Here is a 249,862-nt window from a genome sequence, read left to right as displayed (position 1 = left end):
CATTGTAAGAAATTCAGAATTCAATTTTGAACATGCAGACTTTGAGCTGTCCAGCGGACATCCAAGTGGACAAGGTAGGAAGGTGGTTGGCTTAGAGGAGAGGTCTAGGCTAGAGAAATGTTTGGGGACATTAGAGTATGGTTAAGAGACTGGGTGAGATCACCTAAGGAGTGACAGAAGATGAACAAGTCTGAAGGCCAAACCTTTGTAACCCCAAAACTGAGAGGGAAAGAAGAGGAGGAGACACCAGCAAAGGGCATGAATGAGTGACAAGTGAGTAGAAGAAAGCCAGAGGAATGGGCTACCTCAAAATTCAAGCAAACAAAGGGTCTCCAAAGAAGGAAATGACTTAGTATGATAAATGCTAATAAGAGTTGACCAGTATATTTAGCAAGATGGGAGTTGTTGGTGACTAGAGAATTCTAGTTTCAGTATTCCTGTGGAGACTGATAAGGGCCAAAGAAAGAACAGGAAGAGAGGAAGTAAAGCTAGTAACAACAGTTGTTTTGAGGAGTTCTGCTATAAAGAGAGCAAAAAAAGTAATAGATAAAGGAGGAGTTAGAGGTCAAGGAGAGATGGATTTTTAAATATAAGAAGGGATGTTACAATGTATTGGTATCCTAATGGGATGATCCACTAGACATGGAAAAATCAAGGATACAAAAGAAAGATGCAGAGTCTTTAAATGGGAAAAAGGGATAAGAACCTGTGCACAAATGGTAAGTTGTCCTGAACAGAGGCAGTAATGGGTCATCTTTTGCAACCAGAAGAAATACAGAGGCTAGGAGTACAGCTGCATAAAATATTCCTGGATGCTTAGGACAATTGCTTCTTTTTTTCCAGAAAGTTCCCCCAAATTCAACTTAAGCACCTATTAAATGGCTAGCAGGGGCTGGAGGTTTTGTGCTGCCTGCCAAGCAATGATTTGGGGTTCACAGCCAATCCCAAGACAGTAAAAGCAGGGGACATGAGGTCAGAGAACACATTTTTTCCATCCTTGCAGGCCTTCAATAAATCTTGGATTGACTTGAATTATGAGAAATTAAAATTCATTTGTTGAAGACCTGCTTAAAAGATACTTACAGATGGTGCAGAAAGCCAGTATTTTGAGGAAGTAATACAGCTTGCACAGTCTTTCGAGCGAATTTGTCTGCAGATTGAGAATGTGGAAGGATGGAACCCTCCACCAAGGAGAACTGGGACTCTGTTCACTGACTTGGCCTCTGTTCAAAAATATGGCATCCTTTTGGTTAGTATCCAAATTATATAAGAACTTACACAACTCAACACCCTGAAAACAAATAATCCAATTAAAAAATGAGCAGAAGACATGAACAGACATTTCTCCAAAGAAGATGTACAGATGACAAACGGATACATGAAAAGATGCTCCACATCACTCATCATCAGGGAAACGCAAATCAAAACTACAATGAGATATCACCTGACAACAATAGCCAAACTGTGGAAGGAGCCTCGGTGTCCATCGAAAGATGAGTGGATAAAGAAGATGTGGTCTATGTATACAATGGAATATTCCTCAGCCATCAGGAACGACAAACACCCACCATTTGCTTCGACGTGGATGGACCTGGAGGGTATTATGCTGAGTGAAGTAAGTCAATCGGAGAAGGACAAACGTTATATGTTCTCATTCATTTGGGGAATATAAATAATAGTGAAAGGGAATATAAGGGAAGGGAGAAGAAATGTGTAGAAATATCAGAAAGGGAGACAGAACATAAAGACTCCTAACTCTGGGAAATGAACTAGGGGTGGTGGAAGGGGAGGAGGGTGGGGGGTGGGGGTGAATGGGTGACGGGCACTGAGGGGGCACTTGACGGGATGAGCACTGGGTGTTATTCTGTATGTTGGCAAATTGAACACCAATAAGAAATAAATTTATTATTAAAAAAAGAAAAAAAAAGATATCACCTGACACCTGGAAGAAAGGCTAAAATCAACAACACAAGAAACATCAAGTGTTGGCGAGGAGGTGGGGAAATAGGAACTTTCATGCACTGTCGGTAGGAATAAAACTTAGTGCAGCCACTGTTGAAAATAGTATGGAGGGTCCTCAGAAAGTTGGAAATAGAGCTACCCCACAATCCAGTCATTGTACTACTGGGTATTTACCCAAAGAATACAAAAACACTCATTTGAAAGGATATATGCACCCCTCTGTTTACTGACACATTATTTACAATAGCCAAGATACAGAAGCAGTTCAAATATTCGTTGATAGATGAATAAAGAAAATGTGTATATATATACACGCACACACACACACACACACACACACACACACACACACAAAGGCTTTATTATTCAGCCATAAAAAAGAATGAAAATCTTGCCATTTGTAGCAACATGAATGGCTCTCGTGAGTATAATGCTAAGTGAAATAAGTCAGAGAAAGACAAATACCTTATGATTGCAATTATATGTGGAATTTAAGAAACAAATGAAGAAAAAAAAAAAAAAGAAGGAAAACCAAGAAACAGCCGACTTTTAATCATAGAGAACAAACTGATGGTTTCCAGAGGGGAGGTGGGTGGCGAATGGGTAAAATAAATGATGGAAATTAAAGAGTTTACTTATCACGATAAGCACGGAGTATTGTACAGAATTGTTGAACCACTGTATTGTACGCCTGAAACTAATGTAACAGTGTATGTTACCTACACTGGAATTAAAATTTTAAAAAAATTTAAAAATTTGAAGCATTACATTTTGGTAATGACATCATCACCAGTTGGAATATTTGATGATAATAAAGACGTCTGTATTAAAAAATGGCATCTTTTTAGTCCCACTTACCAATCTTAATGTGTTAGATTGCAAGCTCCCTGAAAAAAAGAGGCCAAGTCTTAGTCAATATTCTAAGGCTTCCCCCAAACACCCAGGTGCATAGCCAATATGTGTCAGTGGACATGATGGGGCCTGATGCTCTCAGTCATTCGAGATGAATAGCAGATTCTCCGGATATAAAAGGAGACCCTCTTCACATCATGTCCCCTTAAAATCTTCTAAATGAAACCCAAAGCCTAGACCCCAAATGCCTGTGATAAAGAGACTTGAAGTGAACAATGAGGAACAGCTTCCATATAGGAAAGTCTGGAGTTCTAGTATATTTCTCTAGTCACCCAGCACCTCCTGCAGTGGTAATTATGAGATTTTCCTACTAAGCTCATCATGTTGGGAGGATGGGCAATACTTTACCCAAAAGTTTTATTCTCAGGCTATCCATCATGCTGAAACAGAACATTCATTTTGAATCTGAAGCCACTTAAACAACCCACCTTTAGCAAGCCATGAGGGTCTACACAGGGTCAACCATCATGAATGGTCCCTTGATCCAGTGGGATGACAAGACTTCAATCAGAAAAAAAAACCCTTAAAAAAAAAAAAGAAAGAAAGAAAGAAAGAAAGAAAGAAAGAAAGAAAGAAAGAAAAGAAAAAAAAAAGCCCTTAAGATTTCCTGGTCCCTTGGGAACTGCCTCATCCATAGACACTCTCTCCTTCCTTCTCCCACCACTCCCATGCATCCTGTTGCCACTTACACACTCTGCTCCCTTACTTCTGTCACCTCCACACCCAGGAGTCCCATTTCTCTTTGGCCTATAAGGGCTGTTATACCCACGAACTATCTTCTCCCAAGGACGAGCTAATGAGGGCTAACAACTTTAGAAAACCAGCCCTCAGAATCAAAGATCCACATAATTGAATCTCCCATATTTCCAAGAATTACCTCCTATGTACTTCCAAGCCACCTTCTCATATCCCATGGGTGTATGGTATGAGTACAGAAGAGGGGGAGGCTGGAGAAACAGACCTGTCTTTCCAGGAAAACCTGGACATCTGAGTGGCTGTATGGGAACCCAGAACTGGGTGCATGGCAAGCTGCTTTCTATGCATATACAAACTTGCTTTTCTCTACAGGATGTCCAAAGAGGCACCAAGGATGAAAGCAATCCTGCATACAAGATGCTAATTATGCTGGGGGAAAGGACCATGAGTGAGGAGTGCCCCCAAACTTGGATCACATTGCTCTTCAAGAGCCAAATCAACACAGCAGGTCAAGGACAGACATTGCCATCTTTCAGAAGGCGAAGCCCACAGGCCAGAGCAAGACTTTGTGTGAGTTACCTGATTACGTTACCGGATCTAAAGAAGGAAAGTGCAGAAACCAAGTAGAAGTAGGTCAACTTGGAATCTAGAGAAGCCTCAGTGAGAAAGGCACACTTGAGAGGTGCACATCCGTACCTTGCTGAGGGGGCCTGTCCTGAACATTACCTGTGGCCGGTTCCTCACGATCACCCTCCTGCGGGTGTAGGAGGTGAAGTGCCAGCAGCTAGGGAGTTCCCAGCAGCAACCACTGATTGACTCAAATACTCCTTCCTCATCTTTGATCTGCCTCTGCTCCGGGATAAGTGAATCAAGACCGAGAATGGGGGCACCTGGGTGGCTCAGCAGGTTAAGCATCTGCCCTCAGCTCAGGTCTTGATCTCAGAATCCTGAGTTCAAGCCCTGAGTTTGGTTGGCTCTCTGCTCAGTGGGGAGTCTGTTTCTCCCCTTCTCCCACCTCCCCAACTCATGCTCTCATTCTCTCTCAAATAAGTAAATATAATCTTTAAAAAAAATTTTTAAATTATCTGGCTACAGGGAAAAAAAAAAGATTGAGACTGGTGTGCACACAGGAGGGAAGGTCCTGATACAGGGAAGCAATTACCCTGTGAGATGGGGCAGGACCAGCAGGGCTCATCAACAACAGGGTGGACAAAACTATCCAGACTGGAACCAACACCCTCCTTTAACCCCACCTGGTTAAAGGATTTTTAAAATTATTTAGTGCAGAGGAATCTGCGCATTAATTTTAGAACCCCACCCTGTAGCATGTATGGTTTAGTGTTCTATCACAGTCCTCAAGACCACCTTTAGGGTCAGCGATTTGCTAGAAGGACTCAGAGGATTCAGCATATGGTTGCATTCACAGCACACTCATGGGATTTATTACAGTGAAGGGCTACAGAGCAAAATCCCCAGCAAAGGGAAAAGGCTATGGAGAGAAATCTGGAAGAAACCAGGTGTAAGCTTTCAAAAGTCCTCTCTCCGTGGAGTCACACAGGACAAGCTTAATTCCTCTAGCAACAAGTTACGGCAACACAAATGAAGTGCTGTCTGTCAGGGAAGCTCACTGGAAACTCAACGTCTAAGGTTTTTATTGGAGGCGGGTCGTACAGGTGCCCGACTGTATTGCAGACTCTCAGAAGGAACCCAGGTGTTCGGCGTAAACTACCACCGTACAAATAGCAGCGCTTATCACTTAGAGAAAGCTGCACATCCATTCAGAAATCAGTGCACTGGCCAAGGGCCAACCTTGCAAGCAGACGAGCAACCCTGCAACCTTGCTCTTTCTAAAGAGAGCAGCGGCAAGCCTGCTGCGTTAACCCTCCTCCACAGGTGCCTATAATCAAACCGCTGATACCTCGAGCAACAATATAAAATTCTCATTCGAAAGTGTAGGCTCAAAAAAAAAAAAAGCATAGGTTCAAATGTCATCAACAAATTCTTAGCTATCTTCTTTAAAAAAAAAAAAAAGATTTTATTCATTTATGAGAGATACAGAGGCAGAGCCATAGGCAGAGGGAGAGGCAGGTCCTTCACAAGAAGCCTGATGCGGGACTCGATCCCAGCATCCCGGGATCACGACCTGAGCCAAAGGCAGGTGCTCAGCCACTGAGCCACCCAGGGGTCGCCGTTAGTTATCTTCTTAAAGTCCAAAGGTAAAGCACTCCTCCAGATTTCGCTGTGGATATGTTTTTCTATCAGGAGGACCCCATGCGCTACCACCATCAAGATGCTAGTGCTTCAAGTTGGCAACACAGAACACACCCCATACCCAGTCCACCCACACCCCTGCCTTCTGCACCACCATGTGCAGCAGACCCTTACTGAACCAAGCTTTAAAGGGAGCCCACTTGACTTGGAGTGCTAAATAGTCACAAACCATCCCTTTCTCACCCTTCGCCAAACCCAAATTTCCCAGCACGGTGGCCCCAAGTCCTGGTTCCCAGACCTGGGGAGAGTCACACTCTTCACCCTGGAGAGCTACTTCAGGGACTCTCCTGGGGACAGCACACAGTGAAGCTCAGGGAGGAGCCCTTCCTTCCGAGCCACATAGAAATGCCTTCCCACACCTTTCTCCTTTCTCCATGCAACAGCCTCTACGCCCACCTCCTTCGACAGCTACATTATTGACTTATTTTTGCCTTTCTCAAGCAAGCTATTACTTTGGCTCAGACTGGGTCACAGTGAAATTCTCTTTAGACAGTTTCTCAAGTACCCTGTGATCTATTAACGACCCTGAAGTCAACCTTGAACTATGCAATGGTAATGACCCAATTGCTCTTAGACCCAAGGAAATCCTAATCCCCAGGCCCATTTCACACAGTAATGCTTTTGCCCAGTTTATTTTCCTTTTTTTTTTTTTTTTTGTCAAACGACAGAGTTTAGGGAGGCAATGAGAAGAGAGTGCCCCTCTAAAGTCTACTGACTCAATCTGTCCATTCATGGAAGCCAGGTTTGGGTGCCTCTCCACACCCAGAACACTATCCCAGTAGGAATTCCCCTTCTGGTTTTTGTTTCCTTCCAAATTTAGAATCTGGGCTGTGTGTGTGTGAGGCTGGGGGTGTTTCAGGACAAATGACATCATGTAGACCCATAGAAACAGATGGCCAGGCTCACTGTGCTCCATGAACTCCAGTTTTGTGCCATCTACTGGAATAGAAACCTGCCAGGCCATCCTGAGGGAGTTTCTAAGAAGAGTGGGAGGGACTGCACTGCTTTCCTTTCATTAGAACAGGAAGGGCCTGGGCTGGAATATGTTAGTGAGGACATCCAGAGACGGGCATGGAAACCCAGGGCTCAAACCCACGGTAGGTAAGGACTCTGGTCCACTGAGCAGATTTGTAAGCGAGATGCTGAAATAATTTTTCCATTCCACTACCCCCCCTCCCCTACCTCCAGAAAGGCACAGGATATTTTTAGCAGGAAAAATAAATGCCCCATAAAAATGAACATAAAAATACCATACGGGGGACAGGGTACCCTCCCACCCTTACCAAGAGATCCCTGGAAGGCCCGTTAAATTAAATAGGCTTCAAAGCCAGTATTGGGGAAGTGGACAGGCACAGGCCAGCACTGGTCTGAAAGGAGCTAGGAGGGAAAATAGAAAATAAGGAACTGGGGACGCCTGGTTGGCTCAGTGGTTGTGAGTGTGCCTTCGGCTCAGGGGTGATCCCAGGTCCTGGGATCGAGCCCCCCCATTGGGTTCCCCGCAGGGAGCCTGCTTCTCCCTCTGCCTGTGTCTCTGCCTCTCTCTGTGTGTCTCTCATGAATAAATAAATAATCTGAAAGGAGAAGAAAAGAAAAAAAAAGAAAAGAAAGAAAAGAAAAGAAAAGAAAAGAAAGAAAAGAAAAGAAAAGAAAAGAAAAGAAAAGAAAAGAAAAGAAAAGAAAAGAAAAGAAAAGAAAAGAACTAGCCCAAAGAACCCCACCCCTGAGTACCAGGCAGGTGGCCCTGGGTGGGGCTGCCCACCGCACACTGTGCGCCTCTCCAGCCACCTCTGGGCTCTTTACCTGAGAATCCAGCCACCTACCCTCCGAGCTCATCCCCCGCCCTTTCTGTGGGATCCGACAGTCCTTCTGCCCCCGCCTCTGTGGAGTCGTCCTACCCTCCTGGTGTCCACGGCTCTGCCTCAAGCCTACCAGAGGCCCCAGCTCACCTTTCCTCTCCTCCTCTCTTGCCCCCACCTGCCCCACTAGGTGAGAGTCACTTCCAGCTCCTGGCCAAAACCCCGGGGTCCTCCTTCACTTCTTCTCACACCCCACATCCAGCCCATGAGCCAACCCTGTTGGCCCAATTTTCCCACTATGCTTAGGTTGGACCACTTTCACCCCCTCACCGCTCTCCGCCCAACCGGGCCACCATCGACTGTCACCTGCAGCCCAATTCTCTCTCTGCTTCACCTTTGCCCCTCGGACCATGGACCCCAACATGGAAACCATGCAGACACTGTTGAAACAGAAGTCAGATGGGGTCACCCTGCGCTCAGGACCTTCCAGAGACTTCCAGACCTACATGGAGGGAAAGCTTCAGTCCTTGGGATGGCCTTTGAGGTCTGGGAGGTCCACCCACTTCCCTTGCCTTTTCCCTCCCAGCTAGCCACGGGGGCTCCGGGTGGTTTCTCAGACTCAGCAGGTGCACTCTTGCCCTTCCCTCTGCCAGAAACAAGAGATCATGACCTAAGCTGAAATCAGGAATCCGAGGTTCAAGGGACCCAGGTGTCCCTTTGTCTTATTTATTATCTGCCTCCCCACTAGGACAGGAGCTCCAGGTGGGCACAGATCTTAGTCTTTCTCTCTCTCTCTTTTTTTTCTTTTTTGCTTTTGCAGCTATATCTCTAGCAAAACTTTCACTGAATATGTAGAATGAATAAATGAATTGAAGTTCTATGCTAAAAATTCACAACCACTCCTGAGTGACCTGCTTTAAATACTGACACCACAAGTTATCCCATTGTCCTAAGCTGCTCACATCTAAACAGACACTCAGTCATGCTGCTTCTTTGCTGAACAGGGGTCTTATTTCTGATGACTTAACTCAGCCTCTGTTCAAGTCAGAAGGCCATGGCAAGCCTCTCCAAGGGATGCAAGGCAAGTGGCTTTGACTCCACCCCTCTATCTCCTCATTTACAAAGTGGATATAAAAACACCACCTTCCGTTAGGTTATTATGAGGACCACGAGGTGACCTGTCAATAGCATTTCTCCTGGTGCCTGACTTTGCAGGGGCTCTTCCCTGCCCTCCTTCCACGTCCCTTCCCTACCGTGTTTGTGCCTTCCGAATGCTCCCAAGGGCTGCCATACTCTCCTGGAGGTCTCCATTCCCATCTCAGTGCCACAGGCTCCCAACGTGGTGGTCCTGAATTCTATGCCAACCCTAAGACCAGCTTCTCTTCCCTATGGTTTTTTCATTTATTGTAAGGGATCTCTTTCATCTCTGGATTCAAGGAGTGTTTGCCTTCCAGGAACAAGCTACTCTAGTACAGGATACATTCTGAACCTTCCCAACTGCAAGCGAACTCCTGCTACAGCATGTTCTAGAAGGATTTTTAGCACGTTTGGTAAAGGTAAATGCATCCCTCATTGCCATGGAGAAATGGTGTTTCATGGTCACAGAGGACAAAGAGACAAAAATTAGAGCTACTGCCTTGCAATGTAATAGAAAATGTAAACGCCCAGGGTCTAGATGTATAGGGCAGGAGTGGGGAACTTCTGGCCTCCAGCTGTTGGCTCATTTTCTTCCAACCTTTGGCAAACACAACAAACCATGGTTACATTAACAAAGGAAGATGCTTATCAGTCAGATACCACTGTTTGGAAGTTCTCCAGAGCCAACTGGAAGGCGCATGGGCGGTGATACATTTTACAAGCACATTCTTATCATCTCGCTCCATTTCAGAATTCATCTGGGCCTCTCAAATCAACTCTTTTTTTTTTTTTTTTTTTTTTTTTTTTTTTTTTTTTTTATGATAGTCATACAGAGAGAGAGAGAGGCAGAGACACAGGCAGAGGGAGAAGCAGGCTCCATTCACCGGGAGCCCGACGTGGGATTCGATCCCGGGTCTCCAGGATCGCGCCCTGGGCCAAAGGCAGGCGCCAAACCGCTGCGCCACCCAGGGATCCCCTCAAATCAACTCTTTTTCTCCAGAACTCGTGCTAAATTTTAGAGGACGTCTTTTGCTTTCCACTCTTGTTTTATATTGTTGACTGAAGCCGTAAAGTCACTAGACGTGAGAGCTGGAAAGACCCTTAGAGATTATCTGGTCTAACCCCCTCATTTTATGGGTGAAGAAACTGTCAGTGCTGACTTTAACTTTGAATTTTATGAGGCCTATTTGTGTTGACAACGTGATTGATTGCTTTGCTTCTGAGACTCAAGATTTTCAAGGGGAAATAGAAAAAAAAAAAAGTCAGTGCTCTTCCTGATGGGAGGGAGCGTGGGGTAACAGCTTTCACAGCTGTAACCTTCCCTGGGCCACATCCACCCCATATAATGCAAGGTCTTTCTACCTGGTATAGACCAACCACCTGGAATGGCTGTAGGCAGGTGCTGCTCCTCTTAAAGAGGAAGGTGTTGAAAGGTTAAAGGTCACTTTCTGTGACCAACAAGAAAGGATTAAGAAACTCTGAAGCATTAAGGTGTCCCATCAGCAGCTCTCACTATTCCCAATGGGTGCTTCTCTCAGGGGTAATGGGCTGTTTGGAGCTCTCGAAATGACTCTGCTCCGGCACACTATAGCTGTCCAATCCCCCTCCCCAGTGAGCAGAGAGACCATAAAATGTGGCCAGAGAAGGTTCCCGGGCAGTGAGGCATGGCTTGGTTTGGAACAGTATATACCTTATGCTATGGTGGATGATGCCAGGGGGCTGGAGCTTGGAGTCATTCTGGAAAAGGCACAAAGACAGGGCTGGAAAAGCAAAAGCAAAATCTGTTTGCAGAGCTAATGGGACTGATCCGGACTGGAAAACTGGTTTCATGTCAACTCTAGTTGATACCATGCCTGCCTGGTATCACGAGGGGTTGGGAGGCTGTGGGTCAGCAGAAAGGAGTGCCCTTATGGATTAGTGATGCCTGCGTTAGGCCCAGGAGGGGGAGGAGCAGCAAGCACACTATGTCTTTATTTTTTTTTTTCGGTTTAGATTTAACTTTATTTTATAAAAGAATTATACCTATACAGTCTTGAAAGTCAAATAGTGCTTCCAGGAATTATAATGTAAAGCAGCAGCCCTCTTCCCACAGTCTTGCCAGCAGGCTCCCTCTCCTCACTGGAGAAACTATGCTAACAATGAACTTGGGTTACAGAGTGCACGAGTGGAAATATTAGAGTATGGGGATAACCATGTGAAAAATTATGTGGGATTTGAGAGTAAAAGCAAGAAGGTAGGCATTGGCCCTCGAGCACATGGAAACTAAACTATAAACCCACTTTTGTAGGGCATCTAGGATGACCAAAGAGTCGAGAGGGTTGAAGGGTAAACACTATTCATCTGACATATCGCAAAGCCCTAAAATGACCACTTACCCATTATCAAGCAAATGGGGTGGGGGAGTAGCTCAGTGGTGATGGAGGGGGGTGGGTGTGTCAGTTCCAGTGACTGGGGAAGGAGCATCTAGCTACCAGAAACCCTACAATCCAATTTTGTCAGGTCCGTTGATGAAACCAGTAGCCTAGACTAGGGACTAAAATTCTGATGGACTGGGAAGCTGGTGGGGCCAATCACACAGGGCAGGCCTGGGAAGTGCTGGTAATGAGGTGGAGAAGAGCCCTCGCTGTCCACTCCCTGGAGCCAGCCCAGAGGCAAGAATGCAGGAACCATCTGGATGTCTATGCAGAGGAATGACTCTTGTCACACCCCAGATTGTCAGGGATCCTCTTCCCTGACATTCCCCTGCCCCTGTCTGGGGGCCTGGAGGGGAGGCTGTGAATGATGGCACAAAGTACCTTTCCTGCCTCTATTCAGACAATCATCTCATTTTTCCTTTCTTCTCCTTAATGTGGTGAATTACATTGCTTAATTGTTCAAATGTCAAACCAACCTTACATTCCTGGGATGCAAACCTCTTGGTCATGACGTATTATCTTTTGACGTAGTATTGGATTTGATTTGCTAAAAATTTTTTGAATCTATGTTCATGAAGGATTTTGGATTGTAATTTTCTTTCTTATAATGACTTTGTCTGGTTTTGGTATCAGAATAATGTTAAAGAATAAATTGGAGAGTGTGTTCTCCTCTTCAATTTTCTGGAAGAGTTTATTTAAAATTAGTGGGATATTTTTTTTCTTAAATATGTAATAGAATTCACTAGTGATGACATCTGACCATAGAGTTTTCTTTGGGGGAAGGATTTAAAGTAAAAAGTCAGTTTATTTATTTTTATTTTTTAAAGATTTATTTATTTATTTGAAAGAGAGAGAACACAAGTGGGGGGACGGGCAGAGAATCCTCAAGCAGACCCCTGCTGAGTTCAAAGCCTGATGCGGGGCTCAATCCCATGACCCATGAGATCATGACCTGAGCTGAAACCAAGACTTGGGCACTCAACCAACTGAGCCACCACGGTGCCCCAAAAGTCCATTTCTTTAATTTAGGGCTATCCAGGTTATCCATTTTTTTTTTTTTTTTTTTTTTTTTGTGAATGAACTTTTGCAATTTGTGTCTTTAAAGGAATTGGTCCATTTCATTTATGTTCTCAAATTTACATGTGTAAATTTGTTCATAGTATTTCCTTGTTGTCCTTTTAACGTCTGTTGAAACTGTAATTATGTTGCTTCCTTCTTCTCAATAGTAGTAAATTGTGTACTCTCTTTTTTCTTAATCTGATGAGAGATTCATCAATTTTGTTGACTTTCTAAAAAACAAACGGTTGGCTTCATTGGTTTCCTCTTTGATTTTGAGGTTTAATTTGGCCTACTTTTTTTAAGGTAAAAACTCAGGTCTTTGATTTGAAAGCTTTCTAGTATGTTCCCTCTCAGCACTACTTTTCCAACACCCTACAATATTTGTTTGATGTGCTGTGTCTTCATTTTCATTTAGTTCAAAATACTTTTTAATATTATGTTTGTTTTCTTCCTTGATCCATGGGTTACTTAGAAGTATAGTAGTTTCCAAATATTTGGACTTTTTTCAGGCATTTCTCTCATATTGTTTTCTGATTTAGTTCCATTGTAGTCAGAGAAAATATTTTGAATGAGTTGAATGATTTTAAATTTATCGAGGCTTGTTTTACATCTCAGTATAGTGTCCCTGTACATTTGAAAAGAATACTTTTTTTGTGGGGGGAGTGCTCTATAAATATACAAGTGATTTTGGTTTATAGTGTTTATTGTGTTTTTCAAGTCTTCTGTGTCCTTACAGATTTTCTACTTAGTCTATGAATATTAAGAGAGTATGTTGAAATCTCTAACTATAATTGTAACTGCCAGTTCCTCCTTTCAGGTCTATCAGGTTTTTTTCCTTGATAAATCTTGATCCTCTGCTACTTGGTCCAAAAACATTTTATGTCCTTTGGTGAAATGACTCTTTCATCATTATGAAATGATCCTCTTGATCCTTGCTAAGATTTGCTCTGAACTCTATTCGGTCTCATGTTAGCATAACCACTCTTGGTTTATTTTGATAGTTACTTTGGTATATCTTTTTTGTTCCTTTATTTTTTTTTAATCTATTGTGTCTTTATATTTAAAGCGTATGCTTGTAGGCAGCATATAGTTGGATGATGTTTTATTATCCACTTTCTGCCTTTAGATTCGACCACTTGCACCTTATGCCATTAGTGACATGCTTCCACTTCACTCTTTGGTTTCTGTTTGTTCCTTCTGTTATTCGTGAACTTTTCCCTATTTTATTGACTTCCTTTGGATTAACTGAATTTTTTATGAATCCATTTTTTCTTCTTTGAGGACTTATTATGTGTAACTCTTGTTTTGTATTTAGTGGTTGTTTCAGAGGTAACAGTAAACACTTTTAATTATTACAATTTACGGGCATCCCTGGGTGGCTCAGCGGTTTAGCTCCTGCCTTCAGCCCAGGGTGTGATCCTGGAGCCCCAGGATCGAGTCCCACATCGGGCTCCCTGCATGGAGCCTGCTTCTCCCTCTGCATCTCTGTCTCTGCCTCTCTCTCTCTCTCTCTCTCTGTCTCTCATGAATAAATAAATAAAATCTCTTAAAAATAATTACTCTTAATTAATCTCTTAAAAATAATAAAATAATAAAATCTCTTAATTAATCTCTTAAAAATAATAAAATAATAAAATCTCTTAAAAATTATTACAATTTACCTTCTAATAATATTATAGCCATATGTATACATATATGCATACATATATATAGACACACACTGTGTATAAATATAAAAGCATTTCATTCTGTCTACACGTCTTACTGTTAACCAAAGACTGAGCTGTTTTTCCACGTAGTTCTCTCCTCTCTGGAACTCTGCCCTACAACTTCCAGCCACCTCAGACGCCAGAACTCAAGTCTCTGCCCCCCAGTTCAGAGAGACCACTGTGTTTTGCTTGAGAACTCCCTACCCCTCTGCTATCCCCTCTGTTCTCCAAGCAGAACGCCGAAGGACTCATTACACTGGTTTACCTCTTCTTCGGAATCACAGTCCTGATCTTTCTGTATATCTTTCCAATATCTTGAAACTGTTGTTTCACATATTTTGTCCAGCTTTTCTCATTGTTTAAGCTAGTTCCATGATATATTTTTAATACTCTGTTGGATTCCTTTATCTAATATTTATGGTGGAGTTTTGCACTCGTTTTTATAACTGAACATGACTCTGTATAAATAAAGAGGCATTTTTCACTTCTGAATATAAATGCCTACGTATGTGTATATAAATATAGGTTTCCCCCACTATCCAACAGTAGAGCATGACTATGAAACCTTTCATATGCCAAAATGGCATAAAGCAAAGAAGCAATTACCATTAATTTATATGGAAAATTTTTTGAGGATTTTCAGACCTCAAAAATAACCTCTCTTAGGCTTTTCTGATAGCTTAGCACACATCTTGCTAACAAATGCACAAAAATAAATCGAGATAAAGCACAGATGCTCACAGACACAGTTCAAAGCTATGGTGACTTGATGTTGAGATGCTAAGTGTAGTTTCAAGGAAGAAGCTTGGTGGGGCTACCCTCGCTGCTCCTGGGGTGCGTGCTGCTGCAAAACCAACACTGAATGCTATTTTTTTCTTTCTTTTTCTTTTTTTTTTTTTTTTTGTAAAAGTGACAATCTTTGGATTTTTTTTCCATTAGCGAAACAGATACTAATGTAGATCTTTCATAAAAGCAAAGCGATGTAATGTGAACTTTCAAAAAGCAGAGGATAGCTATATATACATATGTGTGTTCTTCTTGTTCAGTTTTGGATTCAAAGTTCTAAGAGTCTCTTAAAATGTTAAAATGATCTGAGAAGTTTTTGCTGTTTTTCTATTTTTTTGAAGAAAATTAAGGAGTGTCTCAACTTTTTTTTTTTCATTGTAGCCTCCCATTCCTCGTGGAGCTTTAGATTTTTTTTTTCTAATACCCCACCATGAAATTTTAATACCTCAGACACCCTGTACATCTGTTTATGTACTGTGACTCTAAAGGACCACAAACTCTTTTGATATCTAAGATGTTTTTGTCCCTCAACAAAAACCAATGAATTTTTATCCCATTGAGAATACCTGAGATAGGCAATTAATCTGTCTCTTAAAAGTTTGCAAAGGTTTCTGGCTTTTTGGAAGAGGAAAGCTTTGACTACCATTTCTCTTCTTTAATGCTCACTGGCCTATTTGATATGTATATTTCTCCAGTTGGCCATTTTATTTATTTTATTTTTTGAAGATTTTATTCATTTACTCATGAGAGACAGAGAGAGAGAGAGGCAGAGACACAGGCAGAGGGAGAAGCAGGCTCCCCACAATGAGTGCAATGCGGGACTCAATCCTGGGACCCGCAGATCACGCCCAGCCAAAGGCAGATGGTCAACCACTGAGCCACCCAGGTGTCCCTGGCCATTTTATTTTTATCTCAGAAATATGGAGGTGCTGTTTGGCTGGGATGCACCAGTGTGGCATCCTGGCAGCACTTCTCTGATTGATAGGTATCCATTGTGATGAGTCAGTGATATCCCAAGATATTCTTGTAGATTAGTTTATACACCATCGTGTAGAACAAAATCTATTTCATTTACAGTTTCAAATATGCTACCCTATGGTCGTTCATAACATTTTATTATTTTAGAACTTCTTATGCATCTGCAGTTATTTCCTTTCTATCATTTTCCATTTTGTTTCTTTATATGATCTCTCTTTTGTTTTTGGCCAGTCTTTCCAGAAGACTTTCCTGCTTATCTTAAAAAAATAAATAAATAAAATAAAAATAAAAAAAAAAGCTTTTAATTTTGCTGATCTCCGTTGTTTGTTGTTATTATTATATAGTGCATTTTTTGTTGTTTTTCTTGTTTTCTGTTTTTCTTGTTGTTTACTTTGATTTCTGCCCTTCATATTTCCTTCTTTCTGATTCATTTACTTTTACTCTAATTTTCTTTTAACTTCTTCTTGAATTAAACCCTTAGCTCGCTAGTTTTCAATCTTTCTTGATTCCTGATAAATTTATTTCAATTTATAAATTTCCCTCCAAATCCTGTTTTAGCTATTGTTCGTAAAATTTAACTTAAAATACTTTCAGTTTATTCTGTTTTCTGTAATATACTCACGAGTTCCTTTTTATTCTAAAGATTATTTAGTTATACCCTCTTTCATATCCAGACTTTGGGGATTTTTAAAAATTATTAGTAAGAACCGTGAAGAATCTTGGAATTTACCCTACTTGTAAGCTAACAAGACAGCCAGCCACAGTTTCAAAAATTCTGGCAGAAGACATGAGCCTCCTAGATCAAAACAAAGGACTTAATCACTTCATTTTCTCATTGACTCACCTTGCCTTCCAAGTCCCATGAGGGTGATGCATATGTGGGTCCAGGAGGATGCTACACCTGCACAGTTGAGGGGCCCTGAGATGAGGAAACTCTGATCCTTTATAAGGAGGTATAAGCCAACCCACCCATTCTGTGCCCCAGAAGGAGACATCGTCTTCATTTTCCTGGACAGCAAAGAAACTTGCCCTGTACCAAAGAGGGAGATACTAATCTTTATTTTCCAAGGCCATTTCCTTATATGAATACCCTTGAAAATAAAATCCAGAACAAAAGCTGACAATGTCTCTACTTGGAAGACGTACAGAACCATATGAGGCCCATGGGGAATCATTGTCCAAAAATTATTCTTTTGTAATTTATATCTAACATAATTGTGTTGTGGTCAGAGAACACAGTCTGTGTGATACCGATCTCTAGGACTCTCCGTGGAGAAGACTGGGAAAGGTCTCTAAGAATGAGAATACCACACATGACAGACCCTGCAGACTAGTACCATTTCCATTCCTTCACCAGGTATTGCCTCCACTCAGAGAATGTCCCTTAAATTCTTGGGAAAAAGCAAGTTATCTTAGGTTGCAATCCACTGTTTTTGAGGGGATGGAGAGAAAGAGAATAAAGAGGTAAATCCTTAACGCAGCTAGTCCTGTATTCTGACCAGATTCTCAACCTAGTAGGGTCCAGAAGCTGCCCCGGCGTTCTCCCCACGTCCCCAACACTTCCATTTGACCTACACACACACACCTGACGTCTGGGCTGCTTTTGAGAATTCCCATTCCACAGAAGTGATAGGGCCAGAAAAGCTCCTGCCCAAGCAGTATAGGGGAACAGCAAAATCCACCCTCCATACCTGTCCCTACTCCCCGCAATGTCCCCATCTCATACTGCCACGAGCCTCTGCACCAGCTTGCAACTGTCTTTGGTCTCCTCAAGGCCTTCTCAAAGTTTTTGTTAGTTCCACAGACTCTGCACTTCTCTCCTCCTCTCCCAGTTTCTCAACCCTGGCTGCGTATTAGTTGGACCTGGAGAGTATTTATTAAAAGCTGGTGCCCAGATTCGTTTCTGGAGATTCTGATACAATTGCTCCAAGGAGGACCCCTGATTATCAATAGTTTTTAAAGCTCCCTGGGTAATTCTAACATGTAACAAATGTTTTTAATCACTGTCTCTAATTTCCTCTGGGATGATTCGGGAAGGGGAAGAGGTAGGGAAAGGACCTCACAGCCTGGGTTTTTTAAATTTTCCTGTCAGGAACTGGGAAATTGCATTTTGTGTAATGCTCAAATTATTGAGCTCACCTACCTGATAAAGAACTATTGAAAAGACGAATTAGCTTAAAAATTTAAGCTATAGTTGATTAAATTCTCGTAAATCATTTAAAATGCAATTACATTCTTGCTATGGCTGACTCTTGAACACTTCGAACATCACAAAAGTTCCACAAATGCAGTGACTACAAAGCTTATTATTATACTTACACTTGAATGTATTCTAAATCCTCAGAACAATGGACTTATTCATTTCTTTGATAATTTATGTGCTTGTTTTATACCTTCCTAGGGGATATTAGTATACTTACTTTAATATCTTCCTAGAGTTTCAGTAATATATTTTTATTTCTTCCCAGGGGTGGAGTAATATTACTAGACCTGAAAGAAAAAGTATACTTGCTCAGCTCAGCCAAGGCTGTAGGATCTGGGTTATTGGCTGATCCAGTTTGGGTCTAGGCACAGGATTCATCACCAGGCTGCGTTAACTTCCGGTGTAACCACAAAAATGATTTTTAAAGTCACACCTCTACTTGGATTTTATTTATTTATTTATTTTTTTACGACCTAGTGTCTTTCAGGAAATGATGTACTTTTAAGTCTCACTTTGCCAGATTTATAAAACCCAAGGTCCTATCAGTATGATATATTGACTTGGTTTGTTATCTTTTAAAAAACGTCCTGTATTCCTTATTGGTGTTTTATTAAAATGCGTAGGGCCATCCAGTTGTTTCATTTCCTATGAGATAAGGCATTGGGCATTGGGTCTGGGTAGTATATTCTTCTTTTTTGGAACATTTGACTAGTTCATCTTTTTGGAAGACCATGTTTAAACTTCCTCCTACTTGGTAATTTTGTGTGCTCACTGATGCTGATTGTTAGATATTCTTTCCACTTAAATTATTATATGTTAATCCTAGTGCCAACCAAACCAGTTCTCTCTCTTCTTGATAGTTCTTGTTTTTTCCTAGATTATTGGTTTACTTAGTCCCATAACTATATTTTTTCTCAAAAAATGCATAAATATTTGTATATTTTTATAAAAAATAGTGATTTGGGGGGAAATAAGATATCCACATATAAACAAGAGCCATTTGTTAAAATTCATTAATAAGAAGCAAATCCATAATTGGTTATCCATTTTTTTGCATTACAGCTATATTTTTGGACCCATTGTGTTAATGTTCCTCTTTTGAGAATAATTATGAGTCCATGTTCTTTCATAGACTCAATTTGCTCCAGGCAACCATGATGACAATACTATTTTGTGCTCAAGTTGTTACAGCTTGGTCAATGGAAGCTCTTAAATTTGGGGCCTTTGACTTTTTGATATTGCCCCTAACATTTTTTAGAATAAGATTCTTCCTTTCTGCTGACAACAGGATATTCCAAGCTCATTCAGATACCCCCCCTTTCAAACACAAGCAGCTAGCTATCTTTTACTTAGATTAAAATAGATTAATAGTAGATTAAAACAGTGGCCTTGGGAGGATGCATGTAAAAGATGAGCAAAAGTTCTACTGCTGTTGTTCAGCCATTTGCACTAGAAAATGTGACTTTAAAAAATAACCATGGTTTCCAATGCTTTTTAAATTTAAAGATGTACTGCTGTACCCTACTCTTCTTATAGCGATGGTATCTCCTGATATGAAGACTTTCTTCAGTAACAACAGCCAGTTCATTAGGTGGATGTACAGCCCAAGCACTGTCCCTACCTTGACAAATTTACAGTCTAGCAGGAGACAAATCGGATGTAACATGCTTCTACTCTCTTTGCCATAGGGCTTAAGACATTACTTGTCAGACTATTTCCTTTCCCTCGGCACATAATACTCCTGAGGATAACTTCATAGAGATTAAGGTCAATACAGAGATTTTTAAAAATGGCCAAAGAGGTCTGGGAAGACTGAGGTAGAAAGGCAGTGGCTAGAAACATCCAGAAACAAGCAAGAAAGACACAAAGATTAATGGAATGAGAGGGAGGGAGATGTGTCTTGGTGATGAGAAGTGTGCGAAGAGAGAGAACACTGAGAGGGTGGAGCAGGGAAAATGTGAGGAGAGTACAGAAACACGTGGGACAAAAATAAAGGGAGAAAAATGGAGGCAGAGATGATAGATCTGAAGTAAGTGATTGATTTTGAGAAAGGATTTACAGCAAGATATGAGAAGCAGGGAGAGATGTGGAGACAGTAAGGGAAAAAAAATAGGAGGAGACAGAAAGATAGAGAAACTTGCTCATACAGTTTCTTTCCAATATTGTAAATATAAGCCACAGATTCACTTACAGAAAAAACCAGCAGAATTTGAGTGGTTTTAGTTGAAATCACATGAAGAACTAAACTCTAGGGATTAATGTCATATTTTCCTTCTCAGTTTTGCTTGATTCCTTTGGGCATTGGTCCTTGATCTAATGTTTACTATAGCATCTTCATGTCCATCTTTTGGCCATCTTAGAGTAATAGGCTTCATAAGTTCAGCTACTGGATGTCACTTCCCATTATCTGTGGTGTTGAAGATCTCTGCAGTCGTACATTAAGTGCTAGGATTAGCTGGAAGTCAGTGGTCTCATTTGCCCCACACATGGCTATCAGGCCTATCCTGTCACCATTTCCATTGTTGCCAGCAGTCCGCTCCACAGGTTGGAAGCCAGAGTGCTACTGTTCTTACAAATACACAAAGCCTTCAGTCTCTGCATCACAATCTTACAAGATGCTCTGACACTGGCCACCAGTTTCTTCCCATAGCTCAGTTTTCTAGTCAGATGGACTGCATGATCACTGTGGCAAGGAAACTTGTTGGAAGAATGATCACCCAGTCCTGCTATCCCCAAGTCAGCTTGAGGAGAAAGGCAGAGGCCTCAGACATTTGAAAATACATAAATAAAGTTGGCATTTTCAAAGCTGATTACAAAAACTTTCCATGGATTCTTCTTATTTTCTTGTTGTAAACTATTTCTTCTTGTTAATGTGGGTGGGCTTCTATCACCTGGGGATTGACTTTCTCATGGTGATGGGGCTAAAGTGGACTTCTTTCTAGACTTCAAGAATAGGCCAGAGGACTCATGGCTCCAATGTCACCATCTACCAAAGCATTAGTCTCAAAATTTGGTATGAACAAGAGTAGTCTTGGAGCCTGTTAAAAATGCTGGGATCCACCTGCAGGGATTTGGTCCAAATAAAGGGGATGGGGGTAGGCATCTGATTGTAAGATTCCCACATGCGATTCTGATATGGGCAACCTCAGGCAGTTCTTTGGGAAATGTTCCCCTGAGTCATGTCAGTAGGTCTTTTTTCTTTTTTTTTTTTTAAGATTTTATTTATTTATTCGTGAGAGACAGAGAGAGAGAAAGAGGGAGAGGCAGAGACACAGGCAGAGGGAGAAGCAGACTCCATGCAGGGAGCCTGACATGGGACTCGATTCCGGGTCTCCAGGATCAGGTCTGGGCTGACAGCGAAGCTAAACCACTGAGCCACCCCGGCTGCCCCTGTCAGTAGGTTTTTGCTTATGTTTTAGAAGATACTTTGACTGCTTATGTCAGGCACAGATACACCAAGTCTTCAGGTCTTCCTCCTCCATATTACATATCCTGCTGTCACCATATTCAACATCAGATCTCAGCCTAGATACACTGCTAAACTTGACCTCCAAGGTTGGTAATCAAATTAAGAGCTTCGCATATTATTTAGGATAGGTGGTCCACTCTTTTAAGGTAGAATATGTCCCTATATGTCTGCTAGAAAAGCAAAAGTTCAACAGGAGAATTTATGTATTATGAGGGGCTTCCATTCCCAGAAAGCTTTAAAAAATTATGAAATCCATTGTAATGCCCTGTCTTTTAGATTTCATCTTTGATAATGTATTTTCAGCATTTTGTATATGTTCTTTACATGTTGTCCTTTTCTTGTTCTTTATGACATTTTCAACATCCTTAATGATTTCCATCTTTATTGTGGTAGCTGTGGGGTTTCACTTATCACTAGTATTAGAGTTACATATTTTTCCTTTCTACACTCACTCTGCTGTGCACATATGGTGATGCTTACAAGACTGAACAGTTGGCTGCCAAGCAGCCACCATGAGGTAGCTCAGAATGTTCTTTGCTGCTTGGCTTATAAAAGTCTGAACTTTGCATCTGGAAGGTGCACCTGGTGGTGTCAGCACAAAGTGCTTAAAACTGCAGGATGTGAGGATATTAAAAGGCAAAAATGGAGGGTTGTTGCTAAAATTAGGATCCAATTTAAATGAACTAGTTTACTACATGAAGCCCTGGATAAAGCTTTGCTACTCATCTATATCTTTTGCTATATGTGCTAGAGATACAGCAACGAAGACAACATGGTCAGGGAACGCACAGACTGATGGAAGACATAAGCAGGTAAGTGATAAGTAAACTCTATTACAGAAATATAAGGGTGCTGTGTGCATGTTGCTAGGGACAACTTACCCAGAAGAGTATGGTTTAGCCAGATGAAAAAGGTAGAAGGAAATGTTACAAAACATCCAAGACTTTAGAGACAAGATGATGTATGTGGCAAATGATAGTTTTCAAAATGGTGGGAACATGATTTCCCATTCTGTATGCTTTTCTGACGATATGACTTTGATACTCCACCAGTCCAGAGCTGAATCTATGTGATCTCAGATCTGCAAGTCCTGCTATGTGGTTTCTAAAGCAAGGTCAGAAAAGATGATAGAGTTTGAGATGCTTGCTCCTGGAACCCAGCCCACATACTATGAGGAAGCCCAGTCAACCACTTGCAGAGGCCATAAGTGGGTATCTAGGTAACACCCAGTGGATGTCCTGGTCAGTAGCCAGGATCAACCACCAGACACATGAGTGAATAACCTGGAGATTATACCAGATTCCAGCCTTAGCATCCTCCTGGCTCAGGCCCCAGATGCCACCCAACAATGTAAAAGTTCAGCTGTAGAGGAAGCTTCAAGCATGGTTTGAATAGGACTCCGTTTCCATTTCTCTTTAATTTCTGAGCTTTCCTCTCCTGGGTGTGGCTGGTTTCTCTTATGGTATTAATTTGTTGTAAAAGCTCCAGGCTTCACATTTGTACCTCTTGTATTCAGAGCAAAAGAGAGAGAGCTGTCTTACTCCTAACCATTCAAAACAAAACAAATCAACAAAACAAAACAAAAACTGTACTTCTCTCTGATTGGACCTGCCTAAGCCAGTTACTGCTGCTATAGAAATTCCGTATGTTGGTCAGCTTAGGTCTCACTCAGTACACAATGATTGTAGCAAGAGGCACGCAACCGTGTTAACCAGTTTATGCCAAACAAGGCCCATCCTAGAGCAAGGAAGTGAAGTCAATCCCACCAGCCAAAATTCTGCTGGAAAGGAATATTTTAAAAAACACAGCTATGTTTATTTCTCAAACCCTTTTCTCTAGACTACTGGTGGATCCTAGCAGTCTGAAGGAGTGGCCTGCAGATAGTTTGGTAGTTTCAGAGAGGTCAAAACACTTTAAAACTTGTTTTATATATATATATTCACAAATTTGGAACAAAAAATTAATTATTTTCATAGAAGTATAGAAATGTTCTCCTTTTTATATTCTTAAAGATTATCTATGTTCCAATCAGTTGTTTTCTGCTGAGACTGAGTCGATATAATTCCTCTGAGTGAATATAGCTTCTTTTTTTTAATTAAAGATTTTATTTATTTATTCATGGGAGACACACACAGAGAGGGGCAGAGGAACCCGGGATCACACCCTGAGCCAAAGGCAGATGCTCAACTTCTGAATCACCCAAGTGTCCTGTGAATATAGCTTCTTATCATTCACATTCTATTGTCCATATGACTACAAATATTGCTTACTTTAAATCCCTAGCCACAGCACAGTGCCTGGCATATACTCATAAGTACTCTATACCTATTGAATGAGTGAGTTTTCTTAATTTGTATTCATCATTTCTATTATAATGCGTTTAGCCTCAAATCACAAAAATGGCTTATTGAAGTTCAAGAATAATGATGAACATATTAAATTAATGCAAATAACATAAACTTAAATAGTGAGCTGATTTCAGTGCAAATAAAGGATAAGAAAATAAATATGCTGCACATTGTTAGAGCTTGGAGTTGAGGCCACTGGCTGGCCGATGAACTCACAAGTGTAGGTAGTGTGCTACATGAGGGGCAAGTCTTTTCGCTAACACCACAAGGGTCTCTGGCCCAATGAGTGGAGTTTGATAGTAATTCTTGCTACAAGTAGAATTAAAAAAAAAAGAAAAAGAAAATAAATATGCTGGGTAAATGGAATCATGTAAAATGATTTGACATGAATAGATGAGAAATAAAAGTGTGAATATTAGGTGTATACATTAGTAAGTCTATATAAAATTATTGAATTGGTGATGATTTTACCCTTAGCATTCAGTTCATTGTCTATTATGTAAATATAAAATATATTTATATTATATATATATATTGTAAGGTTTATGGAAATCACTCAAAAAATAGAAACAGAGTGTATAACTTCTAAATCCATACAGGGAAAATTTACAGTTAAATAATGCCCAGTAATTCAAAGGGAAGCAATTGAAAAGGAAAAAAATTGCAAAACAGAATAGGTGAAATAAGTAAAAGCAAAAATTGAAGTGATTAAACTCAATTTTATAATTATAGCAATTATAAATGAACAAAATTTACCTTTTAAAATGCTATATTGTTGGATTGGATAGAAATATAAATTACATGCTGTGTAAAAGAAACATACCACCTAAAACATAAAGATATAAAAACATTGAAATTAAAGCATAAAAAATCTCATTCAAATCTTAATGAAAAGCAAGCTAGTTTAGCTACATTAATATTGAACAAAATGGACTTTGAGGCAAAAAAATTTCTAGATATGAAAGAGAATTACCTCATAATTTCAAAAACATCATCTCACCAGTAAGTTTTTATTTTTTTTATTTATTTATTTTTTAATTATTTATTTATTTATGATAGTCACAGAGAGAGAGAGAGAGAGAGGCAGAGACACAGGCAGAGGGAGAAGCAGGCTCCATGCACCGGGAGCCCGATGTGGGATTTGATCCTGGGTCTCCAGGATCGCGCCCTGGGCCAAAGGCAGGCGCCAAACCGCTGCGCCACCCAGGGATCCCTCACCAGTAAGTTTTTAATTTATATGCACCTAAAAGCATGCCCTTAAATGCATACAGCAAAAAATAATAGAACACAAAGAGAAATAGACAAATCCACAATCTTACTGGTAGGTTTTGAATCTTCCAATAATTGATGCACCAAACTCAGGGAAAAAAAGAAAAAGATAGATGGTTTGAATAACATGCTTAAGAATTTTGACCTAAGATGATATATACAGATGTTATAGTCACCTTTCAGAAATAAGATGGAGCTTTAAGCCAAACTTTGGTTCAGATGTTAATACTGGTGACATCACATACATACTAACAGGACATGAAAAGGTGTATTACTCACATAATGGGGCTAAATACTTGGAAACTGATTGAAACAATTCTAAATAATCTCTGAGTCAAAGAATGAATCATATGGAAATTTAGAATATATTTCAAAGGATATGGTTCTTCTTTCAGAAAATAGAGGGGAACACTTTCCTATTGTTCTATGAGGCCAGCTTAATTTTAATACCAAACCTGAAAAAGATGCAACAGAAAAAATATTACAGACCAATATCCTTAATAAACATAGACACAAATACCTTTAAGCAAATACCAGTAAATAAAATCTAATATGTTAAAGAATATCATTCTATTATTCTAGTAATGCAAGGTAGGTTTAACATTAGGAATTGATCAATGTAATCAATGGCATTAATAGAATGAAGGAAAAGAGTCATATGATTATTTTAATGGATGTCGAACAATATTTGATAAAAGTCAATATTTATTCATGCTAAAGTGTTTCAGAAAACTAAGAATTAAGGGGAAATTACCTTAGCATAACAAAGGCTGTCTATGTAAACCCATAGTTAACCTTATAATGGTAAAATATTGAACACTTTTATTGTAAGATTAGGAACAATGACGAACACTCTTAGTCTTCATAGTCTTCACCTATGCAATAAAGAAAGAAAAAGAAATAAAGGGTGTAAAGACGAGAAAGGAAGTTGTAACATTGTGTTTGTAGACTTACTGCTTTTTCATATGGAAAATCCTAAGGAATCCACAAAAGAAACTGCCAGGATTAATAGAACATAGAACATAGATATGAGGTCAATATAGTGTATTCTCATTATTCACTGTAGCTATATTCTATTAAGTAGTTGCGAACAATGAATTAGTGAATGCTGGACATTTTCCTAAAGAAACTAGAGGGTTAGATTCCTGTGAGACTCTTAACACATTTTTATCAATCAATCAATATGTAACCTTGTTTACATATGTTTTTTTTACAGACATCTCTTAAAATATATGTTATTGATTTATTAACATTGAACACATGGCCAACAGATTATAACTCGTGCCTGAACAAAGCTTGTCTAATACATGTATTTTCCCTATAAGGCACATCACAACTTTCTTGTGCTTAGGAACATGAGAAAGCAGTTCAGCCTATCCTGCGCGGGGGTTGGGTGGGGGTGGTGGTGGCACTTTTTAAACAAGTCATCCTCAAAAAACATAATAATGCAACGAAGGTGACACTCCATATACCACAAAAAGGGCACTTCGTTTACATTATGACAACTGAAAAAAGAATGTTGTCTTCCTTGACCTCAGCTGGAAACATGCTCATTTTGAGTGGCTCAAATTTTTCATCATTCTGATCATGTCTGTGAATGAACATGAAAGCACTTTGAGTATTGATTTTGGGTGGAATTACAAATAAATTTTGTAATTCATCAAGGAGATGAATTTGCAAATACAGAAATCTGCAAATAATAAGGATCAACTGTAAATAAATTATATTACTATATATTAGCAAAAAATTAGAAATGAAAATTTAAAATATCTTTAAGATATAAAAAATGAAATGCTTAGAAAGAAATTTCAGAATAAAATTTAAACTGAAACCCACAAAATTTTGCTGAAAAATGATCTAAATAAATGAAGAGATATCTCATATTTATGAATTGGAAGATTCAATATTATTAAGATGTCCACCTCCCCCAATTCATTTATTGATTCAATACAATCTCAATAATAATCCCTAAAGTCATTTTCTTTATAGAAATTGGCAAGTTGATTCTAAAATTTATATGGCGATGCAAAGGGCTAGAGTAGCCAAAAGAATTTTGGAAAGGCCAAAGTTTAAGGAGCTTTGTTACCTTATTTCAAGACTTTATAGAGCTATGGTAATCATGACAGTGTGGTGTTTATGTAAAAAAAGAAAAATGAAAAAGAATATAAGTTTAGAAAGAGACTCACATATATGTAGGTCAACTGATTCTCAAAAACAAATTGCCAAGACAATTCAATGGAAGAAAGTCATTCTTTGCCCCATATTGTGCTGGAACAACTGGGTTCTTGTACGGAAAAGAAAATGAAATTTGACCACTCCTTTACAGCATTCACAAGAGTTAATTCAAGAAGGGTCATATTTCTAAATGTAGTAGCTAAAACTATAAGGCTTCTAGAAAAAAGCAGAGAAGAATATCTTTGCAAATTTGGGGCAGGCAAACTATTTCGAAAGAACATTAAAAAGCACTTGCCAGGGCAGCCCAGGTGGCTCAGCGGTTTAGTGCCGCCTTTAGCCCAGCACCTGATCCTGGAGACCCGGGATCGAGTTTTGCATCGAGCTCCTTGCATGGAGCCTGCTTCTCTCTCTTCTGTGTGTGTGTGTGTGTGTGTGTGTGTGTGTGTGTGTGTGTCTCATGCATAAATAAATAAAATCTTAAAAAAAAAAGCACTTGCCATAAAAAAAAAAGTTGATAGGTCGAACTTTATCATGGTTCAAAACAAAAGTAATATATCTAGAACATATAAATAACTCATATAACTCAATAATAAAAATACAATTCAAATTCTCAAAATGGGTACCAGACTTAAACATTTACTTCATAAAAGAAATATAAATGACTAAAAACACACACAAATGTGAATGTGATCGACATCAGTAAACATAAAATAAAATAAAGATGACCCAGAAACCACACTAGAATAGCTAAAAATAAAAAAAAAATAAGCTTCACAACAACAAATGTTAGCAAATACAAGGAGTTACTGAAACTCTCTGTGCATTGCTAGAGTGAGTATAAAATTATACCATTCTTTTATAAAAATGTATAGATGTTTCTTATAAAGTTGACCTTAAAAATGTTCGGGTACACTGAACAAAAAAAAATGTGCATAAAAATGTCTTTATTCATAATAGCCCTATAGAATCAATAAACTCATTGTGGTATCTTCATACTATGCAAGAGAAAATAATCAATTACAGATACATAAAACAATATGGGCCATTCTCAAAAATACTATGTTGGGTAAAACCAGCCAAACACAAAAAAGTAAATACTGTATGGTTATATTTATAGAAGTTCTTGAGTAGACAAAATTGATCAATAGTGAAATAAATTAGGAAAAACAGTTGTTTGGGGCGAAGGGCAAGGGCTGACTAGGAGAATTTTTCTGAAATGATGAAAATGTTTTGTATCCTAATTGGGATGTTGATTATAGTTTCAAAATTAATCAAATTATACTCTTAAGTGCATTTCACTGTACATAAATTTCATCTTTTGAAAAGGCCCTTGAGCAATCTCTTCTGTACACAGTGCCACCATCAAGGACACACATCCTTCGCATAATATATCAGATGGCAAATGTGAAAATCTAATTGTCATGTGTATGTGGAACAACTGGAACTTGTATTCTCTTCTGTGGGAATGTCAACTGATACAAATCACTTCAGAGAGCAGTTTAACAATATTTAATACAATTGAATGTGTGCATATGACCCAGAAATTCCACTGGTAATTATGTACCACCCCAAACTCAAATGTATATTCAAAGCATATATATTCAAGTACATTCAAGGCAGCATGTAATAATTATAAGCTAGAAATCACTCAATACTCACCAATAGGAAAATGGATATGTAAATCCCTTATTGGCCAAACAACTGAATATATCAAACAGTAATTAAAAAAAAAAAAAGTAGGCTTATGCCTATCAGTTATGTTTCTGAGGAGCTCTACCCAGAAACAGAAAACTGAGTAGGGGAAAAAAGAAGGCACAGAAAAATACACACTGCATGATACCATTTCTATAAAATTTAAAAATATTTAAAACTCCACTCAACTCCCAATGCCTAAGTGCATAAATACAAATGGTGTGAAAGTATGAACGAATAATGAGCTTCAAGAACAGAATAGTGGTTACCTCTAGTTAAGGAATGAGGTACACAGGGGCTCCATCTTTATGTCCAATGTTTTATTTTTTAAATCTGAAGCAAGCATGGAAAAATATTAATATCTGTTGTGCCTGGTGGTGGATACAGGGTATTTACTTGAGATACTACTACTCTACACGCACCTCTGCATTTTGAAATATTTCAAGATAAACAAAGAGAAGTCAACTCCAATTCAAGCTTAGAGAGACTGGTAGAGGGATGGGTAAATAGTTTCATTGTCCCCTGAAGAGAAACTGTAAACTATCCCATTGCCCAAGAAATATAGGAGCTTTGCAGCTTTGAGTATACTTTAGCTCAGTCATATATCCTTACCCTCTTTCCACAAAGGATTCAAGGTAGCTTGCAACAAAAGACACATACAATGAGCCGGAAAACACATAAACATAAGTAGAAAATCAGGATCAAAGATAACAAATATTCCATCGATACTGGTTAACCACAGTTGCTGTGATCAAGTTTCAAGCTTGGCTCTGGGCTTCTTGGCAATAGCACCCATTTCATCTCCAGCTGACCCAGAAAAGCGGGTTACAAAAACTAACCTTTGTTCTTCAAGGTTTAAACTTCATTTTTCCCTGAGCAGTCTCTCTGTGCTCTATTTTGCATTTTGCCTTGCTGACTAGCCTGTTCTTTCATTTGTTCTTTTGTCCTTCTTTCCTGCCTCCCACCCTCTCTCCTTTTCTTCCTTTCTTTTCACTCTTTCATTTATTTTACTCAGATGCCAGATCTTTTAAGACTAACAGCGGCTGGGGTGCCTGGGTGGCTCAGTTGGTTAAGCTCAGGTCATGGTCCCAGGATCCTGGGATGGAGCCCCAACCTGGGCTCCCTGCTCAGAGGGGAGCTTGCTTCTCCCTCTCCCTCTGCCCCTCCCTCTGCTTGTGCTCTCAAATAAACAAATAAAATTAAAAAAAAAAAAAAAAAAGACTAGCAGCTACTATGAATACAGGTCCTATCTATTATTTATTGGTTGAAATACCCTTAGGTGAGATTTTCACCTCTCTGGCTTTAGTTTTCAAATGTTCAAATGGGGGTAACTCCCATTGGGAAATCAAATGAGACAAAGCATGTAAAGAGCTTATAATAATACAAGACAGTAATCAATCTTAGTTGTTGTTATTATTATTAATCAGTGGAGGAGAACGTGAATCCCAGTAGATTCCCTGCCCTGGTCAGGAATAGATCGGGAGCAGGGTAAGGCTTTGCTGTCGCATGTTCCAGGCCTTCAGTGGAGTGAAGCTTAGGAAGGGGGAGGCTGATACCAGCACGTCCTCAGACAGTAGCACAGCTAGGGAGCCTCAGATCCAATGGCAACCTTAGCAACCATCCTCAGAGCTAGTGGCATATTTAACCATTTAACTGCTGAAGCAGAACGTGGGGGACAGTGTCTCCCCAAATGGGGGATACTAGACATTTCTGATTTTGAAGCAACCATAATATTCTGTTTCTGCTTGAGATTCCTTTTGGAAAAAAAAGCAATCCCTCAGCGCATGCCGACCTAGAGAGTCTCAGACTGTGGGGTGTGCATCTCTTCTTTCCTACAGACCCTGGAAAACCTCAAGTAGAGAGGACACCTTGTTCCAGGAAATCACCACTAACAGCATAGGATCCTCAATGGATTCCAGACCCAGTAGACTCAGGTCCCCTTGTCCTTTCATCTGGGGATTATCTATACCTAGGAACTCAAGCAAGCAAAATGGGTTGGGGGGAAAGTTGAGCTTCAGGGGATAGGAATTATATGGGAGGACATAACCGTTGGGAGTTTGGGACCGGGCAAAATAAGGATTGAAGAAGCAGAAATCAATCGACTATAGTGTGGGCAGGCAAGAGAGAGCTCAGGTACAAAGGGATGAGAAACCAAATGACTAGAACTGGGGCATAAAAAGATTTGGTTTCAGGAATAAAACAGAAACCCTATTACTAGGTCTGGGTAGAGCCATCAGTGCCTGTAGGCTTGCTGCCAAGTCATTGAGTGCTGACCCAAGGTTCCTCGAATTCCCAGAATAAGTGGGGAGAGCCAAGAATGCCGTGAATATGCGGGTCAGAGGTCTTTAGCATCAGGGATGGGAGGGCTAGGGGAGAAGAGGCAGCATTCGGGAAGCTGGAGACAAGACTTACTAAACAGCCAGACCATTCACCTGCAGAGCCCCGAGTGGGCAAGTTCTCCACATCATGCCCAAGGCATCACAAGTTTTGTCCTTTTACTTGAAGCCCACGAATAAGACATCTTTGTCTCTCCTCTCAATGGGATCTCACTTCCATATCAAACAAGATAGAAACCCTGAGAAAAATCACCCTTTACCAGCCAGATGAGATGGCTCATCTGTTTTAATTTTGAAAGGCTGAAGGACCATCAAGAAACCGTAATAGTTCAGCCTGTCCAGGCGCACCAATTCTGTGGTTCAACGTGTTTCTAGAAGAATAGCTTCATTCACTGGTGTTCGCTGTGTGCCAGGCATGATGAATGCTTTCAATGCATGCTCTCATTGCTTCTCACAACACCACAGAAGGTAGGTGTGGCAGGTGGCAGGTGTGGTTCACATGGGTCACAAGCTAGTAAACTGGTAGCTTAAGCACCAAGATACATACAAACCCAGGACAGTATGATTTAAAAGGTCGCGTTCTGAAACACTGTTAACCATCTAAGCTTGAGCACTAAGCTCATTAGAACCGCACAGGAAGCTTACCTTCCAAGCATTTCTGTATGACTTTGTTGTCCTGAAACTGCCACTCTCAATGTCGCACCTCCTGGGGGTCCTGCTGCCCTAAGAGCTGCCAGGTAAAATCTGAGCAAACTGGAGGATTCCTATTTATTGACCTGTCACCAGCATGAACGAAGACAAACCCCCGCTTACGTCATATTTACCTGTTTGATCTTCGAACAGAATTGAAAAACTTAGAACCTTTCACCCACAAATCCCTAGTAGTTCTGAGGTACAGGTACACCTGAAAAAAGAACCTTTTCAGAGAAGATTTGCTGATTTATAACTGCATTTCACACTCACTTGGGGGTCCCTTCAGACAAAGCATTTTCTTCCTGCTTCCACTGAACTCATTTCCATATTTTCTGCCCACACTGACCCCGCGAACCCTGTGGATGCATCCCTGGAAGAATGAAACCTCTTCCTATGTATGTGAAAGAAGGGCTCCCACTCAGCTAAAGAGGAACATATAAGAAATATGACACTTCTGAGTGGATGAAGGAGGCAAACACTTTTTTTTTTTTTTACTAATTTATTAATAAGTTTATTCCTCACTCATAAAAAAGAATGTATTTTTGGCTTTGAAATCATGACATGAAATAAAAAGCAAATAACTGGAAATTATCAGGTGCAAGTAGGTAGAAGCAACTCATGCTAAAACATGAGCAAGCACTATGTGCTTTGGGCTACAGCAGGGGCGCCAGACGAAGCAAGAGCTGGAGACGCGGTGCAAGGCCCAGCTAGTTCTCAAGATCGCTTAGTCACCAAGGGTTGTTTGGTCAGCTTCCAGAGGAAGTCAATCCTCCCTTCTCTCTCTCTCTCTCTTTCCTTCCTTCCTTCCTACCCTTTAACTACAGGAATAGTGGGCAGTGGTGCTTTGATGCTAGGCTTTCTAGTTTGTAGGATAGTGTTGTTTCAACATGTTTAACCTACTTGTTTTTAACCTTCAAAAACACAAAACCACTAAAATCAACTGTAACTAAAAGCCATTTCTATTTTTGGTCAGTTATCTGCTGTAGGCAAAGCTTCATGTAGGAACTTTTATTGCGGATTTCTATGACTGCGTCCCTAACAAGCTCAATGAACATCTGCGGCCAAAGCTTCTGCAGAGCCTCATTTTTCATATTGATTTCCGTGGCTTCCTTCACAAGGTCCTCCATATACATCTTGCAGAATTTCTTTTTTTCCTTTATTTCCTGTTAAAAAAAAAGAGAGAAAATTTTGCATCAAATCATAATTAATCAAACAGTCAAAAGAATAATTAGCTGAACCAGAGTAACAGGAAATAATGTGTTCTGAGCCTCACCCTTCAGAGCAGGAGTACTTTCTAGAAACTCTTAACACAGAGCTCCGTTTGAGTAAAGACAGCAACAAGGAGCTCTCTACTTCTCAGTCCACTCCTACCTGTGTTAGCTCTGCTAGAAGGTATGTTTCTTTACTGGAATCACCTGGATCGTAACTACCATTTCTCTGTTGGTAGACTTTCTCCCTTCTCAGTTAAGGGAGTTTACCTCACACAAGACAGATGAATGCACAGATTCATGGCTTCTAGTGGTAAGTCTATCAGGGCACTGATACTGACAATCTTAATTGGTATAGGGCCAGTTAATATCCATATGCATACCTGAAACACCATACTCTGAATTCGGTCTATATTTTAGGAAATTGTGTAGTGGCACTGCACTTGATTCAGTAGCCTAGACCGTTTGGACAAGGTTGGGGAAAAATGTACAAGGAGTAAGAGGAAATATACATAAGTCTGAGACCCAGAACTTGGCCTTGAGAGAAACGGTGCTCCTGCTCAACCTATGGGTCTGGAAGTCTGCAAATGAAAAATCTGGGTCTGAAACACAACAGGGGAATTTGGGGCCTAAAGCTATTCAGGCAGGCATTGGGCCTCAATTTCACCCTAGCAGCTGAAATGAAGCCATATGTTCAACATAAGAATTCAACATTTATTTTGGCTATTCATACTTGTGAGGAGTATTAAGGCATGATGATGGAAAGTGCCATAATATATACGGAAAAATTAATGGAATAGATCAGACAATCGGAATTAGAGGAAAGCAATTCACATCAACGAAGGAGGAAATAAATAATAAATGTCAATGAGACAATACGTTTAATTTGGAAAAAAAATATATTGAAACTTCCAACTCAAAATACCAAAATAATTTCAAGATGTATTGAAGAGTTAAAGTATCAACAGATATTGTCATAAAATTATACTTACAAAGACTTGTAATAACAAGGGAAATACATTATAATGTTAAATGGAAAAAAATATAAAATAAAATTTTGATAGAGATTGGGTTACACACATGTATATAAATTTTACCCCAAAAGAAGAAACTATATCAAATACTGAACTCTGATTAATCATATGCATGCTGAATTACTTAGGCATGCTAATGTCTGCAATTACTTTGAAGTGAATTAAAAAATATAAGGTGGATTGATGATGAAGAGAGGACAGGTCAATGTATAGCTATGTAACAAAGCAAGGACACTATAGTACAGTATTAATAGCAGAATCTAGGTTTAGGTGTATGGGTATTTACTGTAAAATTCTTTTAACTTTGCTGTATGTTTGAAATTTTCATAAAAAAGTTAGGAAAGGTATAAAAATTATTGAAAGAAATTATATTGAAGTATCATTAAGATTGCCTTTGGGTTGTGAGGCCATGAGTGTTTTTTCTTCCCTTTTTTTATTTCTCTTCCCTTTCCACATTTTTACAATTTTTAAAGCAACTAAACATGTTTTAGATTCTTGACTAATTAACATAACTTAATTATGAGCCCCAATTGTCGCTAACTTTCCCTAACAAAGGCGTATTTTTTGGAAATTTTTTTATGACATATAAGATTTCTCTAAATAATCACTCACCATTCAGGGGTCAACATGCCGACCTGATTTAGATCATGTGCTAAAAACAACTGGTCATGAGTTGACCTCGTATAAAAATATGTACAGATTGTGATGAGCGATAAATAACAAATGGTTCCAGCTGGCTACTTCTCCGATGAACCTAACTTTCTTTAACTCTGAAATACGGCCTGGGACTTAGTCACCTGCACTAAGTTAGCTTGTTGATGAGAACAGCATTGAGCTGTTCCCTTTTAACACTCAGTAAATCTGGGTTACGCAGGGGCTACCAGGGAGAAAGACAAGTGTGAATCACCAGAGATTGATCAATAGCTGAAACAAGCAATATTTTACAATGTGCAATACATTTACACAAATAGAAGGCATACAGCATATTTAATGAACGACTCTTTTACACATTGCTGAGTTTCTTAAAACACAATTTGAGGTATGTATGTATGTATGTATGTATGTATGTATGTATTTATGGGGGAAAGGGCAGAGGGAGAGAGATCTTAAGCAGGCTCCATGCCCAGCCAAGCCCAATGAGGGGCTTCATCCCACAACCCCGAGATCGTGACCTGAGCTGATATCAACAGTTGGTCGCTTACCCAACTGAGCCACCCAGGCACCCCCAAATTTTGAGCTTTTTAAAAAAGAAAGTCCTAGCAGTAACACTAAAAAATTTTTACAGTAAGTTTAGTAATAACACAAATGTGAAGAATTTTTAAATGATGTATTTTGTTAAATAATTTATACATGATACAAATTAAACTTTTTGTAATTGGCATAGTGAAATTTTTGGTGCTTTAAAATTTCTTGCTATAGGCTCCTTCTATTACTTCTTTATAAACATGTTGCTACAGAATTGCATCTGCCATAATAACCCTTAATTCAGTAACTGTGTTTGAAAGCAGTTTTACTTCATCATTTCCTCTCTCCTCCAAGCCAATTACTCCCATCTCCATGAAGTATACTCTAAACTCATCAGGTATCTGCCAGGACGACTCACTCTGCCTGTCCAGAACGATCCTGTTAAAAGCACATTAGAGATACCTCTCTTGCCCTGACCCGTCAAGGAGTTATTGCTCTTTGAATAATGCTTTTTCCATTCTCAAATGCTTTCATATACGTATTTTTTTTCCTATCCCATGGTATCCCAGTGGGGTTCATAAAGCAAGTATTGTACAAGTTCAATCCTGATGAGATGAACTCTGCATAGAATTATTTATTTCATTAAACTAAAACTACTTTGTTGTCATGAAGATGGTTTGGAAAAAAAGCAGGCCAGAGATGAGATTTGTTGTGGAGCAAGTTTAGCTATAATGGTACTTGTACTGGGATAGAATTCACATCTCCATCTCGTAAATGGGAAACTAAGGTCAACACAAGTTGACTCACTGAGGATTACACATCATCTACTAAATCCTTACCCAGGGAAAACTCTAGTCTTTGAAGGACCTACAGACTAGCTGGAGAGACTAGTGTATGTATGTGTATGGCCTACACATACGAAATATTAAGTAAAAAATATTAAACAGTAACTAAGTGCTGAATGAGATGGTTAGACAGCAAATCTAATCAGTGTTCAGAGAAGAGAGCGCCTTTTGTGGTGAGGAAGACTTCAGAAAACGGCATGATATACCGTGAGAGTCCACAGTCAGTAATCAGCAGGTCTGAGTTCTAGAGGCAGCCCCGTCCGTAACTCACCATGCGATCCAGAGTAGTTCATCTGAGTCTCCAGTCTTCCTCATCTGTCTAAGAACGGGACTGGAATCACTAGTCCCTGTCAGCTCTCCAACTCTACATCCATCTTAGGTCTTTATAAAAATGAGTCAGGAGCATGGATGGGGCAGCTATCAAGCAACAGAATTATACATGTCGTATGTATAATTATAGACATATTTTTAATGGGAAGGTCTGCTTAGCCTGATTTGTGAGGAACTCACTATAATTAAATTCCCTCAACAACTCAGGATACACCGGAGAGAGAGAGAGACTGACTAAGCACTCTATGCTGCCATGATCTAAATATTTTTCAATAGGTGAGGAGCAGGGTCTACATGTAGGAATGCTAGACTGTAAGTCAAGGGTGTGATTAAGGGACCAGGGCAAGGTCTTTCAGGTAGTAAGTGGTAGAATCAGTGGCTCACATCCCCGTCTCCTACCGGCCAAGTATTCTTTCCAAAATGATGTGGCTTCAGATTCCTTCTCCCTTTGACATTTCTCAAAATGGCAGTCAACATTCCCTGTCCTTACTTTCTGATTGCTTATTTTCTGCTCAAACCACTTCAACGGAGACTCTGCATCCACTCCACGGAAACTACTCCTTTGTTAAAAAAACAAAACAATGATCTTCTCAAATTTATGACATTTTTTTCTTCTAGTTTTGTACCCTTCAGGTGTTAGAAAATCAGTCTATTTAATCAAGGTCATAAAGATTTTCACCTACATTTTCAATGAAAACTTTAAAGTTTTGCTTTTCATACTTGGGTTTCCATTTGACCTGAAGTTCATTTTTGTTGCATGGTGTGAAGTAAGGGTTCAACATGCATTTCTCATTTGCATTTCTCATTTGATATGCAATTTCCTCAGGACCATTTATTAAATTGTCTTTACTATCTACAATACCTATCTATATCCCCATATATGTGGGATATATGTATTTCATATACATGGGATAGCTCTGGCTCTCTATTTTGTTCCCAGGCCTATTTATTTATTCCTTTGCTGCCTCAATTACTATAGTTTTACAATAATCCTTGATATCTGGTGAGGCGAGTTTTCCCCACTTTTACTCTTATGTATTTTAAGTTCTTTGCTCTATCAGATACCTTTTGGATCAACTGGTGACATTCTACAATATCCCTGTCCAGATTTTGATTAGGATTGCATTATATTTATGGATGGATTTAGGAAGAATCTTTCCCATGTAGAAAATTTCTGTCCTTGAACAGAAATTTAGTTTAGTTATCCTTCCATGTTTTTCAATAAAATTTCATAATATTCTCCATGGAGGGCTTATACATATTTTATTCCTCATTCCTACTGTATTTATTGTTATGGTATATGGTATATTACTTTAAGTTTATTTTTTAAATAGGTAACATAGCCTGTATTTGGTTGTTGGCCCCTTTTCTTACTGATTTCTAAAAGTTCTTTATCATTTAGGAAGATTAGTTGCAAATAATTTTTTTTCATTTCTTTTTTGTCTTTGCTTATTCTCCCCACTTAAAGGTTTTTTTCATGCCAATGCCACACATAAATTTTCTAGAGTTTCTTGAAGAACTTTTATATTTTTATTATAAACTTTAAAATCTCTGACCCATTTAGAATTTATGCTGATATAATATTTGAATCTAGCTTGTTTCCCTTAATTCCCTAATTATTCCTAAGTCATTTATTAGATAGTCCACATGACTTGAGATTATTCTTTATAATAAATTTTCTTTTGTATTTGAATTTATACTTGAATTTTCTATTCTGTCCCATTAGATTATCTTTTTATGACCATGCTATTTTAACTGATATGACTTTATTGTTTTTTTTTTTTTTAATTTATTTATTCATGAGAGACACACACAGAGAGAGAGGCAGAGACACAGGCAGAGGGAGAAGCAGGCTCCATGCAGGGAGCCTGACGTAGGACTCGATCCCAGGTCTCCAGGATCACGCCCTGGGCTGAAGGCAGTGCTAAACCACTGAGCCACCCGGGCTGCCCTGATATGACTTTATAACTTAACACCTAGTAGTATTCTCAATATTCTCAATATTAGTATTCTAATATTCTTTTTCAGAGTTTTTATGCTTTTCCCACATGTACCATAGGATCAACTTGTCTTTAAAAACCTCAATGAAAATTTTTGGCATTTTTATTGAGATCATATTAAATTTTAAAATTAACTTAAGGAAAACTGACATTTTGCTTTAGATCCTTCTTATCCAAAACATGGTAAGGTTTTTCCATTTGTATAAATCTTTGTTGTGCTTCATTAATGTTTTAAATTCTTCACAGAAATCATGCATATTTATTAGTTAATTACTAGATATTTTAACTTTTTGTGTTGCTGCTGTCATCTGGGTCTTTTCTTCCTAGTTGTTATTTACTTACATCGAAGCTGTTGATTTCTCTTCATTAGTGAATTTTCTTACAGCTTTTTATAGTTTCTCAACTATCTTGGGATTTCCAGAGATTCAATACTATTGTATGCAAATAGTAAGTTCATTTCCTTTCTTTCAAGTTACCACTAATTTCTTTCTCTTGCCTCTTCGCATGGTCTGTATCGATGAATAATATGGCGAGATGGGACATCCTTGTCTTGAAGCTGACTTCAGTGATGCATTAGGGTTCTACTGTCGTGCAGCACATTACCTCAAACTCAGTGGCTTAAAACAACAGCTATCTATCATCTCACAGTTTCCATGCATCAGAAATCCAGGCACAGCCGAGCCCGGTGCTCTGCTCAGGACGTCACAAAGCTGTAGTCTAGATGTTAGTCAGACTGTGTTCCTTTCTAAAGCTTGGGTCATCTTACAAACCCAGGTGCTATTGGTTGGCAGGACTCAGTTCCTTACAGTTGTAGAACTGAAGCCCCATTTTTCTTGCTGCTATCAGCTCCTAGGAGCTTCTTGCAGTTCTTGGCTATGTGACCCTCTCGCATGGTGGCCAGCAGTAGCTGGAATCCTCTTTTAAAGGACCTGATTAGGTCAAGCTTACGCAGGATAATCTCCCTTTCCATTAATTCAAAGTCAACTGATCAGAGACCTTAATTATATCAGCAAAATCCCTTTACCCTTGCCATATTCCATTGGTGAAAAGCAAGTCACACCTTTTACCTGCATTTACGAGGGGGATGATACAAGAGTGTGGATACCAGGGTGTGGGAATCATGGAGAGTATCTTACTCAAAATTCTACCTACCATTAATTAATGCTAATGTTTCTGGAGTTTCCTCATGAAGCATGATCCAATTTCTATTTATCCTATTTGCTGATTTAAAAAAATTTAGGATGGATGTTGAATTGTGTGAAATGGCTTTTCAATGTCTACAGAAATAACCACAGCTTCTCACCTTAGATCAATCTACTGATAGGAATCTTCCTTGTATTCCTAGAAGAAACTACACTTGGCTGTAATGTTTTTTTATTCATTTAATGTTCTGCTATAGTTTTGATACTTCCCCTCTTTTTTAAAAGGATTTTTGCATCACCAATATTGTTAGGTTTTGGGTCTGGCTTTTCTTTTTCTGTGCCAATCCTCGCAGGTTTTAGATTCAATGTTATACTGTCTGCCTTAAAAGAAAAACAGAGAAGTTTTCCTTCTTTTTCAATACTCTTGAACAATTTAAAAATCACTGGAATTGTCTGTCTTTAAAGAGTTGGTTGATTTCTCTATGAAATTGTTCTTGTCTTGCATGCAGTTCTTTGATATTTTTCTAAATGTCATTTATTGAAATTAGTATTAATTTTTGGCTCACGGAACCGAGTGCCTTCTAGAAGACAAGGACTTGTAATCTTGTCAGTTTGGCTTTCATTTTCCTGTTTTGACCACATCAGGAAGCTCCCACGGGCCAAAGATTATATTCAATTCTCTCACATAGCCATCTTACTATCCTTCTAGTCTCTTATCATACACTATCTCAATCTCTGTGCTTCTGAAGACTGAACTGCTCAAACTTCCTGGTTCTGTGATTGTCTATTTTATGCTTCTATGTCTTTTATTCATACTTTGCTATTTCTCAGAATTGTCCTTTTCCCTTTGCATACAGCTACATTTTATCATTTAAGACTGGAATCAGGAAGCTTCTTCTCTAGAAAGCCTCGCTTGATCTAGGTAAGATATCTTTCCTCTACTCTCTTGATATACTGATTTATACCCATCCCTGTATATGTCTATCTCCTCCATTAGGATGTGAAATCTGTGAGGATAAGGACAGTGACTTCTTACAGCTCCAATAGTGTGTGTGAGAGGTGCTTAACCATCATTTTTGAATGAGTGAAAGCATGAATGTGGTGGGCAGGGTGGGATTGGGGACTTCAAGGTATTAACTTTAAGTATTTAAAGAGTTTTCATGAGAAAGGGACTAATTGTCTTTTCTACAAAATATGGTTCTAGGATCATGAATTCAAAGTTATTAGGAGGCAGATTTCAGCCTCACATGGATAAGAATTTCTTCAGCAATGGAGCTGTTCACATAAAAAGCAAAACCTCATGAAGCAGTCATCCTTTTTGGTCTAGAGGAATTTAAAGCAGAATCTGAACACCTTTTAGAATGCTATAAAAATATCAATGGCATTGAGTTTTCAAGCATTTATTTTTAAGCTGTAATCCTTAGAGCCCTATGGGTTCCGAAGAGATGCTTCAGGATTGAGGGTAAAATGAGGGGAAAGGAAAAGAGTAGATGATCCAATCAAATGAAGCTCTGAAGCCCCCCTTTTCCCTGGACAACAACAGCTGCTCTGCTGTTTTGACACACTGGCTTTTAGTTACAATATGGTTTGAATAAAGAGTCCCATGGCTGTTAAAAAACCATCTGAAAACCACTTGCCTGGCCATTTCTCTGCCATATAAATATGTGTGTGTGTGTGTGTGTGTGTGTGTGTGTGTATATATATATATATATATATATATATATGTTATAATTATATATTACATATATAAAAGCTGTGTGAGTTCTATAAATGTAACTTATGGTGCCCTGCACATTAAAGATGCTCCATCAGTGCTTCCTGCTCTCTGTCTTGCTTTTGCCCTCAGTCCCCTCAAAATCTCTTGCAGAAACTTCACATTCTATTGTTACTTTGAGGATTTGTTTCTTCAGCTTTCTTATGAGTTCCAACAAGGCAGGCCCTGCATACTTTTCTTCTTTGTAGCTCCTATGAGGCTTCCTTGCAGCACCCTAACATTATATTCCTCAAACAAACCTCTGAACACAAGTAAGGATTAGTTCCAGCTTTTCTAGTGGAGACAGAAAAGGTTAAAATGATATCCTGCAATTAAGGATGCAGAAGTCAATGGGGTAGGAGAATGAAAAGCAGTGAATGAGAACACCAAGGATGCAACCTGACATGGGCCAGTGAAGTACTCACGGCAAGCCCGTATCTCTTGCCTTAATTCAGACAGATCAGAACCCTTGGTCCACTTTGGTCTAGATTTTTGGTAGAGATTTCTTTGGAATGCTCTTTTTTCCTACTGAAATAAAGATACTGGAACTATGGGCTCTACTTCTTCCTAACACCATTGTGCCTACTGTCTCCAGCTGTACACAATGTAAGGCTGGCTAACTTTCCAGGACACAGACATGCTATCTCTGCCACTGATTAAAGGGGGGGAAGGTACAGCCGCCAAGACTGTACATTTGGTGGGAGATATCCAGGCACCAGATCCCAAAGACTGATGGTGGTTTTACCTCCAGCCTTTCGTTATAAAAGTCTCTTGTTGTATAATTTAGCGTAGCACGGTTTGTGTTTTCTCCTACAAGTCTTTTGCTGTCGCTGTTTTCTTCATTGACAAGCCCAGGTTTTTTCCCTTTGGTTTCTAGCAGATACCGGAATTGCTTCTTTCTGTAGAAAGACAGGAGATACAGAGAGTTACCAAAGGATTTATTAAAATGTGTCTATTTTTTGTTGACTTTCGAGGGAAGCATATGCTTTTTGGAATGTCTGTTTTATGAGGTTGAGTTATTTATTTGAACTCAGTTCAATATCCCAATCTTTCTACTAATTAAGCTTGTCAACCCAAATTCTTTTGTTTCATAACTACCAATCATCAACATAAACATGTCTCAACCATTTCTAAAGGGAACAAACTCTACCCCAAAGAAATCAATACAAAATTTAAATAATCACAGAACACAAAACAACCCAATTAAAGGTGAAGTAGGCCAAATTTTCTAAGTCATTATCTTTTGTAAAACATATATTACCTCTTATAAATCACACAAATAGTATGTAATTTCATTATGCAGCTCAGTAGTATTACTCATAGCTAGAAAATGGAATGGTATACTGGTTTAACTTTTAGGCAAAACCCAAATAAACAAAACCCCAAACCTCCAAGTGTTAGCATAATGGGGCAAAATCCTACTAGGAGGTAAATAATGAAACTGGAAACTTCATTTGATTATGAAAAACATAAATAGTGCTCAGAGCATCACTGGCACACCCATTAGCCTAGACAGAGAATTGCAACTCATCTCTCATGCAGGTTGATTTCTGTCCACCAGACATAGGGTGTCTCTAAGTGAAGGGGTATTACTACTTTACTGTAAACTGAACTACAGATTGGGAAGAAAAGAGGAATAGATCTTTTAAAACTTTTTTTCCCTTTTCCAATTTAAAAGCGTAAGAGCAATTTTAGAAATTTTAAGGAGCACACATTTTGAAAAGTATAAAGAAACAGATAAAAATCATTCATAAATCTATAGCTCATAAATCTCTATAAATCTATAACACTGTTCACTTTCAATATATTTTTTTGCAGGCTCTTCCTATGAATTTTTGTAAAAAGTTAAGATCATACTAAACATTCAGTGTTGTATACCTGTTTCCATTCAATGCTATAAACATTTTCTATGTCATTAGAATGAAATGAATGAATAAAATTCAATTGTAATATTAATAAATTTACCTAATGAGGCCCTTGTTTTGGATATTTAGGTAGTATAATTTTCTCATTTTTATAAAGAAGAAGGTGAGTAACATATAGATCTTAACCTGCATTTTCTTGACTTTTTAATTACCAAAGCTATGCATTTATAAATTTTATATCACTTACATTAGTCTTTTCAAATAATCAATTTTTCACTAATTTTTTTTTTTTTAAGATTTATTTATTTGAGAGAGACAAAGAGAATGAGCAGGGGGGAGGGGTCGGACGTGGGGGAGGAGAATCTTTCAGCAGACTCCCTGCTGAGTGGAGCCCGATGTGGGGAGACATTTTTAAAAAATCAAATAGTTAAAAATTACACAAGGACATCTTTGAAATGTCTGCCCCATTTCTTATAAACTGCAATACACTATAAAACTGCTCTATAACTTGCATTTTTATTTTCTAAGACATCTTACAGACTGTTTCACATCAGAACCTCTATTTTTTGAGTTGCAAGTCATTGGTACTTTATTAGTGGAAATCTAGTGAGTTTTCATATTTTTGCTATTATAAACACTGGCTGCAGTGAAAATCCTTGTGCTCATGTAAAACACTATCTGAAAAAAATTCCGTTAAGTGAAATTACTCAGCCATAGGGAACATAAATGTAACATTTGTTAGGTATTGCTAAGAATTGCCTCAACTTACGCCACCAGCTGTAAAAGAATTCTGTTTCAACATGCTGTATACCATCAAACTTGTAGTCTTTCCCCAACAAAGTTGTCTTATTGTTTTAAAATTTTCATGTCTATGACTTTGAGGTTAAACATCTTTTTTAAGTTTAAAGGCGTTGTATTTTGTTTTCTGGGAAACCAAGCTGCTTCTCCTGTTTCTTTGTTGTTTCCATGAACTGCGTAAATTTTTGGCTCATTATTTTCTAATTTTATGATATGATTAGAAAAAAGTGATCTGTTTGTTTTTTGGAAAACATGGAGACTTTCTTTGAATTTAATATATGTCCAATTTTCGCAAACATTTCACAGGTATTTGAACAGAATTTGTTTCTGAATTGGGAATAAGAGTCTGGAAATAAAATCATAAATACAATTATTTGATAAAGTGCATTAACTGTGTTATTCATATGCTTCATATTCTTTTTTATTTTGGTTTATTTGATCTACTGATCCATTAGATAAGTATCTATCATAACATGAATTTGTTAATGTATACTTGTACTTGTTGATAACTTTAGGAGCTTAGTTACATTAAGTTTCATGATTATCATCTTTTTTTGTAGATTATAGCTTTTGGTGTCATCAATTCTAGTATCACTAATATTAATAGTCATAGATTTATTTGTTGCTGTTGTTGGCATTTCCCTGTTACATATTTTCATTCTATTATTTTCAAACTTTATATATTGTTTTCTTCAGGGTTATTTCTCAAATATAACATGTAACTCAATTTTTAATGCTATTGATGACTACTATCTATTAATAGGGGAATTTTATTCATTAATATTATTATAACTAGTGTTTATTTTTTTCTTCCCTTCTAGCTTTTTGTTGATCTTTTTTCCTTTTAGTGGTTTGGAATCTATACATCTAGTCTTTCTTCCTAATGGCAGCCCTTAAAATTTTAATATACATAGTTAAACATGTATTTTTCCACCAACTTCTGGTGCTAATTAGTACCTATTATTACTCCTAAGGGGAAAAAAAACTTAGCAAATTTAACTTTCTTATCCTTAGGACTTTCTGGGATTTTTATTTTCAGGTGACTAAATTATTTTTCCTAATACGTTAATTTTTTGATAACTATAATTTTTTTGATAACTATAATTTTTATTTATTTATTTCCACACCACTAGTTTTTTTTTAATTCAATGCTTCCTATTTCTTGCATTCACTGTGCATTTTGTAGCATTCTCTCCTTTGGAACTTTTTTTCAAGTAATTCTACAGGTTTTTTCAATGGGATTAGGATTTTCCCAATCAGATACACTTGGGTAAGACCTGAAACCAGAACTGAGCTCAGTGGAGAGTAGAGGTAGCACACAGTTACCCATTTTCTGGGTACAAATTCCATTAGGGAAACATGGTTCTGCAACCAAGTTCTGGGCACAGGAGTGGGGAAATTCCTGATCCTCAATGTAGTTAAAGTGCGGTTCCAAGTGGATCCTGAAGGTTGCAACTGAGACGATAGTCTCCTTATCAGCTAGCGCCCTGAGCAATAGTGGCAGTTTGCTTGGTGGGCTGGCTCTGTTTTACTAGTCTGGGAGTCCTCAGACTGCTTCCCCGCCCCTTCCAATGATTGTATAGACAACTTATTCTTTGTCTATCAGTCATTTTCTGCTAATTCTAGCCAGAATGAATTCTCTTATCTATAGCTGAATCATGACTGACATACCATCCTTGACCTTTCTCCTTCCATCCATGCACAATTTCTCAGTGTGTGTCAGGTATACGTCTTCTCGCTGTCTTAGTTCATGCCTTCAGAATCTCCCTCTTGGACTATCATGATGAGCCTCTTGGTTAGTCACCAGTTCTTCCATCTCTGTCTGCTTAAATAGCAGCCTTTCCAGAATATACATCTAATTGCATGATCATTGTACTTAATTACAAAGCACAAGTATTTATTTTTGCTTTGAATGGACTACAAAACTCTTTAAAAAAAATCAGATCAAAATCTATCTTCATTTCCTGTCACTATTTACAATTATCCCATGCTCCAATTATCCTAAACTTTTTACAATTCCTTGCACCTTTGCAGAACTCTTTCCCCTATACCCTGTACCTGAAAAACTCCTACTCATTCCTAAAGAGCTTGATAAAACGTTACCTCCTCTGTGAAGCTTTCCCTTATGTTCTTCCAAACAGCACTTGGTTTCTCTTATACTCCTATGGCCCTCTCTGAAATCTGAAACATTTACATTCTAACTGCTTACATATATCTTTAAATTATTACCTTATAAGCCACACAAGAGCAAGAATTTTGTCTTATTCATCTTTATACCCCAACACTTTGAAGAGGGCCAATCACAGACAAACAGGATTAATGTTTGTGGGATGCATAAATGGTAATTAAGAGATGTGTGAAATTGATTCCTTTTTCCTAGTACAACATTAATTCTTTTTTTTTTTTTTAAAGATTTTATTTATTTATTCATGAGAGACACAGAGAGAGAGGCAGAGACACAGGGAGAGGAAGAAGCAGGCTCCATGCAGGGAGCCTGATGTGGGAGTTGATCCCGGGTCTCCAGGATCATGCCCTGGGCTGAAGGAGGCGCTAAACCGCTGAGCCACCAGAGCTGCCCTACAACATTAATTCTATAAAAATGATAAAAATTAAAGATTACCTAGCATCACCCAGAATTGAAATCAGACGGTACTGGGGTAGCTCGGAAGATGCGACGTGTGCTAGGATTCCAAAGAGCCTTTCAGCCATTATCATATCATTCTGCGTCACCTGAAGAGATACAACGGAGAGGGGACAAAATGACACTGTCTCTAGCTTGGCACAATTAGCGCAATTGCAAAGAAATTTGTAGCATGAATATTTTCTTTTAGTTCAGGAAAGTACCTCCTCCTGGGCTGTGAGAGGAGAGTTCTCACTGACATCACTTTCTTCCCTAACTTAATTGGAATGAAGATGTATAAATGTGGCTCATGGTGATAGAGGACAATAGAGTTGATAAGTTAGCTCTGTCTGAAAGCAGTGTTCCTTGAGAATTATACTTGAGGCAACTTAAATTCTGAATGAATTTTTTTTCAGAAATCCTATAGTTCTTGGAGTAAAATGATTGAGGGTGAAAATTCTCAAGTATCAATGGAATAGACTCATTTTAATAATATGTCAAAGGTAAAGCAAGGTATTGCTCATACTTTGCTTCTGTAAGAATAATTTTGTCCCTTTCTTAGAGATGGAACATTAGATAAACAAGGATACTCTTGTTCAGTCTAATATTATGTCCACCTTTCTCTCCACAAGGATTAACTTGCCAGGTGTAAGGATTAACTTAACAGGTATTCTCTGTGAGGGCTTATTCTTGTGTTAACCAAGAAAGTACTAAAAACTAAAAGTGGGGGGTGCCTGGGTGGCTCAGTCAGTTACGAGTCTGCCTTCAGCTCAGGTCAAGATCTCAGGGTTCTGGGAGATTAAGAGTGTGCCTTTGGCTCAGGTTAACATCCTGGGGTCCTGGGATTGAGCCCCCTGTCAGGATCCCTGCTCAGTGAGGAGTCTGCTTCTGCCTCTCTCACTGCCCCTCCCCCTTCCCACCCACACTTGTGTGCTCTCTCTCAAATTAAAAAAAATCTCTTAAAAAATTTTAAAAATAAAAGCTGAAAGTGGGACTTGGATTAATATCTGGGCACATTTTCTTTAATATAAAGTAAGGTTGCTTGTATTTTTTTTTAAAGATTTTATTTATTTATCCATGAGAGACACAGAGACAGAGAGAGAGGCAGAGACACAAGCAGAGGGAGAAGCAGGCTCCATGCAGGGAGCCCGACGCGGGACTCAATCCCGGGTCTCCAGGATCATACCCTGGGCCGAAGGCGGTGCTAAACCACTGAGCCACCCAGGCTGCTCCAGTTGCTTGTATTTTAAATACTATCTGTTTGTCTAAATAATTCAATGATTCCCAACCAACGGCCATTTTGGCCCCTAGGGAACATTTGACGTCTGGAGACATTTTTGGTTATCACAACTAGCAGAGAGCTGCCACTAGAATCTAGTGGGTTGAAGCCAGGGATGCTGCCAAACATTCTATATTGCACAGGGCAGCTCCCACAACAAAGGATTACCTGGCCAAAATGTCACAGAGAACTATACCCAGGCTGAGAAACCTGGATATAGTTAAATTTTGGAACTTACCAAAATTCATTAATACTAGCTGTAAGATACTCCACAGTCATTTTTCAAAAAATAAACCCATAATTCACAAGCATCTTATATACATGACTCACTGAAGACTCACACTTTCCCTAAGACCTTCAGAGTTCACAGTTCTCAAATCTTTACTTTAGCTGACAACTAAGATTGTTTGGTCTAACATAGTCACCTAGTGGCCAGTGCAAGCCACTACTCCATCTTTTCTTGATCTCACAATTCAAATTTAATTCTACCTCAAGCAATATTACTCTCTCTCACATACAAAGAAAAGTAGGTACATAGGATAATATTACTATGCATTGCCAAGGTTGAGATAAGCAGCTTTATTTTGGCTGTTAATAAAGAGTCAAATATCCCTGGCACTGACATTTTAGAAACTTTAAATCAGAGTAAGTTATATTGGTTCTTTATAATTCTCTATTTTATGTAATTATATTGTACCATTCCTTCCTATTTCAAGGTTTTACAAAGATTGGTACACCTCTATTAGTGATCCATGTCTGGGTAAATATACTACTTACTACAGAGAGAGAGGCAGAGACACAAGCAGAGGAAGAAGCAGGCTTCAGCTGCTTCAGCCCGACGCGGGACTCCTAACCTAACATACTACTTAGGTTAATGGAGTCAACAGTTTGGCCATTAATGAAGGAGACTACTCATCGAGAGCCAAAACAACTATTCTACTTCCAGTCCAGGGTAGCTTTGGAAAACTTTGGGAGTAATTATTAGGTCTGACCAATGACTCACAACCTCTCTGGGAAAGTATTAAGGGAGTATACAAGAGTACACAAGACTGAATCTAATCTCTAATCTCTAGGGAACTAGCTGGAGAAATCAGTAGTCTAAAGGTTCCAGATTTATCCTACATCTTCGACAGACGGCTGATACTGTGGTTATGAGCCTACCATGGTTGATGCAAATTTCACTTCGCTGTTGTACACTGACCCAAAGCTCTCCAGTCTCTTAACGCTCTAAGATTTTTGGAGTGCTAGGCCAGAGGTACTTGTAGTGCATCAGCTGCAGAGAAATACAGTTGCTATTACCACTATACTGGCAAATTTCATTACAGCTCATTTTACAATAAGGAGGTCTTCTGAATTTTAAGAGATAATTGTAATAATACTGGCAGCATATTAGAGATTTTCTTTCTTTGGAGGATGATTCAAATTCAGTGCAGGAATTCCACAGGAGTGGAAGAAGCATAGTTTCTCTTTTCTTCCAAAACAGTATTTAGAGAACATGGTCTTTGGATAGCAAGAAGATTACCCTTGTGACAAACTTAGCAGAATCAATCTGAAAAATAACCCTTCACTAATAATATTCGGGGCCTGAGTTATACAGTGCAGGTAATCCACAGGCAGCTGTTACATATTATTAAAGCAGTCCAGACATTTACATATGCTTGTTTTATTTCCTTTTTTCCTCATTTTTACTTTCTCTTCTTTTACCTTTCTTCCTTATTTCTTATCTTTTTTTTTAAATCATTCTTCTTTCCCTGTGTACATTCTCCTTTTTTCTCACTTTATTCCTCCTTTCCTCTACCATGACCCTTGTCAGCTGACCTTTGGGTATTACTTCCCCATCCTTCTCATGTGCCCGGCAGTCTGCAAAACACTTTGAAACATACAAAGATCACAGTACCTACCTAAGTGGGTTTTTTTAAAAAACTGTCACCCTACCAACATTTTACTTTTCTGAACATTTACAAACAACAGTAAAAGTATCTGCTATTCACCATGATTTGGCTGCTATTTTTAAAGGCTGCCTAGTGCTTTAGAAGTTTTTTTTTTTTTTATAGATTTTTAGCTTTTTAATGTTGTAAATGTCAAGATTTGGGAAAGGCCCACAATATTTCTCAAAATTTCTATCATGGTTCCTGAAATTCCTGGCCATTTTTTTACTATTTCCCCTAAAATGGAATATTTTCATTCTACAGTTGACTTGGTGTTTAGCTTACCTCGGTCCCATTTATTTTCTGCATGCTAAAATGGCTCAGCCTAAACAGTACATAGTATTTCCAGAGTGTAAAATTGACAACTGGATTTCCTTGAGGATCAATTGTCAACTGGTCGACACGACGGAGTTGAGCAAGTGCATTAAATTGTTGCAGCATTACAAGATTTGTTTCCTTGAATTTAAGGTGCTGCAATGATAAAACACAAAAAAGAGTTAAACACTGAATTACCATCTTAAAAATTAAAGTTTCACTGATCACTGCCCAAGAAATCTGTAATTTAGGCTTGACTAATACATTTTCAATTACATTAAATCAACTGAATCTACTAAATTTATGTAATTGTAATCCATCTGATGCATCATTGATGGAATCCATTAATCTACCCAGTATTGAATTCAAAGTGATTTACCATCTGCAAAGGATGCACTCCATTTACTAGCAAACTAGGATCCTTAAAATTAAATAAATGTTCAATAATTCAGATTTTTAGGCATTACAGTGATTTTTTTTCATTACAGTGATTTTATATGCTTTACAGTGAAATTAAATCTACAAAGGAAAGATTAGAAATAAAATATCCAGAACTTTATAAATACAGGACTCACAATGCTTCTGAGAAGCATTAGTCATTATTACCTGTATCTTGCCAATTACTACACAGGCTAGTTAAACTGGCCATGGGAAAGGAAAATCATTAAAACTGAAATGCTAATGTAAGTGTTCTTTCTGTGAAATTGGATGCTCTTTTCTGAACATATTGTCTCCACTTCTATCTATCTTCTTTACGAAGGATGGTGTGGCAAAAGAAAAAGAACTATGAGAGGGCAGGTGAAGAAAATTATATGGCTAACAGAGAAAAACACAATAATAACTCAAGGGAGAACTCACAGTTTCTACAAATACAAATACATACTAATAAGTAATATAAGAGTACCACAAAAAGCTAATTGGAAAAACTGGAAAAAGCTAATTTCTCAACCTTATTTTTAAAATAATTTTAATTCCAGTACAGTTAACACACAGTGTTCTATTAGTTTCGGGTGTACATTATAGTGATTCAACAATTCTACACATTACTCAGTGCTCATCACAATGGTGTACTCTTAATTCTCTTCACCTATTTCGCCCATCCTCCCACCCACCTCCCCTCTGGTGACCATCAGTTTGATCTCTGTAGTTGAGTCTGTTTTTTGATCTTTCTCTTTTTTCATATATATACATATATATATAAAATATATATGTTTATTGCATATATCCTTATATACATATACATTCATACTACATACAATGGAATATTATTCAGCCATTAAAAAAGAATAAAATCTTGCCAAATATCACCCAAGTGTCCATCCATTCATCATAGTTCCATAGTTTGGCTATAAGGGTGCACATAACTCTTCAAATTTGTGTTTTCATACTCTTTGGGTAAATACCTAGTAGTGCAATTACTGAATGGTAGAGTAGTTCTATTTTTAATTTTTGGAGGAACCTCCATACTTCATCCGCAGTGGCTGCACCAGTTTGCATTCCCACCAACAGTACATAAAAGTTCCTTTTTCTCCACATCCTAGCCAACACCTGTTGTTTCTTGTCTTTTGGGTTTTAGCCATTCTGACAGGTGTGAAGTGATATTTCATTGTTTTTTATTGCATTTCCCTGATGATGAGTGATGCTGAACATCTTTTCGTGTGTCTGTTGGTTATCTGTTTGTCTTCTTTGGAGAAATGTCTGTTCATGTCTTCTGCCCATTTTTAAATTAGATTATTTGTGTATGGGCTGCCCGGGTGGCTCAGTGGTTTAGCGATGCCTTCGGCTCAGGGTGTGATCCTGGACACCTGGGATGGAGTCCCACGTTGGGCTCCCTGCATGGAGCCTGCTTCTCCCTCTGCCTGTATTTCTGCCTCTCTCTCTCTGTCTTTCATAAATAAATAAATAAAATCTTTAAAAAAAAAGATTATTTGTGTATTTGTGGTTGAGTTGTATAAGTTCTTTATACATTTTAGATACTGATCCTTTATTGGATATGTCATTTGCAAATATCTTCTCCCATTTAATAGGCTGCCTTTTAGTTTTATGGACTGTTTCCTTTGTTGTGCAGAAATTTTTTATGTATTCCCAATAGGTTATTTCTATTTTTGTTTGCCTGGTCTCAGGAGACCTATCTAGAAAGAAGCTGCTTTGGCCCATGTGAATTAAGTTCCTTTGTTCTTTTCTATGATTTTTATGGTTTCAGGTCTCACATTCAGATCCTTAATCCATTTTGAGTTTATTTTTGTTTATGGTGTAAGAAAGTGGTCCAGTTTCATTCCTTTGCATGTAGCTGCCCAACAATATTGTTGAAAAGACAGGTTTTTTTTTTTCCCGTTGCATATTCTTGCCTCCTTTGTCAAAGATTAATTGACTATATAATCATGGGTTTATTTCTATGCTCTCTATTCTGTTGCATTGATCTATGTGTCTATTTTTCTGCCAGTACAATACTGTTTGGATTACTACTAGTACACTACTAGTATACTACTAGCTTTGTAGTATACTTTGAAATCTGGGATTATGATACCTTCACTTTTGTTCTTCTTTTTCAAGATTGCTTTAGCTATTTGGTATTTTTGTGGTTCATACAAATTTTAGGATTGTTTGTTCTAGCTCTGAAAAATGCTGGTGGTATTTTGATAGGGATTGCATTAAATCCGTAGATTGCCTTTGGTAGTATGGACATTTTAACAATATTTTTTCTTTCATTCCATGAGCATAGAATACCTTTGCATTTCTTTGTGTCACCTTAAATTTCTTTCATGAATGTTTTATAGTTTTCAGAGTATGGGTCTTTCACCTCCTTGGTTAAATTTATTCCTAGATATTATTTTTGGTGCCATTGTAAATAGTACTGTTTAATTTCTCTTTCTGTGACTTTATTATTAGTGTATAGAAATGCAGTGAACTTCTGTATATTGATTTTGTATCCTGTGAACCTACTAAATTATCAGTTCTAGTAGTTTTTGGTGGAGTCTGTTAGTTTTCTATGTATAGTATCATGTTGTCTGCAAACAGTTTTACTTCTTCCTTACCAATTTGGATGGCTTTTTTATCTTTTCTTGTCTGATTGCCATGGCTAGGACTTTCAGTACTATTCTGAATAAAAATGGTGAGTAGATATCGTGGTCTTGTTTCTGATCCCAGGACAAATCTCTCAGTCTTCCACCATTGAGTAGGATGTTAGCTATGAGTTTTTGTATATGGCCTTTATTATGTTGAGGTGTGTTCCCTCTAAAACTACTTTGTTGAGGGTTTTTATCATGAATGGATGTTGTGCTTTGTCAAATGCTTTACTGTATCTGTTGAAATGATTGTATGATTTTTTTATTCTCTTATTGATGTGATGTATCACGTTGATTGATTTGTGAATACTGAACTACCCTTGCAATACAGGGATTAAATCCCACTTGATCATGGTGAATTTTTAAAAAATGTATTGTTGGATTTGGTTTGCTAGCATTCTGTTGATAACTTTTCCATCTATGTTCATCAAAGTTATTGGTCTGTAGCTCTCTTTTATTGTACGTCTTTCTCTGGTTTTGGTATCAGGGTAATGGTGGCCTCATAGAATGAATTTGGAAGCTTTTCCTCCTCTTCTATTTTTTGAAATAGTTTGAGAATAGGTATTAACTTGTCTTTAAATGTTTGGTAGAATTCACCTGTGAAACTGTCTGATCCTGACTTGTTTGTTGGAAGGTTTTGATTCCGATTCAGTTTCATTGCTGGTAATCAATCTATTCAAATTTTCTTTTCCTGATTCATTTTTGGTAGTTTATATGTTTCTAGGAATTTATAAATTACTCCTAGGTTATCCAGTTTGTTGGCTTATATTTTTCATAATATTTTCTTGTATCCTTTATATTTCTGTGGTTTTGGTTGTTATTTCTTTTACTTTTTATTTGAGCCCTCTTTCTCTCTCTCTCTCACATGAATCTGGCTTAAAGGTTTATTAATTTTGTTGCTCTCTTCAAAGAACCAGCTCCTGGTTTCATTGATCTATTATTTTTAGATTCTATTTCACTTATTTCTGCTCTTTTTTTAATTTCCTTCCTTCTACTCATTTTGGGTTTTGTTTGTTCTTCTTTTTCTAGCTTCTTTAGGTGTAAGATTAGGTTGCTTTGAGATTTTTTTCACTTCCTAGGGTAGGCCTGTACTGCTCTAAACTTCCCTCCTAGAACACTTTTTACTGCATCCTAATGATTTTGGATCATTGTGTTTTCATTTTCATGTCTCTATGTATTTTTTATTTCCTCTTTGATTTCTTGGTTGACCCATTCGTTGTTGAGTAGCATGTTATTTAACCTCCATGTATTCATCCATTGTGTTCTTTCCTGATTTTTTTTTTTTTTTGTAGTTGATTTCTAGTTTCACAGTGTTGTGGTCAGAAAAGATGCGTGATATGACTTCAGTCTTTTAATTTGCAGAGACTTAGTTTGTGGCCTAATATGTGATGTATTCCAGAAAATGTTTCATGTGCACTTGAAAAGAACATGTATTCTGCTGTTTAGGATGGAATGTTCTGAATATATGTTAGATCAACCTGGTCCAATGCATCCTTCAAAGCCTCTTTCTCCTTGCTGATTATCAATTTGGAAGATGTATCCATTGATATAAATGGGGTGTTATGTTTTTAGCTGCCTAATGTATTTGGGTGCTTCCATGTTGGGTGCATAAGTATTTGCAACTATTACAACTTCTTGTTGGATTGTTTCCTTTATTATATAGTGTCTTTGTCTTTTGTTACAGTCTTTGTTTTAACATCTATTTTGTCTGGTATAAGTATGGCTACCACAGCTTTCTTTTCACTTTCATTCATATGATAAATACTTTTCCATTCCTTCACTTTCAATCTGCAGGTGTCTTTAGGTCTGAAAAGAGTCTCTTGTAGGCAGCATATAGATGGGCCTTGCTTTTTTATTCATTCCATCATTCTATGTCTTTTGATTGGAGCATAGTCCATTTCCATTCAAAGTAATTATTGATGGGTATGTACTTATTGCTATTTTGTTGTATATTTTATATTTGTTTTAGTAGTTCTTCCCTGTTTCTTTCTTCTCTTGCTCTCTCTCATGGTTTGCTGACTTCTTTCTCTTTATTTTTTGCCAATTACTGGTTTTTGATTTGTGGTTACCATTAGGTTTATATATAACATCTTATGCATATAGCAGTCTGTATTAAGTTGATAGTTGCTAAAGTTTGAACCCATTCTAAAAGCACTAAGTTTTTATCCCTCTCTCCTCCACATTTTAGATATATTGTGTCATTCTTTACATCTTTTTCTGGAGACTTTGAGTGATTTTTATGGATATACTTAATTTTACTGCTTTTGTGCTTCCTACTTTTCTTACTCCTTAGAGTCTTTCCTTTCCACTCAGAGTCCCTTTTAACATTTCTTGTAGGGCTGGTTTAGTGCTGATGAATACTTTTAATTTTTGTTTGTCTGGGAATTTCTTTTTTTTTAAATTTAATTAATTTATTTGTGAGACACACATACAGAGAGGCAGAGACACAGGCAGAGGGAGAAGACATAGGCAGAGGCTCCATGGGGAGCCTGATGTGGGACTCTATCCCAGGACCCCAGGATGATGACCTGAGCCAAAGGCAGATACTCAACCACTGAGCCCCAGATGACCCTTGTGTGGGTATTTCTTTATCTCTTCTCCTATTCTGAATGATAGCCTTGTTGAATAGATTATTCTCAGTTGCAGATTTCTTTCTTTCAGCAGTTCAAATATATCATGCCATTCCTTTCTGCCCTGTGAAGTTTCTGCTGAAAAAAATCAGCTGTTATCCCTGTATGTAACTATTTTCTCTTCCTTTGCTGCTTTCAAAATTCTTTTATCACTACTTTTTGCCATTTTAATTACTATGTGTCTTGGTGTGGACCCCCTTGGGTTCATTTTGTTGTGGGCTCTCTATGCCTCCTGAATCTGGATTTCTGTTTCCCCAGCTTTGGGAAATTTCAGCTACTATTTCCTCAAATAAATTTGCTGCCCCCTTTTCTCTGTCCTCCTCTTCTGAGGTCCTGATTCTGTGAAGGTTATTACACGTATGGTGTTGCTGAGTTCCATAAGTCTATTTTCATTTTTTATTGTTACTTTTCTCTCCCCTGTTCAGCTTGATTGCTCTCCATTACTCTGTCCTCCAGATTGCTGATCTGTTCTTCTGCTTCTTCTAGTCTACTATTTATTCCATTTAGTGTATTTTTAATTTCAACTACTGAGTTCTTCATCTCTGATTGGTTCTTTTTTATGTTTTTTTAAATCTCTTCAGAGAGTCTCACTGAAGTCCTCCACTCTTTTTTCAAGTGAGTATCTTTATAATCATTACTTTAAATCCTCTATCAGGTACATTACTTATCTCCATTCCATTTAGCTCTCTTGTGATTTTTGTCCTGTTCTTTCATTTGGGAATATTTCTGTTTCCTATTTTGTCTAACTCTCTTTGTCTGTTTCTCTGTGTTGAAAATGTCAGCTCATCTCCTGCTTTTGAAAGTAGCAGCCTTATAATAAAGAGTCCTGTAGTGCCCTTGCAGAGCAATATCCCCTATTCACCAGAACCTGGTACACTTCAGTAGTATCTCCTGTGTGTGTTGCATGTGCCCTGTTGTGGCTGAGCTGTGTTTCCCTTAAGTCCAGTCACTTGCAATGGCTCTTGGCCTGTTGTGGGAGGGGGAAATGGTCCCTATGTTGTTAGTGGACCAGTTAGGGGGGCTGTCTTGGCTTGAGTTGAGTCAGGCCAGGTGTTTGCCAGAGCAGGGCTCTTTCTCATTGTTGTCCCCTGAGAAGCATTCACTGGTGGGTAAGGCCTGCACTCAGACCCAATATCTGCCCCCAGCCCATTGCTGGTGCCACAGTCAGACTGGTGTGTGTTGTTATCTTCCTCTCTGACCAGGGCAAGAGTCCCTTTGGAGTAGTGTTAGCCCCTTTTGGGGCTGCTTCACAGTGTCAGGTTTGTGGCACCACTTTGGAATGACTCTGGTCAAGAGCATATTAGAGGGGACAGGTCCCATAGGAGGGTACAGCTGCAGGGTACATGGTGCCACCAAGGTCTGCATCCATCCACTGCAGGGAGGGACCTGCAGCCACTCAGGAAACCTCCTGCCCAGGTCAGGATGGAGGGGGCATGTTCACAGAAGCATGTGAGGATGGTGCATGCTGTTCACAAGCTAGGTGGAGAGTGCTGGTGTCGTGCTAGTTCCTACATGTGTCTGTGTATCTAGGCTTGGAGTGGGAGGGAGATGGCACCTGCCAGCATTTCTGTTCTTGGAAAAAGTCTCCACAAGATCCCTGCCCCTCCAGCACATGCTCTGAGGCCAGTAAATAAATCTCCTTCCCATAAATCCCAGGTATTTTTCAAACTGCTGCTTCTATACTATATGTCAGTGGGGCAGTTTGTTGTGTCATATCTTTAAAGATAAAGATTTAGTTTCCTCTTGCCCACTGGCTCTCCTAGAGCCGTGTTTGCTTATTTTTAAATTTCCAGGGGTTAATCCCCACTGATTGTAAGAACTCATGGAGTTAGGCCCCTCTGGTTTTCAAAGCCAAATGTTCGAGGAATTTGTCTTCCCTCCCTCCCTGGACAGTCCCACAAGTCGGTTTACCTTTTGAGCTGTCTCTGCCCTCCCTACCCACTTCGATGTGGCCCCTTTGTTACATTTAGCTTTGGAGAGTCTGTTCTGTCAGTCTTCAGGTCATTTTCTGGGTTTTTACACAAATGTGGGTGTTATCTACTTGTATCCACAGGATGAGGTGAACTTAGGATCTTCCTACTCCACCATTTTCTCCTTCTCGAACTAATTCTAAATGAGCTACCAAAATTATTTTAAATGTTGTTAGGAGACTACTATAAAAATTATATACAAATGTATATGTCCCATTAATACTGGGTAGAATAAATGGATACATAGTATAAGATTAGGTGAAGTCCTGAAGAGTGCTTTATAAATAGAAATACATAATTTGAATGAAATTATATTAGTCCTTTATATTCCATAAAGAATTATTATATAGAGAGATAATTTCAAGGCCACTTATGAATACTAATTTAAATCCCAGATCCAGAAAATCAACACAAAAGCTTAGTCTCCCTGCCAGATAGAAACTGCATAAATAAAAGTTAAAACAGGTCTTTGGCCTGAACACACAAGTCATGACTGAGAATAATTCAAATATACTACCAAAAGGAAATGTTTACCAGAGAATTAGGAAATTTAATCTTCAATTTGGGAAGCACTTGGACAATTTCATCAAATTCTATGAAAGTGAAGGACACTGTTGTCACCATTCCTGCTGTCTGAACACTCCAATTCCGATCTAGAGATTCCAGTGCTCCTGAGCCATATAGAGAAAGTGTGTCCCCATCCACTTCAACAAGGTGTGTGTCTGTGACAGATAAACCTTGTAAAGCACTGGTGAGTCCTGAGTCCAGAGACCTGGAAAATGCAGCATACAATGAAACTCTTATCATGAAAAATAAATAATAGACAATAAAAGCTTGTTGGCAAAGGTATTTGAAATTTTAAATTCATTTTTTGGTTTCAATAATTAAACCCAGAGCATCAAAGACTAAATTTCAATAGAATATTGGGAACTTGTGTATTCTTCTAGTTATACATTTTAATTCAAAAAAAGGCACAGTGAACAACAACAACAAAATACCACTTTAAACCCAAATTATTTATATCAATTAAAGGTACTGATATCCTATTTAGTTTTAAAACAATCAACTTAGTATATCATGGATATCTTTTCTCTTTTTCTGATTCTTTTCATGATAGTACAAATATGTTTTCCTAATCTATAAAGTATTCTGCTGTCTAGCAGGAAAAAAAACGCACTTTACAGAACACTATTTCTATATTAAGAACCATATGAAAATATATCTATAAAACAGTTGGGAAGACACATAAATACTGTTAACAATAGTTTACCTCTCAGAAGCTAGATTAAGGGGTAACTTTGACTTTCTATTTTTGAATACCTCAATGTGGGTTGACATTTTGCAATTGTATACTACAGTTATAAGTAGTAAAATTAATGAAGATTTCTTCCCCATTTTGAAATTAAAAATGAAAAATAATCCACTATTTAATATCTGTCTCTCTCTCTCTCTATACATATATAAAGACACACACATATATATAATATACACAAAATCACATACTCTACTGAAAATAATTGTTACTATTTCCAAAGTAGAAGCCACATTTTTTTTTTTTTGCAAAAGGTACCCAAATGATAGACAAAGAAGAAAAGAAATAGCTCAACCCAACTCAAATTTTCTGATTTGTGAACAGAGACATAACTATTTACTTACCCAGTTTCAAATCTCAAACAACATTTTACTTTTGTTCTATATGCTTTCATTCAGCTATCTTTACTTTCCAAGAGTATTTATTTACCCTTACTAATATTAGTACTTTGCCTTGCTTTGTGCTTCTGTGAATTTTAATATACTTCTCCAATATATCATTTCTCTTAGTGTATCATACGTATATGTTTATAATTTGCCTTCTCTATCAGTTAATTCCTGGAGGCTAAAGACTATATTTCCTCATCTTTGGGGCACTGAAGCCTAGTAATATATTTTCACAATGTATGTTAAATAAATGGATTATTAAGGATCTTCAAATTTTTTATAATGCTGATATTGGAGGAGAAGACTGACAAACCATTACCTTGTTTTTACTATGTTTTACTGGACTTATGTGTATTTATTTTGGAGGCATCAGCCCGTAACACACCCGTGCATACAATAATAAGCTGGGTAATAATATCAGTCAATTTGAAGTGAATATGCAACCAAGAAAATACAAAGAAGCTTGATTTCTGCCAGGCTAGGGCTTAGGACAATGATTATTATATGGCAGTAGTTAGACATTTAACGAGCAGTAGTATTTGAATAACCTATAATCCTATAAAGGTAAAGGCTGATAACAGAATTTAAAAAGATAGAACTAGGAGTTCCTTATATTGTACTTTGTGTGATACCTTTGTGTTGAGCTATGTAAACATATAATTATTTCTGGAATAAGATAAAGGATAGAAGTTATATTTCACTGCTACTAAAATATAGACGTCTTGCTGAAAAGAGTGCATACCCCTGTTACAACACTTAACATACTACATGGCAATTACCTGCTTACTTGTCTGTCTCTCTCACAGTGATCTTTGAGGGCTCCAACTTTGTCACATTTAGTAGATCCACCATCTAGCATTGCTCCTAGCATATTTTATATTCAATAAATATTTCTTGAATGAATTAATCAAGTGAGACAATTATGATGTTTTTAATGATTGTCTACTGAGTCTTAAGAAGGATGTTCTGATTGTAAGCTATGGTTTGAACAAAGGGGCAGAATCAGTGATCCAGATACAAAAGGGTTAGCAAGGGTGCTCTCAGGTAAGGCAAAGGCAAATAAGGAAGACATAAGGTCAAGGCAAGAAAAAAAAACCTAGCTAGTTGCCTAATGGCCATGATACCCAGCAAACCAAGTTCATTTTAATGTAAAAATGATGGAAAATCAGAGCTATGTATCAAAAATACGAGTAAATACTTTGAGAAGGGTATTGTACTATATCACATTTTTGGAAGTATGTTACCTTTCTTTTTCTTTTCCATGTGATTAAAAATAAAAGAATATAAACTCCAAGATAAAAGTCTTTCATCAGAAAGGGATTATTTATTTTGTAGAAAGGTTTGTCAAGCAGTCTGTTGGGAAAATAAGTGAAATAATAAGCCTAAACTCAGGAAAATAGTAATATGGTTACAAAAGAAAGCAGAAGTAATCTCTAACTTATATAAATCTCACATGGACATTTTGTAAAAAACAAAGGTGAGTTTTCTGGGCAACAGGAAATGTAGCACCTGTTAAATTAGGTCACACTGTTGCTAACTCATTTTAGTTATTTTCTGAATGAGGCTTGAATTTAGCCTCAAACTCTGGCCAATATAGAGTAGAGGAACCTATTCTTCAGGGAAGCTGTGCTCTAATTTGCATAAAAAATTACTTGGGAAGTTTTCCAAAAATGTTTATATGTTGGGGATTGTCCTTCCAGTTTTCCTTGTGTGCTTGGTAGATATGTCCACATCTTTGCAGTCATACATACTACATATTATTTCATATGTTCATTCATTCATTTATTCAGCAAACATTTGCTGAAAGCCCATTATATACAGGGCACTGCTAAGGATTCTGGCATAGGCAACTAAATCATCTGTATTGATAAGGACAGTCAGTATAGAGATCATGTACAAGTGCTGAGTGTATCAGAACTTTTCTTCACTTTCATAGGGCTATAGTCTAAGAAATATAACAGCTCTAATCATACTCTGCAATCAATTTAATACATGAAATATAATTAAATTGAAATGACCTCAACCTCTCTTAAACAAGTAGGTTTATCTGTAGAGCTTACTATGTATCAGGTATTATGTTTGGCACTGGGAATATAAAGATAAATTAAAATTTACTTGCCCTTAAAGAGCTCCCAATATGGATGAAGGGTAAAGAACAAGACAAATATATATATATATATAATATATAATAAAATACATATATATTTGGGATTATATATAATAAAATATATATATTTGGGATTATATATATAATATATATAGTAATATAATGTGCTCATTTTCATATAATGAATATTTAAATGATATGCTGTGAGAATACAGAGGAAGGAATTCTTCCAGTAGGGATAAGTCAGTTTTCAAAAGGAGGTAGCATTTGAACTGGTCCTTGAAAGATGCACAGTAAAATTTCACCAGAAATAGGAGGAAGCACACTTCAGGTAAGAAAAACTAAATGAAGAAAGGTATAGAATCCTAATTATATATAACATATTCAGGTAAGAACAATTCCCATATGGCTAGAACACTGAAACAACTGGAAGAGTTGTAGGTGAAAATGAAGATGAAAAGTCAGATTTTATCCCGTAAGGTTGAGGAGTAGAAAAAAGTAATAAAAGAGCAAACTAAAAGGTAACAGGACCATATTTGATGCACATTTTTAAGCACCTCCAATGTGCCATGCATGGAGCTCAATATAAAGATGAACACGACATTTCTTGATCCTCAAGGATCTACCTCAGACAGATAAGTTGGTCATCTTTGTGGAAGACGTAGCAGGGAAAGGCTGGATGAAGACAGATTAGTAGGAAAACCAGTGCTATAGCATCAACTGGATCATATAAGGGCATAAGAAAAAGGAAGTCATGGTATAGTGGAAATGGAATTGGCAAGAAAACCAGACAGACCTTAGTTCAAATCCCAGACCTGTCATTGATAAACAGAGGACGTTGGGAGCAAGTTATTTAATTTCTTTATAGTTTCAGTTTCTTGTACATAAATGGTAATTATAATACATATTTTTTCAAAGTTGTCATAGATTAGAAATATTCTAAGCCATATCTCATGCTCAGCTCAATACATTTTAGTGATTATTATCAATAAAAGAAGAGAACATAGATACAACATGTTTAAGAAAAAATAAAAGCAGAACTTAGTGACTGAAATTGGAGAATAAAGGAAAGGAAAGAGTCAAATGTGGCTCAAAATTGTAGAGTAGGTGACTGGGTCAAGTGGTCTAGTTTTCTACCCCTGTCTAGTCTAAATTAACACACTGAGAAATGTGGCATTCCTATGGAGAATCCATGTTTTAAAATTTGTTTTCCCATGAAGCCTAATACGTTTCCATGTATATTTCCTACTTCAAATATTTATAGAACAGTAGGCAGCCTGCCATCAAATAGGAATTCTCTCCAAGATCCTCACAATCAAGTGGCTAATTACAAGTACAAATGTTCATTTAATCAACCTGATCTTAATATAGGAATCAGAAAAATATTCTATGCCTTCTTGATTAGTATAAGACTCCAAGAAAAGACAAAGTAATTAATTTAATGCAATAAAGTAACAAGTTCTTGAAAGCCAGGCTAAATAAAGAATATACTCTTAAATGCCTAACTGGAACAAAAAGACAATATTTCAGAGGATTATGGGTTTTTTTGGTGTGTTTTTAAAAATCTTTAGGTTTTCTATAACAGGCTAGAACAGAAAGACTTAAAATATTTCGGAAGATTCTTTTCCCAATGAATAAGTGGTGCTGATTCCTATAATAACGTATTTTATGAATTTCTATTACAACATTCGTAGGTGTGGAAATTCATTTTATGCATTATATTTTATTATGGTAGTGTTGGCTAAAGTACCACAGTCTTCATAGACAGGAAATGACCAAAAATAAACCAGCTTCACTGCATGCATCCAATGTAAGCAAAGAAAACATTACACCAAGTACTTTCCCATTTCTGGCAGGGAAAAGAAACCTGCAATATGTCATTTTACTGTAGAGCTGTCCCAAGTACAGTGAACAGTGAAATCATTAATGGGATATACCAAAGTTTTACAGAATTTCTTCTCTTTATGTGCCTATAATTTTTTCATGGATACTTGTTTCCAGGCATTTAGTTACACACCCATAAGCCAAAGGTCACAGACACTCTAACACAAGAATTAGCCACTTTTTTGGCATTATGAAATGCTAAAGACTATAAATGGGATTGTTAAAAATGGAAAAACTTATGTAGTATTAAGAAACAAATTGGAACCCTAAGGAAGGGACTTTGTGACCCTCTGACATTCTACCTTCAGAAAGAGCCAGGTTTATATCATTCCAGAAAGATGAAATTTAATTATATTTTAAAAGACTTACAGAGAATATAGTAACATAACTTCCAAAATTTAAAACTTTCCACTGTGTACTTTCAGATAAACTAGCACAAAGACTGAACACATGAGTTTGAAATCTCCCTCTAAATGCCATTAAAGTAATTGAACTAGTGCAAACCCACAACAAGAAGTACAACAGTTGGGGGTGAGGGAGGGACAACCTGCCATAAGAAGATTCAGAAAATGTCTGGAAGCTAGAAAGTAAAAGAATTTTGAATGATGAAGAAAAACAAAGGAAGTTGTTGCTTGGAATATGCACTGGGGACAAAAACAAAGATGACAGGCAAATTGCCCAGTAGGACTTTTGGAAAGGAAAGAACAATAGATATGATAGAAGATGGGAGTAGAAATAAGACTTAATATAGGGGCATTAATTGAAGATCTATATAAGGACCTATCATCTACTTCTCCCACTGTCAGTAAAACAGGCCAAGTGGCATTGCAGATCAGTGGGAGAAGGAAAGAATACTCAATATATCATTAGGGCAATTAATTCCTCCTATATGAGAAAAACACAATCAGACCTCAATCTCAAACTTAAAGACCAATTCCAAATATAATAAAAACTAAAATATGAAAGGCCAAATTTTAAAACTTTAGGAAGACAAACTGGGAGAATATTTTTACAATCTCGATGTGGTAAAGGATTTTTTTTCTTAAATACAATCCAAATGGGTAAACCATAAAAGGAAAGGTATATATATTGGTTATCTTCAAAACACAAATGTTATTTATTTATTTTTTAAAAAATATATATATTTTAAAGATTTTTATTTATTTATTCATGATAGACAGAGACTGAGAGACAGAGAGAGAGAGACAGAGAGAGAGAGGCAGAGACACAGGCAGAGGGAGAAGCAGGCTCCATGCAGGGAGCCTGATGCGGGACTTGATCCCGGGACTCCAGAATCATGCCCTGGACCAAAGGTAGGCGCTGAACTGCTGAGCCACCCAGGGATCCCCCACAAATGTTATTTAAAGGCAAAGACATATATGAGATTGCATGGGGGAAAGTAGAGAGCAAAAAGAAGGCCTGGAACTAAAATCTGAGTAATCCTACCACCTAGAGGTTGAGAGAATAGAAGTACTTGAGGATATTAGAAAGATACATAAGGCAAGAAAAGGCTACTAGGAAATATGCTATAAAATAATAAACTATGAACAATGGCCCAAAAGGAAACCATGAGACTAAATTACATCAGGGAGACAGCAGGCTTCAGGAAGAGTAAGTTCCATTCAATAGATAAACAAGAAGTTCAAAGAAACTGGAATGTAGTAAAGGCGGCACAAATTTCTTTGTTTAATAAATAATAATAATAATAATAATAATAACAATAATAGTAAAAGACAGGCCATCAGAAATCAGATAAAAACAAAGTACATAAGAAAACTATGGCTCAAATGCGAAGTAAACTAAAGTCTGGTATGATTTTGAACATGTTTTGAAGTGTGATGAAGAGGGGGCCATTTGAATTTGATGCTAAGAGTATTTTCCTTGAATGGTTTAGGAAGCAGAAAAGGAGATACAATCACAGTATGCTACTTAATGCTCAAGTAAAAGATAGTTACATAATCACAGAAACTTAAACAGTGTTACTGGTTTTCAGTCTTTAGAAGCTACCAATTGACAATGTTATGGTTACAGAGCAGATATAAATCACATTAATGTTGAAATAAGTGAAAGTATAGCTCATAGAATATAGCAAAATTGGGGTTCCAAATGAGAGAAAATGGTAGAATGAGCAACCCCCAAACTCCACAAAAGCAACAAATATGCTAGCAAAAGCTGTCAGAATCCACTTTTTCAGAGCTCTGGAATCTAACAAGAAATTTACAATCACCAGGGAAATGTGTAATGAGGGAAAAACATGCTGAATTTCAAGAGGAGAGTTCTGTGCACTTTAACTTACCTGGTGAACATCTCCTATTCCCCAGCTCAGTGGTGATATTGAAGATGGCAGCCCATATTCTTTGTGTAAAAGAACAATACATACTTTACTCTCAAAAAATTGGGGTTGTGTTTTGACATGTCTGCTGGTTCTCTGAAGGATCAACTGAAGAGCCTGCCTTTGTTTTACCTGCCTCAGAGCTTTCCCTAGCCTGGGTGGCTTCCTGCATGGTATTTGTCGAAAGCATTTAAACACAAAAGTATACTAGGTGCACCACATGCGGCAAACAAGACAGCAAAAAATTTGAGGCTGGGGAAGGAGAGAATTGGGGGAATACGGTCTTTGTTAAGTTCTTGTGTATTCCAGGGAATCCAGAAGGCAACATTCATGTCCAGGGTTGGACACAGCTCAGAAAAGACTTAAGAAGATCCTAAGCAGTCATCTCTAATTGTTGAAAAGCAAAGACAAGGGGAAGAATCTTGAAATAGAAAGGGAGAAGTGACTGATCACGTCTGAGGGACCCTCAAGATTAACAGCCAATTTCTCATCAGAAATCATGGAGGGCAGAAGGCAGTGGGATGCTGTATTTACGGTGCTGAAAGAAAAAACTTTCAACCAAGAATTCTATATCCAGCAAAGCAGCACTTTGAAATTAAGAAATTAAGAAATTCCCAGATAAGCAAAAGCTGTGAGAGTTCATTGCTAGTACACTTGCCCTACAAGAAATGCTAAAGTAGTCACTTAGACTGAAATAAAAGGACATTAGATAGTAAGTCAAAGCCATATGAAAAAACAAAGAATACCAGGAAAAGTAATTACATAGGTAAAGAGAAAAGCCAGTATAACTGTATTTTTGACTGGTAAGTCTTCTTTTTCTCTATATGATTTAATAGACAAATGCATAAAATAATAGTAATAAATCTATGTTAATGTGCACATAATGTATAAAGACGAAATTTGTGACAATAATGACATAAACAGAGTGAAACTATATAGAAGCAAAGTTTTTATATATGATTGCAACTAAGTTGGTATTAATGCAAACTAATTTGTTATTAAGATGTTAAATGTAATCCCCAGGGTGACAACTGAGACAGTAGCTAAGAAATACATACAGTAAAAGGAATGGGAAGAGAATCACAATGGCACACTAAATAGTCACTTGAACACAAAATCGTAATGGAGGAACTGAGGAACAGAAAATCCACATGATAGAAATCAAAGAGCAAAATGACAGAATTAAGTGCTTTCTCATTAGGATTTGATAGATTAAACTTTCCAACTAAAAGGTAGTTTTTAGCAGAATGGATTAAAAAAAACTCAACCATATGCTCTCTACAAGATTAAAAGACACAAACAGATGAAATTGGAAGGATGGAAAGATATTCCATGCAAATGATAACCAACAGAGAGCCAAAGTGGCTGCTAATATCAGACAAAATAGATATTGTGTCAGTAAGTGTCCATAGGACATTTTATATCGATAAAAGGGTCAATCCACCAGGATAGTGTGACATTTATAAACATGTTGCATTTCATGTCCAAAATATATAAAGAACTGGCAGAATTGAAGGGAGTAATAGTTCAGCAATAATACTGGGAGATTTCAATACCCTACTTGTAATAACAGAATAACTAGACAGAAAAAATAATAAGGAAATGGAGGACTTCAAGAGTACTATAAGTCAACTAGATTTAACATACATAGAAAACTCTACCCAACAACATTTGAATGTATGTTCTTCTCAAGTGTGCATGGACCATTCTTCAGAATAGACATATGTTAAGCCACAAAACAAGTCTCACACAGAACATCTCTGAAAACAATGGAATAAAACTAGAATTCAGTAACAGAGAGAAATCTGGAAAATCCACAAATGTATGGAAATTAAACTCTTAAAAAATGGGTCAATGATGAAATCACAAGGGAAACTAGAAAAGTATAGCTCATAAAAAGTTGCAATGTAAAATAGTGGGAGAAGTAAAGGGTAGACTCGTCTTGCATAATGAAAACTTGAAAGCTACTATCTATAGCAGATGAAACACAAAATAGAGGTTTAGTTATAGTAAATTACAGGAGTTATTAATAAAGGAACTCTAGGTATATAGTGTTGGGGAGCTAACGAGTGAGTGAATCCTTGTCTATTATAACAAAAAATCTATCTAAACCTCATAAGTTGAGAAAGTATAATATACATTTAGAGATTTGGTAGAAAAGGAGTTAGCTTAAGGAGAACACATAATGAAATGAGCACTGGGTATTATACTATATGCTGGCAAATTGAATTTAAATAAAATTTAGGGAATCCCTGAGTGGCTCAGTGGTTTAGCACCTGCCTTTGGCCCAGGGCATGATCCTGGAGTCCCGGGATCGAGTCCCGCGTCGGGCTGCCTGCGTGGAGCCTGCTTCTCCCTCTGCCTGTGTCTCTGCCTCTCTCTCCCTGTCTCTGTGTATCTCATGAATGAATGAATGAATAAATAAATAAATAAATAAATAAATAATCAATCTTAAAAATAAATAAATAAATGAATAAAATTTAAAGAAAAGGAATTAGCAAGATATTATTTTTAAAAAACAAAAACAGCAGCCACCCAGGTAAAAGGAAAATCAGGTGACTGTGCCATCAGAAAAATCAATGCAAATAGCTTTTCAAGATGAAGAGTGTTAACTTATGTCAAATGGTGTGGAGAGTTCAAGTATAAAATAAGGATTTCAAATTCAAAAAGTCTATCTGTATACTCCAGTAAGAACCCCTGGTGCATACCCATACAAGGTATAATCAGCTCTTTTAGAAATAGCTCTGTCTTTCTGATGTAAGAGATTTTACATGAATCAAACAAGCACAACTAAATTGCAGAAATTATTTATAACCACTAGAAGTTATAAGTAATTTTGCATTAAAATTTGCCAATAATTCACTATCTTTACAGTTTACTTTTCTTTTTTTTTTTTTTACAGTTTACTTTTCTAACTTCAAATATCATCTATGTCTCCTTGACTTCATAGTTTTTAAGTAATTAAGAGGTCAGACCAAGATAATGTAATGATGTCTCCATGGCACTTTGAACTTACATTACTAAAAAATAAATCTTCTGCCAGAAATTGTGGATCCCTTTCCAGTGATTCATTACTACTCTCCACTGAACCCATACATCACTTTTCCCATCTCTCCCAAACTCCTCTTTTGTGCTTCTTGCTTAAAAGGCCTCTGACTTTGTGGAACTTCTAATAAAAATTCTGAAACTCTTGGCAGTAACTATAAGGCATAACAATTTTCACTAACAGATACTTCCTCTTTGTCTTGGAACTGAATGCTTATTTTTGAGACCATAAAAGAGAAGACTCTGTAAGTTTAAATTATTTTAGAGGGTCACAGAATTTTTGGTCATAGCTGCCTAAAAAGTTCAAAGTGTTGGGAAAGTCATATTAATAGTCTGCAATTCCTATCTATTAGAGATCTTTTGCCAGGTAAAAGAGCCGATTAATACACAAAGACATTCTGCCAACCTAGTAAAACGTGAACAGTGAACAGCCCTGCATCAAGAGCACAGGATGCATGACAGACTGGAAGGAGATAGGCTGATCACTCTTGAATACACTGGCCCCTGGTGCCACACCTAGCTCTACTATCAGTAATTTCAGTATCTACAATAATAGCTTCAGTTGATCTCTCTCTCTGATGACCCTCACTTCTACTCTTCTCTAACAACCCACTCCCATGGCCACAACAATGGCCTCCAAGTTGCTCTCAGATATGCTGCACCTTCAAAATCTTCCACTTCAAAAACTTACTTAACTCTGACCATAAATTCTGACTATTTCAACTCACTACTCACCCTCTTACTTCATAAGCTTCTCATCTTCAACTTCATTTAGATTTCCAACTTCAGAAATACTAAATTTTCTCCTAATCTGTTGGTAACCTTGTATTTTTTAATACTTTAAAAATCTACCCCAGACCATATTACCAATCATTTTTTTATCATTATACTTGAATTTTTTATTCTTTATCTTTGATCCTTTATCTCCTTACTCTTTATCAAACACATAGCTTCTCTACTCTTACACCTACCTACACTGTGCTCCTGGAAGACTCATTCAACAATTCTGACTATAGTTGCTACATTTTCATGGTCTCTAACCTCATTTAATTCCTCAGAATTTTCCTTCAATCTTTCAATGCTTTCCTAATGAGCTCCCTCTGGATACCAAACAAACCTGAAAAAAATGGAGGTATACCATGATTTCTAAAGTGATGGTTTATTATCTTAAGAATGTCAATACTTCTGAAATATATAACTTAAATGTCACTTGAATACAATTCTTAACATTTCCATTTAGATTAAATAACTTTTCATTGAAGTGTAATTAACATACAATGTTATATCAGTAGATTAAGTCATTTTAAAGTTCATATGGATCTTTAAAAAAAAGGGGGTGGGATCCCTGGGTGGCTCAGCAGTTTAGTGCCTGCCTTTGACCCAGGGCGTGATCCTGGAGTCCCAGGATCGAGTCCCACATCAGGCTCTCTACATGGAGTCTGCTTCTCCCTCTGCCTGTGTCTCTGCCTCTCTCTCTCTCTCTCTCTGTGTCTCTTATGAATAAATAAAAATAAAATCTTAAAAAAAATAAAGTTCATATGGAAGAACAAGTGTGTGAGAATTACAACTTTGAATAGTGAAAGCAGATTTCTCCTACAAAGATATTAAAACTTACTATGAAACTACTATAATGAAATAGCTTTGGTATTGGCATTAAAACAGATAAATAGATTAGTGAAATGGAATGGAAAGTCCAGAAATAGGGGCACCTGGGTAGCACAATCAACTGAGCATCTGGCTCTTATTTCAGCCCAGGTCATGATCTCAGGGTCCTGAGATCGAGCCCCATGTCTGGCTCTGCACTTAGTGTGGAGTCTGCTTGAGATCCCCCCCCCCCCTCTCTGCCCCTCCAGATTGTGCTCTCTCTCTCTCTCTCAAATAAATCTTTAAAAAAAAAGAAAGTCCAGAAATATATACAAATATTTACGGGAACTTAACATAATATGAAAATGGCATCCCCATTAAAAAGAGAATACCTTAATAATAAATGCCATTATCAAATTGACCAAATGAAATAAAATCAAGTTAGATTCTTACCTAACATTATACATAAAAATAAAGTTGGAGTAGAAAGAACTAACTTTTAAAACCTTATTAAAATTTTAGGATATAATGTATAAGATTATTTGGATAAACTTGGATCTAAGAAAACTTTTTTTAAAATTTTTTTTAAAGATTTTATTTATTTATTCATGAGAAAGAGAGAGAGGCAGAGACACAGGCAGAGGGAGAAGCAGGCTCCATGCAAGGAGCCCGATACGGGACTTGATCCCGGGACTCCAGGATCACGCCCTGGGCCGAAGGCAGGCGCTCAACCACTGAGCCACCCAGGGATCCCCCAGATCTAAGAAAACTTAAGGAAGGTAGGAAAAAATGTTTTTTAGAAAACAGCAATCAGAAATAAACTCACTCATGTGGTATTTCATAAATCTAAAGCATAGGACTATAAAGTTTTAACTTTATAAAGTGTTATAGTTCTGACTAAGTAAAATGATATTAAAGAAAGCTCTAGGTTGATATAAGAATGATATATATTTATTATATAAATTATAAATTATCACTGAATTAAAATTTCTATTCTTGTTGCTTTATGTTGCTAGCTGAAAAAGCTGAGAAGTTCTACATATAGCTATGATACCCAGGTGAGCTGAAGAAAGTACAATATAAATTAATAGAAATATAAATTAATCCTATAACTAAAATTTTTGAAGTATATTTGTCTAAATATATGTCACATCCTTCAACTCCAAGAAAACTTCCAAAATATTAGTGTGATGCCTCTTAAATTATTTTCTTCATGTCATTTTTTGCATATGAAAAGTTTAAAGAATACGATCTGAAAACTTGGAAGAAAAGCTACATTATATTTAGTATGAAGTGTTCTTCAGAATTTGGTTTAAGGTCTTTAAATAATGGTGTTTCATCAAGTGAAACAAAATTGAAATGCATTCTATCTTTGATTTTTAGGCTTTGTTTTAAATTTATATAAATATATAAATGATTTTTTAAATTATAAATAAACTATAGAGATATATATGCTTTATATCTCTCTCATTTATTTGATTTGAATATGCTTTTTTAAATTTTTTTTAAGATTTTATTTATTTATTCATGAGAGAGAGACACACACACACAGAGGCAGAGACACAGGCAGAGGGAAAAGCAGGCTCTATGCAGGGAGCCCGATGCAGGACTAGTTCCCCGGTCTCCAGGATCAGGCCCTGGACTGAAGACGGCACCAAACCACTGAGCCACCAGGCTGCCCTTAAATATGCCTTCTAAAGAGGAAAAGAAATATGTAAAATCTACATAGTGCACTCAGATTTGCTCATAAAACAGGAGATATATATTATGTGACACATATGTTACAGAAGAAAAGAGGTCATAAGCCCACAGGAATAACAGATATACAACACAGCTGGAGTAATTATTCAGGTTTTATGCCAAAATTGCTTAATTACTACCAGTTAGGAGTAAGGTTTTGTGCTGGCTGCTGGGGACACAAAAGAGGTCAAGATAATCAGGAATCAGAATCAGGATTCTTTTCCTCTTCAAGCTTACACTCTAGTAGGGAAGATAGATATGAAACAACTAATCACCCACTAGTTACTTAATTATGGTTATGGTAAGAGCTGAGAAGGAGAAGTACACAGTACTGAGAGATGAGGGGTATCTGAATGAGTCTAGTCTCCAGTACGCAGCTGGGGAAGGCTTTCCAGGAGATGTGAGGTTTAACTTTAAAATCTTCATCTGGCGTTAACTAGGGTGGGGTAGGGAAGTAAGGCAAGAAGTAGTGTCAGGGGACAATACAACTGTTGTAGGAGAAAGGCTCTGAGGTAGGGAGTAACAACTGCAAGCCACTGATGCAGCATCACAACAGTGGCTGATGGTATGGGATGAAGTAAGTGAAACAGGTAGAGGGTCTCCTAGGCTACATTACACTAAGTAATTTAGATTGTTCTTTTTTCTTATGAAAAATAGGAAACCACTGAAGGGTGTTTTAATTACGGGTCAGTTTATATTTTCAGTATTTCCATCTTCCCTTTTAAATTTAAACTTCTAATTTGAGTAGGTTTTCTTAAGAAAACCATTTTTAAATAATTGTATGTTAAGTGGTTTCCCATTTTTGCTCCAAATTCAGTTCTCCAAAGACATTAGTACCCGGAAAGAATACCATTGCATACCCTGTTTCCTCTGGAAATGCAGAAATGGTGCTTCCATGGAGCTGAGAGGGGTCCTGAGGAGAGTCAGAAACTTTTCTATCTTGATTTGGAGCAATATTGGGTATTCGATGTTGTTGCAAGTCCCACTTTCGAGCTACGTTGTTAATTGTTAACCTTTTCTTCTCCTATGAAAAAGTTTATTGTGACAAGAATTACATAAAGCAATTTTTTGTAGCAGGAGAATATCCCCAAAGCACATTGTTTATACTACTTATCATACTTTTAAAATGAGCCCATTCCTTAAAAGTAGCTACAAATAGGTACCCTAAAAGTACAAGTGGCCTTTATTTACCCTGTGCACTTAATCATCTCAATAAATGGTCTATCACCCTGAAAGAGAAAAAAATTACACACAAACAATAATTACTCCCATTAAAGATATGAAAATTTACTATCTGAAAGTTCAATTTGACAGAAATTTATAAGCTTTTGTGTTTGAACTAGCAGGAAGAAAACTAACAATTTTTTAATTTTCCTACCCAGTTATTCATACTAATATGATGGAACAATCTCCATTGAGAGGTGGGGAGAAGAAGAAGGGTTGATCAATGTTCCGAGCTTCACAGGATGACTTACAATGTCTGAAAATTAATAATTACATAAGACTACTAAAAGAAACTGTACTAAGTTGAAATATTTCTAGGCAACTAGTACATCCTAGATGAATAGGAAAGAAGTTAATTCATTATATGCAGTGGATGCCTTACAATGGTTTTCAAACTTTAGGGTGCCCAAATAATAAAACACCAATTGCTGGTTCTCATCTCATTCTGATTTAATGTGTTTGAGGTGGGCTTGAGAATTTGCATTTCTAAAAGCTCCCAGCTGCTGTTAAGGTTACTGCTGCATGGACCTCACTGTGAGAACCACTGACTTGGGGTATTGGGGCTCCATTCTCTCACAGAAATCTGTTGAAAAAAGCAGCTAGACTACTGAAAGAAAATGTGCCTGACTGAAATGTTTCTACTCAGCTTATATAAATTGATAAGGAAAATAATATTCTAGTAAAGTGTCCATTATCAAAAGTTATCATCTTTAAATGGCATGTCAATGTGGTCAAAGTGCTGAAAATAGACACTTTCTCTTTCCTCTTTACTGAGAGAACTCATCCAATGACCGATCAGCTGGGTGATATTGACCTCTCCTACTGCTGCTTTCAGAGTCAGGAAGGGCTGCTAGGAAAATTCTTTGCCCATTTCCTCAGTGCATATATGCAGAATAATAAACTTTTAGTTCCATCTCTTTGCCTATATTGGGATATCTAAAATTTTAGCATTGAAAAATGGTATTGAGTACCTTAATTAAAAGTAAACTTTTTTAGGGACGCCTGGGTGGCTCAGCAGTTGAGCGTCTGCCTTCGGCTCATGGGATAAAGGATCGAGTCCTGTATGGGGCTCCCTGCGGGAGGCCTGCTTCTCCCTCTGCCTATGTCTCTGCCTCTCTCTTTGTGTCTCTCATGAATAAATAAATAAATCTTTTAAAAAATTAAACTTTTTAAAATTTCTGTTCTTTTTCTATTGCTTGGTATTTCAAATTTGTATCGTTAAGTGGATTATATTTATATGTGTGTATATATATGTGTGTGTGTATGTATATATATACATACACACATATATATATATACACACACACACACACACATATATGCTTCTGTGACTTTTGGATATTTTTGTATGTCCTCTTCATCTAAAGCAAATAAGAATCTGCTATTCTACTATAAAAACGTTTTTTTCCCCCAAATCTATATTTAAAAAAATTTACCTTAAGGAATTCTATTACAGTTATTCATAGATAACTGGTACAACCCAATTCTTAACCTAAGTATTATCATTTTTACCCACCACCAGGCCAGTTTTAAAGAGGCAAGGGCAGTGAGCTAACAACAGATGGTTCTCATGCTGGCTCCATGCATTTGGTTTCCTAGCTGACTGGGAGTTGGCAGAAAGGAATATTCTTAATGAGGCAGATATAGCTGTGTTTAGAAAAAAGATACACAATATCTTTATACACTGAGTATGTTAGCACATTTATAAGATAACCTGAAAATACACTTTCCTATACCTACCCCATAGTTAAGTTTCCTTTATTTACTGAAATTAGATCAACACCAGGTTGACTAAGAGAATGGTTATTTTTTATCGGGGCCAGGAAGAGGGAAAAGACATATTTTAAAATAGGAGTGCAGCCTGGGGTCAGGTGGGGGTCACTGGCTGGCCAGGGGCCTCATAAGGACTCTAGGTATCTGTGGTACAAGAAAAAAAAGAAGCAAGAAGAAGGTTAAAGATTCTACAAGGCATAAGAGGGGTATCCAAAGAACATCTTCTGTTCAATCATGGATGCATTCAGCGTATCAGTTATAGTCATGTTTCTAAAGCTAGATAAAATACAACGCCAAGCCTGTGTTAAGGTGACAAATATTTTAGAAGATTCAAAATTTCAGCTTTTGCCACTTGAGTCTACTCTTCATAGTCCAAGCAATACCGCACCAGTATATTCTGTAACTATCACTTTCATTCATTTCCAAGGTTTCAAGGAAAACAGAAAGATAGAAAAGCAACAGAAGATATGTGTCAATGCACTCTTCTGGTCCCTTCATAAGCACCCACCCACTTTTCTTAATGATCAATTCATTTAATGATGAAATCAATTCATGTTGTCACATGAAATAATAGCCAGTAAATGCTGAGGATCTTCAGTATCATGATTTCAAATCTGGGCTAGGGCTAGAATCCAGGTCTCTTGATTTCCCATGCTTCTCCTCAATCTAATTAAAAAATTTAGACATTAAATAATCTTCATAATTGAAGAATTCTATTTAGTGGCTTCAAGAGAAGCATTCACTATTTTTTGAAGTTTTCATAAAAATTTTCCAAAGTATAAAAACCAAGTTGGCTAAATGTTTAATGGCACATTTCCAAAAATGTTGATAGTAAACAGCATCTGAATTGGGTATATAGGAAAAAAAATTCAGTGCAAAGGCAGAGTCCAGAGCAATTTGTTACCTATAGCAGGCTCAACTTATACTGGTAGCTTTAAAGATAAATCATCTCTCTGTTTATTCTTCCTTTCCATATTCTACAACACATACAAATGTGTTCTTTAGGTCCCAGAGTTTTAGTCTATTTACTTATTTACATTACTTATTACTTACTATTTACATATTTTTATTCCTTTATTCACTTATGCAGCTTATGTACAGCAGCTGTACAATGGGAAACATAGTTGACCCTTGAATAACATGGGGATTGGGCCAGGGGTGCTGAAAATCTGTGTAAAACTTTGGACTCCTTAAAAACTTACCTACTGATAGCCTACTGTCAACTGGAAGCCTTACTAATAATATAAATAGTTGATCACATATTTTTAATATGATATGCATTATATATCGTATTCATATAATAAAATAAGCTAGAGAAAATAAAATATTAACAAAATTATAAGGAAGAGAAAATACATTTACAGTAGTGTACTGTATATATTGAAAAAAATCCATGTAATAAGTGGAACTGCGCAGTTCAAATTCATATTGTACAAGAGTCAACTCTACTACTTTTTTCCAAATGAACCATTACAAAGCTTAGCAATAGTATTATCTGGCAATGATAAATCTTGCTCCTACCTATACATTTAAAAAATTTTGCCTATATTGGTTTATATTTCCTATAAACCAAAGTGTGTTTTTGGCCAACCCTTAGAAATATTCCAATATAGAAAAGACTAAAATTCTATCAGTTAAATCAATAAAAAGATAGAGATATCAAAAGGGGGCCTAGGCACATCTAATTAATGAGATGAGGGAAAACAGATAAAGTTCAGGAGGTTAGAAATAACAGCAAATGAGAAAATTGTAGCATGATGGATAAGAGTTCTAAATACTCTTTGAAGCAGTAGTCCTGAGCTGAGAGGGTTGTTTTTCTTTTTTGTTAATTTAAGAGTAGTTTTCATAGAATAAAACACACAGATTCAAGCTTTGATCAATTTTGACAAATGCATACACCTGTGTAACCCATACCCCTATCAAGATACACATTTCCATTGCCTTAACAAGTTCCCTTGTTTCCTAAGTTTGTTTTGTACAACTTCATATCCCTACTAGTCACCTTTTGAATTCTAAATGGCATTTTCATTTTAAAGGAAAGCACCTACATAAGATAAGAATGAGTGATAAAACCAGCATGATATCCTTAGTTTTAGAACATAGTATGAGCATACTACAAGCTATAAACTTTAAGCTGTCTTCATTTATTATAGTTCTGTGATGTCCATATAAAATATTTTAAAAGAAAATATTTTTCATTTTTTAAAGAAAATATTTAAGGAAAGTAATAACTGCTATGCTAAATCATTTAAAACTAGTTTAAAACAAATTTTAATTCCTAAATCCTCAAAATCCCTACCACCTCTATATAAGAGAAGCTTTATAAAAATTTTAAAATTACAAAGCAATTATTTAAAAAGAAACCCATGTGTCAGAGCTAATTAAAATATCTCCATAAGTATAATGGTCTATTATGGTAGTTTCCAAAACAAAGGTACATGGCACAAAGTGATGCACTGATGTGGGGGAAAAAAAAACTGTAACTTGTGTTCTCTTTATTTTTTTATCCCTTCTTTTTAAAATCTGTAGCTTTCACATGTGTTTTATAATGTACATTATATCGCATTTCACAAGTACAGGTTTATTTATAGGTAACTTATAAAAGTTATAAGGGTGTTTATTTATAAAAAAATTCTACCGATAGGAATGCAAGCTTTATGAGGTCTGGAAAGTGCTTTTCTGGCTGACTAGCGAGTGTCGGAGCAGTGAGCATGTGCACACGTGCGCACACCCGCGCACACCCCGTTAGGGAAGGTACCTTAAGCAAGGACTGTTTATGACTTTCCCGCTTCTTCTCTTCCTCCTTTTTGGCTACAATAGATGCCATACGCCTTTCTTCTTCCTAAAAGCAAAAAATGTTTCCAAGTGTTATTAAGCATTTAACCTCTTCTGTGCTATTTCTTTGGTTCTGCAAGTCTAGCTTTCTTTGTGAGAAACATACTACTTGCTAACAGAAAATATGCCCTCATAGAAAGCTAGTCTTGGGATGGCTGAGTGGCTCAATGGTTAAGCATCTGCCTTCCGGCTCAGGGTGTGATCTCTGGGTCCTGGGATCGAGTCCTGCATTGGGCTCCCTGCATGGAGCCTGCTTCTCCCTCTGACTATATCTCTGTCTCTTTCTCTGTGTGTCTCATGAATATATAAATACAATCTTAAAAAAAAAAAAAGCTAGTCTTTTTCTCTTTAATGTGTTCTTCCTCCCCAATTCTAAGAAGATGTGTGTTCTTAAATCTACTCCCAATTCTTGATGTGAGCTGAACTTAGCTGATACAAGAAAGAAACCAGAATGAGAAGAGCAGGAAGAAAGGTCGGGGAGCAGGTTTATATAGGTTTTCCTTGTAGGCCATGCACTACAGTTCCACATACAAAGACTTAAAAACTTTCTACTATGATGATAAAAACAACAAGAATTACACTTCTCACAACTTTCATTTGACCCATGGATGTAAATCAGAGCTTTTAAAATACTAAAGAATGAAAGCCTTTTGTATGGAGAGTATGAAACTCTCCATTGATGTTTAACAATTATTCTCCATTAATATTATTACTACCTTTACTTTGTTTTTAAGTTGATTTGGCCAGTCTAATTTCTTAAATTCTAAAAACCATAAAATAACATTATACTTTGGAAAAAATTAAAAACCAGCCATAATTCCAACATGCTAACTCATACTATCATTCCTGTATTACCTTATAGTATTCCCACGAAACACATTTTTTCAAGTTGCAATCTGTATACACAACGTGGATTATGTCTTTTTCCCCTAAAGATTGTCAAATTTTAGTAAAGTACAAACACATAATTTTAAATTTTATTATCAAAAAATTTGTAGGTATTCAAAATGATGTCACAATTTGAGAAAACAATACCTTCCTAAAAGATGAGCTTGAAAATATCTTAAGAAATGGGAAACTATAACAAGTAATTTAGCACATTTGACAGAGAACTCTTACAGTAATGAAAAATTATGGAAACTGAAATGAAAAATCCAATGGAAGGGAGCCGAAGAGAGAATCAGGCAACTGGAAAATAGGTCAGAAGAAATTTTCCCATATGCCTTCATAGCATGCTATACTCTCCACTAAAGCACTTACCCTGTTTCTTTTTAACAATCTCTGCTACTCTCTTTCCCCTCTGCTACCCCAACTGCTCTTTGAAGGTATGGACCATGTCAGCTCCTGGCATAATGTACATAGTCAATAGATATATATTTGAAGAATTGATTATTAAATATACATCTTCATATATCTGTTCAATAATTTCCTAAAACTGGAACCACTAAATCAAATGGAAGACATATTTCTAGTGCTTTTGACATGTTTACAAATTGCCCTCCATAAGTATAGTACTGATTTCTACCCCTACCAGAAGTCAGCATTTGATTTAAAACATGGTAGATGGTCATAAGAGCTGTTCACCAAATATTCCTATGTCTTCCCACATCCAGGCCCTCATTGTAAGATAGCAATTCTTGCCCCTTATCAGTTAGGTGCCGTCATGTGACTTTCTTTGACCAATGTCATATGAACAAAAGTGACATGTGTTTACTTCTGGAGGAAGTTTATTCGGGAGGAAGTTTTCAAAGACAATGTATAGTTAGTTATTCTCTTTCTCTCTGCTATAGAATCTGCAAAGCTCCACATGGTGAGTACTTTGAAGGCCTCAGTTCTGGAATGAGGATAACACAGAGCAAAGTTCCCACTATGAACATGAAATAAACTTTGTTGCTTTAGTCCACTGAGGTCAGAGAAGTTGTTACTACAGTATAATCCAGCCTATCCTAACCAGTATATATATCATGTTAGAATTAAGGAAGGTCCAAGAGGCCATGAAAATATATTCTAGGGGTTAACCATTATAAATGCTTCTGAAAACAAAGAAAAGACCTAGACTAAAAAAGGACATAAAAAATACACAAAGAAAAATTACCCCAGAGTTAAAAAGAAAACCAGAAATGCGTCTACTGAAAGACTCTAATTGTAGAAATAAGGTAATGAATACTCTGAGAAGGTTAGTAATTTATACACAGACACACAGCTAGTGATAAAGCCAGGATCAGGAAGAGGAGCCATGGCTTATGAGAAATGGAATTGGTAGTATTTTTTATAAGAAGGACATATTTAAATGTATTTTACTGATTTTAGAAAGATATAAAAGGTAAGGTTAAAATTCAATAGTAATCTGCTCTATGATTTCATTGTGTTAAAGGGAGTGGAAATTGAATGTGACTTGTGGTGAATTTAAAATCTTTTACGATATGGAAAATAGCTTTTCCTAGTGTTTGAAGGCTGAGTAGAGCTTCTGAGGAGAACTCAGTAAGACATTCGGAAGCTTGATTCCTAGCTTCACAACACAGCTGGACTAATAACTATATTAAATGCTTTCGTTCAGTAAGTATTGATTTGGTACTATTAAGTATAGCCTATTTCAGAACAAACATTTTAAAAGAGCAAGATATACTGATGTTCAATTGTTGACTCGTCTATAAAATGTGAACGAGAAACAGACTGGTTATTCAAGGAGCCAATTTCAAACAGTCCTGGAAACTGTATGGATCACGTCCTACACATACTTAAGAGATGATTTCATCAGATTTTCAGAAAAAATTGAGCTTCTATTAAAAGCAGTAGGACTTTAAAAGGAAGACTAAACCTACGAAAACTGGATGCATGCCAAATCAACTCAAATATTGAGTGTTTTAAAGAATTTTTTATATCTGATGATTACATTTCAGCCTAAATAATTATAGAGTAACTCAACTGGGAAACAAAAATAAACCTTTAATTGTAAAGATAAGCTATAAATCTGTTGGTAAGAAGAAAAAAACCTGTAAAATTCTGGCATTTTCATGATAATAGTTCAATTTCTGGAATAAAAGCCATAGCCTTTATACAGCAAAGGAAAAGGATCTATCTAGGACCAACAAATTATTTTTCCTTACTTCAGTCAGTTATGAAGATGAAATAGAGAAATGATTTCAAAGTAATTAAGAAGTACAGTGACTTAATAGGTGTTTGATAAATTAGATTATACTCTGTTAGCAGACTATTTAGGCTCTAAAACAATGTGTATTTTATATGAGAAGACGTTCTGCTCCAAATAAATAATAGCAGTTCTAATATAGACAGCAGTAATTTATTATGTGGGATTAAAAAAAAATAAACGGCAATGTGGGTTTTTAACCAGATACTTTAGGATAGTTATAAAAGACACTATTTTCCTTGAGTACAACAAATATTAAAACAGACTTTAAAATTAAAACAGACTTTTATCTAGAAGAGACAGTCCATATTTTTCATTCAAACAATTTTTTTAGCAGAGAAAACTGATCTTTCTAGGTCCTAGTTAATGTCAGAGTGAAAGTGGAAGTTGTATCACCTGACTCTCTTGGCTCAGGAATATTAGCTGTTAAATACTAGGGGAGGCAAAAAGCTCGAACAGGCTAGGCTATGCTGTCATAACAACTTCAAAACTTATATTGGCTTAGAACAAAAATTTACTTCTTGATCACGCAAAGCATCCTGAACTGTCCTCTTTGTAGTGCCTAAGTATTCCAGAGTGCCGGATTCAACGGCATCTTCAACTCCACATATGCTCCCATGACAGCCACCGCACAGGAGAAAAGTGAATATCACACAATGGCTTTTAAGCGTTTCTGTCTGAAAGTTACATATATCACTTCTGCTCACATTTCATTGGCCAAAGCAAACTGCACAACTACACTTAAGTTCAAAGAGGAAGGGAAATATAATCCTCCCACCTGCCAAAGAGAGGAGGAAAATCAGAACATGTCAGTGAGCGTTAGTAACGCTGCCACAACAAACTCGTGTCTCAGGCTGTTCCAATTTTTGGAGGGCAAACTGTAACAAGGCCATATTAAGCCAACTAAATGTGCATCTGAAGTGAAAACTTTGGAAATTGTGAAACTGTGTCTTTTTCAGAATTCTGAGAATAGTGCCTATGTTAGTAAAGTACTGCCTTAGAAATTAAAAAGGAGAGAATTCTGCATATCCTAGAATTGTCTATATAGTTGTCCTTGTTCTAGCCCCCAAAATGTGTCTATTTTTTTACCAACAGTTGTGAATATATTTGCATACCACTATAGTATCTTCCTTATGTCTTCTCCAATTTGTGCCGGGTTTTCTGGAAACACTCTAGTTTATTGTCACCCCTCTAAAACTAATAGTTCAGGTGTAATCTGAGCATTGAAGAAAAAAATGGGGGCTACTCTCTCTATTTTTCTGAATTCTCTATTTCTATAACCTCTAATGATCGCATCTCACAATTAACTCAACTTGAACTTAATTTGCTAAGTCTCATCTCACATAAATCTGTGTTTCTGCTGAGAACTGTTTGTTGTCAGGGAGTAAAGTCTGGGATTTTCAATATATCTATTTTTATCTTGCTAAATTCTGCTTGTTTTTCTACACTAGAGGTCAGCAATATTTTTCTGTAAAGGTCCAGATAGTAAATATTTTAGGCTGTGTGACCCACAAAGATCTCTATCACATGTTGTTTTTCTTTTCTTTTTTAATACGATGCTTTTAAAATATATAAACCATTCTTCTCTTGAGAGCTGCTCAAAACCAGTATGCAGAATGGATCTGGCCCCCAGGCTACAGTTTGCCAAACCCTGTTCTGAGATTATTGAGCTACTTTGGTATTCTGTTTTGATTAACCAGTATATCAGGATCTCCAAGTTCTCCAGTTTCTGTCAATCACATCCTATATCAGAATAACAGAAATATTCTCATTTAGTCATTAACAAAAATGCTTAATCAAAGGGGCCCAAGGAAAAAGCCTCAAGGCATGCCAGTAGAGAATTTTCGACAGGCTGGCATTAATTCATTGCTTCCTGTGCCGTGAAACATTAGAATCACAAATTCACTTAACTATGTTGTCATACAACTTACTCAAAGCAGTATCACAAAAGACTTTGTCAAAAGCTTTGCTTAAATACCAAAACACTATCTCTAACGCTACTCTTGAGAGGGCCTATTTACAATGTCCAAACTAGAAAATTAATTTTCTTGTCTGGCATGAATTGTTGTTAGTGAATTACTGCTGCCTCCTAGTGACCAATTCCCTTAGTACTCACAACTCTAATAATCCAATTTATATTTCTTTCCTACTAAACATTAAGTTTACTATCATAATTTATGAAATTTATATTCTTTCCTTCTATGATAAAAAGACCAACTAGTTCATCTTACCTTGCAGCTGCAGCTACTCTACTGTTCTACACTGTTTCTCCGATATAACTTTCAAAGGTCTAGCAATTTATTTGCTACGTTTATTCAGTGCTCTAGATCAAGCATAGCAAACACAGTCTGTCACCTGTTTTTGTAAAGGTTTATTGGCACAGAGGCATGCTCATTCATTTATGTACTGTCTATGCCTCCTGTCAGACTATAATGAGTTCAGTAGTTTTTAACAGACTGTATAGTTGTCAAAGCCTAAAATATTTACTATCAGACCCTTTATAGATAAGGTTTGCCAGCCCCTGCTCTAGATCACACTTATCTATTCACTTCATTTTCTTCTTAGTAATATTTATTTCTACTCTTTACTGACTAAAAGTCATTCTTCTTAACAGAGATAACAAAAGCAAAATCAGAACTGAGGCCATCAATTTATATTCTCTTTTGGCCTCATATTACCTTTTGCCGTTCCTCTGGATCAGATTCCCCCCACCACCACCCAGAAGCTCTCACCCTAACTAATCTTCCTGCTTCTCATCTCATCCATCCTATCCTCCCCAATCCATCCCCTGGGCTGCTATCCAGAAAGACAAATATTTTTAAAAGATTTTATTTATTCATGGAGACACAGGAAGAGAGAGGCAGAGGCACAGGCAGAGGGAGAAGCAGGCTCCATGCAGGGAGCCCGATGTGGGACTCGATCCTGGGTCCTCTGGATCACGCCCTGGGCTGAAGCTGGCGCTAAACTGCTGAGCCACCCGGGCTGCCCAGAAAGACAAATTTTTGACAGGCAAATGTAATTTAACTGCCTTCAACTCTCCAAGGGCTTTCTATTCTGTCTTAGATGAAAAGCTCAACTCTTCATTAGGACACAAAATGCCCTTCATGGCCTAGGCCTGACTGTCAGACACCTTCTGCTCCCACTCCTGTCCTCTGTGTAAACTGAGTACATTTGCTATCCATTTGCTATATTCTCTCACATCTCTCTGCATTTTGCATGCCTCCATTCTCCCTGGGACACTCTCCACAGATATATCCTCCTCCTTTTTAATCACTCTTCAAGCCCAAGTCAAGTATTTTCTCCTTTGGAACTTTTCCTATTTCTCTGGTAGATGTAGGGGTGCTTTACCCTTCAGCGTTACCATGCTGTGTGCGTGTGCAGGCGCATGTGGGTGTGAGTGTGTGTACATACATAAATACATCTATCGAGCTATCTTTTCTAGCTTGGCATTTTGAATTATAATCTGTCTGCACTAGACAGTGAGTAACTTGAGGGCATGGATTATGATTCTGATCTTGTCATCTCTAGTGTCTAATACAGATCCTAGTCCAGGAACTTTTCAGTTCAATGCACCTAAGAATGCTCAAGAATTTTTTCATGGTGCCTCTAAGTCAAAAGAAATGTGTTAATAGCTCTGTTTACTAAGTAGTTAGTAAACAACTTATCAAGTATTCATGTTCTAGCAACTTAGTAGCCATTTGAAAAAATAATAATACACGTAAATTGAAAGAAAATATATACCATTCTTTTTTTTTTTTTAATACCATTCTTAAAGAACCACAATTACTTACCAATGAAATCTGTGTATCTGTAGGGCATTACACAACTTCTCAAATGTATTTAGACTGGACACTGGGAACCTCATTTTCTGTTCCATACTGATTTGGGCATGGTATTATGGTGGTTTTATCAAAACGACCACTGAAAAGCTCAGCTTTACAAAGAGATGATACCATGGAGGTAAATATAGTGTGATCTCATATTGAAATGGCAAAGGACCTTGAGCTAGTAGTCTTCTCAGTGTCTCACAGATCTCAAAATCACTGTGTTTCCCTTGAAAATTATAAATATTCTAGAGTTCCCGAGTTCACTGTGTCCTCAGCACACAGCTCTAGTGCACAGAGGTTCATTGAATATTTGTATAATCCACATGGGCTGGAATGTTTACATGGTAAATTATATAAAAGTTAATGAAGATATCATTTTCAAAGAGAAAAAAATGGTATAGAACTGGTGTCAGCAAACTTTTCTAGCCAGATGGTAAATATTTTAGACTTACAGGCCATATAATTTCTTTAGCAACTACTGAATTCTGTCATTGTAGCATCAAAGCATATATAGATAATATATTCATGGACACAACTGTGTTCCAATACAACTTTGTTTACAAAAACAGGTGCCATTGTTTGCCAACTCTGTTAACAGAAAGTCTATTAAAAGATAGACTCTTTCCTGGCCCCTGGGTGGCTCAGTTAGTTAAGTATCTGACTCTGGATTTTGGCTCAGGTCATGATCTCAGGATCCTGGGATCAAGCCCCATGTTGGGCTCTGTGCTCAGCACAGAGTATGCTTGTCTCTCTCCCTCCTACTTGCACATGCTCTCTCTCAACCTTTCTCTCTTTCATTTTTCAAAAAAATTTTTAAAGCTTTTATTTATTTCTTCATGACACAGAGAGGGGTGGTGCAGAGACACAGGCAGAGGGAGAAGCAGGGTCCATGCAGGGAGCCCGATGTGGGACTTGATCCCGGGTCTCCCAGATCACACCCCGGGCCGAAGGCGGTGCCAAACTGCTGGGCCACCCGGGCTGCCCCCTTTCTCTCTCTAAATAAATTAAATAAATTAAATAAATTAAATAAATTAAATAAATAAATAAATAAATAAATAAATAAATAAATAAATAAATAAAATCTTTAAAAAGGTATGCTGTTTCTACACTGAAGTTACTAAAAAGTCATAAACAAAAGGTAAGACTAAATACTCAGTCCATACTGATATGAATAAACAAATAAGGAGGGATCTTATGAGGACTAAAATTATAAAGGGAAAGAGAGTAACTTCACCGGAGAAGGCTGACAGACATCATCTTAATTAAAGTGGCCAATATCAATAAATGGATAAACAGAAATTATATACCACTTGATAGGATGCAATGAGAAAAATCAAAATCATTTCTATGTTATTTAGGCAAAAATCTATAAAAAGTGATGATGAGAAAAAATTAAATAGCCTGAATTAAGGGTCATTCTACAAACTGACCTATAATCTTCATAAATGTTAGTCATGAAAGTCAAGGAAAAACTGAGAAACTGCTCCTAAAAAATAGTGATGAGAGAGACATGACAACCAAATGCACCTATATGTAATATATAATTCCAAACTAGGTCATTTCACTATATAGAAATTATTGACATAATTGGTAAAATTTGAGAGTAGTGTGAGAGAATTAGACATTGTAATTATTCAGTGTTAACCTCCTAATTTCGTTGGTTAAACTGCATTTATGTAGGAGAAATGTCTTTGCTTTGAGAAAATACACTTTATAGTGTTCAGGACTACTGGGTGACCCAGTCAGCAGCTTACTCTCAAATAGTTTAAAAAAAAAAAAAGAAAGAGAAAAAAAAAAGTTTTTTTCTACTGTATTTACAACTTTTCTGTAACTTTAAAATTGTTTTCATTAATTCTGGAAAATGGAAACTAACCCATAATGTCAAGAAGTATATCAGTAGTTGCCTGGGGATGGAGGTTAGGTGGGGAGAGGTGGAAAGGAGGGGTAACAAAGGAGCATGAAGAAAATCTGTTGGGTAGGGAATTATTAATAAGCTTGACTGTGGTGATGTTTCACAGGTGATATACATGTCAAAATTTATCAACTTGTACACTTAACATGTACAATTAATTTTATGCCCATTATACCTCAAATAAAGCTTTTACTAAGACATTTTTTTAAATTTCTCAAATTAAACAGTAAAGGAGCAGATGTACAAGGACTGCTGCTCTGTGTTTAGCAGAAAAGCTAGCCCTGCTCCCATGCCAGGTGATTTTCTCTCATTTCCTCATCAGGCAAACACAACTCATAGAATGTACGAAGACAATGATTATATATAGCGTCATTCTACTTTATTTCTGGCATGAAAGTAGATCAATTTCACTCAATCAAGACTTCATTGAATATTACTACATTCTCAGGCACTGTGTGAGATAGAGAAGGAAAGGAAATAAACACATATAGGAAACTCCTTGTTTGTGCTCTCTCTCAAATAAATAAACTATTTATTTATTTTTTTAGAGATTTTATTTATTCAACAGAGAGAGAGCACACACAAACAGGAGGAGCAGTAGGCAGAGGGAGAAGGAGAAGCAGGCTCCCAGCCCAGCAGGGAGACCAACGTAGGGCTCGATCCCAACACCCTGGGATCATGACCTGAGCCAAAGGCAAATGCTTAACCAACTAAGTCACCCAGGTGCCCCTAAATAAAATCTTAAAAAAAAAATTGAAATATAGAAAATATCTAACATGGAGATATAATGAATAAAAAAAAGCTATTTTGAAAGGTATGGCATCAACAGCAAGCACAACAGTTGCATGTGATGCTTACTTTGAACCTCACACTGTTCTAAGATTCAGTGCTTTATTTTATCTTGACAACAATCCTATGACATCATGATCCTCCCATTTTACTTTGAGAAAAAGGAGATATAGAAAGGTCAAGTAAATTGCCAAAGGTCATTTTGCTAAAAAATGGTCAAGTCAGGATTCAGACGCAAGCACTCTGGCTTTGGCTCCCATGTTCTGAAACATTACATTATGTAACTTATGAATGACATTCTTACTCATCCATTCCAAAGTAAATTTTTAGCTGGGTATCAAGCCAGAATGAAAAATAATCATGATGATTAATTTAGATAATCATGATGCTTAATTACTTTTAATTATTATTTTTTAAGCCTGCTAAAAAGGAAACCACAGACCCAAAATGGCATCACTTATGTTAAGGCCACAAGCCAGTAAACCAAGACTTACTACTTAACCTAACTGTAGTTTAGAAACCCTCCCTTCCCCAGAAATGTAATCTGTAACCAGTCAACCTGGGATTTTCCTGGTCAGAACTAGAAAATTTACTGATAGACCTCTTCTCTTCCCTTCAGAAGGATGACCTTACCTAAAACAATGGATCCTTTGCTTATAATTTCCCTTTTTCCACTCCCTACCTTTAAAAACCATTCCTTTTCTGTAGTCATTGGGAAGTCCCCTCTACTTGCTAGATGAGATGCTGCTCAATTTATGAATTAATAAAGCCAATTTGATCTTTTAAATTTACTCAGTTCAATTTTTTGTTATCTAACATTGGGAATGAGGCACAGGTGGTAAAAAAAAAATCTGTAATTATAATTATGAATTATATAGCAATGATACGCCACAGTTTATTAAAACTAAGAAGGATTTCATGCAAAGAATATGCACCCCAACCTCCTAACCCACAGTAAGGAAGACAATATAATAAGTACTTCATAAGAGCGCTCACCGTGACTCTCTTCATATCTAGCTGGCGCAGCTGCATCATATTCTGAAGGATAGTGTGTTTGTACCATGACTCTTGAGCTATTGGATTGCCATCAAAAGTGATGTCTGAGAGAGAAGAAGAGTCAGCAAGGCAGCAAACACTTTCAAAACTGCAGGAGAGACGGAAACCACTGGATTACTGTGAGACCTTCCAATAGTACTTTCATTTATTTAATATACATTATTATTTTAGAATAGTTTTAGATTTATAGAAAAATTGAGAATATAGAGTTCCCATATACTCTGCACCCAGTTTCCTCTATTATAAACATCTAGTAGTAGTAGAGTACATTTTTTTTACAATTAATATATAATTATTTACAATTCATTCATTCCTTACTTTCTGGCACTTTAAGATTCTCAAGACTCATATCATATATTTCCTACCCCAGTCCTAGAATCAGCCACTTCCTCCAAGGAGCCATGGTTCCTTTTATTGGAGAATGGCAGTGGAACCAAAGGTCTGGTGGCTAGGCATACTGTTTGCCACTGGGGCGTTATTTTTTTCATGTCCTCTACTCATAGAACAAGGAAGTGTATGTTTGTATACTAACCTGTGTGTATACATATTACCTATAACATTTTTTTTTTTTAAAGATTTTCTTTATTTATTCATGAAAGAGACACAGAGAGAGAGACAGAGGCACAGACACAGGCAGAGGGAGAAGCAGGCTCCACGCAGGAAGCCCGATGTGGGACTCGATCCTGGGTTTCCAGGATCACACCCTGGGCTGAAGGCAGGCGCCAAACCGCTGAGCCACCCGGGTTGCCCTACCTATAACATTTAACCATCTATGTCTATATTAAGCTAAACATGAGTTTACACTGATGTTCTCCAATTTTTTTTTGATGCTCTCCAACTCTAATCTATTATCAAAAGGATCATTCTAGTCTCTTTCCCTTGCTTATCTGTAAATTCCTACTCCAACAAGGAGAAATCTGACTCATACCAGCTCTCATCCATTTACTGAATTATTCAATTCCAGAATATATGCATAGTGGTATCAGAATTTTCAACCTAAATCCCCATGGGTAACAACTTTATTAAATACAACCATCATGTGTAATTCCTTTAGCATTTAGTCTTACATACTCGTTTCAAAGTTACTTAGGTCAGTATCTCCCCTCCCCCCACCCCTTCAGGGGGTTGTTTCATATAACTGAAAGTTAGCTTCTCTTGTCATAGTCTATATTCATTCCTTCCTGGGATCCTCTAAACTCCTAAATATTTTAATTTGCATACATTAAGGTTCACTCTGTGCTGTAAAATTCTGTGGGTCTTGACAAATGCATAAGTATCATATAGAAGAGCTCCATGACCCTAAGAAATCCTATTCAACCCTCCCCTCTCCCCTTCAATCTCTGGCAACCACTCATCTTTTTGTGGGCTTTATATTTTTGCCTCTTCCAGAATGCCATATAGTTGGAATCATACAGAATATAGCCTTTTCACACTGACTTCTGACACTTAGAAATATGCATTTAAGGTTCTTTCATGTCTTTTCTGTGTCTTCAAGCATACATGCTCTCTTTTATCATTGAGTGATATTCCATTGTCTGGATGTCCCTCAGTTTCTTTATCCATTCACCTACTGAAGACATCTTGGTTACTTCCAGAGTTTAGTGATGATGAATAATGCTGCTATAAATATTTGTCTGCAGGTTTCTGTGTGAACATGTTTTCAAATTCAATTGGGTAAATACTTAAGAGTGCAATTACTAGATTATATGGTAAGACTATGTTTAGCTTTGTGAGAAACTTGCCGAACTGTCTTCCAAAGTGGCTGTAACTAACCTCTTGCATTCCCTACCAGCTTCACAGTCTCATAAGCATTTGGTATTTGCCAGCTTTTTTTTATATTAGTCATTCCAATAGGTACATAGTGGTCTCTCATTGTTTTAATGTGCAATTCCCTACTATCAAAGGATGCTGAACATTTTTTCATATGTATATTTGCCATCTGTATACCTTCTTTGCATCTTTAGCTTATGTTCATTTTATAATTGAGTCGTTTCCTAAGTTTTAAGACCTTGGTGGAGTGGTTAAGTTTTTATTTTAATTCCAGTTAGTTAATATACAGTGTTGCATTAGTTTCAGGTGTATAATATAGTGATTTAAAACTTCCATACATCACCTTGTGCTCATCATGACAAGTTCTCTCCTTAATCCCCATCATCTATTAACTGCTCTCCTTCCCTTTTAGAAACCATCAGTTTGTTCTCTATAATTAAGAGTCTATTTCTTGGTTTGACTCTCTCTTTTTTCCCTTTACTCATTTGTTTCTTAAATTCCACATGTAAGTGAAATCATATGGTATTTGTCTTTCTCTGACTTATTTTATTTAGCATTATTTTTCTACCTCCATCCATGTCATTACAAATAGCAAGATTTCCTTCTTTTTTATGGCTAATCCATTGTGTGGCTACTGTAAATAATGCTGCTATGAATATGCAGATATCTTTTCAAGTTATTTTTTTAAAATTTTCTTTGGATAAATACCCAAAAGTTGAATTGCTCAACTAATTTTAGTTCTATTTTTAATTTTTTTAGGCCCTTCTATTTTTAATTTTTTTTTGGACCTTCAATTTTTAAAGGGAACACTCACTTTTCTAAATATACCCCAAAGTAAGTTAGTAAAAATCATTTACATCATTCTCATTCAATGACTATTCAAATAGCTAATGTAAACATTTAGACCTAAAAGTATTTCCTTTATTCAGGTACTATATTGAATATCCCCCCTTCTTCCTGTGTTAAGAAAAGCTATAGGATATAGAATATTTATGGCATAGGAAATAAATAATATATTGACAATTAAGGTCAAGGCAAGGTCTACAGCAAGAATAAAGTTCATTATTTCTCTACTGTCATATTTAAATATTTCTTCCATTGTTTCCTCCCATTCAAGGTAAAAAGATCCTTTCGTATCAATTATTTTACCTTACAAATTATTTTAACCATCTCAGAATTCATAAGTTCATTATAGTTTTTGAGACATGTTTATTAGATAATTATGGGAAGATATTTTCCCCCACTTTTATTGAGAAATAATTGACATACATCATTATATAAATCTAAGGCAAAGAGCATAATGGTTATATATATATACATAACCTACTGAAGGTGAATGGTTATATAAATGATGACCATAAGAGGCTCAGCTAACATCCATTTTCTCATATAAATACAATACAAAAGAAAGAAAGAATGAAAGAGAGAAGAAAAAAATTTCCTCCTGGTGATGAGGACTCATAGCACTTTCTTTCTTTTTTTTTTTAAGTAGGCCCCACATCTAGCATGGAGCCCTATGTGGGGCTTGAACTCACGACCCTGAGATCAAGACCTGAGCTGAGATCAAGAGTTAGACGTTTAACCAAATGAGCTCCCAGGTGCCCCATAGCATTTACCTTCTTAACAACTTTCCTATATATCACATAGCAGTGTTAACTGTGGTCATCATATAGTACTTTATGTCTATTTATCTTTTTTAAAAAAGATTTATATATTTTAGAGCGAGGAAGACAGAGAGCATGTGGGAATCAGAGGAAGAGCTGAGAGAGAGAATTTTCAAGCCGACTTTGTGCTAAGCATGGAGCCTGACACAAGCTCAGTCCCATGACCCATGAGATTACGACCTGAGCAGAACCAAGAGTCAGATGCTTAATGAAATTAGCCTCTCAGGTGCTCCAGTACTTATTTATCTTATAACTAGAAGTTTGAACTTTTTGACAACTTTCTTCCAATTCCCCCTCCCCTCATCTTCTACCTTCGGTAACCACAAGTCTGATCTCTTTTTCTATGAGCTTAGTTTTGTTTTTAGATTCCACATATAAGTGAGATCATAAAATATCTATTTTTCTCTGACTTATTTCACTGTGCAATGCCTCAGGCTGCATCCATGTTGTCACAAATGGTAGGATTTCCTTACTTCTTATGGCTGAATAATATTCCTGTGTATATATTCATGCATGTATATAACATAACTTTGTCCATTCATCCATAATGGACACTTATTTCCATGGCTTGGTTATTGTAATAATGTTGTTCTGAACAGGATGGTACAGATATCTTTTCAAGTTAGAGTTTTCATTTCCTCTGAGTATATTCCAAGAAGTGAAATTGCTGGATATTATTGTAGCTCTGTTTTTAATTTTCTGAAGATCCTCCATACTGTTTATCCATAGTGGTCAGACGAATTTATAATCCCACTAACAGTGCACAGGGTTCCCTTTTTTCCACATCTATACAGCACTTGTTATTTCTTGTTTTTTTGATGACAGTCATTCTAACAGGCATGAGGTGATAACTCATTATGGTTTTAATTTGCATTTCCCTAATGACTAGTGATGTTGAGCATCTTTTCATGTACCTGTTGGCCTTGTGTGTATCTTCTTTGAAGAAATGTCTATTCAAGTCCTTTGCCCATTTTTTAATCGGGTTATTTGTTTTTTGCTATTGAATTATATGAGTTCTTTATGTATTTGGGATATTAATACCTTATCAGATACATGGTTTGCAAATATTTTTCTCACTGCATTGCATACGTTGTCTTTTCACTTTGTTGATGATTTCTTTTGCAATACAGAAGCTTTTAGTTTGATGCAGTACTATTTGTTTTATTTGTTGCTTGTGCTTTATGTGTCATATTTTTAAAAATCATTACCAAGACACATGTCCAGAGCTTTACTTCTATGTATTCTTCTATGAGTTTCAGGGTTTTAGATCTTACATTTATTTTTTGGGCCCACCCAGCATGGAGCCCAATGTAGGGCTTAAACTCACAACACTGAGATCAAGACTTGAGCTAAGATCAAGAGTCAGATGCTTAACCAACTGAGCCATCTAGGCTTACATTTAAGTCGTTAATCCATTTTGAGTTCATTTTTGTGAGTGGTGTAAGGTAAGAGTCTAGGTTCATTCTTTTACATGTGGGAATCCAATTATCCTAGCAACATTTATCAAAGAGGTTGTCTTTTCTCCATTGAGGAGTACTGGCTCCCTTGTCAAATATAAGTTGACCTGTTATACTTAGGTTTATTTCTGAGCTCTTAATTTCATTTCATTGGTCTATTTGTCTGTTTATTATTCCAGTAACATACTGTTTTAATGACTATGACTTTATACTATAGTTTGAAATCAGGAAATGTGATGCCTCCTTTTTTGTTATTCTTTCTCAAGATTTCTTTGGCTATTTCAGGGTCTTTTATGATTCTAATAAACTTTAGGAGTGTTTTTCCTGTAAAAAATGCTACTGGAATATTGATAGGGAATGCATTGAATCTATATATGGCTTTTGGTAGTACTGACATTTGAACAGTATCAAATGGGAAGACATTTTTTTAAAAGGCTAGTATATACAAGTGAAAATGAGAGTTCATTAACTTAATCATTACAAGTATAAATAAACTTGAATAAACACTGTAATTTTTTGGGATGCCTGGATGGCTCAGCAGTGTAGCACTTGCCTTCAGCCCAGGGCGTGATCCTGGAGACCTGGGATGGATGGAGTCCCACATCGGGCTCCCTGCATAGAGCCTGCTTCTCCCTCTGCCTGTGTCTCTGCCTCTCTCTCTCTGTGTCTCTCATGAATAAAAAAATAAAATCTTAAAAAAAAACATTGTAATTTTTCCCATATAGCATTAACAAAGTTATTTTTCCCCATCAACATAAAATATTTCAGAAAAATGTCTGGTGCTTAAAGGATCTTTTAAAAATACTATTCTTTCCTCACAGTTGATTCCATAGTTAAAATCAAATAAAAATGTTTCTGATAATTTCAAAACTGAAACACAAGACAAATTTGTCTTTCTCCTACACTGTTAAGTCATAGAAGTCATCTTCCATCCACAAATCTGCTTCTCTATGTGTATTCCTATTCTGTTAATGTCACCAAGTCAGTTGCTGGGAAATAATCTCTTACTCAGAAGTTAGTGACTGAGAATGAGAACTGTGAAGATTCATCAAGGGATTTTAAGCAAGGGAGAGGGGTGCAATAGGATTAAAATAATTAGTAGTTATGAGAATAATTAGTAACATTATGGAAAGTATAAGGGAAATAAATGAGTTAAGAGCAAAAAAATTAATTAGAGACTGCAATAACTAGAGGTAAAAGGAGAAGAGTTTAACATATCAAAAACTAAGGTAGAAGCCATGAGAGTAAAGAGGAGGGGATAAGTTCTATGGAAGTCAGGGGATAGCATGTAAAGAAACTAGTACTTATTTGTATGTGAGGAAGAGAAATCTAGAATAATGCCCAGGTTTCTTTTGTCAGTTAATGATTGGGTAGTTGTTACTTTGTCAAAATTCCTTGAAGTCTGCACTTAACATGGCTGCTATTTATTACATGTAAATCATATATCAATGTATTGATTTACCAATCAAAAAATACAAAAATTTAAATATACCAAAAAATACATTTGACAGATCATCTTTTCATCTATCAGGTCTCCTTTATCTGGAACAGTATGTTATAATACTGTTCCATGGTGATCCATGGCTATTAGGACATATTTCAAAAAGCCTTTCATTAAGTTTTCCTCCAACTACCACAGGATAGGATACTAATTTCAACCTTTAAGAAATTAAGTAATGTGAGAAGCAGAGGCAACAGAGCCAGTAGAGGCAAGAGAACTCTTCTATGCTGAGGAGCATTTTTCTTCAATGGCCCAGCATATATATCTAAACAGAATTAAACTGTAAGGTTCTTGATAGCTAGAAATGTGCTGTGACCACTGTCTCAAAACCTAACCTAACATAGTGTCTAGCATCTAGCAAGTATGCAGAAAAGTTCTGGTGAATGAAAGAATATGATGAATTTGTATAATTTCAAAAAAGGCTTATCCTTGATGTAAACATTAATAAATAATTTTTCTTAAATTAGTCTTAGAATTATGTAAAAGATATCATGCTTTTAGGAATCATTACAATCTTGAACAGACATTTCTCCAAAGAAGGTATACAAAGGACCAACAGACACATGAAAAAATGCTTAACATCACTTGGCATCAGGGAAATACAAATCAAAACCACAATGAGATACCCCCTCACATGGGCTAGAATGGCTAAAACTAACAAGTCAGGAAACGACATATGTTGGCAAAGATGTGGGAAAGGGGAACTCTCTTACACTGTTGGTGGGAATGCAAGCTGATTCAGCCACTCTGGAAAACAGTATGGTGGTTCCTCAAAAAGTTGAAAACAGAGCTATCCTGTGACCCAGTATTTGCACTACCAAATATTTACCCCAAAGATACAAATGTAGTGATCTGAGGGGCACCTACACCCCAATGTTTATAGCAGCAATATCCACAACAGTCAATGGAAAGAGCCCAGATGTCCAATGGCAGATGAATGAATAAAGAAGGTGTGGTATATATATACAATGGAATACTATTCAGCCATAAAAAATGAAATCTTGCTATTTGCAATGACATGGATGAACCTAGAGAGTGTTATGCTAAGAGAAATAAGCCAGTTGGAGAAAGACAATTATCATATGTGATTTCACTCATATGTGGAATTTAAGAAACAAAACTGAGAAGCATAGGGAAAAGGAGAGAAAAATAAAAATAAGATGAAATCAGAGAGGGAGACAAACCATGAGACTCTTAATCATAGGAAATAAACTGAGGGTTGCTGGAGGGGAGGAAGGTGGGGGGATGCTGGGTGATGGACATTTCTTAAATGTGGGCACATGAGGTAATGAGCAATGGATATTATTTAAGACTAATGAATCACTGAACTCTACTTCTGAAACTAGTAATACACTATACGTTAATTAATTGAATTTAATTTTAAAAATAAAATAAATATATGTTCCTTTTAAAATTTTTTTAAATTAAGCATTGAAGAAATAAAGGGAGTTGATTCCTCCAGTGAAGGCATTAGAGCCCTAATGTCAGATGATTTCTAATTCCCTAAACTTACTACTACTAGTTCCTGTTATTCCCAAACAATGTTCTCCTTTTCTTTCATTCCTGTGAGTTTTTATACATCCACTAATAAATTCACTTTGTGCTAAAATAAAACAAAACAAAATGGAGTCATTATGATCTGATATCTGTCACTAATCAGGTATGTTCACTGAAAAGTGGAAACAATATGTCCACAAACATAGAGAAGCTAGAAAACTTCATTTTATTGTAGATAATTTCTGATTTTATTGTTATTTAGTATTTATTTATAAGTTGGATTGCAAAGAGTCTATGATTTCTTTTTTAAAGATTTATTTACTTATTTTAAAGAGAGAGAGAATCCTGAACAGACTCCAAGCTGAGCACAGATCCCAACATGAGGCTCAATCCCACAACCCCGAGATCATGACCTGAGCCCAAACCAAGAGCTAGATATTTAACCAACTGCACCATCCAGACGTCCCTATGATTTATTTCTTATTGCAAGTATAATTTTAAACTAAAATGACTGTAATTGTTTCTAGCCCTAACACTCAAGTATTCCTTTGGGGAATGTAACTAGTCCAATAATTACCAAATGGGTGGTGTTAAACACAAAACTACACAGCATCTTCACTGAATTAAAATATAAAGCACAAAAAAATGTATATATAAAGCACATTAGTGAATATAGAAGGAAATATGTCCAGTGAATGTAGTCATTATGAAGCACTCTTTCAGAGATCTAGAAGACCTGCTGATGTCTATCTGGTCTGCTTATAATTCAAACATAACCAAAGGGACACCAGGAGTGGGGAAATCATGGCTATCTTTAGCAGGTACAGTCCTGGCAACCCTTTCCAGATTGGCTGCTAGCACTGATACTCAGACTGAACCTGTATGGTTTGAATAGTTTTATTAAAGTAAAAATAAATCCATATTTGATCCATAAGATTCCTCACAAAATTTCATTTCCATCTGCAAGGCATTTGACCGATAAACATGCCATACATTCTACATTCCTAGAAATGCACTGACAAAGTACATATGATTTTAAAGACATTCTCTAATAAAATGAAAGAAGACTGTTAAGTACAAATCCAGGCTAATGAAGAGTTACATCCTACCTAACCAAAGAAAATCAAAATCAGATTGTAAAACAAAAACACCTGGAAATAGACAGTAAGTACAGTGAAGTACTACTGGCTTCTAAGAACAGTCTCTCTCTTTTTAAGAATACTCAGTTGCTTGTCTCTTCTGAGTACCAAGAATAGAAAAGCTTGGGTCTAAAGGCTGACATTTAATTCATAATTTGACTTTAATCTTTTTCCAGATTACTCATACGTTTGTTCTTCCCCTAGTGGTCTCCTCCCAATGCCACATCTGCTTCTTATCTGCTAAAGAACCTACAGGAACAATGTGTCCCTACTGACCAAAATTCACATTTCAAAAGGAAAAGAACATATTTCAGTCCATTTTATGCTTACTTAATGAAATGCAAAGGAAAAAATAAAATTCCCATATATGCATGTATATTTACCACATAGATATTTAACTAATAAACCCCAAATATCAGTCAAATTCTCCAATTAGAAAATTCTCCCAAAAATAAGTTAGGTACTTTAGAAAAAGGGGTTTTATTCTTTTAGACCATTGAAGTACCATATCCTCTGAAATAATCTTAAAGAAAGCCTACTTATTTTATATTGATCAGTGAAAATTTTACTGGATAGTTACTATGTAACTAGTAGGTTGAAATGAAATGGAACAGTAGAATAAATCACCTGTTCTCACAAGAAATGAAATATACACAACTGACATATATAAAATATCTAGACAAATATGTACAATAACATATAATTAAGGATTAAAGACTGAAGCACAGTTAAAGAAAAGAGCAGATAATGAAGGTATCTGTATGCCTAATAGAATGAAGTTTGTGGACTGAGCCTCTTGCTAAAAACAACTAAAAATGCTACATAAGATATATTTTAAAATTCTCAAGTGCATCCATAACCTGCTAAAAAATGAGAAATATATAGGTTAAAAAAAAAAGTAAAAGTAGGATCCCTGAGGGATAACCAAAATGTTGAAACTGACCTTTTTGCTATAAGAGAATTTACTGAATCCAATGAACTTGAACTTTGGTTCATAACGATCTTCAAAGCTGAGGGACAGAAGATGAATCCCAGGGGCTACTCAAGTTGGAGAGCCTAACTGGAGACATCCATAAGTCTGAGACCCAAAGACTAGACTTTTAACATAGAGTTCATTAGATATAAACTTTCCTACCCACTACCCGAAATATATAGCCCATCTCAAAACCTGGGGCTAGGAAGAGGAAGAAAAATTCTTCCCTGATTACATGTAACCACAAACCACAATTTGCAACCTGAATCCACACTAAATGGGTGGTCTAAAGTATTTTAAGAGAACTGATATTTTGAGGACATCTAAGGCTGGTTATGCCTAGGCATCTGACAGAAACAAATGAAACTCCTCAATGGAGGAACCTACCTTCATATAAAACCCCAAAGAATTCCTAAAGATAGGATACCAAAAAATATACAGCTCATAGTTCAAAAGGAAAGAAAACAGTCTGACAGCCAGTAGAAACAACAGGTGACATAGATTGGCTACGACTTTTTTTTCACATAACTGGATTATGAAACATAGGATATAAAAACATTATATTTCAAGAATTAGAAACAGCCACTGCTGGATGCCTCAGTGAATTAAGCTTCTGACTTGATTTCAGCTCAGGTCATAATCCAATAATTAGTTTTGACATTACAGTAAGCAAAACTAATCTCAGGGTCAGGAGATTCAGCCCAAGTGGAGCTCTGCACTCAGAACAGTCTGCTTGAGGTTCTCTTTCTCCCTCTCTTTCTGCCTTTCCCCTATTAGCACTCTCTCTCTCTTTAAATAATAAAATCTTTAAAAAAAAAAAAAAAAGAAAGAAAGAAAAACAGGCTTGGAAACACAAGTAAACTCCAAGAAGATATGAAAAGACACAGAACTTCCACAGAGTAGGAAAATAGTTTAAAAATTAAAGTAAAAAAAATACAAAATTAGTGGATGGAAATAAAGGGAATTAAGCATTTACATGCCTTTCCTGCATAAACTGTTCCTTGAGGTAATCAAAAAGTTAATAAAACTTTTATCTATAGAAGAAATACAGCTTAAAAAGGTGAGGAATAATGGAATATCACTATTTTGTAATTCCTAAGGAAATAATGGATCCAGACAATGATCAGCAATGATTGCTAAAATACTGAAAAGATGGGGGACTTTTTTTTGGTTTTTTTTTTTTGTTTTGTTTTTTATTAAAAATGGAATAGGTGAACAACAGCTGAACCCAATAATTAGTTTTGACATTACAGTAAGCAAAACTAGAACACATTTTTTTTCTTCCCTTTACATTACTTTCACTTTTTTGTTTTTCTTGTTTGATGCTCCTTAACAAATAATCATCTATTTTGAACCTTTTTAAGTAATGTTAGTCACTAAAATTATTTTTAGTGCATAATGGTAGAAGGGGTTCTTAGAAACAATATGGTTCTAAAGAATCCAAAAAAGACACCTAATAATAAACCATTATTTTTTTTTGTCATGAAGCAAAACTATAGTTGAAACAAAATTTTTTTTACATACATGAAGAAGATCTCCAAATTTCCCCTGGGGAAACTATTAAAGTAGTTTAACCTGCTTATCACGGTATGTATGTATATGTATGTATTTATTTAATTTTATTTTTTTTTAAAGATTTTATTTATTTATTCATAAGAGAGAGAGAGAGAGAGGCAGAGACACAGGCAGAGGGAGAAGCAGGCTCCTCGCAGGGAGCCTGACATGGGACTCGATCCTCGGTCTCCAGGGTCACACCCTGGGCCAAAGGCGGCTCTAAACCGCTGAGCCACCGGGGCTGCCCTTTTCACAGTATTTAAAAGAATTTAATATTTGAGAGGCTAAAGGGACACCAGAGAAAAATAAATAGAACAGTATGGCTATAGACAGAAACAAAAGGGAAGTGAAAAGGAGGAGGTAGAGATGTAAAGAATTAAACGGAATAGAGGAAAATGTTAAACTGTCTCTTTAGGCATCTTTTGCTGCAACAATGCCATTGACAATTCAACAAGGAGAGTATCTATTATGTCTGTACAAATCTGGCTAACAAAAGACACCAGCACAGAACTGAGGGTCTCAGAATTGCAGGTGACAATTTTATTACCTTTCTGTATTAGCTTACTCATTTTCTAGCAGCAAAAAGAAAAAAGCAACATAACTTCAGTCTCAGGAGATTCACAATGTCTCTAATTACCAAGAGTAGATTTCAAGTCATAGTAATATTCTTGTAATGCTAATTTGTGACACTGAACCCAAATTTAAAGTGACAAGAAAGCTCTTCACGATCTATTTCCTCTTACAAAGTGACATGTGAATGCAAATAAGTCTCCACGAATTTACAGAAGAAAAAGAGAAGGATTCTTTGCAGTCTCAAAGTGTGACAACAATTCTAAAGAGCATGTTCATTTTAGCCACTTTCAACATTTATATTAATTGTTTAAAAATTACACTGTCTATAAAGCAAGCCAAATAATATTCCTGTATGCAAAGAGATCTAAGTTCTGCACTGTGTAGGTAAACAGCTCTCTGGGAAAATAACAGACTGATGTAGAATTTGCCAATTTCCATGGTGTAAATATTCCCAACATGGCCAACTTCAAGCTACCAAGATGATGCTGAATTGAAAAGATGCATATAAGTTAGTCTAGTGAGCCAACATAAATTGGCTCCAGTATACCACTGCAGACCAAATTCCTCTTTTACAATTAATTGAAGGATAGATATTATTCTATCATGAGATAATTGCATTATTAGCAAAGGAATAGAGGAACTTCCTTTTATTGATGATTTTACAGTATTTTTTGAACTTTTCATCAGACGTAATACAAATACAGAAAAGTCCTAAGTATGCAGCTTCATGACTTTGCACAAACTGAACATACCATGTAAATAGTCTCCAGATTAAGAAACAAAACATTACCCTAATGAGGAGTAGAATATGTGACTCCAAAATACATGGCCTTTGGAGTGTGGATTATTTTGAGCTGAAGACAACCAAACTCAGCAAATTTAAGAGAAACTTTTACTGTTTCCCTTAGCTACCTAAAAGAATTTAGATAGGAGGCCTGGCCCAGAAAGATAGTTTTATCAGAGATAACGTTTTATGGCAGGACAAACATCTAATTACCAAACATCTGCTCTCCTCATCATCCTCTGAATTATTCTCCTTCTCTTTGAAGTCTCACGCCCCATCTCATTGCTTAGCTCAGGATAGCATAGTAAGCCTCAACTTTGACTTGCCTTAGGCCTCATATTTTCATGGGGCTCCTGCACATATGTAATTAAATTTGTTTTTCTCCTGGTAATCTGTCAATTTAATTATTAAATCAGCCAAAGAACCTAGCAGGGTAGAAGGGGAATTTTCCTTCCCTACAGCTGGTGACCATAAAGGGATCTTCACTGGCTGGACATGGATACTGTAGCTGAGAGATGCTGGGACCTCTGACAAAAGCCAGCATAAGGTTAGAATTCTTACCATATCAGTCTCCTGGATTTCTCCTTACAAGATCTGATGGAAGTGAGAGTGGTGAGAGTCGTTTCCATTTTCTAAATTAGCAAGAGAAAACATTTGTGGAACTACTTCCTTGGAAACAGCAATTCTGGCAAAGATTTGGTATGAGCACCGCTGATTATGTTATCATCATAATTCCAGTTATAATCTCAAAATGTTGTGGGCCACAAAAATAAACACATTTCTGTATCAATTCCATTATAATGAATTTCATCAGATATTTAACAATGGGCATTTTAAAGGTTTGTTATTTACAGATAATTATTGTCTTACGCTGATGCTTTGCAAAAGTGCTCCTTCAAAAGTACTTCATTTTCAAAGAGATTTGAGGAAAGGACTTTTGATATGTACAGGTTTCAAATAATTTAAGATCATAAAACTGAACTTGGTAACAATTTACAGAACTAATGGAAAAATTGCATTCAAGTAGAATTAATAACATGAGACAGAATGAGATGATGAAAATGACTAAAGTTTTTATGACTTTTTCATTGAGACATTATGAAATGTTCATAATGTTCATAAAAGGTTCTTTTATGCTGTTTTTCCAGGTTTAAGGAAACTTCTCTTTTCTCTTAAGCTATCAACAATTTCAGTAAGATATATCTTTGTGAACAAAGATGAAACAATTACTTTTTCTCCCTACTGATCACTCCAAAATTGGGAAACTTAGAACTCTTATTTTCATACCAATACAGTTATTTGCATAAATTCAGTAAGAATCTATTCTCCTTGTAATAGGACACAACTGGAAATATTGGTTATATTGCCAAGGCTTTGGCTGAAATGTCATTTTTGAGAATGTACTAAGCATCAGATATGCCAGATAGCTTTAAGGAACTAAAGTTGACTTTATGGAGCCAATAAAACCCATTGGAAAAATTGGCCTGGTACCTTGCTTACAGGGTTCTCAGCAGTCTCACTAGGTGTGTAAAGAAGGCCACTTCCCAGTAAACTCAGAAACCTCAGGACATTTTGGGGACCTCAAGAGGAAAGGAACTCAACCAATTCTATAGGTATTACATACAAAGTCTGATGGTGAGACCCTGGTTTGGCTTCTTATTCTCACACAGCTTTTAAAAAGACAAATCTGAGATTCCTTATAAAAAGTTCCAACAAAAAAAAAACCAGTTCCAACAGTTGGGATGCCTGGGTGGCTCAGTGGTTAAGCATCTGCCTTTGGCTCAGAGTGTGATCCCAGAGTCCCAGGATCGAGTCCCATATCAGGTTTCCTGCATGGAGCCTACTTCTCCCTCTGCCTGTGTCTCTGCCTCTCTCTCTGTGTCTCTCATGAATAAATAAATAAAATCTTAAAAAAAAATAAAAGTTCCAACAGAACAGATTAAAAGATTCTAAACGATCCGTCATCATTCTTGCTGCACTTATATATAAAGAATCAGGTCAAGTTTATTGAAACTAGGTTTAATTTGCAAACAAATTAGTCTTATTGTAGTTTTCTCTGACAAAACTGGGTGTGACTATCAAGAGACAAATAATTTCAGTGATATGCTTTTCTGCATATTAGTTTCTAATATTATTAATTGTCTTTGAGGTTTTGTTTGTACTGGTAAACTTGACTAGAACCTGAATTTTTAGTTTTCTTTAGTATTTGACTACAACTCTCCAAACTAACATTTCTGACTTTTCTCCCACCCTTCTGACTTGGAATCACTGATAACTAAAACTGCTCTTTTTCTGAAGCCATGTAAACAAAGTTGGACAATTTGATATAAACTTTAGAGAAATAACCCCAATAGAATGGACAGTCTTGCCTGTTGCTTATGACCATTCAGAAAGATCACCCGGGACATTCAACTGCAAATCAGGAAATCTATCAGATTGCCACCACCTTCCCTTACTCTATCTGAAGCTGCTTTGAGCCAAACATTCACATATCTTCTTGACTAGCTGCCTTCAGAATCCCAGAAACTGGGATTACAATCTCCTCCAATCATTAATCACTATTTTTCTTTTGTTTCCATAGAAATGTCTCTTACTAAATACCTGATGGCTTGTGCCACAGACCTAACTTTGGAAATCTACATGCATAGCTGCCTACTGAACGGAGACACGACTGTCTAAATTGACCTACTCTCAGCACTAAGGGACTGGTTCAGTGAAATGGACCAATCTACCAAGTCAATTTTGGCACTGTGAAACTTCTTGGGGAAGTTTCAAAAGTGGGACTGATGGGGAGCAGAATACATGACTCCAAAATATGCCACTTTGGTGTGTGAATTATTCTGAGCTGAAGGCAATTAAGACCCAAGAAAACTTTTCCTTTTTCCTTAACTATTTAAAAGAACTTAAAAAGGGGGCCTGGCTCAGAAAGAGAGAATTTTTTATCTGAAAGATCTATATGTATGGCAGGGCAAACATCTATTTACCAAACATCTGCTCTTCTTATCATGCTGTGAATCATCCTCCTCCCCTTTGAAGCTCTATGCCACTATCCCATTCCTTAGCTCAGGATGGCATACAAGCCTCTACTGATCAATTTGCCCTTGGGTCTCATATTTTCATGGGGCTCCTGTACATATGTAATTATATTTGTTTTTCTCCTGTTAATCTGTCTTATGTCAATGTAATTATTAAACAAGCCAAAGATACTAGAAAAGCAGAAAGAAAATTCTTCCTCTCTCATAACCTACGCGCCTTGATGCCTCCCTGCTACCATGTCCCCTTACAGCGATTACTCCTCAAAGTAAGCATTCTCTTGAGTCTAACTATAGATAAGACTTGCCTCTCTATTAACTTTGTGTAAATGAAATCATTCATATGCAATTATTTGAATCTGGCTTCTTAAGTTTCACATATGTTTTGAGATTCATCCATATTACATGCAGCTGTAGTTTAAGGACTCTCATTGCTGGATAGTATTACATTAAACTCACTTTCTCTATTCTACTATTGGAGCACAATTTAGCTTGTTTGTATTTGAAGTTATTCTAAATAGTGCAACTAAGAACATTCAGGTGAACACGTTAAGCATTTCTGTGGAGTTTATACCTAAGAGTGTTATTGCTGAGTCATAAAGTATGGTAGTAAGTGGACTTAATACACTTCCAGAGCTTTACGAAATGATTTATTGCTGTACGCTCTCACTGGCAGGTACAGGAGCTCTAGTAGCTTCACATCTTCACCAATACTTTTTTCTAAGTGTTACACATCACCAAGTTGTATCACCTTGTCCTATTTTAAAATATTAACTCCTCCACATTTCAGTAGTTTCTTTACTGACTGGGCATCAAAATCATTTGTGGAGCTATTTAAAAAACACAAATACCTAGAACCCATCCATATCTGAATCAAAATTGCTAGGGGTAGAGTCATGGTTATATTATTCTGATAGTCCTATAAGCGATTCTAAGGCAAAGTTAGGCTTACATTAGTTCACTAATGTAAACTAATGTAATGTAAAATACCCTTAAAGTTAAAAATTTCTAATGTGAGCTTTATAATTCTTCACTAATATCAAGAAATAAATATTAACATTCACAGTTCTAAGGAGAAAAATGTTTTCTCCAAAAGTCACATTGTGATAAACTAGTCCATGTTCATAAACATAATATGTACAAAAATGTGTATTGGCCACATTGCTTGTAAACAAAAAATGAAAAGCTATCTAAACAACCATCAATAAGGGGCTCCGAAAATAAATTAAAATTAATCCACACAGTGAAATTGAAAGTAGCCATTAAAAAGAATGAGATATACATATACGGCTGATATGCACCTTGTATAACTGATGGCATTAGTTAAAATTCTGAAATACTTCCATGCCAGTCGGTAAAGGTCACTGGCCTCAAGTTACCTAAGTGCCCCTCCTCATTGTCCCAGTCCCAGCTGTGAGGTGTCCTGAACCTTTGTTGTTTTGGCAGCAAAAAGATTAACCCTTGACACAGCAGGGCCCTTGAGACCCAGTTTAGCATCTCTTCTGACTGGACAGTGCCTGTGCTATACTGGTTAAAAGTTCTGAATTAGTACACTATCCTTGCCATAATATACATGCTATACCTATGACATTTTTTATATCATCCCCTGGCCTACAAGTACTAACATGGAAGAATTGCTACATACATTGCTAACTAAAAGAACAAGCTGAGAAAGAATCTAGAAAGCATGATTCTGTATTTGTAGAAATGTTATTCGTGTATCAGTGGTCTTGGCACAGGAACAAAAATCTGTTAGAATCCTTCCTTAATAGGTTCTCACCAGACTCTTAACAATCGTACTTCTGCAACTGAGACTGGGGGTTGTGGGACGGCACACTCACTCTCTACTCTGTTGTCGTTTTTTAAAGATTTTATTTATTTATTTATTCATGAGACACAGAGAGAGAGAGAGAGAGAGAGAGAGAGAGGCAGAGACACAGGCAGAGGGAGAAGCAGGCTCCATGCAGGGAGCCCGACGTGGGACTCGATCATGGACTCTGGATCACGCCCTGGGCTTCTGAAAGCAGGCGCTCAACCAGATGCTGAGCCACCCAGGCGTCCCCTCACTTTCCACATTGTAAATGTTTGTCTTTGCTATAACAAATATAGAATGAAATAATAATAATAGTGTTGTTTCTTTTTTAAAAAAAAAAACCTTACCTCACCCCATAATTATGCAACAAAAATCTTAACTGTGGAACGAGATTACATCAGCAGCCTTCTTCCTAGCGGTTCCTTTCTTCTTTTTCCCCCTCTTTATTATAAAATACATAATCATTAGGAGATTCTGGAAAAATGTAAGACTAAAATTAAACCATGTAACATCTCTCCTAAAGGTAGACTTGTTTATATATTTTTTAACAAAATGGATCATGTTACATAAAATAGCTTTGTATACAGCTTTCTTTACATTTTACCAACACTTTTCATGTTACTAATTATTTCTATATTATTTTTAATACATGCATAATATTTCAATATTTGGGGAATATTCTAATTTACTTACTGAATTCTACTCATCTGTGGGAGGAATCTACTATAATGAAATGGAGAGAAATTATAAAAAATAACATATATGAGAAGTAAACTTGTAATGAATTTTGGGAACTATATTGTAAGGTTTTGTTGGCAAAAAACAGTTACTTATCAGATATAACTAAGTATATCTTGGCTTTGGCATGGTAACTAGAGATAATAATGGAGAGAAGATAAAAAAGAATACTGAACAGTTTAAATCTTATTTCAAAGAAGGCTCTGAGGTAGAGTTTGGAGGGAATTTGTGTAGAAAACAGAGAATAAAACCATTTGGGGAAAAGGGATATTTTGAGCCAATGCAGTTTAAAATCTGTAGGCACAATTTTTTTCTCTCTGGCATGTTTGTGACCAGGACAAATAAAACTAATGTCTTATTCTGTGGAGCCTTTCTATTCTACTCATTGCACAGAGGAAGCTATAAACTGAAAGACAGTGGAGCTTATTCTATTAATAATTTTCATGACTTGGCTCAGGTTACTTATAATGGCAGCAGCCTGCATCCTTGACTACTTTTCCGCCGTCAAAGAGAATGTCAGAGCAGGCAGGATAGGTAGTTTTAGAGATCTATATAACTTATGCCTCCATTGTTGGACACTTATGTTGTTTCCATTTTGAGCTGTTATCCTAAAATTCTATGATGAATATCCTTGTAGTATTAGTTTACTAGGGCTGTCAACAAAGTACCACAAACTGTGTGGCTTAAAGAACAGAAATTTATTTTCTCACTGTTCTAGAGGTTAGAAGTCCAAGACCAAAGTGTCAGTAGGGTTGATTCCTTCTGAGGCCTCTCTCCTTGGACTGAAGATAGTCATCATCTCTCTCAAGTCTTCACACAATTTTTCTTCTGTATGTGTAGGATTCTTAATTTCTTCTTCTTAGGACACTATCAAATTGATTAGTGCTCAGCACAGGACCTCTTTTTTAACCTTAATTACCTCTTTAAATGCCCTATCTCCAAATATAGTCATACACTGAGGTACTGGGGGCTAGGACTTTAACATGTGAATTTTGGGGGACATAACTCAGTCCATAACACTTGTAAATAAATCTTCCTGTATTTTCTTCAGTTTGATCCACATATCTGTACCTACCACTTTCTCTTTCTGAATCATGAACTGACAAAGGTATTTTTATCTCTTATAGAAATGAAAGCTACAGGGCAGCCCCGGTGGCTCAGCGGTTTAGCGACTGCCTTCAGCCCAGGGTGTGATCCTGGAGACCCAGGATCGAGTCCCACGTCAGGCTCCCTGCATGGAGCCTGCTTCTCCCTCTGCCTGTGTGTCTGTGTGTCTCTGTCTCTCTGTCTCTCTCTCTCTGTGTCTGTCATGAATAAATAAATAAAATCTTAAAAAAAAGAAATGGTAGCTTTAGGGAAACGAAATTACATTTCATTTGCTATATAAATGAGACTGAGTGACTGTCAAGATTTCAGTGTGAAACTGGTATTGGTGAACAGAACATCATTTCCCCTAAGATTTCATCAGAACATTAAATATTCATCGTAGCACTTTTGACCTTCCCAATTTTAAATGCAGTAGCATAATGCAGCACTGTTTTCTCTTCATATTGGAACAAGAGATTTCTGACACCTCATTTCATATCATAGTCAAGCATAAGAATAACAATAAGGATGTATTCATTCAGGAACCATGGGGTTTTCCTCTAAACTGAATGGCATCATCTCACGAGACTCCTGTGCATCAAATTCCTTCATTCATGAGCAACATAGCAATTTCTATATATTCAGGTTTTCAAGTAAGAACTCCAGTGCTGCTCCCCTAGCTGATGTGGGAATAGGTAAGGGAGTTTTAATTTCATGTTACAATCCTTTAGCTAGCTGTAGCCCTTGGGAAAAGGGATCTAGGTAAGTTTATTTGCAACTTTAATTACTAATAGGAAAAAGGAAGATTTAAAGACTACTATATGATAGGCATGGAGATTGGTGCTAAAAACAAAAAGATGAATAATAGAACAGGATTAAATTGCTACTCTAAAGGAATATATATATTACCAGAATGTAGTTTCCTTAAGAGAAATACACACACACACACACACACACACACACACACACACGAGGTAGACAAAGAGACGAAATGAATGTCCCAAACCCACCCTCTCTGGTTTGGTTCCATACCAATACAGAACAACTAAGAACAAATTACAGAAAACCAATGCCCCTAACATAACTAAAAGACAGAGAAGGCCCAAATATCAAGTTACCTGTAAACAGGTAATATACAAGGGCAAATATGAGAAAAAAACTATGTAGAAGAAAGAAAAGAGGAGCTAGTGGTAAGTCTAAAACCAATGTAAAATCACCCACAGTAGGCACAACAAGATGGGAAGAGCGCTAGTAGATCTGAGCATGTACTACAAGGAAGGGACTTTAAGGAGCACATGATTCAAGGTGGCAGTCTTCAACAAGGCATTGCTTTTGACAAGGTAGAAAGGAAAGTAGATGAGCTCTTTGGAGACCGGATGGTCAGAGTGAAAAGGGGCAAAGGGGGAATTTAGAGCTTTGCAAGATAAAAGAGAGTCAAAATTTAAACATTTAAAAGGATATACAACCCCTTTTATATACACACACATACACACAACACTCCTCAACTGTGCTTTGCTGCACTGACAGAAGACACCCTTGATGGAAGATTCCTTTAAAAAAAAAATTTATTTATTTGAGAGAGACAGAGACAGAGAACATGAGTAGGAGGGATAGTTAGAGGGAAAGAGAAAAGTAGACTCCACACTGAGTGCAGAGCCCTATGGGGCTCAATCCCAGGACCCTGAGCCGAAGGCAGACACTTAACTGACAAAGCCACCCAGCTATCCTTTCATGGAAGATTCTTAAAAATCACCCAAACCCACAAAATGAATTGAGAAAACCAGAATAAATATATAGAAAGCGTTTTAAGAATAAAAATCAAATCTGCTGCCCTTCCCCAAAAAGAAACATGTAACACAACATTCCACACTATCACATATCTTCAAGTAAGTGTCTGGAGCTGGGAAAATCTACCTTAAATTAGAAATTCAAAACTTTAAAGCAGATTGGACAATAAACAGGAAGAGGTGACAAGACAGTTGATTGGACTTAGGAATAAAGTGAAAAGAAAATCATTGTGCAAAGGTTAAAAATTACAAAGTCCCCAAGGGAGAGTAGATACAAATAAAATGTTACTAAGGGACACTGAAGAAAGCCAGAAAAAACCCAAGAGAATGAAAATGAAGCAAAGAAATAAAATGAGTCAGAAGTAAAGTAGTTGAACTAGAAGAAAAACAAAGAAGAAAACAAGTATGTGCAACTCGAGCTCTTAAATAAAAAAACAAAACAATGGAACAGAACTAATACTTAAAACTATAACCCAAGAAAATTTTCTGGAAATAAGACCAAAACATACATATTGAAAAGGTCCAACAGGTACCTTGGAAAAATGAATCAGAATGACGCATTTGAAAACATAACCTAACAAATTCTTAGACTTCAAAAATAAAAGAAAAAAAAATAAAAGGAACAAAACTGTAAGGACCTCTAGGCACAAAGATCAAAAGTGAAATTCAGATTGGCCTTGGAGGCCCTAAATACAACTTACAATGCAAAGAAATAATACAGCTATATATATATATAAATTTAAATGACTGTAAAAAACTCAAAAGAATGACATGTCATGACATGAAAACTATATGAAATCCAAATCTCTGTGTACAAAAATCAAGTTTATTTTAAAGATTTTATTTATTTATATACTTATTTATTATTTTTAAAGATTGTATTTATTTATTTATTCATGAGAGACACACAGAGAGAGGCAGAGACCTAGGTAGAGGGAGAAGCAGACATCCCACTGAGCAGGGAGCCTGACCCTGGGATGGGGGGTAGAGGGGGAGGTGGGCCTGGATCCCAGACCCCTGGGATCATAACCTGAGCCGAAGGCAGACACTTAACTGACTGAGCCACCTAGGTGCTCTGGCTTTTTATTTATTTATTTGAAGGAGAGAGAGTGTGAGCGACAGAGAGAGAGAGAAAGAGAGAGAGAGAGAGAGAGAGAGAGAGAAGGAGCAGGGGGAGGAGCAAAGGGAGAAGGAGAAGCAGATTTCTTTTTGAGCAGAGAGCCTAACAGGGGGCTCGATCCCAGGACCCCAGGACTGTGACCTGAGCCAAGGCAGATGCTTAACAGACTCTTAACCACCTAAGCCACCCAGGTACCCCCATAAATCAAGTTTTATTGGAACATAGTGCTCCTCATCCATTTTGTATTGTTTATGTAGCACAAAAACAAAGTTAAGTAGTTGAAACAGAGACAAGCTGGCCTGCAAAGAATCAGGGACATTATGCCAACCTAGGTTCTCTGAATGAACACACACACACAGGTTCACAGGGAAATTCTATCAAAACTTCAAAGATTAGATAGTACCAGTGCTTCACAAATTGTTCAAAAGCACTGAAAATTAAGGAAAACTTACTAATTCTTTTTATGAAGCAAGTATAACATTGACTCCTACATCTGTAAAAATAGTACTTTTAAACAAAAGAAAATGATAAATCAACATCACCTGCGGGTATTGTTACAAGAGTTTTAACTAAAATTTTAGGAAACAAAATTTAACACCACATTAAGAAAATTATACAACCTGACCAAATGCTATCTATTCTAAAAGTACAATTTGCTCACTATTGGGACATCTATATACTATACTATATTATGCTATATTAATAGATCTCAGGGAATAAAATCATATGGCTATCTTCACAGATACTGAAAAGGGCCTTTGAAAAATTTCAACAATTATTTTTTAAAGAAAACACTCCAGAAAATAGAAGTTGATGGATACTCTTTTTTAACATAATAAAAATATAAACAAATATATTTGTTTATATTTGTTATAAAATATAAACAAATATAAACAAAAACAGCTGGATATTTTACTTAATGTGGAAACATCTGAGGCATTTCGGCTAAATCACAAGTAAGGCCAGTCTGCCCGCTATTTCACTGCTAGTCAATATTTTACTGAAGATAAAAGCTAATGTAATTAAATAAAAGAAATGGGGACACCTGGATGACTCTGGTTAAGCATCTGCCTTTGGCTTGGTGTCCCAGGGTCCTGGGATCGAGTCCACCATTGGGCTCACCACAGAGAGCCCTGCTTCTCCCTCTGCCTATGTCTCTGCCTTTTTCTCCATGTCTCTCATGAATAAATAAAATTTAAAAGAAAAAGAAAAGAAAAGATCAAAAGTATAAGAATTGGGGAAGAAGTGAAACTATCTTTATTTGCAGATGACATACACCATACCTGGAAGAACTATGCTGTCTAACTGATATGGTAGCCTTTAGACACATGTAGCTACTGAGGACTTAAAATGTGGCTAATGTGACTGAGAATTTAAATAATTATTTTTATTAACTTTGTTTAACTGTGGGATCCCTGAGTGGCTCAGCAGTTGAGCATCTGCCTTTGGCCCAGAGCATGATCCTGGAGTCCCAGGATCGAGTCCCACATTGGACTCCCTGCATGGAGCCTGCTTCTCTAGAGCCTGTGTCTCTGCCTCTCGCTGTCTGTGTCTCTCATAAATAAATAAATAAATAAAATCATTAAAAAAATTTTTTTTGTTTAATTGTATTTAACTTTTATTTAACTTATTAATTTTATTTTACACTTAAATAGTGACATGTGACTAATGACCAAAATACTCAACTGAGCAGTTATAGAATATTTCTATTCTGTTCAGAAGGTTTTATCAGACTGTGCTGCCCTAGGGAATCAATGATAAAACTAGCCCAAACAATACAAGAATTCAGTAAGGTAGCAGAATGTAAAATTAACACAGAGAAATCTGTGTTAATAGCCTTCATATACGCAAACAATGACCCATTAGGAAACATAATGGTACAGACAACCTCCTTTTATAGTATCAACAAGAAAGATAAAATACTTATGAATAAATATAACAAGAAATGTGCAAAACCTATATGAGGAAAACTTCCCAAACACACCTGAAAGACACATAAGCAAATTTAAATAAATGGAAATACATCACTTTTTCTACAGAATGATTTAATATGAAAAATTAGTTCCCCAAGTTTATAATTTTACTGCAATCCCAATAAAAATACCAAAGCTTCTTTAAAAAAAAAAAAGATTTTATTTATTTATTCATGAGAGACACACAGAGAGAGAGGCAGAGGCACAGGCAGAGGGAGAAGCAGGCTCCATTAAGGGAGCCCGACGTGGGACTCGATCCTGGGTCTCCAGGATCACGCTCTGGGCTGAAGGCAACGTTAAACCGCTGAGCCATCAGGGCTGCCCAATACCAAAGCTTCTTAATGGAGTTAGACAAGTTGACACTAAAGATAGAGAACCCCAAATCACTGGGGCAGACATGGACTTTTTAATAAATGGCTCTGGCGTAACTGAATAGACATGTGAAAAAAAATTAAATTAGCTCCAAACTCTACACTATGCAAGAATAATCTCCAAGTGGATCAGGGCTCTAATACAAACATTGGAAAGCACACAAGAAAAAATCTTGTGCAAATTCCTTTTTAGTACTCACTTATCTGCTGATTTCTGCAAAAAGGAACAACAGAAGGCTCACCCAGAAACTTATGAAATTGGCTTCCTATAGGTGTGTGTTGAAACAGAATAGAAAGAAGAATGGGGTTGGGTGTGAGGTAGAAAGAATAGGAAAGTGACGGATCTCTGAGAGATACCTTTTTGTATGGTTTGAGCTTTGGTACCATGTCATTATTACACGAAGAGAAAAATAAACATTATCAAATTATAGGAGGGTTGAGGGGGAAAAAACAACAAAAAATAGATACAAATGAAACAAATAAATTTTACTGTTCAAATGAATAACATAATCACCCTGAAAACTGTGGAGGAGAGCTAACTCAAGCAACTTCTGAACTTCTTTGATTGTATTTTCTGTGAAAGACAAAACAGTGTAAATAAATATTGAACCCTGGTTAATAGTCTTTCTCCTCCCAGAGAAGTATGGGTTACCAATTCTGAAACTATTTTCTATACATTCAAAAACTGACCAAATAAATAAATACATATAATGGGAGTCAATGTCAGAAGAAGTAGTTATAAACATGGTGGATTGCTAAAATAAGCCCAGTGGTAGTGGACTGTAACTGGAAGTTTCATGATAAAATTCATGAAGAGTGTCAGTATGAAGCCACAGCTTTTAATACACACAGATAAATAAATGTATAGCACGCTCGCACACATACTATCCATTGAGAAAGCCTAGAAGCAAAGATACCACAGTAACCATGAACATCCTTAGCACTTAACTCTTGCTTTCTAAATACCATTTTCCACTAAAAGTAATGAAAACTGCTTAATTCCAAAGCCAGGGCTGCAGAAGATGATCCTGGAATATCCTGATGTGCTAGAAAGTAAGGAAGAGTTTAAAAAATGATGAGGACATATCAAAAGAGGACAGGAGCCAGCTTGACAAATCTAGGATCTGGGAAAATCTGAGCAACAAAATGATTAATATAACAAGGGCACCTGGGAGGCTTAGTCAGTTAAGCAAATGACTCTTGATTTTGGTTCAGGTCATGATCTCAGGGTTGTGAAACTGAGCCCTGGGTCTGGCTCCACACTCAGCAGGGAGTCTGCTTGAGATTCTCTCTCTCCCACTCTCTCTGCCCCTAGCCCCTGTGCTCCTGTGCATTCTTTCTCTCTCCAAAATAAATAAACAAATCTTTTTTAAAAAATGAGTAATAATTGTAAATGATTATAACTTTGTCTTTCCCTGTATGTAAAAATTTTCTAAAAGGTAGTCACTTAGGAGTATAATTCCTTAGGGCTAAGAGTATGACTCCTAGTAAATACAAAGGTATTTTAACAGTTCACAACTTGAAAAGGCATGACTCCAAGGATTAATGACCTAGTAGCAGAACCAAAGCAGGCAGTGATGCACACATGTTTACCAAGAGTGCAAGGAAGCAAAAGTCGGACTGAGGCTCAGGTATGTGCGTGCTTATCCTTACAGCGTTCATATGTTTTTGAGGTGGGGTAGCAGAACCATGCTGTGGAAGAATAAAAGATCCCTAATATCTAGGTCAAGCAGACAGATGGCATTGTGAGGTGAGGCTAGGAGTAGAACCCTGAAGCGTGCACGCACGTGCACACAGACAGACAAAATGAGATGAAACAGCCCAACATGAAAGAGCTAGTGAACAGCTAGTCCCAACATTAATGTGAGCATAGGGATGAAAGGAAGAAATAAGTTTATTGGGCACCTATTATTAGGTGCTTCCCTTACCCTAGCAACAGAACACCTCCGTTCTGTAGTAAACCCAATCCACATACTGATCCCACCGCCCTCACTGCCCTAGGAGACAGGAAACATATGTCCCAGGCTTGAGCATTCAGTGTGCCCTAGATACCCCTAGCCAGAGCGATGAGTTCTGACTGGGCCCTTGACCTAAATAAGCACCATCAGAGTCCTCAGCAATAGGGCTTCCCAGGCTGTAACGTACATTTGAATCTTTTTAAAATGACAGTTCTGATCCAGTAGGCTTAGGGTAGGGTTTGAGAGTCTGGATTTCTAATAAGCTCCCCAGCAATGCTGATGCTGCTGGTCCAGGGTCATACTTATGAACATTAAGGCCCTTCAGAAACCGTCTCCCAGAGTTATCAGGGAAGAAGTATTCTTTATACCAGAGCTGCAAAGCTGATGGACTGTGATTCTGGGCCTGTTGGCTTTTCTACAAAACGCAGGATGTGTTTGTTTTACATTTCTATCATCCAGTTCTTTGTGTGTTCTTGGTCATTAGATTATATGTGAACTCATAGAAAACAGAAGCCATAAATGTGTCTTGTCACTCCCCACAATGCCTTTACTGTTTTACATATAGAACTGCATAATCAGTGTTCTTCAACAACCAACTGGGAACCAAGTTTAAATTCTTAGATGAAAGAAATTAAGATGATATTTTAATGAAATTGTAAAGGAGGAGGAGGACCAATTATTAGCTTCCATTCTCTGGATATCCTGAAGATAGCCCCAGATCCTGAACCCACACAGCTATGAAACATTGGCATCATTCTCAAAACCCCTCTAGCCAATCATTTTGGAAAATTAAAAGGGGATAGTCTGTAAGTGCAAAAAAGCAAGTCCCAAAGATAAGATCAAAGGAACTAGCAAAAAATATTATTAATCTCACAGATTTGTGCAGTGCTTTCTAAGAGATATCTAACCTAAAAACTATGGTCTCTAACACAAGGTCTACAAGTGACACTGTCAATTTCTTTTTAAGCCATGAAAAGAAGTTCTACCAAAAACAATTCTCAGAAATTAGCTGACAGTTTTGAACTACCCTTTTAAGGTATCTTAAGTCACTGTGATACCTTTTTATGTACATAGGACAAACAAGTCTAACTGATTCACTTCCCTCCAAGGCAAGAATCCAGACGTATCCTCCTTATTCACAAGGAACCCCAACTTGCAACTTCCTTACCTGGCTATAAACAAGCTTTCTTAAAGGATTAAATACGGTCTTCTTTCAACCAAGGCTTTATTATATAAATACACTTTTAAGATCAAGCAATAATTTTCCTTCCTGACCAAGTTATATTTCAGCCCTTCATAAAACTCATCTTTAATACTAAAAACTAATATGGAGAAAACAACTAATTCAATCCATTTAATAATCTATTCACACCACACACACACACACTTTCTAAAAGGTAAGTTCCCAAAAGTGCAAACACAATAATCATGGGTTCTCTTTCTTTCAGGCTACCCAGTCTCCAGGATGGGAGCGTTCTCTTCAGCTCCACCCCTCTCAGAGGAGTAGCTCTGTTTTCCAATTTCTCTACCAGTGACACAATGAGTCAAACATCCAATTCAGGACAGGTGTATTGGGAAGCCTGATTGTATATGTATATCTAAACTACATTCTGTTATTTTGTACTCTATTTGTCTGATTTAATTGAAACATCTTTTAATTGGTTCAAAACTTAGAGCAGAAGAAAGAGTATGATTATCAATTATCCCTTCAAACATTAAAAGGAGCTTCCAAAGAACTACACAATTCTTATAAATTTATCCCTAATTTAACACAGCTTTTAAATCACTTGTATTTTTCCAACACAAATAGGGGAAATATTTTTCTTTTGAAAGTGACATTGATCCTGAAATCTCACATAAAGACTCAAGAATGAACTAAATGTAAACATATTTATTGCATGTGCTTTTGAAAAAACATCCTAATAATTTAATCATACATCTGTAGTGTTTCCTTTTCACTTTTACCCATAATAAAATCTATGCTCAACTGCAGATTTCACCAGCTAGAGTTTTCTGATTTAGTTAGTCCTTTTCTTAGTCTCTTCAGTAAAAATTAGAATCTGCTAATCCAAAGTTTTTAAAACTATTTCTACAGGAAGATAAAGTAATAAAGAGAGAGCATGAACTTTTCTGAACAAATAATATCATACTGGAGAGGAGTTTAAAGAATCTAACTTTTTTTTTTTAAGAATCTAACATTTTTAAGCCCATTTCTAAACTGTTCATTTTAAATACAGGAAGTCTTTTTAGAGAAACTATATACCTGCCAATTCAGGATTCGATTATATAATTGTTTTCTAGCTACAGGAACATACTATTGTTAATTTAAAGGGAATTCATATCCTTTAAGAGCCAGATAGATAGCTGGCAAAGATGATATATAGGATGATAATCTGAAAATCTGATAGAAAACATTTGCAATTTGCAATGATAGTATGAGACTCACTCTCCCAGTGTAAACAACTATGGAACTGGACAAAATATACAAAGCAAGCACTGAACATAGGACAGCATAGGGCTGTGATCTTTGGAGAAGAGAGACACAAGAAAGCCACATTCACCTGGAGGCACTTTCCAGATCACAGCACAGGGAAGTGTAGTTAAAAAGAGAACATCGATTTCACTGGATGGATGAAATGGAGGTCAGAGTTTGGGTCTGTTGAGGCTGCTGGAATTTGCAGGGAAAAGAGGGAGCTACATAGAAAAGAAACTCTAGAAATCTGCACAGGGGTCTTTTAAATATTTGGCTGAATATCAGGATGCACTGACACAGGACTAGGCTCTTGGAAGCCCAGGGAAATAGAACTATTGAAGGGCTGTGAGATGAAGAGTACCTAGAGGCCATGTGGAGCTGGAAGACACTGGGGTTCCAACCGGACACAGTGGAAAGACCTCACTGAACACTCAGGGTATGTAGCTGAGGCCCCAGAAAGGCTATGCTTTACGTGTACGGCTATTCTACATGGAAAAACAATGTGAAGATGTTCATGTTTCTGTATGACCAGGATTTTCTGAGAATAGAATGTTGGCACCTGGATCTAAGGATGATTATGTAGATAGACAACTCTGGAAAAAAAGAAATTTGTCTCCCAGAGCTGTGTGTTTATATTTCAAAAATTAATAATATCTGGAGTCATTTCTTTACATTTCAAAGGGTAACTGACCAAGAAGCCTTCTTTATCTCTTTCTCTCTCCCTCCCTCCTCCCCCTCCTTCTCTACAGAAGAAGCATAGCTGTGAAAGCAGCTCCTATACAAGCCAAGATTAATAATAACGTATTTCTGTATTTATATATATCATATATTTAATGTATATTTCTATATATTTCTAGAGATTCCATATATTTCACATATCTTTTTAAAAATATTTTATTTATTTATTCATGAGAGACATACAGAGAGAGGCAGAGACATCGGCAGAGGGAGAAGCAGGCTCCCTGCGGGGAGCCCAATGCGGGACTGGATTCCTGGATCTAGGATCATGCCCTGAGCCAAAGGCAGATGCTCAACCAATGAGCCACCCAAGCATCCCTCACATATCTAATTTCTATCTATATTTTATATTTTTCTATATCTCATAAATGTAATTCACATATATATGAAAATCAGGTGCATATTTCTGCTCGATTAGAAAGATAGAATCCTATCTTATTTTTGCACCAGATGATTTAAAAACTACCTCAAGCAAAGTCTCAGTTCTTTTTCAAGAAGCAACTTTGAATCTACTTAAATTTTTAAAAAGTATTTCACTGGAATCTTAAGTCACCGAAGACAGCCTTTGGGTTGGAATATCTTGTGACGTGTTACTAATAATCCTATTCCTGTGTAAAATAATCTTAAACTGTCTTCCTTGTCTTATTTACTTTTTAGCCATCTCTGTCCAAGAGGACAGCCATGATGAATCCTCAGACAGCTAAACATGTTGAATATGGCTGTCAAGAATTATCCATGCATTTGCCTCTGAAAAAATAGGGGATATAATTACGTTGCTGTTAGGGAGACAGGATAAGGGATTACAGCTTTTGGGAAGTAGTATCTGGCCTCAGACACTTGAAGCGGAGGTGGCCCAGGATGCTGGGGCACAAATGGATATACTCCAGTAAGTGATACTTTACTTGTCAATGCAGCAATCAAATGTAACTTAAAAAATATCTGATATAGGGACGCCTGGGTGGCTCAGCAGTTTGCGCCACCTTCGGCCCGGGGCGTGATCCTGGAGACCTGGGATTGAGTCCCACGACGGGCTCCCTGAGTGGAGCCTGCTTCTCCCTCTGCCTGTGTCTCTGCCTCTCTGTGTGTGTGTGTCTCTCATGAATGAATGAATAAATAAAATCTAAAAAAAAAAAATATATCTATCTATCTATATATATCTATATATATCTATATATCTATATCTATATCTATATCTATATCTATATATATCTGATATAGACACAAAATGATCAAGGTGTGAATACGTCATGGTAATTTTTGGCCTTCAATAAAGAACACTAATTTTCATAAAAAAGAATTATCCATGAATATTGGAAAACGTCAGCTTCAGACTTGGGTTCTATTTATTCATTAATGAAAACAAGAACGATTACATGTCTGCAGGTACGAAATATGACCAATACAATGATAAGTGAAATGTGGTCTAACTGGATACATATAAAAAAACTATTACAGGTACCAGAAAAAGGAAACAATTCTTCTTGTTTGGGTGTGGACTGGATGATGAAGGATTAAGAGAAGCTCCTCCAGGTAGAAGTATGCATTTGGGGTTCTGGTATAATTATTTTTTTTTTAATTTTTTTTTTTTTTTATTTATTTATGATAGTCACAGAGAGAGAGAGAGAGGCAGAGACATAGGCAGAGGGAGAAGCAGGCTCCATGCACCGGGAGCCTGATGTGGGATTCGATCCTGGGTCTCCAGGATCGCGCCCTGGGCCAAAGGCAGGCGCCAAACCGCTGCGCCACCCAGGGATCCCGGTTCTGGTATAATTAATTTTGAGCTTCATTTTTTCCTGAAGCAAACCGATCAATGTGTTCAGTCCTTTTTTTTTAATTAAAAAAAAAAGTATTTATTTATTCATGAGAGACAGAGAGAGAGAGGCAGAGAAATAGGCAGAGGAAGAAGCAGACTCCATGCAGGGAACCCGATGTGGAACTTAATCCCAGGACTCCAGGATTACGTCCTGAGCTTCATGAAGGTAGACACTCAACCAATGAGCCACTCAGGTGTCCCTGTTCAGTCCTTTCAATATCTGTCCACTTACCTTTGTTTTAAACGTGGATGTTCACTATATTTGGGATTTTTATTATGAACTATTTCAAACCCCATTTGGAAGTTTTTCTATAAGACAAGTACAAGGAATAGCACTCTAGGAAACTACTTAAATACCTTAATTTATTTCTAAAAGCATTTTGGGTTTAATCTATTTATACCTTAAGTTTGTTTCTGAATATACTTTGTATTTCCCTACATTTGTAGAACAAAACAGGAAATTGCAAAACACATTTTGGTCTTATTTATCATAGTTGTTTGTTTCTGAAGCTAGAAACAACCACCCAATATAATATTTAATCATAAGTAATTTTAAGACTCAAAATTCCCCTTTGCAATATGTACCAAAATTTTTCTTGCAACCTCTAGAACCATTGCATTAACAACAACAACAACAACAACCCAAGAAGGCCTTTGAAACATCAATGCTTTTAAAAATATTGATTCACTTTCCCCAATAGCTATCAGTTTCTCAACTGTGTATATGTGAGCCCAACTGAGATGAGGTGTGTAAACAGCCTGCTCACAAGTCCTTAGCTTAATGTGAGTTCAAGAATTCTTCCTCTGACACATAGATCAATGGAACAAAATAGAGAACCCAGAAATGGGCCCTCAACTCTATGGTCAACTAATATTCAACAAAGCAGGAAAGACTATCCGCTGGAAAAAGGACAGTTTCTTCAATAAATGGTGCTGGGAAAATTGGACATTCACATGCAGAAGAATGAAACTAGACCATTCTCTTACACCAGACACAAAGATAAACTCAAAATGGATGAAAGACCTAAATGTGAGACAAGATTCCATCAAAATCCTAGAGGAGAACACAGGCAACACCCTTCTTGAACTTGGCCACAGCAACTTCTTGCAAGATACATCCATGAAGGCAAGGGAAACAAAAGCAAAAATGAATTATTGGGACTTAATCAAGAAAGAAAGCTTCTGCACAGCAAAAGAAACAGTCAACAAAACTAAAAGACAACCTACAGAATGGGAGAAGATATTTGCAAATGACACATCAGATAAAGGGCTAGTATTCAAGATCTATAAAGAACTTATTAAACTCAACACCCAAAAAACAAACAATCCAATCATGAAATGGGCAAAAGACATGAACAGAAATTTCACCAAAGAAGACACAGACATGGCCAACAAGCACATGAGAAAATGATCCACATCACTTGCCATCAGGGAAATACAAATCAAAACCACAATGAGATCCCACCTCACACCAGTGAGAATGGGGAAAATTAACAAGGCAGGAAACCACAAATGTTGGAGAGGATGTGGAGAAAGGGGAACCTTCTTGCACTGTTGGTGGGAATGTGAACTGGTACAGCTGCTCTGGAAAACTGTGTGGAGGTTCCTCAAAGAGTTAAAATAGAACTACCCTATGGCCCAGCAATTGCACTGCTGGGGATTTACCCCAAAGATACAGATGCAGTGAAATGGCAGGACACCTGCACTCTAATGTTTATAGCAGCAATGTCCACAATAGCCAAACTGTTGAAGGAGCCTCGGTGTCCATCGGCAGATGAATGGATAAAGAAGATGTGGTATATGTATACAATGGAATATTACTCATTAGAAATGATAAATACCCACCATTTGCTATGACGTGGATGGAACCGGAGGGTATTATGCTGAGTGAAGTAAGTCAATCAGAGAAGGATAAACATTATATGTCTCATTCATTCAGGGAATAGAGAAAATAGTGATAGGGATTAAAGGGGAAAGGAGAGAAAATGAGTGGGAAATTATCAGTGAGGGAGACAGAACATGGGAGACTCCTAACTCTGGGAAACAAACAAGGGGTAGTGGAAGGGAGTGGGTGGGGGGATGAGGTGACTGGAAGGGGGGCACCTGACAGGACGAGCACTGGGTGTTATACGTTGGCAAATTGAACTCCAATAAAAAAATATACAAAAAAAAAGAATCCTTCCTCTGAGAATAACACTCACACATATACACACAAATATTACCTCCACACTAATAAAAATGAAACTTTATGATGACAGTAAGTATCTGGAAAACTTCCAGTGAAGTTCCCTTATAATGTTATAAATAAAATCCATGACAGCACTTCTATGTACTTTTGAACCACAGAACTGATGTTTTACGTGATTATGAGTGCTGATACAAATAGGGAAACATAAGACTGTTATAATAATAAAAAGGAACTGCTAACCACTTGATTCTTTTCTGCCTTTCCCTCCTTCAAAGGTATGACAAAAGAAATAATTACCACAAACATATAGAGAGACCCCAGTTTCCCTACTGCCTTGTACCTTTGTCCCCTTTTCTTTCTTCTTTAGTATCTACTACCCCTGCCCTATGAACTCGGGCTCTTCAATAAACCACAAGGTTTGCAAAAACAGTCCTCAGAAAATATATTCTAGGGGCACCTGGGTGCCTCGGTTAGCTGAGAATCTGCCTTTGACTCAGGTCATGATCCTAGGGTCCTGGGATCGAGCCCCATGTCAGGCCTACATCTGACAGTGGGGAGCCTACTTCTCTCTCTCCCTCTGCCTGCCACTCCCCCTGTTTATGCTCTCTCTGTCAAATGAATAAATAAAATCTTTAATAAAATAAAACAAAACAAGAACAAAAATACGTTGTTATGGAGTCCTCAAGCAAGAGGCATGAAAAAAGGAATAACCCCCAAGCACTAGTGGAGGGTAAAGTGGAAAACTGTTGCCTATGGTTAAACAGCAAGATCCCATAGTCACCTTTCCAATATGCTATACAACCTCTGATTCTGCTTCAGTTGGAAAGTCACCTGGTTTTCAGGTGTTCCCTGACAACACATCTGAATGAAGGCTTTATTTTTTTTTATTTTATTTATTTATTCATGAAAGACAGAGAGAGAGAGAGAAAGAGAGAAAGACAGAGAGAGAGAGAGAGACAGAGACACAAGCAGAGGGACAAGCAGGCTCCATGCTGGGAGCCCGATATGGTACTCGATCCTGGGTCTCCAGGATCACGCCCTGGGCTGAAGGTGTTGCTAAACTGCTGAGCCACCCAGGCTGCCCTGAATGAAGCCTTTAGTCTCTATTCATGTCACTTAAGTAATTTTCTCTTAGCAGTAAAATCAATATGCAATGCAAAATTATAAGATATAAAGCAGGGGCTTAGTTGGAAGAGCATGTGACTCTTGATCTTGGGATTGTGAGTTTGAGCCCCATGTTGGGTATAGAGATTACTTAAATAAATAAAAAAATAAAACCCTTTATTTAAAAAAAAGGAGATATAAAGCAAATATACTGTTAACTTAAAAATGTTGCTTAAAGAAAAATTTATAGAATTTACAACATAAAATACTATAAAGGTATATAAGACATATAGAAAAAAGATTGGTTTCTAACGCTCACTTATCTATAGAACACTGATGGGATAATCTTATAATGTTAATGTATGAATGGCAGTAACTAAGTTCCCTTAAATGAGAAAAAAATCTCCAATGTGTTCAATAATATTGCCACGTGACAAGAGTACATGGTATCATGGTGTAAATATTCCACCTGTAAGGCACTAATCTGCCTAGCCTGAGATCAATACTTAAAACAGACATAAAGAAAAAGTCATTTTGATTGTAACAACAACAACAAAAAAAAAACCATAGAGAAAATCAACTAACTAAACTGTGTAATCCTTTACTTAGGGTAGAAAAATACAACAAGACTTTATAGTAGAATGCAGAGTATTACAAATAGCATGGTCATCTACAAGCTGAATGTCCTAAAAGCAATGAAAAAAATGTGATAAATTAATTTTTAAAATTTTTATATTTTATAGTATTTTAGAATAATTTATACTTTTAATTTCTAAATGGAAAAGTCACTTGTAATAAGGCAATATTGAAATAAATTGTGCATGGGAGATTACATACAATTTTAGTAAAAGTTCCATGCTCTAAATAAATTTAGATCCAATATTATGTCAACTCGAAACATGATAAAACAAATTTATCTTACCTAAAGTCTGTTTTTCTGAAGTGATGGAATGAATCTATTATTAGTTGTGGACTTTTGTTCATCTAATTTCTTTCTGAAAGAAGTGAAAAGCTACATCTAGGCCTGAGGATCAGATGCTAAGGGACTGGGCCTTAGCATACACTAGAGGTTTTCCTTATTGCAGAGGAGTAAAACAGTAATGGGAAGGAAGGAAGGAAGGAAGGAAGGAAGGAAGGAAGGAAGGAAGGAAGGAAGGAAGGAAGGAAGGAAGGAAGGAGGGAGGGAGGGAGGGAGGGAGGGAGGGAGGGAGGGAGGGAGGGAGGGAGGGAGGGAGGGAGTCCGTCCCTATCTTTAGAGCTTTTTTGTAGGTCCTCTTTAGATGATGCCTATCACATTTAGAAAATGCAATTAAATGTTTGTGTGAAGGTGAATCACATGTCAACCATCAGGCAAACACTTCATAGAGAACTGAAATAGGAAATTTCCTTGGCAAGTATGTAGTCATTTCTTAAATTTAAAACTTTTCTTAGGAGGCAGTCAGAAAAGATCTGTCAATAGTTGGTTTCTGTGTTATTCTACTTATTTGTTTTATTCAGTTAGTAAGAAGACTGGCTTATTGTTGGTTACCTATTAACTTGAGCCAGAAAGGGAAAAAAAAAGTGAAGGCATTCTAACAGTTCGCTGGATACCAGAACTAACAAAAATTAATTTCCTTAAGCCGAAACAACATAAGCAGCACCTCCAATCCTGAAAAGCATGAGAGCAAAGCCTCAACTACAGGATCACTTTAAGTAATAACCTGAGTTCATAGCAACTTCCAATACATTCTGTAGGTCAGTTAAATAATTTCCTCCTGAAAATATCAACTGGTACTGAAAGAGACAACTGCAGGATGATCTGAGTTTCTCTCATTTGGTTTCTTCCTAGACATAGAATTAATTTGGTATGCCTAACCAAGTTGAAATAGAGCTTGAAAAAAATGCAGAGAATGATTCCCTTGATAAAAGTAAAATTATAAGCCACTTCTCATAAATTTGGAAAATAGCCTGGAAGATACTCTGGCCCTGAAGAATGATGATGAAGGAAAAGTCACATCCAAAAGCTTGCAGTTTGGTGAGCTTCAGTCATACTACAATTACTAAAAGAGATCATTAGAGAACCTGTAACAGTATTCTTGCCCCCCGAAAGAAAATGGAATCCTAGCTTAAAATTTTCAGTGGCATCATAAAGAAAAAGCAGTTCAAATGGCATTGTCCTACTAAGAGAGGGGAAGGAGATAGGAGAGGCCCACACTGGGCAGTTTTTTTATTTTTCAGTTTTATTATTTTTTTAAAATGCCCTACAGATACTGCAACTCCTTCTTGCCTGTACCCTGGGGCTGACCACACCCATGACTCTACTTGAGACAAGTCATCTAACAGGAAAGTTCTACAGATTTTCCTCTATTCTAGAAGTTCTGGACAAGATCTTTACTGACAAACCAATAGATTGACCTAGAAGCCAGAAACAACCGCCAAGAGACTTGACCGCTTAAGTCTTTAAATCTCACCTGTCCATGCATTAAACATAGTCGAAATGACTTAGTAATGGCATGAAAGAGGATCCATCAAAACAAGTTCTGAAACCACAGAGAGAAATATTTCTACTTGAGGAATTAAACTAATTCTTCTTGAAAAAAAAAATTTTAAAAGATTTTTTCTATTTATTTGACAGAGAGAGCATGAGCAGGGGAGGAGGGTCAGAGGGAGAGGGAGGAGCAGACTCCCCTCTGAGCAGGGAGCCCCATGTAGGGCTCAATCCCAGGACCCTTGGATCACGACCTGAGACAAAGGCAGAAGCTTAACCAACTAAGCCATCCAGGCACCCCTCTTGAAAAATTTTTGATACAACAGTAATATTATTTACATAGTAGATGCTGGAGGGATACAATGGGCACTTATATGATATGTTTCTCTGCCTTTGTCAAGTTTATAGTCTAGCAGGGAGAACAATTTAAAAAGAAAGTTCAGGCATGCCTCGGTGGCACATTTGGTTGGGTGTTCAAAGTTTGGTTTCAGCTCAGGTCATGATCTCAGGGTCATGATATGGAGTCCTGGGTGGGGCTCTGGACTTAGCGTGGAGTCTGCTTGAGATTCTCTCTCCCTCTCTCTCTGCCCCTCTCCTTCATGCTCTCTTTCTCTCCCTCTAAAATAAATAAACAAATCTTTAAAAAAATAAATAAAAAATGCAATAAACTATGGAACTACAATAATTATAGAAGTATAGGAAGCTATGAGGAAAACACATAGCAAGACCCCATGTTATTGTTCAAGCTTTGTAAACTCAATCCATACTGAGAAATACATCGCAACCCAGTCCCCACATATTTATAGTAAAATAATATATACACACAAACTCATGCATAAACATACCCATGTATAATTAAAACTGGAAAATTTTCATGAAACAGTATTTGTCCCAAAAAATGTGGAACAAACTCTGATATTTTCTATTTCATTTTTATTTTCCCAGACTTAACCACAAGATTGATTTTAGGATCCCTGTATGAGTTTTGACCCGAAGATTGAAAAATACAGACCTATGATATTTTTAAGTGAGCTACAAGATGTAAATTCCTGAGCCCCACTGAAAACTACTGAATTAGAATCCATGGATGATGGGCCAGGAAAGCTGCACTTTAGCAGGCTCTCCAGATAATTCTTAAGCAAATTAAGGTTTGAGAACCCTTGGTACCATTTAAACCCAAATCTGGAAGATGATCAAGAGTTATTCAGGTACCAGGCAGGTAGAAAAATGTTATTGCCAGAAGCCATGGCATATACAAAGACCAAGTGGGCAAGGGGGAGCATGCTATGTTTAAGAAAGTTCAGTGGAACAGGAGTCCAGAGCACTATGGGAAGGCAATGAAGGTGGAGAGGTAGGCATGGCTCATTCTGCAAGTTCCCTCTTCTAGTATGTTCCATACTACCTCAAGAATAATTTAAAGGAAGAAAATTGTGACAAATGCTACAGCATGAATGAACTTTGAGGACACTAAGCTAAGTGAAATGAGCCAGACACAAACAGACAAATACTGTATAATTCCACTTATATGAGGTATCTAGGGCAATCACATTCACAGAGACAGAAAATTGAATGATGATTGCCAGGGCTGGGGAAGAGAAGAAAGGAGAATTGTTTAACGGGTACAGAGTTTCAGTTTTACAAGATGAAAGAGTTCTGGAGATTGGCTGTACAACAATGTGAATGTAACACCAATGCACTGTATTTTTAACAATGATTAAGATGGTACATTTATATGTATTTCACCACAATTTTAAAAAAGGAACACATAAGACCAAGAATCCTGAGCTGATATTTGATCCTCACTAGTATTTGACTCATTTCCCAGTGATACTGAATCTGTCCTCCCTCAGTTCTACGAGCAATAGCAACCATTTCCTTTTAGGCAATCAAGACACTAGAATTATAAACCCTTCTTCTTCCTTTTGTTTTTTGTTTGTTTTTGTTTTTTTTAAAGCTTGTAAAAACTTTCTACATTGGAGAATGAAAGGAAAGAGACTGGAGAGAAGAATCGATCCCAACTTAACCTTGTAATGAAGAGCAGTGCCCTGAAACCATCTCAGTCAAAGAGATGAAGCTGATGGAACACTACAGTTCTTGGCTAAAGATCATAAACTACCTCCTGAGGGTCACAAATATTTATTTATCCTTGACAAATATTTTCGTTTATAGAGCTTTTCCTCATGAAGGGAAATTTTGCATGATGCCTATGTTAATACAGTCTCATTTTGGGGTGTCATAATTCACTGGCTCCCAAATCTAGCAGTGAGATGTACATCAGAATACCTTGAGAAGCCTTAAAAAATTACAGATCCCTGGCTCCACTCCAAATCTACTGGAGGAGATTATCCAGCAGTCAACCAGTGACTATGTATTTTTAAAGCTTCCAAGGATATTTTTACATGTAGCCTATTTGGAGAAAATCACTCAAAGAAAAGACAGTTATGAGAATGGCTGCCTAAGCACATGCACTTACCTCTCTCCACCCTCTCAAAATCTCTTTGAAATGAATGAACATAAAAGTATGAAAATATCCATAGCAGTACTAGAAAACCAGGAAGTTCCATCAGCAGACCAGAACACTAAGGAATTTCTGGAAGATATAAAGCAGATGGAATCAGTAAAACCCCAAATTGCTAAAAGCCTAAAATGAACAGAATCATTTACATTGTAAATGTTGCCAGCAGAACCTTAGAATATTCCCAAGATCAGAAGCAGCAAGTGTTGGCAGCAGATGTGGGTCAGTTGTCCGATAATTATTGAAGCCTTTGGTAACAGTTTTCCAGCATCTCACTCTGAGAGTAGATGCCTTGTGAATTGTCCCAAGGTTGACCATGATGAGAGAGGAAAGGCACTGTTGTAGGTAAATTCTGGAGGCCCCATTCCCAGAAGGTAAGTTTCTTGTACATCCAACTGGGTCAATATCCTGCCTCCTCCCTACTCTACGTCCTCTGTAGACAGAGATCCTATACTCATAATTTACATTCATGGTGATTTTTTTAAATTACTGCTGAAAAACAAATCCATCTAGACTCTCATTTGTAAATATGAGCTACCATCCAAAAATCAAAGAAATAAAGAAACCAAAAAAGAGCATTTTTGTTTGTTTTTGTTTGAAGAACAATTAACTCTGAGGGGAAAAAAGTAAATTCTAGAAATCAAAGAAAACTTTCTCTCATCCATAAACTAACATAAGCCATTATAAACAAATGTAATCAGACTACTCAGAAATTGAGATCATGAAAGCTAAGAAAAACAAAATAGACAGCACCTCAGAAGAAGAGGTAAATAATGGAATGATCATGTCTGAAGAATGAATTAGATAGAACGGATCCCCTTGGTTAACCACAGAATATTACTCTCACAGTGATCATCCTAAAATGTACTGTGGGCTAGAAGAGGGCCCGGTGGGGAGGGAGAGAGGGAGAGACAGGACCTCACTGCAGGTTCAGAGAGGGTAGACAAGGTGAGTCCACCATGAGCCTTCTGCATCAACTCTGCCCAGCTTATGCCCTCCACCTGGAATATCCAAGTACCTTTAACCCCACTAAGGCCTACTCTTCTCTTAGCATTAAGTCCAGGTACCATTTCCCTGTGGGAAAGCTTCCTTTACTTCCCTTCCCCAGGCTTATTTACATTTTCTAATATCCCCATAGATTACCACCACTAAGTTTAACTCACTAAATAATAATTATCTATTTGTGTCTCTGCCTTCTCAGCTTTGAGGAATATTTTAACCAGAAACACTGGTTCTATTCAGCTACAGAGATATGGATATATGTCATTCATTCTCTAAATACATCTTGCATGCCTACTGGTAGTGCTAAATGCACTGATCTAATAGCTGCAGGAAAACATACAAAAAGGGTTCTGTACACGCGACATTAAATATAGGCACCTATTTGCCCCATTTTGGAAGTCTGTATTCAATAAGGTGCCATCACATTTTGGAACTTTCTGAATTTCCACCAGGTACCTAATAGTTCATGCAAATGGACCTCTAAGAATCCAACAATTGAGTCAAAAATTAGGAAGCCCAACTATATAACTGTCAGTATATTATTGTCTCCTTGAAATGGATATACAATTAATTGGATGTTTTCATTTGCTGAATATTATCTGTGAGTTTTCCAGAGGGAGTCTTAAAGGTACTTTCAGCTTTATGCTGCTGTTTCTACTCTTCTTGACCTCTGTTACTCCTGGACCACAGAACTGTAAAACCAGGCAACTCTATTATGCCAGGACTGTTAGCAGGACACTGGGGCCCTGGAAGATAATATAGTTATCACTACAAATCATCTGATGCCCAGCTATCTGAGATATTTGTGTCCTGAGTAAAGCTAACAAATGTTTTCAAGGCTTGCACTCTCCGATTTTTTTTCCCAGCAGATCAAATCTAATCTATATGCCATCTCCTGGACCACATGTGTCAACAGGAACAGAACAGAAAATGTCCCGAGCCTCAAAAGCAGATGAGCTGCAAGTACAAAAGTAAGGTGAGCTAAGCCTATGTAGAAACACAGAGAAAATAATTAGTAAGAAAATGAAACCATTAAAATTGTCGACTCACCACTAGCTCAATTTCTTGGGAAATCATGCTTTTTAAAGAAAGTTATAAAAGATGGAGGAGGACTGTGAAGCATATGGCATTGATTACCTTTAATCACCTCTACAAAGCAAATATTCCTTAATGACAATGTGACAATAGCCAAAGGATATCTCATATATATGATGGATACAATTTTTCTCTGCTAATTTTTCTCCTTAAGGCACAAAAGATAATTGACTTGGGGTATATGAAAACTAGAGGTCTGACTTACAAAGTAGAATATAGAATCAATACGTTTATTATCAAGCAGTATAGCTTTTCACAGCTCATGGAACACCTACTGTGGCTAAAATAAAACTAAAAATGTTTTTGTTTTTTTTTTAAAAGAAAGTTATCAATACTAATCCCACTAATCATATCTTCGTCTTGCTGGGTGGGTAAAACTCCTTTCCAGGTTGAGAAGAACATTCCTTAAATATAAGCAATTCAAACCAACTCCCTACAGAGCCAGGAGCTCAGAAGTTCAAGTATCCTGGGGACCTGGGAACATCATAGCTCCTGTACACCTAAATTTGTATCTCTCTTTTAAGTACTCCCCATAATTGAGGTAAGAAGCAAAAGTAATGCATTCCACCATAATTTGAGGGAATCTAAGGGTTTCCAGCACCTTAAATAGGGAATTTTGTGACAATGAGACACTATCTTCTCAAAATAATTGTTAATGGTCTTCAGGAAGAAATTCCCTAAAGAAAATTAAGTATCCCTTTCACTGTCATTGAAAAGAAATCCTTCCTCCCCAACAAACTGGAAAGACTCCTGGAATAGTATTCAGCATAAGCTGAAAAGAATATGAAAAATCTTTCAGAAAACTTCAATATTTTTTCCACAGAAGAGAAGAGAGACAGAATAAGGGTATTTTCTTTGAAATAATGTCTATATGCAAAGTGCACTATCTGGATTTAATCTCTTACTTTTAGAGATACAGCACAGAGAAATGGGGTTAGCATTTAGATCTGATGGGAAGAAAAAATATGCAAACCAAAAAATGCACAGAAACTAAACTTTTTTTTTTTTTAAGTTTTATTTACTTATTTTAAGTAAGCTCTGTGCCCAACTTGGGACCTGAATTCATGATCCTGAGATTGACAGTCACATGCTCTACTGACCTAGCCAGCCACATGCCCCTAAACTGGTTCTTAATAATCAGAAGTATAGATCTTGAGCTGGGGAAGAGACTGATTCTGAACTCTTTTATACTTCTATAAAAGCTGGTTCAAAGAATAGCCTTGAGGTTAAACTAAAGAGGGGTAGTTACAAAGCACAGTTCAAACTGAGTGGCTGGGGGAAAGAGGAGTAGCAAAGACTGAGGGAAGGAGTAGAGGTCCTTCTGCTTTGAAAAGTCTGACTGCCTGTCTCAGCTCCACTTCTGAAATCTTGCACATTGACACTGAATGAGACAGCATCACAATGTAAAGGATGATATGCTTTAAATCTTTGGAAGACAAAAATGTATGCATATACTCTGGTATACAGTCTCTTAGCAGCATTAGTTCTAAGTAGGGATAGCAAGTTAGAAGTTACAGCCCAATTAGCAAGAGGCTCAGTGACAAATATAGCCTGCTATATCAAAATTGCTTAGTAGCTATACAGATTGTAGATGATAATTTATGGAAGAAATTCTAATTCAACTGACTGGTGCAGTAAGTGTCAAACAAAGGACAGCAAAATATATGTTGAAATTTCCACATACACATTTTCCAGAAGAGCAACCCTAAAATATAATTAAATAAAAAGAACATGCTATACTAATTTCATCATTTAGCATTAGTCTCTCACCCGCACCAGAGCTTTGTTTTTCCATGAAGAACTTTGTCATATGGCCCTATTGTTTTCAAATTTAAAATCTTAATGACAATAAGGCTTTCCAAGGTGCTTATAATCCTCATTTAAAGCACTAGACCCCACACAGTCAGGTTATTAATAAGTGACAAATTGGGAGTTTCCACTTACGTAGAGATATTGTTGAAGCTGAGAAACAGACGTTGGAGGCAGGGCAAATTATCCACATCTCTCTAGAAGGAAACAGAAAGCAAAAATTTATCAGCTGAAAGAAAAAAAAATCATAAATATTTTCTTGCTCAGCTGTTGAAATACATATTCACTTCTGTCTCCCGCAACCTTGCTAGAGCACTGATTTCTACCGGACACTGAGCTCCATTCTTCTCCACTGCAGACTGAATGGGAGGGTGGCACTATATCCGCAGAATGAGCTGCACCGCTCACAAGGTAAAAAGCACTGAGGAGAACAAGGAGAGATGCTGCCGCTAGCCTCTTTAAGCAGGCTTTTGGGAAAGAAGCCAAAATGCTACTTCAGCATTTCAAGTGTAGCACAAATAGACTATGATCCAACATTTGTTAAAAATCACTTTTAAAGGGAAGCTGTTCAAATGGTTTAAATTTTAAATTTATGCAATTAGCTTTCACAATAGTGCTGAGAATTTCAAAGCAATATCCCTCACTATTCTCAAACCAGGGAAAACACACCACCCCGTTACAGATGAACCAATATGCTGACAATCCCCCTATAACGCGAAAAGCAGATCTTAGTGAGGGTCACTGAAGGGCAATTTCCAATCTAAGCAAACAGCAGACATTCTCAGAATTGGAAATCAACCCTGTTCTGTTTAGGTACAGCATCCCAAAGCAAACCACAGCTGTTTAAATGTAGTTTTATCCTTAGCAAATATTGAAATTTTTTGGCTCAGATTTTTTTTTAATCACAAAATAAATACAAAGCTATCTCACTTCATTAAATGAAAAGTCTGCCATACACTGGAATAACAGAATCTTAAGAAGCTTAGTGATTACCTAATCTACAACCTCATTATGCACATGAGAGAAAGTGAACAGCTGAGGTTGTTGCAAAGGCAGGGTGGGAGTGAGGTGGTGGAAAGATGACCCGGGATTACACACCGCCCTAGAGGCTGAGACAGGACAAGATTTGTTTTCTTGACTTCTGTTAAAATTCTACACACTGGCACTTCTCATATAAAATGTTTGTCTCTTTTTTTTCATTAAAATTTTTTTTTTTAAAGACTCACTTTAATTTGCTGGATGATGACCCAGCTAAAATATCTGCTGTTAATATAGATTATGAAAAGTCAGGAGACATTTCTTTTTCTTTCTTTTCTTTTCTTTTTCTTTTTTTTTTTTTTTTTTTTTTTTTTGTCTAGCACTGATTCTTTTTTGAAGGATAATTAACATACAGTGTTATATTAGTTTCAGATGTACAATAAATGTTTTTCATTTTTGAGGGCAATATTACTTACAGTAATTCCTAGCTACATGAGTTGGAATAATGGTAATATAAGCATATACATTTTACATATTATTGTGCCTAGTACTTAAACCCAAATCAAGACTTGTTTGACTGTTTCTATAAATCATTTGCTTTCTTCCACCCTCCTTTCCTTCTTCCTTTTTACAACTATGATTTCTAAGATCCCAGTAAGAATTAAGGCAAGTACATTAAAATTATAGCCAACCATGAGTTTTCAAAAAATGGCCCACTTATTTGTTTTTGAAAGCTTGTTATACAAAGAAAATATAAAAGTGATGGAATTTTGGCATAGTCACATTTCACTGGTTTTTGAGAGGGCATAGGAGAAATGATTCTGGCTTAAGACATTCTTCCATGGAGTTTCCCTGTACACCATTCTCCAATACTTTCTCAAACCTGCTGACCCTAAACAGTATAAAACGAATACGACTGTCAGTGATCAGAACATAGGCTATGTGTACCATTCATTTGGCATTACCATTCTCAGGCCCACCCCTGAAAAGCCTGTTCCATAGATGTGAGTAAGTGGTTTTTAGAGTTTCAACTACAACCAAGGAATAAGTCTGCAGAAAACAGGAAGGCAGCCAAATTCCCCACAGTGGGTGATAAGCTCTATATGTTGGCCAACTTCTTGAATCATCTCTACCAGCTTCCTCTCTCTGATATTGCCAGAAATGACAGGGAAGTGGGGTGGAGGAGTGATGGACCAGGGGTAGGTCTTGTTTTATTCCAGGGCCCTACTTTCCTTTTTTTTTTATTAAGATTTTATTTATTTATTCATGAGAGACACAGGCAGAGGGAGAAGCAAGCTCCATGCAGGGAGCCCAACGTGGAACTCGATCCCGGGTCTCCAGGACCATGCCCTGGACCGAAGGCGGCACTGAACCACTGAGCCACCTGGGCTGCCCGAGGGCCCTACTTTCCAAAGAAATGATGGCTTGCTTCCTATCTGGTCTCTAAATGTATGGATCATAGCCAAACTGAAAGCCCTCTCTGTACTCCTGGGTTTTTCTTCTCCCAAATTCTTCCTGAACTCTACTTGAAATAGTTCCAGGCACAAGCAATATTTGTTGATATCTGACTGGGAGAAGGTAAGTAGTAGTAGTCAGGATCTCCTTTAAATTAAGGCATCTAAAAAAAAATAATAATTTGCTTCTTTGAGCTCCAGTCTACCATTTTCAGAGACTACAGACACCTTTCAAGGCCTAGGTTTTTGCTACTGAAATATAAACTCAAATTACATCAGGTTAAATTTGTGAGATAAGGTTTTTAAAAGTTTATTTGATTAAATGATAACGTTTTATATTTATCTTCACTTATAAAATAAAATTTTACCAAAAGTCTTTATCAAATATTCAAAATAATTACTTGATAGAGCTATAAAAAATATCTACAACAGGGGTTCCTGGATGGCTCAGTCAGTTAAATGTCTGACTCTTGATTTTGGCTCCGGTCATGATTTCAGGGTCATGAGATAGAACCCCACATCAAATATTTACAACAAATTCAAAAACTAAAGCTCAGAATTTACATATATCCCTATAGCTAGTTAAGTAGATAGCTCTTCCAGAATTTCAAAAAACAAATTACCCACAATCATTTCTGTTGTTCCAAATTCCTTTTCTGTAAGAAAATTACAACTTTAATTTTGCTAGTGATTCTAAGATATGCATTGTAGTGAATTTCTAGCATTACATTAGGCAAAAAGAAAACATATTTATCACATCAATTATCTGTGAGTTATATACAGGGGAAAAAAAGACTCCTTGAAAGATGATCTCTAGTATGAGAGAGGAAACCAAAGATGGATATACTTAAGATACACAAAGGGGATTCACCACTGGAGGGAGACAAAGAGAAATACAAGGATGTCATCTCATGGCTTAGTATCATGGTCCAATAATAACTTTGCAAAGCTCATCTTACTGTGCTAAACAATCCTAATCTACTATATCATAAATTCATCAATATGAATCAAGCCTCTTCACTGAAAGACCTACCCTAAACCAGACACCCACAAGAAATCTCTATAAATAAATAAATATCCTGGCTTTCTCCTTGAAGACATCACTATGTCAAAGGCAGCGTGCTCTTCTTGTCAATAAGTAATAATCTCAGCTTTTCTTTATCAACATGTTATTCCAGTGATATTTTGGGGAGCCAGCATTTGACAATCTACTTATCCAAAAGATATAATTATTTTTGGAATGATGGAGAAAGAAGAAATGGAGGGCTAAGGATAATGTAAGAAAGCTAAATCCTCAAAACTTGAAGGAAAGGCAGCACATTTATTTGTCAATTGTTAAACCCTTCCAACAAATCTTTTCTGGAGGTAACTATTTCACAGGCAGAGAAACTACTGCAAAAAAAAAAAAAAAAAACCCAACAATGTTAACATACCTAAGACGAGAAAAAGAAGACAAAATATTTACACATAAGGGAATATTTACACTTTGTGTGTTATTAATCTGCTCATTGTATCAAATTATATTTAACAAAGCATATTTCTTTTTTTAAAGATTTTATTTATTTATTCATGAGAGACACAGAGAGACAGAGAGAGGGAAAAGCAGGCTCCACACAGGGAGCCCAATGTGGGACTCGATCCCGAGTCTCGAGGATCACGCCCTGGGCCGAAGGCAGTGCTAAACCGCTAAGCCACCGGGGCTGCCCAACAAAACATAATTCTAAGATTACATTCAAAACATTTTTGAAGATTCAAAATGATTTTATTTTAAAAATATAATCATTTAAAATTAGACTTAAATAAAACTACTGCAGATTATTCAGACAATTACAATTCTTTATCCAAAAGAACAGTGACTTGCCACTTGAGAAGCATGCTTGTCCTACTCTGCTCAGACCCTGTTTTCCATATTCTTAAACTTCACAAAAGAACTAAATGATTCAGCAATCTGGCCATGTGTAGAACATCTATTACTGAAGTTATTTTTGGAGTAGCTTCTTGCAGAGGAATAAGGAAGAAAGGTGAATAGATGGAGGCTTTGTCATCCATCAAGTAGGACAAACAGGACTTAAAAAAAAATCACAGCTATTCTCATTTTGTTACCTATTCTGTCATAAATAAAAATAAGTACATAAATATATAGGGTAATTCTTTTAATTTTGAGAACTGAGAAGAGATTTATTAACAAAGCCCTGAATAAGTCTGAAAAAAAGCAAAAAAGTACTTTTTTATAAAAAGAAGTATTAAATTAATTCCAAAATTACTAGCTACTGCCATCACTTTTAACACAGACACCTATTATATGAGAAATTACATATGTAAGCCATCATATCAACAAGTCCAATCATACAATAAGATGCTGATTTTAAAAAGTCTATTTTTGGGACACCAGGTTGGCCCAGTCAGTTAAGCATCCAACTCTTGATTTTAGCTCAGGTCCATGGACTCAGGGTCAGGAGATCCAGCCCTGTACTCAGCAAGGAGTCTGCTTGAGATTCTCTTCTCTCTGCCCTTTCCCCCCCACATGCTCATTCACTCTCTCAAATAAATAAATCAATCTTAAAAAAAATAAAAAAGTCTTTTCTCTGGCCCTGTTACCAAAGGCATATAAATTTATATATATAAATTTTTTTTTTCAAAACTAGTTGCAAGCTAGTCTTCCGGTCTGATTTTTTTCAACACATGATTTAATCCCCATAGGGGAAAAAAGGGGGGAAACTAAAGACCAGACTAATAAGTAGACACTGATACTCTCTAACTATGGATTCCAGTCTTTATAATCTAGGAGAGCTAGATTTAACAGTTATGAGGAAAAAGAGAAAAAGCCTCAATTGCATAATCATAAGCCTTTCCTCACTTGAATTTGTAGTTTAAATTTCCATCAGATTCGTGATCTAACAAGACTCCTCACAAAAAATGATCCCTCGTGTTCATGCTCCTAACACTCCTGGTATAATACTCTCTAGAAAGACACAAAACTCAACCTGGGGTTTACAGTATTCTAACTATCCCAAATTACTAACTTCTGGGGAAAAATAAGTATGAGCAAGAGTCTACAGAAAGTTCAGGCAACAAACATACAACTTGCTCAGAAATTAAGAAAATATAGTAACTAGATAAAGACTATGGAAGACCTATGTTTAAAATTATTAGAGAAATAAAAGAAATCAAAACATGAAAAATATAAGATACTATTAATAAGGAGATCTGGGCATTTATGAAAAAAATCATGCAAAACTTCTAGAAACAAAAAATTATGGTCATTATTAAAAGTTGGTAGATGGACTGAAAATCTGACTAGACAAAACTGAGGAGACAGTTAACTGGCAGATAGCACTAACGAAGTATAAAGAATGCAGAGATGTAGGAGAGAGAAAAAAGAATGACAGAAATTTTAAAATCAAAAGGATAGGCGGTCCATACTATATATAGTAGGTATTTAAGAAGTAGAGAGAAAATGGAAGGAGGCAATATTTGAAAATATAAAGATTCAGTATGTTCCCATAACTAATAAAAGATAAGAATCTGCAATTCAGGAAAGGCAAATATTAGGTACGCTAGTAAAATTACCATGTTTGATCAAATCTAAGGTACCATCTTATAATTATTCTATGTAACATCTGGTGAAATAAACTTATGATTAACCAATAATAAAATATCACTTAAAATTTTTATTTCATTCTTACTCAAAGAGCTCTATTAGATTTATTTAACCATATTTTTAACCAAACATCATTCTTATGCATACACAAAAATTATGCAAAATAAAGTTATTAAATAAATGAACTCCAAAATACCTCCATTTACCATAAAGTTAGACCATGTAGTTCTGGCATAATGGTATATACAAATAAACAGAATAGAAGAGTAGGTCCACGAAAAGACTCATTTGATTACAACTCAGAAAAGACTCATTTGATTATAACTCAATTTCAACAAAGATAACAATTCAATGAGTAAAGAGAGATCTTCTCAAAAAAACGTGTGGAGCAAATAGATCTCCCTGAATGGAAAAAATTAACCATGATCCCTACCTCATATCATACACAAAATTTAATTAAAAGATGGATCAGGGATGCCTGGGTGGCCCAGCGGTTAAGTATCTGCCTTCGGCTCAGGGCTTGATCCTGGAGTCCTGGGATCGAGTCCCACATTGCGCTCCCTGCATGGAGCCTGCTTCTTTCTCTGCCTGTTTCTCTGTCTCTCTGTCTCTCTCTCTCTCTCCATGAATAAATAAATAAATAAAAATCTAAATAAATAAAAGATGGATCAAAGACCCTAAATGAAAGGTAAAACTATGAGCCTTTTGAAAGAAAACAGAGGAGAACATACTTATAATATTGCGATAGGCAAAGACTTCTTGTTCTGAGCAAAAAGGATACTAATGATAAATGAAAATTAGTACTTCACTAAAATGTAAAGCTTCTACATATCAAAAACATTATTAAGAAAGCAAAAAAGCAAGCCTTGCAGAAAATACACCCAATACATATATATACCAAACAAAGCACCTGAAGCTAGAATATAGACTATAGATCTACCACAACTCAATGATAAAAATATAAATAACTTAACCTTTTCCTAAATGGGCAAAAAAATTTGAACTGATACTTCATTAAAAAAAAAAAAAAAATGCTAGGGATGCCTGGGTGGCTCAGTGGTTAAGCGTCTGCCTTTGGCTCGGTTCATGAGCCTGGGCTCCTGGGATTGAGCCGCACAATGGGCTCCCTGTGGGGAGGCCACTTCTCCCTCTACCTGTGTCTCGCCTCTGTGTGTCTTTCATGAATAAATTAAATTAATTAAAAAAAAAAAAACATGCTAGTATGGCCTAAAAGTCCTTGAGAAGATGCTCAACATCACTAGTCATTCATGAAGGAACTGCAAATTAAAACCACAATGAGAATCACAGAATCACTAAAATTAAAAAGACTGTCAATATCAAATGTTGGCAAGGATGTGGAGCAATTAGAATTCCCATTTATGGGGATCCCTGGGTGGCTCAGCGGTTTAGCGCCTGCCTTTGACCCAGGGTGTGATCTTGGAGACCCGGGATCGAGTCCCATGTTGGGCTCCCAGCATGGAGCCTGCTTCTCCCTCCTCCTGTCTCTCTGCCTCTCTCTCTCTCTCTCTCTCTCTCTCTATCATAAATAAATAAATAAATAAATAAATAAATAAATAAATAAATCTTAAAAAAAAAAAAAGGACTCCCATTTATTGCTGTTGGAATGTAAAATGGTATAATCACTTTGTAAAACTATTTGGCAGTTTCTAATAAATTTAGACATCCATCTACCTTATGGCTCAGTAATAACACTCCTATGTATTTACCTAAGAGAAATGAGGTACATGTCCACCAAAATAAATGTATGAGTAAAAGACTAAAAGAATAGTCATAGCAGCTTTATTTGTAAGGGCCAAAAGTTGGAAATAACCAAGATGCCTATGAACAGAAGAATGAAAACACAAATTATAATTAAAAAGTGAATGCAACTCAGTTAAAAAAATTACTGATACACACCACAAAATGGATGAATCTCAAAACAAGTTTAGTACACAAAAAGTACATATTTTATATGTACATACTTCATGAGAAGTTCAAAAACCAGCAAAATTAATCTATGAGGATAAAAGTCAGAAAACTAGGGCAGGGAAAAGCACTGACTGGAAAGGGGCACAAGGGGACTTTCTGGAGAAAAATAAATGTTTTCTATCTTGATCTGAGTTGTGGTCAAATGAAAATACATTTATATAAAAAAAATCATTGGGATCCCTGGGTGGCGTAGCGGTTTGGCGCCTGCCTTTGGCCCAGGGCGCGATCTTGGAGACCCGGGATCGAATCCCACGTCGGGCTCCCGGTGCATGGAGCCTGCTTCTCCCTCTGCCTGTGTCTCTGCCTCACTCTCTCTCTCTTTCTCTCTCTGTGTGACTATCATAAATAAATAAAAATTTAAAAAAAAATAAATAAATAAAAATAAATAAAAAATAAATAAATAAAAAAAATTAAAAAAATCATTGAACTGTACAGTTAAGATTTGTGCATTTTACTATATCCAAATTACACCTCATGAAGTATGGAGAAAAAGTCTTCACATTTTAGAGTCCAAATTCTTTTTTAAGATTTTTTTTATTTATTATTATTATTTTTTTGAGACAGAGAGAACACATGTGTGCACATGAGCAGGGGGAGGGGCAGACAGAGAGGGAAAAGCAGACTCCCCACTGAGTAGGGAGCCTGATATGGGGCTCCATCCCAGAACCCTGATATCATGACCTGAACCGAAGCCAGATGCTTAACCAACTGAGCCACCTAGGCACCCCTAGAGTCCATCTTCTGAAGCACTATTCAACTAATAATGTCCATGTTTTTCACATGATATTGTCTTCTGTGCCATCAAGAACATTGGTAATGCTGGATATCCTAAAAGTGTGCTCTATTATTTTCTACGGAATTTTCTTCCAAACTAGTGACACCCATTCTGTGTATTTTTATATTGTTAGAGTAAAGAAATACCAGTACTGAATGTTTATCTCTTCCCCAAATTCTTAAGTTGAAATCCTGACTCCAAAGATAATGGTATTAGGAGGTGGGGCCTTTGGGAGGTGCTTAAGCCATGAGGGTGACTTCTTATGAATGGATCAGTGCTATATAAAAGAGACCTAGCCTCCTTCACCATGTGAGGATACAGTGAAAAAGTACCAGCCATAGACCAGAAAGAAGGCTCTTACCAGAATGCAACCATGCTGGCACCTTGATCTTGGACTTCCCAGCCTCTAGAACTGTAGAAATAAGCTTCTCTTGTTTATAAGCTATGCAGTCTGTGGTATTTTGTGATAGCTAGCAGCCCAAATGCTCTAAGACACCAGTGTGAATTATACCACAGCTTTTTGTTGCTTCGAAATGCTTTCATCTATTCCAAGGAGTTTGCTCAGTTTCTCCTGCCTTCAGGTGCATTGCTTGGCATGTGATAAGCAAACTCTATGAATCTATCTCAGTAACAAAATGTAACACAGCTTTGCCAAACATGGTTTTATTCCTTTTAAAGTATTTGATTATAAATTAGCAAGAAAATGAGAATTACAGTCATTCTTCCAGTGAAAAGTATGTTTCACTAATATTGAATTTATGTATTTGCTGTTTATACCTTTCTGAATACAGAAATGTTTCATTTCCATGCTAAACTTGGTATAATCTTTTTTAAAAAATATTTTTATTTTATTTGAGAGAGAGCACAAGCAGGTGGGGCGGCAGAGGAAAGGAAGAAGCTGACTCTCTTACTGAGCATGGAGCTCAAGACCCCGAGATCATGACCTGAGCTGAAAAATCAGATGCTTAACTAACTAAGCCATGGAGGCACTCCATTGGTTTAACCTTTTTAAATACATTTTGAACAGTACTTAACCTCAAAACATGTAGTACCAACTGAAATGAGCATAGTATAAACAGTTATAACCAAGTTCACATAGATCTAGCAATGAAATTGCTAAGCCTATCCAATAGTGATTTTTAAAAGGCCATGCATTATAAGACACATCCAGATTTCAAAGTTGGTTAAATATGGAAAAATGTGCATCCTAAATTGGTAAAATATGGTAGTTCCACATCCATACACATCTTAGTGCGTCTGAAGAACTTCAAAAAGAAATCTTATAATCTTAAAAGCAACCAGAGAAAGAAAAAGAAGACCATGTACAAAAAAGACAGTAGACAGTTTAATGAAAATAATAGAGTTCAAAGACAACAAACTATGAGTTTCAAACACCTGGGAGAAAAATAACTGTCAATCAAGTCAGACCATCCATCATGAATAAGGACAAAATAAACACATTATTACCATATATATGCATTTATACACATATAAACACATTTATAAACATAAACTGAGAGAATTTACTAACACCAGAATCATTTTAAAGGAAATTTTTCTAAATTATATATTTTTGGAAGAGTGGTAAACCAAACAAGCATGTGGGTGAATCCAAATAAGCACTGACTAAAAACACCAACAATTAAAATACCTAGTTTTGGGAGTAAAAAGATAAAAAGACAAGCCTAGGAAACAAAAACATATAAAATGGCATAGGGTTAGTGGATTAAATGATTCTAGTTAGGGGTCCTTATTTAAGAAGAGGGTAGGGACGCATATTAACTCTATAATTTAAGTCAAGTGTGTATTTTAAAATGTTAAGAGTAACCATCAAAGTGAATAAGAAAGAACAGAGAAAACTCCATCAACCCTCAATAAGGTACACATGCACATGTGCACACATACACACACATGCCCGGGAAATGCAGGACAAATAGCATGAAATAATAGCAAAGTGGTGTATTTATCAGTAATCACAATTAGCCTATTAGTATAATAAGCTAAAGGCTCGATTCAGAAGAAAGATTTTCATATCATAAATTTAATAAGTTGTGTACTCTTTATAAGAAAAAGGTTGAAAATAAAAGAATACATAATATGACTCACTGAGAACTTAGCATCACTTCTGCTGCTACTCCTGCCAAACATACGTAATCTGAACTAATCATGAGGATGCATCATTAGACAAGCCTAAACTGAGGGAAATTCTACAAAATAATAAACGACTATTTTTCAAAAATGTCAATGTCATGACATAGAAAGAATGATGCAAGTACTCTTGCAGATTAAAGGAGACTAGGGAGACAACTATGGAATGCAATGCATGATCTTGGATTTTCTTTTGCTATATATAAAGGACGCTAGTGACAAGAAAACGTGAATGGGATCTACAGATCAGACGATAGTATTCTATCACTGTTAATTTCCTGATTTTGATTATTGTAATGTGGTTATATAAGAGGATTCTTGTTTTCAGAAAATACACTCCAAAGTATGTGGACATCAAGAGGCATCATGCCTGCACCTTACTCTTAAATGGTTCAGAAAAAAAGAGAGAGACTTTTAGATAAGAAGAAAGGACAGAGACAATAATCAAAAGAGAGCATAAAGCAGGGTGCCTGGGTGGCTCAGTCAGTTTAGCGTCTGCCTTCAGCTTGGGTAATGATCCCCGAATCCCGGGATCAAGTCCCCTGCAGCAGGGAGTCTGCTTCTCTCTCTGCCCCTCCCACACATCTGTGCACTCTCACTCTCTCAGATAAATAAATTATTTAAAAAAAAAAAAAAGAGAGAGAAAGGATAAAGCAAAGATTTAAGCAATCCTTATACTACTGTTGCATCCTTTTCTGAAATTATGCCAAAATTTTAAAAAAGGTTAAGGAAAAAAAAAAAAAAAGGTTAAGGAATAATAAAGATCTGCCAGGAAAAAAATAACCAAAAGAAAGCTGGTATTAACGTTAGACTAAATAAGTGTTAAGACAAAAAAGTATGATTAACTTCCTTACCTATACTACATAGTTAGAACAGTGCCTGGCAGATAGCCCATGCTCATAATAGACTTACTCAGCGAAGGAGTCCGTAATAAAGACAGTTAATACACAATGATAAAAGGAACAATTTACCAGGAAGATACATCAATTTTAAGCTTATGGGCACCTAGAACCGGCTTCAAACACTGACCACATACTAGGGAAACATACTAATAGTGCGTATTGACTGTAAAGGTTGACTGCATACTCGGCAATACAGTGAACCTCAACAAACTTCACAGAACAGATTACATATAATCCACACTTACTGGCCACAAAGCAACTAAATTAGAAAAGAATGACCAGAAAAAGAATAATTAACTCATACGTATCAAAAATTTTCAACACACTTCTAAATAGCACATGGACCAAAGAAGAAATCATAATGGAACTTAGAAAATATTTAGAAAAAAATACTAAGTTTCAAAACTTGTGGGAAGAAGCTGAAGTGGTTCTTAGATGGAAATTTACAGCCTTAAGTGCTTATATTAGAAACTAAAAAGGACTGAAAACTAATGTATCAAATATCCAACATAAAACTTTAGAAAGAAAAAGCAAATAGAGAAAATACGAGAGCTAGGAACAAAAATCAATAATGCAATTTTTTAAAAGCTATAAGAGAAGTTCAAACAAAGCTAAAATCCAGTTCTTTGAAACTACTAGTAAAATAAACAAACCTCAGCAATACTAATCAAGAAATAAGAAAGTATAAATAAGCATTATAAAAAGAGACAACAGGGACATGACTACAGAGAAAGCAGCTTAGAAAAAAAATGAATTTAGACAAAAGGAAACTATAACATATCAAAACTGATACTCACTATTATTACTGACCCAATAGTTTAAAACTACCCAAACTATTATACGGACAAGTTCCTCCAAGTATACAAGGAGCAGATCATCTTTAATCTCATATAAAATGAGATTTATACCAAATAGGAAACCAGAATAGGGAATCAAAGAATATTAAAATAGGAAGTATTCATCAAGTCATTTTATGAGGCCAGTATGACCTTGATATCAGAAAAGAACAAAAAAGAGAAATTATAAACAAAACTTACTTATTAACATAGATGTAAATATTGTGAATATTAATAAACAAAATCCAGGAATGTATATGAAATATAGCCCATAAAATACATAATGACCAAAAATGCTAGAATGACTTATCATTATAAAAATCTTATAATTTCCAAAATCAATAGATTAAAGAAGAAAAAATCCATATGACCAATCTAAGAGCTGTAGAAGAATCACCTAATAAAATGCAACAATGATTCATAATATAAGCTTAAGCAAACTAAAAATAAAAGATAATTTCTTCAGACTGATAAATGGCATTTAGCAAACATAGCTAATGATATATTTCCTTTAAAATCAAGAATAAGGCAAGGATGCTCACTTTTGCTTCTTTATTCAACTTTGTACTAGAGGTATGGTCAAATTGGAAGCTCAGTCTAGCTCAAACAAAAAGAAATAAAACATATAATGATTAAGGAAAAACTATGATTGTTCACAAAAAAATTAAAACTATCTAAATAGAAAATCTAAGGTAACCTACAGATATATAATTAGAATTATTAGGGATCCCTGGGTGGCGCAGCGGTTTGGCGCCTGCCTTTGGCCCAGGGCACGATCCTGGAGACCCGGGATCGAATCCCACATCGGGCTCCCGGTGCATGGAGCCTGCTTCTCCCTCTGCCTGTGTCTCTGAGCCTCTCTCTCTCTCTCTGTGACTATCATAAATAAATAAAAATTTAAAAAAAAATTAAAAAAAAAAAAGAATTATTAAGTGTCAGAGCATGGTTGCTAAATATAAGAATAATGAACCAAAATCAACTGTGGTTCCATATACTAGTAACAATAGTAAGAAATCTATTTCTGATCAAAATAATATACAATAGCAAAAAAAGTATGAAATATCTGGGAAGAAACCTAACAAAAAACAAACAAGCTATCTATGGAAAAGAATAAAAATCATTAAATGTGACATATGAATTGAAAGATGCTATATTCATATTATGCCTTCATACTAATATGCCATGTTCATATCATGATATTAAAGGTTCAGTATAAAAAATGTCAATTGTCTTCAAATCCAAAGATACTCCAATCAAACAGACCAGTAGGGTTATTCATGAAATTTGACATGCTATTTCTAGAATATATATAGAAAAAGAAAAAAAGATAACATGTTTTTTTTTTTTTTTAAAGGAAGAATGGGAGGCTAGGATAGAAAGCAAAAGGAAGAAGAAGAAAGATTGGGGACCTCATGCTATTAATTCCCAGTTCACAATAGAGGTTACAGTTATTAAGATAGTGTTATATAGGAACATAGATAGGGATCAATTGAACAGACCAGAGAGGCCAGGCACCCATGCATATGTGGACATTTAATTTGCTAGAGGGAGATAATGCCAAGGGGAGAAGGAAGGACAGAAAGAGTCTACTTTTCAACATATGGTGCTGGGACAATTAGCAATCCATATGAGAAAAAAAGAAAACAAAACTGGATTTCAATTTTATACCACGAGCAAAAATCAATTCCAAATAGATAAAACCTGTGAAGAGCAACTTCAAAACTTTTTTTAGACAAAACAGAAAAATATCTTTATATCCTCAACCTTTAAGGATTTTTCAAACAAACAAAAAACTCCAGAAACAATAAAGAAAGCTATTTTACTTCTGTTCCTCAAAATGCAGCAGAGCAAAAGAAATACCACTAATCAAAAGGAAAAAGAAAAAAAAATCCTGTCATTAAAATGGGCAAAAGATAAAACTATTCACAGAAGAAGCAATTGCAATTATCACAGAAGAATAAGATGAAAGGCATTCAACCTCACTGGAAATTCAAATTAAAATCTTAATGCAATATAATTTCATAGTTAAAAGATGGGCAAAAATAAAAGGTCTGACAATATCAAGTATTAACAAAGACGTGAAGTTAAAGGAACTCCCAGGTAACCCTGATGGAAATGTAATTCGGTTGTACCAAAGGTTTGTTATCAAGTTTTGGAGAGCAAGGGTAGGTATAGCAAGAAGAGCAAGGGTAGGTATAGCTTCATGAAATCCTTCCTTCTATTATTTGTAATGTACCCATATAAATATTTAATAACTGTGTATTTAAGAACTGGATTTTAACGGAAATTTTATTTATTATCATAGATTATGGTCTGAAAGCCACTGTCCTAGAGAAACTGTTATACATATTTACCAAAAGACATGCACAAAAATGTTATTTGTGACACTTCTCAACAATAAAAAATTGGAAACAATACTATTGTCCATAAGTAGAAGGAATAGTTAATTACAATTATACAATGGAATGCTATATAACACTGAAAATTAGTGAACCAGAGCTACAGATAACAACACAGATAAATCTCAAAGCATGCTAATAAAAGCAACTTACAGAAAATATGTATATGATGATACTATTCATAGAACATTTAAAAGCATGCCAAACAATTACTTGATATTGTTTAAGGAGGGACACATACATACATGGAAAAGGAAACAGACAGCCATGGGAATAAACACCATACTCAGATTTGTGCTTACATCTGCAAAGGAGGGAGGAAATGTGATGGGGGAGGGTTACACATTAGGCCTTAACTATATTTGAAGGGTTTTTATTTATTAAGTTGATTGGTAGATACACAGATGTGTGTAGTAATATTATTTCCCATTCTTTTCAGAATGCCTGAAATGTTTCACAGTTGTTTAAAAGGGACTACCATATAAACAAAAAAGATGTTTGGTCTGAAATTTATAAAATCTCCCAGAAAAAGATCAGTGACTTTAAACTACAATAAACAAACACAAACTTTTCTATATCAAAAACATCAGAGAATTTTTTTAATAAGATTTTATTTATTGATTTGAGAGAGAGAGAGAGAATGAGAGAGCAAAGAAGGGGAAGGGGCAGAGCGAGAGGGATAAGCAGGCTCCTGGCTGACCAGGGAGCCTGACGTAGGGCGCAATCCCAGGACCGGACCCAGGATCATGACCTGAGCTGAAGGCAGACGTCTAACCAACTAAGCCACCTAGGCACCCCAAAAACTTCAGAGAAATTTTCTGATAAGACAGTGAAGTAGGTAACACATTTGTTTCATCTCTCCTACAAGATTCAATGGGTGAAGCAATAAAAACACACAAAATGAGCAAATTGATGGAAATGCTAAAAACAAGAGAGTCATCATTAAGAGATCTACATTTTTGATGAATTTCAGGAAACTGAAAAGCAGATAGGATCTTATTAGTGATAAGCCCAGAGAAAACTCTGGCTCAGAACTGGCAAGAGACACGCTGTACCACACACAGCCATAGCAATCCTCTCTGACAAAATGCCATTTTACTCTGTGCTCAGACACAGTACATACAGACAGTAGGTGTGGACAGTGGTTAACTGTGGCTAATCAAGTAGATGTATAATCAAAGGTCTATCTACTCAACAGCTATTCCCAGAGCGGCAACAAACCCATCTCTCCCTCACCCCCACCCCCGCCATGCCTGCGCACAGGCAATGTACAGAGCAGCTGGATGGAGAAACACTCTGCTGGAGTCTCAGGATCTGTTTTCTAAACAAAACACAGTATCTGTCAAGGAAGGATGGAGAGTATGGGTGTTTTGTCCATGGAGACAGTTAATAGCTGCTACATTAGCACCAGAGGCAAGAAAGGAATGGCAGTTGCACCCAGCACAGAAGATAGTAAAGTCCTTCTATCCCCCCAAAGAGTTGGTTCTTTTATTTAGGCAATTACAAAGCAAGCATCCCTTTTCCTTTCCACTCACTCTAAAGGGAAACCTGCCAATGTGTGGGATTCGACAACTTACACAAATTCAGTGATCATTTTAGGGAGAGAGCTTGGAGTTAAAAAGACCTATTCAGCTGAGGAGACCCAGCCAGTACTTAGCACAGCCCTCCATTTAAGGATTACCAGCCCTCGGGAAAATCAAAACCATGAAAGGAAAAAAAAAAAAAAAAGCAAAAGAATTGTGTGATAACTGGTCCTAGAGAAGAGAAGAGATGTTGAGGGAAAGAAAAATGAATCCTTAGATTTAAAAGTCTCTTGGCTGTTTTAGGAAAGGATGCTTTGAAAAAGAAACAAAGAAAAGTTGGATCCAGTCTTATATATCCTTCTATGTACATTTACAATTTCCTATAAATTAATATGCATGCTCATTATCATGAGGATAACATATGCATCATACTTATTAAATCTTTTTACCTTTTAGAAGTTAATACAATTTCCTTTCTCATAGGTGTTGGCAGCTGCCTAAGCTATAACAGTAATGATCAGATATACTCACTGGGAAATTCAGTAAGCAATTTCCTTGATACACATTATGTACTTTTCAAATGAAAGAATATAGACAGGAATATGCAAAAGTCAATAGATTTCTGTGCCCCACTCTACCAAAGCTTTTTGGATTTTTTTTTTTTTAAAGATTTTACTTATTCACTCATGAGAGACACACACACACACACACACAGAGAGGCAGAGACACAGGCAGAGGGAGAAGCAGGCTCCATGCAGGGAGCCCAATGTGGGACTCGATTCCAGGACCCTGGGATCACAAGCTGAGCTGAAGCCAGACGCTCAACCACTGAGCCACCCAGCTGTCCCTGGCTTCTTGGATTCTTACCACAGCCAGTGTCCTGAGGACAGATCAAGTCTGGCTAGCCTGAGCAGTTCCTAGACACTCAGTGATATAACAGATTAATTCAATCTGGATGTCTTTTAAAATAAACAAGCTATCTCCAATATGTAAATCCAATCTGGGGAAGGCCTGACAGAATTTAGGGGCTCTGGAATGAATCCAGGTCTTGGAAAAAGATTCTGAAATTATCCCAACCTCGGGGGGAGGAGCAAGATGGCGGAGGAGTAGGGTCCCCAAATCACCTGTCTCCACCAAATTACCTAGAAAACCTTCCAATCATCCTGAAAATCTATGAATTCAGCCTGAGAATTAAAGAGAGAACACCTGGAATGCAACAGTGAGAAGAGTTCGCGCTTCTATCAAGGTAGGAAGACGGGGAAAAAGAAATAAAGAAACAAAGGCCTCCAAGGGGGAGGGGCCCGCGAGGAGCCGGGCTGAGGCCGGGGCGAGTGTCCCCAGGACAGGAGAGCCCCGTCCCGGAGGAGCAGGAGCTGCACCGACCTTCCCGGGGGAAAGGGGCTCGCGGGGAGTTGGAGCAGGACCCAGGAGGGCGGGGATGCCCTCGGGCTCCCGGGGACAGTAACAGCAACTGCGCGCCCAGGAGAGTGCGCCGAGCTCCCTAAGGGCTGCAGCGCGCACGGCGGGACCCGGCGGGACCCGGAGCAGCTCGGAGGGGCTCGGGCGGCGGCTCCGCGGAGGGGGCTGCGCGGCCCCGGGAGCAGCTCGGAGGGGCTCGGGCAGAGGAAGAGGCTCCGTACAGAGAGGCCTGCGCGGTTCCAGGAGCAGCTCGGAGGGGCTCGGGCGGCAGCTCCGCGGAGGGGGTTGCGCGGCCCGGGAGCGCGAATCCACCAGCGCAGGCTCCGGAGCACAGGGCGCCGGGACACAGCCCAGGATCCGGCCTCCCCCGGGACAGGCAGAGGCCGGGAGGGCCCAGGACAGCGAGGACGCTCCTGCCCCAGCTGAGCACATCAGCGGCCCCGCCCGGAGACTCCAGGCCCTGCAGACCGAGAGCTCCGGAGTTCCTGCCGGGGCTGAATCCAGGTTTCCAGAGCTGCCCCGCCACTGGGGCTGTTCCTCCTGCGGCCTCACGGGGTAAACAACCCCCACTGAGCCCTGCACCAGGCAGGGGCACAGCAGCTCCCCCAACTGCTAACACCTGAAAATCAGCACAACAGGCCCCTCCCCCAGAACACCAGCGAGACTGACAACTTCCAGGAGAAGCCAAGGGACTTAAAGTACACAGAATCAGAAGATACTCCCCCGTGGTTCTTTTTTTGTTTGTTTGTTTTGTTTTGTTTTGTTTTGCTTTTTGATTTGTTTCCTTCCCCCACCCCCTTTTTTTCTCCTTTCTTTTTCTTTCTCTTTTTCTTCTTTTTTTTTCCGTTTTTTTTTCTTCCCTTTTTTTTTCTCTTTCTCTTTTCTTTCCTTCTTCTCTCCTCTCTTTTTCTCTTTTTCCCAATACAACTTGCTTTTGGCCACTCTGCACTGAGCAAAATGACTAGAAGGAAAACCTCACCTCAAAAGAAAGAATCAGAAACAGTCCTCTCTCCCACAGAGTTACAAAATCTGGATTACAATTCAATGTCAGAAAGCCAATTCAGAAGCACTATTATACAGCTACTGGTGGCTCTAGAAAAAAGTATAAAGGACTCAAGAGACTTCATGACTGCAGAATTTAGAGCTAATCAGGCAGAAATTAAAAATCAATTGAATGAGATGCAATCTAAACTAGAAGTCCTAACGACGAGGGTTAACGAGGTGGAAGAACAAGTGAGTGACATAGAAGACAAGTTGATAGCAAAGAGGGAAACTGAGGAAAAAAGAGACAAACAATTAAAAGACCATGAAGATAGATTAAGGGAAATAAACGACAGCCTGAGAAAGAAAAACCTACGTTTAATTGGGGTTCCCAAGGGCGCCGAAAGGGACAGAGGGCCAGAATATGTATTTGAACAAATTCTAGCTGAAAACTTTCCTAATTTGGGAAGGGAAACAGGCATTCAGATCCAGGAAATAGAGAGATCCCCCCCTAAAATCAATAAAAACCGTTCAACACCTCGACATTTAATAGTGAAGCTTGCAAATTCCAAAGATAAAGAGAAGATCCTTAAAGCAGCAAGAGACAAGAAATCCCTGACTTTTATGGGGAGGAGTATTAGGGTAACAGCAGACCCCTCCACAGAGACCTGGCAGGCCAGAAAGGGCTGGCAGGATATATTCAGGGTCCTAAATGAGAAGAACATGCAACCAAGAATACTTTATCCAGCAAGGCTCTCATTCAAAATGGAAGGAGAGATAAAGAGCTTCCAAGACAGGCAGCAACTAAAAGAATATGTGACCTCCAAACCAGCTCTGCAAGAAATTTTAAGGGGGACTCTTAAAATTCCCCTTTAAGAAGAAGTTCAGTGGAACAGTCCACAAAAACAAGGACTGAATAGATATCATGATGACACTAAACTCATATCTCTCAATAGTAACTCTGAATGTGAACGGGCTTAATGACCCCATCAAAAGGCGCAGGGTTTCAGACTGGATAAAAAAGCAGGACCCATCTATTTGCTGTCTACAAGAGACTCATTTTAGACAGAAGGACACCTACAGCCTGAAAATAAAAGGTTGGAGAACCATTTACCATTCGAATGGTCCTCAAAAGAAAGCAGGGGTAGCCATCCTTATATCAGATAAACTAAAATTTACCCCAAAGACTGTAGTGAGAGATGAAGAGGGACACTATATCATACTTAAAGGATCTATTCAACAAGAGGACTTAACAATCCTCAATATATATGCCCCGAATATGGGAGCTGCCAAATATATCAATCAATTATTAACCAAAGTGAAGAAATACTTAGATAATAATACACTTATACTTGGTGACTTCAATCTAGCTCTTTCTATACTCGATAGGTCTTCTAAGCACAACATCTCCAAAGAAACGAGAGCTTTAAATGATACACTGGACCAGATGGATTTCACAGATATCTACAGAACTTTACATCCAAACTCAACTGAATACACATTCTTCTCAAGCGCACATGGAACTTTCTCCAGAATAGACCACATATTGGGTCACAAATCGGGTCTGAACCGATACCAAAAGATTGGGATTGTCCCCTGCATATTCTCAGACCATAATGCCTTGAAATTAGAACTAAATCACAACAAGAAGTTTGGAAGGACCTCAAACACGTGGAGGTTAAGGACCATCCTGCTAAAAGATAAAAGGGTCAACCAGGAAATTAAGGAAGAATTAAAAAGATTCATGGAAACTAATGAGAATGAAGATACAACCGTTCAAAATCTTTGGGATGCTGCAAAAGCAGTCCTAAGGGGGAAATACATCGCAATACAAGCATCCATTCAAAAACTGGAAAGAACTCAAATACAAAAGCTAACCTTACACATAAAGGAGCTAGAGAAAAAACAGCAAATAGATCCTACACCCAAGAGAAGAAGGGAGTTAATAAAGATTCGAGCAGAACTCAACGAAATCGAGACCAGAAGAACTGTGGAACAGATCAACAGAACCAGGAGTTGGTTCTTTGAAAGAATTAATAAGATAGAAAAACCATTAGCCAGCCTTATTAAAAAGAAGAGAGAGAAGACTCAAATTAATAAAATCATGAATGAGAAAGGAGAGATCACTACCAACACCAAGGAAATACAAACGATTTTAAAAACATATTATGAACAGCTATACGCCAATAAATTAGGCAATCTAGAAGAAATGGACGCATTCCTGGAAAGCCACAAACTACCAAAACTGGAACAGGAAGAAATAGAAAACCTGAACAGGCCAATAACCAGGGAGGAAATTGAAGCAGTCATCAAAAACCTCCCAAGACACAAGAGTCCAGGGCCAGATGGCTTCCCAGGGGAATTTTATCAAACGTTTAAAGAAGAAACCATACCTATTCTCCTAAAGCTGTTTGGAAAGATAGAAAGAGATGGAGTACTTCCAAATTCGTTCTATGAGGCCAGCATCACCTTAATTCCAAAACCAGACAAAGACCCCACCAAAAAGGAGAATTACAGACCAATATCCCTGATGAACATGGATGCAAAAATTCTCAACAAGATACTGGCCAATAGGATCCAACAGTACATTAAAAAAATTATTCACCATGACCAAGTAGGATTTATCCCTGGGACACAAGGCTGGTTCAACACCCGTAAAACAATCAATGTGATTCATCATATCAGCAAGAGAAAAACCAAGAACCATATGATCCTCTCATTGGATGCAGAGAAAGCATTTGACAAAATACAGCATCCATTCCTGATCAAAACTCTTCAGAGTGTAGGGATAGAGGGAACATTCCTCGACATCTTAAAAGCCATCTATGAAAAGCCCACAGCAAGTATCATTCTCAATGGGGAAGCACTGGGAGCCTTTCCCCTAAGATCAGGAACAAGACAGGGATGTCCACTCTCACCACTGCTGTTCAACATAGTACTGGAAGTCCTAGCCTCAGCAATCAGACAACAAAAAGACATTAAAGGCATTCAAATTGGCAAAGAAGAAGTCAAACTCTCCCTCTTCGCCGATGACATGATACTCTACATAGAAAACCCAAAAGTCTCCACCCCAAGATTGCTAGAACTCATACAGCAATTCGGTAGCATGGCAGGATACAAAATCAATGCCCAGAAGTCAGTGGCATTTCTATACACTAACAATGAGACTGAAGAAAGAGAAATTAAGGAGTCAATCCCATTTACAATTGCACCCAAAAGCATAAGATACCTAGGAATAAACCTCACCAAAGATGTAAAGGATCTATACCCTCAAAACTATAGAACACTTCTGAAAGAAATTGAGGAAGACACAAAGAGATGGAAAAATATTCCATGCTCATGGATTGGCAGAATTAATATTGTGAAAATGTCAATGTTACCCAGGGCAATATACACGTTTAATGCAATCCCTATCAAAATACCATGGACTTTCTTCAGAGAGTTAGAACAAATTATTTTAAGATTTGTGTGGAATCAGAAAAGACCCCGAATAGCCAGGGGAATTTTAAAAAAGAAAACCATATCTGGGGGCATCACAATGCCAGATTTCAGGTTGTACTACAAAGCTGTGGTCATCAAGACAGTGTGGTACTGGCACAAAAACAGACACATAGATCAGTGGAACAGAATAGAGAATCCAGAAGTGGACCCTGAACTTTATGGGCAACTAATATTCGATAAAGGAGGAAAGACTATCCATTGGAAGAAAGACAGTCTCTTCAATAAATGGTGCTGGGAAAATTGGACATCCACATGCAGAAGAATGAAACTAGACCACTCTCTTTCACCATACACAAAGATAAACTCAAAATGGATGAAAGATCTAAATGTGAGACAAGATTCCATCAAAATCCTAGAGAAGAACACAGGCAACACCCTTTTTGAACTCGGCCATAGTAACTTCTTGCAAGATACATCCACGAAGGCAAAAGAAACAAAAGCAAAAATGAACTATTGGGACTTCATCAAGATAAGAAGCTTTTGCACAGCAAAGGATACAGTCAACAAAACTCAAAGACAACCTACAGAATGGGAGAAGATATTTGCAAATGACATATCAGATAAAGGGCTAGTTTCCAAGATCTATAAAGAACTTATCAAACTCAACACCAAAGAAACAAACAATCCAATCATGAAATGGGCAAAAGACATGAACAGAAATCTCACAGAGGAAGACATAGACATGGCCAACATGCACATGAGAAAATGCTCTGCATCACTTGCCATCAGGGAAATACAAATCAAAACCACAATGAGATACCACCTCACACCAGTGAGAATGGGGCAAATTAACAAGGCAAGAAACAATAAATGTTGGAGAGGATGAGGAGAAAAGGGAACCCTCATACACTGTTGGTGGGAATGTGAACTGGTGCAGCCACTCTGGAAAACTGTGTGGAGGTTCCTCAAACAGTTAAAAATATATCTGCCCTACGACCCAGCAATTGCACTGTTGGGGATTTACCCCAAAGATACAGATGCAGTGAAACGCCGGGACACCTGCACCCCGATGTTTATAGCAGCAATGGCCACGATAGCCAAACTGTGGAAGGAGCCTCGGTGTCCAACGAAAGATGAATGGATAAAGAAGATGTGGTTTATGTATACAATGGAATATTACTCAGCTATTAGAAATGACAAATACCCACCATTTGCTTCAACGTGGATGGAACTGGAGGGTATTATGCTGAGTGAAGTAAGCCAGTCGGAGAAGGACAAACATTATATGTTCTCATTCATTTGGGGAATATAAATAATAGTGAAAGGGAATATAAGGGAAGGGGGAAGAAATGTGTGAGAAATATCAGAAAGGGAGACAGAACGTAAAGACTGCTAACTCTGGGAAACGAACTAGGGGTGTTGGAAGGGGAGGAGGGCGGGGGGTGGGAGTGAATGGGTGACGGGCACTGGGGGTTATTCTGTATGTTAGTAAATTGAACACCAATAAAAAATAAATTTAAAAAAAAATTATCCCAACCTCTTAGAAGATGTGAGTATTACTGAGCTCTGATTTTCTGGGAAAACTTTAAAATGAAACCAAACTGAACAATGAGGAAATTAATGTCTAAAAAAAGTTAAAAGTTAGATTGTACCTTTAAAAGTACTTGACTTATATCCAGAGAGAACCTAGTATTTTCTATTGCATTTAAAGAAAGGAAGCTTGTTTAAAAAACAAATGTTCTAATAAACCGTTAGAAGTCTTCTTGGCCTGTATTCCGTCATACAGCGCAAAGTCCTATTTCTAGTGCTCCTCACATGTGCACAAGTACAAAATACCTGAGCATCAGGTTATTTCATTGCTGAACTTGAATAAAGCTATAAATACAACAAAGTTCATCCTCAAGTTCTCCAGAGCTGCCTTTCTGTGTGCACCCACAGTGCTAACTTTTTTCCTTCTGCTCACATGCCAGTTCTTGAGCACCTTTATGTCTTTCTCCAGATTCATCAAGCTAAGCAGGATCCGAGAAATAATGTAGCGCAAGGCCCTCACATTAAGAGAAAAGTGAACTGAGGCGTATAGAGTTAATGATTTACTCAAGGTCACCCTGCTAATGAGAGATGACGCTGTGACCAGAATGAGATCTCTGATGCCCTATACAATGCTTTTTCCACTATACCAGCCTGCCTCTTGAAACACTGCAAAGGATATGATATTTATGCATGTCTACACAGCCTTCAGCCTCTCCTTTCTGTGCCTCTTCCCTCCTGGTGCAACAACTTATTAACTTTAAGTCCCCAATAACCTTCTTTCTTATTAATTCTATTCCCATGATAGAACAGGAAAGCATTCAGTACTTATTTATATTAGCTAATTCATTTATTGATAATACTTGTTTCTAATTTTACATTTATCTTTTAAAATGAAAACACCTAACACTTCCCTTATCAAAATATAAAGCTTAACAATTTTATCCACAATTAAATTCAGAAAAGAAGTAAATTACCAGGTAGCCCAGGTGGCTCGGCAGTTTAGCGCCGCCTTCGGCCTGGGGTCTAGTCCTGGGAGCCGGGGATCAAGTCCTGCATCAGGCTCCCTGCATGGAGCCTGCTTCTCCCTCTGCCTGTGTCTCTGCCTCTCTCTCTCTCTCTCTCTGTGTCTCTCATGAATAAATAAATAAAATCTTAAAAAAAAAAAAAACTAAATTACCATAGATCTTACTTTCAATAAGGAAATGCCATAACATTTATTTCACCTACTTAGAAGGCAGAAATCACATATTGATTCCATTTTAATACTCACCACAAAAGTAATTTGATTGTGTCGCAGGTTAAGTTCAGTTAGTGAATCCAGCCCATTAAGATTATCCACATGACTTAAAAGGTTCCTAGCAAGATTTAAAACTCTCAAATCACACAGATGATTGACATTTTCAATTTTGGTAATCTGTTAAAAAATGAGAAAGGGATGATTAGCAGGCATAAGTCACAGATACGCACGTTATAAAAGCCCTAAAAATAAAATAGTCACTGGATTCAGTGATAGGTTTACATGAAAATATTTAAAAATGTATTTCTAATTTCCTCTGTTGTAAATAAAAAGAAGTCATTTAACTTGCGAAAATTAGCTAAAGGAATGTATTTTATAACTTCACCATAGTAAATATTTGAAGTAAACTTTATCAAATAATCAACAACTCATCTTTGGGGCATCTCTAATTGCCCAATACTATGCCAGGTCCAGATAAAGGTGACGAGAACTATACATACTACTTGCCAAATAAAAACTTATTGTGATTCACGGCAGAAGCTCACAACGTTTTAACCAAACAAGATAGCCCCCTGAGAGAAAAAGCAAGGAAACGGAACACTATCACACCACCCTTGTTTGTTCCATTTACACTGTAGGATCCTGAAAACCATCAAGAATCTAAATGGAAAAGATACAAGGAACTAGGATCCCGAGTGGAGAGTGAGGGTGGATATTCTTTATTAGTGGAAGTGCTTACGAGAGGAGACCAATAACGTTTAGACAGAGTACAATATGGTGGACATTAAGTGTCAGAACAAGAGGAACTGCATAATGGAATAGGCACATACACACAAGCTCTGACCTATGGCAGAGGAGCTCTGAGTTTCACAGTACAGAAAAGCTGCACCCATGAAGTGATGAGAGCACAATAGGATTTTAAGCCTCACTAGTGTAACAGAGCAAGCAACAGCATGATGGTTCTCTACGACACATAAGTAGGGGTCCTTGCGGGGGGAATTCATCAATTAACTACTTAAGTTAACAATAAGTCAAACATATAGCACTTTTCTTCCAAACATTAAAATAAATGTTTCCATACTTGCTAGAGATTTGCTCATCTGTACTGTCATCCCAGTATTATTTGAAAATTTTTATTTAACACTTCAAAGGAGATGTTGGCTAAAAAAGAACTTTTTCTTAGATTTATAATTCAGTTTGTATGTTGCTATTGGACTTTCTCTTACATTCAAGAAATACCATCCAGATTCCATCTGGGTTCAAAAGGGGAAACCTATGTTTATTATAAAGTCAGTAACATAGAAAGATGACATTTGACTGTGCTTTAAAATTTGTCCTAATACTTTTGGTCTAATTAATGTAAAATGAAAATAAATAAAAACTGTAAAAGAAGAAACAGTGAATTGTACAATGAGACATGGACAAAAGCATTTCAAAAACAAGTAAGTGATAGAATTTAAAATGCATGGAATCAGTGAAAAGCAAAATAGACACTGTAGAAAATCAATAATGTCATCTATAAGTTTGAGAAATTCCCCTAAAATACTAAGGAAAAATGGAGGTACGAAGAATAAAAGCTAAGATGGGAATATGGAAGACAAACAATATAGAGGTAATCAACATGAAAGGGAAAGCAATATTCAAAGACATAAAACTTTCTTGAGCATAGGAAAGATATAAACACATAGAATGAAGGGCCACAATTGTTATATGAAATGCATAAGGTGTCTTCTCCCTTCTGCTACTGATCCTGGGGCATTTCTTTCAGAAAACTACCTTTCTCTACTTTCTTGGTCCTGGTGAGACTGATCATTAGAATGCGTACATTGCAGAGTTATTTCTTACTCAGTGTGGTAACTCTGAAAAGGAAACATTATTAATTCTAAAACAGAGGTATCAAGAGGTATTTTTTTAAAACTCACTGGGGATATTATTTGGATTCTTGGTTTGCAATCAGGCCAGAATTGTGTCAACATCTCTGATGGAGCCTATTGTATTACACATTGCAGCCATGGACAAGGTTACAGTAAATGATAAAAATTTCAAGCAAAAGGTGGTATAGGGTGAGGGTACAGTTCTCCATTAGTTAATAAACTTCACACTAAGAAGAAATGATGGAAATGTCAGAAAGCCCAATAATGGGTCCTACTAGTCAGAGAGGGAGGGTCTCCCATAGACTGCAGGGCTTTGTAATACATCTAGGAAGGCTGGATACTCCAGTCTCATCTTTATGTATAAGAGTGACCCAAACTGCTCTGTCTGGATAAGGACAACCTTCTGACTCAGCAATGCTGAAAGAGCAAATGTCTGCTTTCAGCCAAGCAGTCACAAAAAGGGCAAGCTCTCCCCAAAGGAAACATGGCCTTGAAAGAACAGATTCCTCCTGAAGCACATTTGTGTCCACATTAAAGCAACCTTTTACCCAGAGAACAAATTTAGAAAGACTAAAAAAAATCTACATCAGAAATTGAGAGCCATATGTTAGCAAATTGAATTTAAATGATAGATAGATAGATTAGATAGATAGATAGACAGATAGATAGATAGATAGATAGATAGATAGATAAAATTTCACATAAAGAAAAGAAATTGGAAGATCTAAATGTGAGACAAGATTCCATCAAAATCCTAGAGAAGAACACAGGCAACACCCTTTTTGAACTCGGCCACAGTAGCTTCTTACAAGATACATCCACAAAGGCAAAAGAAACAAAAGCAAAAATGAACTATTGGGACTTCATCAAGATAAGAAGCTTTTGCACAGCAAAGGATACAGTCAACAAAACTAAAAGACAACCTACAGAATGGGAGAAGATATTTGCAAATGACGTATCAGATAAAGGGCTAGTTTCCAAGATCTATAAAGAACTTATCAAACTCAACACCAAAGAAACAAACAATCCAATCATGAAATGGGCAAAAGACATGAACAGAAATCTCACAGAGGAAGACATAGACATGACCAACAGCCACATGAGAAAATGCTCCGCATCACTGGCCATCAGGGAAATACAAATCAAAACCACAATGAGATACCACCTCACGCCAGTGATTGGGGCAAATTAACAAGGCAGGAAACCACAAATGTTGGAGGGGATGCGGAGAAAAGGGAACCCTCATACACTGTTGGTGGGAATGTGAACTGGTGCAGCCACCCTGGAAAACTGTGTGGAGGTTCCTCAAAGAGTTAAAAATAGACCTGCCCTTAGACAGCAGGGCGACCAGGGATCCCCTGCTGGGTCGTCCCCAGGGATCCCCTTCTTTTAGATTTTAAACTACCCGATGCTTTTTTAAAGAACTGGACATTGTTTCATCTTGAATAGTTTATCTCCTGACTTTTTAGAAGCTTAAGGTCACCTAGGCTGTCTTTACTTTGAAATATTCGAAATTTCTGCTTAGTGGATTTAGGTATTTTGAAACAAGACTTGGATTTTCATGTAAAACTTCCTTCTTGGGCAGCCTGGGTGGCTCAGCAGTTTAGCGCTGCCTTCGGCCCAGGGCGTAATCCTGGAGACCAGGGACAGAGTCCCATGTTGGGTTCCCTGCATGGAGCCTGCTTCTCCCTCTGCCTGTGTCTCTGCCTCTCTCTCTGTCTCTATCTGTCTCTCTCTGTGGGTCTCTCATGAATAAATAAATAAAATATTTTTAAAAATAAAATAAATTAAAAAAATAAAACTTCCTTCTTATAGAGCCTTGAGAAATAATTTGTGTGGTGCAAATATTTATTCTCTATACATGGAATAAGTACATACACAGTGCAGAAATTATATGACATAATACAGGTCAACTAACAAGGAATAGAGCATTTTTCACCATCTTAACAGTTGGCAAATGATTCCTACACATTACATTTGGATCAAGTGATATGCTATTCATTTATCAGGATCCCTCAAAGATCTTGGGTAATGCCCAATGAATTCTTAAAGGTAGGGGAACCTGGGTGGCTCAGTTGGTTAAGTGTCCAACTCTTGATTTCAGCTCAGGTCATGATCTCAGGGTTGTGAGAGCGAACCCCACGTCAGGCTCCAGGCTGAGTGTGGAGTCTGCTTAAGACTTTCTCTTTTTCTCCTTCTGCCTCTGCCCCACCCCTCAACTCTTGCTTTAAAATAAAATAGAATTAAATGAATCCTTAAAGGTATATTATACGGTGAAAACTACATAGATATGTTTAATTATCATATATACATTTTAAAATAAGTTTTAAAATAAACTTTTAACCATAAAATACTGAAATTAGTTATGAATAGTTTTTTAAATAATGGGCTACAAAAAATAAAAATAAAAATAAGTAAATAAAATAAAATAAAAACAGCAGGCTACAAGATAAAATAGCAATTCCTTGGTGTGGCATACAAAAGCCCTCTACATTATTCTGTAAGTTGGTAAATTGAACACCAATAAAAAATAAATTTATTATTAAAAAAAAGCCCTCTACAATCAAGCCTCTACCTACTTCTTTCACCTAATTTCTCACTGTTCTTCAATACATGCTAAATTCTCAGGCAGTAAAAAATATCATGTTGTTTTTACCCTCAGTACTTTTGCATATGATATTCTTTTACTGACAGAACTCTTTAATTCTTCTTCCCCTTCCACACCCACCCAATTGGATAACTTCTCCACTAGAGTGACACTAGCCAGCCTGCAGAGCTGGACAGTTCCCAGGCCACCAACATTCCTCCCATTCAGTGCACACACAGACAGACACACAGAGGGGCTGGGTGAGATTAGAAACTAGCAGCTGTGGTCTTCCTAGATCTATCAAAGTTTTCACTTATTACATCAGCTTTTCACCAAAACGACTGGGGCTAGCAGCTGGTAGAAAGCCTATAGAGATCAGACTAGAGTTTGCACTTGACCAACTGTAGGTGGCAGTGACAGATCTTGTTCATCAACAGGCAGGAACTCGTGAATCATCCCAGAATGTACACTTATACCGCTTCAGGAGAGGCTCTGCCTTCTGCATGAGTATGGAGCTCATGAGGCTGTTCATAAATAAATATGTTTCAAAGACAAAAATTTCAATAGAAAAGCAAAGTACTAAAAAACAGCCAAGATGCCCTGAGGGAGGAGGGGGAACATAACAAATTAGATACAAAAATTCAGACAGACAGACATAGAGGCAGACAAACTGACTGACCCAACAGAAATAAAGAGCCCAGATTATGTAGTAATCAGGGAAAAGAAATAAAAACTACAAAGAGACACTACTTTATATCAATTTAACTGGCAAATAAGAGGTATGACAATTCCAGAGCTTTGGGTGGTGGCCACTGCTGGGCTCTGGCTTCCTGTTGGAGGAGGGCAAGGTGGCTTGGACACCAGCCCTGGCACTCCTTGCCCTGAGCCCGCCACTTTTCACCTCAGCTCCCTGATGCCACCACAGGCCAGCAAGTGACCCAGATGCAGGCCACCAAGTGTGTGGTGGCGGGAGACGGAGCTGCAGTTGTCTGATCAATAAAACCAATGATTCCTTGGAGAATACATCCCCACTGTCTTTGACAACTACCCTGCCAATGTTATGGTTGATGGAAAACCAGTGAATCTGGGCTTATAGGATACAGCTGGACAAGATTATGACAGATTATATATCCCTTATCCTATCCACAAACAGATGTGGTCTTAATTTGCTTTTCTCTTGTGAGTCCTGCATCATTTGAAAATGTTCAAGCATAGTGGTACCCGGAAGTGCAACACCACTGTTCCAACATCCCCATCACCCTGATGGGGACTAAACTTGATCTCAGGGACGACAAACACGTGATTGAGCAACTGAAGGAGAAGAAGCTGATTGCCATCACCTACCCATAGGGTTTGGCCATGACTAAGGAGATCAGAACTGTTAAATATTTATCTGGAGTGCCTGGATCTCACACAGCAAGGCCTTAAGACACTGTATTCGAGGGTTCTCTGGCTTCTGCCAGCAAGAAGAGGAAGAGAAAATGCCTGCTGCTGTAAATGTCTGGGCCCTTCTCCTGCACTGTCCATCTCAGAACTTTTATTATACTTTGCTCAAAAATGGTGGAGCCTTCACACACAATGCCAAGTTTTTGTTCCACATTACTTTTTCCATAAAATCATTTTGAACCAGTCATTTTTAGTTTTTATCTGTTTAAACTGTAAGACTTAAGACTTTCACATTATATTAAAATTTAGTCCTCAAATGGTAAGCTTTCTTAAAGTCTTATTTTTCAAAAGCTCCTATTCTTGCTCAGCTTAAGAGTTGCCAAAGTAGATTGTGAACTAAGTTGCATTGTTCTGCTAAGAACACTAGGCACTAAACCACTCAAGACCTTTGATTTAAGAAGAGACTGCAGCGTCTCAAGTTTGAACATGCAGATGCTTCCTAACTAGTTTCCGGTAAGAAAGCACAGCCACCTTCACAAAATGTTGCCATCTAATATCCCAGTAATTTACTGGCCTGAATCCATTCCCTAACGCTAGATTTTATGTCATAATAGAATAAGTGGAAGGACTCAACAATTTGGATCAATCTTTTTGTTTTTGTAGTGAGCTATTTTAAAGATTTACTTACTTATTTTAGGGAGTAGGGAAGGGAGAGGGGGAGAAGAGAATCCCAACCATAATCTGCACTGAACATGGAGCCCCACTCAGGGCTCAATCTTACAAGCCTGAGATCATGGCCTGAGCCAAAACCAAGAGTTGGACACCCAACTCACTATCCCACTCCTGCGCCCATGTAGTAGATTTAAAAAAAAAAAAAAAAAAAACACAGTGTATTTGCTTTTGCTGAGATTATGAAAAGACCTCATACTCCCACATCCCCCTGATGAAGAATCTACTCTAGTGTGGGTGTACTGGGGTGGGGTGTGTGCAGCATATGGGAGGTGATTAAAGAATGGAGACAGTTATTTTGACAAAATATGGGGGTTAATTTACATTACATAGTACACATCATAATTAAACTGAGTAAAAGTGTCACAGGTAAAATTTTAAAAAGTTAATCTCTGTCAAATGCAGTAAATGATGAGGAAAGATCAGTATTATCACTGCTTTAAGCTTTTTCCTAGAGCTGCCATCCCTCCTGAAATTAGGCATTTAATTTATCTTTGAACTGGTCATTCCCACAGTTGCTAACTTGGTGCTTTTCGTATAGAATCCCTTCTTAATGAGCAACATGCCTCCCTGTTTTGTAAAATCTCTGATAATGCATTAAAAATTTTTTTGTAGATTTGTAAAAGTACATTCCTGTTTCCTTATTACTTTATTCAAAACTAATAAGTGCTTTCCTTAGTTTTCCAGTATACTAGCTATAAAAATGACACGTTGCAGCTTTACAGTTTTTGAATTTTAGATATTTCTAAACTATGAACTTTCTTAAATCACTTATCTTGCCAGATCACCAACACTGTACTTGGACTAGTGCTGACCCTTCCTCTTTGCCTCACCCCTCCTGGACACACACTTGCTGTTGCTCCGCCTAACCATGTTCCTTTGGGTCTATGAGGTTCTAGAAGCCTGTGCTCGTGCTAATGACGTTCTATACAACTTACTTACTGGCAAGAATATAAGGTTGGACCTTTCAACTACTAAAACAACATTTTTTAAATTGATAGTTGTAGAATTATGGGGTGTTTTTACATTGATCTTTTGCTAATGCAATTAGCAGTATGTTCTGCATGTATGACTTAATAAATCCCTGAGACATAAAAAAAAAAAAAAAGAAGTATGACAATTCCAATGTTGAAAAGAATGTGAAGCAACTGGACTTATCCTGCATTACAGGTGAGAGTATAAACTGGTACAACCACTTTGGAAAACAATTTGACATAATCTTTTAAAGTTAGATATTTAAATTAACCTCTGATCTATCAGTTTCACTCCTAGATGTATACCCTAGAATACATATGGTACATGGAAGAAACACATACAAGAATGTTCTTAGAAGTGCTATTCCTAAAAGGAAACAAACAAGCAAAAAAAAAAAAAAAGGAAATAACACAAATGTCTACCAATAATAAACTGGAGAAAAAGTTTTCATATAATTAATCCATGAAACTTAAAACAGCAAAAAGGAGTAAACTACAGTTACTGAATCAAAATATATTCATCTCAGTCAGCTACTAATGTATGCAAAAAGCAAACACTAGATGACAATACATCACAATACTGCTAAACAAGGTATAATTTAGACATATATATGTGATATAACTAACTTTAAAATAATTCACAAGGGGGGAATCCCTGGGTGGCTCAGCAGTTTGGTGCCTGCCTTTGGCCCAGGGCTTGATCCTCAAGTCCCGGGATAGAGTCCCACATCGGGCTCCCTGCGTGGAGGCTGCTTCTCCCTCTGCCTGTATCTCTGCCCTCCCCCCACCCCCGTGTCTCTCATGAATGAATAAATAAATAAAATTTTTTTTAAAAAATCCACAAGGAAATAATAAATGTGAAATCCTGGATGGTGGTGGCCTCAGAATAAAGGAAGAATATCTAAGTAGAAGAAAATCTTTAGTAATATTCTAGTTGTTGGGCTAGGGTTAGAAAATATGTATTTCGAAAATAATAAAAGACTAAATAAGAAACAGAATTGTCCTAACTATATGGATTCCAAAGGTTTTATAAGTTTCATCTGTCATTTACTGCTAAGGAATTACCATATCTTAAATAAACAGGCTTAGTACCTTAGAAATTTCAGTGAAGCAGTAAAATAACTCTTGAAATACTTCAACACAAGTATCATTGTTAAAACCTTTAAAATGCCAAATTTCCTAGACTTCTTTTCAGAAAAGAAAGAAACAAAAGGGCTTTACAATACCTGATTTCCGTGAAGGTCCAAGACATCTAAGCTTTTGAGGTTCTCCAGGTTTGAAATTTTCTTGATTCTGAAAATCAGAATAAGTAGAGTAGAAATATGGATGTATCACATTAATTGTAAATCAAAACATGCTAAGGTATTTTAATTTATTCTTTTAATTTTAATTTTACTCTATCTTTAGGTAAGTAGATACAGAAACAGCAATAGATCTATGTAAATATGTACATTTACAGAGATTATATGTAATTTTACATATATATATATGACAAAAACATATTTCCCATTGATTTAATTATAAAATTAATTATGCCCACTGGGGGAAATGTCCCAAAGACAGCTTAAGAGTCAGATCTTTAGGAAAAAGCAATTCTACTTCTTTTTTTTTTTTAAGATTTTTTTATTTATTTATGATAGACATAGAGAGAGAGAGAGAGAGAGAGAGAGGCAGAGACACAGGAGGAAGGAGAAGCAGGCTCCATGCAGAAGCCCGATGTGGGACTCGATCCCAGGTCTCCAGGATCACGCCCCGGGCTGCAGGCAGCACTAAACCGCTGCACCACCGGGGCTGCCCAGCAATTCTACTTCTAATAACCTTAGGACAAGGCACAGTTCCCTTCAGAATATGATCTAAACTCCTCATCTCGGTCCTCAAGGCCCTAACTCTCATGGCTGCTGAGTCCTTGTCCGGCCTTATCTCCTACCACAGCTCCTACCACAGGCTCTCTCTGCTCCCATCTTGGGGCTTTCTTGCTCTCTCTAATCTGACAAGTTCATTTCTGCCTTGGGGTGTTTACCTTTGTTGCTCCTTCTTCCTCAGTGTTCTTCAGTCAGAACTTCGCATGGTTCACTCCCCCTTCCTATCCTCCTCTCTCCTTCCCCAGCTTTAATTGACTTCATTGCACCTATCCTTGCCTAAAATTACATTATTTATGTGTTTACGTTCTCATGACCTCCTTCCTCAAACCAAAACATGAGCTTCAAGAGGGCAGAAATTTCAACATATTCTCTACTCCATCCCCAGCACTTATTACAGGGGCTCGCACTGAGTAGGAACCCAATAACTATCTATTAACTAAATGGATAAGTTTTATGTACAAGGATATTCATAACAGGATTATTTATCACAGAGACACATTAGACATCACTTAAATGTTTTCTACAAGACCTGCTCAGTTTGTGAATATTTGAAATTTTTTATTTGCCGTCTTGTGAAAAGCTAAAATATTGCTATTAAGTTTTATTTTGTTTTAATTTTTTAAAAGATTTTATTTATGTCAGAGATAGAGAGTAAGTGAGTGAGAGAGAGCACAAGCAGGGGCAGAGACAGAGGGAGAAGGAGAAGCAGATTTCCTGCTGACCAGGGAGCCAGACACAGAGCTCAATCCAGGGACTCCAGGACCATGACCTGAGTCAAAGACAACCACTTAATTGACTGAGCCACCCAGGCACTCCGATTGCTATAAATTTTAAAACACAGCATTTTATCTCTAAAATGCCCTTTATCGGGCAGCCCAGGTGGCTCAGCAGTTTAGCGCTGCCTTCAGCCCAGGGCCTGATCCTGGAGACCCGGGATCGAGTCCCACGTCAGGCTCCCTGCATGGAGCCTGCCTCTCTCTCTCTCTCACGAATAAATAAAATCTATAAATAAGTAAATAAATAAATAAATAAAATGCCCCTTATCCTTTTTTACTTTTTATTTAAACTCAATTAACATATAGTATATTATTAGTTGCAAAAGTAGAGCTCAGTGATTTATCAGTTGTATATAACACCCAGTCCTCATTCCATCACGTCTTCTTTAATGTCCATCACCCAGGTACCCCATCCCCCACCCAACTCCTCTCCAGTGTGACCCTCAGTTTCTTTCCTGTGATTAAGAGTCTCTTGTGGTTTGTCTCCCTCTCTGATTTCATCTTGTTTTATTTCTCCCTTCCATCCCCTATGTTCCTCTGTTTTCTTAAATTCTACATATGAGTGAAATCATATGTTGTCTGATGGCCTTATTTTGCTCAGCATAACACCTTCTAGTTCCATCCACAACATTGCAAGTGGCAAGATTTCTTTTTTAATGCCTGAGTAATATTCCATTGTTTATATATACCACCTCTTCTTTATCCGTTTATCTGTCGATGGATATCTGGATGCTTTCCAGAGTTTGGCTATTATGGACATTGGTGTTATAAACATTGGGGTGCAGGTGCCTTCAGATCACTACATCTGTATCTTTGGAGTTATATACCTAGTAGTGCAATTGCTGGGTCGTAGGGTAGCTCTATTTTCAACTTTTTAAAGAACGCCCATACTGTTTTCCAGAGTGGCTTTTCTAGCTGGCATTCCAAACAACAGCGTAAGAGGGTTCCCCTTTCTCCATGTCCTTGCCAACATCTGTCATTTCCTGATCTGTTAATTTTAGCCATTCTGATAGGTATCAGGTTTTGATTTGTATTCCCCTGATGCCAAATGATGCTGAGCATTAAAATGTCCCTTCTTATATTCCTTAATGAATAGGGCCCATCCATTGTTTCCTCATTTCTATCTTTTCTGGCTACCTTACCTGTCTAACTGCCTCCAACTAGACAGTTCTAACAAACCAAAACAAAAACTACTTCCCTCTTATTTTTTTTCCTCTCCTACAGATCCTACTTTCTCCTGTTGCCATAATTTAGTAGAGGGAAGGGAGCAGTGGCAAAGAAAGGGTAGAAATGAAGTTCATGCAGTCCATCTTGATCATCACCTGCCTATCACTATTTCTGTTGCTACTGCTTATGGCCTCAAAGAACCATTTCTACCTTCCTAAATGTTTCCAGAATCTGGATCATCCCTTGAAACTTCATTATATGCTGATCACTATGTAAACATAATGCCAATTTAAACTTTGAGAATTTCCATCTCCATGTGACCTCAGCCAAAGAACTCAGCTACACCATTGCCAAATCCAAAATTACATCACCACAACCAATTCAATCCAATTTGGTATATAAAAATATCTGTCATATACCCACTATGCCCCATCACAATGTGACAGCATTCTTCTCTCCCTTCTCTCTCTCTCATTACTCCCCCATTTTGTCTTTTGTTCTTCCTATCTCTATTTTTCCTTAGTATTTTAAAAGAATTTCTCAACCTTATAGCTGACACTATCAGATAGGAAAACAGACAAAACTATCAACAAAGTTATTCTTCTGCCTGCTTTGCTTTTGAAATACCTAGAACAATTGGAGGAAATTACAATAACCTAATAATATGGCTAGGACAGAGTGATGTTCTCCAGCAATCTGACTTCCCAGCTATTAGAGAAGCCTTTTATGCAACTCTTTGATCCTGCCAAGTCCACATTCCCTAAAATGGCAGTTCTCAAACTTCTGTGAGTATCAGAATCATCTGGAGGGCTTGCTAAAATATAGACTGCTGAGCTTCACCTCCAGAGTTTCTGGGACAGGGTCCAAACATTTGCCTAACATATTCCTGGGTGGTGCTGATGCTGCTGGGCCAGAGTTCACATTTTGAGAAGTATTACCTTAAAATACAGATCTCCTTCATCAAATTTCAACTTTCCTCTCATATGAGTTTCATGAGGATGAACTCACCTACTTAGAAAATACTAAAGCATATTCCAAGGAAATAAGAGAGGCAGACAAAGATTTATGGGTAAGGATATTTTTCACAGCATTATCATAGCAAAAATGAGGGATACAATGTAAATGTCTAACATGTGGAAAATATTAAGTGAATCCATCTATGTATCTACAAATGTAAATGTCTAACAAGTGGAAAATATTAAGTGAATCCATCTATCTATGTATCTACAACACAGCTCTAAAAAGTGTTTTCAAAAATGTTTCTCAAAGAACATTTAATATGAGAAGATATAAATAATTTAATATATTGAAGTGAAAAAACATAGTATAAAAACTAATTTTGTAAACTGTGATATGTTAAGTATAGAATAAAGAGTGCTATTCAGTGTAGATAACCAATATTTGGAAATAAGGCAAAAGAATGACTGACTGCATGTCCTCTCAATATATCAGAGCACTGTGAACAAGCCTATCTAAGGACCACCTGACTATTTACTACTCATGAGAGCCCAAACTCTTTAAAGTTATATGCTAACTTGTAGAAAATTGATTAAAATATAATGATGATTTTTGCCAGGTAGGAATGTAATTTATTTCTGTGTGTTAGAGAAATAACTCAGAGGGTTATAATCTTACTGCTTTGTAGGACATGAACCCATTTTATAACTTACTCATATTCTGACATTCTTTGCTTTTCATTGACTATATATCAGTTTCTCTTATCCTCCTTTTGAACCAGCTTTGTCATCCGACTGGTTCCCTCATGATTGAGTTAATTAAAACATTGGCCTATAATTACTATTTGTCTGAGAATTCTATTTTTAACATTTTGAAAACTACACACAAGGGACAGAGACTGTTTCGGCCTAAAGTTCTCAGATTTGGAGGATCAATGTATTCTGTTTCTGTGTTTATCAGAAACTCTGGGCAGTTTTAAGGTGGTCCAATCACAGAGCCCAGCCTGTGTCGTCAGCCTTCCCACAGAATTCTACCAGAGGCTCACATACCATTAAGCTATCCAGTAAAACACCACCTATATGCTGTGACTTCAGGCATTCTTTTAGCTTTGACACATGGTGGCTTCACTATTCTCACTGCAGATTTGGACTGCCCAGAGAAATAGGGGAAAGAAATAGATTAAGTCATTCATTGTCAGTTAAACCCAGACCAACCAAACATCTTGGTGTCTTGTCTTCATGAACTACCTTTATCATAGATTCTTTCCCCCACCCCCAGCACCTGAAATGACCTAAAAAAAAAAAAAAAAAAAAAAAAAGAAGAAGAAAGAAAGAAAAAGAAAAAATAAGATTCAATTCTAAAGAATTCAGAGGCAGATAAAGTTATCAGTTGACCAGGAGACCACTGCTCAGATTAGGTATTGACCTCATGAATTTGCAGAATTGTAGTCAGCTCCCAATACGACCCAAAGATGTTTTTTAAAAGGAAGTTCTCCCATTAAATGGACTGAAACTAGGAGAAGACAAGCCTTACCCATCACATCAGCAGCTACAGACCCCCAGGGGTACATCATAGCCTATCTCTGCAAGCCATATTATGATACTGATGCCTGCATAAGGACCACACTACAGAAATACATATGAAGGCGAGGCTTTTCAGGTGTTAGAGACAAATCCTTAAGTGGAGACCTTCCAGGAATCAATAGGAAAGGAATATGGAATCCTGAGCCTGTTGAGTTTTGTATCTATAATCCTGGGTGACGAGACAAAACGCACTGAAGTTCTACCCATTAGCCTGTGATCATGCAAGCATGAGAAGATCTCACAAGGATAAACAAGAACACAGAAAGTAGAAGAGTTAGATGGCAAGAACTTCAGTGGCACAGTGGTACAGAGGGGCTGGGGGTTCTTCGGTAGCAATGCAAACCTCACATACAGAATCTGAGCACATTCTAGATTTTGGCCAGAAATCTTTGTTGGAGCTGCTGGAACTTAGAGAAATATGTTTGCCCTGGATTTTAACAGCTGGTTCCACTGTCTTGGACTAAAAGATGGTGCAGTGCTCTGCAAAGAGAGAAACCATCCTGGACTGGCCCAGCAGGGGGCAACAGTTCATCCAAGACAAACCTGGGGAGGCAGGGTGGCTGATGAGCTGCTCTCTCCTCCAGCATTCCTTAGCCAGATTTGCCTAAAGTTCACTAAAATCCTGCCTCAGGATAGATTTGCATCTTCAAGGCTCACATAGCTGACTAGAAAACATGAGGCAGATTTGCCTTGTTCTGATACTTCAGAAATATGCATTTGGGGAGAATGCAGAAAGTTGTCTTTCTGACTTTCTTTTTCACTCGAGAACACTAATGCTCTAAATTCCTTATAGCTGTTTTCTTTATGTGAAAAATGAAGTAAAACATGACCAAACACAAACAAAGCAGAAAGATAGAGTAGAAAGAGGAAGTGACTTAATCAGATTAGTTTTATTTGACCAAGGATAAGGATACAGAAAAGGGCATTAAATCCCTTAGACTTGGAGAACAAAGAGACCTCTGGAGAGGTAAGAAGGTCAGATAGACTGGTGTCTTCAAGCAACAAGTTATTTTTTAAAAAAACTTAAAAGGTTATTTCTGAGAAGTCAGAGAAGCTGCAAGGGAGAAGTAGGAAGAAAAGTCAGTTGAGAGATAATTTAAAACACTGGGACCCAGGAGCGGCTCTTAGATACTATGTTTAAAACTAGCAAAGGAGAGGGGATCCCTGGGTGGCTCAGCGGTTCGGCACCTGCCTTTGGCCCAGGGCGCGATCCTGGAGTCCCGGGATTGAGTCCCGCATCGGGCTCGAAACAAATCAAAAGAAGTCCAAAAGAAATTACATGCCAAGTTTTAGACTTATCAGAACAAACAAACAAATCAAAAGAAGTCCAAAAGAAATTACATGCCAAGTTTTAGACTTATCAGACTAAAACACAGAGCTTCTTTCCTTTAGACAGACAGTACCATTTATTAATTTATGCTGATGAGCTATTGTATAAGAGCCTGCTTCTCCCTCTCTCTCTGCCTGTGTCTCTGCCTCTCTCTCTCTCTCTCTCTGTGTCTATCATAAATAAATAAATCTTTAAAAAAAAAAAAACTAGCAAAGGAGATTAAAAATGTCACTAGGAAAAAACTCCAGGACTGAAAGGAGGCCATAAAGCAATGGTGCTAAAAAACAAATGTAAGCTATGCAAACAAATCAAAAACTCCACAGATTAGAAACTAGTTAAGAAATCTCTGGGAGAGAGAACAGGGAGCACCTAAAGGGAATGCCTTAAATGTATGAAAAGTTGACTTCTTACTTTACTCCATAAACTACTCTGCTGGCATATTCCTCCTGCATACAGTTTATACATATATAACCTGCAAAAGTCCCTTTACATCTCCATTTCTTCTTCTGTGAATAAGAGAGCTGATCTCTGGAGTCAGTTTAAGCTCTAATACTCCATGCTCCTTTAATTTCCCCAAATTCCCTCCAGCTGCCATAATGTTCAGTTTAAAGTATAACACTTGAACCAAGTACAGACAATAAACTACTTTGGTAGGAACTATACTGGTAGTAAACACAGAGAAGAGACAAGAGCCTAGGATTCTGGGGCATGATATTGGAAAAATACCTTATATTACCACTGACCAGTGAGAATAAAGAGGTAATTGGAGATCCATGGTGTCAGGGAGAAAGTGGTGGGGAGGGGAACCAAGCTTGGGTGTAATACTGTAACTAAAATTCATCATTTGATCATATAAAAATCATTTTTGGAGTTGGCTAAACAGCCCTTCTTTGTAGGCATTGCGAAAGCTATCCAGTAAAACAGAATGGTGAGAAAAGTCATAGACAACTATCGGTCAGAAATTATGTAACTGCACTACTCAACAGAGCTTAGAAAAGGAACTGGGGAAGCTCATATAGGATGTAATATTAAATGCATACCGAGAACACCATCTGAACAAGAATCAATCAGTAATTTGACAAACCTGAAATATCAAATGTCTACCCACAGTCAAGTACAGAGAGGGATTATAAGTGAAACACACAAGACGAAAGTGAATATACACGGTTGCTTACAAGATAGCTCAAGAAAATAAAAAGTTAAGGCCAAAGTCTGCTATTTACTTCCATGTAAGATAGAGCACTGGGAAGTAATGGAAATAATAAAATATGCATTCCATAAATATTATTTGGTCTGTCAGATTGAATCTCATAAAACAAATTATGACGGAATCTTAATCCATTCAAATAATCTTACCAAATTTTAGTCTATTCGTTTTTTTTTTGTTTTTTTTTTAGTCTATTAGTTTCTTAAGGATTCTTCAATTCTGAATTGCTCTCAAACACCAGAAGTCTCAACATTAGCCCCAAGTAAATAAACAAATCTGTTCTATAAAGATTACCTGTTTTTCCCCAGCAGAAGGACACGGAGGGATCTCAGAGTAGAAAGCCCACTGATTTCTTCAATTTGGTTATCATATAAATCCAAGAATATTAGCCTCTGTAGATTAGAAATATTTTGGATCCGAGTTATAAAATTGTGTTGGAAGTTCAATAAACGAAGGTGTTCTTCTCCATCAATGATAGGACATACAGTCAGCTTTTGCCTAGAAAACATTTTAAAAAGTTAATATAGTTTCGATGTGATAACCTGTCTCCTCTTATTATTACAAATATAATAGTATCTTTGTGCTCCCACACTGTGAGAAGAGAAAAATAAACAGAATCCTTTCTTGCCTCCAGAACCTGAATATCCTGGATCTAATTATAAATTATTTCTATAAAAGACAATACACTTTGACAGGCAATTACTAAAATTAAGTCTAAGCTCTCGTATTAAGAAAAGTCTCCAATATTGATTATTTCTCATAAAATTGACATAACATCAGAAAACACTCAATGTAATTGCCTTCTGAAAATTCAAATGATTCAAAGAACCATGTCACATAACCAGAGAAATACCCTTGCCATCAATCCACTGATGCTAAGAATACCCAGGCAACTGAGTCGTAAGGGAAAAAAACCACAACTCATACACAGGTCTCTCATGGAATCACAGACTCCTGAGCTAGATGACATCTTAGGAAGAGCAAGAAATTCAGCCATCTACAGTTCACTTTCATGAATACAGTTTCATCCTGAAATCCATTAATGGGCAGGTGGTCCTTATTACACATTTCCTTAGAAGCACAGATCTTAAGAGTATTTACATGTTCAACATTAACTTTAGACTTTGCAGAACATTCAGAATGCTATAGGATAGGATGAAACCTTACTAATACACGCTTTTAGCTGTATTTGAAACACTAAAGCATCAATTATGTGAAAAGTTATTGTGTATTACATGTGAAGTAAATCTGTGCAGGGCCCTTTAAGAATTCTACTACTCTAATAAAATGGCCAGAGGAATGATTCCACTCTGAGGTTTTCAACATGAAAATGTAGCTGTACTGATCAGCGTGTGAACAACTCTAATGTGGAGACTTATTAGAACTATTTCCTTTCAGTAAAAATCAAGCGAATATAACCTTTAAAAAAAATAAGAGTGCTACAAGCATGAGTGAAATTGTGGTTGAAATCTTTTAATGTGCGCTTAGTACTTAGAATTCATTCGTGCATTCAATACTACCACATTTGCTCCTTACCTTGTAAAGTATAAATTAATAAAAGACAAGTTTTCTAGTTTAAAATCTGTATCTTTACTTATCAACTTAGCAAAAAACTTTGTCTTTTTCCTGCTTCAGTCTTCCTCTGTTTCTCTGTTAAACTTACCAATACCCCCAGCTTCTAGTTCACCCAATTTCTGAGTCAGTCATCACTGAGAAAGGAAAAGAAATAATCTTGGCCTCCCTCTTACACAAGCCGCTGTAGCTTGAAGTAAAGTCACTTTCTCAGATTCCAAATCCAGTGACTAAGTCCCAACTGCAAGGCTCACTTGTCCACCCCTCTGCCCCCTAAGTCCCTGCCATGCAGCAAAACAAGCAAACACACATACATAATAAGCCAGTGCTCTCCAGAGGGGATTGTTCTGCCTACAAAATCCCTGATTTGTTATACGTCCTGCCCTAACACCAGGTGTTTATTAGACTATATTTCTGCCTCTGTATTTCCTACTTGATGCTGGTACGCCTAACTCCCAGGACAGCCAGAGTCTAACTCTCTAAGCACTTCTTCTCAGTCTGGAGTCTCCTCTGGATCCCTCAGTCTCCTGGCACAGAAGTAGTACAGCATGGCAGATCTGCCTTTGGAAACCACTGCTGTTACCACTGGCTCTCAAATAATGATTCTAAAGGGCTTTGCTGCTAACCCAACTCTTGACTGCACATTCTGGTACTGCTCACATTATGCCTGAGCTTCTGGCATCTTTGTCATCCTGCCATTTCACAACGAGCCTGTGAGGCAGAGTCAATTCCCCTGATCCTGCCTTTCCTCGGTAAGCAAGTCTCCACCTAACCAAAGTCTGCACCTTCACCCTAGATGTCCGTGATACAAGGACCATCTTCACAACTGCCTGAATTACCACAAGCTACCACTCAAATTCCTAACTTGTTATGCGACAATCTCACAAACATTGGCTCCTGTTAATATCAAGGCACACACAACTGAAGGACTGAGGTACTGTTCTTGGACTTAAAAGACTAAGCTAAAAATTACCATAAAATCCCTCAAAACATTAAAAGGATTATCAGGAAAGTTACAAATATTAGGTAGCATTAGGATCACAAAATCAACAATACTGCAAAGCTGTCATGAGAGCTGGTGCCCTCAAGTGGTGCTCTGCCTACAATACAACACATCACACCCTCCAGAGAGCTTTTTCCCCAACTACACACACAGATGGTCTATGACAGTTCACTGTCAAGTGTGCACTGCTCAAGTAAGAAGTCTGCTTAACAATTTGCTCTTGGAAATGCACTACTATGCTGTATAGCAGAAATAGTTTCTCTAGGCTGGTTATAGCACTAAGGTAGGATGGTGGTGCTTCATCTACCATTGTATTGATAAGGGCTTCCTAGAGTTATTTTTTTTTTATTTAAATTCAACTTAGGTAACATATACTGCATTATTAGTTTCAGGGATAGAATTTAGTGATCCATCAGTTGCATATAACACCCAGTGCTCACTACATCATGTGCCCTCCTTATGTCCATCACCCAGTTACCCCGTCCCCCCACCCAGCTCCTGTCCAACAACCCTCAGTTTGTTCTCTATAGTTAAGAGTCTCTTATGGTTTGCCTCCCTCTCTGTTTTCATCTTATTTTATTTTTCCTTCCCTTCCCCTATGTTCATCTGTTTTGTTTCTAAAATTCCACATGAGTTTAATCATATGGTATTTGTCTCCCTGAATGAGTTATTTCACTTAGCAGAATGACTTCTAGTTCCATTCACAATGTTGCAAATGGCAAGATTTCATTATTTTTGATGGATGAGTAATATTCCGTTGTATGTATATTCATATATGTGTATGTACATACGTATATGTACAGTATATATATATATACACATACAATATATATACATATATGTATGTAAATATACCTCTTCTTTATCTATTCCTCTATTGATGGACATCTGGGTTCTTTCCATATTTTGGCTATTGTGGACATTGCTGCTAAAAACATTGGGGTGCATGTGCCCCTTTGAATCACTATGTTTGTATCCTTTGGATAAATGCCTAGTAGTGCAATTGTTAGCTCATAGGGTAGCTCTATTTTTAACTTTCTGAGGAACCTCCATGCTGTTTTCCAGAGTGGCTGTACCAATTTGCATTCCCACCACAGTGTAGGAGGATTCAAAGGCTTCCTAGATTTAAAACTAAAGATCAATTCCTAAATATATTCACTCATTCAAAAAATTTTTAGCCTATTTTGTCCCAGGCTCTGTTCTAGGTGCTGGGGATACAGAACTGAATAAAACTCCCCGTGTTTGTGGAGTTTATATTCTAGTAGAAGGAGATAAACAATAAACTTGATAAGTAAAATACTTCATACATTAGAGGGTGATAAATGCTCAGAAGAAAGATAGGGCAGAGAAGGGGCTTAGGGAGTGTCAGGGTGGAAGGAGTAGTAGTTTTGGAGATGTTGGCTGGGAAAGGTCATCCCCGACATAATGACATTTGAGTAAAGACCTGAAAGAAGTTAGGGAATGAGCCTACAGACACGTGGGGGCACAGTATTCTATGCAAAGGGAAGATCAAATGCAAAAGTCCTGAGGTATAAGCACACTTGGTGTATTTCAGGGGCACCAAGGAGGCAAATGTAATTTCAGTAGAGTGATGAAGGAGAAATTAGGAGGTCAGGCCAGTGAGGTAACAGGAACTTAACTGGATAGGGCCTAGAAGGGCCCATATGAGGACTATATTATAAATTATTCTATCCTAAAATCCATTTTTATCAATGTCATAGTCTAGAACTGCTAAACTACTCTTCCAGGGTATAGGTAAGCACTGTTACATAACTATAAAAATCCCTCCTCCCACCCCTGGAAGAATAAAAAATTGGTAACAGTGATTATACCTATGTGGAAGAACTGGAGAGCTAAAGAACAAGAGAAGAGAGAGACACTTCTCTATCTTTCCAATCTTGTACCGTGTTTATGTATTATCTCATCAAAAAAAGAAAAGAAATTGTCCTTACCTTTCTAGGGTCAACCTGTCTGAGTACAGAATTTTCTCTTCAGAAGAACGTTGCAAAATGGGAAATGACGGCATTGATGAGCTTGCCAGATTAATATGATCACCTATTGAAAATGATATACAAATTACTTGATTAAGAAAAACCTTAAAATCTTGAAACTAAAGTCACCTTATATTTGGGGAAGTTTAGCATCTACAAATATCTTTTCTGGAAAGTACAGTTTCCATAGCTCTCTAAGGAAAAAATTAATTACTACATCTGAGTTTGTTCCTTTCCTCCTCAGCCCTGAACTACATGTTCTGTATATACCAAATAATCTTTCCCTTGCTTTACAGATTGGTTGAAAGTATAGAGCTACTCTAGCACTATATTTACCCCTTTATAATGCTGACTCCTGGTACTAAATTTTAACTCTCTTAAAACTGAGATGATAGTCCCTCATTACCAGATACATTTGGGCCAGCACTATGACAGCCCTGCCGGATTCTGGACTTTGAAGGTGTCTGAATGGAAGAATCTCCAAAGGCTGATAAGGAGCTCATGGTAGTTTTCATTTCCAGCCCACATAGTTCTGTCACGTTTGTTGTGGATGAGATGCATGATGATTTATTACGAGGCGAAGGGCTTATTACTCTTCCATCTCCTTCAAAATATCAAAAAGTTTATCACAAAGCTACACAATACATAACTTTGCTACTGGAAATACAGAGAAAGTAGTTTTGGATAGCAGATTCTTTGTATCTTCAGCTACCATTAGTAGAGAATATTGCAGAGACCAATGGATGTGGATAAATGCTGTACATTTGTAGTTAGGGTCCACGGGGCATATGATCCTCCCAAGAGGTTTAGAGGCTGTTGGTCCTATACACCTGACTGCCATTAAGTAGCTTTCAATCTAACGGGCAAGCAATATGAAATAGACTAGTAAAACGAAATGCAGAATAAAAGAAATAGTATCTGTTATATATTCACACATAAATGTGACAGTTATTTGGCATTTAAGAAGATGGTTACACATGGGTTTGGGAGGAGGTGAATACTAAAGTATATTTTAAAGACCCAGAAGAATGTAGGATGGTCGAGAAGAGACGCTGGGAAATTCCAGAAATGAAGTAAGATTTGAGTAGTGGGGTCAAAGGGGTCAGTCTGAACATCAGAGGAAATCTACTGTTTTCTCCTATTAAGAGAAAATTTCCTAAAAGAAGCAAATGATGTTGAAGGGATAAGCAGTAAAATAGAAATGATGGTTACCACAGAATTATTCTGCTTAAACAAACCAATAAGGTGAAAAGAATAACACAAATCTAGGAAGCTACCATACTCCTTGGGAGACCATCAGACAGTATAATGACAACTTAAAATCAAGTTCTATATAGATACTATTAAAAAGCTTCAAGAGGGGTCCTAGATGGCTCAGTCAGTAAAGCATCTGTCTTTGGCTCAGGTCATAATCTCATGGTTTTGGGACTGAGCCCTGCATATGGGACTCCCTGCTCAGCGAGGAGTTGGCTTCACCCTCTCCTTCTGCTCTTCCCCTCCACTCGTGTTCTCTCTCTTTCTCTCTCTCTCAAATAAACAAATAATATCTTTAAAAAAAAAAAACTGTCAAGCAATGATATTTGCTAGCTTCTATGAGTCTACAAAGTATAAACCGAAGTATCACATACCTAGCTTCTTGTGCAAAATAATCAGTGCTCATACTCCACTTTTCTAAGTATCATGAAACATCAAAAAAAAAAAAATAGTGTTCTAGAATATAGTCACTCAGAACTGACAACATGTTCGCCAGTAAACTGCTCTTGTGACAGGATTTAGCTCCTAGCAGGATACCATGGCAATCATGATTCAGTAAACTGATTTAGAAATCAAAATTCAGATAGGTAAAAAAAAAAAAAAAACAGGAAGGAACAAAAATAGTCTAAGAATTAACTGATTAAGGTGTAACTGGTCAGCTAAAGATGATAAAGGTAAAACTCCACAAACAACAGACCACCTTGATTTCTCTCATTAGCATCAGAGTTAGGTTTTTAAATTATTTTGTTAAAACTTCATGTTAATTCTCAATTTAAGAGGCAGATTTAAACTTTAAAAGACTGGGGGGTATAGAGGAAATAGAGGTATAGAGGAAATCAAAGAGTAGTTTCATCTATGCTTAAAGGAGTTTTATCCTTACATTTTTCAGCTCGTATCATACACAAGAGTCATAATCCCTATCCCCATGATGAGTTTACTTTCACCATCAGTGTGATATACGTCTTACAACAAATAGCAAGGAATGAGAATGACTATGGAGAAAGGCCTTAAAACACACAAAAAAAGATCCTCTAAATGATTGGAAACTAGACTGATCTATAATTGACATATCCACATATTTATGTGGATATATAAATACCCACATATATGCACATATATTTATATATCAAACTGCCATATATATTTGTGGGATGCTTCGCCCTACATATAAACCATATTACTATGTGGCAAAATTTTAATTGAAACATTTTCTGTTATTTCATATGTCACTATTTAATTTACTAGATATTAAGCCCCTGTTTTCCCAATTAAAGGCATAAGTTCTTTGGGAGCCAGACCTCATTTTAGACTCTATATTTCTGGCAGAATCCAAAATCAATAAATTAATTAATTGATTTTCCAACTTACTAAAGGTTAAGTGGAAATCTATTTTGCATATACTATTTCTGTTAAAAAAAAAAAACACGAAAGTCTTGTATTTTAGTATGAAAATGCTAACCAGAGGCACTGGGTGGTGCAGTTAAGCATCCCACTCCGTGCTCAGCATGGAGTCTGCCTGAGATTTTCTCACCCTCTTCCCCCTTATTTATCAAATAAATAAATAAATCTTTTTTAAAACTCTGACCATTCTTTCAATAATGTCTATATTCAAGAAGAATCTTTCTGAACTATACCCTAGATACGTGGATGAATGGATGGATAAGTGGATGGATGGAAAAATGGGTGGATGGATGATACAGAACATGGTCATTTATATATGGTCTACTCAGCCTTATCTTTGAGATACTAATTCTAGATTTTCTGCTGATTTATCATGATCTTAAGAGTGAAACATTGCCTCTTCCCCTCTACATATACATTTTAGAATTCTTAATTAAGGGATTTAATAAATTAAATTCTGATTAACTGAGATTTTATTATAACCCTGGAATATCTGACTCTTACAAAATCTCAAGGATATAGGTAGGGATTAACTGTTAATAATATTCTAAGAAGTCCAAAAGAAATTACATGCCAAGTTTTAGACTTATCAGACTAAAACAGAGCTTCTTTCCTTTAGACTGACAGTACCATTGATTAATTTATGCTGATGAGCTATTGTATACGTTTAATTAATTTTGAAAAAATGGGAAATGGGGTGAAATTAATTAGAATAATTGTTAATAATTAATTAGTTTATTAGATAAAGATTCCCAAACTTTCCTGATAAAGTTCTACTCATAATTTCTACAAAGGTTTATGCCTTTGCACATAGAATGATGAGTACAGAAGTCACAAAAACTCCAACTACACGCCAAATGGTCTATCTACTAATACCTTACCACTTAAAAAAATATCCTTGGCCAGTCATCCAGAAATCTGTATAAGAACTTCCTCTTCTAACTTGAGAATAGCATAAAATATATAAATTTGACTCATGACTTAGAAAACAAAATACAAGATATTATTATTAAAAATGTGAAGGAGGGGATGCCTGGGTGGCTCAGTTGGTTGAGCGCCTGCCTATGGCTCGGGTCGTGATCCCAGGGTCCTGGGATCAAGCCCCATATCATGCTCCCTGCTCCTCAGGGAGCCTGCTTCTCCCTCTCCCTTTGCCTGCTGCTTGCTCTGATTATGCTCTCTCTCTGCCAATGAATATTTTTTTTTAAGTGAAGGAAATTTTCAGTGCAAACATAAAAAGTCCTACTTGAGAATTTTCAGGTTCATATCTATAACTCTGTTCCTAATACAGTGTCTAGCATATAGTACACACTGAATAAATATCTACTGAACTAAACCAAAGAGAGCAAAGCAGATGCTTCCTGCAGTGTGGAACTGCAGGTAGGTTGATGCCATATCTGGCAATTGGCTAAGACGAGACTGAAGGATATAAGAAAAAGAAAAGTCATGTCAGATTTGATGGGCCCAAGAGGAAAGTCCAGCAGTAACAAAACAAACAAAAAAACTAGCCAAATATTCCAGATGCCCACATGCTCATGCAGTAATGAGATGAACAATCCGGGCACACCTATATAGATCAACCCTCTCATACAAACTCCTAGGAGATAGGGATGGTACAGTATAAAAGGATTCTGTAGTGCTTTTAACACTAGCTCATTACAAATGGCTAGCAGTTGTTCGCAACCAACTGACAACTCAGATATGCTAAAGGAAATTTCTCCTTGAACTGAAAAATACATTTCAGAAATACAACCAGATAATATAAGGCATTGTTTTTCAAAAGGTGGTCCACAAACCACATCCATCAGAATCACTCAAGGCATTAAAATGCACATTTCCAAATACCACTAAAGAGCTACAAAATCAAAAAGGGGAAGAAGAAAAAGGAAGGGGAATACTAAGAACCTGCCTTTCTAACAAAATCTCAGGTGATGCACACCAAAGTATAAGGCCTTTGATATAAAACAATATAGTTATATGCACTAGTTAGGAAAAGAGATTTTCTTTTCTACCCCTGACTTTCACTCTTTCCATGGTTTCCTTATTTCCTAGACATATATGTTCCCATAGGCTTACCCTCATTAATTAGCCACTTTTCCTAGTTCTAAGACAGTATTTGGAAGATTCTTTCCCTTTCTGTTGTACATAGCCCACCCTCAAACTACAGTACAACTGCTTTTTCTGTATTGGAAATAATCTACTATGCTGTACATATAAAATCAATTCTGATCCAAATAAATATCAAACCAATTTGACTAATGAACCATTGGATAAAGAACCATCTCATTTTTAGTTCAGGTCTATTTGGATTTAGGTAGTTGAGCTTATTAAACAATATTACTGAAAGAAGATAAGTCTGATCTCCACTTGCTGACAATACCTTGCCTACTTGAGTAGTTTCTTTCAAGATCATGTTGTAAGAGTCGACCAGAGAATGATGGCGTTTCTTTATTTAGCTTGAATTCAACCTAAAAAACATATGTGGGGAAAAATTTAACAGCAAATAATGAAGATAATTATAAAATTATGTACAATACTGACACAAGCCACAAAAGAAATGAACCTTTAAAACATGCTGAGTGAAAGAAGCCAGACACAAAATGGCACATTGTGTATGATTCTATGAAATACCGATAATAAAAAAAATCTACAGAGACAGAGAACAGATTTGTGAATTTCAAAGAAGGTGGGAAGAGGGAATGGGGAGTGATTCTTTAATGTGTACAGGGACTCCTTTTGAGGGACACAAAGTTCTGGAACTGCATAGAGATGATGGCTGTACACTCTTGTGAGTGTATTTAATACCACTAATTCGTACAACATAAAATGGCTAAAATGGCAAATTTTATGTCATGAGTTTTTTCACACACACACACACACACACACACACACACCGAATCAATTTCATGAGGTCAGATGAAACCACACTTCAAACCACTTACAATTCCTCCACAACCCCACCACAAATACATGATTAAAAGAACCATTTTCTAGAAAACAAAAGCAAAAACCATACAAAAAGTAAATTCCATTGAAGAAAAATCACTGTTTTTGTCATCAGAATTTAAGAGTCCAATTATAATAAAATTGTATATCTAAACCTTCTAAGAAGGGTTTTTCTGTAAATTGATTTTAAATTACTTGATAGGAGGATTGAGAAAAACAGAACCAAAACAGGCACTCATGATTAGCCACTAAAAAAACCCTAAATACTTATCTTAAAAGAGTTGTGAGGATTCTGATTCCTCCATACTATAAACATTATAGCTGCATTTGCATTATACCTTTATGAGTTATATGAGCTAATGGTATTTTCTCAGAATGTATGTCCACGCTAGAGAAAGCAAATGGTTTGAAAAGAATTTGGACAAGGTGTATAATCCCTAGAAATACATTATAATGATAAAACAGGATTTCTCCAGTGAAATCAGTTAGCAAAGCTCTAGAGGGGATCCATGTCCAATTATAATAAAGAATATTTTCAATTAATCTAGCTAATTGCCACCTACTCAAGATGATCAAATGGTCTATTTTTCAAGAGTTTATTTTCATACATAATGTAATCAACTGCTGCCTCCTTGATTAATGGTGTCCTTCCATCAGTCCTCCTCATGCCCCTCCTTACCCTCCTCATGCTGTTGATGATAAACTCTGTCCTTCACTTCAGAGTTCCCCCAGTGACATCTACTGAACAATCTTTTAGGGAAAAAACTGAACTGTTATGGTTGGAGTGGGTAAAATTGTTTTGTGTCTTCAGACAGTTCTGTGAGAGGTCGATGAGTATGTCTGAATGCTGATGTTGAGACAGGAGGGAAAGGAAAACACGTGTATCTCAAAAGTCAAATCTAACGCTAGAAATAATGGAAATGCCAGGGGATACTGTGTGCAAATTTGGGAAAGAATAATTTTATGTTCATAGCTTCACTTCTAAATAGCATTGAGCCCAATATACTTTCACTGCTAATCTATTATTTTCTCCCGATTTTAAATGGAGTGTGTAGATGCATCCCCCCAAATTACCACATTTAATCTATTATAAGATGCCATCAGTAGGAAGTCATACCATCATTTCACCCACTACTAAGAAAGAAAAAACTTTCCTAATTCCACAATGATGTGTCATCAATTTCAAAAAGAATTCTAGGGAAGCCCTAGTGGCACAGCTGTTTAGCGCCACCTTCAGCCCGGGGTGTGATCCTGGTGACCCAGGATGGAGTCCCATGCCGGGCTCCCTGCATGGAGCCTGCTTCTCCCTCAGCCTGTGTCCCTGCCTCTCTCTCTCTCTGTCTGTCATGAATAAATAAGTAAAATCTTAAAAAAAAAATTCTAACTTAAGAAATGCTTAAATGGAAAAATAAATAAATTAATTAAAATTTAAAAAAAAACCTCAGCTCTCGTAACTGGTGACATAAGAATGAGTTTCTAAAAGCGCCTTTTACACTTTATGCGGTCAGAAAATAAAGATTTCCATTAGAAACAACAAATACCCACCATTTGCTTCAACGTGGATGGACCTGGAGGGTATTATGCTGAGTGAAATAAGTCAACTGGAGAAGAACAAACATTATATGGTCTCATTCATTTTGGGAATATAAAAAATAGGGGATCCCTGGGTGGCGCAACAGTTTGGCGCCTGCCTTTGGCCCAGGGCGCGATCCTGGAGACCCGGGATCGGGTCCCACATCGGGCTCCCGGTGCATGGAGCCTGCTTCTCCCTCTGCCTGTGTCTCTGCCTCTCTCTCTCTGTGACTATCATAAATAAATTTAAAAACTTAAAAAAATAAAAATAAAAAATAGTGAAAGGGAATAAAGGGGAAAGGAGAAAAAATGAGTGGGAAACATCAGAAAGGGAGACAGAACATGGAAGACTCCTAACTCTGGGAAACGAACTAGGGGTGGTGGAAAGGGAGGTGGGCAGGGGGTGGGGGTGACTGGGTGGCAGGCTCTGAGGAGGGCACTTGACAGGATGAGCACTGGGTTGTTATTCTATATGTTGGCAAACTGAACGCCAATAAAAAATAAATTCATAAAAAAAAAAGAAAATAAAGATTTGTTCTAGCTCTACTCTTTACATCACGCTATTTGTGTAGCTCATAAAATGACAGATCTTAGATTTAAATGCGAATCTGCTCGTATCTTACTTTGCTTTTCTCAGGAAGCGATGATGTCTGAATAACCAGGTGGAGCCCACAGTTCACCTGCAATGTAAAAAAAAAAAAAAGAAAAGAAAAGAAAAAGAAAAAGAAAAGAAAAAAAAAATCAAAGTATAAAACATGCTCTTGACTTACACACACATCCCCCCCCCCCCAAACCAGTACCAACGAGGATGCAACAAACGCTTCCAACACACAGAAGAAGGCTTGCTCTGTGTTGGTGGTAAAGGAGCTTGTTCTGAGGATCGGATGAAAACAATGAAACCACGACGAGGAAATCTAAAAAAGGTTTTGCTGGGATTTATCTTCCAAACATGTCTGCGAGCGACTTAACCCTCGACCTTGGCACCTGGGGGTCGTTGACACTTGCCCATCGCAGGGCTACCTAAGTATCTCAACGGCACAGGTGAAGGAGGTGGAGTGCCTATTAATAATACATTGTTTTTTCTTAATTAAAAAATAAATAAATAAAGGGGGGGTGGGGTGGGGTGGGAGATTGTCCTCTTACAAGAACTGAGATGAACCTCTCAGCCTTTCGCAGACCATCAGCTCCACCTTCTGGGAAGCCAGGGCCCTGGAGGAGCTTCGAGTGCCCATCACACGACACGACATGCCCCCCCCGCCCCAGGGCCTTGGTCCAGCCTCGGCCAGACAATAGCGGGAGCGGAGCCCCAGCGGCCCTGGTCCCCAGAACGCAGCCCATCACTAGGACAAAGACGCCCCTCGGAAAGGACCACACGGGGGGGGGGGGGGGATGGGGGAGGGAAAGCGGGAAAGCGGGACGCTCAACCTACGTTGTTCGCAGCCCGGCCAGAGACAGAGCGGTACTTGCCGGGAATCATGGCAGGAGACAGCCCGGGATGTGTTAGATGCGCCCTCCCAGCCGCGACACCGCGGAGACTCCGACCCCGGCCGGGGTCATCTCCCAGGCAACCGCGCAGGGGTTACCATGGAGACGGCCACTTCCGGTGTGGTCCTCTCCCCGAATCGCCGCGCCCGAGGCTCCTCGCTCCTCCTCGCTGGAGCCTCCGGTGCTGTCCGCCCGGCAAGGGGGGGGGCGCGCGGGGTGTCCCGTGCGGCCGCGCTTCCTCGTCCTCCTTTTGCTGGCCTCGTACAAACCGGAGCGGGAGTGCTGGGAGGAGCAGGCGGGATGGGGGGAAGAGGCCGGCCACGTCCGTAGCCGTGACAACCGCCACTTCCGGTCCGTTCCCCTTTACGGCCCGCCTCGGCTCCGCCCGCGCGAAATTTGGATCCCTGTGCGCGCCGCCGCCGCCGGGGCTCGGGGAGCGCGGGCGCGCGGGGGGCGGTGCCCGCGGGGCTCGGACTCGGCACTTCCGGTGGCGGGAGCTGGAGGCGGGGACGCGGGGACGCGGGGGCCGGGGGCGGCGGGGACGCGGGGGCCGGGGGCCGGGGGCGCCGCCATGCCCGCCCGCTGCGTGGCCGCCCACTGCGGCAACACCACCAAGTGCGGGAAGTCGCTGTTCCGCTTCCCCAAGGACCGGGCGGTGCGGCTGCTGTGGGACCGCTTCGTGCGGGGCCGCCGCGCCGACTGGTACGGGGGCAACGACCGCTCGGTCATCTGCTCCGACCACTTCGCCCCCGCCTGCTTTGACGTGTCCTCGGTCCTCCAGAAGAACCTGCGCTTCTCCCAGCGCCTGAGGCTCGTAGCGGGCGCCGTGCCCACCCTGCACCGGGGGACCGCCCCAGCGCCCCGGGGCGACGGCGGCCGAGGGGGGGCGGGGCCCCCGGCGGACCCCGCGGCCCAGCCCGCCCCGCCCCCGAGCCCAGCCCGCTGCGCGCGGCCCGGGGCCCGGAGGAGGGCCGCGCCCGCACAGGTGAGGGGCCCCGGGGCCGGACGAGGGCCGCGCCCGCACAGGTGAGGGACCCCACGGTTCCCAGGCCCGGAGGAGGGCTGCGCCCGCACAGGTGAGGGAGCCCGCGGTGCCCAGGCCCGGAGGAGGGCTGCACCTGCACAGGTGAGGGAGCCCGCGGTGCCCGGGGCCGAAGGAGGGCTGCGCCCGCACAGGTGAGGGACCCCACGGTGCCCAGGCCCGGAGGAGGGCTGCGCCCGCACAGGTGAGGGAGCCCGCGGTTCCCAGGCCCGGAGGAGGGCTGCGCCCGCACAGGTGAGGGAGCCCGCGGTGCCCAGGCCCGGAGGAGGGCTGCGCCCGCACAGGTGAGGGAGCCCGCGGTGCCCAGGCCCGGAGGAGGGCTGCGCCCGCACAGGTGAGGGAGCCCGCGGTGCCCAGGCCCGGAGGAGGGCTGCGCCTGCACAGGTGAGGGACCCCGCGGTGCCCAGGCCCGGAGGAGGGCTGCGCCCGCACAGGTGAGGGAGCCCGCGGTGCCCAGGCCCGGAGGAGGGCTGCGCCCGCACAGGTGAGAGAGCCCGCGGTGCCCGGGGCCAAAGGAGGGCTGCGCCCGCGCAGGTGAGGGACCCCGCGGTGCCCGGGGCCGGAGGAGGGCTGCGCCCGCACAGGTGAGGGAGCCCGCGGTGCCCAGGCCCGGAGGAGGGCTGCGCCCGCACAGGTGAGGGAGCCCGCGGTGCCCAGGCCCGGAGGAGGGCTGCGCCCGCACAGGTGAGGGAGCCCGCGGTGCCCGGGGCCGAAGGAGGGCTGCGCCCGCACAGGTGAGGGAGCCCGCGGTGCCCAGGCCCGGAGGAGGGCTGCGCCCGCACAGGTGAGGGAGCCCGCGGTGCCCGGGGCCGAAGGAGGGCTGCGCCCGCACAGGTGAGGGAGCCCGCGGTGCCCAGGCCCGGAGGAGGGCTGCGCCCGCACAGGTGAGGGAGCCCGCGGTGCCCGGGGCCGAAGGAGGGCTGCGCCCGCACAGGTGAGGGAGCCCGCGGTGCCCAGGCCCGGAGGAGGGCTGCGCCCGCACAGGTGAGGGAGCCCGCGGTGCCCGGGGCCGAAGGAGGGCTGCGCCCGCACAGGTGAGGGAGCCCGCGGTGCCCAGGCCCGGAGGAGGGCTGCGCCCGCACAGGTGAGGGAGCCCGCGGTGCCCGGGGCCGAAGGAGGGCTGCGCCCGCACAGGTGAGGGAGCCCGCGGTGCCCAGGCCCGGAGGAGGGCTGCGCCCGCACAGGTGAGGGAGCCCGCGGTGCCCAGGCCCGGAGGAGGGCTGCGCCCGCACAGGTGAGGGAGCCCGCGGTGCCCAGGCCCGGAGGAGGGCTGCGCCCGCACAGGTGAGGGAGCCCGCGGTGCCCAGGCCCGGAGGAGGGCTGCGCCCGCACAGGTGAGAGAGCCCGCGGTGCCCGGGGCCAAAGGAGGGCTGCGCCCGCGCAGGTGAGGGACCCCGCGGTGCCCGGGGCCGGAGGAGGGCTGCGCCCGCACAGGTGAGGGAGCCCGCGGTGCCCAGGCCCGGAGGAGGGCTGCGCCCGCACAGGTGAGGGAGCCCGCGGTGCCCAGGCCCGGAGGAGGGCTGCGCCCGCACAGGTGAGGGAGCCCGCGGTGCCCGGGGCCGAAGGAGGGCTGCGCCCGCACAGGTGAGGGAGCCCGCGGTGCCCAGGCCCGGAGGAGGGCTGCGCCCGCACAGGTGAGGGAGCCCGCGGTGCCCGGGGCCGAAGGAGGGCTGCGCCCGCACAGGTGAGGGAGCCCGCGGTGCCCAGGCCCGGAGGAGGGCTGCGCCCGCACAGGTGAGGGAGCCCGCGGTGCCCGGGGCCGAAGGAGGGCTGCGCCCGCACAGGTGAGGGAGCCCGCGGTGCCCAGGCCCGGAGGAGGGCTGCGCCCGCACAGGTGAGGGAGCCCGCGGTGCCCAGGCCCGGAGGAGGGCTGCGCCCGCACAGGTGAGGGAGCCCGCGGTGCCCAGGCCCGGAGGAGGGCTGCGCCCGCACAGGTGAGGGAGCCCGCGGTGCCCAGGCCCGGAGGAGGGCTGCGCCTGCACAGGTGAGGGGCCCCCCCACACTGTGTTTCGGCTCTGCCACTCGTGTCACCTGGGGAAGGTCATCCTACCTCCAAGCGTTCTGCTCCCATCGTGAGACTAGGCGGGTGCTGTAGCGGGGATCCCCAGGCCCTACTTAGCAAGAACACAGTGGAATTAGACTTCTTGTACCTCCTTCTCCCCCAAACTCAGGCAAACACACACTCTCCTTTAGGTTATAGAGTCGCTTTCACAGTCTGCTGCAGACTTTTTTTTTTTTTTTTTTTTTACAATTTTATCTATTTATTCATGAGAGACAGAGAGGGAGGGAGAGACAGAGGCAGAGGGAGAAGTAGGCTCCCTACAGGGAGCCCTACGCAGGACTCGATTCCAGGACCCTGGGATCACGACCTGAGCCACCCAGGTGCCCCTGCTGCAGACTTTTTAAATAGAAAGGGTTCCATTTGAGCAAATCTCAGGGAAAGGTGTACTTGGATGGAACTGTTTGTGCATAATATGTTACCTAAGCGGAAATGGTGAGGGAAGGAGGATGCCGAGCTCCGGATGAAGATGGAGCTTGCTGATAACGGTTCCTTCCCACTCCTAAACTTTCTCTTGACTAGCTTTCTCTAAGTTAAATCGTCTCAGTGAGCTGAATTTTCTCACCTTGCCCTCTTCTACTTTACTAATCCATTGACTAGACTTTGCATCTGGTCGCTGTTCTCTTCTTCCCCACTTCCCATCTTAAGACTTCCCAGCCTTCTTTGAGATAATCAGACTTCAGCCTTATCACCAATACCTCGATTAAATTATGACTCTTAATTGGATCTAAAGTATGTTCATTCCTAGAGATGAGTTCACCAAGAAGTCAAGTGATCTGTAACTGCTTTAAATATTCAGATGCATTGGTAGAATTTTAGAGCTGAAGGGAAACTAAGGGCTCATCTAGTCCAAACTCACTGTATAGACAGGGATGCCAATCCAAGAGAGTAATAATTTCCTTCACGAGCCTGTAATATTTGCTCTAGGTCCAATTGCCAGACCAAAACGTTTTCTGCAATACCAGCCTGCTTCCTACATTGGATGGAGTAGGTGTTTTAAGACTGTTCTAAGGCATCCTGAAGTTACTAGAATAAAGAGCAAAATTATTAACACAGTCTGCAAGTCCTTGGGTGCTTTCTGTCCTGCCTACCATACCAGTCCTATCCAAGGCCGCTGTCCTTGTTGCTCGGCATACCCCAGTCATGCTGATCTTTGTGGCTTTTGAACATGCTGTATTCCTTCCTACCAACAAGCCTTCACTTCATTTGTTTCATGTAATACCCTGGAATTATGCCCCTCCCGTACCCTATCATCATCAATTAAGTCTTATTATTTAAAAATCGATTCAAACATCCTTCCCCTTTGATCCCCTAAATAAATACTTCCATTCTTCATATTTTTCATATGCTTCGATAGCACATATACTTCAATAACAGCACAGTTGTCATGAAATAATTGTGTAGTTTGCTTAATGTTTGTCTTCACGTTAGAATGTAAGCTCCATGAGAGCAGGGATCCTGTCTGACATGTTCATTATTGTATTGGCAGTATCTAGACAATATTTTGCAAACTTTAGGAATTCGTTAAATATTTGTGGAGTGATTATGTGATTTGAAGAACACTTTATTGCACTGTAATAGTCTTCAGTTCTCTGCCAGTTACCCTTCTCACCAAGCTGTAACCAGTCAAGACATCTGCCTCTTATCTTACTTTATCCACTATCACTGCTTACCCAGCCCTTACCTAAGCACATATAGGTACATCTATAAATACATGATGCAAACATGTAGTAAAAGATAGGAACATTAAACATGCCATGCACACCCTTACACTGCTTCTCTTCCTCAACATTATACCACCTAACCAAAACTTGGGAGAAGAAAAGCCACGCTAGTGAAACAAAGATTTTGTAGCAAAGGCTAGCGTTGAGGAAATCCAGAGTACACACCAAACCTGTTTTCCAATTAGCGTGTATATCCAGCCATCATTTCTAATAATCCATATTACGATAGAGTTATTAGGAAACCGTGTTAGTTTTATTACTAGTTACTTTAAAAATATACAAGGTTAAAAAGAGTTTAGAGTTGATAGCAGTACACTTTTAGCCAGGTCTGAATTGAGAACCCTAGTAACATTGCTAAGACAGTTTGTTTGCACCACCTCTGGTTCCTTCCCCCATTCACTCTTTTTCCAATTCCAGGACCAGCTGACTAAAAATCAAATTTCCAGGTTATTGAGGAGCTGTTATTGTATTGTTTTGGGTATTTGATGCTATATGTAGATAAATATAACTGAATGTTCTGTATCTGTATGGAGCTTGAGAAAAGATTAGGGACTCTGAGGAGAAAGGGGGCTCTCAGGAGCACTGTACACTATCAATATTTTGCTTCATGAGACTATGATTATTATTTTCCATAAGTGTTAATTTTGCATTCTTGTTTTTTTAATCCAAATGTATTTTTTAAGCTGTTTAACTGAAGTGTAACAAATATGCAGGAAAGCGCACAAATATTGTCATTGTCACAGACTGAACAAGTATAACCACTAAGATAACTCAAAGAAATAGATCATTGCTAGCAACCCAAAGGCCCCTATATCACCTGAGGTGCAGCCTTCTCTCCTCCTCAAAGAAACCAAGTTTGCCTTTTTTTTTTTTTTTTTTTTTTTTTTTGTAGCTTCATAAATTGGAATCCTTATGTAGGCATTCTTGCATCTGGCTTCTTTGATCAACATTATATGTGTGAATTCATCCCTATTGTTGCATATAACAGTAATTTGTTTTCATTATTATATAGCAGTCCATTGTATGAATATGCCAAAAAAATTTTTTATCTGTTCTACTCTACTTGGACACTTGGGTTGTAACCATTTGGGGGCAACTATAAGTAATGCTGCTATGAGCATTTTTGAACATGTGCACTTTTTTTTATATGTGCACACATTTCTGATGTATATACTTAGAGTTGCTGGGACATAGTATTATGTTGAACTTCAATAAATTACTCCCAAGTATTTTTTTAAAATAGTGGTACCAATCCACACTTTATCAGCAGCATATGAGAGTTTACATTTTTCCTCATTCTTGCCTTCACTTGGTTTTTCAGACTTTCACATTCGAGTCCTTCTGCAAGGTGTACTGGTGGTTTACTTTGCATTTCCCATTTTGTAAATGAAATTAGTAAGGGAACACTTTTTCAAATGTTAATTGAACATGTGGATAGCCTCTTTGGTGATATGCCCTTTCTTATAGTAGATTACCTTACTCTTGTCGATTTGGGGCTCTTAATAAATTGGTCAGTTAAATATGTTTCAAATCTCTTCTCCCAGTGTGGCTTGCCTCTTCACTCTTAATAGTGTCTTTTGATGTACTGAAATTCTTAATTTTAATGTAGACCAACTTAGCGCAGCCCCGGTGGTGCAGCGGTTTAGTGCCACCTGCAGCCCCGGGAGTGATCCTGGAGGCCCGGGACCAAGTCCCACATCGGGCTCCCTGCATGTGTCTGCTTCTCCCTCTGCCTGTGTCTCTGCCTCTCTCTCACTCTCTCTGAATGAATAAATAAATCTTAAAAAAGCCCATCCCTGTTTAAAAAAAAAAAAATGTAGACCAACTTACCAGTATCTTTCTGTTTAATGTTTAAAACATTCTATTATGTTTTGGATCTGCTTCACTAGGTGTTTATCGATTTTTATTAGTCTTTTCAAAGAATAAACTGCCATGTTGTCTTCTCTCTGGTATTTTTTTTCCATTATTTTCTATCATTCATCCTTCTCTGTACTTATTTCTTCAACTTTGATTTTTTAGTTGATAGGTTAGATTTATATATTACTGAGGTAAGTGATTAATAGAGATCTTTTCATATCTGTTTTTCCATTAAACTTGTTAAAAAGTAAAAACTTCACTCAAAGATATCTGTACATATTCATGCAAAAAAATCTTAAAAATAACCTACTTATGTGAAGACAAAACATTGAATTACCAAATACTTCCATTTTTGCCCAGCTGCTTAAATTTTTTTTTACTTTTCCAGTATTTTCAAATTATTTTTGTAAGACTTCATTTTGTTTACTTTTAGGTTCACAGCAAAATTGAGGTGACTAGAGAGAAATTTCCCATATTCCTACTGCCCCCACACATACATAGGTACCTCCAATATCATGATCCCCACCAGAGTGGTACATTTGTTAGAACTGACGGAAAAAAAAAAAAAAGAAAGGAACTGACGAACCTACACTGACATATCACTATCATCCAAAGTCCATAGTTTACATTACAATTCACTCTTGGATCCTCTATTTTTAAAATTTTTATTTACTGTTCTCTTTTAACTTCTTAACAAGTTAGATTGGATCATGGGGCTCATAATTTTCATATAAATGGTCAAAGGGGCATCTGAGTTTCACATGCTTATTTCCTAATTGTAGAATTCCCTAGAGTGGTATTAATAGAGTAAAAATTGACTCCTGAAATGAGAATATATTAGAAATATTTTGTGGAATAGTTTTTTATGTGATGTTAATAATCTCAATCTAAATTAAGCCTTATTTTTTATACTCTTCTATGTATATAAGACTATAAATTCCCTTGTAAGCATGGCATCAACTGTTGCACAAGTTTTTGATACAGAATATTATTATTTAGCTTAAAATACCTTTTTATTTTCACTGTAAATTTCTTTTATCTTGGGTTATTTAGAAGTAGATTTTTAAATTACCAAACCTACAGGCATTTTGTAGTTCTATTTTTGTTGTAGATTTCTAGGTCATTTACACTTTAGCCAGAGAATATACAGCATATGAATTTAATCCTTTGAAATGTATTGAAATTTGTATTAGGCAAAACATAGGTCAGTTTTTGTAAATATTCCATATGCACTTGAGGTGAATGTTCTGCAGTTGAGTACAGTGATCCATATGTGTCTATTAATCATGTTTAAAAAAAATCATGTTTAGATGTTCTATCCTTATGGAATTTTGTCTACTTAACTGTATTAAGTAATACTGGGAGAGGCATGTTAAAAATCTACCACTCTGATTTTGAGTTTACATATTTGATCTTCTAACAATTTTTGTATTATGTAGTGCTAACATAGCAACATCAGCTTTCTTTAGGTTAGTGTTGGCATAGTACATCTTTTTATATCCTTTTATTTTCAGTCTTTCTGTATCCTTAGAGTTTTGGCATTATCCTCCTATGGTTGCCCCTTTGAAGAAAATGTTACCTTTTTCCTGCGACTGCTTCTAATTTTTTCTCTGTTTTACTGTAAAGTGCATAGGTATGGCTTCCTTTGTTTTTACTTCGATAAATACAAATAGTGCTTTTGTGAAACCATATCTTAATGTCTTCTATCCATTTTGGTGAGTTTTCAGATATTATTCAAATAGTGCTTCTATATCATTTTCTCTCTTTTCTTCTGGTACTACAATTAATATCATATATAATACTTTTTCATCTTCCCTACTTTGTCTTGTCACCTTTTCTATATTTTCCAAACTTTTATCTCTCTCTGCCTCATTTCAAATATTTTATTTTGGCTTATGTTCCAGTTGATAAATACAATTTGGAAATTCTGTTAATGTGACAAAGTAATAATTGAGGTACCCAGGTAGCTCAGTTGGGTAAGTGTCTGCTTTTGGCTCAGGTCATGACCCCCAGGGTCCTAGGATCAAGCCCCACATCAGGCTCCCTGCTCAGTGGAGAGTCTGCTTCTCCCTTTCCCTCTGTTGCTCCCCTCACTCAGTGCTCACTTGCTTGCTTGCTGTATCTAGCTCTCTCAAATAAATCTTTAAAAAAAAAAAAAAAGAAGTAATAATCAGATATGTGCACAAAAGATTTATGTCTAAAGATTTCCAATATAGATTGTTTTAATCAGTTACAGTATATCTGTACAAAAGATTGTAAGCAGCGATAAAAATTATGTAGAATATTGAATAGCATAGAAACATATATTTTTAAGATTTTATTTATTTATTTGATGGAGAGAAGGAGAGCACAAGCAGGGGGATCTGGAGGAGAGGGAGAAGTAGGCTGAGCAGAAAGCCAGGTCATGACCTGAGCTGAAGGCAGGTGCCTAACCAACTGAGCCACCCAGGTGCCCCAAAACATGATATATTAGAGAAAAAACAAAACTATACAACAGATGATCCCAATAAAAAAACAAAACACATAGAAAAGACCAAAAAAGTTCCAAAATACAAGGTTATTAGCTATGAATAAAGAGATTATGGGCAAATTTTAGTTTATTTTTGCTTCTCTGTATGATGCAAATTTTTCTTAGTGATAAAAGGTATCTTTGTTCTAATGGAAACAAGTTATTTTTTAAAGCCTGATTCAATTTCTAAAATGCCATTTGTTTTTTCAGGAATAAATTGTTTTGTAAAGAAATATGTCCTTATTCTAGACTTTCATAATGCTTGGCTTAGAAGTAGTTACAGCCAGTGGAAATAGGTCATAATTTTATAAACACGAATCCTCAGTAGGATTAGGTATAATTATTCCTGTTACAAAGGGACTCTTCACAAAAGTTTTTCACAAAGTTTCTTTAAGCTGGGTCTTAGTAGCCTATATTAGGTTTTCTAGAATAATGCTACTGCTATGATATCCAATAACTTAATGCTAATAGTATTGATTTAGGGGAAAATAATGAGTTGTAAGCAAATAATAACAGATTTCCTTTTAACCAACTTTACACTTTAGCCAGAGAATTAGCACTTAGCACTTAGCAATTTGTGATTTGCATATAGTAAAAAAAAAAAAAAAACAGCATGGCAGTGTTCTTAAGAACTTGGACTTTGGAGCCAGCTTGCCTGGGTCCAAACTCCAGTCTTCCTAATATGTGACCTTGAAAACTATTGTTTATACTCTTTTACAACTCACTTTTGAAAGATAAAACCGCACTAGTCAGGCTTGCCTTTAATATAGTTCTCCTCTGGTTTATATTTTTAGATTACATGTGAAAATGAAGTTAAACAAACACAAGTCCCTGCTAATAATCTATCTTATAGTGTCACTTCAGTACCTACTCACTGTGAAGAAGGCCCAGTGCATAAAAGTACACAGTTGTCTCTGAAAAGGCCCCCTCACCGGAGTGTTGGTATGTTTTGACTCTTCAACTGATTGATAATTGAATTTGTCTTTTGTACATGAAAGATAAATGACAAGCAAAATGTAATTCACAGGGAGTTGTGTTTTTTCTCTTTCAGGTATTCAGGCCAAAGTGAAAGTGTTTGGAACACAACTGTGTAATGCCACTACTCAGACTGACGGATTGCAGCCTAGGAGGAGCTCTCTCTTTGACATCTACTCCAGTGACTCAGACCCAGATGCAGATTGGGATGTCAAGAGTGAGCAGAGCGATTTGTCCTACATAGCAGTGCAAGTGAAAGAAGAGTCTTGCTAAAAATGCAACTCAAATGACTTGATGTGCTATAGATTTTCAAATCTTCGCTCACATAATTATTTCTTTGCCCTTGTAAATCTTTCACTTTGGGATACTTGAATATCAGCAAAATGTGTTTAGCTCTAAGGCAAAAATATGCCCACCTGCCAAGATCATGAAGATTATCCTGCCCACAAACCTCCCCACCTCCCACTTTCACCTCGTTTCTTTTTTCTTTTTATCCGTTTGGTGGATATCAAGTTATAAAACAAAACCACGGTAGCAGCATTTCCAGATCAAGATTAAGCACTGAATATTTAAGCTTAATGCAGAAGCAGCATTCATATGGGACTTATTTGACATTCACAAGTTAGAAGGTCACTATCCTAAATAATTTGAAGATAATAGTAATCACAGCCAAGTCTGATACTATTAAATGATTTGGGAGCCAGGAGACTCATCCTTGATTATTACTTTTTTATGTTGTATATTTATTAGTTTGTCCATTTGTAATACTGTTGGATCTGTGAATCGGTCCTTGTGAGCATTTCTGGTGAAGTTATGGCTCTTACAGAAAATTTTCAAAGGGAATTAATTTAAATAGAGATAGAGTTTCATATACTTGGATTGCATTATTAATGAAATCTATTTGCATTGGTTCCTATTACAACAAACCAATTAGCTTGATTAATTTAGATTGAAATTATTGACATGGAAAAAGAAAGTATTATATTTCTAACATATTCCTTTTCAAGAATTAAGTTTTCCTCTATTAATACCTTTCTGTTGAATTCTACATTTGGGAAATAAGCATGTGAAACAGCTGTCCCACCTGCCATTCACCAGGAAAATTTCTATGGCAACTCTGTACCATGAAGTAATTTGTTACAATGGTTTCTGAGAAACTTATTATAACTCTGATCTTCTATTGAGAATAAAAATAAATGTCCATTTTGTACCTCATCTTGTTAGTTGTGCATGATTGGAAGAACTTGCATGCATTTTATTCTAGAAGGTTTAAATAATATACCAAAGTGATTTTCTTCCTAATTTCATGTGTGACTTAATTTGAACAGTGTAATTTTAATAAAAAGAATAATAAAATAAAATATTAATAAAAGTGTGAGCCTGAACAATGATTATGTAAACACATAACAGTATTTTTAAGTATATAAATCTTCTGAAGCTAAATACTATCAGTAAGTACCTATTGTCTCTTGAGTTCTTAAACAGCCTATTGCCTTAACTCAAGTTATAATGAATGTTATATGCCCTTTATCTCCAAATTTCACTGCCATAAGTTTACTTCATTTCTATATGTTAAACAACTTTGACAGCCATAACTTCTCTTCCTTCCCTTCTTCCCTTCTTTCCTTCCTTACTTTTTTCTGTTTCTTTCTATTCAGTTAGGGTTTTTTTCCTCTTACCAATTGAGAATTTGTTTGGTTTGTTGACTCACATAATTTTATAATGTACAATGTTTCACTGTCCTAAAGTAAAATGAAATACTGGTTTTTAAAAAATTAAATATGAGGGGGCAGCCCGGCTGGCTCAGCGGTTTAGCGCCGCCTTCAGCCCAGGGCGTGATCCTGGAGTCCTGGGATCGAGTCCCACATCAGGCTTCCTGGATGGAGCCTGCTTTTCCCTCTACCTGTGTCTCTGCCTCTCTCTCTCTCTCTCTGTGTGTCTCATGAATAAATAAATCTTTTTTAAAAAGTTAAATATGAGGGATTTATAGTTTATATGATACTGATTACTTTTTGCATATTTTCAGTTATCTTCATTTCTTTTGTTGCCACATGGGTTTAATGGGAAAAAAATGCGATATACCTCAACACCTACCATATTATTTTTCATTTGTTCATTTAATAAGTGTTTATTAAACCTACTCTGTGCCAGATAACTATTCTAGACACCAAGGATACATTGGTGAGCAAGACAAAGCTCCTGACCTCTTGGTGGTTACCTTTGGAGGGGAGCCAGACAATATACAAGGAAATGAGTGAATAATTTTAGACAGTGATTAGTGCTATGACGAAAACAAGGCAGAGTAAGATGTTAGGACATAATTGGGATTGGGAAGAGGGTTGGCTCTTCTTGGTAGGATAATCAGGAAAACCCTCTCTGAAGATACAATAATTGACCAGAGACCTAGATGATCAGAAAGAGCAGCATTCCACATAATAGAAATAGCAGGCGCTCTGGTATTTGAGGAACAACGAGGCTCAGGTGGCTGGAGATCATGAACTAGGTGAGATTGGAGTGGTATACAGGACCAGACCATGTAAGGCATTTGCTGTCACTATCAAGAATTTTTATCTTGTTCTAGGCTTAAATTCTATTTTAAATGTGTTTTATGGCTGGCTTACCTGCCAGTATTTATGTCTTATACTGAAAAAACATAATGGGATTCACACATAAAATCACTGGACTTGAGGCAAGAGAAGAGAACTATGTCAAGTGTATGTGAATATAAAGCTTGTTTGGTCAAAAATATTCCTCTGGGAATTCTGGAGAAATTATGGTAGTGATGATGTCATTTTCTTTTAAATCTCCCCAAATTTCCCCATGGAAACAAATAGAGCATTTATTATTCTGTTAGTGGCAAGGAAGCTTGTATCAGATTAGCCTTACCGCATAACATTTATAGAAAACCAATAACTGACAGACCAGGAGAGCATCAAAAGCAAATAGAAGGGATCCCTGGGTGGCGCAGCGGTTTGGCGCCTGCCTTTGGCCCAGGGTGCGATCCTGGAGACCCGGGATCGAATCCCACGTCGGGCTCCCGATTCATGGAGCCTGCTTCTCCCTCTGCCTGTGTCTCTGCCTCTCTGTGTGTGTGACTATCATAAATAAATAAAAATTTTAAAAAAAGCAAATAGAAGTAGCAAGTCAGCCTTAAAAGAAGTGAGCTACGGTGGGCGAGATGTCTTTTGTGTGCCTTCTCACCTGAATGCACTCACTCCAGCAGAAAGGTGCCATCCTGCTCAACTGAGGAATCAAGAGTTGAAAATTAAGGGCTACTGGAGTGGGGCAAGTCATGGAAAAGTAGAAGCCACAGGGGAGAAGGACCCAAATCTGCTTCTAAACCACCCAAATCTTATAGTGATCACTGAAGTACACGTGTTGTTGCCTTGAGAGACCTCAGGGGTCCCAGCAGAAAGCAACAGTTGGAAACCTCTGCTTAGCTGCTTATCGTCCTAGAGGAAGCAGAGTTTGGAGTTTGAGTCCTACCCAGTTAACTGGCAGTCAGAACAAAATCCGTCATGCTTGAGAATAAGATGACAGAATTTATCACCTAAAATGCCCAGTACGATATTAAGAATTACTAGTCATGTGGAGAAATTGGAAAGTGTGATCAATAATCAAGACAAAAAGGAAGCAACACCCAGATGACCAGAACTTGTAATTAGCAAAGAAAAGCTTTTATTTTTAAAAAAATATTTATGTACTTAAGAGAGAGCCCAGAGAGTGGGAGACGCAGACCCCCACTGAGCAAGGAGCCCAACGTGGGGCTTGATCCCAGGACCCTGGGGGCATGACCTGAGCCGAAGGCAGACCCTTAACTGACTGAGCCACCTACGTGCCCCCACCTTTATAAAAAGATTGTATTTAGCAGACAAGAACTTCAGAAGAGCTATTACAAACGTGTTCAAACACGGAGGTATAGCAATATTGAAGAACGAAGAAGTGGGGATCTCAGAAGAGAAAAGCAATAAAAAAGAACCAAATAGAAATTCTGGAGTTGAAAGAGACAAACTATCAAAACACAAGAGATGAAACAAAATCTAAATTGCTCTATATCTGTCAAAGGATTGAATTATAATCCTTTCACAAGAAATTTTATGCTCAGATGACTTCACTTATAACTTCTATCAAATACATAAGGAAAAAATGCAAATGTTACATAAACCCTTTCAAGAGAAAAGAATTAGGGAATACTTCTCTAGACTTAATGAGTTCAACATTATCCTTTTACCAAAAGTAGGTAAAGACATTATAAGAAATTATAAAGCAATATCCTAATGTGAATGTAGATGCAAATATCCCTATTAGCAAACCTATCCTGCAGTATATTATAAAAATAGTACATCATGTCCAAGTATAACTTAGCTCAACACTGCAAGGTTAGCCTCACATTCAAAAATCAACCGATGCAAAAAAAAAAAAAAAAAAAATCAACTGATGCAATCACCAAATTAAGAGACTAAAAGAAAAATCACATGATCATCTCAGATTTAGAAAGAGCATTTGACAAAAATCAACATCTATTTATGATTAAAAACTCTCCACAAACTAGGAATAGAAGGGAAATTTCTCAGTCTGATAAATGGCAGCCAGGATGTATATATCAATATCATACTTAATGTTCAAGGGCTGAAAGCTTTATCAGGAACAAGTGTCAGGAACATGGCAGGGACATCCATTCTTTAGTATTCCTAGTCAACATTGTACTGAATATCCTAATTATTGCAATAAAGGCAAAAAATGCATAGAAGTTTAAAAAGATATAAAATTGTTTATATTGGGATGCCTGGGTGGCTCAGCGGTTAAGTGTCTGCCTTGGGCCCAGGGAGTGTGTGATCCTAGAGTCCTGGGATTGAGTCCCACGTTGGGCTCCCTGCAGGGAGCCTGCTTCTCTCCCTGCCTGTGTGTCTCTGCTTCTCTCTCTCTCTGTCTCATGAATAAATAAAATCTTTTTAAAAAATTGTCTCAATATAGATCACATACATAGAAATGCCAATGGGATCTACATAAAAGCTAATAGAATTAATAAGTGAGTTTAGTAAAACCATGTATACAAACCAACTGTATTTCTCTGTACTAGCAAAGTGAAATAAAAAACCAAATATGGGATACCTGAGTGGCTCAGTTGGTTAAATGTCTGCCTTTGGCTCAGGTCATGATCCTGGAGCCCCAGGATTAAGTCATGCATCAGGCTCCCTGCTCAGCAGAGAATCTGCTTCCTCGCCCTCTGCCCCTCCCCCAGCTCATACTCTCTCCCACACTCTCTCAAATAAATAAATAAAATCTTTATAAAAAATCAATATAATTTACAATATAGAAAGACAAAGGGTTTAGAATAACCAACTGCTGGATAGAGAAGGAGCTACTGGAACTCTCATACATGCATGATGGGAATGTGAAATGTTAAAAACCATTCTAGAAAACAGCTTGGCAAACTTTTATAAAGGTGAAATACCCATATCATTCAACCAAGCGCTTCAACTCTTGAGTATTTATCCAAGAGAAATTAAAATGCATGTCCACATTATAAGAGCCAAAACCTGAAAACAACCCATATGTTCATTAACAGGTGAATGGATAAGCAAGTTATAGTATATCCAGATAATGGAACTCTCTCAACAATAAAAGAGAACAAGCATGTATGTAAAAAACATGGGTGAATTTTGAAGACATCATGCTGAGTGAAAATATTTGGATTCAAATAAGAGTACATACCCTATATTTCCATTTGCGTGAAATTCTAAAAAGAGAGATAACTAATCTATAGTAACAGAAAGAAAATCAGTGGTTGCCTACGACTGGAGCAGTGAAGACACTCTCCACAAAGGACAGAAAGAAATGTTTGGGCTAATATGAGTGTTTAAGATCCTGACACAGGGCAGCCCCAGTGGTGCAGTGGTTTAGTGCCACCTGCAGCCTGGGGTGTGATCCTGGAGACCCCAGATCGAGTCCCACATCAGGCTCCCTGCATGGAGCATGCTTCTCCCTCTGCCTGTGTTTCTGCCTCTGTCTCTCTCTCTCTCTCTGAATAAATAAATAAAAATCTTAAAAAAGATAAATAAATAAGATCCTGATGCAGCAATAGTTACATTGGTACATAGCCTTGTAGTCGTGTACATTATACCTTTATAAAGTTGACCAAAGAAAAGGCCAATACATGCTAGTTGCTAAATGACTAGTATAGACAATAAGTTCTATAGTTTTTTTTTTAAGATTTATTTATTCATGAGAGACACAGAGACATAAGCAGAGGCAGAAGCAGGCTCCCTGCAGGGAGCCTTGATGAGGGACTCAATCCCAGGATGCTGGGATCATGACCTGAGCTAAAGGCAGATGGTCAACCACTGAGCCACCCAGGTGTCCCTAGTTCTATAGTTTTTCAAGCGACGCTTCCCAAAAGAGGTAAAATTGGAATTTCCCTCTTGGGAGAAATAGAATATAAATATGCTACATTAGAAAAAAAAACTGAGCAAAGAAAAAGTCAACACAGGCATGAATGCAGGAGGAGCAGAGCGGGTGGCGTGCAGGGATGGTGGTGCTATCGTTAGACTGAAGGCAGAGGCTCTTTCCAGGGAATTGTGGAAGATTCAGATGGAAGGAGGAGAAAGTTAGTGGCAGAATGTTGCCAGAACAAAAAGATCAATCTTTATCCTTTGGGTACCGAATGACCTTTTCAGATTTTTGAGCAGGGAAGTATGTTCGGCAAATGAACCTGTATTGTGGTGCAGGAACAATCAGCAAGGAGAGAATTTGCTGGAGTTCAGCTTCTGAAAGAAATTGAGGAAGACACAAAGAGATGGAAAAATATTCCATGCTCATGGATTGGAAGAATTAATATTGTGAAAATGTCTATGCTACCCAGGGCAATTTACACATTTAATGCAATCCCTATCAAAATACCATGGACTTTCTTCAGAGAGTTGGAACAAATCATCTTAAGATTTCTGTGGAATCAGAAAAGACCCCGAATAGCCAGGGGAATATTAAGAAAGAAAACCATAGCTGGGGGCATCACAATGCCAGATTTCAGGTTGTACTACAAAGCTGTGGTCATTAAGACAGTGTGGTACTGGCACAAAAACAGACACATAGATCAATGGAACAGAATAGAGAATCCAGAAGTGGACCCTCAACTTTATGGTCAACTAATATTCGATAAAGCAGGAAAGACCATCCACTGGAAAAAAGACCATCTCTTCAATAAATGGTGCTGGGAAAATTGGACAGCCACGTGCAAAAGAATGAAACTAGACCATTCTCTTACACCAGACACAAAGATAAACTCAAAATGGATGAAAGATCTAAATGTGAGACAACATTCCATCAAAATCCTAGAGGAGAACCCAGGCAGCACCCTTTTTGAACTTGGCCACAGCAACTTCTTGCAAGATACATCCATGAAGGCAAGGGAAACAAAAGCAAAAATGAATTATTGGGACTTAAGATAAAAAGCTTCTGCAGAGCAAAGGAAACAGTCAACAAAACTAAAAGACAACCTAGAATGGGAGAAGATATTTGCAAATGACACATCAGATAAAGGGCTAGTATCCAAGATCTATAAAGAACTTATTAAACTCAACAGCAAAGAAATAAACAATCCAATCATGAAATGGGCCAAAGACGTGAACAGAAATCTCACAGAGGAAGACATAGACATGGCCAACACGCACATGAGAAAATGCTCCGCATCACTTGCCATCAGGGAACTGCAATTCAAAACCACAATGAGATACCACCTCACACCAGTAAGAATGGGGAAAATCAACAAGACAGGAAACCACAAATGTTGGAGAGGATGTGGAGAAAGGGAGAGAGGGGAACCCTCTTGCACTGTTGGTGGGAATGTGAACTGGTACAGCCGCTCTAGAAAACTGTGTGGAGGTTCCTCAAAGAGTTAAAATAGAACTATGTCCTATGGCCCAGCAATTGCACTGCTGGGGATTTACCCCAAAGATACAGATGCAGTGAAACACTGGGACACCTGCACCCCGATGTTTATAGCAGCAATGTCCACAATAGCCAAACTGTGGAAGGAGCCTCGGTGTCCACCGACAGATGAATGGATAAAGGAGATGTGGTCTATATACACAATGGAATATTCCTCAGCCATTAGAAACGACAAATACCCACCATTTGCTTCAACGTGGATGGAACTGGAGGGTATGATGCTGAATGAAGTAAGTCAATTGGAGAAGGACAAACATTATATGGTCTCATTCATTTGGGGAATATAAAAAAGAGTGAAAGGGAATAAAGAGGAAAGGAAAGAAAAGGAGTGAAAATATCAGTGAGGGTGACCAAACGTGAGAGATCCCTAACTCTGGGAAATGAACAAGGAATAGTGGAAAGGGAAGTGGGCAGGGGCTTGGGGTGACTGGGTGACAGGCACTGAGGGGGGCACTTGGCGGGATGAGCACTGGGTCTTATGCTCTATGTTGGCAAATTGAACTCCAATTAAAAAAATTAATTAAAAAAATTTGCTGGGGTTCAGATGGCAGACTTGCAGTAGTCTGGCTTGAGAAGATCGAAGATTGAACTAGAGTGGAAGGCAAAGAACGAAGGTGATACAGAGAAGAAGAATTGACTGGACACGAATATTGGGTTAGACTTTGGATTTGTGAACAAGGACAGAGAGTAAAAAGGTTTTGGCAATATACAAAGCCCTCTGTAAATATGACTTCCACCCATTTCTCCAAAGTTTCATTAATCATCTGTTCTGGTAAAGTTGATGGGATCCCACACCCTGCCCCACTGCTATAATATACTTAGCTCGGAATAGTGTTTTATCTCACACTATAGCCCTAAAATGGTTACTCCCCACCCCATCCCTTACAATTTAAAATAATTAAATTGCATTTATCTGATGTAGTTACCTAAGCCATTAACGTAGAGGGGTTTTTGCGCCTATCATTCAAATTTTACTTTTCCCCTAAAGAATAAAATGATTTTAAGATTTTGTTGATTTATTTATTTGAGAAAGAGAGGAAGAGAACACACAGGAGGAGGGACAAAGGGAGATGGAGAGAGAGAATCTCAAAAATGGCAGTACAATTAGTGGAGGTAAGAAGCAGCCAGCTTGGAGGGAAAGATGTTGATTTCAACATTGGGGGTCAATCATCTGAGAAACCTACCCTGACCCTACTTCTTACCCCTGTCTTAAGACTGGATGAACTGCCACTGCATACACCAAAGCCATTACAACATTTGTCATGTTGTGTTGTGACTGTCTACCAATCTCCCCCCGGGAGGCTCCATAAAACACGAAAGTAAGGACTATGTTTCCTTAGTATTCCCGTGTGCCAAGCACCGCTCTGAGAGCCCAAGGGTTTTGCATAGGAGTTTGGCGCATGGTGAGTGCTTGTAAGTATTGCTAAATACGTACTGAATGTTGAGTTTGAGAGCATAATGGAACGGGATAGCGGATGCATCCCTCAGGCCATCAGAGTGGTGAGTTTAGGAGATATATTCTGGGGAGGTAGTTACATAACAGTGATGGTTGAGACCGTGATATAAGATTCCTAACCGACAGCTTATAAACCTCCTGTGGCATTTAATGTCTTCATTACTTACCTGGCAAATTTGCTCCAAAATGAGAAGTAGGAGAGAACCAAGAAAATGCATGCAAGCCTGCGTTATCCATTAATCGATTCAACAACCTCTGAATATTCAGGAACCTGCTCTTCAGATAATTGGCACACACGCACACAAAGCTTTGCCTGGCACTTGGTGCTTGCCTCTTCCCATTTGTACCAAGAATAATGAAGCAGTGACATTTGAGAAAATGGGAGAAAAATTCGAGGTGGGGGTGGCAGCCGCCTGACCGCGTGTTGGGTTTTCACCCCGGTTGAGTACTGATGCTCTACGATGTATCGACTGTATGAGCTTAGACAAATTACTTCACCTCTCTGGGTTTATGTCTTCTCATCTGCAAAACCACGATGTTAATATCTATATCATATTTTTGCTGAGAGGATTAAATGAATCCAATAAGAGTGCCTGGCGGGTGGGAAGCACGCCAGGAGAGTATGGTAAAGAGGATGGCCCTTGGCCACATGACCTGGGCTTGAATGGTTGGCTCTGCCACTTACTGGGCAAGTTATGTGTCTGTGCTCCGTTTCCTCACCTGGAAAGTAGGGGTGCTGTCACAGGTTTTGCTATGAGAACTCCAAGAACAGTAGCCCGCCCCCCCCCCCGGCCCCCGAACACCGGCTGACACAGAGCAAACAGCACGTCAGTGTTCGTTAGGATTCCTGCCACTTCCTTACTCCAATATCTTGATTCTCAAGCCCATCTCCAGTTAGGTCTGGTCTCTTCACTGCCCCTCCTCCATCCGTGGTAGGATGACTAGTGGATGTTTCTACTGAGTTCACACAGTGACACTAGATGGGGTTGCTGAGTTAAAGCACCTAAGAACTGCTAGGCAGCCACATTACATTTTTGGAGCTGAATGAGACTTTTGGAATGCTCTAGTCTGCCCCTTTTATTTTGTGGTTGAAGAAACTAAGGATCAGAGAAGTTATCTGATGTAATCCCTGCCTCCAGTTGTCTCAGCAAGCCAGTCTCCCCGTTTCTGGCAAACCCAATCCCACCCTTCAGCAGAAACAAGTGAATAATAAAGCCGGATGTGCTTACCCATTCTGGTTTTTTTTTTCTAGAATCATTTGATCAAACTCAAATGATCCTATAAGCTCCACAGGAGCAGGAGCAAGCTGCCATCATTCACTGACTGTTCTGTCTGGCATATGGTACAGCCTCAATTAACACTCCTTGAATGCATGATAGGGATCTATCATATCTTCAAAGTTCTAGAGATTTCAAATCTTCCTTAATACTTGTTCCAATGCTCTCTGAAGGGGATTACTCCTAACACGGCCTCATTCCCTTCATGTGTACGTCGATCAATCCTTTTCTTCTTTTTCTACTTTCTGCAAAGATGTTAGTTAAAGCTGGAGAGAATTTTGGAAAAGTCACCCAGTCAAAAATTTTCGTTTTGTCAATAAAAAAACTAATTTAGGTCCACAGAAACGAAACAAACTGCTTAGTGGCAAAGCTGAGATTAGACTCTCCCTTAGCTTATCATCTTTAAAAAAAAATTCAGTCTACTTCAAGATACTATCACACTTCTTCCACCTGTCCTTTAAAGGATCCCTAACTTTTCCTCCAGGTCATATTCTCCAGATTATTATTAATTTTGATTGATTCTCACTAGCAGCAGGCTTACCATTCATATCGTTCTTTTTCCTGATTCTAGGACAGTAACCTACCTTATCATTGCTACTCACCATCTACAACTTGCCCCTCTTGGTTCTTAATCCTTGACCTTGAGAAGAAAAAGTAGGTCCTCTTTCCCATCTGAACCAGCAAGGATGGGTTTTCAGATATTCCAAGGAAGTTGTCCCTGCCTGGTTAGTTCCAAAACCGAAGGGTGCATCATATGGATGGACGTTTCTGTGATTAGTGCTGCATAACCCATCATGCCGCCTGCAGGTACGCACACAGACTAAAGAATGTTGTTTGTGAGACTTGTGGGGCATAAGTGACCTTGGGAGTCTGATTAGTTGACATTAGCTGGCCTCCAGGTCAGAATTGACCATTCTGGTCTGGACACCAAGAGCTGTAAATCTTGCCTTACATCCCCTCCGCTCCAGGCTGGGCTGCCCACCACCCCCTCAATGGAATCCAGGAGGGGAAGCAAACACACCTAGCCCAGGCTCCTTGAATATGTAAAGACATGATAACAGAGGAATGTAGTTCGCTCCAAACTGCAGGTGGGCAAACAAATGTTTAACTTCAGACCCCGCCACTTGCCCTATATATGCGGCCCTTATAGGGATTGTCACCTGCAGGGAGGATGCTCCGCCCGGGGCCTCTCCATTGGGACTCCAGCCTGGCTGTCTCCACAGGGCTTCCCCAGCTAATGAGGCTGGATGTCCTAAGTACTCAATTTGATGTAACTCTGTCTTATTTTCCCTTACTGCTTCCTATTGCCCTCATCTAGGTGCAGATTTCCCATTTCTTCTTTCTATTTGATTTTCATATCAATCAAATGGGTGTTTTTCCCATTCTAAATGGAGAATACAGCTGCCATGAATCTTTTGTTTAGAATAAAGGACCCCAGACATCTAGGACACTTCCAGGATTGTTCCAAGATGGTGTTTACAATTCTATTTAGAGCCTCAAAAGTGTGTTGGGCACTGAGATAACATAACCCAGGGCAATCCCTAAACAGTGTTCCCTGGTTGCACTGACTGACATTCAGGTTCTGTTTTGCTAACACCAGGAAATGAAGAATTTCTATAGCCAAACACTGTCTCCTTTTAACTCTTTCTTTACAGTTCAGTTTACTGGTTTATTTCTTTACCAACCCTCCTATCTTTCTTTTTTTTTTTTTTTTTAGGATTTTATTTATCTATTCATGGGAGACACAGAGAGAGGCAAAGACATAAGCAGAGGGAGAAGCAGGCTCCATGCAGGGAGCCCGATGTGGGACTCGATCCCAGGACCCCGGGATCACGACCTGAGCCAAAGGCAGACGCTCAACCACTGAGCCACCCAGGCATCCCAATGGTTGCTTTTTATTTAAGTCATTACATTGTGGGGTAGCGTAGTATTTAGGAAACACTCCCTGATATATATGTAGTGGTAAAGACTCCCTAAAGAAATGGCAATCAGTATTTTCTAGTTCTCTCATGCCTTATCTTTACCCTCATCCTCCTACCTTCTATCATCCTCGATTTAGTTAGCCATTCCCACTACACGTGATATTTTACCTAATGAAGGAATAGCAAGCAGAGTATGACTGCTCCTAATCTGGGTCAGCTGCCTGTTTAGACTTAGGTGTCCTCCGCTTGGCAACCCATCATTAAAGGTTGTGTCTTTCACAGGTGTAGGAACGTCTTGAGAAATAAGGTCCTATCTCTCTAGGCACAGATCTGATGTCGTTTTTGGAATGTTGGTGAGTGTGTGGGCTCCAGAGCCAACAGCCAAGAAAGAATTCTTGAGACGTCTTTGGTGCAAAGTGGTGGTTTTACTAAAGCACGGGGACAGGAGACAGGATTCATCAGCAGGAAGGTCTGCCGCCCTGGGTTGGTGATGGGTGGCTGATTATACTTAGGAGCTAGCAGTAAGGAAAAAGGAAGGTTTTTCAAAAGAATTTTCATATGCTAAAGAGAACTTACAAGTTACCGGAGGCTTTGCCATTGTCAAGTTAAGGTTGTTTTCCCTTCTAGCAAGGCATTAACACTAAGACACCTAGGAGCTTTCTGGAGGAACTTTATACTCTGCCTGCCTCAAATATTGGCCAATGGCGGCAGGTTGTAAGGACAGGTGATTGTATCTACATTTCCTTCTGGAAGTTAGGTTATTGATAAGAATGCTTTTTCCTTGTTAATCACTAAGACATTGATCAACAGAGGGAGACTCAGGCCTTTGTAGGACTGTGATCTCTGTAAGTTAATCATTTGTGTTTCCTTCCCTTAGCTTTAGGGCCGCCAGGAGTGTCTGAGGAATGTCATACAGATCCCACCTGGGAGTGGGAGTGGGGTGGGGGTGGTTTGTGGGGTGTCATCTTGTGCTTTGTGCTCAGCCTGCCTTCTGCTCCCTCATCAGATCCACTGCATGGTTTCAGATCCAGACCACTCTCTTCATGGACATGACAGCTTTTTAGATTCTGCCTATGGAAGTTGATCTCTCTGCCTGAACTTCTGTTATTTTTTTAAAGATTTATTTATTTGAGAGAGAGAGAGAAAAAGAGAGCGTGGGGAGAGGGGCAGAGGGAGAGAGAGACAAGCAGACTCCTTGCTGAGCCAGGAGCCCCCTGTGGGGCTCGATCCCATGACCCTGAGATCACGATCTGAGCCAAAACCAAGAGTCAAGCGCTCAAACCGACCCAGGCACCCTGAATTTCCTCTCTTACTAAAGTGCCAGTAAGTTTCTCCTTCTTGACAGTCCTCTCATCCTTTTGGAAAACACACACTTTTGGAAACTCTACGTTGTATCACGACTTTATCTCCAACATCATTCCAGGCTACCAATCCACAGTCTGGGTCCCCACAGTGGACTCCTCAGGATGTGACTTGCAAGTACTCCTCCCTTCAGTTCAGCTCTCAGCATAGTATGGTCTCTCACTCACCCAACCAACAAGCACAGTAGAATCAGCCCTTCTCTTAAATATCTAACAGCGTATCTACAAATTCTGAAAACCAATTCCAGCCATGCATTAGTTAGAATTTGATTCCCGGTTGGAAGAAAGGTAGAGATGATGACCTTGAGAGGGATTGGAGTTACCTAACAGGCTTATTCCAAATAGTCCTGTCCTGAACTGTGTTACCATTGGGGTTGGTTGATGCAATTTCACATGAATCTGACGTGTCAAAAAACAGTGGTAAGCAACTCAATGGCATTCACTCATATTCTAAAAATGAAAAACCACAGTTGAACTCGTGTGATATTGCAGCAAAATTTTTATGACAAAGTGTGGGCTGCTCTGCAGCAACCCCTCCCAATTCAATTTTTCTGATGACTCACCCATTACAATCTTTGAGGCAACGGGGAGAACCATGCTCTGCGCCTTTCATTCAACATTAATCTTTGCTGTTGGAACCCTCAGGGAATTGCTGGGGGAAATGACAGAGTTTAGATCAGTCAGATTAATGAGGAGATTAACATAAAACAAATTATTTGTGAGTAAACAAAGAAAAGTCACCTGTTAAAATCAGATGCAACTGCAAGGAAGAGAAACCCTCTCTAATTAGAGGGTTTTACCTCAAGGCAAAAAAGGGAGCTTATTGGAAGGGACAATTATATAGCAGGGACAAAAGTATTACAGCTTAATATTTACAACCTTTCCCTACTGTGCTCTTTAAGGAGAATTTTTTTTTAAAGATTTTTTACTTATTTATGACAGACAGAGAGAGAGAGAGAGAGACAGGCAGAGGGAGAAACAGGCTCCATGCCAGGAGCCCGACGTGGGACTCTATCCCGGGACTCCAGGATCGCACCCTGGGCCAAAGGCAGGCGCCAAACCGCCGAGCCACCCAGGGATCCCCGAATTTTTTTTTTAAAGGGAGAATTTGTGTGTGTGCATATGTGCTACTTAGCTACTGAACCTACACTGTAGATGGTCATAACCAACAGAGCTGCAGATCTGCACTAGCCAGTCTCCTCTGCTGGCATCCCATCCCAGGTGGCCGCAGCCCTATGTCTACATATGTCCATCCCACAGCAATCGACACTTTCTGGGTTTAATACTCCAGTTTTGTGAGGGAGTCCCTGATAGGTTCACCTGATAGGTCAGGTGTTTTTACAGGGTCCTCTCACCTATCACAGGAAGGGAGCCTAAAAATCTTTTTTTTTTTTTTTGATTTAGAAGAGTGGGGCTATGCATAGGACATACTATTTTAGAAGATAGGGTAGGGAGGAAATGATTGACATCCATAGCACAAATATATTGCCATCCCATTAACATTTTAGTTCGTTGCTATGCTGTTCACTGCAGTATACATGTATTAATATGCTTCACATACTACATATGCATCTCTGTGCCTTGAGTTTTTTTGTTTAGTTGTATACGAGAAGCATTTACTCTCATTAAAAATGTTCTCCAACAGGTGGGTATTATGCTGAGTGAAGTAAGTCAATTGGAGAAGGACAAACATTATATGGTCTTATTCATATGGGGAATATAGAAAATAATGAAAGGGATCATAGGGGAAAGGAGAGAAAATGAGTGGGAAATATCAGAAAGAGAGACAGAACATGAGAGACTCCTAACTCTGGGAAACGAGCAAGGGGTAGTGGAAGGGGAGGTGGGCAGGGGGTTGGGGTGACTGTGTGACGGGCACTGAGGGGAGCACTTGATGGGATGAGCACTGGGTGTTATGCTATATGTTGGCAAATCGAGCTCCAATAAAAAATATACAAGAAAAAAAAAACAGAACAAATAGAAGACAAAAAAATCAATAAAACAAGCCCTAACCTATCAATAGTTAAAAATAAATAAATAAATAAATAAATAAATAAATAAATAAATAAATAAAATAAAATAAAAATGTTCTCCAAGTACTTTGATGGTTGCCTAATACTCCATTGTATGAATATTAGTATGTATATGAGCTATAAGATAGTTATGTGACTTTCAAGTCTCCACTATTTAACAAAAGCTTCAATAAACGTTCCTGTACCTTAGTCTTTGTTCATATTTCTGATTATTTCCTTAGAGATACCTAGAAGTGGGATTACTAGGTCAATGCCCATAAATATTTTTCTACTGCCAATTAGTTTTCTAGAAAGTTTGTACCAATGTGTCTCCCCTTCAGCAATGGCTGTGTGGTCAGCTCATTTTAGCACCAGCTTCTACCCATTTAGGAAAACAAAACAGGGGTGCTTGGTGGCTTGATTGGTTCAGTGGCTGTCTTTGACTGACTACACCCCTGGGTCTGGGGATCTTGGGATCCTGGGATCCTGGGATCCTGGGATCAGGCCCTGCATCAGGCTCCCTGCTCAATGAAGAGCCTGCTTCTCCCTTTCCCTCTCCCTCTGCTCCTCTTTCCCAAACTCCCCCACCCCCTGCTGTGCTCTCTCTCTCAAATACATGAATAATAATTTTTTTAAAAAGCATGAAATTGGACATTGCCGCTGTATAGAGGTTTGGCCAATCCCATGTATTGTATTTAATTCCTCACAAAGGTTGACCAAAGTTTAAAGCTGAGCTTTTCAAAACATGGTCTCCAGGCCAGTAGCATCTGCATCACCTGGAATTGATTGCAGATGCAAATTCTTGAGGTCTACCCTAGACCTACTGAATCAGAAACTCCGGGGTGGAGACAGTCCGCATTTTAGTAAGTCCTATAGGTGATTCTGATGCCTGCTTAAGATTGAGAACCACCAGTTGAAGGGATTGAAGAGTCCTTTCTAAGCCCTCCCAAGTGTTTTCTCCTTCTAAGTGCCATTTTCTGGGCCCTGACCATTAGAAGAACAGTGTAATATAGGAGAAAGGCAGTAGTTTTAGTGAAGAGGGCCCGAGTTATAAGTCCCGTATGACTCCCTACTGTATGCATCCAAACACACGTCATAATGACTTATTGCACTGTTGTAGCCTACATTTCAAGGTGAACATTTTTCTATATCACTTAGCCTAAATGAGACACTGGAGGGAAGTTTTAAGCTAAGTTACCCCAGATGTTTCATGGTTACGCAAGAGTGCAAAACAAAACATGTTTTTCCCTGCTGAATGAAAACACAATATAAGTTTTCTTTAGCAGCTGTGGCTGGAGATTGCAAAATGGAATAATCTGGCTACCCTCCAGGCCATTAGTTACCCTTCCCCCTCCCCCAGGGGCAAAGGACAATCAAGCCAAAGAGAAGGAAAAACACAATGCTCTCAAATTCACGGCTAATACTGAGAAATGGAGCTGCTGGAGCATCTGGAATGTATCAGAATAGAAATGACAGAGAGGAGTAAAGAGTACCTCGCCCCACCACCTCGCAATCAAGCTCGTTCATTTAGAATGGCCCTGGGAGGCACGACCCCCAGTATTCATTTCAAAGCAATGCATGCCAGGATTTCAAGGCAGTGTGGTAATCATGACAGGAAAAGTTGGGGATTCTCAGTCTTTCCAATGCCCTTCAGATTCATGGCAGCCACGGCTGTCTTCTTTGCTTGGATTTGATAACCGTCTCCCCCGCCAACTTCTGAGATTGTTCAGGCTTAGCTGCATCATACCTCTAGAAGAAGGCAAGGTGGTAGAGCAGGAAAAGTGTAGGTCGGGAGTCAGACAAGCACATGTGTTAGTCTTCGTGCTCTGCTACCTCCCACGCACATAATCTTTAGCAAGTCACTTAATTTTGTGAAACCTCAGTTTCTGAACAGGACCTCACTGGAACAGCAGCAAGGGCAAGTCAAGGTCATGTGAATAGCCCATAGTCACTGCTTCAAGAAAGGTCATTCTCTTTATCTCCTTATGGGGCTTGCTGTCTCCTCACTATCTCAACCCCTACCCTAGTAGGAGGAACACATACAAAATATTCTGTTGAAACTCAGAAAAAAAAAATCTCATTGTGCAAATCAAAATCCCATTGTAGTGAGGAAGTTCTTTTCTTCCCTAAATGCTCTTGTCTATTGGTCTCTTTGATACTTCACAGTGACCCCGACGTCTCTTTATCTGGTGAGCATCTGAGCTAACAATTCTGCAAAAAGCCAACCCTTTATGAATTGGCCTGGGTCTCAACCAGAGCTGTCTGCTGGGAGGGAGAGAAAGGGATAAGAGAGTATGCATTGAGATGTGGAGTAATCCACTTGGACCTTGCCAGTCCTAGCCACTGGGCCTTCAAGATTGCAGCACAGATCGGCCTCCAACTGAGTTCTTTACCAACAGGTGCCCAATGCTACTTCAAGTCTGTCTCAAAATCCCCAGTCCAGGAGTCTTTCCAAGGCCACACTTGACCCAAAGCTCGGGCTATGTCCAGAATGCCACTGTATGTCAACTGCCCTCCCAACCCCAACCCCTCCTTGGCCTCTCAGAGACCAATCATTTAATGATGCTGAGGGTCTGAAATCTGGAGAACAACACAAAGACTGAGAAGAATTATTGTTTTCATTTCTACCTGATTTAATGGAAATTCCTTACAATTTGATTGATGTCCTTAGGACCCTGGTACATGGATCAGTGTCCCTCCCCTTATCTGTCCCCTCATTGCATGAAGCCTCTGAGAACTTAGAAGCGGAGGTCTGAATTTGATCTTGAAGATGGTTTAAACTTTCGGAGTCTCACCCTCAAGACCGAGACAATTGCACAGGATGCTTGTTAAGACCTGTGTACAGAGGGCAGCCTAGGTGGCTTAGTGGTTTAGTGCTGCCTTCAGCCCAGGGCCTGATCCTGGAGACCTGGGATCGAGTCCCACATCGGGTTTCCATCCTAATTATAATACTCAGTCATTAAGGTATGGAGACTCCCAACCAGGGCTTGCAGTTTTACTGTTTAAACATTTCATAACTAGTCATTCCAAAATAAGATGTTGAATTTTGTATTGTACACTCACTTCTGAAATTCTTGGACATCATTCAAATATCCCTTCATTTGATAAATATTTAACAAGCACTAATATGTACCAGAAGTATGGGGACACAGTAGGATTAGAGTCATGAGGAAGACATACATATCCCTACCTTCATGGAGTTTACTATCTATTGGGAAGTTTAGACACTAAACCAGGAGGGAAATCTATGAGTGCTCTGAATGCGGAAGCACAGGACACTATGAAAGCATTTATTGACCAAGTGTGGCTGTACCATATTGGGTTCTTACCTTTAGAGTTTTACCCTATGCCTTGCGACCATTCAAGCAAATATCCAATTTCATGCCTCCTCACTCCTAGTGTGACCAAGTCATCCTTGCTTGAGTGGCACTCTCTTGGTTTAGACACTGAAACTCTCATGGTCAGAGAAAACTCTTGGTCCTGAGCAAGAAAAACAGGATAGGTTACTGACACCTCTTGCCTCACGAAAAAATTTGAAGCAGAGTTCTCCAGCTTTTGTTTCCAAAAGCCCGAGTCCCTTAGGATAACTGACACGAATCCTTCAAAAAGTCAAAGCTGTGAAGCAGCAACAGCAACAACATAGAAAGTTGTTAGCACTGTTCTAGATCAAAATAGACTAGAAGGATGTAAAGGGAAAATGTAACACGTGACTCTTCACTGGATCTTGGTGTTTATTTTTAAGCATAAAAATTATTGGAATGGAACATTTAGGGGAAATGTGAATATGAACTAGATATTAGATAATTTTTATGGAGCTATCGATAATTTTATTAGATGTGGTCATGGCATTGCTGTTATGTAGGCAAATGCCTTTCTTTTTAGAAGACATAGGCTGGAGTACACAGAGTCAGGCAACACTGATGGCAAAATTTTAACAATTTTTAAAAGATTAATTTATTTATTATAGAAGGGAGGGGGTAGAGGGAGAGGAAGAGAGAGAATCCACAAGCAGACTCCCCGCTGAGCACGGAGCCCAACCTGAGGTTCAATCTCACAACCCTGAGATCTTGATCTGAGCCGAAGCCAAGAGTGAGATGCTTAACCGACTGAGCCACCCAGGCGTCCTAAAGCTTTAACGGCTATTAATTTAGTAGAGTTTTCAGGGATGTGTACTTATTATTCTTTCAACCTTTCTGTATAAAAGTAATACAAAGTTTTGGGAAAGACATCAGCTATGATTGAGCTGAATAAGGTTTGAGATGAAGCAACTTCTCTTTGAATCAGAAAATCATTCCTCTAGAATGGAAGCAAGACTAAAAAGGAGGAAAATAATTGTATGTCAGTGGTATTGACTCTAGGCACAGGGGATCATAGGGAGCCTAGCAAAGATCCACATGCTCCAAACTTGGCATTGACTCAACCAAGAAAGCCCCTGACAGATGACACAAATCTCAGCAGACAGATTCCTGAGCCAACAGATGACTGGTGACCAGTTGCCTGGAATCTTTATCCAAGTCCATGTTATGGAAGAGCCTGACCTAAAATTGATACTCACTTTCTATCACCCCAAAGAGCTACATTTCCTCCCAGCTGAGTTTATGGACTTTGTCGTCTTGTGTACTAAACTGCTCACTCCAAAAAGGAAAGTCTACCCAAGTAAGTGATATTTTAATGGAAATCTGAAAAATAAGTAAGATCTTAGTCCCCCAGACACTCCCCGAGTACCTGTGAGCATTCCCTGGGGTAGCTCACACGTCTGAATGGACAAGTATAGCTAGGCAGCACTTGGTGTCTACAGATTATCCTTCTTCCACCGTCTCAGCACTTTCCTGCTAAACAATGTCCTCTGCCCTGGACAGCAGTGTCCAGCGGGTGCCACAGGCTTCCTCCTGCAGCCAAAGAGAGGCACAGGAAGTGCCAGAGCTGTGAGATGTTGTATGCGGTGGCAAAGACGGCTCCCCCTTTGTGTCTATGTTCAATTAGTGAGATCCCAAAATCATATTCCTCCTGCCCAGATAATTAAATGAGTTATAAGGAAACAACCCTTTCAGTTTTTTTTTTAAATATTTATTTTGAGAGAGAGAGAGAGAGAATTGGGGAGGGAGGAGTAGAGGGAGAGAGAGGGCCAGACTCTCCCCTGAGTGCAGATCCAGTCTCAGGGCTTGCTCCCAGGACCCCTAGATCATGCCCCAGGCCAAAATAAAGTCAGGAGCTTAACCAACTGAGCCACCCCAGAGCCCCTCAACCCTTTCAGTTTTAATGTACAAGCCCCCCCCCGCCCCCACCTTGCAATCCACACTCAGATATATAACCATGGGGCATAAACAGGGGTTGGTAGTGGGCCCTTGGCTCACAGGCAAACACAAGTCAGGCACTAAGCTGTCCCCCAACTCACCCCTCCTTTCTGACAACAGAGGCTTTGTTAGTGGGTCTGGCTTGTGGTGCCTGGCTCCCCCTTCCCTGGGAGGAGCTCCAGTCCCTCCTGTAGAGATTTCTGGGTCTGCTCTCTGATTCTCTGTATGGGCCAGACCCATCTGAACCCTAGCTCGGGTCTGTTCATGTCCCCCATTGGATTGGGATGCTTGAGTTAAAGATGGGATCTCATTTGCGCTAAAATCCCTTAAAGGCAGCATGGGCCTAGCACGTAAGAGGTAGTCAAATTTTATTGAAAGACCATCCCATACTAGCCCAGCAGTCATTGAACTTCAGATGGAAACCACTTCAGATATTGTTTAAAACACAGATTTCTAGGACCCAACCCCAGATACCTAATCCATTAGATCTGGGGCGGGGGCCCAGGAACCTGTGTTTTAATAAGATCCCAGGTAATAGTGATGCAGATGGTCTTTAAATATCTCTTTGCCTTGACCCTCAGATAGGCTTGAACCAGGAACAGTACTAGCCCTTCAGCTCCTTTGTGAGGATTAGAAATAGGTACCTTTTCCCTTTCTAGTTGCACCACGTCCAAGGCCATGGTCACTACTTGGTGAGCAGGGTTTAGGCTGTAACTCGGCCCCTACACTTGCTTTGCCAAGGATTCTTGTGCTGTGCACATGTGCCACTGCTTGCAATGACCTGGTCTGAAGCCTGTTCCGGCTAAGAAATGGTACAACAAACAAATTAATCTGAGTCATCCAATATATCAGTAAACCCTAGGAAAATTCTGGGGTTGAACTGTGCTGGTTACTTCATCCTGGAGGTCAGGTGAGCCAGACCCACTGAGGGGAGGGATCAGGAGAATCAGAGCTCAGAAGATCTAACACAGGGGTTCTCAGCCCTTGCTGCATACTGGAATCACTTCAGGAGCCTTGAAAGATCCTGATGCCCAGGTTTCACCCCCAGAACCCAATTGAGTAGGGGAGCAGCCTGGGCATCAGAGTGTTTGAAAGTTCCCCAAGTGATTCTAACATGTGAGATCTGACCTAATAGAGCCCTCACCCCAATCAGAGAGATGCGTTGGCTGCTGCATGTCTTCCTACGAACCAGAGGACCAGGGGTGGGCTCACACTTCGGAAAGAATGCAGCTGGCCCTCTCGCTTTGTGTGGTCCAGCTTTGTGTAAGTTCTTCAGGCTTTTCCTCAATAAGATAATGAGCACTTTTGTTTGTGTTTCTTGGCAACTCTGCCGGGGACCTGTACCCCTGCCATTTCTGAGCACTCTTCTAGTCCCACGCCCGCTTCCCTCCTGCTACATCAAACCCTTCTATTTTTAAGGTTTCATATTCCCCATCCATTTCACAAGCTAATCTTCCACAAGGCATACATGGCAGGCAAAACTTAAATACTCTCTCTGAAGTATGTGCCAACACAATTGGATAATATGCCACAACGACAATAATGTCATAACAGCAAGTTGTTGCTTTTAGTTGGTGGGACCCAAACTTGAGATGCAGTTGCTTTGTGGGGGGAAGGACCTCAAACTTAAGGGAGTGAGAGACAGTAGCTGAGAGCCTTTTGGAAGCCTCCACTGTTTTTCCCACTTGTGGCAGTGGCCGGACTTCCACTACTAATGCTGGTCCTGCTACTTTCAAAAAGGGATGAGACAAAAGAATAAATAATCCAATTTTCCTATTAGAATATGAGCTCCTAGAAAAAGAGACCGCATTCTATTCCTCTTTGAATTCTACGTCATTCTTACCACATAATGTGCATACTCTGGTCACGCAATACATGTTACTGAGTTGTCAAATTTTTCAAATTCAAATCCAATACCAATTTATTGAGTGTTTACTATATCCTGGATCCCGCACTTTGTACTTTCATTCGTTATCTCATTCAACCTTAGTAAATCCTCAGGTATTAGTGAAGATACAGGCTTAGCTGCCGTGACAAAAATATCTCAAAATACAGGATCAAACAGGGCATGAGTTTCTTTTCCTCAAAGAATGGTCCAGATTATGGTCCACTGAGTCCAGGGCTTGGTTGTTGGTTCTGCTCTCTCTCTCTCTCTTTAAGATTTTATTTATTTATTCATAAGAGACACACACACAGAGGCAGAGACATAGCAGAGGGAGAGGAGGCCCCCTGTGGGGAGCCCCATGAGGGACTCAATCCCAGGACCCTGGGGTCATACCCTGAGCCTAAGGCAGACGCTCAACCACTGAGCCACCCAGGTCTTCTAGGTTCTGCTCTTTAACATGTTCCTGTGCTTTCATCCTCAGGTCCCACATGGCTGCTCCAGCTAATAGGTGGGGGGAAAAGACCAGGGAAGCACACCTGCATTTCTAGAAACATAACCTGTAAGTGGGAGCAAACATTTTGCTCACATCTTATTGGCCAGAATTTAGTTGCATGATTATAGCGATATGCAAAGCATGCTGGGAAATGTGATCTCTACTTAGGTGGCTCTGAATCCATCTACAGCTGGGGATTGATTTTGTTAAGCAAGGGAGAACTATATTGATGGACCCGTCTCACAAAACACCTCATGCCCGTGGATGGGTATCTTAGTTCTTATTGAAGTTAGAGATGGATTATGGGAAGGTGCTGATTTCCTGCCCAGAGAGGGCCTCTGTTTTGTCAGTGTATTCAGAATTAAGTTGGCTCTGAAAGGCTACTTCAGCTTATAAGAGTTTGCCGTCTGACCCCCCAAAAAACACTGATTACTTAATTGACAATGGATGAAGATCCATCTCAGCAACTAGAATGTTTGTGCTCCCCATCTAGGCTGAGATTTTCCTGCTATGGAGGTTCTTAGAAGGTCACTTCACCGCGTCTACTAGCAGATACTGAGCATCCAGCCTGGGCCAGGTGCTGCGCCAGACATCTTCCACAATCTAATCTGATCTACAGACCCAACTCAATGAGGTAAGGATCATTCAGAGCATTTTACAGGTATGAAAACTGAACACCTAAGGCGTGGCAAGGCTGATGAGGGGATCCGGGTCTATTTGATACGAGAGCGAGGGCTTTTCCACCGCAAGGTACCACTTGGTGGGAGCCTCAAGACATCCTGGGTGATGTTTTCACTGGCTGTGCTCTCCGTACAGATGTCTGCTGTGGCATTTAGAGCAGTAGTCATGTTCTTTTATTGAAGGCCATTTTTTGTTTTTTTCCAGGCTCCCTCCATCTCCTGGTATTCATGGATCACATCTTAGTCATTTTACCAGATTAAGGCTAGCACAGGGCCTGGTGTGTGTTACACGCTGAAACAAATGATTACATGAGAGAATGAACCACCCTCCTTTCCCCTACATTAAAACCAGACCTTTTGCTGACCCCCCACCCCTATATTACCAATTTTTCCTTTCAATATTTAGCCCACACTCCCTTTCCCCATGTCAATATCTTATTCTAAGTCCTTGGTTTGCAACTCTGGTGCCCGGGGCACTCACAAATATTTCCAGTTGATTTCCAAACAATTTTTCATAGAAAAGTTTTCCCGGGGTTGAATTTTTGCTTCAACTTAACCTTAGTCCATCCTGATGACTTGTCAATGTATTTCCTTTTTGTTTCATCTTCAGAAGCTGTGTGTGTGTGGGGGGGTATGATTTCCCACTTTGAGTTTGCTTTTAAAATGAGCCCTCAGGATTCCAGGGAAAGGGAATGATGCCAATTCCATGCTGAGGTCATGATTTTGTTGGAGTCTCTGCTAATCATCTCAACACCGATGCAAAATCCTGCAGCGATGCTCAATAGGCCTGGGTGGGGCTGGCCTGGCTCTCTGGCCACAGCTCTGTGAAGGAAGGAGCTGGAAATGAGAGGGGCCCTTTAAAAGTTCCTTCACCAGTGGTACAAATGATGGGTGTGTGGGTAGGAGAATCAAATCAAATCAAATCAAATCAACAAACATTTCAGATGCTTGGCTTTTCTGCGAGACAGTATAGGGCTGTAACAAAGTGAAAGAGGTCCTTCTCTCAGTAATAAACTTACCCACTGATTATTGGTTTAAGCATACAACAGATACCAGTGAGCCTCATTGAACTCACTTTTCTCATCTGGAGAGGGACTGAGTTGGACTCCTCCCATGAAGCACTACTCGAAATGCAGATGGAGGGGTGGTCTGTCCTTCCCTCCCCCAGGCATCCTACTAAGCCAACTACCACAAATGAGAAACTTATGTGGAGTTGCTTTAAAAATTCTTTTTTTAAAAACTTTTATTTATTTATTCATGAGAGACACAGAGAGACAGAGAGAGAGAGGCAGAGACACAGGCAGAGGGAGAAGCAGGCTCCATGCAGGGAGCCCGACGTGGGATTCGATCCCGGGTCTCCAGGATCGTGCCCTGGGCTGTAGGCAGGCACTGTTCGCTGAGCCACCCAGGCATCCCTGCTTTAAAAATTCTATGCAAGTTTTGCTTTCAAGTCCAAGTATATTCCAAGGTGTGTGTGTGTGTGTGTGTGTGTGTGTGTGTGTGTGGTTCTTCCTTCAGTGGAGCCCTGGCAGAAAGATTTGTACTCTTGGGGATACTCATTCATTCCCTAAAAGGAGAAGCTTAGGACTGGATGATGTCTGACATTCTTTCTAGACTCAAAATTCTTTTTTTTTAAAAAAAGATTTCATTTATTTATTTGACTGAGAGAGAGGGTGAGAGAGAGAGAAATCACAGGCAGAGGGAGAGGGAGAGGGAGAGGGAGAGGCAGGCTCCCAGAAGAGCAAGGAGCCTGATGTGGCACTTGATCCCAGGACCCTGAGATCCTGACCTAAGTCAAAGGCAGACGCTTAACTGACTGAGCCACTTGGGCACCCTAGATTCAAAATTCTTTTATGAGGAGTCAGAAATACATAACATCAGAGACAGCTTAGGCAAATATATTTGAACACAAGGCCATATTGATTTCATTTATTTTTTTCTAAACTCCACCAAATAAAACACTTCTGCAGGCCAGATACACCTGCCAACTGCTATTTCTTAAACTATGGGAGCCTAGGAGTCCAAATTTTCAGAACATTTTCCAGGGTTCTCTCTTATTGGACAATTGGGAACTCTGAGATAGTCTGTATGTACGAATCCTTCATAAACTGCAGGACTTGGTACAAATAAGAGCCATTGGTGTGGATAAGGATAATAACCTTTGCTGTCTTTTCCATACAAGAGGATTTAAATGAGATAATGTGGATTGCTTTGTGAAAATCAGGAGCTCAAGTTATCAGAACAGGAGGTGTGGAGAGGGCTGCAAATCTCTCTCCTCTTGATCCTCATCACAGTGGACCAGGTGTATAGCAGCTTAAAATCCTGGTGGGAGGCACAGCTTGCTTGGAACAGATCTTGTGAGCTTCTTGCCTCTTCCTCCTTGTAGCTCAGACGCAGGCTGTGAGCTGTTCTGGCACAGACACCAAGGGTCTCTTTCTTCCTTCACTTACTCATTCTATGGCGCCTTCAATCAAAAGAGATCTGGCAAAGAAAGAGATGCACCTTCCAGTCAAATTTATTTTTTTAAATTTTCATTTATCTATTTTTGAGAGACACAGAGAGAGAAGCAGAGACCCAGGCAGAGGGAGAAGCAGGCTCCCTGTGGGGAGCCAGATGGGGGACTCGATCCCAGGACCCTGGGGTCACGCCCAACCGCAGAACCACCTAGGTGCTCCTCCAGTCAAATCTTAAAAAGATTTGCTACACCCCTGGGTCTCTCCTGACCCCAGCCCAGACACTCAGGGGGGCCACACATGGTGTTCTTTTACAAGGTCAGTGTTTTCCAAGAGACTCCATTTCTGGAGCCTCTCTGATTGGCTTTCCTCTAGCAAAATGTACTGATTGGTCCAGGGGGTCCGTTCTTTTAGAGCACTAGGTGGGCAAATTAATATAATTAATTATGTTTAAGAAGGTAAATTAAGAGCTTCATGGAAGCACATTCAGGTTTTATTTAAGTCCGTGTTTATGTCCCTGGTTTCTGGGTCACATTTACAGGGTTGCCATGGAACCCATTTAAAGCTAACTAGGAACAGGATTTTCGAGCATACTGGCATTTCCATAGCCCCCTTTATTCATTCAGCAATATGATGGGCAGGGCGCATTAAGAAGCGCCGCAGGGCAGTGGCTTTCAAAGTTTAGGGAACTTGGGCATCGCTTGGCAAGCCGTTGATAACACGGAGTTCAGTCCTAGATCCCACTTCGGGAGCTCGGGTGGGCCCCGGGAATGTGCGTTCCTACCTGGTGCCCTTACTGGAGCGGCTGCGGCTCTGGGACCCGCACGGTCCCTACCTGGTGCCCTAACTAGAGCGGGTGCAGCTCCGGGGCCCTGCACGGTCCCTACCTGGTGCCCTAACTGGAGAGGGTGCAGCTCCGGGGCCCCGCACGGTCCCTACCTGGTGCACTAACTGGAGCGGGGGCGGCTCGGGGGCCCGCATGGTCCCTACCTGGTGTCCTAACTAGAGCGGGTGCAGCTCCAGGGCCCGCAGGGTCCCTACCTGGTGCCCTAACTAGAGCGGGTGCAGCTCCAGGGCCCGCACGGTCCCTACCTGGTGCCCTAACTAGAGCGGCTGCGGCTCCGGGGCCCTACCTGGTGCCCTAACTGGAGCGGGGCGGCTCCGGGGGCCCGCACGGTCCCTACCTGGTGCCCTAACTGGAGCGGGGGCGACTCCGGGGCCGCACGGTCCCTACCTGGTGCCCTAACTGGAGCGGGTGCAGCTTCGGGGGCCCGCACGGTCCCTACCTGGTGCCCTAACTGGAGCGGGGGCGGCTCCGGGGGCCCGCACGGTCCCTACCTGGTGCCCTAACTGGAGCGGGGGCGGCTCTGGGGGCCCGCAGGGTCCCTACCTGGTGCCCTAACTGGAGCGGGGGCGGCTCCGGGGGCCCTACCTGGTGCCCTAACTGGAGCGGGGGCGGCTCCGGGGGCCCGCACGGTCCCTACCTGGTGCCCTAACTGGAGCGGGGGCGGCTCTGGGGGCCCGCACCGTCCCTACCTGGTGCCCTAACTGGAGCGGGGGCGGCTCTGGGGGCCCGCAGGGTCCCTACCTGGTGCCCTAACTGGAGCGGGGGCGGCTCCGGGGGCCCGCACGGTCCCTACCTGGTGCCCTAACTGGAGCGGGGGCGGCTCGGGGGCCCGCATGGTCCCTACCTGGTGTCCTAACTAGAGCGGGTGCAGCTCCAGGGCCCGCAGGGTCCCTACCTGGTGCCCTAACTAGAGCGGGTGAGACTCCGGGGCCCGCACGGTCCCTACCTGGTGCCCTAACTGGAGCGGGTGCGGCTTCGGGGGCCCGCACGGTCCCTACCTGGTGCCCTAACTGGAGCGGGGGCGGCTCCGGGGGCCCGCACCGTCCCTACCTGGTGCCCTAACTGGAGCGGGGGCGGCTCCGGGGGCCCGCACCGTCCCTACCTGGTGCCCTAACTGGAGCGGGGGCGGCTCTGGGGGCCCGCAGGGTCCCTACCTGGTGCCCTAACTGGAGCGGGGGTGGCTCCGGGGCTGCACGGTCCCTGCCCGGTGCCCTAACTGGAGCGGGGGTGGCTCCGGGGCTGCACGGTCCCTGCCTGGTGCCCTAACTGGAGCGGGGGCGGCTCCGGGGGCCCGCACGGTCCCTACCTGGTGCCCTAACTGGAGCGGCTGCGGCTCGGGGGCCCTACCTGGTGCCCTAACTGGAGCGGGGGCGGCTCCGGGGCGCACTCGGAATCCCGGGCCCCGGGCGCGGGGGAACCAAGTCCCCGACGTCCCGGGCGCCCGGTGTGGGGCGGCTGTGCCCCGAGAGCCAGGTGGGGACGCGGGTGGTCTCGGCGGGTCAGCGCGGGCGGGCGGGGCGGGCGCGGCGGGCGGCGTCGGGGCGGGCGGGGGCGCGGCGAGCGCGGAGGAGGCGCCCCGCCTGGTCTGGCGCGCGGCTGGCGGCGGCGGCTGGCGGCCGGGGCGGGGGCGGGGGCGGCGGCGGCGGCGGCGGCGGTGCGGGGCGGGGCGCCGCGACCCCGGCCCCTCCCCCGGCCCCTCGCCGCGGGCCCCGCCGCCCGACTGTCCCCGCGCGGCCGGGAGCCATGGCCCAGGCCGGCGAGGAGGCGCCGCCCGGGCCCGCGGTGCAGATCCGCGTCGCCATTCAGGAGGCCGAGGACGTGGAGGGGCCGGAGGACGAGGAGGAGGGGGCGGCGGGCGGCGCGGGGGACCCGGCCCGGTACCTGAGCCCCGGCTGGGGCAGCGCCAGCGAGGAGGAGCCGAGCCGCGGGCACGGGTAGGCGCGGGGGGGTGGGGGGATGCGCCCAAGGGCCGGGCCGGCGGGGGCGCGGGGGGCGCAGGGGGGCGCGGGGGGAGCGCCCCGGGGCCGGGCCAGCGGGGGCCGGGGGCGCGGGGGGCGCGGGGAGCGCAGGGGGGCGCGGCGAGGGAGAGGGGGGAGCGCCCCGGGCCCGGCAGGCCGGCGGGGAGGGGGAGCGCAGGGAGCGCAGGGCGCGCAGGGGGGCGGCTGCGGTTGTCCCGCCGGCCCAGCACCCGCAGTCCGCCGCTGGGTCGCGGGCCCGAGCCCCGGGGGTGGGGGGTGGCGGCGTTGCTCTAAGGGGCCCAGACGTGGGCCGGGCCGGGACGGGGAGGGATTCCTTCCTGGGCCATCCTCGCCATCCTCTGCCCCGGGGGAGGCTCTCCTCACGCGCGCTCCCCCGGGACCTTCCCAAGGACCCTCCCCGCCGCGAGACCCCCCCCACCGGGCGCCTGCCCACGCGCGGGCCCCACCTAGCTTCAGTCCACCGGGATGCGGGCAGCCCAGGCCCGGCTGACTCTTCCTGCGGGGGGGGGGGGGGGGCTGCGAGGAGTGATTTCCTGGTGTCCCCTGCTCTGATTTGGGATCAGCTCAAGGCTTGTTGCTTGCGCCCTCGCGGGCCGGGGATTCCCATTTTCACGCAGCCTCCGCCAGCTGACTTGGGTGCTTGCATCATCATCTTGCTGCCTTGCTTGTTGGGTCCCTGAGTGATGGGCAGGCTGGAGCCGTTATGGCACCAGAAGGCACCTGTCTAACTAACCGTGCCTTTGGGCCCTGGGCTCTGTCATCAGCCGGAGACCTCGGACTTGCGTCCACCAACGCCCGCGCCTTTCGGGTGGGTGGTTTAGTGCCTGCTGTTGGAAGGAGCTGGGGTATGGAGTCTCCGGAGCCAGCAGAGTAGAGCAATGGCACATCTTGCAAATTCTGGGAAATGCCCACGGGAACTTAGGAAGAACCCTCTTTCTTCAGGGTTTCTGTGCGCCTACTTTTTAGACGTCAGGACCCTCCAGCCTTCGTGGGCAGAGTGCTCAACTGAAGGCCTGAGGATACTGAGTCCCCAGAGCCACTGCCGGTCCTTCTGCAGTGGAAGAGGTCTGGGTGCAGGGACCCAGAGGTTCAGAGCATTTCCGTGGAGACAGAGGTATTTGAGGAGGAAAGCCCAAGCCAACAGTTTAAAGCAGAAAAGCTGAGTCGTAGCAGGTGACACAGTAGCTCCAGTAGCCTTATCAGCACTGCGCATACTGTAAAGCCTGATTCATTCATTCACTCATTCATTCACCTCTGCGCTGAGGATAAAAATAATGGATTCATAGTCACTGACATCTCAATCTTGAGGAGAAGGCGGCCACCCACTCAAATAATTTCAGAGGTTATGTAAAGTAGCTCGGAGTGGCTGAGCCTTCTGATTTCCTTTGCCTGTGACTGTGGGGAAGTCCTTAGTCACTACCGGGGACTAAGTTTTGAGATTGCACGGCTAGCAAGGATTCAAGCCCTAAGTATTATTTCTTGGGCCTGGAAAGATCTCCCTGTGGAGATCTAGGAGAACGCGATCGTCATTTGGGTGGGCTTCTTGCCCCCGCCTCCTGCACTCTCTCCGGAGCCACCTGTCACTCCCAACTCCAGGGACTGGACTCGCCTGGAGCGTTCAGTTTGAAGCATTTCCTGCTGCCACTGGCAGAGAGTTGACCCTGGAAAATCCCTGGAGCCTCTTCAGGGCGGTGCAGCTGGCAGAGCCCAGCAGGCAGAAATCCGGAGCACGAGAACACAGCCAAGAACAGGACCCGTGCTGCCCCCTTGTTTGGGCCAGCCTGGCATAGCAGCAGCCTCCACCCCGTGGGGACACTTCTCAGCTTCCAGAGCCTTCAGGAGAAAGCCCAGGTTCCTAAAGCTGTTTGTTGAGATGTGGCACCTACCCACGTCATCCCCTGGGCCCATAGCTTCTTTCCCTGTCTGCCTTAGAATTCCTGCACCCACAGCACTAACCTCTCCGGATTCCTGAACCTATTTCTGCATCTACATGCCTTTGCATTTCCTCCTCTGGGTCTGAACGATTGATTGATCCCTAGTCAGCCTTCAAACTTCACTGCTTCTACTGGGTGTTTATCCAAAGGATACAGACATAGCGATTCAAAGGGGCACCTGCACCCCAATGTTTATGACAGCAGTTTCCACAAGAGCCAAACTACAGAAAGAGCCCAGATGTCTGTCGACAGATGAATGGATAAAGAAGAGTATTCCGTTGCATTGGAATACTGCTCGGCCGTCAAAAAGAATGACATCTTGGCTTTTGCAATGACATGAATGGAACTAGAGGGTAGAGGGTATTATTCTGAGTCAAATAAGTCAATCAGAGAAAGAAAATGATCATATGATTTCACTCATGTGGAATTTAAGAAACAAAACAAGAACACAGGGGAAGGGAAGGAAAAATAAAATAAGATGAAAACGGAGAGGGGGGCAAACACAAGAGATACCAAACTCTAGGAAACAAACTGAGGGTTGCTGGAGGAGAAATGGGTGGGGAATGGGGTAACTGGGTGATGGCCATTAGGGAGGGCACGTGATGGAGTGAGCATTGAGTGTTCATGCAACTGATGAATCACTAACCTCTACCTCTGAAACTGAAAAAAACAGAACCAAAACCAAACCCCACTTGACCGCTTCATCTCCACAGCCCCCAACCCTCACCCCAAAGCTGTTTGTTTCCTATCCTTCATGCTGCTGTAGTACTCTGCACAGGTTATACCTGACATTTACCTAAATTGTAACTATATATTTCTGTCTCCCTCATAAGACTATGAGCATCATGAATTCAGGAACCATGCTTGCCTTGCTCTCATTGTATCCCCAGCACCCGGCATGCGGTGGGTGCCCCTAAATAGTTATTGCATAAATGCATGTCTCTGTCATTGCATCAGGCCATTGGGTTGAAGTATTTGTGTGGTTTTCCACCACCACTAAGCAGTGAGATCCTTGAAGGCAGTGCCCTCGCCTTAGTCCTCGCTGTATATACCGCCAGTATCAGCCCAATACTTGGCTTTTCCCTGGGGTACGAGCAATACATGGAAATAAGAAAAATGTTCTTTAGTCTTCTCCCCACCCCTCTCTCACCAAAAAGGTGTCTTTCTTTTTATTCTCACCTTTTTTGAAATAAAAATTTCAAACATAACATGTAAAGGAGTAGTATTGTGAGCATTCATACACGCACCATCTAGATTTAACAGTTGTTAATATTTTGCCATATTTGTTTGATGGACTTCTGGGTGGTTTTCTCTGAACCATTTGAAAATATACACGAGACTTACTGTACCCTAAGCACTTTATTTGGGAGTTCTTGCTAATGACACTGTCCTGTACAACCATAATACTGTTACTGCAATTAAGAGAATTAACAATGATTCCTTGGTTTAATCCCTAAAATGATCTCATAGCCGAGTTTCATATTTAGGTTTCCCCCTAATCGTTCCACGTTGTATTTTGTTGATCTTTCTTTTTCTCCTCCAACCAGAATCCAATCCAGGTGGTGGCATTTGCCTATTATGTCTCTTTAGGATCTTTTAATCTAGAACATTCACACTTTTTTCTTTGATGCGTTGCTATTTTGAAATAAGAGGCCAGATGTCTTGTTGAATGTTTCCCAGTTTGAATTGGTCTGATTTTGTTCTGATCATCTAGTGTAACTTGCTCCTTTGTACCCTGTGTTTCCTGTAAATTAGAAGGTAGGCTAAGGGCTTGATTCGATTCAGATTAAACATTCTGGCAAGAACACCTCATAGGCGATGCCACAGACTTTTTGTTGCATCACCTCAGGCAGCTTTCACCAAAGTGATGCTCTAATTTGACCACCTGACTAAGGTGATCTCTTCATTGTGAAGATGTGTCGCTCTCTTTGCAGTTAACAAGTAATATGTAAGCTTCCTGTGCTTATTCTTTCACCAAGGCCCTATGGTTTTAGCATCTGCTGATGATCCTTGCCTGAGTCAGTTCCTCCGGGAATTACAAATTAGTGATTTTCTAATTTTATTATCCTTTGTGCATTTATTAGCTGGTATTCTTCTATGTAAGAGAGCTTTGCCTTGTCATCCGGGATTGAACAAGAGTTCTTCCTAACAAGGCAACCTAAATGCTTAATGACCAGTTTTCAAAGAGAGGAATGGGTATAATAGTCACATCAAATAATTTAAATCAGAGCCCGCCTTTTGGCCCTCCTTGATTCATGGACTTTTTTTTTTTTATTCACTTTTTAAAAATTAGTTACAATTCTTTTTGATGTTCAAACTATCCCTGATTAAGTAGGGGAGCCCCTTCAGACTGGCTTCAGCATAGCCTTTTGGAACATGCCGCTGAGTCTTTGAGCACTTTCTTGTTTTGTGATCCTAGATAGGCTGGGCTCACCTTATACTTTTCCTACTCCAGGCATAGGATCTAGCCATTTCCACAAGTATCCCTGTGGCTGGTATTTTTCAAATACTAGTGGAAAGGTGTTTAGAAACCAAGACCTGGAATTAAGAGTGCTAATTTCTACTGGGGCAGTATTGGTTTTAGGCCCTTTCAACAGAGCTAGGAAATACGTTAAAAAAAATAAGTTTATGTTGATAATTCCAATTTGTATTTGACATAGGTTTTATTTTACTTCTTTTATTTTTCTGCACTGACAATCCTGAAAACTAATAACATTAATGTGTTCACTTTTTTGCTTTGTCTCACAATGTGTAAAAATGATTTAAAATCATAATACCAGATATTATCGTGAATAATAAAATCACTGAAGCATACCTTCATTTAACAAACAGAATCATCAAGGATCCTTTCTCTCCAGGATGTTTCAGGGTTGTTGCACAAGCTATCTTTTCTCTGTTCTGGATGACGATAGTGAAAGGCTCCATTTATTAATGCCAATTATGTACCAGATGTGGAACTAAGTGCTCTGCATACATTATCCCTGCTTCACACCACAAACTATACTGTTTAGACATGCAGAGACATCCACTAGCTGTACTCCTTTCGCAGGCCCGAGGAATTAGGCCAGAATAGCACGACAGAAGGTGGGGTTAGAGAGGAAGATCGTGATGTCTGTAATAAGTCTGCAAGAACCCAGGGGCCACCAGGCATAGTATGGGGCCCCTGCTACTGGCATCCAAAATATAATTGTTCCTATAATGCCTTATCCAAAGTTGAACACGTCCCCATATACGTTTCCAGCTTGTCTCTAAACCTGTATCTTTTGAATCTGCCCTTGTATTATTTTTACAGCCTTTTCAGATTATCTTTTTCTAGAGGCAAATCAACAGGAACTATATACACAGATAGTACCGGACCCTGGTGTTTTTCATAAATGATGCTTTCTCTTTTTTGGTCCATGTCCTCCTAGTTTCTATCCACCATTTTCCTGGCATCAGTGGCCAAAGCACCATATTAGACCATCTGCAGGATAGATGATGAGTCCAGGAGCGCTTTTCTTTGTTGAAAGCCACAGTCAGGAGCTCATTATTCCACCATTTTATTTTGAATATTTTTATTCATAAGGTGTCATTTGCTTACCATTCAGTTAATATCTCCAGATTATCTTGAGATTTTTTAAAAAAGATTTTATTTATTCATGACAGACACACAGAGAGAGGCAGAGACATAGGCAGAGGGAAGAAGCAGGCTCCCTGTGGGGAGCCCGATATGGGACTTGATCCCAGGATTCCGGGATCATGACCTGAGCCGAAGGCAGATGCTCAACCGCTGAGCCACCCAGGTGCCCCTATCTTGAGATTTTTATGAGAAAGGCAACTATGGAGATTTTATGCTGTACTTATTTCTCTAGGTTAGTTAAAATACGATAAATATTTCAACACTGATCTCTGGAGCCCGCCCAATCATGTGTTTTGAAATGTGCCTTCTTATTTCTACCCTTTGTTTTTCATTTCTAGCAGGTTTACAGCTATTAAATGAACACATCAGTACCCCCAATTTACAATAATGTAAACATAAATGTACATTATTTTTTCAAAGTCCTCTTGAAAGGCCACTAATGACATATTTACCAGTAACCATACTTCCTGTCTCCAAGAATCCTGATAGGTGTGATTTGCCCTTACAGAAGCTATTCACTTTACATTGGTGATGCTTTGTAAATTCCTACTATATGCAAGGCTCTGGGTTGGTGCCAGAATGAAAGAAACCAATGTGAATCCTATCCTTCAGGCTTAGGGCTCAGGGCACTAATAAGATAATGCACAGAGTAGCTCTGATACAAGTACAGGCAAGTGCTAGGAGAAGTTGCAGTTGAGATGGAGCTTGACGTGTGGTTAGGATTTGGACCTGAGAGATAGAGGCAGGATGTTCAAGGTGATGGAACAGCATGCACAAAGGGATAGAGTCCAGAAACCTTGTGACACTTAGAGGGACCTGTTAGTCTTTTATTTGCTTTTATTTTAGAACAGCGGATCTGAAAGGAAATAGACAGAAATACGTGTAGAAGCTGGTGATAGCCATATTCGAAATGAATCTGAATAAAGAGCTAACGACTTAGGATTTTATTTAACAGACTAGAGAACATTAGTATTAGTATTAAAGTAGAGCAGTGACATATCTGTTCTTTAAAACATGTAATAAGGCACAGAGTGGAAGAGGCTTAACTCAAAATACAACAGGAGTGGAGTAGGGGGAGGTGGGAGGAGGCCGGAAAACAGAACCCTGGAAAGATTCTGGAAATGTGTGAAGGATGCAGGAATTAAAAGGGATACTGATATCTGAGAGGCAATTTAAATTCTGCCTGCCTTTAGAACAATTGCCTTACCTCTCCTCCTGACCATGAAAAGTAGCAACCAACCTACTATTTACTTTTCAAGGAGAAAAAGAAGAAATAAGATTATTTTCTAAAGGAATTGAATGAGCTAACAGGTGAGCTAGGGCTGCTAAGGTAGAGCTGGTACCTCCAGAGTAAGTTCTTCTCCATATAAAGCTCATATTTAATAATTTCCTGCCTGTCTGCCCTACAGTGAAGCCTGCCAGCTGGCATGCCCCCACCCACGTCTATAGAACCATCTAGGAAGAAAATCAGTCACAGTATAGGACTATGGAGGGAACCTACGTAACCCACCATGAAAAAGCAACCCAGACCTTCATTTTTCAAAATAAATGGTCATGGAGCACAACTCCCCACTTCCGAAGTGTGGACTGCATACAGTGACTCTCTTCCGAAGTGCATGATGTTGAAGTGAGGGGAAATAGTAACTTCGCAGTGGAGACACCAGATAACATGACTTCAGCCAGGTCAACATCCACAATGATCTGGTATGTTGATTGACCCCCTGATATGATGTGATGAGAATGGAAATTTACCTCTGTGTTCCTCTTCCCTTAAACCCATATATACCATCTAATCATAAAAAAAAAAAATCAGATAAATCTCAAAAGAAAGGGCAGTCTACAGTATATCTGACCAGTACTCCTCAACACAGTCAAGGTCATTAAAAACAAAGAAAGCCTGAGAAACTGTCCAAAGAGGAGCCCGGGGAGATGTGGTGACCAAATGTAATATATAGTATCCTGGATGGGATCCTGCAAGAGAAAAAGACCATTAGGTAAAAACTAAGGAAATTGAATAAAGTATGGACTTCAGCTAATAATGTATTGACTTGGAGAAATAGAATTGTTTGTTGTCCAGCCCGTATTTATCATTAAAATCAAGGATTTTAGCAGCAGGCTTTTCAGAAAATCACAATGGGTTAGACAGCTTTTTAAAAGCAGTTTTTAAATGGAATAGATAATGTGGAATGTTTACAGGGTCTAAGAACTGTATACACAAAATAAACATTTATTTTTACATTATTGTGGTTCGTGTGCATTAAATGTACTGTGCTAATGCAAAATATTAATAATAAAAGAAGCCTGATGTGGGCTATATGGAAACTCTTTGTACTATTTTCACATTTTTTCTGTAAATCTGGAATTATTCTAATATAAGTTTGTTTAAAAATTGTTTAATTGGGGCACCTGGGTGGCTCAGTAGGTTAAGCATCTGCCTTTCACTCAGGTCATGATCCCAGGGTCCTGGGGTCAAGCCGCACTTTGGGCTCCCTAATCAATGGGGAGCCTGCTTCTCCCTCTTCTTCTGCTCCCTCATTTATGCTTGCTCTGTCTCCCTAATACACTGTCTCTCAAATTAATAAATTAAATCTTAAAAAAACTTAAAAAATTTAATAGAGAAAGGATGATCGATTACCAGTCACATGAAGAAAACCTGTTACATGAAATTAAATGAAAAACTGACCCCAGAAGATATAGAGGTGACATGTTGGAAACAAAGAGACTACAAAAATATATATACTCTGGTTAGTACCTGAGAGAGAATTTAAGATATTGCATCTGCAAAACAAGAACAGGATGCTTTTAAAAAGGAGCAATCTAAAGACATAAAAGAGTTCTTAGAGATTATATAATTCCTGAAATTAAAAAATTCATCAAGGAAGATTGAAAGGTAATGTCAGAACATCTGTTGCCCTTTAAATTAAAGACAAAGACAAAGACAGACCACATGAAAGAAAGGATAGGAGCCATAGAGGATCAATCCAAGTAGTCAGTCAAGTAATAGGACTTTAGAAAGAAATATAATCTTAGCAAATGCCTTTGTCCTGCAGAGCAATATATGTATAGTCATAAAAATAAGTACAGCAATTGACTTTCAACCTTTAGAATCTATAGACAAAACATGGAATGTGTTACAGAATAGAATGTAAACATAATGAACCATACAAAATAAAATAAAGGTACATCTGATAGAATTTGAAAGGTTGGAAGTGGAAGGAGAGGCAAAGAAGAAGATGGGGTCATAACAGATACATCGTGTGTAATGAGGAAGTGAGAAATACATTTAATGTTGATGGAGTAAGAAACAGAATTTTAAGTGTATTATTTTATTTTTTATTTTTAAAGATTGTATATTTATTTTGGGGGGGGTGGAAGGCAAAGGGAAAGGGAGAAGTAGACCCCCCTCCCTGCCGCTGAGCAGGGAGCCCAACCCAGGGCTCAATCTCAGGACTCCAAGATCACAATCTGAGCTGAAGGCAGACACTCAACCAGCTGAGCTACCCAGGTGCCCCATTAAGTGTATTATTTTACAACACAATTAGAAGGCTAATAAAAAGCTCAAAAATAATATAAAAATTTAAATATTAAAAGAAGAAGCTTTGGGAGATGAGTGACCCCAAACCCTCAAGTTATATAATAGGACATGAATAGAGAATGTCGAAAATTGGCAAGTGAGAAATAGAACCATGAGCATGTTTTGTAGAACCACAGGGCAGCTCTTCTAAGAAAGAAACAGTTGAATAGAGGTTGCCTCTAGGGAGGAGAGGTGAAGTGGGGAATCGTTGCTTCCTTATAAGTTATGTACTATTTTGTTTTATTTTTTGCTACGTGTATGTATTGCTTTATTATTGAAGATTCATTTTTGATGAGCTATTAAAAGTGTCCAGGGGAGAAGTAAGGAGGACAGTTGGAATGGAAAAGAGAACAGATGTGAGACACTGCAGAATAATATCAACACTTTATAATTGGCTCAGTGTGGGGGCAAAAGAGAAGGCTAAAAGATGCATCTTGGATTTTGAGCCTAAATGCAGAGAAGAGTGAATGGGGGAAAGTAGTTAATGGGGCAGTTTGGGAGGGAAGATATATGGTCTTTACAGGACAGTTGTAATTGCAAAACATTACCAACGTTCATATTTAAGGGATATAAACTTCTTCGATGTTCGTAAAGGATATACGGGGTCTTTTTCATTCAAAGGCTGTTGCATGAACCGGGAAACAAGGCAGCATGCCCCCCAGATATGCAAACAGGCCTTGCCTCTCTTTTGAGGTCCCCTTTGGAGATGCAAGTTGCCGCTGACAGCACCCATGCAGAGAGGGAGTCCTAGGGTGCAAGAGGTTCACCCCTGTACTTGTGTAGGAGTTTTTATCACCTCCCCAGGGCTGCCCACCTGTTCTGGAATCCCTGGCTACCTGTCTGTCTACTAAGTGAGTGCAAATAACTGACACAGAGTCATCCCCCCTCTCCCAACCCCCAATGTGGATTGTTTACCATGAAACTGCATGAAAGATGAGCTTCCCAGATGGAATGTCCCTCGTCAGGTCTAGACGTCAGTACTCCCCGAGGTCGAGCTCTGCAGAAGGTGGCAGCTCAACGCTGGACGTATTGGATTCTAAGTATTCACAGGCTCTCCAGGCATCAGGCTGGCATTAGGAATTGAGGGCGAGAGAAGGATGGAGGGGTGGGAGGAGGCAGATCTGAAATGGGTGAGCTCTCCAGGGGCTGAAGTGTAGAGACCACCAGGGGATAAAGAGTCAAGGATAGATCCTTGGAGAAACGGGAGCAGAATGAATAGTCTGGAAGGGCAGTTAAATAGGGAGAAGAATCAGAAAGCAAGTCACAGAAGCCCGGGGAGAGGAGTACTGAAAAGAAGGTGGTCAGCTGAGTCCCATCCTGCAGTGGGGGCAAGAGGACCAAGGTGGAGAAAAGGCATCTGGATGCGGCAAATGGATGCTTTGGCAGATGCCCAGACAAACAGAATGAGTTTGCGGGGACGGGGGGCGGCGGGGTGCACAGGGGAGCTCTGGGCAGGTCTGATTCGTTTTCTCAATCAAGTTTGAGAGAGTCACCTGCAGGGAGGAAAGGCTTCCCATGGCACACCTTGGGAAGATCAGAAGGCTCTAGAAGGGGCACTGGAGAAATTGAGAAATTATGTCCCCATCCTTCAATTATGTTTTGTTTATGAGTTTACTCTTTGTGTTAGCATATTTTAGTTGGGGAGTAGGACTTACTAGGCTGGGGGTCCCTTTGATGGCCTGGTCACCTCTGATTTACTTGCTGTTTGTAGTAAGTTAGACCATTTTGCTAATACCTGAGTCCCCTCAAAACTCTTCACTGGGCATTATCCCACACTTCACTCTGACTCCAGCTATTCTCATCCTCGTCGGTGGGGCTCAGACTTCCCAATGCATTTGTAATTACTGTCTATGGTACATTCAGCCTATTTTAACTACTAGTTAGGGGATAAACTTTCTCTAATAAAGTGAAAATCCGTTTTGTCCATCTTACTTCTCCTTTTTCATTCCATTGATGGCTCTACTGACCCTTCCTTTGGCATAATTTAAGGACTACTTTTCTCAATGCAGTATGACCATCCTACTATTTATCTGTAAGTAATAGAAAACCCAGCTAACAAGTGAATTAAACAAATGGATTTTATCTCCCTCATGTAATGAGAAATCTGCGGGTAGGTTAGCAGAGGGAGGGATTGGTTCAACAACTCAATAATATAAGAGCCATTAATGTCGATAAATCAGGCCGGCGAATTCACTTGGCCTTTTTCTTGTAGTAGTAAAATAGCTCCTACAGCTCCAACCATCACATCTACACTCAAAACGGATAAAAAGGGAAGAGGCAGGGCCAAGAGATTTTCAGGTGTGTTTTATTGGCCTTCCCATGACAAATGGCTACTACCTGTAACAGAGGCTGAGAAAGTAGGTTGTTTTTTTTTTTTTTTTTTTTTAATAGCCTCCCTAACAAAGGAAAGCAAGTGAGAAAGAGTTTGCTATTAGATATTGGATGAATCTAATGTCTACCATAGCTTGCTTCTAGAAACTTCTAAACTATTCAGCTTTGTCTAATGTCTAAGTTGCCTTTGACCTGTTTTAGCTCATGGGCTGCCTTAATATATTCCCTTAGTTTGCCATCCCACGTTTTAAAAAATAATATTTTATTTATTTATTCATGAAAGACGCAGAGACAGAAGCAGGCTCCCTGCACAGATCCCAATGCAGAACTCGATCCCAGGACCCCGGGATCACCACCTGAGCCAAAAGCAGATGCTCAACCACTGAGCCACCCAGGTGCCCCCTGTCATCTCACTTTTAAAAGACTTTTTTTTTTTAAAAACATACTTCTAAAGTTAGTCTCTCAGACCATTTTTTTTTCTTCAGTACACATTTGTCTTCAGACGCCGGTGTGGTATTTCAAAAACCATTTCCAGACTATCTGCAGGCAAATAACTCAACTCTTCATTTTAAAATCAACTGACGCCTACTTTTTATGCTAATTATAATTTCCAAATTTGAAAAATTGGGAGTCAGATTTATTTCCATTTTTAGTCTCATCTCGACTCTTCCACAGTTGTTTTTTGTTGTTGTGGAGGGTTAAGAGTCAGTGAAAATTTTGCTTGAGTTGAAGGACATACATGTATGTACCTTTTCCAGCTTTGAACTATCATAGTGATAGTTGACTTTTACACTCTGAGCCCCCTCCCCCCTTTTTGTGTATTGGTTGATTATTTTACTTAAGAGCTTAATCCCAATCCAAGGGAAATGTTAACTGCTTGCTTATTTATTTACTTATTTGTTTAAAGATTTTATTTATTTATTCATGAGAGACACAGAGAGAGAGGCAGAGACACAGGCAGAGGGAGAAGCAGGCTCCCTGTCGGGAGCCCGTTGCAGGACTCGATCCCGGGACCCCGGGATCACACCCTGAGCAGATGCAGTCATCCCTGCTTGCTTCTTTATAGAGGAAACATAGTATTCACATGCATACTTTTTTGTGTGCCGAAGCCCTCCTTTATACATTTTTTTAAATTGTGGCAAAATACACATAACATAGAACTCACCGTCTTAACCATTATTAAGCGTGCAGTTCTGTGGCGTTAAGTACGTTCACATTGTTGTGCAACCATCACCACCTTCCACCTCTAGAACTTTTTTGTCTTTTTCACCTGAAACTCCATACCCATTAAATATTAACTCCCCAGCCCTTGGTAACTGCCATTCTATTTTCTGTCTCTATGAATTGGACAATTCTAGGTACTTGAAATGAGTGGCATCAGCAATATTTGTCTTTTGGGAACTGGGTATTTCACTTAGCACAACGTCCTCAAGGTCCGTCCATGGTGCAACATGAGACAGAATTTCCTTTTCAAAGCTGAATAATATTCCCTCCTGCGCATTGATAGACCACATTTTGCACATCCGTCCATCCATCAGTAGACACCTCTACCTCTTGGCTAGTGTAAATATGCTGTCGTGAACTCTCTGAGCCCTCTGGGGAGCCGGGCAGGTCCTCCCAACAGAGGAGAAGCACGCTGAATGCTTTAGGTAGACTGGATGTTTGCATCCATCCCAGGAGATGCTCTCTCTACTCAGAACTCGTTAATGGAGACTCTGGGTCTGAGAGTCATGTTATTAGAATTCACTGCCAAATAGGAAAGCAGTGATGTTTATTTCTGGATGTAATTTTTAACCAATCTTTTTTATTAAATAAGATATATATGATATTGTATAACACATAATTTTATTTGCTGATTAAATATGCCAGAGAGAGCTCACTTTGGGAGCTTCTCATTAGTGGTGTCAACTGTGATGCAAGATCATCACAAACCCCCTAAATGTTTATGGCTTTGAAGTTTTTGTCATTCCTTAGTGAAAGATTTGCCTCCCTAAAGAAGCTTTGCTCAGGATTTCTTCGGCTTGTTCTCATACCCTAATATTCTCGGGGAGAGGAGGAGAAAGTCTGTCCAACTGGAGCTGCTGGTGGGTGTGGGTTTCATTTGGAAGGGCCCTGGTGAATGAGATTGTTTCCGGATTCCATGGCAGGAACCCAACAAAGCGTGGAAAGTATTATGTGTGTTGGCTTTGGAGACAGAAAATTTGAGTTTCAACCCTAGGTCCGAGGGGCAAATGAATGTACCTGTCACCTCTGGGTTCTGAGAGTGTGCCGGGTGCTCATGTGGGCATTTCTATGTATTAGTCCAACTAATCTTCTGCCGGTCCTGTTGGGACAATGACTATTGTGATTCCCAATGTACAGATAATGGGACTGAGGTGCGGCAGGGGAGGTCCTCGCCTGAGTTGACTCAGCTAATAAATGGTGATGGCAGGACTCGAACCTACATGGTCTAACTCGAGGATTGGGACTCTTAGTTACTCTGCTAAATCATCTTCTAGAAATCAGGATTTAGGGGGTGGACTGGGGAGGGAAGAATGAGAAGGGAATGTGAAAAGCATCCTGTCGATGGCACAACAGCACGTAAATGTAAGTAGAAGATGTTGTTATTTTAATGACCCTCTGTCCATGTCAAAAACAAAAGCTTGATTTCTTTTTATTTTATTTTATTTTTTTAATAATAAATTTATTTTTTATTGGTGTTCAATTTGCCAACATATAGAATAACACCCAGTGCTCATCCCGTCAAGTGCCCCCCTCAGTGCCCGTCACCCATTCACCCCCACCCCCCGCCCTCCTCCCCTTCCACCACCCCTAGTTCATTTCCCAGAGTTAGGAGTCTTCATGTTCTGTCTCCCTTTCTGATATTTCCTACCCAGTTCTTCTCCCTTCCCTTATATTCCCTCGATTTCTTAGCCGATTGGACAAAAGCCAGCCCCGAGTGGCCAGGTGATCACCGCCACAGAGGAACCAAGCTCAAGTGTGACCCAGTGTGGTTTCCTAGGGCTAAGGAAACAAAGCACCACCCACTGGGTGGCTTAGCACAGCAGAATTTTTTGCCTCCTGGTTCTGGAGGCCAGAAGTGAGAAATCAAGGGGTCTGAGGAGCTCTCCCCTTCAAGGGTCTCGGGATGGGTTGGTTCCAGGCCACTCCCCTGGCTTCTGGTGGTTTGCTGGCAACCTTCTATGTTCCTGGGCTTCTGCTGCATCGCCCCGGCCTCTACCTCCATCTTCCCATGTGCTCATGGCCCCCAATTTTCCCTTTTTATAAGACGCCAGTCATGTTGGATTAGGGGCCACCCCCTGTGGTGTGACCTCATCTTAAACTCAGTACGTCTGCAAGGCCCTACTTCCAAGTGAGGTCACATTCTGACATACCGGGCTTTGGGACTTCAGCATATGAAACTGGGGGGTGGGTTGGGGGACAACGATTCATCCCGTAACCCCTCGGCCTCTCCTTCTGCTCCCAGGGGTGCCACGACAAGCGGGGGCGAGAACGAGCGTGACGATGGCGAGCAGGAGTGGAAGCCCCCGGACCAAGAGTTAATCAGGAAGCTGGTGGATCAGATCGAATTCTATTTTTCTGATGAAAACCTGGAGAAGGACGCCTTCCTACTGAAGCACGTGAGGAGGAACAAGCTGGGCTACGTGAGCGTCAAGCTCCTCACGTCCTTCAAAAAGGTAAGGCTTCCGTCTCGCAGGTGGACTCGATGTCAGGGGTGTTGGGCTGCAGTCCTAAATACCTTTTACTCCCTTGACCCTTGGTGACTAGCGATTCCTTCCCCACCCCACCCCGGCCCCCGGGGCATGAAATAGAGAAAAATGATCAAGAACAGGGATTTAGGATCGCTTTAACTCCCCACAGTGTTGAAAGGGACCTGGGGGGACGCCTGGGTGGCCCGGTGGTTGAGCGTCTGCCTCTGGCTCAGATCGTGATCCTGGGGTCCTGGGATTGAGTCCTACACCGGGTTCCCCGCATGGAGCCTGCTTCTTCCTCTGCTTTTGGTTCAGGTCATGACCCTGGGGTCCCGGGATCGAGTCCCACATTGGGCTCCCCGCAGGGAGCCTGCTTCTCCCTCTGCCTGTGTCTCTGCCTCTCTCTCTGTGTCTCTCATGAATAAATAAAATCTTTAAAAAGGAGGGGGAGAGAGAGGCCTGGGTGTTGGGACAAATGTCAGCGAGCGGCAGTTTATGAAACGAAAGTGCTCGTTCTGAGTAAAGTTCAGGCAGTCTTGCCAGGCAAGTGGGCAGCCAGGAGGATGTTGTGCCAGGACACAGGGACCCAGTGGCCTTGAGAGACACCTTGTAGGCCTAGAAGCGTGTGAAACTCAGGCTTTTCACTTGTCCAGTTGGATAAATAAGAAGGAGGAGCACCCAGAACTCTGGGGAATGAGGCTTCTTTAAGACTCCAGCAGCCTTTGCCGTGTGACACCAGCATCCTCACCTCTATGGGGATGTGGGGCATCTGATGATTGCTGCTCTGTAGGCAGCTGGACTGTGGTGTGAGTTCCCTGTGTCTCCAAGTGTGGACAGCCTAGCTGGAGTAAGAACCCTGTGCCTTCCGTGGGGGCCGCGTATTTACTAGAGTAGCAAAGCACCGCATGGCCTGTTGCATAACGGGCTAAGTCAGAGCTGGGGCCCAGCCAGGCTGCCTGTGCGCCTCGCCGGAGAGCCCTGGCGGGGAGCCCTTGTCCCTGAAGCTGTTCTCTGCCTCACCTCCTGATATAGTCTGCCCTCTTGTCCTCTGTCCTGTCTCCACTCACCAAACATGTCCATTGGGCACCCTGCGCGCTGTGGCAGGCACAGGATGTACGACCCGAATGCAGGCATTTCCCCTGCGCTTGCAAAGCCCAGTGAAGGAGGGAGGTCTGCGAAGGATTGCACCGTGATCACAGGCAGTAAAGGAACAGGGGTACAAGTAGTGTTCATCAGAGTGAGTAACCCTGCCTGGGTGATTGTGAAGTCTTCCTAGAAGTGGTGACGTTGAAATCGGGTCTTGGCGGATGCATAGGAGTTTTCAGGGTATGGGAGGAGGGAAGGGGCACTTGATGTTGTAAAGAAGCAGCCTCCACTTCCTCCTGTGTGTCTCCTTTGCTCTCCCGCCACTACCACACTCCTAACGCTGACCCCAGGTGTATATGTTGGGGGACGGGGTTCCCCGCCGAGCAGTTCTGTATCTCCTCGGAGATAGCATCACATCCTACAGTTTAAGGGTTAATCCCACAAGACTGCCCTCACTCTGGGAGGCAATGGCAGGCCCCCAGGTCACCCAGAGCTTCCGTTCAGCTTGGCTGCAAATCACAGCTTCCCATGACCTCCTCCCCCTTGGATTTGATTATTTGCTAGCACAGCTCACAGAACTCAGGGAAACACTTGCTTCGATTTACCAGTTTAATAAAAGATATGATAAAGGATACAGATGGACAGCCAGCTGAAGAGATGTGCAGAGCAAGGTCGTGAGTGCAGAAGCTGCTGTCCCTGGGGAGTTGGGGTGTGTCACCTTCACAGTATCTGGATGTATTCACCAACCTGGAAGTGCCCTGAGCCCCACAGTATTGGGGTTTTTACAGAGGCCTCCTCATGCAGGCATGGTCAGCTATTAATTTCCTGTCCCTCTCCCTTCACCTGGAAATTCCAAGCTTCTAATCATGGTTTGGTCTTTTTGGTGACTGACCCTCAACCAAGAACCATCCAGGACTGGACCCCCCCTCCCCCAAACAATTGCTTCATAAGAACAAAAGATACTCCTAGTGTTCTTGTCACCAAGAATTGACAGGATTCCAACAGCTGAGTGCCAAGAAGGGGATAAAGACCAATGTATGTATATTATAGGGAGGGACTGTCTCATCATTCTCCACCAGGCCCCAAGTTGGGTTTTATTCCAAGCTGAAACCATCCCCACCAGTTTCAGGAGCTTCTTCATTGAAATATGAAAGATCTCCCGGAACCTTGCATGTATCAAGTGGGTACATGCCGAAACGCAACTTCAGGGAAGTATTTGAACGTTAAAATCCCCAAGTCCCATCGAGATGATACATCAGGGTATCACATGTGTCCGAGAACAGTGAGCCAACCCTTACACAAAAGTATTTGTGAGACTCCAAAACAAAGCAGCCAGTGCACATTCCTTTATTCCTCCCCAGGGACCCTTAGAGCCAGCCTGACTTTCCTTCCTTTTTTGTTTTTTTTTTTAAGGTTTTATTTATTTATTCATGAGAGACACAGAGAGAGGCAGGGACACAGGCAGAGGGAGAAGCAGGCTCCCTGCAGGGAGCCGGACGTGGGACTCGATCCCGGGTCTCCAGGATCACGCCCTGGGCTGAAGGCGGCGCTAAGCCGCTGAGCCACCCGGGCTGCCCTTCCCTTCCTTTTGAAGCTGCCACTGTGGCTGTACTTGGGAGGGCTCTGCTCTGTTGAAAACTGGCCAGAGTAGACATGGACTCCCCAACACCTCCAAAATGAGAACAAAGGCCCTTTTCATTCTAAGGACTTTTCCTGCTAATCATAATAGGAGACACATAGGACAAGCAGGGAAATGACAGTTTCTGAAAATCTTACAAGGTTCTTCTAGTAAATCGCACAAGGACAGCGCCTCCCTGGCTCCTGGTCCGAGATGGTGCCTGGACATTCCTACAGGCTCGCGGACGCAGGCTGAGGATGCTCAGGCCATAACCGACGTGGCCCAGCAGACTCTGGCTCTGGAGGGGTGCTGGGTCCTTGCCAGAGCTCACTTCCCTCTCCACTGGATGTGGTCTCCGGTCAGCTTCTCTGGCCCTTGGAGTAAGGCAGCGCCGGCCTTCCCCTGAGCATTCCTTGCTCAGGCTTCAGGCTTAGGCAGTGGCTTTTCTTCCTCTCCTGACTGCTCCCTTCTTGCCTAGTTTTAGAGAAGGTTCCCCCTTGTTTCACCCTCAGAGAGCTACTGCCTGACTTCCTTACAACCTGGCAGTGACCTTTGGTCCTCATCTTCACCCTTTCTGGATCCCTGATCGACTCTGTTCACCTGAAAGCTGCCCTTTGCCAGGACCTCTGCTGACCCTCTGTCCTTGGTGTGTGTCACAGAGATCAGCCCATTGATTGTGCAGGTGACTTGTGGTTCCCATACCCAAGCCCACATCTGGGCCTTTTCACCCACAGCCCACAGGCTAGAGCCCGGTACCAGTAGCTCTGCAGGTTCCCCCCATGCCGCCCTGTTAGCGAGCTTCTGTTCTTGAGTTTGGGGAAGTTCCTGTTTGGTCTCAGGGCTCCTCTGCGGCGACTGCACTGGCCTGGCCTCAGAGCACTCAGGGTGATCTTGCCATTCCTGGCTCAGGTTACCCACCCCACCCACCTCCACTGTTCCTGTGGGATGGGATGACTCATTTTCCCTGGCATTCCCTCCAGCGGAAGTGGGCCTCTTGAAAATTACTGTTTTACGATATAAATATAGCCTTCATATACTGCACGTCGATATGCATAATTTCCACTCTGGGAGGACGAGGAAGGGAGGGACTGTTTCATCATTCTTCGTGGGGCCCTAGTTGGGTTTTATTCCAAGTCGAAACAGTCCACATCGTTTTCAGGACATACCGCAGTGGAATATGAAAGAACTTTTGGAACTGTCTGTGTATCAGATGGCGTAAACAGAGAAACATGACTTCAGAGAGGCATGTGGGTGTTACAATCTCTGAATCCCGTCAGGATGGTAGCACATGATACTCAGTACCCGCTATGAGCTAGACACCGAGTTTTGCATCTGTCTGTATAACGTGTGTCCGGAGGTCGATCTGTATCTATTGATTTATTCATTTGATCCTCATGGTGACTCTGTGAGGTGGACACACTTGGCGTCTCCATTTGACAGCTGAGGAGAGCGTTGAGGCAGTGGGAGGCTGAAAAACGTCAGGTCTTAACCGCCAGCCAGAGGTGGGCCTTACACTCGCGTATCTAACAGCCTCGTTGCAGGACCTGCAGCTCTAACCGCTAAACTTGGGTGGACTAGCCAATCTCCACCACCGCAGAAAGTTCTGTCGGACGGCGCTGGTCTATACTGCGCTGCACTGCTTGACATTGCCAGAAGCGTGTTCGTTGACTCACTAGACTTTCGAATGCCAGTGCTTCTAGCTATGCATGTTCCAGAGGGGTGAGGAAAGGAGCGGGGGGGATTGTAGAGGATGCAGGATGGGTGAGGACGATAGGTACCATTCCAGATGTGCTCTGTCTTCTTCAGGTGAAACACCTTACCCGGGACTGGAGAACCACGGCGCATGCCTTGAAGTACTCGGTGACCCTCGAGTTGAATGAAGACCACCGGAAGGTGAGGCGGACCACCCCCGTCCCGCTCTTCCCCAACGAGAACCTCCCGAGCAAGATGCTCCTGGTCTACGATCTCCACCTGTCCCCCAAGCTGTGGGCCCTGGCCACCCCTCCGAAGAACGGAAGGGTGCAGGAGAAGGTAATGGAACACCTGCTCAAGCTCTTCGGGACCTTTGGGGTCATCTCGTCGGTACGGATCCTCAAGCCCGGGAGGGAGCTGCCCCCTGATATCCGGAGGATCAGCAGCCGGTACAGCCAGGTGGGGACTCAGGAATGTGCCATCGTGGAGTTTGAGGAGGTGGAGGCGGCCATAAAAGCCCATGAGTTTATGAGCACAGAATCTCAGGGCAGGGAGAACATGAAAGCTGTCCTGATTGGCATGAAGCCACCCAAAAAGAAACCTCTCAAAGACAAGAACCAGGATGAGGAGCCCACTGCAAGCATCCACCTGAACAAGTCCCTCAACAAGAGAGTTGAGGAGCTGCAGTACATGGGTGACGAGTCTTCCGCCAACAGCTCCTCCGACCCCGAGAGCAACCCCACGTCCCCCATGGCTGGCCGCCGGCATGTGATCACCAACAAGCTCAGCCCTTCTGGCCACCAGAATCTCTTTCTGAGCCCCAACGCCTCCCCGTGCTCCAGTCCCTGGAGCAGCCCCTTGGCTCAACGCAAAGGCGTTTCCAGAAAATCCCCACTGGCCGAGGAGGGGAGGCTGAACTGTAGCACCAGTCCCGAGATCGTCCGCAAGTGCATGGATTATTCCTCTGACAGTAGCATCACCCCCTCCGGCAGCCCGTGGGTTCGGAGGCGCCGCCTGGCTGAGATGGGGACACAGGAGAAGAGCCCTGGTGTGAGCCCCCTGCTGCCCCGGAAGATGCAGAGTGCAGATGGGTTACCTGTGGGGGTGCTGAGACTGCCCAGAGGCCCTGACAACACCAGAGGCTTCCATGGTGGACACGAGAGAGGCAGGGCCTGTATATAAATACCTTCTATTTTTAATACCAGCTCCTGGCATGGCATAGAATGCAATTAAGTCCCCATCGAAAGGTTTTGTATACATGTAGACCTCTTAATTTATATATTTGTAACGTATCTAAGTTGTCCGGTACGCTGTGGTTTTGAGAACATCTAGAACAACCAGCATGACCATTATTTTGATGATGCCCGATGTGTCTGGAAGGTTCCGGCTCTGCAGGGCCATGGGACAGAGGTTCCCCACGGCTGGGCAGGCCGCCGGTCTCTTCTTCAGGGCCCAGTTCCTCCCGGAGGTCCCTGAGTTGTCCTTGGCGGGGCCCCCAGGGGCTTCCTGAGAGCCCCCGGAGTTGTGTCGTGTAATGGCAACTTGGTAAGCCGGTAGCGTGGTGGCCTCTGGGACCCAGTGTATATTCCCTGCCCAGTGAATAAATAATAAAACACCCTCCTGGGAGTGCTGGCTCTGAGGTCCTGGGTGGTGCATGACAAAAGTCAGTGTCTGCCTGAGAAGGCTGTGGGTGGTATGTCGGGAGGTGTGGGGGGCCGAAGAGAGACACAGCTCTTGAACGTGCCCCGGGCAGCCCTGGGGCTCCCCTGGGGGCTCCGGCAGCCTGAGAGGCCAGCAGAGCGTGTGCAGATGTCAAAGGACCATGTGGCTCATCACAAGGAATCCTACCCGGGCCCAGGCTGCTTGGTAGAGACCAAGCTCTCCGGATGTGGTCCCCAGACCGGCTCCTTTTCCTTGGTTAATGTCCCTTGTCCCTGGAAGCTGCCCTGGTGTCGTGCAAAGAGCAAGGGCCTGCATCCAGTGCGGGCTCACCCACTCGCCGTTTGGGGGATTTGAGACAAGTCCTGCTGAATTCTCATTCAACATTCAGTCTCCATCCCATATAACTGAATTGATTGAATTCTCAATCCCATTCAGTCTCCTTAACCATTACTGAACAGAGATCAGCTGCCAGGGACGATGCTTAGAGTTCTCCGTGCATTATCTCATTTAATTCCCTCCCCCGCCCCAGGAAGGTCCAGATATTATCTCCATTTTACACCAGAAGAAACAGACTTTATGTGGGTTAACTCGCCTGTCCGGGGCCTAACGGCTAGATTAGTGGAGCTGGCTTGAACCTAGCAGTCTGGCTCCGGAGCCCATACTCTGAACCACCAGATGGTACGCAGCATCTCTGAACCTCACCAGCCACAGTCAAAAAAGAAACAGCCACAGAAGGTGCTAATATTTATTCAGCACCTCCTATGTGCTAGGCATTTTGCTAGACACATTCTTCCATTTGTTCTATCGGTGTCTCTGTAAGACAGTATACCAGTTTTACACATGAAGCTGCTGAGGTAGGGTGATACCTCAAGCCATTGCGAGAATGGAAAAACGAGAGTGTATGTTTAATGATGCAGTTCTAGAAAAATCAGCAGCTGATCATTATCTGGTTAGTAAGGTAGCGCCCTGTAAGTCCCCGAATTCCTATTAACTGGTGAATGCCACCAGGAATGATTTGGATCTGCCGTTTCCACCACTGATAGCCATTGGCCCCAAAGCCTGCACTGGGCCCCGGGGCCACCAGGCCTCCTCCCCCCGGGGCAGTGCCACAGCCCAGCTCCAGGCCTCTCCTGGTGCTTGCTCCCTCGCTGCTCCCACTCACCCTTGCCAATCCTTCCCCGTAGCTGTTCCCC

At 39.5% G+C, this 249,862-nt stretch overlaps 3 protein-coding genes, 1 long non-coding RNA gene and 1 other non-coding gene across 14 annotated transcripts; 3 read left to right on the top strand and 2 right to left on the bottom strand.

Annotated features, from left to right (window-relative positions):
• The first annotated feature begins 23,902 nt into the window (after positions 1 to 23,902).
• LOC140623412 (small nucleolar RNA SNORA62/SNORA6 family) lies at positions 23,903 to 24,057 on the top strand. The gene has a single exon (XR_012023028.1). It is a non-coding gene; the product is annotated as a small nucleolar RNA SNORA62/SNORA6 family (small nucleolar RNA).
• A 5,279-nt stretch (positions 24,058 to 29,336) lies between these two features.
• LRRC49 (leucine rich repeat containing 49) lies at positions 29,337 to 188,047 on the bottom strand. 9 transcript variants are annotated; one of them, XM_072809444.1, is made up of 17 exons: positions 187,634 to 188,044; positions 186,828 to 186,884; positions 184,067 to 184,154; positions 179,438 to 179,635; positions 178,993 to 179,095; positions 174,760 to 174,963; positions 166,810 to 166,876; positions 158,067 to 158,210; positions 132,956 to 133,017; positions 88,767 to 88,914; positions 78,018 to 78,101; positions 73,123 to 73,286; positions 58,407 to 58,644; positions 50,178 to 50,363; positions 46,686 to 46,795; positions 42,148 to 42,301; positions 29,337 to 33,068 (listed from the first exon to the last, which is right to left on the bottom strand). In XM_072809444.1, exons 1-17 carry the CDS (start codon positions 187,679 to 187,681, stop codon positions 32,865 to 32,867), a joined length of 2,259 nt encoding a protein of 752 aa, XP_072665545.1. In that variant the 5' UTR covers positions 187,682 to 188,044; the 3' UTR covers positions 29,337 to 32,864. The 9 variants fall into 9 exon arrangements, with proteins under 9 accessions (XP_072665545.1, XP_072665549.1, XP_072665547.1 ...); XM_072809448.1 differs by having other exon boundaries at positions 187,672 to 188,042; XM_072809446.1 differs by lacking the exon at positions 78,018 to 78,101 and having other exon boundaries at positions 187,634 to 188,047.
• Positions 188,048 to 188,222: 175 nt separating this feature from the next.
• THAP10 (THAP domain containing 10) lies at positions 188,223 to 199,227 on the top strand. Its single transcript, XM_072809454.1, has 3 exons — positions 188,223 to 188,674; positions 197,675 to 197,822; positions 197,932 to 199,227. Exons 1-3 carry the CDS (start codon positions 188,261 to 188,263, stop codon positions 198,126 to 198,128), a joined length of 759 nt encoding a protein of 252 aa, XP_072665555.1. The 5' UTR covers positions 188,223 to 188,260; the 3' UTR covers positions 198,129 to 199,227.
• Positions 199,228 to 224,097: 24,870 nt separating this feature from the next.
• On the bottom strand, positions 224,098 to 228,221 carry LOC140623225 (uncharacterized). 2 transcript variants are annotated; one of them, XR_012022890.1, is made up of 2 exons: positions 227,908 to 228,221; positions 224,098 to 224,663 (listed from the first exon to the last, which is right to left on the bottom strand). It is a non-coding gene; the product is annotated as an uncharacterized lncRNA (long non-coding RNA). The 2 variants fall into 2 exon arrangements; XR_012022891.1 differs by lacking the exon at positions 227,908 to 228,221 and adding an exon at positions 226,830 to 226,992.
• On the top strand, positions 227,188 to 248,624 carry LARP6 (La ribonucleoprotein 6, translational regulator). Its single transcript, XM_072809443.1, has 3 exons — positions 227,188 to 227,416; positions 242,386 to 242,596; positions 247,122 to 248,624. The coding sequence occupies exons 1-3, from the start codon at positions 227,226 to 227,228 to the stop codon at positions 248,187 to 248,189; spliced, it is 1,470 nt and encodes a 489-aa protein (XP_072665544.1). The 5' UTR covers positions 227,188 to 227,225; the 3' UTR covers positions 248,190 to 248,624.
• Positions 248,625 to 249,862: the final 1,238 nt, after the last annotated feature.

Source organism: Canis lupus, chromosome 32 (genome assembly GCF_048164855.1).
Source record: "Canis lupus baileyi chromosome 32, mCanLup2.hap1, whole genome shotgun sequence".
Lineage (NCBI taxonomy): Eukaryota > Metazoa > Chordata > Mammalia > Carnivora > Canidae > Canis > Canis lupus.
Note: the sequence above shows the minus strand (reverse complement) of the source record. Positions and strands in the feature narration are given on the sequence as shown.

What these genes read in the sequence shown, in the direction of transcription:
- LRRC49 (XM_072809444.1), bottom strand. Translation starts at nt 187,681, where the DNA reads ATGATTCCCGGCAAGTACCGCTCTGTCTCTGGCCGGGCTGCGAACAAC. An exon ending in AAACTACTCAAGTAGGCAAG is followed by an intron (nt 179,636 to 184,066) that starts GTATTGTCAGCA and finishes GATATTTTGAAG; the next exon opens with GAGATGGAAGAGTAATAAGC. An exon ending in CTTCTGCTGGGGAAAAACAG is followed by an intron (nt 166,877 to 174,759) that starts GTAATCTTTATA and finishes TCTGATTTTCAG; the next exon opens with AATCAAGAAAATTTCAAACC.
- THAP10 (XM_072809454.1), top strand. Translation starts at nt 188,261, where the DNA reads ATGCCCGCCCGCTGCGTGGCCGCCCACTGCGGCAACACCACCAAGTGC. An exon ending in GGAGGGCCGCGCCCGCACAG is followed by an intron (nt 188,675 to 197,674) that starts GTGAGGGGCCCC and finishes TTATATTTTTAG; the next exon opens with ATTACATGTGAAAATGAAGT. An exon ending in GCCCCCTCACCGGAGTGTTG is followed by an intron (nt 197,823 to 197,931) that starts GTATGTTTTGAC and finishes TTTCTCTTTCAG; the next exon opens with GTATTCAGGCCAAAGTGAAA.
- LARP6 (XM_072809443.1), top strand. Translation starts at nt 227,226, where the DNA reads ATGGCCCAGGCCGGCGAGGAGGCGCCGCCCGGGCCCGCGGTGCAGATC. An exon ending in GAGCCGAGCCGCGGGCACGG is followed by an intron (nt 227,417 to 242,385) that starts GTAGGCGCGGGG and finishes TTCTGCTCCCAG; the next exon opens with GGGTGCCACGACAAGCGGGG. An exon ending in TCCTCACGTCCTTCAAAAAG is followed by an intron (nt 242,597 to 247,121) that starts GTAAGGCTTCCG and finishes TGTCTTCTTCAG; the next exon opens with GTGAAACACCTTACCCGGGA.